Consider the following 256230-nt stretch of genomic DNA (forward strand, 5'->3'; position numbering starts at 1 on the left):
GAAAATGCAGGGCTATAACGTGTAGATGAAGCACTAACAGGAGGCTTTACAATTTTCATTCTAGTGTCTTTCGTTTGGAGAAAAATGCAAAGGTACAATACAGTTTTTCCTTGCCGATATCTCTCTTTTGCAAAGAGATAGGCATTGGAAAATTCAGGGCTATAACGTGTAGATGAAGCACTAATAGGAGGCTTTAAAATTTTCAATCTAGTGTCCTTCGTTTGGGAGAAAAATGCAAAGGTACAATACAGCTTTTCCTTGCCAATATCTCTCTTTTGCAAAGAGCTAGGCATTGGAAAATTCAGGGCTATAACGTGTAGATGAAGCACTAACAGGAGGCTTTAAAATTTTCATTCTAGTGTCTTTCGTTTGGGAGAAAAATGCAAAGGTACAATACAGTTTTTCCTTGACGATATCTCTCTTTTGCAAAGAGATAGGCATTGGAAAATTCAGGGCTATAACGTGTAGATGAAGCACTAACAGGAGGCTTTACAATTTTCATTCTAGTGTCTTTCGTTTGGGAGAAAAATGCAAAGGTACAATACAGCTTTTCCTTGCCGATATCTCTCTTTTGCAAAGAGATAGGCATTGGAAAATGCAGGGCTATAACGTGTAGATGAAGCACTAACAGGAGGCTTTAAAATTTTCATTCTAGTGTCTTTCGTTTGGGAGAAAAATGCAAAGGTACAATACAGCATTTCCTTGCCGATATCTCTCTTTTGCAAAGAGATAGGCATTGGAAAATTCAGGACTATTACGTGTAGATGAAGCACTAAAAGGAGGCTTTAAAATTTTCATTCTAGTGTCTTTCGTTTGGGAGAAAAATGCAAAAGTACAATGCAGCTTTTCCTTGCCGATATCTCTCTTTTGCAAAGAGATAGGCATTGGAAAATTCGGGGCTATAACGTGTAGATGAAGCACTAATAGGAGGCTTTAAAATTTTCAATCTAGTGTCCTTCGTTTGGGAGAAAAATGCAAAGGTACAATACAGCTTTTCCTTGCCAATATCTCTCTTTTGCAAAGAGCTAGGCATTGGAAAATTCAGGGCTATAACGTGTAGATGAAGCACTAATAGGAGGCTTTAAAATTTTCAATCTAGTGTCCTTCGTTTGGGAGAAAAATGCAAAGGTACAATACAGCTTTTCCTTGCCAATATCTCTCTTTTGCAAAGAGCTAGGCATTGGAAAATGCAGGGCTATAACGTGTAGATGAAGCACTAACAGGAGGCTTTACAATTTTCATTCTAGTGTCTTTCGTTTGGAGAAAAATGCAAAGGTACAATACAGTTTTTCCTTGCCGATATCTCTCTTTTGCAAAGAGATAGGCATTGGAAAATTCAGGGCTATAACGTGTAGATGAAGCACTAATAGGAGGCTTTAAAATTTTCAATCTAGTGTCCTTCGTTTGGGAGAAAAATGCAAAGGTACAATACAGCTTTTCCTTGCCAATATCTCTCTTTTGCAAAGAGCTAGGCATTGGAAAATTCAGGGCTATAACGTGTAGATGAAGCACTAACAGGAGGCTTTCAAATTTTCATTCTAGTGTCTTTCGTTTGGGAGAAAAATGCAAAGGTACAATACAGTTTTTCCTTGCCGATATCTCTCTTTTGCAAAGAGATAGGCATTGGAAAATTCAGGGCTATAACGTGTAGATGAAGCACTAACAGGAGGCTTTACAATTTTCATTCTAGTGTCTTTCGTTTGGGAGAAAAATGCAAAGGTACAATACAGCTTTTCCTTGCCGATATCTCTCTTTTGCAAAGAGATAGGCATTGGAAAATGCAGGGCTATAACGTGTAGATGAAGCACTAACAGGAGGCTTTAAAATTTTCATTCTAGTGTCTTTCGTTTGGGAGAAAAATGCAAAGGTACAATACAGCATTTCCTTGCCGATATCTCTCTTTTGCAAAGAGATAGGTATTGGAAAATTCAGGACTATTACGTGTAGATGAAGCACTAAAAGGAGGCTTTAAAATTTTCATTCTAGTGTCTTTCGTTTGGGAGAAAAATGCAAAAGTACAATGCAGCTTTTCCTTGCCGATATCTCTCTTTTGCAAAGAGATAGGCATTGGAAAATTCAGGGCTATAACGTGTAGATGAAGCACTAATAGGAGGCTTTAAAATTTTCAATCTAGTGTCCTTCGTTTGGGAGAAAAATGCAAAGGTACAATACAGCTTTTCCTTGCCAATATCTCTCTTTTGCAAAGAGCTAGGCATTGGAAAATTCAGGGCTATAACGTGTAGATGAAGCACTAATAGGAGGCTTTAAAATTTTCAATCTAGTGTCCTTCGTTTGGGAGAAAAATGCAAAGGTACAATACAGCTTTTCCTTGCCAATATCTCTCTTTTGCAAAGAGCTAGGCATTGGAAAATGCAGGGCTATAACGTGTAGATGAAGCACTAACAGGAGGCTTTACAATTTTCATTCTAGTGTCTTTCGTTTGGGAGAAAAATGCAAAGGTACAATGCAGCTTTTCCTTGCCGATATCTCTCTTTTGTAAAGAGATAGGCATTGGAAAATGCAGGGCTATAACGTGTAGATGAAGCACTAACAGGAGGCTTTAAAATTTTCATTCTAGTGTCTTTCGTTTGGGAGAAAAATGCAAAGGTACAATACAGCATTTCCTTGCCGATATCTCTCTTTTGCAAAGAGATAGGCATTGGAAAATTCAGGACTATTACGTGTAGATGAAGCACTAAAAGGAGGCTTTAAAATTTTCATTCTAGTGTCTTTCGTTTGGGAGAAAAATGCAAAAGTACATTGCAGCTTTTCCTTGCCGATATCTCTCTTTTGCAAAGAGATAGGCATTGGAAAATTCAGGGCTATAACGTGTAGATGAAGCACTAATAGGAGGCTTTAAAATTTTCAATCTAGTGTCCTTCGTTTGGGAGAAAAATGCAAAGGTACAATACAGCTTTTCCTTGCCAATATCTCTCTTTTGCAAAGAGCTAATCATTGGAAAATTCAGGGCTATAACGTGTAGATGAAGCACTAATAGGAGGCTTTAAAATTTTCAATCTAGTGTCCTTCGTTTGGGAGAAAAATGCAAAGGTACAATACAGCTTTTCCTTGCCAATATCTCTCTTTTGCAAAGAGCTAGGCATTGGAAAATGCAGGGCTATAACGTGTAGATGAAGCACTAACAGGAGGCTTTACAATTTTCATTCTAGTGTCTTTCGTTTGGGAGAAAAATGCAAAGGTACAATGCAGCTTTTCCTTGCCGATATCTCTCTTTTGTAAAGAGATAGGCATTGGAAAATGCAGGGCTATAACGTGTAGATGAAGCACTAACAGGAGGCTTTAAAATTTTCATTCTAGTGTCTTTCGTTTGGGAGAAAAATGCAAAGGTACAATACAGCTTTTCCTTGCCGATATCTCTCTTTTGCAAAGAGATAGGCATTGGAAAATTCAGGGCTATAACGTGTAGATGAAGCACTAACAGGAGGCTTTAAAATTTTCATTCTAGTGTCCTTCGTTTGGGAGAAAAATGCAAAGGTACAATACAGCTTTTCCTTGCCGATATCTCTCTTTTGCAAAGAGATAGGCATTGGAAAATTCAGGGCTATAACGTGTAGATGAAGCACTAATAGGAAGCTTTAAAATTTTCAATCTAGTGTCCTTCGTTTGGGAGAAAAATGCAAAGGTACAATACAGCTTTTCCTTGCCAATATCTCTCTTTTGCAAAGAGCTAGGCATTGGAAAATTCAGTGCTATAACGTGTAGATGAAGCACTAACAGGAGGCTTTAAAATTTTCATTCTAGTGTCTTTCGTTTGGGAGAAAAATGCAAAGGTACAATACAGTTTTTCCTTGCCGATATCTCTCTTTTGCAAAGAGATAGGCATTGGAAAATTCAGGGCTATAACGTGTAGATGAAGCACTAACAGGAGGCTTTACAATTTTCATTCTAGTGTCTTTCGTTTGGGAGAAAAATGCAAAGGTACAATACAGCTTTTCCTTGCCGATATCTCTCTTTTGCAAAGAGATAGGCATTGGAAAATGCAGGGCTATAACGTGTAGATGAAGCACTAACAGGAGGCTTTAAAATTTTCATTCTAGTGTCTTTCGTTTGGGAGAAAAATGCAAAGGTACAATACAGCATTTCCTTGACGATATCTCTCTTTTGCAAAGAGATAGGCATTGGAAAATTCAGGACTATTACGTGTAGATGAAGCACTAAAAGGAGGCTTTAAAATTTTCATTCTAGTGTCTTTCGTTTGGGAGAAAAATGCAAAAGTACATTGCAGCTTTTCCTTGCCGATATCTCTCTTTTGCAAAGAGATAGGCATTGGAAAATGCAGGGCTATAACGTGTAGATGAAGCACTAATAGGAGGCTTTAAAATTTTCAATCTAGTGTCCTTCGTTTGGGAGAAAAATGCAAAGGTACAATACAGCTTTTCCTTGCCAATATCTCTCTTTTGCAAAGAGCTAGGCATTGGAAAATGCAGGGCTATAACGTGTAGATGAAGCACTAACAGGAGGCTTTACAATTTTCATTCTAGTATCTTTCGTTTGGGAGAAAAATGCAAAGGTACAATACAGTTTTTCCTTGCCGATATCTCTCTTTTGCAAAGAGATAGGCATTGGAAAATTCAGGGCTATAACGTGTAGATGAAGCACTAAAAGGAGGCTTTACAATTTTCATTCTAGTGTCTTTCGTTTGGGAGAAAAATGCAAAGGTACAATACAGCTTTTCCTTGCCGATATCTCTCTTTTGCAAAGAGATAGGCATTGGAAAATGCAGGGCTATAACGTGTAGATGAAGCACTAACAGGAGGCTTTAAAATTTTCATTCTAGTGTCTTTCGTTTGGGAGAAAAATGCAAAGGTACAATACAGCATTTCCTTGCCGATATCTCTCTTTTGCAAAGAGATAGGCATTGGAAAATTCAGGACTATTACGTGTAGATGAAGCACTAAAAGGAGGCTTTAAAATTTTCATTCTAGTGTCTTTCGTTTGGGAGAAAAATGCAAAAGTACAATGCAGCTTTTCCTTGCCGATATCTCTCTTTTGCAAAGAGCTAGGCATTGGAAAATTCAGGGCTATAACGTGTAGATGAAGCACTAACAGGAGGCTTTAAAATTTTCATTCTAGTGTCTTTCGTTTGGGAGAAAAATGCAAAGGTACAATACAGTTTTTCCTTGCCGATATCTCTCTTTTGCAAAGAGATAGGCATTGAAAAATTCAGGGCTATAACGTGTAGATGAAGCACTAACAGGAGGCTTTACAATTTTCATTCTAGTGTCTTTCGTTTGGGAGAAAAATGCAAAGGTACAATACAGCTTTTCCTTGCCGATATCTCTCTTTTGCAAAGAGATAGGCATTGGAAAATTCAGGGCTATAACGTGTAGATGAAGCACTAATAGGAGGCTTTAAAATTTTCAATCTAGTGTCCTTCGTTTGGGAGAAAAATGCAAAGGTACAATACAGCTTTTCCTTGCCAATATCTCTCTTTTGCAAAGAGCTAGGCATTGGAAAATGCAGGGCTATAACGTGTAGATGAAGCACTAACAGGAGGCTTTACAATTTTCATTCTAGTGTCTTTCGTTTGGGAGAAAAATGCAAAGGTACAATACAGTTTTTCCTTGCCGATATCTCTCTTTTGCAAAGAGATAGGCATTGGAAAATTCAGGGCTATAACGTGTAGATGAAGCACTAACAGGAGGCTTTACAATTTTCATTCTAGTGTCTTTCGTTTGGGAGAAAAATGCAAAGGTACAATACAGCTTTTCCTTGCCGATATCTCTCTTTTGCAAAGAGATAGGCATTGGAAAATGCAGGGCTATAACGTGTAGATGAAGCACTAACAGGAGGCTTTAAAATTTTCATTCTAGTGTCTTTCGTTTGGGAGAAAAATGCAAAGGTACAATACAGCATTTCCTTGCCGATATCTCTCTTTTGCAAAGAGATAGGCATTGGAAAATTCAGGACTATTACGTGTAGATGAAGCACTAAAAGGAGGCTTTAAAATTTTCATTCTAGTGTCTTTCGTTTGGGAGAAAAATGCAAAAGTACAATGCAGCTTTTCCTTGCCGATATCTCTCTTTTGCAAAGAGATAGGCATTGGAAAATTCAGGGCTATAACGTGTAGATGAAGCACTAATAGGAGGCTTTAAAATTTTCAATCTAGTGTCCTTCGTTTGGGAGAAAAATGCAAAGGTACAATACAGCTTTTCCTTGCCAATATCTCTCTTTTGCAAAGAGCTAGGCATTGGAAAATGCAGGGCTATAACGTGTAGATGAAGCACTAACAGGAGGCTTTACAATTTTCATTCTAGTGTCTTTCGTTTGGGAGAAAAATGCAAAGGTACAATGCAGCATTTCCTTGCCGATATCTCTCTTTTGCAAAGAGATAGGCATTGGAAAATGCAGGGCTATAACGTGTAGATGAAGCACTAACAGGAGGCTTTAAAATTTTCATTCTAGTGTCTTTCGTTTGGGAGAAAAATGCAAAGGTACAATACAGCATTTCCTTGCCGATATCTCTCTTTTGCACAGAGATAGGCATTGGAAAATTCAGGGCTATAACGTGTAGATGAAGCACTAACAGGAGGCTTTAAAATTTTCATTCTAGTGTCTTTCGTTTGGGAGAAAAATGCAAAGGTACAATACAGCTTTTCCTTGCCGATATCTCTCTTTTGCAAAGAGATAGGCATTGGAAAATTCAGGGCTATAACGTGTAGATGAAGCACTAACAGGAGGCTTTAAAATTTTCATTCTAGTGTCCTTCGTTTGGGAGAAAAATGCAAAGGTACAATACAGCTTTTCCTTGCCGATATCTCTCTTTTGCAAAGAGCTAGGCATTGGAAAATTCAGGGCTATAACGTGTAGATGAAGCACTAACAGGAGGCTTTAAAATTTTCATTCTAGTGTCTTTCGTTTGGGAGAAAAATGCAAAGGTACAATACAGTTTTTCCTTGCCGATATCTCTCTTTTGCAAAGAGATAGGCATTGGAAAATTCAGGGCTATAACGTGTAGATGAAGCACTAACAGGAGGCTTTACAATTTTCATTCTAGTGTCTTTCGTTTGGGAGAAAAATGCAAAGGTACAATACAGTTTTTCCTTGCCGATATCTCTCTTTTGCAAAGAGATAGGCATTGGAAAATTCAGGGCTATAACGTGTAGATGAAGCACTAACAGGAGGCTTTACAATTTTCATTCTAGTGTCTTTCGTTTGGGAGAAAAATGCAAAGGTACAATACAGCTTTTCCTTGCCGATATCTCTCTTTTGCAAAGAGATAGGCATTGGAAAATGCAGGGCTATAACGTGTAGATGAAGCACTAACAGGAGGCTTTAAAATTTTCATTCTAGTGTCTTTCGTTCGGGAGAAAAATGCAAAGGTACAATACAGCATTTCCTTGCCGATATCTCTCTTTTGCAAAGAGATAGGCATTGGAAAATTCAGGACTATTACGTGTAGATGAAGCACTAAAAGGAGGCTTTAAAATTTTCATTCTAGTGTCTTTCGTTTGGGAGAAAAATGCAAAAGTACAATGCAGCTTTTCCTTGCCGATATCTCTCTTTTGCAAAGAGCTAGGCATTGGAAAATTCAGGGCTATAACGTGTAGATGAAGCACTAACAGGAGGCTTTAAAATTTTCATTCTAGTGTCTTTCGTTTGGGAGAAAAATGCAAAGGTACAATACAGTTTTTCCTTGCCGATATCTCTCTTTTGCAAAGAGATAGGCATTGGAAAATTCAGGGCTATAACGTGTAGATGAAGCACTAACAGGAGGCTTTACAATTTTCATTCTAGTGTCTTTCGTTTGGGAGAAAAATGCAAAGGTACAATACAGCTTTTCCTTGCCGATATCTCTCTTTTGCAAAGAGATAGGCATTGGAAAATGCAGGGCTATAACGTGTAGATGAAGCACTAAAAGGAGGCTTTAAAATTTTCATTCTAGTGTCTTTCGTTTGGGAGAAAAATGCAAAAGTACAATGCAGCTTTTCCTTGCCGATATCTCTCTTTTGCAAAGAGATATGCATTGGAAAATTCAGGGCTATAACGTGTAGATGAAGCACTAATAGGAGGCTTTAAAATTTTCAATCTAGTGTCCTTCGTTTGGGAGAAAAATGCAAAGGTACAATACAGCTTTTCCTTGCCAATATCTCTCTTTTGCAAAGAGCTAGGCATTGGAAAATGCAGGGCTATAACGTGTAGATGAAGCACTAACAGGAGGCTTTACAATTTTCATTCTAGTGTCTTTCGTTTGGGAGAAAAATGCAAAGGTACAATACAGTTTTTCCTTGCCGATATCTCTCTTTTGCAAAGAGATAGGCATTGGAAAATTCAGGGCTATAACGTGTAGATGAAGCACTAACAGGAGGCTTTACAATTTTCATTCTAGTGTCTTTCGTTTGGGAGAAAAATGCAAAGGTACAATACAGCTTTTCCTTGCCGATATCTCTCTTTTGCAAAGAGATAGGCATTGGAAAATGCAGGGCTATAACGTGTAGATGAAGCACTAACAGGAGGCTTTAAAATTTTCATTCTAGTGTCTTTCGTTTGGGAGAAAAATGCAAAGGTACAATACAGCATTTCCTTGCCGATATCTCTCTTTTGCAAAGAGATAGGCATTGGAAAATTCAGGACTATTACGTGTAGATGAAGCACTAAAAGGAGGCTTTAAAATTTTCATTCTAGTGTCTTTCGTTTGGGAGAAAAATGCAAAAGTACAATGCAGCTTTTCCTTGCCGATATCTCTCTTTTGCAAAGAGATAGGCATTGGAAAATTCAGGGCTATAACGTGTAGATGAAGCACTAATAGGAGGCTTTAAAATTTTCAATCTAGTGTCCTTCGTTTGGGAGAAAAATGCAAAGGTACAATACAGCTTTTCCTTGCCAATATCTCTCTTTTGCAAAGAGCTAGGCATTGGAAAATGCAGGGCTATAACGTGTAGATGAAGCACTAACAGGAGGCTTTACAATTTTCATTCTAGTGTCTTTCGTTTGGGAGAAAAATGCAAAGGTACAATGCAGCATTTCCTTGCCGATATCTCTCTTTTGCAAAGAGATAGGCATTGGAAAATGCAGGGCTATAACGTGTAGATGAAGCACTAACAGGAGGCTTTAAAATTTTCATTCTAGTGTCTTTCGTTTGGGAGAAAAATGCAAAGGTACAATACAGCATTTCCTTGCCGATATCTCTCTTTTGCACAGAGATAGGCATTGGAAAATTCAGGGCTATAACGTGTAGATGAAGCACTAACAGGAGGCTTTAAAATTTTCATTCTAGTGTCTTTCGTTTGGGAGAAAAATGCAAAGGTACAATACAGCTTTTCCTTGCCGATATCTCTCTTTTGCAAAGAGATAGGCATTGGAAAATTCAGGGCTATAACGTGTAGATGAAGCACTAACAGGAGGCTTTAAAATTTTCATTCTAGTGTCCTTCGTTTGGGAGAAAAATGCAAAGGTACAATACAGCTTTTCCTTGCCGATATCTCTCTTTTGCAAAGAGCTAGGCATTGGAAAATTCAGGGCTATAACGTGTAGATGAAGCACTAACAGGAGGCTTTAAAATTTTCATTCTAGTGTCTTTCGTTTGGGAGAAAAATGCAAAGGTACAATACAGTTTTTCCTTGCCGATATCTCTCTTTTGCAAAGAGATAGGCATTGGAAAATTCAGGGCTATAACGTGTAGATGAAGCACTAACAGGAGGCTTTACAATTTTCATTCTAGTGTCTTTCGTTTGGGAGAAAAATGCAAAGGTACAATACAGCTTTTCCTTGCCGATATCTCTCTTTTGCAAAGAGATAGGCATTGGAAAATGCAGGGCTATAACGTGTAGATGAAGCACTAAAAGGAGGCTTTAAAATTTTCATTCTAGTGTCTTTCGTTTGGGAGAAAAATGCAAAAGTACAATGCAGCTTTTCCTTGCCGATATCTCTCTTTTGCAAAGAGATAGTAGAGATGAGCGCCGGAAATTTTTCGGGTTTTGTGTTTTGGTTTTGGGTTCGGTTCCGCGGCCGTGTTTTGGGTTCGACCGCGTTTTGGCAAAACCTCACCGAATTTTTTTTGTCGGATTCGGGTGTGTTTTGGATTCGGGTGTTTTTTTCAAAAAACCCTAAAAAACAGCTTAAATCATAGAATTTGGGGGTAATTTTGATCCCAAAGTATTATTAACCTCAAAAAACATAATTTACACTCATTTTCAGCCTATTCTGAACACATCACACCTCACAATATTATTTTTAGTCCTAAAATTTGCACCGAGGTCGCTGTGTGAGTAAGATAAGCGACCCTAGTGGCCGACACAAACACCGGGCCCATCTAGGAGTGGCACTGCAGTGTCACGCAGGATGGCCCTTCCAAAAAACCCTCCCCAAACAGCACATGACGCAAAGAAAAAAAGAGGCGCAATGAGGTAGCTGACTGTGTGAGTAAGATTAGCGACCCTAGTGGCCGACACAAACACCGGGCACATCTAGGAGTGGCACTGCAGTGTCACGCAGGATGTCCCTTCCAAAAAACCCTCCCCAAACAGCACATGACGCAAAGAAAAAAAGAGGCGCAATGAGGTAGCTGACTGTGTGAGTAAGATTAGCGACCCTAGTGGCCGACACAAACACCGGGCCCATCTAGGAGTGGCACTGCAGTGTCACGCAGGATGTCCCTTCCAAAAAACCCTCCCCAATCAGCACATGATGCAAAGAAAAAGAAAAGAAAAAAGAGGTGCAAGATGGAATTATCCTTGGGCCCTCCCACCCACCCTTATGTTGTATAAACAAAACAGGACATGCACACTTTAACCAACCCATCATTTCAGTGACAGGGTCTGCCACACGACTGTGACTGATATGACGGGTTGGTTTGGACCCCCCCCAAAAAAGAAGCAATTAATCTCTCCTTGCACAAACTGGCTCTACAGAGGCAAGATGTCCACCTCATCTTCACCCTCCGATATATCACCGTGTACATCCCCCTCCTCACAGATTATCAATTCGTCCCCACTGGAATCCACCATCTCAGCTCCCTGTGTACTTTGTGGAGGCAATTGCTGCTGGTCAATGTCTCCGCGGAGGAATTGATTATAATTCATTTTAATGAACATCATCTTCTCCACATTTTCTGGATGTAACCTCGTACGCCGATTGCTGACAAGGTGAGCGGCGGCACTAAACACTCTTTCGGAGTACACACTTGTGGGAGGGCAACTTAGGTAGAATAAAGCCAGTTTGTGCAAGGGCCTCCAAATTGCCTCTTTTTCCTGCCAGTATAAGTACGGACTGTGTGACGTGCCTACTTGGATGCGGTCACTCATATAATCCTCCACCATTCTATCAATGTTGAGAGAATCATATGCAGTGACAGTAGACGACATGTCCGTAATCGTTGTCAGGTCCTTCAGTCCGGACCAGATGTCAGCATCAGCAGTCGCTCCAGACTGCCCTGCATCACCGCCAGCGGGTGGGCTCGGAATTCTGAGCCTTTTCCTCGCACCCCCAGTTGCGGGAGAATGTGAAGGAGGAGATGTTGACAGGTCGCGTTCCGCTTGACTTGACAATTTTGTCACCAGCAGGTCTTTCAACCCCAGCAGACCTGTGTCTGCCGGAAAGAGAGATCCAAGGTAGGCTTTAAATCTAGGATCGAGCACGGTGGCCAAAATGTAGTGCTCTGATTTCAACAGATTGACCACCCGTGAATCCTTGTTAAGCGAATTAAGGGCTGCATCCACAAGTCCCACATGCCTAGCGGAATCGCTCCGTGTTAGCTCCTTCTTCAATGCCTCCAGCTTCTTCTGCAAAAGCCTGATGAGGGGAATGACCTGACTCAGGCTGGCAGTGTCTGAACTGACTTCACGTGTGGCAAGTTCAAAGGGCATCAGAACCTTGCACAACGTTGAAATCATTCTCCACTGCACTTGAGACAGGTGCATTCCATCTCCTATATCGTGCTCAATTGTATAGGCTTGAATGGCCTTTTGCTGCTCCTCCAACCTCTGAAGCATATAGAGGGTTGAATTCCACCTCGTTACCACTTCTTGCTTCAGATGATGGCAGGGCAGGTTCAGTAGTTTTTGGTGGTGCTCCAGTCTTCTGTACGTGGTGCCTGTACGCCGAAAGTGTCCCGCAATTTTTCTGGCCACCGACAGCATCTCTTGCACGCCCCTGTCGTTTTTTAAAAAATTCTGCACCACCAAATTCAAGGTATGTGCAAAACATGGGACGTGCTGGAATTTGCCCATATTTAATGCACACACAATATTGCTGGCGTTGTCCGATGCCACAAATCCACAGGAGAGTCCAATTGGGGTAAGCCATTCCGCGATGATCTTCCTCAGTTGCCGTAAGAGGTTTTCAGCTGTGTGCGTATTCTGGAAAGCGGTGATACAAAGCGTAGCCTGCCTAGGAAAGAGTTGGCGTTTGCGAGATGCTGCTACTGGTGCCGCCGCTGCTGTTCTTGCGGCGGGAGTCCATACATCTACCCAGTGGGCTGTCACAGTCATATAGTCCTGACCCTGCCCTGCTCCACTTGTCCACATGTCCGTGGTTAAGTGGACATTGGGTACAACTGCATTTTTTAGGACACTGGTGAGTCTTTTTCTGACGTCCGTGTACATTCTCGGTATCGCCTGCCTAGAGAAGTGGAACCTAGATGGTATTTGGTAACGGGGGCACACTGCCTCAATAAATTGTCTAGTTCCCTGTGAACTAACGGCGGATACCGGACGCACGTCTAACACCAACATAGTTGTCAAGGACTCAGTTATCCGCTTTGCAGTAGGATGACTGCTGTGATATTTCATCTTCCTCGCAAAGGACTGTTGAACAGTCAATTGCTTACTGGAAGTAGTACAAGTGGGCTTACGACTTCCCCTCTGGGATGACCATCGACTCCCAGCGGCAACAACAGCAGCGCCAGCAGCAGTAGGCGTTACACGCAAGGATGCATCGGAGGAATCCCAGGCAGGAAAGGACTCGTCAGACTTGCCAGTGACATGGCCTGCAGGACTATTGGCATTCCTGGGGAAGGAGGAAATTGACACTGAGGGAGTTGGTGGGGTGGTTTGCGTGAGCTTGGTTACAAGAGGAAGGGATTTACTGGTCAGTGGACTGCTTCCGCTGTCACCCAAAGTTTTTGAACTTGTCACTGACTTATTATGAATGCGCTGCAGGTGACGTATAAGGGAGGATGTTCCGAGGTGGTTAACGTCCTTACCCCTACTTATTACAGCTTGACAAAGGGAACACACGGCTTGACACCTGTTGTCCGCATTTCTGGTGAAATACCTCCACACCGAAGAGCTGATTTTTTTGGTATTTTCACCTGGCATGTCAACGGCCATATTCCTCCCACGGACAACAGGTGTCTCCCCGGGTGCCTGACTTAAACAAACCACCTCACCATCAGAATCCTCCTGGTCAATTTCCTCCCCAGCGCCAGCAACACCCATATCCTCCTCATCCTGGTGTACTTCAACACTGACATCTTCAATCTGACTATCAGGAACTGGACTGCGGGTGCTCCTTCCAGCACTTGCAGGGGGCATGCAAATAGTGGAAGGCGCATGCTCTTCACGTCCAGTGTTGGGAAGGTCAGGCATCGCAAACGACACAATTGGACTCTCCTTGTGGATTTGGGATTTCAAAGAACGCACAGTTCTTTGCGGTGCTTTTGCCAGCTTGAGTCTTTTCAGTTTTCTAGCGAGAGGCTGAGTGCTTCCATCCTCATGTGAAGCTGAACCACTAGCCATGAACATAGGCCAGGGCCTCAGCCGCTCCTTGCCACTCCGTGTGGTAAATGGCATATTGGCAAGTTTACGCTTCTCCTCCGACAATTTTATTTTAGGTTTTGGAGTCCTTTTTTTTCTGATATTTGGTGTTTTGGATTTGACATGCTCTGTACTATGACATTGGGCATCGGCCTTGGCAGACGACGTTGCTGGCATTTCATCGTCTCGGCCATGACTAGTGGCAGCAGCTTCAGCACGAGGTGGAAGTGGATCTTGATCTTTCCCTAATTTTGGAACCTCAACTTTTTTGTTCTCCATATTTTATAGGCAGAACTAAAAGGCACCTCAGGTAAACAATGGAGATGGATGGATTGGATACTAGTATACAATTATGGACGGACTGCCACGGTTAGGTGGTATAAAAAAACCACGGTTAGGTGGTATATATTATAATAATAATACAATTATGGATGGACGGACTGCCTGCCGACTGCCGACACAGAGGTAGCCACAGCCGTGAACTACCGCACTGTACACTGGTTGATAAAGAGATAGTAGTATACTCGTAACAACTAGTATGACACTATGACGACGGTATAAAGAATGGAAAAAAAACCACGGTTAGGTGGTATATATTATAATAATAATACAATTATGGATGGACGGACTGCCTGCCGACTGCCGACACAGAGGTAGCCACAGCCGTGAACTACCGCACTGTACACTGGTTGATAAAGAGATAGTAGTATACTCGTAACAACTAGTATGACACTATGACGACGGTATAAAGAATGAAAAAAAAACCACGGTTAGGTGGTATATATTATAATAATAATACAATTATGGATGGACGGACTGCCTGCCGACTGCCGACACAGAGGTAGCCACAGCCGTGAACTACCGCACTGTACACTGGTTGATAAAGAGATAGTAGTATACTCGTAACAACTAGTATGACACTATGACGACGGTATAAAGAATGGAAAAAAAACCACGGTTAGGTGGTATATATTATAATAATAATACAATTATGGATGGACGGACTGCCTGCCGACTGCCGACACAGAGGTAGCCACAGCCGTGAACTACCGCACTGTACACTGGTTGATAAAGAGATAGTAGTATACTCGTAACAATTAGGATGACACTATGACGGTATAAAGAATGAAAAAAAAACCACGGTTAGGTGGTAGGTATATAATAATAAATAATACAATTCTGGTCGGACGGACTGCCTGCCGTGTGCCGACACAGAGGTAGCCACAGCCGTGAACTACCGCACTGTACACTGGTTGATAAAGAGATAGTAGTATACTCGTAACAACTAGTATGACACTATGACGACGGTATAAAGAATGGAAAAAAAACCACGGTTAGGTGGTATATATTATAATAATAATACAATTATGGATGGACGGACTGCCTGCCGACTGCCGACACAGAGGTAGCCACAGCCGTGAACTACCGCACTGTACACTGGTTGATAAAGAGATAGTAGTATACTCGTAACAATTAGGATGACACTATGACGGTATAAAGAATGAAAAAAAAAACCACGGTTAGGTGGTAGGTATATAATAATAAATAATACAATTCTGGTCGGACGGACTGCCTGCCGTGTGCCGACACAGAGGTAGCCACAGCCGTGAACTACCGCACTGTACACTGGTTGATAAAGAGATAGTAGTATACTCGTAACAATTAGGATGACACTATGACGGTATAAAGAATGAAAAAAAAACCACGGTTAGGTGGTAGGTATATAATAATAAATAATACAATTCTGGTCGGACGGACTGCCTGCCGTGTGCCGACACAGAGGTAGCCACAGCCGTGAACTACCGCACTGTACACTGGTTGATAAAGAGATAGTAGTATACTCGTAACAATTAGGATGACACTATGACGGTATAAAGAATGAAAAAAAAACCACGGTTAGGTGGTAGGTATATAATAATAAATAATACAATTCTGGTCGGACGGACTGCCTGCCGTGTGCCGACACAGAGGTAGCCACAGCCGTGAACTACCGCACTGTACACTGGTTGATAAAGAGATAGTAGTATACTCGTAACAATTAGGATGACACTATGACGGTATAAAGAATGAAAAAAAAAACCACGGTTAGGTGGTAGGTATATAATAATAAATAATACAATTCTGGTCGGACGGACTGCCTGCCGTGTGCCGACACAGAGGTAGCCACAGCCGTGAACTACCGCACTGTACACTGGTTGATAAAGAGATAGTAGTATACTCGTAACAATTAGGATGACACTATGACGGTATAAAGAATGAAAAAAAAAACCACGGTTAGGTGGTAGGTATATAATAATAAATAATACAATTCTGGTCGGACGGACTGCCTGCCGTGTGCCGACACAGAGGTAGCCACAGCCGTGAACTACCGCACTGTACACTGGTTGATAAAGAGATAGTAGTATACTCGTAACAATTAGGATGACACTATGACGGTATAAAGAATGAAAAAAAAACCACGGTTAGGTGGTAGGTATATAATAATAAATAATACAATTCTGGTCGGACGGACTGCCTGCCGTGTGCCGACACAGAGGTAGCCACAGCCGTGAACTACCGCACTGTACTGTGTCTGCTGCTAATATAGACTGGTTGATATTTAAAGAGATATTAGTAGTATACAACAATACTATACTGGTGGTCAGGCACTGGTCACCACTCCTGCAGCAAAAGTGTGCACTGTTAATTTATATAATTGTACTCCTGGCTCCTGCTAACAACCTGCAGTGCTCCCCAGTCTCCCCCACAATTAATTATAAGCTTTTAATTTATACATTGATGACTGTGCAGCACACTGGGCTGAGCTGAGTGCACACAGACTGAGTCACACTGTGTGACTGACTGTGCTGTGTATCGTTTTTTTTTTCAGGCAGAGAACGGATATAGCAGAGAGAAGTGAACGGATATATTATATTAAATAAAAGTTAACTAGCAACTGCACTGGTCACTGACTGTGGTAAACTAACTCTGTCTGCGACTCTGCACAATCTCTCTCTCTCTATCTAATCTATCTCTATTCTAATGGAGAGGACGCCAGACACGTCCTCTCCCTATCAATCTCAATGCACGAGTGAAAATGGCGGCGACGCGCGGCTCCTTATATAGAATCCGAGCCTCGCGAGAATCCGACAGCGTCATGATGACGTTCGGGCGCGCTCGGGTTAACCGAGCAAGGCGGGAAGATCCGAGTCGCTCGGACCCGTGAAAAAAAACATGAAGTTCGGGCGGGTTCGGATTCAGAGGAACCGAACCCGCTCATCTCTAAGAGATAGGCATTGGAAAATTCAGGGCTATAACGTGTAGATGAAGCACTAATAGGAGGCTTTAAAATTTTCAATCTAGTGTCCTTCGTTTGGGAGAAAAATGCAAAGGTACAATACAGCTTTTCCTTGCCAATATCTCTCTTTTGCAAAGAGCTAGGCATTGGAAAATTCAGGGCTATAACGTGTAGATGAAGCACTAACAGGAGGCTTTACAATTTTCATTCTAGTGTCTTTCGTTTGGGAGAAAAATGCAAAGGTACAATACAGCTTTTCCTTGCCGATATCTCTCTTTTGCAAAGAGATAGGCATAGGAAAATGCAGGGCTATAACGTGTAGATGAAGCACTAACAGGAGGCTTTAAAATTTTCATTCTAGTGTCTTTCGTTTGGGAGAAAAATGCAAAGGTACAATACAGCATTTCCTTGCCGATATCTCTCTTTTGCAAAGAGATAGGCATTGGAAAATTCAGGACTATTACGTGTAGATGAAGCACTAAAAGGAGGCTTTAAAATTTTCATTCTAGTGTCTTTCGTTTGGGAGAAAAATGCAAAAGTACAATGCAGCTTTTCCTTGCCGATATCTCTCTTTTGCAAAGAGATAGGCATTGGAAAATTCAGGGCTATAACGTGTAGATGAAGCACCAATAGGAGGCTTTAAAATTTTCAACCTAGTGTCCTTCGTTTGGGAGAAAAATGCAAAGGTACAATACAGCTTTTCCTTGCCAATATCTCTCTTTTGCAAAGAGCTAGGCATTGGAAAATGCAGGGCTATAACGTGTAGATGAAGCACTAACAGGAGGCTTTACAATTTTCATTCTAGTGTCTTTCGTTTGGGAGAAAAATGCAAAGGTACAATGCAGCTTTTCCTTGCCGATATCTCTCTTTTGCAAAGAGATAGGCATTGGAAAATGCAGGGCTATAACGTGTAGATGAAGCACTAACAGGAGGCTTTAAAATTTTCATTCTAGTGTCTTTCGTTTGGGAGAAAAATGCAAAGGTACAATACAGCATTTCCTTGCCGATATCTCTCTTTTGCACAGAGATAGGCATTGGAAAATTCAGGGCTATAACGTGTAGATGAAGCACTAACAGGAGGCTTTAAAATTTTCATTCTAGTGTCTTTCGTTTGGGAGAAAAATGCAAAGGTACAATACAGCTATTCCTTGCCGATATCTCTCTTTTGCAAAGAGATAGGCATTGGAAAATTCAGGGCTATAACGTGTAGATGAAGCACTAACAGGAGGCTTTAAAATTCATCTGCTGCAGGCCTTCCCCCAGGAATGCTTGCACTAGTTGTTGCATTTGGTTTGTTGTTTGGGGGTGCTTCAGTATTAGGCAGCCTTCTGCCCTCCCATGTTCATCTGAAAATATGTGTTCTCCCTGCAGTTGTTGTCCCCAGATGAGAGTTCCCTTGTGCTGCCTCAGTTGAATCTCCTTTACTTGACAGAGATGTGCCTGAGCAGCGGCCCTCCCCAGCCCTATCCCAAATCATACTTATTTTGCATAGGAGATACCATGGTCATGAAGATTGTTCTCCCAGGGTGAGGTTCATTCATTGTATTCTGGGTATGCTGACCCCTGTGATTTCCCCAAATGTGGGAAACTCGACTGCATTATTTGTGGTAGTGGGGGACTGTGTTTGTGCTTTCCTCTGGTCAGCTCTGGTAAAAGTCAGATTTATTTGTCTCAGATCTTCCTCTAGCCTTGTTCTTCTTTCGAGAGTTCCCTTGTGCTGCCTCAGTTGGATCTCTTTCACTTGACAGGGGGGTGCCCGAGCAGCGACCCTCCCCAGCTCTAGCCCAACTCCTACTTACCTGCCAGGTGAGATACTGTGATCATAAAGGTGCTTCTCCCAGGGCAAGGCTCACCCATTGCACTCTGATTTCCCCAAATGTGGGAAGCTTGACTGCATAATTTGTGTTTCCCCTGGTCGGCTCTCGTATAATTCAGATCTCTTTGTCTCAGGTCTCTCTCCAGCCTAGTTTGCTGTCTGTTTCCACTTCTTTTTTCATGAGCCCCTCCCTTTTATACCCTTGTGCACTATCCTGACTTCTCCTCCTGTCTGCTTACTTTGTGCCTTCCAATGCACAATGCAAACTACAGGTAGTGCTGCAGGGCCCACACCCTTTTACTTGCCGTACAGAGCAGCTCTGGAGCTGTTACAGTGCCCAGCTGCTGCAAGAAATCAGCTTGAATGCTTCAGGGGCTGGGGCATAGCCAACATGAGCCCCACACCGAAGGAGGGTGGAGGTGTTTAATGCGAACTAGGGGTCATCCAAGCGCCGCAAAAGGCCGCCATGCCCTGCACGCCCCTTTTCTCTTTTCATATGCAGACGAGGGTTGAAGCCAACTTTGACCCACTGCTTGGATGACATCACCGTATGCAAATCCATCTGCTGCAGGCCTTCCCCCAGGAATGCTTGCACTAGTTGTTGCATTTGGTTTGTTGTTTGGGGGTGCTTCAGTATTAGGCAGCCTTCTGCCCTCCCATGTTCATCTGAAAATATGTGTTCTCCCTGCAGTTGTTGTCCCCAGATGAGAGTTCCCTTGTGCTGCCTCAGTTGAATCTCCTTTACTTGACAGAGATGTGCCTGAGCAGCGGCCCTCCCCAGCCCTATCCTAAATCATACTTATTTTGCATAGGAGATACCATGGTCATGAAGATTGTTCTCCCAGGGTGAGGTTCATTCATTGCATTCTGGGTATGCTGACCCCTGTGATTTTCCCAAATTTGGGGAAACTCGACTGCATTATTTGTGGTAGTGGGGGACTGTGTTTGTGCTTTCCTCTGGTCAGCTCTGGTAAAAGTCAGATTTCTTTGTCTCAGATCTTCCTCTAGCCTTGTTCTTCTTTCGAGAGTTTCCTAGTGCTGCCTCAGTTGGATCTCCTTCACTTGACAGGGGGGTGCCCGAGCAGCGACCCTCCCCAGCTCTAGCCCAACTCCTACTTACCTGCCAGGTGAGATACTATAATCAGGAAGGTGCTTCTCCCAGGGCAAGGCTCACCCATTGCACTCTGGGTGTGCTGCTCCTGCGATTTCCCCAAATGTGGGAAACTTGACTGCATAATTTGTGTTTCCCCTGGTCGGCTCTCGTATAATTCAGATCTCTTTGTCTCAGGTCTCTCTCCAGCCTAGTTTGCTGTCTGTTTCAACTTCTCTTTTCTTGAGCCGCTCCCTTCTATGCCCTTGCGCACTATCCTGACTTCTCCCGTCTGCTTACTTTGTGCCTTCCAATGCACAATGCAAACTACAGGTAGTGCTGCAGGGCCCACACCCTTTTACTTGCCGTTCAGAGCAGCTCTGGAGCTGTTACAGTGCCCAGCTGCTGCAATAAATCAGCTTGAATGCTTCAGGGGATGGGGCATGGCAAACATGAGCCCCACACCAAAGGAGGGTGGGGGTGTTTAATGCGAACTAGGGGTCATCCAAGCACCGCAAAAGGCCGCCATGCCCTGCACGCCCCTTTTCTCTTTTCATATGCAGATGAGGGTTGAAGCCAACTTTGACCCACTGCTTGGATGACATCACCGTATGCAAATCCGTCTTCTGCAGAACTTCCCCCAGGAATGCTTGCACTAGTTGTTGCATTTGGTTTGTTGTTTGGGGGTGCTTCAGTATTAGGCAGCCTTCTGCCCTCCCATGTTCATCTGAAAATATGTGTTCTCCCTGCAGTTGTTGTCCCCAGATGAGAGTTCCCTTGTGCTGCCTCAGTTGAATCTCCTTTACTTGACAGAGATGTGCATGAGCAGCGGCCCTCCCCAGCCCTATCCCAAATCATACTTATTTTGCATAGGAGATACCATGGTCATGAAGATTACTCTCCCAGGGTGAGGTTCATTCATTGCATTCTGGGTATGCTGACCTCTGTGATTTCCCCAAATGTGGGAAACGCGACTGCTTTATTTGTTGGTAGTGGGGGACTGTGTTTGTGTTTTCCTCTGGTCAGCTCTGGTAAAAGTCAAATTTCTTTGTTTCAGATCTTCCTCTAGCCTTGTTCTTCTTTCGAGAGTTTCCTTGTGCTGCCTCAGTTGGATCTCCTTCACTTGACAGGGGGGTGCCCGAGCAGCGACCCTCCCCAGCTCTAGCCCAACTCCTACTTACCTGCCAGGTGAGATACTATGATCATGAAGGTGCTTCTCCCAGGGCAAGGCTCACCCATTGCACTCTGGGTGTGCTGCCCCTGCGATTTCCCCAAATGTGGGAAACTTGACTGCATAATTTGTGTTTCCCCTGGTCAGGTCTCGTATAATTCAGATCTCTTTGTCTCAGGTCTCTCTCCAGCCTAGTTTGCTGTCTGTTTCAACTTCTCTTTTCTTGAGCCGCTCCCTTTTATACCCTTGTGCACTATCCTGACTTCTCCTCCTGTCTGCTTACTTTGTGCCTTCCAATGCGCAATGCAAACTACAGGTAGTGCTGCAGGGCCCACACCCTTTTACTTGCCTTACTGAACAGCTCTGGAGCTGTTACAGTGCCAAGCTGCTGCAACAAATCAGCTTGAATGCTTCAGGGGATGGGGCATGGCCAACATGAGCCCCACACCGAAGGAGGGTGGAGGTGTTTAATGCGAACTAAGGGTCATCCAAGCGCCGCAAAAGGCCGCCATGCCCTGCATACCCCTTTTCTCTTTTCATATGCAGATGAGGGTTCCAGCCAACTTTGGCCCACTGCTTGGATGACATCACCGTATGCAATTCCGTCTTCTGCAGAACTTCCCCCAGGAATGCTTGTACTAGTTGTTGCATTTGGTTTGTTGTTTGGGGGTGCTTCAGTATTAGGCAGCCTTCTGCCCTCCCATGTTCATCTGAAAATATGTGTTCTCCCTGCAGTTGTTGTCCCCAGATGAGAGTTTCCTTGTGCTGCCTCAGTTGAATCTCCTTTACTTGACAGAGATGTGCATGAGCAGCGGCCCTCCCCAGCCCTATCCCAAATCATACTTATTTTGCATAGGAGATACCATGGTCATGAAGATTGTTCTCCCAGGGTGAGGTTCATTCATTGCATTTTGGGTATGCTGACCCCTGTGATTTCCCCAAATGTGGGAAACTCGACTGCATTATTTGTGGTAGTGGGGGACTGTGTTTGTGCTTTCCTCTGGTCAGCTCTGGAAAAAGTCAGATTTCTTTGTCTCAGATCTTCCTCTAGCCTTGTTCTTCTTTCGAGAGTTCCCTTGTGCTGCCTCAGTTGGATCTCTTTCACTTGACAGGGGGGTGCCCGAACAGCGACTTTCCCCAGCTCTAGCCCAACTCCTACTTACCTGCCAGGTGAGATACTATGATCATGAAGGTGCTTCTCCCAGGGCAAGGCTCACCCATTGCACTCTGGGTGTGCTGCCCCTGCGATTTCCCCAAATGTGGGAAACTTGACTGCATAATTTGTGTTTCCCCTGGTCGGCTCTCGTATAATTCAGATCTCTTTGTCTCAGGTCTCTCTCCAGCCTAGTTTGCTGTCTGTTTCCACTTCTCTTTTCTTCAGCCGCTCCCTTCTATACCCTTGTGCACTATCCTGACTTCTCCTCCCGTCTGCTTACTTTGTGCCTTCCAATGCACAATGCACACTACATGTAGTGCTGCAGGGCCCACACCCTTTTACTTGCCTTACAGAGCAGCTCTGGAGCTGTTACAGTGCCCAGCTGCTGCAAGAAATCAGCTTGAATGCTTCAGGGGATGGGGCATGGCCAACATGAGCCCCACACCAAAGGAGGGTGGAGGTGTTTAATGCGAACTAGGGGTCATCCAAGCACCGCAAAAGGCCGCCATGCCCTGCACGCCCCTTCTCTCTTTTCATATGCAGATGAGGGTTGAAGCCAACTTTGACCCACTGCTTGGATGACATCACCGTATGCAAATCCGTCTTCTGCAGAACTTCCCCCAGGAATGCTTGCACTAGTTGTTGCATTTGGTTTGTTGTTTGGGGGTGCTTCAGTATTAGGCAGCCTTTTGCCCTCCCATGTTCATCTGAAAATATGTGTTCTCCCTGCAGTTGTTGTCCCAAGATGAGAGTTCCCTTGTGCTGCCTCAGTTGAATCTCCTTTACTTGACAGAGATGTGCATGAGCAGCGGCCCTCCCCAGCCCTATTCCAAATCATACTTATTTTGCATAGGAGATACCATGGTCATGAAGATTTTTCTCCCAGGGTGAGGTTCATTCATTGCATTTTGGGTATGCTGACCCCTGTGATTTCCCCAAATGTGGGAAACTTGACTGCATTATTTGTGGTAGTGGGAGACTGTGTTTGTGCTTTCCTCTGGTCAGCTCTGGTAAAAGTCAGATTTCTTTGTCTCAGATTTTCCTTTAGCCTTGTTCTTCTTTCGAGAGTTCCCTTGTGCTGCCTCAGTTGGATCTCCTTCACTTTACAGGGGGGTACCCGAGCAGCGACCCTCCCCAGCTCTAGCCCAACTCCTACTTACCTGCCAGGTGAGATACTATGATCATGAAGGTGCTTCTCCCAGGGCAAGGCTCACCCATTGTACTCTGGGTGTGCTGCTCCTGCGATTTCCCCAAATGTGGGAAACTTGACTGCATAATTTGTGTTTCCCCTGGTCGGCTCTCGTATAATTCAGATCTCTTTGTCTCAGGTCTCTCTCCAGCCTAGTTTGCTGTCTGTTTCCACTTCTCTTTTCTTCAGCCGCTCCCTTCTATACCCTTGTGCACTATCCTGACTTCTCCTCCCGTCTGCTTACTTTGTGCCTTCCAATGCACAATGCAAACTACAGGTAGTGCTGCAGGGCCCACACCCTTTTACTTGCCTTACAGAGCAGCTCTGGAGCTGTTACAGTGCCCAGCTGCTGCAAGAAATCAGCTTGAATGCTTCAGGGGCTGGGGCATAGCCAACATGAGCCCCACACCGAAGGAGGGTGGAGGTGTTTAATGCAAACTAGGGGTCAGACAAGCGCCGCAAAAGGCCACCATGCCCTGCACGCCCCTTTTCTGTTTTCATATGCAGACGAGGGTTGAAGCCAACTTTGACCCACTGCTTGGATGACATCACCATATGCAAATCCATCTGCGGCAGGCCTTCCCCCAGGAATGCTTGCACTATTTGTTGCATTTGGTTTGTTGTTTGGAGGTGCTTCAGTATTAGGCAGCCTTCTGCCCTCCCATGTTCATCTGAAAATATGTGTTCTCCCTGCAGTTGTTGTCCCAAGATGAGAGTTCCCTTGTGCTGCCTCAGTTGAATCTCCTTTACTTGACAGAGATGTGCATGAGCAGCGGCCCTCCCCAGCCCTATTCCAAATCATACTTATTTTGCATAGGAGATACCATGGTCATGAAGATTTTTCTCCCAGGGTGAGGTTCATTCATTGCATTTTGGGTATGCTGACCCCTGTGATTTCCCCAAATGTGGGAAACTTGACTGCATTATTTGTGGTAGTGGGAGACTGTGTTTGTGCTTTCCTCTGGTCAGCTCTGGTAAAAGTCAGATTTCTTTGTCTCAGATTTTCCTTTAGCCTTGTTCTTCTTTCGAGAGTTCCCTTGTGCTGCCTCAGTTGGATCTCCTTCACTTTACAGGGGGGTACCCGAGCAGCGACCCTCCCCAGCTCTAGCCCAACTCCTACTTACCTGCCAGGTGAGATACTATGATCATGAAGGTGCTTCTCCCAGGGCAAGGCTCACCCATTGTACTCTGGGTGTGCTGCTCCTGCGATTTCCCCAAATGTGGGAAACTTGACTGCATAATTTGTGTTTCCCCTGGTCGGCTCTCGTATAATTCAGATCTCTTTGTCTCAGGTCTCTCTCCAGCCTAGTTTGCTGTCTGTTTCCACTTCTCTTTTCTTCAGCCGCTCCCTTCTATACCCTTGTGCACTATCCTGACTTCTCCTCCCGTCTGCTTACTTTGTGCCTTCCAATGCACAATGCAAACTACAGGTAGTGCTGCAGGGCCCACACCCTTTTACTTGCCTTACAGAGCAGCTCTGGAGCTGTTACAGTGCCCAGCTGCTGCAAGAAATCAGCTTGAATGCTTCAGGGGATGGGGCATGGCCAACATGAGCCCCACACCAAAGGAAGGTGGAGGTGTTTAATGCGAACTAGGGGTCATCCAAGCACCGCAAAAAGCCGCCATGCCCTGCACGCCCCTTTTCTCTTTTCATATGCAGATGAGGGTTGAAGCCAACTTTGACCCACTGCTTGGATGACATCACCGTATGCAAATCCGTCTTCTGCAGAACTTCCCCCAGGAATGCTTGCACTAGTTGTTGCATTTGGTTTGTTGTTTGGGGGTGCTTCAGTATTAGGCAGCCTTCTGCCCTCCCATGTTCATCTGAAAAGATGTGGTCTCCCTGCAGTTGTTGTCCCCAGATGAGAGTTCCCTTGTGCTGCCTCAGTTGAAACTCCTTAACTTGACAGAGATGTGCCTGAGCAGCGGCCCACCCCAGCTCTATCCCAAATCATACTTATTTTGCATAGGACATACCATGGTCATGAAGATTATTCTCCCAGGGTGAGGTTCATTCATTGCATTCTGGGTATGCTGACCCCTGTGATTTCCCCAAATGTGGGAAACTCGACTGCTTTATTTGTGGTAGTGGGGGACAGTGTTTGTGTTTTCCTCTGGTCAGCTCTGGTAAAAGTCAGATTTCTTTGTTTCAGATCTTCCTCTAGCCCTGTTCTTCTTTTGAGAGTTCCCTTGTGCTGCCTCAGTTGGATCTCCTTCACTTGACAGGGGGGTGCCCGAGCAGAGACCCTCCCCAGCTCTAGCCCAACTCCTACTTACCTGCCAGGTGAGATACTATGATCATGATGGTGCTTCTCCCAGGGCAAGGCTCACCCATTGCACTCTGGGTGTGCTGCCCCTGCGATTTCCCCAAATGTGGGAAACTTGACTGCATAATTTGTGTTTCCCCTGGTCGGCTCTCGTATAATTCAGATCTCTTTGTCTCAGGTCTCTCTCCAGCCTAGTTTGCTGTCTGTTTCCACTTCTCTTTTCTTCAGCCGCTCCCTTCTATAACCTTGTGCACTATCCTGACTTCTCCTCCCGTCTGCTTACTTTGTGCCTTCCAATGCACAATGCAAACTACAGGTAGTGCTGCAGGGCCCACACCCTTTTACTTGCCTTACAGAGCAGCTCTGGAGCTGTAACAGTGCCCAGCTGCTGCAAGAAATCTGCTTGAATGCTTCAGGGGATGGGGCATGGCCAACATGAGCCCCACACCAAAAGAGGGTGGAGGTGTTTAATGCGAACTAGGGGTCATCCAAGCACCGCAAAAGGCCGCCATGCCCTGCACGCCCCTTTTCTCTTTTCATATGCAGACGAGGGTTGAAGCCAACTTTGACCCACTGCTTGGATGACATCACCATATGCAAATCCATCTGCGGCAGGCCTTCCCCCAGGAATGCTTGCACTAGTTGTTGCATTTGGTTTGTTGTTTGGGGGTGCTTCAGTATTAGGCAGCCTTCTGCCCTCCCATGTTCATCTGAAAATATATGTTCTCCCTGCAGTTGTTGTCCCCAGATGAGAGTTCCCTTGTGTTGCCTCAGTTAAATCTCCTTTACTTGACAGAGATGTGCATGAGCAGCGGCCCTCCCCAGCCCTATTCCAAATCATACTTATTTTGCATAGGAGATACCATGGTCATGAAGATTTTTCTCCCAGGGTGAGGTTTATTCATTGCATTTTGGGTATGCTGACCCCTGTGATTTCCCCAAATGTGGGAAACTTGACTGCATTATTTGTGGTAGTGGGAGGCTGTGTTTGTGATTTCTTCTGGTCAGCTCTGGTAAAAGTCAGATTTCTTTGTCTCAGATTTTCCTTTAGCCTTGTTCTTCTTTCGAGAGTTCCCTTGTGCTGCCTCAGTTGGATCTCCTTCACTTTACAGGGGGGTACCCGAGCAGCGACCCTCCCCAGCTCTAGCCCAACTCCTACTTACCTGCCAGGTGAGATACTATGATCATGAAGGTGCTTCTCCCAGGGCAAGGCTCACCCATTGTACTCTGGGTGTGCTGCTCCTGCGATTTCCCCAAATGTGGGAAACTTGACTGCATAATTTGTGTTTCCCCTGGTCGGCTCTCGTATAATTCAGATCTCTTTGTCTCAGGTCTCTCTCCAGCCTAGTTTGCTGTCTGTTTCCACTTCTCTTTTCTTCAGCCGCTCCCTTCTATACCCTTGTGCACTATCCTGACTTCTCCTCCCGTCTGCTTACTTTGTGCCTTCCAATGCACAATGCAAACTACAGGTAGTGCTGCAGGGCCCACACCCTTTTACTTGCCTTACAGAGCAGCTCTGGAGCTGTTACAGTGGCCAGCTGCTGCAAGAAATCAGCTTGAATGCTTCAGGGGCTGGGGCATAGCCAACATGAGCCCCACACCGAAGGAGGGTGGAGGTGTTTAATGCAAACTAGGGGTCAGTCAAGCGCCGCAAAAGGCCACCATGCCCTGCACGCCCCTTTTCTGTTTTTATATGCAGACGAGGGTTGAAGCCACCTTTGACCCACTGCTTGGATGACATCACCATATGCAAATCCATCTGCGGCAGGCCTTCCCCCAGGAATGCTTGCACTAGTTGTTGCATTTGGTTTGTTGTTTGGGGGTGCTTCAGTATTAGGCAGCCTTCTGCTCCACCCTCCTTTGGTGTGGGGCTCATGTTGGCCATGTCCCATCCCCTGAAGCATTCAAGCAGATTTCTTGCAGCAGCTGGGCACTGTAACAGCTCCAGAGACGCTCTGTAAGGCAAGTAAAAGGGTGTGGGCCCTGCAGCACTACCTGTAGTTTGCATTGTGCATTGGAAGGCACAAAGTAAGCAGACGGGAGGAGAAGTCAGGATAGTGCACAAGGGTATAGAAGGGAGCGGCTGAAGAAAAGAGAAGTGGAAACAGACAGCAAACTAGGCTGGAGAGAGATCTGAGACAAAGAGATCTGAATTATACGAGAGCCGACCAGGGGAAACACAAATTATGCAGTCAAGTTTCCCACATTTGGGGAAATCGCAGGGGCAGCACACCCAGAGTGCAATGGGTGAGCCTTGCCCTGGGAGAAGCACCTTCATGATCATAGTATCTCACCTGGCAGGTAAGTAGGAGTTGGGCTAGAGCTAGGGAGGGTCGCTGCTCGGGCACCCCCCTGTTAAGTGAAGGAGATCCAACTGAGGCAGCACAAGGGAACTCTCGAAAGAAGAACAAGGCTAAAGGAAAATCTGAAACAAAGAAATCTGACTTTTACCAGAGCTGACCAGAAGAAATCACAAACACAGCCTCCCACTACCACAAATAATGCAGTCGAGTTTCCCACATTTGGGGAAATCACAGGGGTCAGCATACCCAAAATGCAATGAATGAACCTCACCCTGGGAGAAAAATCTTCATGACCATGGTATCTCCTATGCAAAATAAGTATGATTTGGAAGAGGGCTGGGGAGGGCCGCTGCTCATGCACATCTCTGTCAAGTAAAGGAGATTCAACTGAGGCAGCACAAGGGAACTCTCATCTTGGGACAACAACTGCAGGGAGAACATATATTTTCAGATGAACATGGGAGGGCAGAAGGCTGCCTAATACTGAAGCACCCCCAAACAACAAACCAAATGCAACAACTAGTGCAAGCATTCCTGGGGGAAGGCCTGCCGCAGATGGATTTGCATATGGTGATGTCATCCAAGCAGTTGGTCAAAGTTGGCTTCAACCCTCGTCTGCATATGAAAAGAGAAAAGGGGCGTGCAGGGCATGGTGGCCTTTTGCGGCGCTTGGCTGACCCCTAGTTTGCATTAAACACCTCCACCCTCCTTTGGTGTGGGGCTCATGTTGGCTATGCCCCAGCCCCTGAAGCATTCAAGCTGAATTCTTGCAGCAGCTGGGCACTGTAACAGCTCCAGAGCTGCTCTGTAAGGCAAGTAAAAGGGTGTGGGCCCTGCAGCACTACCTGTAGTTCGCATTGTGCGTTGGAAGGCACAAAGTAAGCAGACAGGAGGAGAAGTCAGGATAGTGCGCAAGGGCATAGAAGGGAGCGGCTCAAGAAAAGAGAAGTGGAAACAGACAGCAAACTAGGCTGGAGAGAGACCTGAGACAAAGAGATCTGAATTATACGAGAGCCGACCAGGGGAAACACAAATTATGCAGTCAAGTTTCCCACATTTGGGGAAATCGCAGGAGCAGCACACCCAGAGTGCAATGGGTGAGCCTTGCCCTGGGAGAAGCACCTTCATGATCATAGTATCTCACCTGGCAGGTAAGTAGGAGTTGGGCTAGAGCTGGGGAGGGTCGCTGCTCGGGTACCCCCCTGTAAAGTGAAGGAGATCCAACTGAGGCAGCACAAGGGAACTCTCGAAAGAAGAACAAGGCTAGAGGAAAATCTGAGACAAAGAAATCTGACTTTTACCAGAGCTGACCAGAGGAAAGCACAAACACAGTCCCCCACTACCACAAATAATGCAGTCAAGTTTCCCACATTTGGGGAAATCACAGAGGTCAGCATACCCAAAATGCAATGAATGAACCTCACCCTGGGAGAACAATCTTCATGACCATGGTATCTCCTATGCAAAATAAGTATGATTTGGAATAGGGCTGGGAAGGGCCGCTGCTCATGCACATCTCTGTCAAGTAAAGGAGATTCAACTGAGGCAGCACAAGGGAACTCTCATCTGGGGACAACAACTGCAGGGAGAACACATATTTTCAGATGAACATGGGAGGGCAGAAGGCTGCCTAATACTGAAGCACCCCCAAACAACAAACCAAATGCAACAACTAGTGCAAGCATTCCTGGGGGAAGTTCTGCAGAAGATGGATTTGCATACGGTGATGTCATCCAAGCAGTGGGTCAAAGTTGGCTTCAACCCTCATCTGCATATGAAAAGAGAAAAGGGGCGTGCAGGGCATGGCGGCCTTTTGCGGTGCTTGGATGACCCCTAGTTCGCATTAAACACCTCCACCCTCCTTCGGTGTGGGGCTCATGTTGGCTATGCCCCAGCCCCTGAAGCATTCAAGCTGATTTCTTGCAGCAGCTGGGCACTGTAACAGCTCCAGAGCTGCTCTGTAAGGCAAGTAAAAGGGTGTGGGCCCTGCAGCACTACCTGTAGTTTGCATTGTGCATTGGAAGGCACAAAGTAAGCAGATGGGAGGAGAAGTCAGGATAGTGCACAAGGGTATAGAAGGGAGCGGCTGAAGAAAAGAGAAGTGGAAACAGACAGCAAACTAGGCTGGAGAGAGACCTGAGACAAAGAGATCTGAATTATACGTGAGCCGACCAGGGGAAACACAAATTATGCAGTCAAGATTCCCACATTTGGGGAAATCGCAGGAGCATCACACCCAGAGTACAATGGGTGAGCCTTGCCCTGGGAGAAGCACCTTCATGATCATAGTATCTCACCTGGCAGGTAAGTAGGAGTTGGGCTAGAGCTGGGGAGGGTCGCTGCTCGGGTACCCCCCTGTAAAGTGAAGGAGATCCAACTGAGGCAGCACAAGGGAACTCTCGAAAGAAGAACAAGGCTAAAGGAAAATCTGAGACAAAGAAATCTGACTTTTACCAGAGCTGACCAGAGGAAAGCACAAACACAGTCTCCCACTACCACAAATAATGCAGTCAAGTTTCCGACATTTGGGGAAATCACAGGGGTCAGCATACCCAAAATGCAATGAATGAACCTCACCCTGGGAGAAAAATCTTCATGACCATGGTATCTCCTATGCAAAATAAGTATGATTTGGAATAGGGCTGGGGAGGGCCGCTGCTCATGCACATCTCTGTCAAGTAAAGGAGATTCAACTGAGGCAGCACAAGGGAACTCTCATCTTGGGACAACAACTGCAGGGAGAACATATATTTTCAGATGAACATGGGAGGGCAGAAGGCTGCCTAATACTGAAGCACCCCCAAACAACAAACCAAATGCAACAACTAGTGCAAGCATTCCTGGGGGAAGGCCTGCCGCAGATGGATTTGCATATGGTGATGTCATCCAAGCAGTGGGTCAAAGTTGGCTTCAACCCTCGTCTGCATATGAAAAGAGAAAAGGGGCGTGCAGGGCATGGTGGCCTTTTGCGGCGCTTGGCTGACCCCTAGTTTGCATTAAACACCTCCACCCTCCTTTGGTGTGGGGCTCATGTTGGCTATGCCCCAGCCCCTGAAGCATTCAAGCTGATTTCTTGCAGCAGCTGGGCACTGTAACAGCTCCAGAGCTGCTCTGTAAGGCAAGTAAAAGGGTGTGGGCCCTGCAGCACTACCTGTAGTTCGCATTGTGCATTGGAAGGCACAAAGTAAGCAGACGGGAGGAGAAGTCAGGATAGTGCACAAGGGTATAGAAGGGAGCGGCTGAAGAAAAGAGAAGTGGAAACAGACAGCAAACTAGGCTGGAGAGAGACCTGAGACAAAGAGATCTGAATTATACGAGAGCCGACCAGGGGAAACACAAATTATGCAGTCAAGTTTCCCACATTTGGGGAAATCGCAGGGGCAGCTCACCCAGAGTGCAATGGGTGAGCCTTGCCCTGGGAGAAGCACCTTCATGATCATAGTATCTCACCTGGCAGGTAAGTAGGAGTTGGGCTAGAGCTGGGGAGGGTCGCTGCTCGGGTTCCCCCCTGTGAAGTGAAGGAGATCCAACTGAGGCAGCACCAGGGAACTCTCGAAAGAAGAACAAGGCTAGAGGAAGATCTGAGACAAAGAAATCTGACTTTTACCAGAGCTGACCAGAGGAAAGCACAAACACAGTCCCCCACTACCACAAATAATGCAGTCGAGTTTCCCACATTTGGGAAAATCACAGGGGTCAGCATACCCAGAATGCAATGAATGAACCTCACCCTGGGAGAACAATCTTCATGACCATGGTATCTCCTATGCAAAATAAGTATGATTTGGGATAGGGCTGGTGAGGGCCGCTGCTCAGGCACATCTCTGTCAAGCAAAGGAGATTCAACTGAGGCAGCACAAGGGAACTCTCATCTGGGGACAACAACTGCAGGGAGACCACATCTTTTCAGATGAACATGGGAGGGCGGAAGGCTGCCTAATACTGAAGCACCATCAAATATCAAACCATATGCAACAACTAGTACAAGCACTCCTGGGGGAAGGTCTGCAGCAGACGGATTTGCATATGGTGATGTTATCCAAGCAGTGGGCCAAAGTTGACTGGAACCCTCATCTGCATATGAAAAGAGAAAAGGGGCATGCAGGGCATGGCGGCCTTTTGCAGTGCTTGGATGACCCCTAGTTCGCATTAAACACCCCCACCCTCCTTTGGTGTGGGGCTCATGTTGGCCATGCCCCATCCCCTGAAGCATTCAAGCTGATTTCTTGCAGCAGCTGGGCACTGTAACAGCTCCAGAGCTGCTCTGTAAGGCAAGTAAAAGGGTGTGGGCCCTGAAGCACTACCTGTAGTTTGCATTGTGCATTGGAAGGCACAAAGTAAGCAGACGGGAGGAGAAGTCAGGATAGTGCACAAGGGTATAGAAGGGAGCGGCTGAAGAAAAGAGAAGTGGAAACAGACAGCAAACTAGGCTGGAGAGAGACCTGAGACAAAGAGATCTGAATTATACGAGAGCCGACCAAGGGAAACACAAATTATGCAGTCAAGTTTCCCACATTTGGGGAAATCGCAGGGGCAGCACACCCAGAGTGCAATGGGTGAGCCTTGCCCTGGGAGAAGCACCTTCATGATCATAGTATCTCACCTGGCAGGTAAGTAGGAGTTGGGCTAGAGCTGGGGAGGGTCGCTGCTCGGGTACCCCCCTGTAAAGTGAAGGAGATCCAACTGAGGCAGCACAAGGGAACTCTCGAAAGAAGAACAAGGCTAGAGGAAAATCTGAGACAAAGAAATCTGACTTTTACCAGAGCTGACCAGAGGAAAGCACAAACACAGTCCCCCACTACCACAAATAATGCAGTCAAGTTTCCCACATTTGGGGAAATCACAGGGGTCAGCATACCCAAAATGCAATGAATGAACCTCACCCTGGGAGAACAATCTTCATGACCATGGTATCTCCTATGCAAAATAAGTATGATTTGGAATAGGGCTGGGGAGGGCCGCTGCTCATGCACATCTCTGTCAAGTAAAGGAGATTCAACTGAGGCAGCACAAGGGAACTCTCATCTGGGGACAACAACTGCAGGGAGAACACATATTTTCAGATGAACATGGGAGGGCAGAAGGCTGCCTAATACTGAAGCACCCCCAAACAACAAACCAAATGCAACAACTAGTGCAAGCATTCCTGGGGGAAGTTCTGCAGAAGACGGATTTGCATACGGTGATGTCATCCAAGCAGTGGGTCAAAGTTGGCTTCAACCCTCATCTGCATATGAAAAGAGAAAATGGGCGTGCAGGGCATGGCGGCCTTTTGCGGTGCTTGGATGACCCCTAGTTCGCATTAAACACCTCCACCCTCCTTTGGTGTGGGGCTCATGTTGGCCATGCCCCATCCCCTGAAGCATTCAAGCTGATTTCTTGCAGCAGCTGGGCACTGTAACAGCTCCAGAGCTGCTCTGTAAGGCAAGTAAAAGGGTGGTGGGCCCTGAAGCACTTCCTGTAGTTTGCATTGTGCATTGGAAGGCACAAAGTAAGCAGACTGGAGGAGAAGTCAGGATAGTGCACAAGGGTATAGAAGGGAGCGGCTGAAGAAAAGAGAAGTGGAAACAGACAGCAAACTAGGCTGGAGAGAGACCTGAGACAAAGAGATCTGAATTATACGAGAGCCGACCAGGGGAAACACAAATTATGCAGTCAAGTTTCCCACATTTGGGGAAATCGCAGGGGCAGCACACCCAGAGTGCAATGGGTGAGCCTTGCCCTGGGAGAAGCACCTTCATGTTAGCATAAAAATAAAGCCAGAAAATGAAGAGCTGTTTAATCAGTCAATTGGATTTTTTTGCCAGCATATTTCTTTTTTCTCTGCAACCCACTGCTAAATTGTGCTTCCTAGCTGTTTTTATAAAATCACTGAATCAAATCTAACTCTGATTACATCAGAGAAGGCCAGGTACCCTACACCATAACAGGGGTTTTCGAAATTTTGACTTGTCTACTTAAATATCACCAAAATCTGATCACAAGGTCAATTACGTCCCTGGGTGGGATTGAACCACCAACCTTTTGATTAATAGCTGAACACACTAACCGATTGCGCCACAGAGACACTTTGCAAAAAGTACATACTGACAAAGACTAATAAGCATTCATCTAGAACGTTTCCTAGAAAAACTTTAAAAAGTCAATAATCTGGAGAGTTTTTGTAAGATGTTTCTTCCAGCAACCAATGAAGAAACACATTGGTACTTTCGCATGATGAGTGAGTGCTTCAGGATCTCTTGCACTTACATGTGCAGCAGAGTACTGCACTGGAAGCATGCTGGGCCCATAACCCAGAGGTAGGCAGATTGAAACTATCCTTTGCTATATGCATTTTTTTTTTGTTCATTAAAGTAATCCAAAACTGGGATTGATATTTTAGCTTTTATTTTTACTTAAAGTACAATAACTTTTACCATTTTAATTTTTTTAATAGTATATTGACAGTATTGTTTTCTTTCAAAAATCCAATTAATTTTCTTTACCCGATTATTAAAATGGTAATTGACAAAAACAAACTACATTGTCACCAGAAGAGCAATACAAAATGTACAAGTGATATATTAAAATCATCTTTTCAGCTTGAATTTCAATGATGCATTGGGGCAACGATTTTGTGAGAAACATCTTCACCCTTAAATAAAGATTTTCTTAATTCCTTACCTGTGTGCTAATTAGATATCACCTTGTTTTCACATTAAACAGACTTCCACATGAGAAAGCAGCAAGGATGCAGTGGCGTTAATGTTTCCTGGTGTCAACCTGTATTATTTCAGTAGATATTGAAATGAGGATGCATCTTGCTGCCTTTCCAATGAAGCAAGTTTAATTTAGTAATAGGTGAAAAACCATCACTACAAATATGTTAATCAGATACTTGGCTTTGTGGACACTTTTCAGAGAACAAATTAGTTAGCATAAAAATAAAGCCAGAAAATGAAGAGCTGTTTAATCATTCAATTGGATTTTTCTGCCAGCATATTTCTTTTTCTCTGCAACCCACTGCTAAATTGTGCTTCCTAGCTGTTTTTATAACATCACTGAATCAAATCTAACTCTGATTACATCAGAGAAGGCCAGGTACCCTACACCATAAGAGGGGGTTTGCAATTTTGACTTGTCTACTTAAATATCACCAAAATCTGATCACAAGGTCAATTACGTCCCTGGGTGGGATTGAACCACCAACCTTTTGATTAATAGCTGCACACACTAACCGATTGCGCCACAGAGACACTTTGCGAAAAGTATATACTGACAAAGACTAATAAGCATTCATCTAGAACGTTTCCTAGAAAAACTTTAAAAAGTCAATAATCTGGAGAGTGTTTGTAAGATGTTTCTTCCAGCAACCAATGAAGAAACACATTGGTACTTTCGCATGATGAGTGAGTGCTTCAGGATCTCTTGCACTTACATGTGCAGCAGAGTACTGCAATGGAAGCATGCTGGGTCCATAACCCAGAGGTAGGCAGATTGAAACTATCCTTTGCTATATGCATTTTTTTTTGTTCATTAAAGTAATCCAAAACTGGGATTGATATTTTAGCTTTTATTTTTACTTAAAGTACAATAACTTTTACCATTTTAATTTGTTTTAATAGTATATTGACAGTATTGTTTTCTTTCAAAAATCCACTTAATTTTCTTTACCCTATTATTAAAATGGTAATTGACAAAAACAAACTACATTGTCACCAGAAGAGCAATACAAAATGTACAAGTGATATATTAAAATCATCTTTCCAGCTTGAATTTCAATGATGCATTGGGGCAACGATTTTGTGAGAAACATCTTCACCCTTAAATAAAGATTTTCTTAATTCCTTACCTGTGTGCTAATTAGATATCACCTTGTTTTCACATTAAACAGACTTCCACATGAGAAAGCAGCAAGGATGCAGTGGCGTTAATGTTTCCTGGTGTCAACCTGTATTATTTCAGTAGATATTGAAATGAGGATGCATCTTGCTGCCTTTCCAATGAAGCAAGTTTAATTTAGTAATAGGTGAAAAACCATCCCTACAAATATGTTAATCAGATACTTGGCTTTGTGGACACTTTTCAGAGAACAAATTAGTTAGCATAAAAATAAAGCCAGAAAATGAAGAGCTGTTTAATCACTCAATTGGATTTTTCTGCCAGCATTTTTCTTTTTCTCTGCAACCCACTGCTAAATTGTGCTTCCTAGCTGTTTTTATAAAATCACTGAATCAAATCTAACTCTGATTACATCAGAGAAGGCCAGGTACCCTACACCATAACAGGGGGTTTGAAATTTTGACTTGTCTACTTAAAGATCACCAAAATCTGATAACAAGGTCAATTAAGTCCCTGGGTGGGATTGAACCACCAACCTTTTGGTTAATAGCCTTACACACTAACTGATTGCGCCACCGCGACACTTTGCAAAAGTACATACTGACAAAGGCTAATAAGCATTCATCTAGAACGATTCCTAGAAACATTTTAAAAAGTCAATAATGTGGAGAGTTTTTGTATGATGTTTCTTCCATCAACCAATGAAGAAACACATTGGTACTTTCCCATGATGAGTGAGTGCTTCAGGATCTCTTGCACTTACATGTGCAGCAGAGTACTGTAATGGAAGCATGCTGGGTCCATAACCCAGAGGTAGGCAGATTGAAACTATCCTCTGCTATATGCATTTTTTTTTTGTTAATTAAAGTAATCCAAAACTGGGATTGATATTTTTGCTCTTTTATTTTTACTTAAAGTACAATAACTTTTACCATTTTAATTTGTTTTAATAGTATATTGACAGTATTGTTTTCTTTCAAAAATCCAATTAATTTTCTTTACCCGATTATTAAAATGGTTATTGACAAAAGCAAACTACATTGTCACCAGAAGAGCAATACAAAATGTACAAGTGATATATTAAAATCATCTTTCCAGCTTGAATTTCAATGATGCATTGGGGCAACGATTTTGTGAGAAACATCTTCACCCTTAAATAAAGATTTTCTTAATTCCTTACCTGTGTGCTAATTAGATATCACCTTGTTTTCACATTAAACAGACTTCCACATGAGAAAGCAGCAAGGATGCAGTGGCGTTAATGTTTCCTGGTGTCAACCTGTATTATTTCAGTAGATATTGAAATGAGGATGCATCTTGCTGCCTTTCCAATGAAGCAAGTTTAATTTAGTAATAGGTGAAAAACCATCCCTACAAAGATGTTAATCAGATACTTGGCTTTGTGGACACTTTTCAGAGAACAAATTTGTTAGCATAAAAATAAAGCCAGAAAATGAAGAGCTGTTTAATCAGTCAATTGGATTTTTTTGCCAGCATATTTCTTTTTCTCTGCAACCCACTGCTAAATTGTGCTTCCTAGCTGTTTTTATAAAATCACTGAATCAAATCTAACTCTGATTACATCAGAGAAGGCCAGGTACCCTACACCATAACAGGGGTTTTCGAAATTTTGACTTGTCTACTTAAATATCACCAAAATCTGATCACAAGGTCAATTACGTCCCTGGGTGGGATTGAACCACCAACCTTTTGATTAATAGCTGAACACACTAACCGATTGCGCCACAGAGACACTTTGCAAAAAGTACATACTGACAAAGACTAATAAGCATTCATCTAGAACGTTTCCTAGAAAAACTTTAAAAAGTCAATAATCTGGAGAGTTTTTGTAAGATGTTTCTTCCAGCAACCAATGAAGAAACACATTGGTACTTTCGCATGATGAGTGAGTGCTTCAGGATCTCTTGCACTTACATGTGCAGCAGAGTACTGCACTGGAAGCATGCTGGGCCCATAACCCAGAGGTAGGCAGATTGAAACTATCCTTTGCTATATGCATTTTTTTTTGTTCATTAAAGTAATCCAAAACTGGGATTGATATTTTAGCTTTTATTTTTACTTAAAGTACAATAACTTTTACCATTTTAATTTGTTTTAATAGTATATTGACAGTATTGTTTTCTTTCAAAAATCCAATTAATTTTCTTTACCCGATTATTAAAATGGTAATTGACAAAAACAAACTACATTGTCACCAGAAGAGCAATACAAAATGTACAAGTGATATATTAAAATCATCTTTCCAGCTTGAATTTCAATGATGCATTGGGGCAACGATTTTGTGAGAAACATCTTCACCCTTAAATAAAGATTTTCTTAATTCCTTACCTGTGTGCTAATTAGATATCACCTTGTTTTCACATTAAACAGACTTCCACATGAGAAAGCAGCAAGGATGCAGTGGCGTTAATGTTTCCTGGTGTCAACCTGTATTATTTCAGTAGATATTGAAATGAGGATGCATCTTGCTGCCTTTCCAATGAAGCAAGTTTAATTTAGTAATAGGTGAAAAACCATCACTACAAATATGTTAATCAGATACTTGGCTTTGTGGACACTTTTCAGAGAACAAATTAGTTAGCATAAAAATAAAGCCAGAAAATGAAGAGCTGTTTAATCACTCAATTGGATTTTTCTGCCAGCATATTTCTTTTTCTCTGCAACCCACTGCTAAATTGTGCTTCCTAGCTGTTTTTATAAAATCACTGAATCAAATCTAACTCTGATTACATCAGAGAAGGCCAGGTACCCTACACCATAACAGGGGGTTTGAAATTTTGACTTGTCTACTTAAAGATCACCAAAATCTGATAACAAGGTCAATTAAGTCCCTGGGTGGGATTGAACCACCAACCTTTTGGTTAATAGCCTTACACACTAACTGATTGCGCCACAGCGACACTTTGCAAAACTATATACTGACAAAGGCTAATAAGCATTCATCTAGAACGATTCCTAGAAACATTTTAAAAAGTCAATAATGTGGAGAGTTTTTGTAAGATGTTTCTTCCATCAACCAATGAAGAAACACATTGGTACTTTCCCATGATGAGTGAGTGCTTCAGGATCTCTTGCACTTACATGTGCAGCAGAGTACTGTAATGGAAGCATGCTGGGTCCATAACCCAGAGGTAGGCAGATTGAAACTATCCTCTGCTATATGCATTTTTTTTGTTAATTAAAGTAATCCAAAACTGGGATTGATATTTTTGCTCTTTTATTTTTACTTAAAGTACAATAACTTTTACCATTTTAATTTGTTTTAATAGTATATTGACAGTATTGTTTTCTTTCAAAAATCCAATTAATTTTCTTTACCCGATTATTAAAATGGTAATTGACAAAAACAAACTACATTGTCACCAGAAGAGCAATACAAAATGTACAAGTGATATATTAAAATCATCTTTCCAGCTTGAATTTCAATGATGCATTGGGGCAACGATTTTGTGAGAAACATCTTCACCCTTAAATAAAGATTTTCTTAATTCCTTACCTGTGTGCTAATTAGATATCACCTTGTTTTCACATTAAACAGACTTCCACATGAGAAAACAGCAAAGATGCAGTGGCGTTAATGTTTCCTGGTGTCAACCTGTATTATTTCCGTAGATATTGAAATGAGGATGCATCTTGCTGCCTTTCCAATGAAGCAAGTTTAATTTAGTAATAGGTGAAAAACCATCCCTACAAAGATGTTAATCAGATACTTGGCTTTGTGGACACTTTTCAGAGAACAAATTTGTTATCATAAAAATAAAGCCAGAAAATGAAGAGCTGTTTAATCACTCAATTGGATTTTTCTGCCAGCATTTTTCTTTTTCTCTGCAACCCACTGCTAAATTGTGCTTCCTAGCTGATTTTTTATAAAATCACTTAATCAAATCTAACTCTGATTACATCAGAGAAGGCCAGGTACCCTACACCATAAGAGGGGGTTTGCAATTTTGACTTGTCTACTTAAATATCACCAAAATCTGATCACAAGGTCAATTACGTCCCTGGGTGGGATTGAACCACCAACCTTTTGACTAATAGCTGAACACACTAACCGATTGCGCCACAGAGACACTTTGCAAAAAGTCCATACTGACAAAGACTAATAAGCATTCATCTAGAACGTTTCCTAGAAAAACTTTAAAAAGTCATTAATCTGGAGAGTTTTTGTAAGATGTTTCTTCCAGCAACCAATGAAGAAACACATTGGTACTTTCCCATGATGAGTGAGTGCTTCAGGATCTCTTGCACTTACATGTGCAGCAGAGTACTGTAATGGAAGCATGCTGGGTCCATAACCCAGAGGTAGGCAGATTGAAACTATCCTCTGCTATATGCATTTTTTTTTTGTTAATTAAAGTAATCCAAAACTGGGATTGATATTTTTGCTCTTTTATTTTTACTTAAAGTACAATAACTTTTACCATTTTAATTTGTTTTAATAGTATATTGACAGTATTGTTTTCTTTCAAAAATCCAATTAATTTTCTTTACCCGATTATTAAAATGGTAATTGACAAAAGCAAACTACATTGTCACCAGAAGAGCAATACAAAATGTACAAGTGATATATTAAAATCATCTTTCCAGCTTGAATTTCAATGATGCATTGGGGCAACGATTTTGTGAGAAACATCTTCACCCTTAAATAAAGATTTTCTTAATTCCTTACCTGTGTGCTAATTAGATATCACCTTGTTTTCACATTAAACAGACTTCCACATGAGAAAGCAGCAAGGATGCAGTGGCGTTAATGTTTCCTGGTGTCAACCTGTATTATTTCAGTAGATATTGAAATGAGGATGCATCTTGCTGCCTTTCCAATGAAGCAAGTTTAATTTAGTAATAGGTGAAAAACCATCCCTACAAAGATGTTAATCAGATACTTGGCTTTGTGGACACTTTTCAGAGAACAAATTTGTTAGCATAAAAATAAAGCCAGAAAATGAAGAGCTGTTTAATCAGTCAATTGGATTTTTTTGCCAGCATATTTCTTTTTCTCTGCAACCCACTGCTAAATTGTGCTTCCTAGCTGTTTCTATAAAATCACTGAATCAAATCTAACTCTGATTACATCAGAGAAGGCCAGGTACCCTACACCATAACAGGGGTTTTCGAAATTTTGACTTGTCTACTTAAATATCACCAAAATCTGATCACAAGGTCAATTACGTCCCTGGGTGGGATTGAACCACCAACCTTTTGATTAATAGCTGAACACACTAACCGATTGCGCCACAGAGACACTTTGCAAAAAGTACATACTGACAAAGACTAATAAGCATTCATCTAGAACGTTTCCTAGAAAAACTTTAAAAAGTCAATAATCTGGAGAGTTTTTGTAAGATGTTTCTTCCAGCAACCAATGAAGAAACACATTGGTACTTTCGCATGATGAGTGAGTGCTTCAGGATCTCTTGCACTTACATGTGCAGCAGAGTACTGCACTGGAAGCATGCTGGGCCCATAACCCAGAGGTAGGCAGATTGAAACTATCCTTTGCTATATGCATTTTTTTTTGTTCATTAAAGTAATCCAAAACTGGGATTGATATTTTAGCTTTTATTTTTACTTAAAGTACAATAACTTTTACCATTTTAATTTTTTTTAATAGTATATTGACAGTATTGTTTTCTTTCAAAAATCCAATTAATTTTCTTTACCCGATTATTAAAATGGTAATTGACAAAAACAAACTACATTGTCACCAGAAGAGCAATACAAAATGTACAAGTGATATATTAAAATCATCTTTCCAGCTTGAATTTCAATGATGCATTGGGGCAACGATTTTGTGAGAAACATCTTCACCCTTAAATAAAGATTTTCTTAATTCCTTACCTGTGTGCTAATTAGATATCACCTTGTTTTCACATTAAACAGACTTCCACATGAGAAAGCAACAAGGATGCAGTGGCGTTAATGTTTCCTGGTGTCAACCTGTATTATTTCAGTAGATATTGAAATGAGGATGCATCTTGCTGCCTTTCCAATGAAGCAAGTTTAATTTAGTAATAGGTGAAAAACCATCACTACAAATATGTTAATCAGATACTTGGCTTTGTGGACACTTTTCAGAGAACAAATTAGTTAGCATAAAAATAAAGCCAGAAAATGAAGAGCTGTTTAATCACTCAATTGGATTTTTCTGCCAGCATATTTCTTTTTCTCTGCAACCCACTGCTAAATTGTGCTTCCTAGCTGTTTTTATAAAATCACTGAATCAAATCTAACTCTGATTACATCAGAGAAGGCCAGGTACCCTACACCATAAGAGGGGGTTTGCAATTTTGACTTGTCTACTTAAATATCACCAAAATCTGATCACAAGGTCAATTACGTCCCTGGGTGGGATTGAACCACCAACCTTTTGATTAATAGCTGAACACACTAACCGATTGCGCCACAGAGACACTTTGCAAAAAGTATATACTGACAAAGACTAATAAGCATTCATCTAGAACGTTTCCTAGAAAAACTTTAAAAAGTCAATAATCTGGAGAGTGTTTGTAAGATGTTTCTTCCAGCAACCAATGAAGAAACACATTGGTACTTTCGCATGATGAGTGAGTGCTTCAGGATCTCTTGCACTTACATGTGCAGCAGAGTACTGCAATGGAAGCATGCTGGGTCCATAACCCAGAGGTAGGCAGATTGAAACTATCCTTTGCTATATGCATTTTTTTTTTGTTCATTAAAGTAATCCAAAACTGGGATTGATATTTTAGCTTTTATTTTTACTTAAAGTACAATAACTTTTACCATTTTAATTTGTTTTAATAGTATATTGACAGTATTGTTTTCTTTCAAAAATCCACTTAATTTTCTTTACCCTATTATTAAAATGGTAATTGACAAAAACAAACTACATTGTCACCAGAAGAGCAATACAAAATGTACAAGTGATATATTAAAATCATCTTTCCAGCTTGAATTTCAATGATGCATTGGGGCAACGATTTTGTGAGAAACATCTTCACCCTTAAATAAAGATTTTCTTAATTCCTTACCTGTGTGCTAATTAGATATCACCTTGTTTTCACATTAAACAGACTTCCACATGAGAAAGCAGCAAGGATGCAGTGGCATTAATGTTTCCTGGTGTCAACCTGTATTATTTCAGTAGATATTGAAATGAGGATGCATCTTGCTGCCTTTCCAATGAAGCAAGTTTAATTTAGTAATAGGTGAAAAACCATCCCTACAAATATGTTAATCAGATACTTGGCTTTGTGGACACTTTTCAGAGAACAAATTAGTTAGCATAAAAATAAAGCCAGAAAATGAAGAGCTGTTTAATCACTCAATTGGATTTTTCTGCCAGCATTTTTCTTTTTCTCTGCAACCCACTGCTAAATTGTGCTTCCTAGCTGTTTTTATAAAATCACTGAATCAAATCTAACTCTGATTACATCAGAGAAGGCCAGGTACCCTACACCATAACAGGGGGTTTGAAATTTTGACTTGTCTACTTAAAGATCACCAAAATCTGATAACAAGGTCAATTAAGTCCCTGGGTGGGATTGAACCACCAACCTTTTGGTTAATAGCCTTACACACTAACTGATTGCGCCACCGCGACACTTTGCAAAAGTACATACTGACAAAGGCTAATAAGCATTCATCTAGAACGATTCCTAGAAACATTTTAAAAAGTCAATAATGTGGAGAGTTTTTGTATGATGTTTCTTCCATCAACCAATGAAGAAACACATTGGTACTTTCCCATGATGAGTGAGTGCTTCAGGATCTCTTGCACTTACATGTGCAGCAGAGTACTGTAATGGAAGCATGCTGGGTCCATAACCCAGAGGTAGGCAGATTGAAACTATCCTCTGCTATATGCATTTTTTTTTTGTTAATTAAAGTAATCCAAAACTGGGATTGATATTTTTGCTCTTTTATTTTTACTTAAAGTACAATAACTTTTACCATTTTAATTTGTTTTAATAGTATATTGACAGTATTGTTTTCTTTCAAAAATCCAATTAATTTTCTTTACCCGATTATTAAAATGGTAATTGACAAAAACAAACTACATTGTCACCAGAAGAGCAATACAAAATGTACAAGTGATATATTAAAATCATCTTTCCAGCTTGAATTTCAATGATGCATTGGGGCAACGATTTTGTGAGAAACATCTTCACCCTTAAATAAAGATTTTCTTAATTCCTTACCTGTGTGCTAATTAGATATCACCTTGTTTTCACATTAAACAGACTTCCACATGAGAAAGCAGCAAGGATGCAGTGGCGTTAATGTTTCCTGGTGTCAACCTGTATTATTTCAGTAGATATTGAAATGAGGATGCATCTTGCTGCCTTTCCAATGAAGCAAGTTTAATTTAGTAATAGGTGAAAAACCATCCCTACAAAGATGTTAATCAGATACTTGGCTTTGTGGACACTTTTCAGAGAACAAATTTGTTAGCATAAAAATAAAGCCAGAAAATGAAGAGCTGTTTAATCAGTCAATTGGATTTTTTTGCCAGCATATTTCTTTTTCTCTGCAACCCACTGCTAAATTGTGCTTCCTAGCTGTTTTTATAAAATCACTGAATCAAATCTAACTCTGATTACATCAGAGAAGGCCAGGTACCCTACACCATAACAGGGGTTTTCGAAATTTTGACTTGTCTACTTAAATATCACCAAAATCTGATCACAAGGTCAATTACGTCCCTGGGTGGGATTGAACCACCAACCTTTTGATTAATAGCTGAACACACTAACCGATTGCGCCACAGAGACACTTTGCAAAAAGTACATACTGACAAAGACTAATAAGCATTCATCTAGAACGTTTCCTAGAAAAACTTTAAAAAGTCAATAATCTGGAGAGTTTTTGTAAGATGTTTCTTCCAGCAACCAATGAAGAAACACATTGGTACTTTCGCATGATGAGTGAGTGCTTCAGGATCTCTTGCACTTACATGTGCAGCAGAGTACTGCACTGGAAGCATGCTGGGCCCATAACCCAGAGGTAGGCAGATTGAAACTATCCTTTGCTATATGCATTTTTTTTTTGTTCATTAAAGTAATCCAAAACTGGGATTGATATTTTAGCTCTTATTTTTACTTAAAGTACAATAACTTTTACCATTTTAATTTGTTTTAATAGTATATTGACAGTATTGTTTTCTTTCAAAAATCCAATTAATTTTCTTTACCCGATTATTAAAATGGTAATTGACAAAAACAAACTACATTGTCACCAGAAGAGCAATACAAAATGTACAAGTGATATATTAAAATCATCTTTCCAGCTTGAATTTCAATGATGCATTGGGGCAACGATTTTGTGAGAAACATCTTCACCCTTAAATAAAGATTTTCTTAATTCCTTACCTGTGTGCTAATTAGATATCACCTTGTTTTCACATTAAACAGACTTCCACATGAGAAAGCAGCAAGGATGCAGTGGCGTTAATGTTTCCTGGTGTCAACCTGTATTATTTCAGTAGATATTGAAATGAGGATGCATCTTGCTGCCTTTCCAATGAAGCAAGTTTAATTTAGTAATAGGTGAAAAACCATCACTACAAATATGTTAATCAGATACTTGGCTTTGTGGACACTTTTCAGAGAACAAATTAGTTAGCATAAAAATAAAGCCAGAAAATGAAGAGCTGTTTAATCACTCAATTGGATTTTTCTGCCAGCATATTTCTTTTTCTCTGCAACCCACTGCTAAATTGTGCTTCCTAGCTGTTTTTATAAAATCACTGAATCAAATCTAACTCTGATTACATCAGAGAAGGCCAGGTACCCTACACCATAACAGGGGGTTTGAAATTTTGACTTGTCTACTTAAAGATCACCAAAATCTGATAACAAGGTCAATTAAGTCCCTGGGTGGGATTGAACCACCAACCTTTTGGTTAATAGCCTTACACACTAACTGATTGCGCCACAGCGACACTTTGCAAAACTATATACTGACAAAGGCTAATAAGCATTCATCTAGAACGATTCCTAGAAACATTTTAAAAAGTCAATAATGTGGAGAGTTTTTGTAAGATGTTTCTTCCATCAACCAATGAAGAAACACATTGGTACTTTCCCATGATGAGTGAGTGCTTCAGGATCTCTTGCACTTACATGTGCAGCAGAGTACTGTAATGGAAGCATGCTGGGTCCATAACCCAGAGGTAGGCAGATTGAAACTATCCTCTGCTATATGCATTTTTTTTGTTAATTAAAGTAATCCAAAACTGGGATTGATATTTTTGCTCTTTTATTTTTACTTAAAGTACAATAACTTTTACCATTTTAATTTGTTTTAATAGTATATTGACAGTATTGTTTTCTTTCAAAAATCCAATTAATTTTCTTTACCCGATTATTAAAATGGTAATTGACAAAAACAAACTACATTGTCACCAGAAGAGCAATACAAAATGTACAAGTGATATATTAAAATCATCTTTCCAGCTTGAATTTCAATGATGCATTGGGGCAACGATTTTGTGAGAAACATCTTCACCCTTAAATAAAGATTTTCTTAATTCCTTACCTGTGTGCTAATTAGATATCACCTTGTTTTCACATTAAACAGACTTCCACATGAGAAAACAGCAAAGATGCAGTGGCGTTAATGTTTCCTGGTGTCAACCTGTATTATTTCCGTAGATATTGAAATGAGGATGCATCTTGCTGCCTTTCCAATGAAGCAAGTTTAATTTAGTAATAGGTGAAAAACCATCCCTACAAAGATGTTAATCAGATACTTGGCTTTGTGGACACTTTTCAGAGAACAAATTTGTTATCATAAAAATAAAGCCAGAAAATGAAGAGCTGTTTAATCACTCAATTGGATTTTTCTGCCAGCATTTTTCTTTTTCTCTGCAACCCACTGCTAAATTGTGCTTCCTAGCTGATTTTTTATAAAATCACTTAATCAAATCTAACTCTGATTACATCAGAGAAGGCCAGGTACCCTACACCATAAGAGGGGGTTTGCAATTTTGACTTGTCTACTTAAATATCACCAAAATCTGATCACAAGGTCAATTACGTCCCTGGGTGGGATTGAACCACCAACCTTTTGACTAATAGCTGAACACACTAACCGATTGCGCCACAGAGACACTTTGCAAAAAGTCCATACTGACAAAGACTAATAAGCATTCATCTAGAACGTTTCCTAGAAAAACTTTAAAAAGTCATTAATCTGGAGAGTTTTTGTAAGATGTTTCTTCCAGCAACCAATGAAGAAACACATTGGTACTTTCCCATGATGAGTGAGTGCTTCAGGATCTCTTGCACTTACATGTGCAGCAGAGTACTGTAATGGAAGCATGCTGGGTCCATAACCCAGAGGTAGGCAGATTGAAACTATCCTCTGCTATATGCATTTTTTTTTTGTTAATTAAAGTAATCCAAAACTGGGATTGATATTTTTGCTCTTTTATTTTTACTTAAAGTACAATAACTTTTACCATTTTAATTTGTTTTAATAGTATATTGACAGTATTGTTTTCTTTCAAAAATCCAATTAATTTTCTTTACCCGATTATTAAAATGGTAATTGACAAAAGCAAACTACATTGTCACCAGAAGAGCAATACAAAATGTACAAGTGATATATTAAAATCATCTTTCCAGCTTGAATTTCAATGATGCATTGGGGCAACGATTTTGTGAGAAACATCTTCACCCTTAAATAAAGATTTTCTTAATTCCTTACCTGTGTGCTAATTAGATATCACCTTGTTTTCACATTAAACAGACTTCCACATGAGAAAGCAACAAGGATGCAGTGGCGTTAATGTTTCCTGGTGTCAACCTGTATTATTTCAGTAGATATTGAAATGAGGATGCATCTTGCTGCCTTTCCAATGAAGCAAGTTTAATTTAGTAATAGGTGAAAAACCATCACTACAAATATGTTAATCAGATACTTGGCTTTGTGGACACTTTTCAGAGAACAAATTAGTTAGCATAAAAATAAAGCCAGAAAATGAAGAGCTGTTTAATCACTCAATTGGATTTTTCTGCCAGCATATTTCTTTTTCTCTGCAACCCACTGCTAAATTGTGCTTCCTAGCTGTTTTTATAAAATCACTGAATCAAATCTAACTCTGATTACATCAGAGAAGGCCAGGTACCCTACACCATAAGAGGGGGTTTGCAATTTTGACTTGTCTACTTAAATATCACCAAAATCTGATCACAAGGTCAATTACGTCCCTGGGTGGGATTGAACCACCAACCTTTTGATTAATAGCTGAACACACTAACCGATTGCGCCACAGAGACACTTTGCAAAAAGTATATACTGACAAAGACTAATAAGCATTCATCTAGAACGTTTCCTAGAAAAACTTTAAAAAGTCAATAATCTGGAGAGTGTTTGTAAGATGTTTCTTCCAGCAACCAATGAAGAAACACATTGGTACTTTCGCATGATGAGTGAGTGCTTCAGGATCTCTTGCACTTACATGTGCAGCAGAGTACTGCAATGGAAGCATGCTGGGTCCATAACCCAGAGGTAGGCAGATTGAAACTATCCTTTGCTATATGCATTTTTTTTTTGTTCATTAAAGTAATCCAAAACTGGGATTGATATTTTAGCTTTTATTTTTACTTAAAGTACAATAACTTTTACCATTTTAATTTGTTTTAATAGTATATTGACAGTATTGTTTTCTTTCAAAAATCCACTTAATTTTCTTTACCCTATTATTAAAATGGTAATTGACAAAAACAAACTACATTGTCACCAGAAGAGCAATACAAAATGTACAAGTGATATATTAAAATCATCTTTCCAGCTTGAATTTCAATGATGCATTGGGGCAACGATTTTGTGAGAAACATCTTCACCCTTAAATAAAGATTTTCTTAATTCCTTACCTGTGTGCTAATTAGATATCACCTTGTTTTCACATTAAACAGACTTCCACATGAGAAAGCAGCAAGGATGCAGTGGCATTAATGTTTCCTGGTGTCAACCTGTATTATTTCAGTAGATATTGAAATGAGGATGCATCTTGCTGCCTTTCCAATGAAGCAAGTTTAATTTAGTAATAGGTGAAAAACCATCCCTACAAATATGTTAATCAGATACTTGGCTTTGTGGACACTTTTCAGAGAACAAATTAGTTAGCATAAAAATAAAGCCAGAAAATGAAGAGCTGTTTAATCACTCAATTGGATTTTTCTGCCAGCATTTTTCTTTTTCTCTGCAACCCACTGCTAAATTGTGCTTCCTAGCTGTTTTTATAAAATCACTGAATCAAATCTAACTCTGATTACATCAGAGAAGGCCAGGTACCCTACACCATAACAGGGGGTTTGAAATTTTGACTTGTCTACTTAAAGATCACCAAAATCTGATAACAAGGTCAATTAAGTCCCTGGGTGGGATTGAACCACCAACCTTTTGGTTAATAGCCTTACACACTAACTGATTGCGCCACCGCGACACTTTGCAAAAGTACATACTGACAAAGGCTAATAAGCATTCATCTAGAACGATTCCTAGAAACATTTTAAAAAGTCAATAATGTGGAGAGTTTTTGTATGATGTTTCTTCCATCAACCAATGAAGAAACACATTGGTACTTTCCCATGATGAGTGAGTGCTTCAGGATCTCTTGCACTTACATGTGCAGCAGAGTACTGTAATGGAAGCATGCTGGGTCCATAACCCAGAGGTAGGCAGATTGAAACTATCCTCTGCTATATGCATTTTTTTTTTGTTAATTAAAGTAATCCAAAACTGGGATTGATATTTTTGCTCTTTTATTTTTACTTAAAGTACAATAACTTTTACCATTTTAATTTGTTTTAATAGTATATTGACAGTATTGTTTTCTTTCAAAAATCCAATTAATTTTCTTTACCCGATTATTAAAATGGTAATTGACAAAAACAAACTACATTGTCACCAGAAGAGCAATACAAAATGTACAAGTGATATATTAAAATCATCTTTCCAGCTTGAATTTCAATGATGCATTGGGGCAACGATTTTGTGAGAAACATCTTCACCCTTAAATAAAGATTTTCTTAATTCCTTACCTGTGTGCTAATTAGATATCACCTTGTTTTCACATTAAACAGACTTCCACATGAGAAAGCAGCAAGGATGCAGTGGCGTTAATGTTTCCTGGTGTCAACCTGTATTATTTCAGTAGATATTGAAATGAGGATGCATCTTGCTGCCTTTCCAATGAAGCAAGTTTAATTTAGTAATAGGTGAAAAACCATCCCTACAAAGATGTTAATCAGATACTTGGCTTTGTGGACACTTTTCAGAGAACAAATTTGTTAGCATAAAAATAAAGCCAGAAAATGAAGAGCTGTTTAATCAGTCAATTGGATTTTTTTGCCAGCATATTTCTTTTTCTCTGCAACCCACTGCTAAATTGTGCTTCCTAGCTGTTTTTATAAAATCACTGAATCAAATCTAACTCTGATTACATCAGAGAAGGCCAGGTACCCTACACCATAACAGGGGTTTTCGAAATTTTGACTTGTCTACTTAAATATCACCAAAATCTGATCACAAGGTCAATTACGTCCCTGGGTGGGATTGAACCACCAACCTTTTGATTAATAGCTGAACACACTAACCGATTGCGCCACAGAGACACTTTGCAAAAAGTACATACTGACAAAGACTAATAAGCATTCATCTAGAACGTTTCCTAGAAAAACTTTAAAAAGTCAATAATCTGGAGAGTTTTTGTAAGATGTTTCTTCCAGCAACCAATGAAGAAACACATTGGTACTTTCGCATGATGAGTGAGTGCTTCAGGATCTCTTGCACTTACATGTGCAGCAGAGTACTGCACTGGAAGCATGCTGGGCCCATAACCCAGAGGTAGGCAGATTGAAACTATCCTTTGCTATATGCATTTTTTTTTTGTTCATTAAAGTAATCCAAAACTGGGATTGATATTTTAGCTCTTATTTTTACTTAAAGTACAATAACTTTTACCATTTTAATTTGTTTTAATAGTATATTGACAGTATTGTTTTCTTTCAAAAATCCAATTAATTTTCTTTACCCGATTATTAAAATGGTAATTGACAAAAACAAACTACATTGTCACCAGAAGAGCAATACAAAATGTACAAGTGATATATTAAAATCATCTTTCCAGCTTGAATTTCAATGATGCATTGGGGCAACGATTTTGTGAGAAACATCTTCACCCTTAAATAAAGATTTTCTTAATTCCTTACCTGTGTGCTAATTAGATATCACCTTGTTTTCACATTAAACAGACTTCCACATGAGAAAGCAGCAAGGATGCAGTGGCGTTAATGTTTCCTGGTGTCAACCTGTATTATTTCAGTAGATATTGAAATGAGGATGCATCTTGCTGCCTTTCCAATGAAGCAAGTTTAATTTAGTAATAGGTGAAAAACCATCACTACAAATATGTTAATCAGATACTTGGCTTTGTGGACACTTTTCAGAGAACAAATTAGTTAGCATAAAAATAAAGCCAGAAAATGAAGAGCTGTTTAATCACTCAATTGGATTTTTCTGCCAGCATATTTCTTTTTCTCTGCAACCCACTGCTAAATTGTGCTTCCTAGCTGTTTTTATAAAATCACTGAATCAAATCTAACTCTGATTACATCAGAGAAGGCCAGGTACCCTACACCATAACAGGGGGTTTGAAATTTTGACTTGTCTACTTAAAGATCACCAAAATCTGATAACAAGGTCAATTAAGTCCCTGGGTGGGATTGAACCACCAACCTTTTGGTTAATAGCCTTACACACTAACTGATTGCGCCACAGCGACACTTTGCAAAACTATATACTGACAAAGGCTAATAAGCATTCATCTAGAACGATTCCTAGAAACATTTTAAAAAGTCAATAATGTGGAGAGTTTTTGTAAGATGTTTCTTCCATCAACCAATGAAGAAACACATTGGTACTTTCCCATGATGAGTGAGTGCTTCAGGATCTCTTGCACTTACATGTGCAGCAGAGTACTGTAATGGAAGCATGCTGGGTCCATAACCCAGAGGTAGGCAGATTGAAACTATCCTCTGCTATATGCATTTTTTTTGTTAATTAAAGTAATCCAAAACTGGGATTGATATTTTTGCTCTTTTATTTTTACTTAAAGTACAATAACTTTTACCATTTTAATTTGTTTTAATAGTATATTGACAGTATTGTTTTCTTTCAAAAATCCAATTAATTTTCTTTACCCGATTATTAAAATGGTAATTGACAAAAACAAACTACATTGTCACCAGAAGAGCAATACAAAATGTACAAGTGATATATTAAAATCATCTTTCCAGCTTGAATTTCAATGATGCATTGGGGCAACGATTTTGTGAGAAACATCTTCACCCTTAAATAAAGATTTTCTTAATTCCTTACCTGTGTGCTAATTAGATATCACCTTGTTTTCACATTAAACAGACTTCCACATGAGAAAACAGCAAAGATGCAGTGGCGTTAATGTTTCCTGGTGTCAACCTGTATTATTTCCGTAGATATTGAAATGAGGATGCATCTTGCTGCCTTTCCAATGAAGCAAGTTTAATTTAGTAATAGGTGAAAAACCATCCCTACAAAGATGTTAATCAGATACTTGGCTTTGTGGACACTTTTCAGAGAACAAATTTGTTATCATAAAAATAAAGCCAGAAAATGAAGAGCTGTTTAATCACTCAATTGGATTTTTCTGCCAGCATTTTTCTTTTTCTCTGCAACCCACTGCTAAATTGTGCTTCCTAGCTGATTTTTTATAAAATCACTTAATCAAATCTAACTCTGATTACATCAGAGAAGGCCAGGTACCCTACACCATAAGAGGGGGTTTGCAATTTTGACTTGTCTACTTAAATATCACCAAAATCTGATCACAAGGTCAATTACGTCCCTGGGTGGGATTGAACCACCAACCTTTTGACTAATAGCTGAACACACTAACCGATTGCGCCACAGAGACACTTTGCAAAAAGTCCATACTGACAAAGACTAATAAGCATTCATCTAGAACGTTTCCTAGAAAAACTTTAAAAAGTCAATAATCTGGAGAGTTTTTGTAAGATGTTTCTTCCAGCAACCAATGAAGAAACACATTGGTACTTTCCCATGATGAGTGAGTGCTTCAGGATCTCTTGCACTTACATGTGCAGCAGAGTACTGTAATGGAAGCATGCTGGGTCCATAACCCAGAGGTAGGCAGATTGAAACTATCCTCTGCTATATGCATTTTTTTTTTGTTAATTAAAGTAATCCAAAACTGGGATTGATATTTTTGCTCTTTTATTTTTACTTAAAGTACAATAACTTTTACCATTTTAATTTGTTTTAATAGTATATTGACAGTATTGTTTTCTTTCAAAAATCCAATTAATTTTCTTTACCCGATTATTAAAATGGTAATTGACAAAAGCAAACTACATTGTCACCAGAAGAGCAATACAAAATGTACAAGTGATATATTAAAATCATCTTTCCAGCTTGAATTTCAATGATGCATTGGGGCAACGATTTTGTGAGAAACATCTTCACCCTTAAATAAAGATTTTCTTAATTCCTTACCTGTGTGCTAATTAGATATCACCTTGTTTTCACATTAAACAGACTTCCACATGAGAAAGCAGCAAGGATGCAGTGGCGTTAATGTTTCCTGGTGTCAACCTGTATTATTTCAGTAGATATTGAAATGAGGATGCATCTTGCTGCCTTTCCAATGAAGCAAGTTTAATTTAGTAATAGGTGAAAAACCATCCCTACAAAGATGTTAATCAGATACTTGGCTTTGTGGACACTTTTCAGAGAACAAATTTGTTAGCATAAAAATAAAGCCAGAAAATGAAGAGCTGTTTAATCAGTCAATTGGATTTTTTTGCCAGCATATTTCTTTTTCTCTGCAACCCACTGCTAAATTGTGCTTCCTAGCTGTTTTTATAAAATCACTGAATCAAATCTAACTCTGATTACATCAGAGAAGGCCAGGTACCCTACACCATAACAGGGGTTTTCGAAATTTTGACTTGTCTACTTAAATATCACCAAAATCTGATCACAAGGTCAATTACGTCCCTGGGTGGGATTGAACCACCAACCTTGTGATTAATAGCTGAACACACTAACCGATTGCGCCACAGAGACACTTTGCAAAAAGTACATACTGACAAAGACTAATAAGCATTCATCTAGAACGTTTCCTAGAAAAACTTTAAAAAGTCAATAATCTGGAGAGTTTTTGTAAGATGTTTCTTCCAGCAACCAATGAAGAAACACATTGGTACTTTCGCATGATGAGTGAGTGCTTCAGGATCTCTTGCACTTACATGTGCAGCAGAGTACTGCACTGGAAGCATGCTGGGCCCATAACCCAGAGGTAGGCAGATTGAAACTATCCTTTGCTATATGCATTTTTTTTTTGTTCATTAAAGTAATCCAAAACTGGGATTGATATTTTAGCTTTTATTTTTACTTAAAGTACAATAACTTTTACCATTTTAATTTGTTTTAATAGTATATTGACAGTATTGTTTTCTTTCAAAAATCCAATTAATTTTCTTTACCCGATTATTAAAATGGTAATTGACAAAAACAAACTACATTGTCACCAGAAGAGCAATACAAAATGTACAAGTGATATATTAAAATCATCTTTCCAGCTTGAATTTCAATGATGCATTGGGGCAACGATTTTGTGAGAAACATCTTCACCCTTAAATAAAGATTTTCTTAATTCCTTACCTGTGTGCTAATTAGATATCACCTTGTTTTCACATTAAACAGACTTCCACATGAGAAAGCAGCAAGGATGCAGTGGCGTTAATGTTTCCTGGTGTCAACCTGTATTATTTCAGTAGATATTGAAATGAGGATGCATCTTGCTGCCTTTCCAATGAAGCAAGTTTAATTTAGTAATAGGTGAAAAACCATCACTACAAATATGTTAATCAGATACTTGGCTTTGTGGACACTTTTCAGAGAACAAATTAGTTAGCATAAAAATAAAGCCAGAAAATGAAGAGCTGTTTAATCACTCAATTGGATTTTTCTGCCAGCATATTTCTTTTTCTCTGCAACCCACTGCTAAATTGTGCTTCCTAGCTGTTTTTATAAAATCACTGAATCAAATCTAACTCTGATTACATCAGAGAAGGCCAGGTACCCTACACCATAACAGGGGGTTTGAAATTTTGACTTGTCTACTTAAAGATCACCAAAATCTGATAACAAGGTCAATTAAGTCCCTGGGTGGGATTGAACCACCAACCTTTTGGTTAATAGCCTTACACACTAACTGATTGCGCCACAGCGACACTTTGCAAAACTATATACTGACAAAGGCTAATAAGCATTCATCTAGAACGATTCCTAGAAACATTTTAAAAAGTCAATAATGTGGAGAGTTTTTGTAAGATGTTTCTTCCATCAACCAATGAAGAAACACATTGGTACTTTCCCATGATGAGTGAGTGCTTCAGGATCTCTTGCACTTACATGTGCAGCAGAGTACTGTAATGGAAGCATGCTGGGTCCATAACCCAGAGGTAGGCAGATTGAAACTATCCTCTGCTATATGCATTTTTTTTGTTAATTAAAGTAATCCAAAACTGGGATTGATATTTTTGCTCTTTTATTTTTACTTAAAGTACAATAACTTTTACCATTTTAATTTGTTTTAATAGTATATTGACAGTATTGTTTTCTTTCAAAAATCCAATTAATTTTCTTTACCCGATTATTAAAATGGTAATTGACAAAAACAAACTACATTGTCACCAGAAGAGCAATACAAAATGTACAAGTGATATATTAAAATCATCTTTCCAGCTTGAATTTCAATGATGCATTGGGGCAACGATTTTGTGAGAAACATCTTCACCCTTAAATAAAGATTTTCTTAATTCCTTACCTGTGTGCTAATTAGATATCACCTTGTTTTCACATTAAACAGACTTCCACATGAGAAAACAGCAAAGATGCAGTGGCGTTAATGTTTCCTGGTGTCAACCTGTATTATTTCCGTAGATATTGAAATGAGGATGCATCTTGCTGCCTTTCCAATGAAGCAAGTTTAATTTAGTAATAGGTGAAAAACCATCCCTACAAAGATGTTAATCAGATACTTGGCTTTGTGGACACTTTTCAGAGAACAAATTTGTTATCATAAAAATAAAGCCAGAAAATGAAGAGCTGTTTAATCACTCAATTGGATTTTTCTGCCAGCATATTTCTTTTTCTCTGCAACCCACTGCTAAATTGTGCTTCCTAGCTGATTTTTTATAAAATCACTTAATCAAATCTAACTCTGATTACATCAGAGAAGGCCAGGTACCCTACACCATAAGAGGGGGTTTGCAATTTTGACTTGTCTACTTAAATATCACCAAAATCTGATCACAAGGTCAATTACGTCCCTGGGTGGGATTGAACCACCAACCTTTTGACTAATAGCTGAACACACTAACCGATTGCGCCACAGAGACACTTTGCAAAAAGTCCATACTGACAAAGACTAATAAGCATTCATCTAGAACGTTTCCTAGAAAAACTTTAAAAAGTCAATAATCTGGAGAGTTTTTGTAAGATGTTTCTTCCAGCAACCAATGAAGAAACACATTGGTACTTTCCCATGATGAGTGAGTGCTTCAGGATCTCTTGCACTTACATGTGCAGCAGAGTACTGTAATGGAAGCATGCTGGGTCCATAACCCAGAGGTAGGCAGATTGAAACTATCCTCTGCTATATGCATTTTTTTTTTGTTAATTAAAGTAATCCAAAACTGGGATTGATATTTTTGCTCTTTTATTTTTACTTAAAGTACAATAACTTTTACCATTTTAATTTGTTTTAATAGTATATTGACAGTATTGTTTTCTTTCAAAAATCCAATTAATTTTCTTTACCCGATTATTAAAATGGTAATTGACAAAAGCAAACTACATTGTCACCAGAAGAGCAATACAAAATGTACAAGTGATATATTAAAATCATCTTTCCAGCTTGAATTTCAATGATGCATTGGGGCAACGATTTTGTGAGAAACATCTTCACCCTTAAATAAAGATTTTCTTAATTCCTTACCTGTGTGCTAATTAGATATCACCTTGTTTTCACATTAAACAGACTTCCACATGAGAAAGCAGCAAGGATGCAGTGGCGTTAATGTTTCCTGGTGTCAACCTGTATTATTTCAGTAGATATTGAAATGAGGATGCATCTTGCTGCCTTTCCAATGAAGCAAGTTTAATTTAGTAATAGGTGAAAAACCATCCCTACAAAGATGTTAATCAGATACTTGGCTTTGTGGACACTTTTCAGAGAACAAATTTGTTAGCATAAAAATAAAGCCAGAAAATGAAGAGCTGTTTAATCAGTCAATTGGATTTTTTTGCCAGCATATTTCTTTTTCTCTGCAACCCACTGCTAAATTGTGCTTCCTAGCTGTTTTTATAAAATCACTGAATCAAATCTAACTCTGATTACATCAGAGAAGGCCAGGTACCCTACACCATAACAGGGGTTTTCGAAATTTTGACTTGTCTACTTAAATATCACCAAAATCTGATCACAAGGTCAATTACGTCCCTGGGTGGGATTGAACCACCAACCTTTTGATTAATAGCTGAACACACTAACCGATTGCGCCACAGAGACACTTTGCAAAAAGTACATACTGACAAAGACTAATAAGCATTCATCTAGAACGTTTCCTAGAAAAACTTTAAAAAGTCAATAATCTGGAGAGTTTTTGTAAGATGTTTCTTCCAGCAACCAATGAAGAAACACATTGGTACTTTCGCATGATGAGTGAGTGCTTCAGGATCTCTTGCACTTACATGTGCAGCAGAGTACTGCACTGGAAGCATGCTGGGCCCATAACCCAGAGGTAGGCAGATTGAAACTATCCTTTGCTATATGCATTTTTTTTTGTTCATTAAAGTAATCCAAAACTGGGATTGATATTTTAGCTTTTATTTTTACTTAAAGTACAATAACTTTTACCATTTTAATTTTTTTTAATAGTATATTGACAGTATTGTTTTCTTTCAAAAATCCAATTAATTTTCTTTACCCGATTATTAAAATGGTAATTGACAAAAACAAACTACATTGTCACCAGAAGAGCAATACAAAATGTACAAGTGATATATTAAAATCATCTTTCCAGCTTGAATTTCAATGATGCATTGGGGCAACGATTTTGTGAGAAACATCTTCACCCTTAAATAAAGATTTTCTTAATTCCTTACCTGTGTGCTAATTAGATATCACCTTGTTTTCACATTAAACAGACTTCCACATGAGAAAGCAGCAAGGATGCAGTGGCGTTAATGTTTCCTGGTGTCAACCTGTATTATTTCAGTAGATATTGAAATGAGGATGCATCTTGCTGCCTTTCCAATGAAGCAAGTTTAATTTAGTAATAGGTGAAAAACCATCACTACAAATATGTTAATCAGATACTTGGCTTTGTGGACACTTTTCAGAGAACAAATTAGTTAGCATAAAAATAAAGCCAGAAAATGAAGAGCTGTTTAATCACTCAATTGGATTTTTCTGCCAGCATATTTCTTTTTCTCTGCAACCCACTGCTAAATTGTGCTTCCTAGCTGTTTTTATAAAATCACTGAATCAAATCTAACTCTGATTACATCAGAGAAGGCCAGGTACCCTACACCATAAGAGGGGGTTTGCAATTTTGACTTGTCTACTTAAATATCACCAAAATCTGATCACAAGGTCAATTACGTCCCTGGGTGGGATTGAACCACCAACCTTTTGATTAATAGCTGAACACACTAACCGATTGCGCCACAGAGACACTTTGCAAAAAATATATACTGACAAAGACTAATAAGCATTCATCTAGAACGTTTCCTAGAAAAACTTTAAAAAGTCAATAATCTGGAGAGTGTTTGTAAGATGTTTCTTCCAGCAACCAATGAAGAAACACATTGGTACTTTCGCATGATGAGTGAGTGCTTCAGGATCTCTTGCACTTACATGTGCAGCAGAGTACTGCAATGGAAGCATGCTGGGTCCATAACCCAGAGGCAGGCAGATTGAAACTATCCTTTGCTATATGCATTTTTTTTTGTTCATTAAAGTAATCCAAAACTGGGATTGATATTTTAGCTTTTATTTTTACTTAAAGTACAATAACTTTTACCATTTTAATTTGTTTTAATAGTATATTGACAGTATTGTTTTCTTTCAAAAATCCACTTAATTTTCTTTACCCTATTATTAAAATGGTAATTGACAAAAACAAACTACATTGTCACCAGAAGAGCAATACAAAATGTACAAGTGATATATTAAAATCATCTTTCCAGCTTGAATTTCAATGATGCATTGGGGCAACGATTTTGTGAGAAACATCTTCACCCTTAAATAAAGATTTTCTTAATTCCTTACCTGTGTGCTAATTAGATATCACCTTGTTTTCACATTAAACAGACTTCCACATGAGAAAGCAGCAAGGATGCAGTGGCGTTAATGTTTCCTGGTGTCAACCTGTATTATTTCAGTAGATATTGAAATGAGGATGCATCTTGCTGCCTTTCCAATGAAGCAAGTTTAATTTAGTAATAGGTGAAAAACCATCCCTTCAAATATGTTAATCAGATACTTGGCTTTGTGGACACTTTTCAGAGAACAAATTAGTTAGCATAAAAATAAAGCCAGAAAATGAAGAGCTGTTTAATCACTCAATTGGATTTTTCTGCCAGCATTTTTCTTTTTCTCTGCAACCCACTGCTAAATTGTGCTTCCTAGCTGTTTTTATAAAATCACTGAATCAAATCTAACTCTGATTACATCAGAGAAGGCCAGGTACCCTACACCATAACAGGGGGTTTGAAATTTTGACTTGTCTACTTAAAGATCACCAAAATCTGATAACAAGGTCAATTAAGTCCCTGGGTGGGATTGAACCACCAACCTTTTGGTTAATAGCCTTACACACTAACTGATTGCGCCACCGCGACACTTTGCAAAAGTACATACTGACAAAGGCTAATAAGCATTCATCTAGAACGATTCCTAGAAACATTTTAAAAAGTCAATAATGTGGAGAGTTTTTGTATGATGTTTCTTCCATCAACCAATGAAGAAACACATTGGTACTTTCCCATGATGAGTGAGTGCTTCAGGATCTCTTGCACTTACATGTGCAGCAGAGTACTGTAATGGAAGCATGCTGGGTCCATAACCCAGAGGTAGGCAGATTGAAACTATCCTCTGCTATATGCATTTTTTTTTTGTTAATTAAAGTAATCCAAAACTGGGATTGATATTTTTGCTCTTTTATTTTTACTTAAAGTACAATAACTTTTACCATTTTAATTTGTTTTAATAGTATATTGACAGTATTGTTTTCTTTCAAAAATCCAATTAATTTTCTTTACCCGATTATTAAAATGGTAATTGACAAAAGCAAACTACATTGTCACCAGAAGAGCAATACAAAATGTACAAGTGATATATTAAAATCATCTTTCCAGCTTGAATTTCAATGATGCATTGGGGCAACGATTTTGTGAGAAACATCTTCACCCTTAAATAAAGATTTTCTTAATTCCTTACCTGTGTGCTAATTAGATATCACCTTGTTTTCACATTAAACAGACTTCCACATGAGAAAGCAGCAAGGATGCAGTGGCGTTAATGTTTCCTGGTGTCAACCTGTATTATTTCAGTAGATATTGAAATGAGGATGCATCTTGCTGCCTTTCCAATGAAGCAAGTTTAATTTAGTAATAGGTGAAAAACCATCCCTACAAAGATGTTAATCAGATACTTGGCTTTGTGGACACTTTTCAGAGAACAAATTTGTTAGCATAAAAATAAAGCCAGAAAATGAAGAGCTGTTTAATCAGTCAATTGGATTTTTTTGCCAGCATATTTCTTTTTCTCTGCAACCCACTGCTAAATTGTGCTTCCTAGCTGTTTTTATAAAATCACTGAATCAAATCTAACTCTGATTACATCAGAGAAGGCCAGGTACCCTACACCATAACAGGGGTTTTCGAAATTTTGACTTGTCTACTTAAATATCACCAAAATCTGATCACAAGGTCAATTACGTCCCTGGGTGGGATTGAACCACCAACCTTTTGATTAATAGCTGAACACACTAACCGATTGCGCCACAGAGACACTTTGCGAAAAGTACATACTGACAAAGACTAATAAGCATTCATCTAGAACGTTTCCTAGAAAAACTTTAAAAAGTCAATAATCTGGAGAGTTTTTGTAAGATGTTTCTTCCAGCAACCAATGAAGAAACACATTGGTACTTTCGCATGATGAGTGAGTGCTTCAGGATCTCTTGCACTTACATGTGCAGCAGAGTACTGCACTGGAAGCATGCTGGGCCCATAACCCAGAGGTAGGCAGATTGAAACTATCCTTTGCTATATGCATTTTTTTTTGTTCATTAAAGTAATCCAAAACTGGGATTGATATTTTAGCTTTTATTTTTACTTAAAGTACAATAACTTTTACCATTTTAATTTGTTTTAATAGTATATTGACAGTATTGTTTTCTTTCAAAAATCCAATTAATTTTCTTTACCCGATTATTAAAATGGTAATTGACAAAAACAAACTACATTGTCACCAGAAGAGCAATACAAAATGTACAAGTGATATATTAAAATCATCTTTCCAGCTTGAATTTCAATGATGCATTGGGGCAACGATTTTGTGAGAAACATCTTCACCCTTAAATAAAGATTTTCTTAATTCCTTACCTGTGTGCTAATTAGATATCACCTTGTTTTCACATTAAACAGACTTCCACATGAGAAAGCAGCAAGGATGCAGTGGCGTTAATGTTTCCTGGTGTCAACCTGTATTATTTCAGTAGATATTGAAATGAGGATGCATCTTGCTGCCTTTCCAATGAAGCAAGTTTAATTTAGTAATAGGTGAAAAACCATCCCTACAAATATGTTAATCAGATACTTGGCTTTGTGGACACTTTTCAGAGAACAAATTAGTTAGCATAAAAATAAAGCCAGAAAATGAAGAGCTGTTTAATCACTCAATTGGATTTTTCTGCCAGCATATTTCTTTTTCTCTGCAACCCACTGCTAAATTGTGCTTCCTAGCTGTTTTTATAAAATCACTGAATCAAATCTAACTCTGATTACATCAGAGAAGGCCAGGTACCCTACACCATAACAGGGGGTTTGAAATTTTGACTTGTCTACTTAAAGATCACCAAAATCTGATAACAAGGTCAATTAAGTCCCTGGGTGGGATTGAACCACCAACCTTTTGGTTAATAGCCTTACACACTAACTGATTGCGCCACAGCGACACTTTGCAAAAGTACATACTGACAAAGGCTAATAAGCATTCATCTAGAACGATTCCTAGAAACATTTTAAAAAGTCAATAATGTGGAGAGTTTTTGTAAGATGTTTCTTCCATCAACCAATGAAGAAACACATTGGTACTTTCCCATGACGAGTGAGTGCTTCAGGATCTCTTGCACTTACATGTGCAGCAGAGTACTGTAATGGAAGCATGCTGGGTCCATAACCCAGAGGTAGGCAGATTGAAACTATCCTCTGCTATATGCATTTTTTTTTTGTTAATTAAATTAATCCAAAACTGGGATTGATATTTTTGCTCTTTTATTTTTACTTAAAGTACAATAACTTTTACCATTTTAATTTGTTTTAATAGTATATTGACAGTATTGTTTTCTTTCAAAAATCCAATTAATTTTCTTTACCCGATTATTAAAATGGTAATTGACAAAAACAAACTACATTGTCACCAGAAGAGCAATACAAAATGTACAAGTGATATATTAAAATCATCTTTCCAGCTTGAATTTCAATGATGCATTGGGGCAACGATTTTGTGAGAAACATCTTCACCCTTAAATAAAGATTTTCTTAATTCCTTACCTGTGTGCTAATTAGATATCACCTTGTTTTCACATTAAACAGACTTCCACATGAGAAAACAGCAAAGATGCAGTGGCGTTAATGTTTCCTGGTGTCAACCTGTATTATTTCCGTAGATATTGAAATGAGGATGCATCTTGCTGCCTTTCCAATGAAGCAAGTTTAATTTAGTAATAGGTGAAAAAACATCCCTACAAAGATGTTAATCAGATACTTGGCTTTGTGGACACTTTTCAGAGAACAAATTTGTTATCATAAAAATAAACCCAGAAAATGAAGAGCTGTTTAATCACTCAATTGGATTTTTCTGCCAGCATTTTTCTTTTTCTCTGCAACCCACTGCTAAATTGTGCTTCCTAGCTGTTTTTTTATAAAATCACTTAATCAAATCTAACTCTGATTACATCAGAGAAGGCCAGGTACCCTACACCATAAGAGGGGGTTTGCAATTTTGACTTGTCTACTTAAATATCACCAAAATCTGATTACAAGGTCAATTACGTCCCTGGGTGGGATTGAACCACCAACCTTTTGATTAATAGCTGAACACACTAACCGATTGCGCCACAGAGACACTTTGCAAAAAGTACATACTGACAAAGATTAATAAGCATTCATCTAGAACGTTTCCTAGAAAAACTTTAAAAAGTCAATAATCTGGAGAGTTTTTGTAAGATGTTTCTTCCAGCAACCAATGAAGAAACACATTGGTACTTTCGCATGATGAGTGAGTGCTTCAGGATCTCTTGCACTTACATGTGCAGCAGAGTACTGCAATGGAAGCATGCTGGGCCCATAACCCAGAGGTAGGCAGATTGAAACTATCCTTTGCTATATGCATTTTTTTTTTGTTCATTAAAGTAATCCAAAACTGGGATTGATATTTTAGCTTTTATTTTTACTTAAAGTACAATAACTTTTACCATTTTAATTTGTTTTAGTGCAAAAGGCATATCAGCAGTCAGCACTAACTGGTGACATGCCATTTGTACAAGTAAGCCATGTGTGACTAATATATAAACATACTTTATTAAATAACACCTCAAACTATCATACCCTGGATTCAAACCTATAACCTGTTGAATTCTAATCAAACACCCTACCCATGGAGCTACTTGATCCTGCATCTTTTCTAACCTCCAAAAACAGATTCAGTTGCATTTTCCAGCGTGTTTTGTTTGCGCCTTTGCAAATGTCTTACATCGACAAACTTATTTAGTACTATTTTGCAAATAGGGTTACATTGTCGCAACATTGTGTTCCCTAATTGCTTGATTTTTTAAATGCAACAATTGATAAAGACACCTGATAATTGCTCTGTGGAGTCTTATTTTGTGTTTTGTGTTTAGTCTTTAGATCTGAATTTGAATGTACTTGTGAACTAACTTAATTTCCTACTTCTAAATTCATTCCTAAATTCACTACTTACATGAATCCTGTAGTTGGGCATTTTGGGACTTCGATTGTGGGCATTGTTTTGTGTCCAGACCAGCAGCAGGTGGTGTGCATTTGCTGGAAAGGCATCGAAGACCTCCGATATGCTGCATCTCCTGATGTGTGTCTCCCTCAAGTGGCTGTCAGCAAATGCCTGCTAGACACCCCATTCCAAGCTGATTGTGACATCATGGAACATGCATCATAGAACAGGCATGCTAAAACATGGGTCTTCAACCTGCGACCCTCCAGCTGCTGTGGAACTACACATCCCAGCATGCCCTGCCTCAGTTTTAGCATACCTTAATAGCAAAACTGTGGCAGGGCATGCTGGGATGTGTAGTTTCACAGCAGCTGGAGGGCCACAGGATGAAGACCCATGTGCTAGAGCCAAGCCGCAGGTACATTGAATGCTAGCAAGCTGAATATTTAAATCCTTTTTGTTCCGCAGCATTCCAATGCGGAAGATTCCATGGAACCAGAGATCCTTCCATTGAGAAGGACATGCTGCCTGGATGACTACACTGTGCAAATTAAATCACGGAGCCAGTTGGCTTGTGGGTGGCTCTGGTGACTGGGTGGTTGGGTGGGTGGTGTGTCGGAAGTGGAGCGCATGCAAATGATTGTGTATCATCCAGCTAGTGAGAGAGAAAACTCATGCAGGAGTGTGCCTGCTTGTCAGTGGGTTATGCACCTTGCCAGACGTTAAATCTACATAGAGCAGCTGGAGGGGACAAGAGCAGGTTTGCAAAATATAGATAGAAGAGCATATATGCTGGCGCATTCTCCATGATTGTGTCAGCTTATGTTTTGGTGCACTGCACTTTCCTCCACTAAGTTTTAGCCATTTTTGTTAAGCTCAAGTGTAGTTGCTTCTCGGCCTTTTGGCTGTGATCTTGTATCGTGGTTGAAGGGTCTGCTGGAGGGAGGGATTGTTTTCTTCATTGGCGAAAGACCAAAGATATTCCAGGATGGAAGGCTTGGGAACACTATCTGTTTTTCAGTTGTGGAAGAGCACAGAGGTCGGATTGGACTACATTCTATAGTAAAGGATATCTTTCTATTTATTGACCCTCCCCTTATATGTGTCTGTGTTACAATAAAGCTTCGGTTTTGTGAATCCCTCACCCTCTTACACTCCACACCCATAGCCTTATTAACTGTTGTATTATTGTATAGTTTAAATGTATAGTGCAGTTCATGATTTATAGTGTAGGCTGGCCTGTGCTGTAGTTCTGGAACTGTACTATACCGTCAGCATTTGTATTGTGTTTTGGCTGTGCTGCAACACTGTACTTATGTGTGTAATGTTTATGTATGTTTTTTTAATGTCAATAAAAACTGCTTTTTCAAGCCAATATCTGAAAACAATCAATGTTTATCTTTGATGGCAATAAAAGTGGTATGATATTTGATGCTTTTGAAAGGCAATATCTGATATGTCCCCTATCTGGGAACCATATATTAAATGGCTTTTAAGAAAAGGGAGATGGGAGAAGAGCTTTCAGTACTTGTAGGACCGATGCACATAAAGAAGCAAAAAAACATAAATAAACATTACACACATAAGTACCGCGTTGCGGCAATGCCAAAACACAATAGAAATGCTGACGGTATAGTACAGTTCAAGAACTACAGCACAGGCCAGCCTACACTATAAATCATGAACTGCACTATACATTTAAACTGTACAATAATACAACAGTTAATAAGGCTATGGGTGTGGAGTGTAAGAGGGTGAGGGAATCACAAGCCCGAAGCTTTATTGAAAGACTGACACATATAAGGGGAGGATTAATAAATAGAAAGACATCCTTTACTATAGAATGTAGTCCAATCCGGTCTTTCAACTCTTCCACAATTGAAAAACGGATAGTGTTCCCAAGCCTTCCATCCTGGAATATCTTTGGTCTTTCGCCAATGAAGAAAGCAATCCCTCCCTCCAGCAGACCCTTCAACCACAATACAAGATCACAGCCAAAAGGCCGAGAAGCAACTACACTTGAGCTTAACAAAAATGGCTAAAACTTAGTGGAGGAAAGTGCAGTGCACCAAAACATAAGCTGACACAATCATGGAGAATGCGCCAGCATATATGCTCTTCTATCTATATTTTGCAAACCTGCTCTTGTCCCCTCCAGCTGCTCTATGTAGATTTAACGTCTGGCAAGGTGCATAACCCACTGACAAGCAGGCACACTCCTGCATGAGTTTTCACTCTCACTAGCTGGATGATACACAATCATTTGCATGTGCTCCACCTCCGACACACCACCCACCCAACCACCCAGTCACCAGAGCCACCCACAAACCAACTGGCTCCGTGATTTAATTTGCACAGTGTAGTCATCCAGGCAGCATGTCCTTCTCAATGGAAGGATCTCTGGTTCCATGGAATCTTCCGCATTGGAATGCTGCGGAACAAAAAGGATTTAAATATTCAGCTTGCTAGCATTCAATGTACCTGCGGCTTGGCTCTAGCACATGGGTCTTCATCCTGTGGCCCTCCAGCTGCTGTGAAACTACACATCCCAGCATGCCCTGCCACAGTTTTGCTATAAGGTATGCTAAAACTGAGGCAGGGCATGCTGGGATGTGTAGTTCCACAGCAGCTGGAGGGTCGCAGGTTGAAGACCCATGTTTTAGCATGCCTGTTCTATGATGCATGTTCCGTGATGTCACAATCAGCTTGGAATGGGGTGTCTAGCAGGCATTTGCTGACAGCCACTTGAGGGAGACACACATCAGGAGATGCAGCATATCGGAGGTCTTCGATGCCTTTCCAGCAAATGCACACCACCTGCTGCTGGTCTGGACACAAAACAATGCCCACAATCGAAGTCCCAAAATGCCCAACTACAGGATTCATGTAAGTAGTGAATTTAGGAATGAATTTAGAAGTAGGAAATTAAGTTAGTTCACAAGTACATTCAAATTCAGATCTAAAGTCTAGGTAGGCCTCACGTCCTGGCAGCCGCCAGCATTTAAAAATGCCTTGATTAGAGGTACGGAATTAAATGTAGATAAGAAGTAGACACAAAATAAGACTCCGCAGAGCAGTTATCAGGTGTTTTTATCAATTGTTGCATTTAAAAAATCAAGCAATTAGGGAACACAATGTTGCAACAATGTAACCCTATTTGCAAAATAGTACTAAATAAGTTTGTCGATGTAAGACATTTGCAAAGGCGCATCCAAAACACGCTGGAAAATGCAACTGAATCTGTTTTTGGAGGCTAGAATAGGAAATGTGCATCGGTCCTACAAGTACTGAAAGCTCTTCTCCCATCTCCCTTTTCTGAAAAGCCATTTAATATATGGTTCCCAGATAGGGGACATATCAGATATTGCCTTTCAAAAGCAGCAAATATCATACCACTTCTATTGCCATCAAAGATAAACATTGATTGTTTTCAGATATTGGATTGAAAAAGCAGTCTTTATTGACATAAAGAAGCAAAAAAACATACATAAACATTACACACATAAGTACTGTGTTGCAGCACAGCCAAAACACAATACAAATGCTGTCGGTATAGTACAGTTCAAGAACTACAGCACAGGTCAGCCTACACTATAAATCATGAACTGCACTATACATTTAAACAATACAATAGTTAATAAGGCTATGGGTGTGGAGTGTAAGAGGGTGACGGAATCACAAGCCCAAAGCTTTATTGAAAGACAGACACATATAAAGGGAGGATTAATAAATACAAAGATACCCTTTACTATAGAATGTAGTCCAATCCGGTCTTTCAACTCTTCCACAACTGAAAAACGGATAGTGTTCCCAAGCCTTCCATCCTGGAATATCTTCAGTCTCTCGCCAATGAAGAAAACAATCCCTCCAGCAGACTCTTCAACCACAATACAATATCACAGCCAAAAGAGCGAGAAGCAACTACACTTGCGTTTAAACAAAATGGCTAAAACTTAGTGGAGGAAAGTGCAGTGCACCAAAACATAAGCTGACACAATCATGGAGAATGCGCCAGCATATATGCTCTTCTGTCTATATTTTCCAAACCTGCTCTTGTCCCCTCCAGTTGCTCCATGTAGATTTGACGTCTGGCAAGGTGCATAACTCACTGACAAGCAGGCACACTCCTACATGAGTTTTCTCTCTCACTAGCTGGATGATACACATTCATTTGCATGTGCTCCACCTCCGACACACCGCCCACCCAACCACCCAGTCACCAGAGCCACCCACAAGCCAACTGGCTCCGTGATTTAATTTGCACAGTGCAGTCATCCAGGCAGCATGTCCTTCTCAATGGAATAATCTCTGGTTCCATGGAATCTTCCGCATTGGAATGCTGCGGAACAAAAAGGATTTAAACATTCAGCTTGCTAGCATTCAATGTACCTGCGATTTGGTTCTAGCACATGGGTCTTCATCCTGTGGCCCTCCAGCTGCTGTGAAACTACACATCCCAGCATGCCCTGCCACAGTTTTGCTTTTAAGGTATGCTAAAACTGAGGCAGGGCATGCTGGGATATGTAGTTCCACAGCAGCTGGAGGGTCGCAGGTTGAAGACCCATGTTCTAGCATGCCTGTTCTATGATGCATGTTCCGTGATGTCACAATCAGCTTGGAATGGGGTGTCTAGCATGCATTTGCTGACAGCCACTTGAGGCAGACACACATCAGGAGATGCAGCATATCGGAGGTCTTCGATGCCTTTCCAGCAAATGCACACCACCAGCTGCTGGTCTGGACACAAAACAATGCCCACAATTGAAGGCTCAAAATGCCCAACTACAGGATTAATGTAAGTAGTGAATTTAGGAATGAATTTAGAAGTAGGAAATTAAGTTAGTTCACAAGTACATTCAAATTCAGATCTAAAGACTAGGTAGGCCTCACGTCCTGGCAGCACCCAGCATTTAAAAATGCCTTGATTATAGGTAGGGAATTAAATGTAGATAAGAAGTAGACACAAAAGAAGACTCCACAGAGCAATTATCAGGTGTCTTTATCAATTTTTGCATTTAAAAAATCAAGCAATTAGGGAACACAATGTTGCGACAATGTAACCCTATTTGCAAAATAGTACTAAATAAGTTTGTCGATGTAAGACATTTGCAAAGGCGCAAACAAAACACGCTGGAAAATGCAACTGAATCTGTTTTTGGAGGTTAGAATAGATGCAGGATCAAGTAGCTCAATGGGTAGGGTGTTTGATTAGAATTTAACAGGTTTTAGGTTTGAATCCTGGGTATGATAGTTTGAGGTGTTATTTAATAAAGTATGTTTATATATTAGTCACACATGGCTTACTTGTACAAATGGCATGTCACCAGTTAGTGCTGACTGCTGATATGCCATTTACACAAACATGCCATGTGTGACTGTATATGCATTTAAGGAGGGCACCCCTGCAATACCACAAACCATTGAGTGTCAAGTATACTAGATATATCTTCATATCTCATGTGCTTTCTCTGAGACCAATCTTGTTATGCCCCTTCCCCACAAGGCATGCGCCTTTTGTCCATATTGCAAAAATGGGGGGGAGGGCATATAATTCTCTGTCACAGGGCACCAAAAAGTCTAGTTATGGCTCTGGTATGCATTATGTAATCTGGCAGACCATCTCTCCAACACTGGCTGGTTGGAATAGAAATCCGGTTATCTATGTGAGCAAATGACCATCAACGATTTACTCTCAAACACTAAAAAATGGACAAAAATGGTCCCCTAAACAAATTGGTTAAATTTTGGGTTTAACCAATTTGTGTAATGACCATTTTTGACCACTTTTCTAGTGTTTGGGAGCAAATGGTTAATTGACATTTGCTCCTATACATTACCAGATTTTCATTCCAACCATCCAGACTGGATAGATAGCCTGACAGATAATTGTGTAGTGTACGCCCAGGATAACTGTTAGTCATGCTTTATTTTATGGCGGCACATAAATGGGTGGACAGATCCAGGGCAAGCACTGCCCACTCATGCATAGTTGTCAACTGATGTGAAGTTCCAGGGGGCAATCTCAGTTATAAAGGGAAGTATCTGGAAATTGTCCCTAGTTAAAAAAAAAAAAAAAATTTGATCAACTCCATTTATTTAGTATGATATCCCAGGTGATAGGATGCCGGCAGTCAGAACAACATACTTTATTAAATAACACATCTCAAACTACCATACCCAGGATTCAAACCTATAACCTGTTGAACTCTAATCAAACACCCTACCTATTGAGCTATTTGATCCTGCATAAAAATTGTGAACATTATATGAAGCTATTGGTACTTTGCAAAAAAAAAGAATCAGCATTACAACGCAGCAGATCCATGCAGTTTGCAGCCACACACTACATGTATCTGCTCAGCCACAATGCTGATTATTTCTTCACAAAGTACAAGGTGAGCTCCAAACAGAATTCTCTAGCTTAGAATTATACCTTTCTTTGCCAAACCTAGAAGTCGGGTCCCCCACCCTGGGATCCCCCAGAGGGAGGCCTGCACCGTCATGCGGCAGGCTTGTCCGTTTTGGAAGCAGGCTGATGGGCAGCCCAGGATTGCTTCAGTCTGGGCTTGGCAGGTCTGGAAACATGAGCTTGCTTTGGGTATGCCTGACCTTGGGTACGCTTTACCTGGAGGATGAAAGGGCCAAGAAAAGTACTTTTAGCCTTCTGCGTGGTAGGAGTCATACTAGGTAGGCAAGCTGTTTTAGCAGTAGCCAGATCAGCTACAATCTTATTGAGGTCTTCTCCAAAAGGAGATTCAACTGAGGCAGCACAAGGGAACTCTCATCTGGGGACAACAACTGCAGGGAGAACACATATTTTCAGATGAACATGGTAGGGCAGAAGGCTGCCTAATACTGAAGCACCCCCAAACAACAAATCAAATGCAACTTACTTGACAGAGATGTGCCTGAGCAACGGCCCTCCCCAGCCCTATCCCAAATCATACTTATTTTGCATAGGAGATACCATGGTCATGAAGATTGTTCTCCCAGGGTTAGGTTCATTCATTGCATTCTGGGTATGCTGACCCCTGTGATTTCCCCAAATGTGGGAAACTCGACTGCATTATTTGTGGTAGTGGGGGACTGTATTTGTGCTTTCCTCTGGTCAGCTCTGGTAAAATTCAGATTTCTTTGTCTCAGATCTTCCTCTAGCCTTGTTCTTCTTTCGAGAGTTCCCTTGTGCTGCCTCAGTTGGATCTCCTTCACTTGACAGGGGGGTGCCCGAGCAGCGACCCTCCCCAGCTCTAGCCCAACTCCTACTTACCTGCCAGGTGAGATACTATGATCATGAAGTTGCTTCTCCCAGGGCAAGGCTCACCCATTGCACTCTGGGTGTGCTGCCCCTGCGATTTCCCCAAATGTGGGAAACTTGACTGCATAATTTGAGTTTTCCCTGGTCGGCTCTCATGTAATTCAGATCTCTTTGTCTCAGGTCTCTCTCCAGCCTAGTTTGCTGTCTGGTTCCACTTCTTTTTTTCTTGAGCCCCTCCCTTCTATACCCTTGTGCACTATCCTGACTTCTCCTCCCGTCTGCTTACTTTGTGCCTCCCAATGCACAATGCAAACTACGGGTAGTGCTGCAGGGCCCACACCCTTTTACTTGCTTTACAGAGCAGCTCTGGAGCTGTTACAGTGCCCAGCTGCTGCAAGAAATCAGCTTGAATGCTTCAGGGGCTGGGGAATGGCCAACATGAGCCCCACACCGAAGGAGGGTGGGGGTGCTTAATGCGAACTAGGGGTCATCCAAGCACCAACAAAAGGCCTCCATGCCCTGCACGCTCCTTTTCTCTTTTCATATGCAGACAAGGGTTGAAGCCAACTTTGACCCACTGCTTGGATGACATCACCATATTCAAATCCATCTGCTGCAGGCCATCCCCCAGGAATGCTTGCACTAGTTGTTGCATTTGGTTTGTTGTTTGGGGGTGCTTCAGTATTAGGCAGCCTTCTGCCACCCCATGTTCATCTGAAAATATGTGTTCTCCCTGCAGTTGTTGTCCCCAGATGAGAGTTCCCTTGTGCTGCCTCAGTTGAATCTCCTTTACTTGACAGAGATGTGCCTGAGCAGCGGCCCTCCCCAGCCCTATCCCAAATCATACTTATTTTGCATAGGAGATACTATTGTCATGAAGATTGTTTTCCCAGGGTGAGGTTCATTCATTGCATTCTGGGTATGCTGACCCCTGTGATTTCCCCAAATGTGGGAAACTCGACTGCATTATTTGTGGTAGTGGTGGACTGTGTTTGTGCTTTCCTCTGGTCAGCTCTGGTAAAGTCAAATTTCTTTGTCTCAGATCTTCCTCTAGCCTTGTTCTTCTTTTGAGAGTTCCCTTGTGCTGCCTCAGTTGGATCTCCTTCACTTGAAAGGTAGTGCCCGAGCAGCGACCCTCCCCAGCTCTAGCCCAACTCCTACTAACCTGCCAGGTGAGATACTATGATCATGAAGGTGCTTCTCCCAGGGCAAGGCTCACCCATTGCACTCTGGGTGTGCTGCCCCTTGCGATTTCCCCAAATGTGGGAAACTTGACTGCATAATTTGTGTTTCCCCTGGACGGCTCTCGTATAATTCAGATCTCTTTGTCTCAGGTCTCTCTCCAGCCTAGTATGCTGTCTGTTTCCACTTCTCTTTTCTTGAGCCCCTCCCTTCTATAACCTTGTGCACTATCCTGACTTCTCCTCCCGTCTGCTTACTTTGTGCCTTCCAATGCACAATGCAAACTACAGGTAGTGCTGCAGGGCCCACACCCTTTTACTTGCCTTACAGAGCAGCTCTGGAGCTGTTACAGTACCCAGCTGCTGCAAGAAATCAGCTTGAATGCTTCAGGGGCTGGGGCATGGCCAACATGAGCCCCACACCGAAGGAGGGTGGGGGTGTTTAATGCAAACTAGGGGTCATCCAAGCGTCGCAAAAGGCCGCCATGCCCTGCATATCCCTTTTCTCTTTTCATAAGCAGACGAGGGTTGAAGCCAACTTTGACCCACTGCTTGGATGACATCACTTGCTGCCTTTCCAATGAAGCAAGTTTAATTTAGTAATAGGTGAAAAACCATCCCTACAAAGGTGTTAATCAGATACTTGGCTTTGTGGACACTTTTCAGAGAACAAATTAGTTAGCATAAAAATAAAGCCAGAAAATGAAGAGCTGTTTAATCACTCAATTGGATTTTTCTGCAAGCGTATTTCTTTTTCTCTGCAACCCACTGCTAAGTTGTGCTTCCTAGCTGTTCTTTTATAAAATCACTTAATTAAATCTAACTCTGATTACATCAGAGAAGGCCAGGTACCCTACACCATAAGAGGGGGTTTGAAATTTTGACTTGTCTACTTAAAGATCACCAAAATCTGATGACAAGGTCAATAACATCCCTGGGTGGGATTGAACCACCAACCCTTTGGTTAATAACCAAACACACTAACCGATTGCACCACCGAGACACTTTGCAAAAGTACATACTGACAAAGGTTAATAAGCATTCATCTAGAACGTTTCCTAGAAAACTTTAAAAAGTCAATAATCTGGAGAGTTTTTGTAAGATGTTTCTTCCATCAACCAATGAAGAAACGCATTGGTACTTTCCCATGATGAGTGAGTGCTTCAGGATCTCTTGCACTTACATGTGCAGCAGAGTACTGCAATGGAAGCATGCTGGGCCCCTTAACCCAGAGGTAGGCAGATTGAAACTATCCTCTGCTATATGCATTTTTTTTTTGTTAATTAAAGTAATCCAAAACTGGGATTGATATTTTTGCTCTTTTATTTTTACTTAAAGTACAATAACTTTTACCATTTTAATTTGTTTTAATAGTATATTGACAGTATTGTTTTCTTTCAAAAATCCACTTAATTTTCTTTACCCTATTATTAAAATGGTAATTGACAAAAACAAACTACATTGTCACCAGAAGAGCAATACAAAATGTACAAGTGATATATTAAAATCATCTTTCCAGCTTGAATTTCAATGATGCATTGGGGCAACGATTTTGTGAGAAACATCTTCACCCTTAAATAAAGATTTTCTTAATTCCTTACCTGTGTGCTAATTAGATATCACCTTGTTTTCACATTAAACAGACTTCCACATGAGAAAGCAGCAAGGATGCAGTGGCGTTAATGTTTCCTGGTGTCAACCTGTATTATTTCAGTAGATATTGAAATGAGGATGCATCTTGCTGCCTTTCCAATGAAGCAAGTTTAATTTAGTAATAGGTGAAAAACCATCCCTACAAAGATGTTAATCAGATACTTGGCTTTGTGGACACTTTTCAGAGAACAAATTTGTTAGCATAAAAATAAAGCCAGAAAATGAAGAGCTGTTTAATCACTCAATTTGATTTTTTTGCCAGCATATTTCTTTTTCTCTGCAAACCACTGCTAAATTGTGCTTCCTAGCTGTTTTTATAAAATCACTGAATCAAATCTAACTCTGATTACATCAGAGAAGGCCAGGTACCCTACACCATAACAGGGGTTTTTGAAATTTTGACTTGTCTACTTAAAGATCACCAAAATCTGATAACAAGGTCAATTACATCCCTGGGTGGGATTGAACCACCAACCTTTTGGTTAATAGCTGTACACACTAACTGATTGCGCCACAGCGACACTTTGCAAAAGTACATACTGACAAAGGCTAATAAGCATTCATCTAGAACGTTTCCTAGAAAAACTTTAAATAGTCAATAATCTGGAGAGTTTTTGTAAGATGTTTCTTCCATCAACCAATGAAGAAACACATTGGTACTTTCCCATGATGAGTGAGTGCTTCAGGATCTCTTGCAATTACATGTGCAGCAGAGTACTGTAATGGAAGCATGCTGGGTCCATAGCCCAGAGGTAGGCAGATTGAAACTATCCTCTGCTATATGCGTTTTTTTTTTGTTAATTAAAGTAATCCAAAACTGGGATTGATATTTTTGCTCTTTTATTTTTACTTAAAGTACAATAACTTTTACCATTTTCATTTGTTTTAATAGTATATTGACAGTATTGTTTTCTTTCAAAAATCCACTTAATTTTCTTTACCCGATTATTAAAATGGTAATTGACAAAAACAAACTACATTGTCACCAGAAGAGCAATACAAAATGTACAAGTGATATATTAAAATCATCTTTCCAGCTTGAATTTCAATGATGCATTGGGGCAACGATTTTGTGAGAAACATCTTCACCCTTAAATAAATATTTTCTTAATTCCTTACCTGTGTGCTAATTAGATATCACCTTGTTTTCACATTAAACAGACTTCCACATGAGAAAGCACAAAGGATGCAGTGGCGTTAATGTTTCCTGGTGTCAACCTGTATTATTTCAGTAGATATTGAAATGAGGATGCATCTTGCTGCCTTTCCAATGAAGCAAGTTTAATTTAGTAATAGGTTAAAAACCATCCCTACAAATGTGTTAATCAGAAACTTGGCTTTGTGGACACTTTTCAGAGAACAAATTTGTTAGCATAAAAATAAAGCCAGAAAATGAAAAGCTGTTTAATCACTCAATTGGATTTTTTTGCCAGCATATTTCTTTTTCTCTGCAACCCACTGCTAAATTGTGCTTCCTAGCTGTTTTTATAAAATCACTGAATCAAATCTAACTCTGATTACATCAGAGAAGGCCAGGTACCCTACACCATAAGAGGGGGTTTGAAATTTTCACTTGTCTACATAAAGATCACCAAAATCTGATAACAAGGTCAATTACGTCCCTGGGTGGGATTGAACCACCAACCTTTTGGTTAATAGCCTTACACAGTAACTGATTGCGCCACAGCAACACTTTGTAAAAGTCCATACTGACAAAGGCTAATAAGCATTCATCTAGAACGATTCCTAGAAACATTTTAAAAAGTCAATAATGTGGAGAGTTTTTGTAAGATGTTTCTTCCATCAACCAATGAAGAAACACATTGGTACTTTCCCATGATGAGTGAGTGCTTCAGGATCTCTTGCACTTACATGTGCAGCAGAGTACTGTAATGGAAGCATGCTGGGTCCATAACCCAGAGGTAGGCAGATTGAAACTATCCTTTGCTATATGCATTTTTTTTTTGTTCATTAAAGTAATCCAAAACTGGGATTGATATTTTAGCTTTTATTTTTACTTAAAGTACAATAACTTTTACCATTTTAATTTGTTTTAGTGCAAATGGCATATCAGCAGTCAGCACTAACTGGTGACATGCCATTTGTACAAGTAAGCCATGTGTGACTAATATATAAACATGCTTTATTAAATAACACCTCAAACTATCATACCCAGGATTCAAACCTATAACCTGTTGAATTCTAATCAAACACCCTACCCATGGAGCTACTTGATCCTGCATCTTTTCTAACCTCCAAAAACAGATTCAGTTGCATTTTCCAGCGTGTTTTCTTTGCGCCTTTGCAAATGTCTTACATCGACAAACTTATTTAGTACTATTTTGCAAATAGGGTTACATTGTCGCAACATTGTGCTCCCTAATTGCTTGATTTTTTAAATGCAACAATTGATAAAGACACCTGATAATTGCTCTGTGGAGTCTTATTTTGTGTTTTGTGTTTAGTCTTTAGATCTGAATTTGAATGTACTTGTGAACTAACTTAATTTCCTACTTCTAAATTCATTCCTAAATTCACTACTTACATGAATCCTGTAGTTGGGCATTTTGGGACTTCGATTGTGGGCATTGTTTTGTGTCCAGACCAGCAGCAGGTGGTGTGCATTTGCTGGAAAGGCATCGAAGACCTCCGATATGCTGCATCTCCTGATGTGTGTCTCCCTCAAGTGGCTGTCAGCAAATGCCTGCTAGACACCCCATTCCAAGCTGATTGTGACATCATGGAACATGCATCATAGAACAGGCATGCTAAAACATGGGTCTTCAACCTGCGACCCTCCAGCTGCTGTGGAACTACACATCCCAGCATGCCCTGCCTCAGTTTTAGCATACCTTAATAGCAAAACTGTGGCAGGGCATGCTGGGATGTGTAGTTTCACAGCAGCTGGAGGGCCACAGGATGAAGACCCATGTGCTAGAGCCAAGCCGCAGGTACATTGAATGCTAGCAAGCTGAATATTTAAATCCTTTTTGTTCCGCAGCATTCCAATGCGGAAGATTCCATGGAACCAGAGATCCTTCCATTGAGAAGGACATGCTGCCTGGATGACTACACTGTGCAAATTAAATCACGGAGCCAGTTGGCTTGTGGGTGGCTCTGGTGACTGGGTGGATGGGTGGGTGGTGTGTCGGAAGTGGAGCGCATGCAAATGATTGTGTATCATCCAGCTAGTGAGAGAGAAAACTCATGCAGGAGTGTGCCTGCTTGTCAGTGGGTTATGCACCTTGCCAGACGTTAAATCTACATAGAGCAGCTGGAGGGGACAAGAGCAGGTTTGCAAAATATAGATAGAAGAGCATATATGCTGGCGCATTCTCCATGATTGTGTCAGCTTATGTTTTGGTGCACTGCACTTTCCTCCACTAAGTTTTAGCCATTTTTGTTAAGCTCAAGTGTAGTTGCTTCTCAGCCTTTTGGCTGTGATCTTGTATCGTGGTTGAAGGGTCTGCTGGAGGGAGGGATTGTTTTCTTCATTGGCGAAAGACCAAAGATATTCCAGGATGGAAGGCTTGGGAACACTATCTGTTTTTCAGTTGTGGAAGAGCACAGAGGTCGGATTGGACTACATTCTATAGTAAAGGATATCTTTCTATTTATTGACCCTCCCCTTATATGTGTCTGTGTTACAATAAAGCTTCGGTTTTGTGAATCCCTCACCCTCTTACACTCCACACCCATAGCCTTATTAACTGTTGTATTATTGTATACTTTAAATGTATAGTGCAGTTCATGATTTATAGTGTAGACTGGCCTGTGCTGTAGTTCTTGAACTGTACTATACCGTCAGCATTTGTATTGTGTTTTGGCTGTGCTGCAACACTGTATTTATGTGTGCAATGTTTATGTATGTTTTTTTTTTATGTCAATAAAGACTGCTTTTTCAAGCCAATATCTGAAAACAATCAATGTTTATCTTTGATGGCAATAAAAGTGGTATGATATTTGATGCTTTTGAAATCCAATATCTGATATGTCCCCTATCTGGGAACCATATATTAAATGGCTTTTCAGAAAAGGGAGATGGGAGAAGAGCTTTCATTACTTGTAGGACCGATGCACATAAAGAAGCAAAAAAACATACATAAACATTACACACATAAGTACCGCGTTGCGGCACAGCCAAAACACAATAGAAATGCTGATGGTATAGTACAGTTCAAGAACTACAGCACAGGCCAGCCTACACTATAAATCATGAACTGCACTATACATTTAAACTGTACAATAATACAACAGTTAATAAGGCTATGGGTGTGGAGTGTAAGAGGGTGAGGGAATCACAAGCCCGAAGCTTTATTGAAAGACTGACACATATAAGGGGAGGTTTAATAAATAGAAAGACATCCTTTACTATAGAATGTAGTCCAATCCGACCTCTGTGCTCTTCCACAACTGAAAAACAGATAGTGTTCCCAAGCCTTCCATCCTGGAATATCTTTGGTCTTTCGCCAATGAAGAAAGCAATCCCTCCCTCCAGCAGACCCTTCAACCACAATACAAGATCACAGCCAAAAGGCCGAGAAGCAACTACACTTGAGCTTAACAAAAATGGCTAAAACTTAGTGGAGGAAAGTGCAGTGCACCAAAACATAAGCTGACACAATCATGGAGAATGCGCCAGCATATATGCTCTTCTATCTATATTTTGCAAACATGCTCTTGTCCCCTCCAGCTGCTCTATGTAGATTTAACGTCTGGCAAGGTGCATAACCCACTGACAAGCAGGCACACTCCTGCATGAGTTTTCACTCTCACTAGCTGGATGATACACAATCATTTGCATGTGCTCCACCTCCGACACACCACCCACCCAACCACCCAGTCACCAGAGCCACCCACAAACCAACTGGCTCCGTGATTTAATTTGCACAGTGTAGTCATCCAGGCAGCATGTCCTTCTCAATGGAAGGATCTCTGGTTCCATGGAATCTTCCGCATTGGAATGCTGCGGAACAAAAAGGATTTAAATATTCAGCTTGCTAGCATTCAATGTACCTGCGGCTTGGCTCTAGCACATGGGTCTTCATCCTGTGGCCCTCCAGCTGCTGTGAAACTACACATCCCAGCACGCCCTGCCACAGTTTTGCTATAAGGTATGCTAAAACTGAGGCAGGGCATGCTGGGATGTGTAGTTCCACAGCAGCTGGAGGGTCGCAGGTTGAAGACCCATGTTTTAGCATGCCTGTTCTATGATGCATGTTCCGTGATGTCACAATCAGCTTGGAATGGGGTGTCTAGCAGGCATTTGCTGACAGCCACTTGAGGGAGACACACATCAGGAGATGCAGCATATCGGAGGTCTTTGATGCCTTTCCAGCAAATGCACACCACCTGCTGCTGGTCTGGACACAAAACAATGCCCACAATCGAAGTCCCAAAATGCCCAACTACAGGATTCATGTAAGTAGTGAATTTAGGAATGAATTTAGAAGTAGGAAATTAAGTTAGTTCACAAGTACATTCAAATTCAGATCTAAAGTCTAGGTAGGCCTCACGTCCTGGCAGCCGCCAGCATTTAAAAATGCCTTGATTAGAGGTACGGAATTAAATGTAGATAAGAAGTAGACACAAAATAAGACTCCGCAGAGCAGTTATCAGGTGTTTTTATCAATTGTTGCATTTAAAAAATCAAGCAATTAGGGAACACAATGTTGCAACAATGTAACCCTATTTGCAAAATAGTACTAAATAAGTTTGTCGATGTAAGACATTTGCAAAGGCGCATCCAAAACACGCTGGAAAATGCAACTGAATCTGTTTTTGGAGGCTAGAATAGGAAATGTGCATCGGTCCTACAAGTACTGAAAGCTCTTCTCCCATCTCCCTTTTCTGAAAAGCCATTTAATATATGGTTCCCAGATAGGGGACATATCAGATATTGCCTTTCAAAAGCAGCAAATATCATACCACTTCTATTGCCATCAAAGATAAACATTGATTGTTTTCAGATATTGGATTGAAAAAGCAGTCTTTATTGACATAAAGAAGCAAAAAAACATACATAAACATTACACACATAAGTACTGTGTTGCAGCACAGCCAAAACACAATACAAATGCTGTCGGTATAGTACAGTTCAAGAACTACAGTACAGGTCAGCCTACACTATAAATCATGAACTGCACTATACATTTAAACAATACAATAGTTAATAAGGCTATGGGTGTGGAGTGTAAGAGGGTGACGGAATCACAAGCCCAAAGCTTTATTGAAAGACAGACACATATAAAGGGAGGATTAATAAATACAAAGATACCCTTTACTATAGAATGTAGTCCAATCCGGTCTTTCAACTCTTCCACAACTGAAAAACGGATAGTGTTCCCAAGCCTTCCATCCTGGAATATCTTCAGTCTCTCGCCAATGAAGAAAACAATCCCTCCAGCAGACTCTTCAACCACAATACAATATCACAGCCAAAAGAGCGAGAAGCAACTACACTTGCGTTTAAACAAAATGGCTAAAACTTAGTGGAGGAAAGTGCAGTGCACCAAAACATAAGCTGACACAATCATGGAGAATGCGCCAGCATATATGCTCTTCTGTGTATATTTTCCAAACCTGCTCTTGTCCCCTCCAGTTGCTCCATGTAGATTTGACGTCTGGCAAGGTGCATAACTCACTGACAAGCAGGCACACTCCTGCATGAGTTTTCTCTCTCACTAGCTGGATGATACACATTCATTTGCATGTGCTCCACCTCCGACACACCGCCCACCCAACCACCCAGTCACCAGAGCCACCCACAAGCCAACTGGCTCCGTGATTTAATTTGCACAGTACAGTCATCCAGGCAGCATGTCCTTCTCAATGGAATAATCTCTGGTTCCATGGAATCTTCCACATTGGAATGCTGCGGAACAAAAAGGATTTAAACATTCAGCTTGCTAGCATTCAATGTACCTGCGGTTTGGTTCTAGCACATGGGTCTTCATCCTGTGGCCCTCCAGCTGCTGTGAAACTACACATCCCAGCATGCCCTGCCACAGTTTTGCTATTAAGGTATGCTAAAACTGAGGCAGGGCATGCTGGGATATGTAGTTCCACAGCAGCTGGAGGGTCGCAGGTTGAAGACCCATGTTCTAGCATGCCTGTTCTATGATGCATGTTCCGTGATGTCACAATCAGCTTGGAATGGGGTGTCTAGCATGCATTTGCTGACAGCCACTTGAGGCAGACACACATCAGGAGATGCAGCATATCGGAGGTCTTCGATGCCTTTCCAGCAAATGCACACCACCAGCTGCTGGTCTGGACACAAAACAATGCCCACAATTGAAGGCTCAAAATGCCCAACTACAGGATTAATGTAAGTAGTGAATTTAGGAATGAGTTTAGAAGTAGGAAATTAAGTTAGTTCACAAGTACATTCAAATTCAGATCTAAAGACTAGGTAGGCCTCACGTCCTGGCAGCACCCAGCATTTAAAAATGCCTTGATTATAGGTAGGGAATTAAATGTAGATAAGAAGTAGACACAAAAGAAGACTCCACAGAGCAATTATCAGGTGTCTTTATCAATTTTTGCATTTAAAAAATCAAGCAATTAGGGAACACAATGTTGCGACAATGTAACCCTATTTGCAAAATAGTACTAAATAAGTTTGTCGATGTAAGACATTTGCAAAGGCGCAAACAAAACACGCTGGAAAATGCAACTGAATCTGTTTTTGGAGGTTAGAATAGATGCAGGATCAAGTAGCTCAATGGGTAGGGTGTTTGATTAGAATTTAACAGGTTATAGGTTTGAATCCTGGGTATGATAGTTTGAGGTGTTATTTAATAAAGTATGTTTATATATTAGTCACACATGGCTTACTTGTACAAATGGCATGTCACCAGTTAGTGCTGACTGCTGATATGCCATTTACACAAACATGCCATGTGTGACTGTATATGCATTTAAGGAGGGCACCCCTGCAATACCACAAACCATTGAGTGTCAAGTATACTAGATATATCTTCATATCTCATGTGCTTTCTCTGAGACCAATCTTGTTATGCCCCTTCCCCACAAGGCATGCGCCTTTTGTCCATATTGCAAAAATGGGGGGGAGGGCATATAATTCTCTGTCACAGGGCACCAAAAAGTCTAGTTATGGCTCTGGTATGCATTATGTAATCTGGCAGACCATCTCTCCAACACTGGCTGGTTGGAATAGAAATCCGGTTATCTATGTGAGCAAATGACCATCAACGATTTACTCTCAAACACTAAAAAATGGACAAAAATGGTCCCCTAAACAAATTGGTTAAATTTTGGGTTTAACCAATTTGTGTAATGACCATTTTTGACCACTTTTCTAGTGTTTGGGAGCAAATGGTTAATTGACATTTGCTCCTATACATTACCAGATTTTCATTCCATCCATCCAGACTGGATAGATAGCCTGACAGATAATTGTGTAGTGTACGCCCAGGATAACTGTTAGTCATGCTTTATTTTATGGCGGCACATAAATGGGTGGACAGATCCAGGGCAAGCACTGCCCACTCATGCATAGTTGTCAACTGATGTGAAGTTCCAGGGGGCAATCTCAGTTATAAAGAGAAGTATCTGGAAATTGTCCCTAGTTAAAAAAAAATAAATTTGATCAACTCCATTTATTTAGTATGATATCCCAGGTGATAGGATGCCGGCAGTCAGAACAACATACTTTATTAAATAACACATCTCAAACTACCATACCCAGGATTCAAACCTATAACCTGTTGAATTCTAATCAAACACCCTACCTATTGAGCTATTTGATCCTGCATAAAAATTGTGAACATTATATGAAGCTATTGGTACTTTGCAAAAAAAAAGAATCAGCATTACAACGCAGCAGATCCATGCAGTTTGCAGCCACACACTACATGTATCTGCTCAGCCACAATGCTGATTATTTCTTCACAAAGTACAAGGTGAGCTCCAAACAGAATTCTCTAGCTTAGAATTATACCTTTCTTTGCCAAACCTAGAAGTCGGGCCCCCCACCCTGGGATCCCCCAGAGGGAGGCCTGCACCGTCATGCGGCAGGCTTGTCCGTTTTGGAAGCAGGCTGATGGGCAGCCCAGGATTGCTTCAGTCTGGGCTTGGCAGGTCTGGAAACATGAGCTTGCTTTGGGTATGCCTGACCTTGGGTACGCTTTACCTGGAGGATGAAAGGGCCAAGAAAAGTACTTTTAGCCTTCTGCGTGGTAGGAGTCATACTAGGTAGGCAAGCTGTTTTAGCAGTAGCCAGATCAGCTACAATCTTATTGAGGTCTTCTCCAAAAGGAGATTCAACTGAGGCAGCACAAGGGAACTCTCATCTGGGGACAACAACTGCAGGGAGAACACATATTTTCAGATGAACATGGTAGGGCAGAAGGCTGCCTAATACTGAAGCACCCCCAAACAACAAATCAAATGCAACTTACTTGACAGAGATGTGCCTGAGCAACGGCCCTCCCCAGCCCTATCCCAAATCATACTTATTTTGCATAGGAGATACCATGGTCATGAAGATTGTTCTCCCAGGGTTAGGTTCATTCATTGCATTCTGGGTATGCTGACCCCTGTGATTTCCCCAAATGTGGGAAACTCGACTGCATTATTTGTGGTAGTGGGGGACTGTGTTTGTGCTTTCCTCTGGTCAGCTCTGGTAAAAGTCAGATTTCTTTGTCTCAGATCTTCCTCTAGCCTTTGTCTTCTTTCGAGAGTTCCCTTGTGCTGCCTCAGTTGGATCTCCTTCACTTGACAGGGGGGTGCCCGAGCAGCGACCCTCCCCAGCTCTAGCCCAACTCCTACTTACCTGCCAGGTGAGATACTATGATCATGAAGTTGCTTCTCCCAGGGCAAGGCTCACCCATTGCACTCTGGGTGTGCTGCCCCTGCGATTTCCCCAAATGTGGGAAACTTGACTGCATAATTTGAGTTTTCCCTGGTCGGCTCTCATGTAATTCAGATCTCTTTGTCTCAGGTCTCTCTCCAGCCTAGTTTGCTGTCTGGTTCCACTTCTTTTTTCTTGAGCCCCTCCCTTCTATACCCTTGTGCACTATCCTGACTTCTCCTCCCGTCTGCTTACTTTGTGCCTCCCAATGCACAATGCAAACTACGGGTAGTGCTGCAGGGCCCACACCCTTTTACTTGCTTTACAGAGCAGCTCTGGAGCTGTTACAGTGCCCAGCTGCTGCAAGAAATCAGCTTGAATGCTTCAGGGGCTGGGGAATGGCCAACATGAGCCCCACACCGAAGGAGGGTGGGGGTGCTTAATGTGAACTAGGGGTCATCCAAGCACCACAAAAGGCCTCCATGCCCTGCACGCTCCTTTTCTCTTTTCATATGCAGACGAGGGTTGAAGCCAACTTTGACCCACTGCTTGGATGACATCACCATATTCAAATCCATCTGCTGCAGGCCATCCCCCAGGAATGCTTGCACTAGTTGTTGCATTTGGTTTGTTGTTTGGGGGTGCTTCAGTATTAGGCAGCCTTCTGCCACCCCATGTTCATCTGAAAATATGTGTTCTCCTTGCAGTTGTTGTCCCCAGATGAGAGTTCCCTTGTGCTGCCTCAGTTGAATCTCCTTTACTTGACAGAGATGTGCCTGAGCAACGGCCCTCCCCAGCCCTATCCCAAATCATACTTATTTTGCATAGGAGATACTATTGTCATGAAGATTGTTCTCCCAGGGTGAGGTTCATTCATTGCATTCTGGGTATGCTGACCCCTGTGATTTCCCCAAATGTGGGAAACTCGACTGCATTATTTGTGGTAGTGGTGGACTGTGTTTGTGCTTTCCTCTAGTCAGCTCTGGTAAAAGTCAGATTTCTTTGTCTCAGATCTTCCTCTAGCCATGTTCTTCTTTTGAGAGTTCCCTTGTGCTGCCTCAGTTGGATCTCCTTCACTTGAAAGGTAGTGCCCGAGCAGCGCCCCATCTCCAGCTCTAGCCCAACTCCTACTAACCTGCCAGGTGAGATACTATGATCATGAAGGTGCTTCTCCCAGGGCAAGGCTCACCCATTGCACTCTGGGTGTGCTGCCCCTTGCGATTTCCCCAAATGTGGGAAACTTGACTGCATAATTTGTGTTTCCCCTGGACGGCTCTCGTATAATTCAGATCTCTTTGTCTCAGGTCTCTCTCCAGCCTAGTATGCTGTCTGTTTCCACTTCTCTTTTCTTGAGCCCATCCCTTCTATAACCTTGTGCACTATCCTGACTTCTCCTCCCGTCTGCTTACTTTGTGCCTTCCAATGCACAATGCAAACTACAGGTAGTGCTGCAGGGCCCACACCCTTTTACTTGCCTTACAGAGCAGCTCTGGAGCTGTTACAGTACCCAGCTGCTGCAAGAAATCAGCTTGAATGCTTTAGGGGCTGGGGCATGGCCAACATGAGCCCCACACCGAAGGAGGGTGGGGGTGTTTAATGCGAACTAGGGGTCATCCAAGCGTCGCAAAAGGCCGCCATGCCCTGCATATCCCTTTTCTCTTTTCATAAGCAGACGAGGGATGAAGCCAACTTTGACCCACTGCTTGGATGACATCACTTGCTGCCTTTCCAATGAAGCAAGTTTAATTTAGTAATAGGTGAAAAACCATCCCTACAAAGGTGTTAATCAGATACTTGGCTTTGTGGACACTTTTCAGAGAACAAATTTGTTAGCATAAAAATAAAGCCAGAAAATGAAGAGCTGTTTAATCACTCAATTGGATTTTTCTGCAAGCGTATTTCTTTTTCTCTGCAACCCACTGCTAAGTTGTGCTTCCTAGCTGTTCTTTTATAAAATCACTTAATCAAATCTAACTCTGATTACATCAGAGAAGGCCAGGTACCCTACACCATAAGAGGGGGTTTGAAATTTTGACTTGTCTACTTAAAGATCACCAAAATCTGATAACAAGGTAAATTACGTCTCTGGGTAGGATTGAACCACCAACCTTTTGGTTAATAACCGAACACGCTAACTGATTGCGCCACAGAGACACATTGCAAAAGTATATACTGACAAAGGCTAATAAGCATTCATCTAGAACGTTTCCTAGAAAAACTTTAAAAAGTCAATAATCTGGAGAGTTTTTGTAAGATGTTTCTTCCATCAACCAATGAAGAAACACATTGGTACTTTCCCATGATGAGTGAGTGCTTCAGGATCTCTTGCACTTACATGTGCAGCAGAGTACTGCAATGGAAGCATGCTGGGCCCATAACCCAGAGGTAGGCAGATTGAAACTATCCTCTGCTATATGCATTTTTTTTTGTTAATTAAAGTAATCCAAAACTGGGATTGATATTTTTGCTCTTTTATTTTTACTTAAAGTACAATAACTTTTATTATTTTAATTTGTTTTAATAGTATATTGACAGTATTGTTTTCTTTCAAAAATCCACTTAATTTTCTTTACCCTATTATTCAAATGGTAATTGACAAAAACAAACTACATTGTCACCAGAAGAGCAATACAAAATGTACAAGTGATATATTAAAATCATCTTTCCAGCTTGAATTTCAATGATGCATTGGGGCAACGATTTTGTGAGAAACCTCTTCACCCTTAAATAAAGATTTTCTTAATTCCTTACCTGTGTGCTAATTAGATATCACCTTGTTTTCACATTAAACAGACTTCCACATGAGAAAGCAGCAAGGATGCAGTGGCGTTAATGTTTCCTGGTGTCAACCTGTATTATTTCAGTAGATATTGAAATGAGGATGCATATTGCTGCCTTTCCAATGAAGCATGTTTAATTTAGTAATAGGTGAAAAACCATCCCTACAAAGGTGTTAATCAGATACTTGGCTTTGTGGACTCTTTTCAGAGAACAAATTTGTTAGCATAAAAATAAAGCCAGAAAATGAAGAGCTGTTTAATCACTCAATTGGATTTTTCTGCCAGCATATTTCTTTTTCTCTGCAACCCACTGCTAAATTGTGCTTCCTAGCTGTTTTTTTTCATAAAATCACTTAATCAAATCTAACTGATTACATCAGAGTAGGCCAGGTACCCTACACCATAAGAGAGGGTTTGAAATTTTGACTTGTCTACTTAAATATCACCAAAATCTGATCACAAGGTCAATTACGTCCCTGGGTGGGATTGAACCACCAACTTTTTGGTTAATAGCCGTACACACTAACTGATTGCGCTACAGCGACACTTTGTGAAAGTACATACTGACAAAGGCTAATAAGCATTCATCTAGAACGTTTCCTAGAAAAACTTTAAATAGTCAATAATCTGGAGAGTTTTTGTAAGATGTTTCTTCCATCAACCAATGAAGAAACACATTGGTACTTTCCCATGATGAGTGAGTGCTTCAGGATCTCTTGCACTTACATGTGCAGCAGAGTACTGTAATGGAAGCATGCTGGGTCCATAACCCAGAGGTAGGCAGATTGAAATTATCCTCTGCTATATGCATTTTTTTTGTTAATTAAAGTAATCCAAAACTGGGATTGATATTTTTGCTCTTTTTATTTTACTTAAAGTACAATAACTTTTACCTTTTTAATTTGTTTTAATAGTATTTAGACAGTATTGTTTTCTTTCAAAAATCCACTTAATTTTCTTTACCCGATTATTAAAATGGTAATTGACAAAAACAAACTACATTGTCACCAGAAGAGCAATACAAAATGTACAAGTGATATATTAAAATCATCTTTCCAGCTTGAATTTCAATGATGCATTGGGGCAACGATTTTGTGAGAAACATCTTACCCTTAAATAAAGATTTTCTTAATTCCTTACCTGTGTGCTAATTAGATATCACCTTGTTTTCACATTAAACAGACTTCCACATGAGAAAGCAGCAAGGATGCAGTGGCGTTAATGTTTCCTGGTGTCAACCTGTATTATTTCAGTAGATATTGAAATGAGGATGCATCTTGCTGCCTTTCCAATGAAGCAAGTTTAATTTAGTAATAGGTGAAAAACCATCCCTACAAAGATGTTAATCCGATACTTGGCTTTGTGGACACTTTTCAGAGAACAAATTAGTTAGCATAAAAATAAAGCCAGAAAATGAAGAGCTGTTTAATCACTCAATTGGATTTTTCTGCCAGCATATTTCATTTTCTCTGCAAACCACTGCTAAATTGTGCTTCCTAGCTGTTTTTTGATAAAATCACTTAATCAAATCTAACTCTGATTACATCAGAGTAGGCCAGGTACCCTACACCATAAGAGGGGGTTTGAAATTTTGACTTGTCTACTTAAAGATCACCAAAATCTGATGACAAGGTCAATAACATCCCTGGGTGGGATTGAACCACCAACCCTTTGGTTAATAACCAAACACACTAACCGATTACACCACAGAGACACTTTGCAAAAGTACATACTGACAAAGGCTAATAAGCATTCATCTAGAACGTTTCCTAGAAAACTTTAAAAAGTCAATAATCTGGAGAGTTTTTGTAAGATGTTTCTTCCATCAACCAATGAAGAAACGCATTGGTACTTTCCCATGATGAGTGAGTGCTTCAGGATCTCTTGCACTTACATGTGCAGCAGAGTACTGCAATGGAAGCATGCTGGGCCCCTTAACCCAGAGGTAGGCAGATTGAAACTATCCTCTGCTATATGCATTTTTTTTTTGTTAATTAAAGTAATCCAAAACTGGGATTGATATTTTTGCTCTTTTATTTTTACTTAAAGTACAATAACTTTTACCATTTTAATTTGTTTTAATAGTATATTGACAGTATTGTTTTCTTTCAAAAATCCACTTAATTTTCTTTACCCTATTATTAAAATGGTAATTGACAAAAACAAACTACATTGTCACCAGAAGAGCAATACAAAATGTACAAGTGATATATTAAAATCATCTTTCCAGCTTGAATTTCAATGATGCATTGGGGCAACGATTTTGTGAGAAACATCTTCACCCTTAAATAAAGATTTTCTTAATTCCTTACCTGTGTGCTAATTAGATATCACCTTGTTTTCACATTAAACAGACTTCCACATGAGAAAGCAGCAAGGATGCAGTGGCGTTAATGTTTCCTGGTGTCAACCTGTATTATTTCAGTAGATATTGAAATGAGGATGCATCTTGCTGCCTTTCCAATGAAGCAAGTTTAATTTAGTAATAGGTGAAAAACCATCCCTACAAAGATGTTAATCAGATACTTGGCTTTGTGGACACTTTTCAGAGAACAAATTTGTTAGCATATAAATAAAGCCAGAAAATGAAGAGCTGTTTAATCACTCAATTGGATTTTTTTGCCAGCATATTTCTTTTTCTCTGCAAACCACTGCTAAATTGTGCTTCCTAGCTGTTTTTATAAAATCACTGAATCAAATCTAACTCTGATTACATCAGAGAAGGCCAGGTACCCTACACCATAACAGGGGTTTTTGAAATTTTGACTTGTCTACTTAAAGATCACCAAAATCTGATAACAAGGTCAATTACATCCCTGGGTGGGATTGAACCACCAACCTTTTGGTTAATAGCCGTACACACTAACTGATTGCGCCACAGCGACACTTTGCAAAAGTACATACTGACAAAGGCTAATAAGCATTCATCTAGAACGTTTCCTAGAAAAACTTTAAATAGTCAATAATCTGGAGAGTTTTTGTAAGATGTTTCTTCCATCAACCAATGAAGAAACACATTGGTACTTTCCCATGATGAGTGAGTACTTCAGGATCTCTTGCAATTACATGTGCAGCAGAGTACTGTAATGGAAGCATGCTGGGTCCATAGCCCAGAGGTAGGCAGATTGAAACTATCCTCTGCTATATGCGTTTTTTTTTGTTAATTAAAGTAATCCAAAACTGGGATTGATATTTTTGCTCTTTTATTTTTACTTAAAGTACAATAACTTTTACCATTTTCATTTGTTTTAATAGTATATTGACAGTATTGTTTTCTTTCAAAAATCCACTTAATTTTCTTTACCCGATTATTAAAATGGTAATTGACAAAAACAAACTACATTGTCACCAGAAGAGCAATACAAAATGTACAAGTGATATATTAAAATCATCTTTCCAGCTTGAATTTCAATGATGCATTGGGGCAACGATTTTGTGAGAAACATCTTCACCCTTAAATAAAGATTTTCTTAATTCCTTACCTGTGTGCTAATTAGATATCACCTTGTTTTCACATTAAACAGACTTCCACATGAGAAAGCAGCAAGGATGCAGTGGCGTTAATGTTTCCTGGTGTCAACCTGTATTATTTCAGTAGATATTCAAATGAGGATGCATCTTGCTGCCTTTCCAATGAAGCAAGTTTAATTTAGTAATAGGTGAAAAACCATCCCTACAAAGGTGTTAATCAGAAACTTGGCTTTGTGGACACTTTTCAGAGAACAAATTTGTTAGCATAAAAATAAAGCCAGAAAATGAAGAGCTGTTTAATCACTCAATTGGATTTTTTTGCCAGCATATTTCTTTTTCTCTGCAACCCACTGCTAAATTGTGCTTCCTAGCTGTTTTTATAAAATCACTGAATCAAATCTAACTCTGATTACATCAGAGAAGGCCAGGTACCCTACACCATAAGAGGGGGTTTGAAATTTTGACTTGTCTACATAAAGATCACCAAAATCTGATAACAAGGTCAATTACGTCCCTGGGTGGGATTGAACCACCAACCTTTTGGTTAATAGCCTTACACAGTAACTGATTGCGCCACAGCGACACTTTGCAAAAGTACATACTGACAAAGGCTAATAAGCATTCATCTAGAACGTTTCCTAGAAAAACTTTAAATAGTCAATAATCTGGAGAGTTTTTGTAAGATGTTTCTTCCATCAACCAATGAAGAAACACATTGGTACTTTCCCATGATGAGTGAGTGCTTCAGGATCTCTTGCACTTACATGTGCAGCAGAGTACTGTAATGGAAGCATGCTGGGTCCATAACCCAGAGGTAGGCAGATTGAAACTATCCTCTGCTATATGCATTTTTTTTGTTAATTAAAGTAATCCAAAACTGGGATTGATATTTTTGCTCTTTTATTTTTACTTAAAGTACAATAACTTTTACCATTTTAATTTGTTTTAATAGTATATTGACAGTATTGTTTTCTTTCAAAAATCCAATTAATTTTCTTTACCCGATTATTAAAATGGTAATTGACAAAAACAAACTACATTGTCACCAGAAGAGCAATACAAAATGTACAAATGATATATTAAAATCATCTTTCCAGCTTGAATTTCAATGATGCATTGGGGCAACGATTTTGTGAGAAACATCTTCACCCTTAAATAAAGATTTTCTTAATTCCTTACCTGTGTGCTAATTAGATATCACCTTGTTTTCACATTAAACAGACTTCCACATGAGAAAGCAGCAAGGATGCAGTGGCGTTAATGTTTCCTGGTGTCAACCTGTATTATTTCAGTAGATATTGAAATGAGGATGCATCTTGCTGCCTTTCCAATGAAGCAAGTTTAATTTAGTAATAGGTGAAAAACCATCCCTACAAAGATGTTAATCAGATACTTGGCTTTGTGGACACTTTTCAGAGAACAAATTTGTTAGCATAAAAATAAAGCCAGAAAATGAAGAGCTATTTAATCACTCAATTGGATTTTTTTGCCAGCATATTTCTTTTTCTCTGCAACCCACTGCTAAATTGTGCTTCCTAGCTGTTTTTATAAAATCACTGAATCAAATCTAACTCTGATTACATCAGAGAAGGCCAGGTACCCTACACCATAACAGGGGTTTTCGAAATTTTGACTTGTCTACATAAAGATCACCAAAATCGGATAACAAGGTCAATTACATCCCTGGGTGGGATTGAACCACCAACCTTTTGGTTAATAGCCTTACACAGTAACTGATTGCGCCACAGCAACACTTTGCAAAAGTCCATACTGACAAAGGCTAATAAGCATTCATCTAGAACGATTCCTAGAAACATTTTAAAAAGTCAATAATGTGGAGAGTTTTTGTAAGATGTTTCTTCCATCAACCAATGAAGAAACACATTGGTACTTTCCCATGATGAGTGAGTGCTTCAGGATCTCTTGCACTTACATGTGCAGCAGAGGACTGTAATGGAAGCATGCTGGGTCCATAACCCAGAGGTAGGCAGATTGAAACTATCCTCTGCTATATGCATTTTTTTTTTTGTTAATTAAAGTAATCCAAAACTGGTATTGATATTTTTGCTCTTTTATTTTTACTTAAAGTACAATAACTTTTACCATTTTAATTTGTTTTAATAGTATATTGACAGTATTGTTTTCTTTCAAAAATCCACTTAATTTTCTTTACCCGATTATTAAAATGGTAATTGACAAAAACAAACTACATTGTCACCAGAAGAGCAATACAAAATGTACAAGTGATATATTAAAATCATCTTTCCAGCTTGAATTTCAATGATGCATTGGGGCAACGATTTTGTGAGAAACATCTTACCCTTAAATAAAGATTTTCTTAATTCCTTACCTGTGTGCTAATTAGATATCACCTTGTTTTCACATTAAACAGACTTCCACATGAGAAAGCAGCAAGGATGCAGTGGCGTTAATGTTTCCTGGTGTCAACCTGTATTATTTCAGTAGATATTGAAATGAGGATGCATCTTGCTGCCTTTCCAATGAAGCAAGTTTAATTTAGTAATAGGTGAAAAACCATCCCTACAAAGATGTTAATCAGATACTTGGCTTTGTGGACACTTTTCAGAGAACAAATTTGTTAGCATAAAAATAAAGCCAGAAAATGAAGAGCTGTTTAATCACTCAATTGGATTTTTTTGCCAGCATATTTCTTTTTCTCTGCAAACCACTGCTAAATTGTGCTTCCTAGCTGTTTTTATAAAATCACTGAATCAAATCTAACTCTGATTACATCAGAGAAGGCCAGGTACCCTACACCATAACAGGGGTTTTTGAAATTTTGACTTGTCTACTTAAAGATCACCAAAATCTGATAACAAGGTCAATTACATCCCTGGGTGGGATTGAACCACCAACCTTTTGGTTAATAGCCGTACACACTAACTGATTGCGCCACAGCGACACTTTGCAAAAGTACATACTGACAAAGGCTAATAAGCATTCATCTAGAACGTTTCCTAGAAAAACTTTAAATAGTCAATAATCTGGAGAGTTTTTGTAAGATGTTTCTTCCATCAACCAATGAAGAAACACATTGGTACTTTCCCATGATGAGTGAGTGCTTCAGGATCTCTTGCACTTACATGTGCAGCAGAGTACTGTAATGGAAGCATGCTGGGTCCATAACCCAGAGGTAGGCAGATTGAAACTATCCTCTGCTATATGCATTTTTTTTTGTTAATTAAAGTAATCCAAAACTGGGATTGATATTTTTGCTCTTTTATTTTTACTTAAAGTACAATAACTTTTACCATTTTAATTTGTTTTAATAGTATATTGACAGTATTGTTTTCTTTCAAAAATCCAATTAATTTTCTTTACCCGATTATTAAAATGGTAATTGACAAAAACAAACTACATTGTCACCAGAAGAGCAATACAAAATGTACAAATGATATATTAAAATCATCTTTCCAGCTTGAATTTCAATGATGCATTGGGGCAACGATTTTGTGAGAAACATCTTCACCCTTAAATAAAGATTTTCTTAATTCCTTACCTGTGTGCTAATTAGATATCACCTTGTTTTCACATTAAACAGACTTCCACATGAGAAAGCAGCAAGGATGCAGTGGCGTTAATGTTTCCTGGTGTCAACCTGTATTATTTCAGTAGATATTGAAATGAGGATGCATCTTGCTGCCTTTCCAATGAAGCAAGTTTAATTTAGTAATAGGTGAAAAACCATCCCTACAAAGATGTTAATCAGATACTTGGCTTTGTGGACACTTTTCAGAGAACAAATTTGTTAGCATAAAAATAAAGCCAGAAAATGAAGAGCTGTTTAATCACTCAATTGGATTTTTTTGCCAGCATATTTCTTTTTCTCTGCAACCCACTGCTAAATTGTGCTTCCTAGCTGTTTTTATAAAATCACTGAATCAAATCTAACTCTGATTACATCAGAGAAGGCCAGGTACCCTACACCATAACAGGGGTTTTCGAAATTTTGACTTGTCTACATAAAGATCACCAAAATCTGATAACAAGGTCAATTACATCCCTGGGTGGGATTGAACCACCAACCTTTTGGTTAATAGCCTTACACAGTAACTGATTGCGCCACAGCAACACTTTGCAAAAGTTCATACTGACAAAGGCTAATAAGCATTCATCTAGAACGATTCCTAGAAACATTTTAAAAAGTCAATAATGTGGAGAGTTTTTGTAAGATGTTTCTTCCATCAACCAATGAAGAAACACATTGGTACTTTCCCATGATGAGTGAGTGCTTCAGGATCTCTTGCACTTACATGTGCAGCAGAGGACTGTAATGGAAGCATGCTGGGTCCATAACCCAGAGGTAGGCAGATTGAAACTATCCTCTGCTATATGCATTTTTTTTTGTTAATTAAAGTAATCCAAAACTGGTATTGATATTTTTGCTCTTTTATTTTTACTTAAAGTACAATAACTTTTACCATTTTAATTTGTTTTAATAGTATATTGACAGTATTGTTTTCTTTCAAAAATCCACTTAATTTTCTTTACCCGATTATTAAAATGGTAATTGACAAAAACAAACTACATTGTCATCAGAAGAGCAATACAAAATGTACAAGTGATATATTAAAATCATCTTTCCAGCTTGAATTTCAATGATGCATTGGGGCAACGATTTTGTGAGAAACATCTTACCCTTAAATAAAGATTTTCTTAATTCCTTACCTGTGTGCTAATTAGATATCACCTTGTTTTCACATTAAACAGACTTCCACATGAGAAAGCAGCAAGGATGCAGTGGCGTTAATGTTTCCTGGTGTCAACCTGTATTATTTCAGTAGATATTGAAATGAGGATGCATCTTGCTGCCTTTCCAATGAAGCAAGTTTAATTTAGTAATAGGTGAAAAACCATCCCTACAAAGATGTTAATCCGATACTTGGCTTTGTGGACACTTTTTAGAGAACAAATTAGTTAGCATAAAAATAAAGCCAGAAAATGAAGAGCTGTTTAATCACTCAATTGGATTTTTCTGCCAGCATATTTCATTTTCTCTGCAAACCACTGCTAAATCGTGCTTCCTAGCTGTTTTTTGATAAAATCACTTAATCAAATCTAACTCTGATTACATCAGAGTAGGCCAGGTACCCTACACCATAAGAGGGGGTTTGAAATTTTGACTTGTCTACTTAAAGATCACCAAAATCTGATGACAAGGTCAATAACATCCCTGGGTGGGATTGAACCACCAACCCTTTGGTTAATAACCAAACACACTAACCGATTGCACCACAGAGACACTTTGCAAAAGTACATACTGACAAAGGCTAATAAGCATTCATCTAGAACGTTTCCTAGAAAACTTTAAAAAGTCAATAATCTGGAGAGTTTTTGTAAGATGTTTCTTCCATCAACCAATGAAGAAACGCATTGGTACTTTCCCATGATGAGTGAGTGCTTCAGGATCTCTTGCACTTACATGTGCAGCAGAGTACTGTAATGGAAGCATGCTGGGTCCATAACCCAGAGGTAGGCAGATTGAAACTATCCTCTGCTATATGCATTTTTTTTGTTAATTAAAGTAATCCAAAACTGGGATTGATATTTTTGCTCTTTTATTTTTACTTAAAGTACAATAACTTTTACCATTTTAATTTGTTTTAATAGTATATTGACAGTATTGTTTTCTTTCAAAAATCCAATTAATTTTCTTTACCCGATTATTAAAATGGTAATTGACAAAAACAAACTACATTGTCACCAGAAGAGCAATACAAAATGTACAAATGATATATTAAAATCATCTTTCCAGCTTGAATTTCAATGATGCATTGGGGCAACGATTTTGTGAGAAACATCTTCACCCTTAAATAAAGATTTTCTTAATTCCTTACCTGTGTGCTAATTAGATATCACCTTGTTTTCACATTAAACAGACTTCCACATGAGAAAGCAGCAAGGATGCAGTGGCGTTAATGTTTCCTGGTGTCAACCTGTATTATTTCAGTAGATATTGAAATGAGGATGCATCTTGCTGCCTTTCCAATGAAGCAAGTTTAATTTAGTAATAGGTGAAAAACCATCCCTACAAAGATGTTAATCAGATACTTGGCTTTGTGGACACTTTTCAGAGAACAAATTTGTTAGCATAAAAATAAAGCCAGAAAATGAAGAGCTGTTTAATCACTCAATTGGATTTTTTTGCCAGCATATTTCTTTTTCTCTGCAAACCACTGCTAAATTGTGCTTCCTAGCTGTTTTTATAAAATCACTGAATCAAATCTAACTCTGATTACATCAGAGAAGGCCAGGTACCCTACACCATAACAGGGGTTTTTGAAATTTTGACTTGTCTACTTAAAGATCACCAAAATCTGATAACAAGGTCAATTACATCCCTGGGTGGGATTGAACCACCAACCTTTTGGTTAATAGCCGTACACACTAACTGATTGCGCCACAGCGACACTTTGCAAAAGTACATACTGACAAAGGCTAATAAGCATTCATCTAGAACGTTTCCTAGAAAAACTTTAAATAGTCAATAATCTGGAGAGTTTTTGTAAGATGTTTCTTCCATCAACCAATGAAGAAACACATTGGTACTTTCCCATGATGAGTGAGTGCTTCAGGATCTCTTGCACTTACATGTGCAGCAGAGTACTGTAATGGAAGCATGCTGGGTCCATAACCCAGAGGTAGGCAGATTGAAACTATCCTCTGCTATATGCATTTTTTTTGTTAATTAAAGTAATCCAAAACTGGGATTGATATTGTTGCTCTTTTATTTTTACTTAAAGTACAATAACTTTTACCATTTTAATTTGTTTTAATAGTATATTGACAGTATTGTTTTCTTTCAAAAATCCAATTAATTTTCTTTACCCGATTATTAAAATGGTAATTGACAAAAACAAACTACATTGTCACCAGAAGAGCAATACAAAATGTACAAATGATATATTAAAATCATCTTTCCAGCTTGAATTTCAATGATGCATTGGGGCAACGATTTTGTGAGAAACATCTTACCCTTAAATAAAGATTTTCTTAATTCCTTACCTGTGTGCTAATTAGATATCACCTTGTTTTCACATTAAACAGACTTCCACATGAGAAAGCAGCAAGGATGCAGTGGCGTTAATGTTTCCTGGTGTCAACCTGTATTATTTCAGTAGATATTGAAACGAGGATGCATCTTGCTGCCTTTCCAATGAAGCAAGTTTAATTTAGTAATAGGTGAAAAACCATCCCTACAAAGATGTTAATCCGATACTTGGCTTTGTGGACACTTTTTAGAGAACAAATTAGTTAGCATAAAAATAAAGCCAGAAAATGAAGAGCTGTTTAATCACTCAATTGGATTTTTCTGCCAGCATATTTCATTTTCTCTGCAAACCACTGCTAAATTGTGCTTCCTAGCTGTTTTTTGATAAAATCACTTAATCAAATCTAACTCTGATTACATCAGAGTAGGCCAGGTACCCTACACCATAAGAGGGGGTTTGAAATTTTGACTTGTCTACTTAAAGATCACCAAAATCTGATGACAAGGTCAATAACATCCCTGGGTGGGATTGAACCACCAACCCTTTGGTTAATAACCAAACACACTAACCGATTGCACCACAGAGACACTTTGCAAAAGTACATACTGACAAAGGCTAATAAGCATTCATCTAGAACGTTTCCTAGAAAACTTTAAAAAGTCAATAATCTGGAGAGTTTTTGTAAGATGTTTCTTCCATCAACCAATGAAGAAACGCATTGGTACTTTCCCATGATGAGTGAGTGCTTCAGGATCTCTTGCACTTACATGTGCAGCAGAGTACTGCAATGGAAGCATGCTGGGCCCCTTAACCCAGAGGTAGGCAGATTGAAACTATCCTCTGCTATATGCATTTTTTTTTTGTTAATTAAAGTAATCCAAAACTGGGATTGATATTTTTGCTCTTTTATTTTTACTTAAAGTACAATAACTTTTCCCATTTTAATTTGTTTTAATAGTATATTGACAGTATTGTTTTCTTTCAAAAATCCACTTAATTTTCTTTACCCTATTATTAAAATGGTAATTGACAAAAACAAACTACATTGTCACCAGAAGAGCAATACAAAATGTACAAGTGATATATTAAAATCATCTTTCCAGCTTGAATTTCAATGATGCATTGGGGCAACGATTTTGTGAGAAACATCTTCACCCTTAAATAAAGATTTTCTTAATTCCTTACCTGTGTGCTAATTAGATATCACCTTGTTTTCACATTAAACAGACTTCCACATGAGAAAGCAGCAAGGATGCAGTGGCGTTAATGTTTCCTGGTGTCAACCTGTATTATTTCAGTAGATATTGAAATGAGGATGCATCTTGCTGCCTTTCCAATGAAGCAAGTTTAATTTAGTAATAGGTGAAAAACCATCCCTACAAAGATGTTAATCAGATACTTGGCTTTGTGGACACTTTTCAGAGAACAAATTTGTTAGCATAAAAATAAAGCCAGAAAATGAAGAGCTGTTTAATCACTCAATTGGATTTTTTTGCCAGCATATTTCTTTTTCTCTGCAAACCACTGCTAAATTGTGCTTCCTAGCTGTTTTTATAAAATCACTGAATCAAATCTAACTCTGATTACATCAGAGAAGGCCAGGTACCCTACACCATAACAGGGGTTTTTGAAATTTTGACTTGTCTACTTAAAGATCACCAAAATCTGATAACAAGGTCAATTACATCCCTGGGTGGGATTGAACCACCAACCTTTTGGTTAATAGCCGTACACACTAACTGATTGCGCCACAGCGACACTTTGCAAAAGTACATACTGACAAAGGCTAATAAGCATTCATCTAGAACGTTTCCTAGAAAAACTTTAAGTAGTCAATAATCTGGAGAGTTTTTGTAAGATGTTTCTTCCATCAACCAATGAAGAAACACATTGGTACTTTCCCATGATGAGTGAGTACTTCAGGATCTCTTGCAATTACATGTGCAGCAGAGTACTGTAATGGAAGCATGCTGGGTCCATAGCCCAGAGGTAGGCAGATTGAAACTATCCTCTGCTATATGCGTTTTTTTTTGTTAATTAAAGTAATCCAAAACTGGGATTGATATTTTTGCTCTTTTATTTTTACTTAAAGTACAATAACTTTTACCATTTTCATTTGTTTTAATAGTATATTGACAGTATTGTTTTCTTTCAAAAATCCACTTAATTTTCTTTACCCGATTATTAAAATGGTAATTGACAAAAACAAACTACATTGTCACCAGAAGAGCAATACAAAATGTACAAGTGATATATTAAAATCATCTTTCCAGCTTGAATTTCAATGATGCATTGGGGCAACGATTTTGTGAGAAACATCTTCACCCTTAAATAAAGATTTTCTTAATTCCTTACCTGTGTGCTAATTAGATATCACCTTGTTTTCACATTAAACAGACTTCCACATGAGAAAGCAGCAAGGATGCAGTGGCGTTAATGTTTCCTGGTGTCAACCTGTATTATTTCAGTAGATATTCAAATGAGGATGCATCTTGCTGCCTTTCCAATGAAGCAAGTTTAATTTAGTAATAGGTGAAAAACCATCCCTACAAAGGTGTTAATCAGAAACTTGGCTTTGTGGACACTTTTCAGAGAACAAATTTGTTAGCATAAAAATAAAGCCAGAAAATGAAGAGCTGTTTAATCACTCAATTGGATTTTTTTGCCAGCATATTTCTTTTTCTCTGCAACCCACTGCTAAATTGTGCTTCCTAGCTGTTTTTATAAAATCACTGAATCAAATCTAACTCTGATGACATCAGAGAAGGCCAGGTACCCTACACCATAAGAGGGGGTTTGAAATTTTGACTTGTCTACATAAAGATCACCAAAATCTGATAACAAGGTCAATTACGTCCCTGGGTGGGATTGAACCACCAACCTTTTGGTTAATAGCCTTACACAGTAACTGATTGCGCCACAGCAACACTTTGCAAAAGTCCATACTGACAAAGGCTAATAAGCATTCATCTAGAACGATTCCTAGAAACATTTTAAAAAGTCAATAATGTGGAGAGTTTTTGTAAGATGTTTCTTCCATCAACCAATGAAGAAACACATTGGTACTTTCCCATGATGAGTGAGTGCTTCAGGATCTCTTGCACTTACATGTGCAGCAGAGTACTGTAATGGAAGCATGCTGGGTCCATAACCCAGAGGTAGGCAGATTGAAACTATCCTCTGCTATATGCATTTTTTTTTGTTAATTAAAGTAATCCAAAACTGGGATTGATATTTTTGCTCTTTTATTTTTACTTAAAGTACAATAACTTTTACCATTTTAATTTGTTTTAATAGTATATTGACAGTATTGTTTTCTTTCAAAAATCCACTTAATTTTCTTTACCCGATTATTAAAATGGTAATTGACAAAAACAAACTACATTGTCATCAGAAGAGCAATACAAAATGTACAAGTGATATATTAAAATCATCTTTCCAGCTTGAATTTCAATGATGCATTGGGGCAACGATTTTGTGAGAAACATCTTACCCTTAAATAAAGATTTTCTTAATTCCTTACCTGTGTGCTAATTAGATATCACCTTGTTTTCACATTAAACAGACTTCCACATGAGAAAGCAGCAAGGATGCAGTGGCGTTAATGTTTCCTGGTGTCAACCTGTATTATTTCAGTAGATATTGAAATGAGGATGCATCTTGCTGCCTTTCCAATGAAGCAAGTTTAATTTAGTAATAGGTGAAAAACCATCCCTACAAAGATGTTAATCCGATACTTGGCTTCGTGGACACTTTTTAGAGAACAAATTAGTTAGCATAAAAATAAAGCCAGAAAATGAAGAGCTGTTTAATCACTCAATTGGATTTTTCTGCCAGCATATTTCATTTTCTCTGCAAACCACTGCTAAATTGTGCTTCCTAGCTGTTTTTTGATAAAATCACTTAATCAAATCTAACTCTGATTACATCAGAGTAGGCCAGGTACCCTACACCATAAGAGGGGGTTTGAAATTTTGACTTGTCTACTTAAAGATCACCAAAATCTGATGACAAGGTCAATAACATCCCTGGGTGGGATTGAACCACCAACCCTTTGGTTAATAACCAAACACACTAACCGATTGCACCACAGAGACACTTTGCAAAAGTACATACTGACAAAGGCTAATAAGCATTCATCTAGAACGTTTCCTAGAAAACTTTAAAAAGTCAATAATCTGGAGAGTTTTTGTAAGATGTTTCTTCCATCAACCAATGAAGAAACGCATTGGTACTTTCCCATGATGAGTGAGTGCTTCAGGATCTCTTGCACTTACATGTGCAGCAGAGTACTGTAATGGAAGCATGCTGGGTCCATAACCCAGAGGTAGGCAGATTGAAACTATCCTCTGCTATATGCATTTTTTTTGTTAATTAAAGTAATCCAAAACTGGGATTGATATTTTTGCTCTTTTATTTTTACTTAAAGTACAATAACTTTTACCATTTTAATTTGTTTTAATAGTATATTGACAGTATTGTTTTCTTTCAAAAATCCAATTAATTTTCTTTACCCGATTATTAAAATGGTAATTGACAAAAACAAACTACATTGTCACCAGAAGAGCAATACAAAATGTACAAATGATATATTAAAATCATCTTTCCAGCTTGAATTTCAATGATGCATTGGGGCAACGATTTTGTGAGAAACATCTTCACCCTTAAATAAAGATTTTCTTAATTCCTTACCTGTGTGCTAATTAGATATCACCTTGTTTTCACATTAAACAGACTTCCACATGAGAAAGCAGCAAGGATGCAGTGGCGTTAATGTTTCCTGGTGTCAACCTGTATTATTTCAGTAGATATTGAAATGAGGATGCATCTTGCTGCCTTTCCAATGAAGCAAGTTTAATTTAGTAATAGGTGAAAAACCATCCCTACAAAGATGTTAATCAGATACTTGGCTTTGTGGACACTTTTCAGAGAACAAATTTGTTAGCATAAAAATAAAGCCAGAAAATGAAGAGCTGTTTAATCACTCAATTGGATTTTTTTGCCAGCATATTTCTTTTTCTCTGCAAACCACTGCTAAATTGTGCTTCCTAGCTGTTTTTATAAAATCACTGAATCAAATCTAACTCTGATTACATCAGAGAAGGCCAGGTACCCTACACCATAACAGGGGTTTTTGAAATTTTGACTTGTCTACTTAAAGATCACCAAAATCTGATAACAAGGTCAATTACATCCCTGGGTGGGATTGAACCACCAACCTTTTGGTTAATAGCCGTACACACTAACTGATTGCGCCACAGCGACACTTTGCAAAAGTACATACTGACAAAGGCTAATAAGCATTCATCTAGAACGTTTCCTAGAAAAACTTTAAATAGTCAATAATCTGGAGAGTTTTTGTAAGATGTTTCTTCCATCAACCAATGAAGAAACACATTGGTACTTTCCCATGATGAGTGAGTGCTTCAGGATCTCTTGCACTTACATGTGCAGCAGAGTACTGTAATGGAAGCATGCTGGGTCCATAACCCAGAGGTAGGCAGATTGAAACTATCCTCTGCTATATGCATTTTTTTTGTTAATTAAAGTAATCCAAAACTGGGATTGATATTTTTGCTCTTTTATTTTTACTTAAAGTACAATAACTTTTACCATTTTAATTTGTTTTAATAGTATATTGACAGTATTGTTTTCTTTCAAAAATCCAATTAATTTTCTTTACCCGATTATTAAAATGGTAATTGACAAAAACAAACTACATTGTCACCAGAAGAGCAATACAAAATGTACAAATGATATATTAAAATCATCTTTCCAGCTTGAATTTCAATGATGCATTGGGGCAACGATTTTGTGAGAAACATCTTACCCTTAAATAAAGATTTTCTTAATTCCTTACCTGTGTGCTAATTAGATATCACCTTGTTTTCACATTAAACAGACTTCCACATGAGAAAGCAGCAAGGATGCAGTGGCGTTAATGTTTCCTGGTGTCAACCTGTATTATTTCAGTAGATATTGAAATGAGGATGCATCTTGCTGCCTTTCCAATGAAGCAAGTTTAATTTAGTAATAGGTGAAAAACCATCCCTACAAAGATGTTAATCCGATACTTGGCTTTGTGGACACTTTTTAGAGAACAAATTAGTTAGCATAAAAATAAAGCCAGAAAATGAAGAGCTGTTTAATCACTCAATTGGATTTTTCTGCCAGCATATTTCATTTTCTCTGCAAACCACTGCTAAATTGTGCTTCCTAGCTGTTTTTTGATAAAATCACTTAATCAAATCTAACTCTGATTACATCAGAGTAGGCCAGGTACCCTACACCATAAGAGGGGGTTTGAAATTTTGACTTGTCTACTTAAAGATCACCAAAATCTGATGACAAGGTCAATAACATCCCTGGGTGGGATTGAACCACCAACCCTTTGGTTAATAACCAAACACACTAACCGATTGCACCACAGAGACACTTTGCAAAAGTACATACTGACAAAGGCTAATAAGCATTCATCTAGAACGTTTCCTAGAAAACTTTAAAAAGTCAATAATCTGGAGAGTTTTTGTAAGATGTTTCTTCCATCAACCAATGAAGAAACGCATTGGTACTTTCCCATGATGAGTGAGTGCTTCAGGATCTCTTGCACTTACATGTGCAGCAGAGTACTGCAATGGAAGCATGCTGGGCCCCTTAACCCAGAGGTAGGCAGATTGAAACTATCCTCTGCTATATGCATTTTTTTTTTGTTAATTAAAGTAATCCAAAACTGGGATTGATATTTTTGCTCTTTTATTTTTACTTAAAGTACAATAACTTTTCCCATTTTAATTTGTTTTAATAGTATATTGACAGTATTGTTTTCTTTCAAAAATCCACTTAATTTTCTTTACCCTATTATTAAAATGGTAATTGACAAAAACAAACTACATTGTCACCAGAAGAGCAATACAAAATGTACAAGTGATATATTAAAATCATCTTTCCAGCTTGAATTTCAATGATGCATTGGGGCAACGATTTTGTGAGAAACATCTTCACCCTTAAATAAAGATTTTCTTAATTCCTTACCTGTGTGCTAATTAGATATCACCTTGTTTTCACATTAAACAGACTTCCACATGAGAAAGCAGCAAGGATGCAGTGGCGTTAATGTTTCCTGGTGTCAACCTGTATTATTTCAGTAGATATTGAAATGAGGATGCATCTTGCTGCCTTTCCAATGAAGCAAGTTTAATTTAGTAATAGGTGAAAAACCATCCCTACAAAGATGTTAATCAGATACTTGGCTTTGTGGACACTTTTCAGAGAACAAATTTGTTAGCATAAAAATAAAGCCAGAAAATGAAGAGCTGTTTAATCACTCAATTGGATTTTTTTGCCAGCATATTTCTTTTTCTCTGCAAACCACTGCTAAATTGTGCTTCCTAGCTGTTTTTATAAAATCACTGAATCAAATCTAACTCTGATTACATCAGAGAAGGCCAGGTACCCTACACCATAACAGGGGTTTTTGAAATTTTGACTTGTCTACTTAAAGATCACCAAAATCTGATAACAAGGTCAATTACATCCCTGGGTGGGATTGAACCACCAACCTTTTGGTTAATAGCCGTACACACTAACTGATTGCGCCACAGCGACACTTTGCAAAAGTACATACTGACAAAGGCTAATAAGCATTCATCTAGAACGTTTCCTAGAAAAACTTTAAGTAGTCAATAATCTGGAGAGTTTTTGTAAGATGTTTCTTCCATCAACCAATGAAGAAACACATTGGTACTTTCCCATGATGAGTGAGTACTTCAGGATCTCTTGCAATTACATGTGCAGCAGAGTACTGTAATGGAAGCATGCTGGGTCCATAGCCCAGAGGTAGGCAGATTGAAACTATCCTCTGCTATATGCGTTTTTTTTTGTTAATTAAAGTAATCCAAAACTGGGATTGATATTTTTGCTCTTTTATTTTTACTTAAAGTACAATAACTTTTACCATTTTCATTTGTTTTAATAGTATATTGACAGTATTGTTTTCTTTCAAAAATCCACTTAATTTTCTTTACCCGATTATTAAAATGGTAATTGACAAAAACAAACTACATTGTCACCAGAAGAGCAATACAAAATGTACAAGTGATATATTAAAATCATCTTTCCAGCTTGAATTTCAATGATGCATTGGGGCAACGATTTTGTGAGAAACATCTTCACCCTTAAATAAAGATTTTCTTAATTCCTTACCTGTGTGCTAATTAGATATCACCTTGTTTTCACATTAAACAGACTTCCACATGAGAAAGCAGCAAGGATGCAGTGGCGTTAATGTTTCCTGGTGTCAACCTGTATTATTTCAGTAGATATTCAAATGAGGATGCATCTTGCTGCCTTTCCAATGAAGCAAGTTTAATTTAGTAATAGGTGAAAAACCATCCCTACAAAGGTGTTAATCAGAAACTTGGCTTTGTGGACACTTTTCAGAGAACAAATTTGTTAGCATAAAAATAAAGCCAGAAAATGAAGAGCTGTTTAATCACTCAATTGGATTTTTTTGCCAGCATATTTCTTTTTCTCTGCAACCCACTGCTAAATTGTGCTTCCTAGCTGTTTTTATAAAATCACTGAATCAAATCTAACTCTGATTACATCAGAGAAGGCCAGGTACCCTACACCATAAGAGGGGGTTTGAAATTTTGACTTGTCTACATAAAGATCACCAAAATCTGATAACAAGGTCAATTACGTCCCTGGGTGGGATTGAACAACCAACCTTTTGGTTAATAGCCTTACACAGTAACTGATTGCGCCACAGCAACACTTTGCAAAAGTCCATACTGACAAAGGCTAATAAGCATTCATCTAGAACGATTCCTAGAAACATTTTAAAAAGTCAATAATGTGGAGAGTTTTTGTAAGATGTTTCTTCCATCAACCAATGAAGAAACACATTGGTACTTTCCCATGATGAGTGAGTGCTTCAGGATCTCTTGCACTTACATGTGCAGCAGAGTACTGTAATGGAAGCATGCTGGGTCCATAACCCAGAGGTAGGCAGATTGAAACTATCCTCTGCTATATGCATTTTTTTTTGTTAATTAAAGTAATCCAAAACTGGGATTGATATTTTTGCTCTTTTATTTTTACTTAAAGTACAATAACTTTTACCATTTTAATTTGTTTTAATAGTATATTGACAGTATTGTTTTCTTTCAAAAATCCAATTAATTTTCTTTACCCGATTATTAAAATGGTAATTGACAAAAACAAACTACATTGTCACCAGAAGAGCAATACAAAATGTACAAATGATATATTAAAATCATCTTTCCAGCTTGAATCTCAATGATGCATTGGGGCAACGATTTTGTGAGAAACATCTTACCCTTAAATAAAGATTTTCTTAATTCCTTACCTGTGTGCTAATTAGATATCACCTTGTTTTCACATTAAACAGACTTCCACATGAGAAAGCAGCAAGGATGCAGTGGCGTTAATGTTTCCTGGTGTCAACCTGTATTATTTCAGTAGATATTGAAATGAGGATGCATCTTGCTGCCTTTCCAATGAAGCAAGTTTAATTTAGTAATAGGTGAAAAACCATCCCTACAAAGATGTTAATCCGATACTTGGCTTTGTGGACACTTTTCAGAGAACAAATTAGTTAGCATAAAAATAAAGCCAGAAAATGAAGAGCTGTTTAATCACTCAATTGGATTTTTCTGCCAGCATATTTCATTTTCTCTGCAAACCACTGCTAAATTGTGCTTCCTAGCTGTTTTTTGATAAAATCACTTAATCAAATCTAACTCTGATTACATCAGAGTAGGCCAGGTACCCTACACCATAAGAGGGGGTTTGAAATTTTGACTTGTCTACTTAAAGATCACCAAAATCTGATGACAAGGTCAATAACATCCCTGGGTGGGATTGAACCACCAACCCTTTGGTTAATAACCAAACACACTAACCGATTGCACCACAGAGACACTTTGCAAAAGTACATACTGACAAAGGCTAATAAGCATTCATCTAGAACGTTTCCTAGAAAACTTTAAAAAGTCAATAATCTGGAGAGTTTTTGTAAGATGTTTCTTCCATCAACCAATGAAGAAACGCATTGGTACTTTCCCATGATGAGTGAGTGCTTCAGGTTCTCTTGCACTTACATGTGCAGCAGAGTACTGCAATGGAAGCATGCTGGGCCCCTTAACCCAGAGGTAGGCAGATTGAAACTATCCTCTGCTATATGCATTTTTTTTTGTTAATTAAAGTAATCCAAAACTGGGATTGATATTTTTGCTCTTTTATTTTTACTTAAAGTACAATAACTTTTACCATTTTAATTTGTTTTAATAGTATATTGACAGTATTGTTTTCTTTCAAAAATCCACTTAATTTTCTTTACCCTATTATTAAAATGGTAATTGACAAAAACAAACTACATTGTCACCAGAAGAGCAATACAAAATGTACAAGTGATATATTAAAATCATCTTTCCAGCTTGAATTTCAATGATGCATTGGGGCAACGATTTTGTGAGAAACATCTTCACCCTTAAATAAAGATTTTCTTAATTCCTTACCTGTGTGCTAATTAGATATCACCTTGTTTTCACATTAAACAGACTTCCACATGAGAAAGCAGCAAGGATGCAGTGGCGTTAATGTTTCCTGGTGTCAACCTGTATTATTTCAGTAGATATTGAAATGAGGATGCATCTTGCTGCCTTTCCAATGAAGCAAGTTTAATTTAGTAATAGGTGAAAAACCATCCCTACAAAGATGTTAATCAGATACTTGGCTTTGTGGACACTTTTCAGAGAACAAATTTGTTAGCATAAAAATAAAGCCAGAAAATGAAGAGCTGTTTAATCACTCAATTGGATTTTTTTGCCAGCATATTTCTTTTTCTCTGCAAACCACTGCTAAATTGTGCTTCCTAGCTGTTTTTATAAAATCACTGAATCAAATCTAACTCTGATTACATCAGAGAAGGCCAGGTACCCAACACCATAACAGGGGTTTTTGAAATTTTGACTTGTCTACTTAAAGATCACCAAAATCTGATAACAAGGTCAATTACATCCCTGGGTGGGATTGAACCACCAACCTTTTGGTTAATAGCCGTACACACTAACTGATTGCGCCACAGCGACACTTTGCAAAAGTACATACTGACAAAGGCTAATAAGCATTCATCTAGAACGTTTCCTAGAAAAACTTTAAGTAGTCAATAATCTGGAGAGTTTTTGTAAGATGTTTCTTCCATCAACCAATGAAGAAACACATTGGTACTTTCCCATGATGAGTGAGTACTTCAGGATCTCTTGCAATTACATGTGCAGCAGAGTACTGTAATGGAAGCATGCTGGGTCCATAGCCCAGAGGTAGGCAGATTGAAACTATCCTCTGCTATATGCGTTTTTTTTTGTTAATTAAAGTAATCCAAAACTGGGATTGATATTTTTGCTCTTTTATTTTTACTTAAAGTACAATAACTTTTACCATTTTAATTTGTTTTAATAGTATATTGACAGTATTGTTTTCTTTCAAAAATCCACTTAATTTTCTTTACCCGATTATTAAAATGGTAATTGACAAAAACAAACTACATTGTCACCAGAAGAGCAATACAAAATGTACAAGTGATATATTAAAATAATCTTTCCAGCTTGAATTTCAATGATGCATTGGGGCAACGATTTTGTGAGAAACATCTTCACCCTTAAATAAAGATTTTCTTAATTCCTTACCTGTGTGCTAATTAGATATCACCTTGTTTTCACATTAAACAGACTTCCACATGAGAAAGCAGCAAGGATGCAGTGGCGTTAATGTTTCCTGGTGTCAACCTGTATTATTTCAGTAGATATTCAAATGAGGATGCATCTTGCAGCCTTTCCAATGAAGCAAGTTTAATTTAGTAATAGGTGAAAAACCATCCCTACAAAGGTGTTAATCAGAAACTTGGCTTTGTGGACACTTTTCAGAGAACAAATTTGTTAGCATAAAAATAAAGCCAGAAAATGAAGAGCTGTTTAATCACTCAATTGGATTTTTTTGCCAGCATATTTCTTTTTCTCTGCAACCCACTGCTAAATTGTGCTTCCTAGCTGTTTTTATAAAATCACTGAATCAAATCTAACTCTGATTACATCAGAGAAGGCCAGGTACCCTACACCATAAGAGGGGGTTTGAAATTTTGACTTGTCTACATAAAGATCACCAAAATCTGATAACAAGGTCAATTACGTCCCTGGGTGGGGTTGAACCACCAACCTTTTGGTTATTAGCCCTACACAGTAACTGATTGCGCCACAGCAACACTTTGCAAAAGTCCATACTGACAAAGGCTAATAAGCATTCATCTAGAACGATTCCTAGAAACATTTTAAAAAGTCAATAATGTGGAGAGTTTTTGTAAGATGTTTCTTCCATCAACCAATGAAGAAACACATTGGTACTTTCCCATGATGAGTGAGTGCTTCAGGATCTCTTGCACTTACATGTGCAGCAGAGTACTGTAATGGAAGCATGCTGGGTCCATAACCCAGAGGTAGGCAGATTGAAACTATCCTCTGCTATATGCATTTTTTTTGTTAATTAAAGTAATCCAAAACTGGGATTGATATTTTTGCTCTTTTATTTTTACTTAAAGTACAATAACTTTTACCATTTTAATTTGTTTTAATAGTATATTGACAGTATTGTTTTCTTTCAAAAATCCAATTAATTTTCTTTACCCGATTATTAAAATGGTAATTGACAAAAACAAACTACATTGTCACCAGAAGAGCAATACAAAATGTACAAATGATATATTAAAATCATCTTTCCAGCTTGAATTTCAATGATGCATTGGGGCAACGATTTTGTGAGAAACATCTTCACCCTTAAATAAAGATTTTCTTAATTCCTTACCTGTGTGCTAATTAGATATCACCTTGTTTTCACATTAAACAGACTTCCACATGAGAAAGCAGCAAGGATGCAGTGGCGTTAATGTTTCCTGGTGTCAACCTGTATTATTTCAGTAGATATTGAAATGAGGATGCACCTTGCTGCCTTTCCAATGAAGCAAGTTTAATTTAGTAATAGGTGAAAAACCATCCCTACAAAGATGTTAATCAGATACTTGGCTTTGTGGACACTTTTCAGAGAACAAATTTGTTAGCATAAAAATAAAGCCAGAAAATGAAGAGCTATTTAATCACTCAATTGGATTTTTTTGCCAGCATATTTCTTTTTCTCTGCAACCCACTGCTAAATTGTGCTTCCTAGCTGTTTTTATAAAATCACTGAATCAAATCTAACTCTGATTACATCAGAGAAGGCCAGGTACCCTACACCATAACAGGGGTTTTCGAAATTTTGACTTGTCTACATAAAGATCACCAAAATCTGATAACAAGGTCAATTACGTCCCTGGGTGGGATTGAACCACCAACCTTTTGGTTAATAGCCTTACGCAGTAACTGATTGCACCACAGCAACACTTTGCAAAAGTCCATACTGACAAAGGCTAATAAGCATTCATCTAGAACGATTCCTAGAAACATTTTAAAAAGTCAATAATGTGGAGAGTTTTTGTAAGATGTTTCTTCCATCAACCAATGAAGAAACACATTGGTACTTTCCCATGATGAGTGAGTGCTTCAGGATCTCTTGCACTTACATGTGCAGCAGAGTACTGTAATGGAAGCATGCTGGGTCCATAACCCAGAGGTAGGCAGATTGAAACTATCCTCTGCTATATGCATTTTTTTTTTGTTAATTAAAGTAATCCAAAACTGGGATTGATATTTTTGCTCTTTTATTTTTACTTAAAGTACAATAACTTTTACCATTTTAATTTGTTTTAATAGTATATTGACAGTATTGTTTTCTTTCAAAAATCCACTTAATTTTCTTTACCCGATTATTAAAATGGTAATTGACAAAAACAAACTACATTATCACCAGAAGAGCAATATAAAATGTTCAAGTAATATATTAAAATCATCTTTCCAGCTTGGATTTCAATGATGCATTGGGGCAACGATTTTGTGAGAAACATCTTCACCCTTAAATAAAGATTTTCTTAATTCCTTACCTGTGTGCTAATTAGAGATCACCTTGTTTTCACATTAAACAGACTTCCACATGAGAAAACAGCAAAGATGCAGTGGCGTTAATGTTTCATGGTGTCAACCTGTATTATTTCCGTAGATATTGAAATGAGGATACATCTTGCTGCCTTTCCAATGAAGCAAGTTTAATTTAGTAATAGGTGAAAAACCATCCCTACAAAGATGTTAATCAGATACTTGGCTTTGTGGACACTTTTCAGAGAACAAATTTGTTATCATAAAAATAAAGCCAGAAAATGAAGAGCTGTTTAATCACTCAATTGGATTTTTCTGCCAGCATTTTTCTTTTTCTCTGCAACCCACTGCTAAATTGTGCTTCCTAGCTGTTTTTTTTATAAAATCACTTAATTAAATCTAACTCTGATTACATCAGAGAAGGCCAGGTACCCTACACCATAAGAGGGGGTTTGCAATTTTGACTTGTCTACTTAAATATCACCAAAATCTGATCACAAGGTCAATCACGTCCCTGGGTGGGATTGAACCACCAACCATTTGATTAATAGCTGAACACACTAACCGATTGCGCCACAGAGACACTTTGCAAAAAGTAAATACTGACAAAGACTAATAAGCATTCATCTAGAACGTTTCCTAGAAAAACTTTAAAAAGTCAATAATCTGGAGAGTTTTTGTAAGATGTTTCTTCCAGCAACCAATGAAGAAACACATTGGTACTTTCGCATGATGAGTGAGTGCTTCAGGATCTCTTGCACTTACATGTGCAGCAGAGTACTGTAATGGAAGCATGCTGGGTCCATAACCCAGAGGTAGGCAGATTGAAACTATCCTTTGCTATATGCATTTTTTTTTGTTCATTAAAGTAATCCAAAACTGGGATTGATATTTTAGCTTTTATTTTTACTTAAAGTACAATAACTTTTACCATTTTAATTTGTTTTAATAGTATATTGACAGTATTGTTTTCTTTCAAAAATCCACTTAATTTTCTTTACCCGATTATTAAAATGGTAATTGACAAAAACAAACTACATTGTCACCAGAAGAGCAATACAAAATGTACAAGTGATGTATTAAAATCATCTTTCCAGTTTGAATTTCAATGATGCATTGGGGCAACGATTTTGTGAGAAACATCTTCACCCTTAAATAAAGATTTTCTTAATTCCTTACCTGTGTGCTAATTAGATATCACCTTGTTTTCACATTAAACAGACTTCCACATGAGAAAGCAGCAAGGATGCAGTGGCGTTAATGTTTCCTGGTGTCAACCTGTATTATTTCAGTAGATATTGAAATGAGGATGCATCTTGCTGCCTTTCCAATGAAGCAAGTTTAATTTAGTAATAGGTGAAAAACCATTCCTACAAAGATGTTAATCAGATATTTGGCTTTGTGGACACTTTTCAGAGTACAAATTTGTTAGCATAAAAGTAAAGCCAGAAAATGAAGAGCTGTTTAATCACTCAATTGGATTTTTTTGCCAGCATATTTCTTTTTCTCTGCAAACCACTGCTAAATTGTGCTTCCTAGCTGTTTTTATAAAATCACTGAATCAAATCTAACTCTGATTACATCAGAGAAGGCCAGGTACCCAACACCATAACAGGGGTTTTTGAAATTTTGACTTGTCTACTTAAAGATCACCAAAATCTGATAACAAGGTCAATTACGTCCCTGGGTGGGATTGAACCACCAACCTTTTGGTTAATAGCCGTACACACTAACTGATTGCGCCACAGCGACACTTTGCAAAAGTACATACTGACAAAGGCTGATAAGCATTCATCTAGAACGTTTCCAAGAAAAACTTTAAATAGTCAATAATCTGGAGAGTTTTTGTAAGATGTTTCTTCCATCAACCAATGAAGAAACACATTGGTACTTTCCCATGATGAGTGAGTGCTTCAGGATCTCTTGCAATTACATGTGCAGCAGAGTACTGTAATGGAAGCATGCTGGGTCCATAGCCCAGAGGTAGGCAGATTGAAACTATCCTCTGCTATATGCATTTTTTTTTGTTAATTAAAGTAATCCAAAACTGGGATTGATATTTTTGCTCTTTTATTTTTACTTAAAGTACAATAACTTTTACCATTTTAATTTGTTTTAATAGTATATTGACAGTATTGTTTTCTTTCAAAAATCCACTTAATTTTCTTTACCCGATTATTAAAATGGTAATTGACAAAAATAAACTGATGAGGATACTACTGCAGTCTTTGTTTCGTCTGTACCCGCTGAAAGAGCAGCAAAAGGTGGAGATCTTGATGGAACAGTTGAAAGGGCTTGCACTTAGAGAGGTTACTTCCTGGCCTACTGAAGAGAAGAAGACTGTGGACCAGATCCTCAACAGGCTTGCTACCACATTTGACACAAGGACAGTGTCAGAACTTAAAATGCACTTCTTTGCTCGAAAGCAACAACCAGGAGAGTCACTACGGGGCTATGCCCTCAGCTTGCAGGAAGCACTCAGAGATGTTCAGCAAGCAGACCCTGAGCAAGTGCATGACAAAGAGAAAATGTTATTGGACCAGTTCACTGAAGGTGCAAGGGGCGAATTTGTAAAACTCAGCTGCGACTATTGAGATTGCAGAAGCCTGGAAGCACATTCCTGGATTTTAAAGAGGCTGCGATTAAAGTTCTAGGCTCCAGTCTTACTTCAGGGGCTGTTCCACAAGAGTCTATTCCAGAGATGCCACGGTATCAAGAGAATTCTGATGCCCAGGAGTCAAGTTTTAAAGGAGCTACTTACCCACCTACAGTAAAAGGAGTGACAGTGCCATGTTCAAAGACATGCATATTTGACTCTTCTAGTGAGTTACGAAGTCTGCTGGCTGAACTGACACGTGGTGTGACAGAGATGCGCAGAGACCTGCAGATTCTGAAGAGACAGCAGGCACTGCTCCATGAAGAAATGGAATGGTGCCAGGAGAGGAGACCACTGAACAGTTCCCAATGGGACCTACATAGAAACAGGGAGACACTTTTTTCCAACCACTTTGCCTCCCAAAGGCGACCCATTTTTCAAAGCTGTGAAGGAAGCGGACAAATTAAGAGAGAATTTGAGCAGCCAGATCATTTAAACTCCAAATTCATGTGGTTAACCCGTTATGTTAGCCAAAGCCCGGTGGTTCAAGTTTGCATCAATGGAGTCTCAATGCCCGCTCTCTTAGACACTGGATCACAAGTGACCACAATACAAGCAACACAGTTTGAGCAGCATTGGACTGAGGAACAGATGTTTCCGTCAACTTCCACATTGATAAACCCGATTGCAAGCAATGGGCACTGCATCCCTTGCAAAGGATACTCGGAAGCTGAAATTCAAATCGGACGAACAGTGCTACCACAGCAAGGCTTCATCATCACCACTGCCCAAGATGATGGATTGCCTCCAGTGATAGTGGGCATGAATGTGTTGCGGAACTGCTGTGAGGAGCTCGTAGCAGCACTCCAAGGAGAGTTTCAAACTGACAAGCTCCAGGAGAAACAAGGCCTTCAACCTGGGATAGCCAAACAAAAGGGAAGAATGATAACAGAATTATCTGTAAGAGAGGAACATGAAAAAAATAAGGCTAGCCAAATAATGATAGAAATGCCCATCTCCAGTGTCCAGATTATCCGAAAGAATGCTTCAATGTTAGGCATGAATAATATAGCATCCAGTTCTAGAAACTGTGAGCAACCTATTCAAGGAACCAGTTTTGACCACCTGCAAGATAAAAGTCAGATGATAAGACACCTCAAAGCCTTACTGAAGATTGGGAAATACCTGACCAAGCGACAAAGGCAAGAATCCTCGCCAGAACTCCTGAAGTTGTTGAGACAGCGAGAAAGGCTGTTTGAAGAGAAAGGACAGTTGGTTCGATGTAGTGTGGATCCTAATACTCATTATAGGATCAGTCAACTTGTAATTCCAAGACAAAGTGCTTGTTATGTGCTTGAAGAATATCACGACAAGTCAGGTCACCCTGGGTGCAAAAGGATGGAAACAAGCATCTGGAAAAAGTTCTTTTGGGTTGAAATGAGGGAAGACATCAAGAGATGGTGCCGAAACTGTCCAACCTGTTCTGTAAGAAGAACCTTGCTGCCTCTTTCTCTCCAGAATCCATTGTCCCAAACCAGCTGTGATACTGAATCCCAAGATGGAATGGAAGAGGCTCATAAAATGTATTTACAGCAGACTAAGGTGGTTTGTCACCGACAAGGAGGCAAGAAGACTAGGGCTTGCAAAACAGAAAACCACCATAGTCAGCTGCAGTTTTGTACAGCATGTCCCAAAGACAGTTTAGAAAGAGTTCAATACTCATCCATGGCAGGGGGGTTGAGGTTTCCTAGACAAACTTTTCAAGACCATATACTGTCCAGATTTCAACCGATTGCTCCAGGAGCATGTGTTAATGTACTATAGCACAAAAGGAATTATACCTATCAGATACTGATGTTAAAAATGTTGATAAATGTTAATGTTTCAGACATAATCTGTGTTCACTAATGAATGTGACTGGATATAGTGAGAAGTTTATATAGGGATAAAACCAAAATGCGTGAGGACACGCATGTTTTGGGGGGGGGGCACGTGTGATATCCCATAACAACAAGGACATTTTTGACAACAGTGTAGTTGCCTGTGCCATTTTAAATAAAGTTTATTTAAAAGAAAATTGAACAGCAGTTTGAGAAGTCAGTTGGAGCCATGGTGAGGAAAGAGCTGGCGACGCCATTACGCAGAGATGAGCAGCTGAGAGAGGGGAGACAAATAAGCTGAAAATTGCATGAGAGAGTAAGCAGTAGTGCAAAATACAGCAGTGGAAGTGCAGCAATTAACAAGTAAGAACGCCATGACACTCTCAGCCAAGAGAGTGCACAGCAAGTGTCAGAGACAGGAGAGTATAAAGCCTTTATACCAATGCTGACTGGCCTACATCTGAGGGGAAACTGCCTCAGAAACATCTATTGACTGGGTGAGATAAATCCATATTTATACTGAAACCTACTCCACTGCAAAGGACATTATCCTATATTTACTATACCTATGCAGCGATTTACATGGGAAGCAGCTCCAGTTTGTTTTAAACAATCATCTTTACTACACAGAGCTACAATATTTTGTTCACAGCTAAAGGAGACAATAGCTGCATATAACTATGTAACAACATAACCGGGCCCCAACGTGCACATAGAGACTCCCTGCAGTGACACCAATGTTATCTGGGACTTAAATATTGTCTGCATAAGTTGATTTCTATTACTAAGCAACATAGTATTAATCTCAGATTTAGTTATATTACCATTTGTGTAATGACTTAAAGTGTATATGGTGTCTGTGTTTAAGTTGCTTGAATCAAATCTTTCCCTTCCCTACTGTAATCAGTTCCTTTTCTGAGTTATGTGGTAAACCATTTATTCTTTCATACAAAGCCCTGCCTGCCTTTCTTTGTGTCTGGGGAAACCTTGCCTCTCTGCCAGGAATAGAGAAGAGCTGCTGCTGAAGGAGGAATAGTCCATCAAGGTATCCCTGACCTGTTCCACATAGTTTACACACTTGTTATACCGGGGTGTTACATTGTGTGTGACTGACCTTAGGAAGAAACCGGAGCCTCCGCTGCAGTGACCCAGCAACCAGGGCACGGGAGTATACAGTGCCGCTGGGAGTGATGAAGCTGCAGTAAAGATGTCTATTAGACCTAGCCTGCTGCAGCCCTTGTAGATTCTCATAAAAAAAGTTCTTCTTTTCTTGTCAAAATTAATAGCTAAGAATAGGCTGCTTGAGGCAGGCCCCTGTTAAGTGGCCTGCTACTGAAGGCAACAACTACAAACTGAGCTCCCTGTTCATGGAAGCGGGGTTATAGAGGAGAATGCGCTGAGCATCTTGGGAACAGTCAAAAGCTTTGAGCCGGTTGGTGCCTCAGATCAAGATCCTACTCTACACCCCAATGTGAATCCTTGTGGAGTCCAGTGTACCCCACAGAAGAAATTAATGTGTCACACCCATTGGCAGCAACCTTAGAATAGCTGCTGACTGGCACAATTGAGAAAGGAAGGGGGGGGGGGACATTTGAATTCAGCACATAGATGCAATTCAAATATGTAATTTGAACCTTCCTATTTTAAAATATAATGGATGAACCTCACCCTGTGAGAACAATCTTCATGATATAGAGATCTCATATGCAAAATAAGTATGAGTTGGGATAGGGCTGGGGAGGGTGGCTGCTCGGGCAGCCCCTCCCCCGTCAAGTTAAGGAGATTCAACTGAGGAAGCACAAGGGAACTCTCGTCTGGGGACAACAACTGCAGGGAGACCACATCTTTTCAGATGAACATGGGAGGGCGGAAGGCTGCCTAATACTGAAGCACCATCAAATATCAAACCATATGCAATAACTAGTACAAGCATTCCTGGGGGAAGGTCTGCAGGAGACGAATTTGCATACGGTGATGTCATCCAAGCAGTGGGCCAAAGTTGGCTGGAACCCTCATCTGCATATGAAAAGAGAAAAGGGTTATGCAGGGCATGGCGGCCTTTTGCGGCGCTTGGATGACCCCTAGTTCGCATTAAACACCTCCACCCTCCTTCGGTGTGGGGCTCATGTTGACTATGCCCCAGCCCCTGAAGCATTCAAGCTGATTTCTTGCAGCAGCTGGGCACTGTAACAGCTCCAGAGCTGCTCTGTAAGGCAAATAAAAGGGTGTGGGCCCTGCAGCACTACCTGTAGTTCGCATTGTGCGTTGGAAGGCACAAAGTAATCAGACGGGAGAAGTCAGGATAGTGCGCAAGGGCATAGAAGGGAGCGGCTCAAGAAAAGAGAAGTGGAAACAGACAGCAAACTAGGCTGGAGAGAGACCTGAGACAAAGAGATCTGAATTATACGAGAGCCGACCAGGGGAAACACAAATTATGCAGTCAAGTTTCCCACATTTGGGGAAATCGCAGGGGCAGCACAGCCAGAGTGCAATGGGTGAGCCTTGCCCTGGGAGAAGCACCTTCAAGATCATAGTATCTCACCTGGCAGGTAAGTAGGAGTTGGGCTAGAGCTGGGGAGGGTCGCTGCTCGGGCACCCCCCTGTCAAGTGAAGGAGATCCAACTGAGGCAGCACAATGGAACTCTCGAAAGAAGAACAAGGCTAGAGGAAGATCTGAGACAAAGAAATCTGACTTTTACCAGAGCTGACCAGCGGAAAACACAAACACAGTCCCCCACTACCACAAATAATGCAGGCGAGTTTCCCACATTTGGGGAAATCACAGGGGTCAGCATACCCAGAATGCAATGAATGAACCTCACCCTGGGTGAACAATCTTCATGACCATGGTGTCTCCTATGCAAAATAAGTATGATTTGGGATAGGGCTGGGGAGGGCCGCTGCTCAGGCACATCTCTGTCAAGTAAAGTTAATTCAACTGAGGCAGCACAAGGGAACTCTCATCTGGGGACAACAACTGCAGGGAGAACACATATTTTCAGATGAACATGGGAGGGCAGAAGGCTGCCTAATACTTAAGCACCCCCAAACAACAAACCAAATGCAACAACTAGTGCAAGCATTCCTGGGGGAAGGCCTGCAGCAGATGGATTTGCATATGGTGATGTTATCCAAGCAGTGGGTCAAAGTTGGCTTCAACCCTCATCTGCATATGAAAAGAGAAAAGGGGCGTGCAGGGCATGGCGGCCTTTTGCGGCGCTTGGATGACCCCTAGATCGCATTAAACACCCCCACCCTCCTTTGGTGTGGGGCTCATGTTGGCCATGCCCCATCCCATGAAGCATTCAAGCTGATTTCTTGCAGCAGCTGGGCACTGTAACAGCTCCAGAGCTGCTCTGTAAGGCAAGTAAAAGGGTGTGGGCCCTGCAGCACTACCTGTAGTTTGCATTGTGCATTGGAAGGCACAAAGTAAGCAGACGGGAGGAGAAGTCAGGATAGTGCACAAGGGTATAGAAGGGAGGGGCTCAAGAAAAGAGAAGTGGAAACAGACAGCAAACTAGGCTGGAGAGAGACCTGAGACAAAGAGATCTGAATTATACGAGAGCCGACCAGGGGAAACACAAATTATGCAGTCAAGTTTCCCACATTTGGGGAAATTGCAGGGGCAGCACACCCAGAGTGCAATGGGTGAGCCTTGCCCTGGGAGAAGCACCTTCATGATCATAGTATCTCACCTGGCAGGTAAGTAGGAGTTGGGCTAGAGCTGGGGAGGGTCGCTGCTCGGACACCCCCCTGTCAAGTGAAGGAGATCCAACTGAGGCAGCACAAAGGAACTCTCGAAAGAAGAACAAGGCTAGAGGAAGATCTGAGACAAAGAAATCTGACTTTTACCAGAGCTGACCAGAGGAAAGTACAAACACAGTCCACCACTACCACAAATAATGCAGTCGAGTTTCCCACATTTGGGGAAATCACAGGGGTCAGCATACCCAGAGTGCAATGAATGAACCGCACCCTGGGAGAACAATCTTCATAACAATGGTATCTCCTATGCAAAATAAGTATGATTTGGGATATGGCTGGGGAGGGCCGCTGCTCAGGCACATCTCTGCCAAGTAAAGGAGATTCAACTGAGGCAGCACAAGGGAACTCTCATCTGGGGACAACAACTGCAGGGAGAACACATATTTTCAGATGAACATGGGAGGGCAGAAGGCTGCCTAATACTGAAGCACCCCCAAACAACAAACCAAATGCAACAACTAGTGCAAGCATTCCTGGGGGAAGGCCTGCAGCAGATAGATTTGCATATGGTGATGTCATCCAAGCAGTGGGTCAAAGTTGGCTTCAACCCTCGTCTGCATATGAAAAGAGAAAAGGGGCGTGCAGGGCATGGTGGCCTTTTGCGGCACTTGGCTGACCCCTAGTTTGCATTAAACACCTCCACCCTCCTTCGGTGTGGGGCTCATGTTGGCTATGCCCCAGCCCCTGAAGCATTCAAGCTGATTTCTTGCAGCAGCTGGGCACTGTAACAGCTCCAGAGCTGCTCTGTAAGGCAAGTAAAAGGTTGTGGGCCCTGCAGCACTACCTGTAGTTCGCATTGTGCGTTGGAAGGCACAAAGTAAGCAGAAAGGAGGAGAAGTCAGGATAGTGCGCAAGGGCATAGAAGGGAGCTGCTGAAGAAAAGAGAAGTGGAAACAGACAGCAAACTAGGCTGGAGAGAGACCTGAGACAAAGAGATCTGAATTATACGAGACCTGACCAGGGGAAACACAAATTATGCAGTCAAGTTTCCCACATTTGGGGAAATCGCAGGAGCAGCACACCCAGAGTGCAATGGGTGAGCCTTGCCCTGGGAGAAGCACCTTCATGATCATAGTATCTCACCTGGCAGGTAAGTAGGAGTTGGGCTAGAGCTGGGGAGGGTCGCTGCTCGGGCACCCCCCTGTCAAGTGAAGGAGATCCAACTGAGGCAGCACAAAGGAACTCTCGAAAGAAGAACAAGGCTAGAGGAAGATCTGAGACAAAGAAATCTGACTTTTACCAGAGCTGACCAGAGGAAAGCACAAACACAGTCCACCACTACCACAAATAATGCAGTCGAGTTTCCCACATTTGGGGAAATCACAGGGGTCAGCATACCCAGAGTGCAATGAATGAACCGCACCCTGGGAGAACAATCTTCATAACAATGGTATCTCCTATGCAAAATAAGTATGATTTGGGATATGGCTGGGGAGGGCCGCTGCTCAGGCACATCTCTGTCAAGTAAAGGAGATTCAACTGAGGCAGCACAAGGGAACTCTCATCTGGGGACAACAACTGCAGGGAGAACACATATTTTCAGATGAACATGGGAGGGCAGAAGGCTGCCTAATACTGAAGCACCCCCAAACAACAAACCAAATGCAACAACTAGTGCAAGCATTCCTGGGGGAAGGCCTGCAGCAGATAGATTTGCATATGGTGATGTCATCCAAGCAGTGGGTCAAAGTTGGCTTCAACCCTCGTCTGCATATGAAAAGAGAAAAGGGGCGTGCAGGGCATGGTGGCCTTTTGCGGCACTTGGCTGACCCCTAGTTTGCATTAAACACCTCCACCCTCCTTCGGTGTAGGGCTCATGTTGGCTATGCCCCAGCCCCTGAAGCATTCAAGCTGATTTCTTGCAGCAGCTGGGCACTGTAACAGCTCCAGAGCTGCTCTGTAAGGCAAGTAAAAGGGTGTGGGCCCTGCAGCACTACCTGTAGTTCGCATTGTGCGTTGGAAGGCACAAAGTAAGCAGAAAGGAGGAGAAGTCAGGATAGTGCGCAAGGGCATAGAAGGGAGCGGCTCAAGAAAAGAGAAGTGGAAACAGACAGCAAACTAGGCTGGAGAGAGACCTGAGACAAAGAGATCTGAATTATACGAGACCTGACCAGGGGAAACACAAATTATGCAGTCAAGTTTCCCACATTTGGGGAAATCGCAGGGGCAGCACACCCAGAGTGCAATGGGTGAGCCTTGCCCTGGGAGAAGCACCTTCATGATCATAGTATCTCACCTGGCAGGTAAGTAGGAGTTGGGCTAGAGCTGGGGAGGGTCGCTGCTCGGGCACCCCCCTGTCAAGTGAAGGAGATCCAACTGAGGCAGCACAAGGAAACTCTCGAAAGAAGAACAAGGCTAGAGGAAGATCTGAAACAAAGAAATCTGACTTTTACCAGAGAGCAGAGGAAAACACAAACACAGTCCCCCACTACCAACAAATAAAGCAGTCGCGTTTCCCACATTTGGGGAAATCACAGGGGTCAGCATACCCAGAATGCAATGAATGAACCTCACCCTGGGAGAGTAATCTTCATGACCATGGTATCTCCTATGCAAAATAAGTATGATTTGGGATAGGGCTGGGGAGGGCCGCTGCTCATGCACATCTCTGTCAAGTAAAGGAGATTCAACTGAGGCAGCACAAGGGAACTCTCATCTGGGGACAACAACTGCAGGGAGAACACATATTTTCAGATGAACATGGGAGGGCAGAAGGCTGCCTAATACTGAAGCACCCCCAAACAACAAACCAAATGCAACAACTAGTGCAAGCATTCCTGGGGGAAGTTCTGCAGAAGACGGATTTGCATACGGTGATGTCATCCAAGCAGTGGGTCAAAGTTGGCTTCAACCCTCATCTGCATATGAAAAGAGAAAAGGGGCGTGCAGGGCATGGCGGCCTTTTGCGGTGCTTGGATGACCCCTAGTTCGCATTAAACACCCCACCCTCCTTTGGTGTGGGGCTCATGTTGGCCATGCCCCATCCCCTGAAGCATTCAAGCTGATTTATTGCAGCAGCTGGGCACTGTAACAGCTCCAGAGCTGCTCTGAACGGCAAGTAAAAGGGTGTGGGCCCTGCAGCACTACCTGTAGTTTGCATTGTGCATTGGAAGGCACAAAGTAAGCAGACGGGAGAAGTCAGGATAGTGCGCAAGGGCATAGAAGGGAGCGGCTCAAGAAAAGAGAAGTTGAAACAGACAGCAAACTAGGCTGGAGAGAGACCTGAGACAAAGAGATCTGAATTATACGAGAGCCGACCAGGGGAAACACAAATTATGCAGTCAAGTTTCCCACATTTGGGGAAATCGCAGGAGCAGCACACCCAGAGTGCAATGGGTGAGCCTTGCCCTGGGAGAAGCACCTACATGATCATAGTATCTCACCTGCCAGGTAAGTAGAAGTTGGGCTAGAGCTGGGGAGGGTCGCTGCTCGGGTACCCCCCTGTCAAGTGAAGGAGATCCAACTGAGGCAGCACAAGGGAACTCTCGAAAGAAGAACAAGGCTAAAGGAAGATCTGAGACAAAGAAATCTGACTTTTACCAGAGCTGACCAGAGGAAAGCACAAACACAGTCCCCCACTACCACAAATAAAGCAGTCGAGTTTCCCACATTTGGGGAAATCACAGGGGTCAGCATACCCAGAATGCAATGAATGAACCTCACCGTGGGAGAACAATCTTCATGACCATGGTATCTCCTATGCAAAATAAGTATGATTTGGGATAGGGCTGGGGAGGGCCGCTGCTCAGGCACATCTCTGTCAAGTAAAGGAGATTCAACTGAGGCAGCACAAGGGAACGCTCATCTGGGGACAACAACTGCAGGGAGAACACATATTTTCAGATGAACATGGGAGGGCAGAAGGCTGCCTAATACTGAAGCACCCCCAAACAACAAACCAAATGCAACAACTAGTGCAAGCATTCCTGGGGGAAGGCCTGCAGCAGATGGATTTGCATACGGTGATGTCATCCAAGCAGTGGGTCAAAGTTGGCTTCAACCCTCGTCTGCATATGAAAAGAGAAAAGGGGCGTGCAGGGCATGGCGGCCTTTTGCGGCGCTTGGATGACCCCTAGTTCGCATTAAACACCTCCACCCTCCTTCGGTGTGGGGCTCATGTTGGCTATGCCCCAGCCCCTGAAGCATTCAAGCTGATTTCTTGCAGCAGCTGGGCACTGTAACAGCTCCAGAGCTGCTCTGTACGGCAAGTAAAAGGGTGTGGGCCCTGCAGCACTACCTGTAGTTTGCATTGTGCATTGGAAGGCACAAAGTAAGCAGACAGTAGGAGAAGTCAGGATAGTGCACAAGGGTATAAAAGGGAGGGGCTCATGAAAAAAGAAGTGGAAACAGACAGCAAACTAGGCTGGAGAGAGACCTGAGACAAAGAGATCTGAATTATACGAGAGCCGACCAGGGGAAACACAAATTATGCAGTCAAGCTTCCCACATTTGGGGAAATCAGAGTGCAATGGGTGAGCCTTGCCCTGGGAGAAGCACCTTCATGATCATAGTATCTCACCTGGCAGGTAAGTAGGAGTTGGGCTAGAGCTGGGGAGGGTCGCTGCTCGGGCACCCCTCTGTCAAGTGAAAGAGATCCAACTGAGGCAGCACAAGGAAACTCTCGAAAGAAGAACAAGGCTAGAGGAAGATCTGAGACAAATAAATCTGACTTTTACCAGAGCTGACCAGAGGAAAGCACAAACACAGTCCCCCACTACCACAAATAATGCAGTCGAGTTTCCCACATTTTGGAAATCACAGGGGTCAGCATACCCAGAATGCAATGAATGAACCTCACCCTGGGAGAACAATCTTCATGACCATGGTATCTCCTATGCAAAATAAGTATGATTTGGGATAGGGCTGGGGAGGGCCGCTGCTCAGGCACATCTCTGTCAAGTAAAGGAGATTCAACTGAGGCAGCACAAGGGAACTCTCATCTGGGGACAACAACTGCAGGGAGAACACATATTTTCAGATGAACATGGGAGGGCAGAAGGCTGCCTAATACTGAAGCACCCCCAAACAACAAACCAAATGCAACAACTAGTGCAAGCATTCCTGGGGGAAGGCCTGCAGCAGATGGATTTGCATACGGTGATGTCATCCAAGCAGTGGGTCAAAGTTGGCTTCAACCCTCGTCTGCATATGAAAAGAGAAAAGGGGCGTGCAGGGCATGGCGGCCTTTTGCGGCGCTTGGATGACCCCTAGTTCACATTAAACACCTCCACCCTCCTTCGGTGTGGGGCTCATGTTGGCTGTGCCCCAGCCCCTGAAGCATTCAAGCTGATTTCTTGCAGTAGCTGGGCACTGTAACAGCTCCAGAGCTGCTCTGTACGGCAAGTAAAAGGGTGTGGGCCCAACAGCACTACCTGTAGTTTGCATTGTGCATTGGAAGGCACAAAGTAAGCAGACAGGAGGAGAAGTCAGGATAGTGCACAAGGGTATAAAAGGGAGGGGCTCATGAAAAAAGAAGTGGAAACAGACAGCAAACTAGGCTGGAGAGAGACCTGAGACAAAGAGATCTGAATTATACGAGAGCCGACCAGGGGAAACACAAATTATGCAGTCAAGCTTCCCACATTTGGGGAAATCGCAGGGGCACCACACCCAGAGTGCAATGGGTGAGCCTTGCCCTGGGAGAAGCACCTTCATGATCATAGTATCTCACCTGGCAAGTAAGTAGGAGTTGGGCTAGAGCTGGGGAGGGTCGCTGCTCGGGCACCCCCCTGTCAAGTGAAAGAGATCCAACTGAGGCAGCACAAGGGAACTCTCGAAAGAAGAACAAGGCTAGAGGAAGATCTGAGACAAATAAATCTGACTTTTACCAGAGCTGTCCAGAGGAAAGCACAAACACAGTCCCCCACTACCACAAATAATGCAGTTGAGTTTCCCACATTTGGGGAAATCACAGGGGTCAGCATACCCAGAATGCAATGAATGAACCTCACCCTGGGAGAACAATCTTCATGACCATGGTATCGCCTATGCAAAATAAGTATGATTTGGGATAGGGCTGGGGAGGGCCGCTGCTCAGGCACATCTCTGTCAAGTAAAGGAGATTCAACTGAGGCAGCACAAGGGAACTCTCATCTGGGGACAACAACTGCAGGGAGAACACATATTTTCAGATAAACATGGGAGGGCAGAAGGCAGCCTAATACTGAAGCACCCCCAAACAACAAACCAAATGCAACAACTAGTACAAGCATTCCTGGGGGAAGGCCTGCAGCAGATGGATTTGCATATGGTGATGTCATCCAAGCAGTGGGTCAAAGTTGGCTTCAACCCTCGTCTGCATATGAAAAGAGAAAAGGGGCGTGCAGGGCATGGCGGCCTTTTGCGGCGCTTGGATGACCCCTAGTTCGCATTAAACACCTCCACCCTCCTTCGGTGTGGGGCTCATGTTGGCTATGCCCCAGCCCCTGAAGCATTCAAGCTGATTTCTTGCAGCAGCTGGGCACTGTAACAGCTCCAGAGCTGCTCTGAACGGCAAGTAAAAGGGTGTGGGCCCTGCAGCACTACCTGTAGTTTGCATTGTGCATTGGAAGGCACAAAGTAAGCAGACGGGAGAAGTCAGGATAGTGCGCAAGGGCATAGAAGGGAGCGGCTCAAGAAAAGAGAAGTTGAAACAGACAGCAAACTAGGCTGGAGAGAGACCTGAGACAAAGAGATCTGAATTATACGAGAGCCGACCAGGGGAAACACAAATTATGCAGTCAAGTTTCCCACATTTGGGGAAATCGCAGGAGCAGCACACCCAGAGTGCAATGGGTGAGCCTTGCCCTGGGAGAAGCACCTACATGATCATAGTATCTCACCTGCCAGGTAAGTAGAAGTTGGGCTAGAGCTGGGGAGGGTCGCTGCTCGGGTACCCCCCTGTCAAGTGAAGGAGATCCAACTGAGGCAGCACAAGGGAACTCTCGAAAGAAGAACAAGGCTAAAGGAAGATCTGAGACAAAGAAATCTGACTTTTACCAGAGCTGACCAGAGGAAAGCACAAACACAGTCCCCCACTACCACAAATAAAGCAGTCGAGTTTCCCACATTTGGGGAAATCACAGGGGTCAGCATACCCAGAATGCAATGAATGAACCTCACCGTGGGAGAACAATCTTCATGACCATGGTATCTCCTATGCAAAATAAGTATGATTTGGGATAGGGCTGGGGAGGGCCGCTGCTCAGGCACATCTCTGTCAAGTAAAGGAGATTCAACTGAGGCAGCACAAGGGAACTCTCATCTGGGGACAACAACTGCAGGGAGAACACATATTTTCAGATGAACATGGGAGGGCAGAAGGCTGCCTAATACTGAAGCACCCCCAAACAACAAACCAAATGCAACAACTAGTGCAAGCATTCCTGGGGGAAGGCCTGCAGCAGATGGATTTGCATACGGTGATGTCATCCAAGCAGTGGGTCAAAGTTGGCTTCAACCCTCGTCTGCATATGAAAAGAGAAAAGGGGCGTGCAGGGCATGGCGGCCTTTTGCGGCGCTTGGATGACCCCTAGTTCGCATTAAACACCTCCACCCTCCTTCGGTGTGGGGCTCATGTTGGCTATGCCCCAGCCCCTGAAGCATTCAAGCTGATTTCTTGCAGCAGCTGGGCACTGTAACAGCTACAGAGCTGCTCTGTACGGCAAGTAAAAGGGTGTGGGCCCTGCAGCACTACCTGTAGTTTGCATTGTGCATTGGAAGGCACAAAGTAAGCAGACAGGAGGAGAAGTCAGGATAGTGCACAAGGGTATAAAAGGGAGGGGCTCATGAAAAAAGAAGTGGAAACAGACAGCAAACTAGGCTGGAGAGAGACCTGAGACAAAGAGATCTGAATTATACGAGAGCCGACCAGGGGAAACACAAATTATGCAGTCAAGCTTCCCACATTTGGGGAAATCAGAGTGCAATGGGTGAGCCTTGCCCTGGGAGAAGCACCTTCATGATCATAGTATCTCACCTGGCAGGTAAGTAGGAGTTGGGCTAGAGCTGGGGAGGGTCGCTGCTCGGGCACCCCTCTGTCAAGTGAAAGAGATCCAACTGAGGCAGCACAAGGAAACTCTCGAAAGAAGAACAAGGCTAGAGGAAGATCTGAGACAAATAAATCTGACTTTTACCAGAGCTGACCAGAGGAAAGCACAAACACAGTCCCCCACTACCACAAATAATGCAGTCGAGTTTCCCACATTTTGGAAATCACAGGGGTCAGCATACCCAGAATGCAATGAATGAACCTCACCCTGGGAGAACAATCTTCATGACCATGGTATCTCCTATGCAAAATAAGTATGATTTGGGATAGGGCTGGGGAGGGCCGCTGCTCAGGCACATCTCTGTCAAGTAAAGGAGATTCAACTGAGGCAGCACAAGGGAACTCTCATCTGGGGACAACAACTGCAGGGAGAACACATATTTTCAGATGAACATGGGAGGGCAGAAGGCTGCCTAATACTGAAGCACCCCCAAACAACAAACCAAATGCAACAACTAGTGCAAGCATTCCTGGGGGAAGGCCTGCAGCAGATGGATTTGCATACGGTGATGTCATCCAAGCAGTGGGTCAAAGTTGGCTTCAACCCTCGTCTGCATATGAAAAGAGAAAAGGGGCGTGCAGGGCATGGCGGCCTTTTGCGGCGCTTGGATGACCCCTAGTTCACATTAAACACCTCCACCCTCCTTCGGTGTGGGGCTCATGTTGGCTGTGCCCCAGCCCCTGAAGCATTCAAGCTGATTTCTTGCAGTAGCTGGGCACTGTAACAGCTCCAGAGCTGCTCTGTACGGCAAGTAAAAGGGTGTGGGCCCTACAGCACTACCTGTAGTTTGCATTGTGCATTGGAAGGCACAAAGTAAGCAGACAGGAGGAGAAGTCAGGATAGTGCACAAGGGTATAAAAGGGAGGGGCTCATGAAAAAAGAAGTGGAAACAGACAGCAAACTAGGCTGGAGAGAGACCTGAGACAAAGAGATCTGAATTATACGAGAGCCGACCAGGGGAAACACAAATTATGCAGTCAAGCTTCCCACATTTGGGGAAATCGCAGGGGCACCACACCCAGAGTGCAATGGGTGAGCCTTGCCCTGGGAGAAGCACCTTCATGATCATAGTATCTCACCTGGCAAGTAAGTAGGAGTTGGGCTAGAGCTGGGGAGGGTCGCTGCTCGGGCACCCCCCTGTCAAGTGAAAGAGATCCAACTGAGGCAGCACAAGGGAACTCTCGAAAGAAGAACAAGGCTAGAGGAAGATCTGAGACAAATAAATCTGACTTTTACCAGAGCTGTCCAGAGGAAAGCACAAACACAGTCCCCCACTACCACAAATAATGCAGTTGAGTTTCCCACATTTGGGGAAATCACAGGGGTCAGCATACCCAGAATGCAATGAATGAACCTCACCCTGGGAGAACAATCTTCATGACCATGGTATCGCCTATGCAAAATAAGTATGATTTGGGATAGGGCTGGGGAGGGCCGCTGCTCAGGCACATCTCTGTCAAGTAAAGGAGATTCAACTGAGGCAGCACAAGGGAACTCTCATCTGGGGACAACAACTGCAGGGAGAACACATATTTTCAGATAAACATGGGAGGGCAGAAGGCAGCCTAATACTGAAGCACCCCCAAACAACAAACCAAATGCAACAACTAGTACAAGCATTCCTGGGGGAAGGCCTGCAGCAGATGGATTTGCATATGGTGATGTCATCCAAGCAGTGGGTCAAAGTTGGCTTCAACCCTCGTCTGCATATGAAAAGAGAAAAGGGGCGTGCAGGGCATGGCGGCCTTTTGCGGCGCTTGGATGACCCCTAGTTCGCATTAAACACCTCCACCCTCCTTCGGTGTGGGGCTCATGTTGGCTATGCCCCAGCCCCTGAAGCATTCAAGCTGATTTCTTGCAGCAGCTGGGCACTGTAACAGCTCCAGAGCTGCTCTGAACGGCAAGTAAAAGGGTGTGGGCCCTGCAGCACTACCTGTAGTTTGCATTGTGCATTGGAAGGCACAAAGTAAGCAGACAGGAGAAGTCAGGATAGTGCGCAAGGGCATAGAAGGGAGCGGCTCAAGAAAAGAGAAGTTGAAACAGACAGCAAACTAGGCTGGAGAGAGACCTGAGACAAAGAGATCTGAATTATACGAGAGCCGACCAGGGGAAACACAAATTATGCAGTCAAGTTTCCCACATTTGGGGAAATCGCAGGAGCAGCACACCCAGAGTGCAATGGGTGAGCCTTGCCCTGGGAGAAGCACCTACATGATCATAGTATCTCACCTGCCAGGTAAGTAGAAGTTGGGCTAGAGCTGGGGAGGGTCGCTGCTCGGGTACCCCCCTGTCAAGTGAAGGAGATTCAACTGAGGCAGCACAAGGGAACTCTCGAAAGAAGAACAAGGCTAGAGGAAGATCTGAGACAAATAAATCTGACTTTTACCAGAGCTGACCAGAGGAAAGCACAAACACAGTCCCCCACTACCACAAATAATGCAGTCGAGTTTCCCACATTTGGGGAAATCACAGGGGTCAGCATACCCAGAATGCAATGAATGAACCTCACCCTGGGAGAACAATCTTCATGACCATGGTATCTCCTATGCAAAATAAGTATGATTTGGGATAGGGCTGGGGAGGGCCGCTGCTCAGGCACATCTCTGTCAAGTAAAGGAGATTCAACTGAGGCAGCACAAGGGAACTCTCATCTGGGGACAACAACTGCAGGGAGAACACATATTTTCAGATGAACATGGGAGGGCAGAAGGCTGCCTAATAATGAAGCACCCCCAAACAACAAACCAAATGCAACAACTAGTGCAAGCATTCCTGGGGGAAGGCCTGCAGCAGATGGATTTGCATACGGTGATGTCATCCAAGCAGTGGGTCAAAGTTGGCTTCAACCCTCGTCTGCATATGAAAAGAGAAAAGGGGCGTGCAGGGCATAGCGGCCTTTTGCGGCGCTTGGATGACCCCTAGTTCGCATTAAACACCTCCACCCTCCTTCGGTGTGGGGCTCATGTTGGCTATGCCCCAGCCCCTGAAGCATTCAAGCTGATTTCTTGCAGCAGCTGGGCACTGTAACAGCTCCAGAGCTGCTCTGTACGGCAAGTAAAAGGGTGTGGGCCCTGCAGCACTACCAGTAGTTTGCATTGTGCATTGGAAGGCACAAAGTAAGCAGACAAGAGGAGAAGTCAGGATAGTGCACAAGGGTATAAAAGGGAGGGGCTCATGAAAAAAGAAGTGGAAACAGACAGCAAACTAGGCTGGAGAGAGACCTGAGACAAAGAGATCTGAATTATACGAGAGCCGACCAGGGGAAACACAAATTATGCAGTCAAGCTTCCCACATTTGGGGAAATCGCAGGGGCACCACACCCAGAGTGCAATGGGTGAGCCTTGCCCTGGGAGAAGCACCTTCATGATCATAGTATCTCACCTGGCAGGTAAGTAGGAGTTGGGCTAGAGCTGGGGAGGGTCGCTACTCGGGCACCCCCCTGTCAAGTGAAAGAGATCCAACTGAGGCAGCACAAGGGAACTCTCGAAAGAAGAACAAGGCTAGAGGAAGATCTGAGACAAAGAAATCTGACTTTTACCAGAGCTGACCAGAGGAAAGCACAAACACAGTCCCCCACTACCACAAATAATGCAGTCGAGTTTCCCACATTTGGGGAAATCACAGGGGTCAGCATACCCAGAATGCAATGAATGAACCTCACCCTGGGAGAACAATCTTCATGACCATGGTATCGCCTATGCAAAATAAGTATGATTTGGGATAGGGCTGGGGAGGGCCGCTGCTCAGGCACATCTCTGTCAAGTAAAGGAGATTCAGCTGAGGCAGCACAAGGGAACTCTCATCTGGGGACAACAACTGCAGGGAGAACACATATTTTCATATAAAAATCTTGGTCATGCTCTGGTTTCTCTTCAGAACGAACAAATCTTTCGCCTCTTACTAAAGATTTCCGTGGAGAGGCGCAAAACCGAGTTTTATCTCAATTTTTGCATGCCCCATCTTTTTGGGGTTTCTTTTACCGGTTTAAAGATAGAATGAGTGTGCTTTAATGTAAGCTCATTTGCATAGAAATGACAGTAAATGTTTATTTATGTTCAAACAGAACTTTCTTGACCATGCTACTTGCTTTAAAGATCTGGGAGCACATGGAATACAGTACAAACCATGCTTATAGCAAGGAGAAGCCAGGTGAGAAATCTGCTTTCTTTCAAATTGGGCACTCACTTTGATCTGAATGAGGACTGCTGGCACAGCACTCAGGCGACAGGTGGAATCTTGGTCATGCTCTGGTTTCTCTTCAGAACGAACAAATCTTTCGCCTTTTATTAAAGATTATCCGTGGAGAGGAGCAAAACTGAATTTTATCTCAATTTTTGCATGCCCCATATTATTGGGGTTTCTTTTATCAGTTTAAAGACAGAACGAGTGTGCTTTCTTGTTAGCTTTAATGTAAGTTTATTTGCATAACAATGACAATAAATGTCTGTTTCTTTTCAAGCAGAACTTTCTTGACCATACTAATTGCTTGAAAGATCTGGGAGCACATGGAAAAGAGTACAAACCATGTTTATAGCAAGGGGAAGCCTGGTGAGAAATCTGCTTTCTTTCTTTCAAATTGGGTGCTCACTTTGAGCTGAATGAGGACTGCTGGCATGGCACTCAGGCGACAGGTGGAATCTTGGTCATGCTCTGGTTTCTCTTCAGAACAAACAAATCTTTCGCCTTTTACTAAAGATTTCCGTGGAGAGGAGCAAAACTGAGTTTTATCTCAATTTTTGCATGCCCCATATCATACCTCCCAACTGTCCCGATTTTCGCGGGACAGTCCCGTTTTTTGGGGACTGTCCCGCTGTCCCACCTGCGGGCCGCAGTGTCCCGCGGTGGGGAGGACAATTGGGAGGCTCTGTCTGTCGCTGCCCTGCTTAGCAGAGCAGCGGTGAATAGACGCTGTGCGCATGCGCACAGCGTCTATTCACTGAAGTCAGAGGGAGAGGTGGCATGCCAGCGGCTCACAGAGCGCTGGGCATGCCCGCTCAGTGCCGAAAACGGGGGCGTGACTCGCGATCGCGGGTCCTCCCACGAAGCCACGCCCCCTTTTACTTAGGCCACACCCTTTTTGGGAGCGCGCGCGACTTCGCCGCGCGTGTGTCCCTCTTTGCGAGCCGACAAAGTTGGGAGGTATGCCCATATTATTGGGGTTTCTTTTATCAGTTTAAAGACAGAACGAGTTTGCTTTCTTGTTAGCTTTAATGTAAGTTTATTTGCATAACAATGACAGTAAATGTTTGTTTCTTTTCAAACAGAACTTTCTTGACCATGCTACTTGCTTGAAAGATCTGGGAGCACATGGAAAACAGTACAAACCATGCAGTATCACAAGAGCCTTTATTTGATCTTTCATGAAGATAGAGCAGAATTGAGGACACGTCAACAATTTCTGCCGAAGGTGGTTCATCTTTCCACATGGTGCCTTTGGCCACTGACACCTTCGTTGAGTCAAAGTCTCTGGCTGTGGTCAGAACTTTGAAAATTTATGTCACCAGAACGGTTCAGATTAGGAAAACAGAGGCTCTGTTTGTCCTGTATGCTCCCAACAGGATTGGGTGTCCTGCTTCCATGTAGACCATTATGCGCTGGATCTGTGGTAAGATTCAGCATGCTCATTCCATGGCAGGATTGCCGTTACTGAATTAGGTGAAGACCCATTCTACTAGAAAGGTGGGTTCATCCTGGGCAGCTGGTCGGGGAGTCTCGGCATTGCAACTTTGCCGAGCAGCTATTTAGTAAACACTTTTGCTAAGTTTTACAAGTTTGATACCTTGGCCGATGATAACTTCAAGTTGGGTCATTCGGTGCTGCAGAGTCGTACGCACTCTTCCACCCGTTCAAGAGCTTTGGTATAACCCCATGGTTCTTAATGTGACCCCAGCATCCTCTAGGTCGTATGAGAAAATAGGATTTTAATACCTACCGGTAAATCCTTTTCTCTTAGTCTGTAGAGGATGCTGGGCACCCGTCCCAGTCCATACTGTGTCTGCAGTTATTACTTGTGGTTATACACATGTTGTGTTATGGTTCTGGTCAGCTTTTTGCTGCAATTGTTCATGCCGTTGGCTTGTGTTCTGTTGAATGCCACGTTCTGCGGCATGCTTAAGGTGTGAGCTGGTAAGATGCTCACCTTAGTTTAACAATAAATCCTTTCCTCGAAATGTCCGTCTCCATGGGCACAGTTCCTATAACTGGAGTCTGGAGGAGGGGCATAGAGGGAGGAGCCAGTTCACACCCTTTGATAGTCTTAAAGTGCCCATGCTCTTGCGGATCCCGTCTATACCCCATGGTTCTTAATGTGACCCCAGCATCCTCTACGGACTAAGAGAAAAGGATGCCCTTGCGCACTATCCTGACTTCTCCTCCCGTCTGCTTACTTTGTGCCTTCCAACGCACAATGCAAACTAGAGGTGGTGCTGCAGGGCCCACACCCTTTTACTTGCCTTACAGAACAGCTCTGGAGCTGTTACAGTGCCCAGCTGCTGCAAGAAATCAGCTTGAATGCTTCAGGGGATGGGGCATGGCCAACATGAGCCCCACACCAAAGGAGGGTGGGGGTGTTTAATGAGAACTAGGGGTCATCCAAGCACTGCAAAAGGCCGCCATGCCCTGCACGCCCCTTTTCTCTTTTCATATGCAGATGAGGGTTCCAGCCAACTTTGGCCCACTGCTTGAATAACATCACTGTATGCAAATCCGTCTGCTGCAGACCTTCCCCCAGGAAGGCTTGTACTAGATGTTGCATATGGTTTGATATTTGATGGTGCTTCAGTATTAGGCAGCCTTCCGCCCTCCCATGTTCATCTGAAAAGATGTGGTCTCCCTGCAGTTGTTGTCCCCAGACGAGAGTTCCCTTGTGCTTCCTCAGTTGAATCTCCTTAACTTGACGGGGGAGGGGCTGCCCGAGCAGCCACCCTCCCCAGCCCTATCCCAACTCATACTTATTTTGCATATGAGATCTCTTGATCATGAAGATTGTTATCACAGGGTGAGGTTCATCCATTATATTTTAAAATAGGAAGGTACAAATTACATATTTGAATTGCATTTATGTGCTGGATTCAAATGTCCCCCCCCCCCCCTTCCTTTCTCAATTGTGCCCGTCAGCAGCTATTCTAAGGTTGCTGCCAATGGGTGTGACACATTAATTTCTTCTGTGGGGTACACTGGACTCCACAAGGATTCACATTGGGGTGTAGAGTAGGATCTTGATCTGAGGCACCAACCGGCTCAAAGCTTTTGACTGTTCCCAAGATGCTCAGTGCATTCTCCTCTATAACCCCGCTTCCATGAACAGGGAGCTCAGTTTGTAGTTGGTGCCTTCAGTAGCAGGCCACTTAACAGGGGCCTGCCTCAGGCAGCCTATTCTTAGCTATAAATTTTGACAAGAAAAGAAGAACTTGTTTTATGAGAATCTACAAGGGCTGCAGCAGGCTAGGTCTAATAGACATCTTTACTGCAGCTTCATCACTCCCAGCGGCGCTGTATACTCCCGTGCCCTGGTTGCTGGGTCACTGCAGCGGAGGGTCCGGTTTCATCCTAAGGTCAGTCACACACACACCACCCTTCCGGATCACGAGGCCGCTGATGAAGGGGAGCGTGGCCGTAGGGGGTGGACCGTGTGCGCACTGGCGTGGACACTGATTACTGGGCAGCCGCTCCACTAGCCACCAGGTACAGTTAAGGAGCACAGGTCTGGGGGTTTTTCTCCTATATTAACCCAATTTTGTACTGCCCGCAGCGCATTGTGATAGGTAATAGGGCCTGATTCAGGTTGGATTGCAATCACAATAAGCGATCCAACTGCAAAAATTGCTAAGAGCATACGCATGTGCCTGCATTTTCTGCGGCACCCCGCAGAGAATGCGATCGCCTCTGCCTGTCAATCGGGGCGGGGGGGGATAGGTGGGTCAGCAACACTCCATTTCCAAGTCAGGGATGGAGCGGTGCGGGGGCAAGGCTTCAAAATGGGGTCTGCAACGGAGGAGACACAGGGGGCGTGGTCACAGCGGCTGTATGACATCACATTCAGCCGCTGTGATCACAAAAATGGTGGCGGCTTCCTGCGCGCACATACAGTCTGCACCAGCAGGAGGCTACACCATTTTTTATGATCACGCTGAACTGCAGTGCGACTGCAATTACAGCATGGTCAAGAAGGGAGGCGTCATGCTGGGTGGCCATGCCCTTTCACTGTGCAGGAGCCAGCACTGCTCACACACTAGTCCCCGGGTGCAGCCCCCAACCCCCGGGACACCCGGAGCAACAAAATGTAGATTCAGGCCACCAGGCCACGCCCCTACCTATGAAACCATGCCTCCTTTTTACCATTGCGCTGCTTATCTGCGCGCACTGCATTACAATCTCCCTCGCCACCTCTCTGGGTGTCACCAGTGATAGTGACACCTCTGCCATGCTTGTAGCAGCTGGTCCTAAGATCTACGCCTCAAGCCCTGAGTGTTTGCCCTTGTGACTTGTTGATCATCATAGCGAAGCAGATGCTTACAGAAAACTGCAGGGGCTTAGATTGAAAATAAAAAAATTGATGGGTATAAGGTAGAGAGGAGCGGGTTCGGTTCTCCGAGAACCGAATTCCCCACGAACTCCACGTTGTTTACACTGGTCCGAGGCAGGCTCGGTTGTTCCCGCCTGACTCGGAAAACCTGAACAAGGGAAAATGTCATCATCCCGCTGTCGGATTCTCGCGAGATTCGGATTCCATATAAAGAGCTGCTTGTTGCCGCCATTTTTACTCGTGCTTTGAAGAGAGAGCGGAATGGACGTGGCTATGTTCTCTCAGTGGAAATCTCAATATCAGTGCTCAGTATCAGTGGTTACTTATTGCTGCTCAGTAATACTAGTAGTGTGTCTCTCCTGCTCAGTGTCAGTTCTCAGTAGTATCCTCATCAGTGCTCAGTATCACTGCTCATTGTCTTGTGCTGCATTGTGGTGCTCAGCATACTACAGTACATTACTAATAGTCCAGTGCTGCATCTTGCTGCTCAGTGTCAGTTCTAGTATCCTCATCAGTGCTCACTATCACTGTTCATTGCATTTTGGTTTTCTGTATACTACAGTAACATAGTAATATAGTAACATATAGTAACATAGTTTTTGAGGTTGAATAGAGGCAAATTGCCCATCGTGTTCAACCTGTTTTAAGTTGTGATGATTCTACATACTTGCTGAATAATGTTTTATGACTAGTTAGCTACTATAACTCATGTTACCCCCGGATTAACCATGTTGATATTTTAAGTATTATAACCTTAGATAGCTTTTTCATTCAGAAATGTATCCATTCCTTTTTTAAATCCAATTACAGAGTCCGCCATTACCACCTTCCCTGGCAGGGAATTCCACATCCTGATTGCCCTAACAGTGAAGATCATAGTATCTCACCTGGCAGGTAAGTAGGAGTTGGGCTAGAGCTGTGGAGGATTGCTGCTCGGGCACCCCCTGTCAAGTGAAGGAGATCCAACTGAGGCAGCACAAGGGAACTCTCGAAAGAAGAACAAGGCTAGAGGAAGATCTGAGACAAAGAAATCTGACTTTTACCAGAGCTGACCAGAGGAAAGCACAAACACAGTCCCCCACTACCACAAATAATGCAGTCGAGTTTCCCACATTTGGGGAAATCACAGGGGTCAGCATACCCAGAATGCAATGAATGAACCTCACCCTGGGAGAACAATCTTCATGACCATGGTATCTCCTATGCAAAATAAGTATGATTTGGGATAGGGCTGGGGAGGGCCGCTGCTCAGGCACATCTCTGTCAAGTAAAGGAGATTCAACTGAGGCAGCACAAGGGAACTCTCATCTGGGGACAACAACTGCAGGGAGAACACATATTTTCAGATGAAAATCTTGGTCATGCTCTGGTTTCTCTTCAGAACGAACAAATCTTTCGCCTTTTACTAAAGATTTCCGTGGAGAGGAGCAAAACTGAGTTTTACCTCAATTTTTGCATGCCCCATCTTTTTGGATTTTCTTTTATCGGTTTAAAGATAGAATGAGTGTGCTTTAATGAAAGCTCATTTGCATAGAAATTACAGTAAATGTTTGTTTCTTTTCAAACAGAACTTTCTTGACCATGCTACTTGCTTGAAAGATCTGGGAGCACATGGAATACAGTACAAACCATGCTTATAGCAAGGAGAAGCCAGGTGAGAAATCTGCTTTCTTTCAAATTGGGCGCTCACTTTGATCTGAATGAGGACTGCTGGCATGGCACTCAGGCGACAGGTGGAATCTTGGTCATGCTCTGGTTTCTCTTCAGAATGAACAAATCTTTCGCCTTTTATTAAAGATTTCCGTGGAGAGGAGCAAAACTGAGTTTTATCTCAATTTTTGCATGCCCCATATTATTGGGGTTTCTTTTATCAGTTTAAAGACAGAACGAGTGTGCTTTCTTGTTGGCTTTAATGTAAGTTTATTTGTATAACAATGATAGTAAATGTCTGTTTCTTTTCAAACAGAACTTTCTTGACCATGCTACTTGCTTGAAAGATCTGGGAGCACATGGAAAAGAGTACAAACCATGCTTATAGCAAGGGGAAGCCTGGTGAGAAATCTGCTTTCTTTCTTTCAAATTGGGTGCTCACTTTGAGCTGAATGAGGACTGCTGGCATGGCACTCAGGCGACAGGTGGAATCTTGGTCATGCTCTGGTTTCTCTTCAGAACGAACAAATCTTTCGCCTTTTACTAAAGATTTCCGTGGAGAGGAGCAAAACTGAGTTTTATCTCAAATTTTGCATGCCCCATCTTATTGGGGTTTTATTTTATCTGTTTAAAGATAGAACGAGTGTGCTTTAATGTAAGCTCATTTGCATAGAAATGACAGTAAATGTTTGTTTCTTTTCAAACAGAACTTTCTTGACTATACTAATTGCTTGAAAGATCTGGGAACACATGGAAAAGAGTACAAACCATGTTTATAGCTAGGGGAAGCCTGGTGAGAAATCTGCTTTCTTTCTTTCAAATTGGGTGCTCACTTTGAGCTCAATGAGAACTGCTGGCATGGCACTCAGGCGACAGGTGGAATCTTGGTCATGCTCTGGTTTCTCTTCAGAACTAACAAATATTTCGCCTTTTATTAAAGATTTCCGTGGAGAGGAGCAAAACTGAGTTTTATCTCAATTTTTGCATGCCCCATATTATTGGGGTTTCTTTTATCAGTTTAAAGACAGAACGAGTGTGCTTTCTTGTTAGCTTTAATGTAAGTTGCCATAGATGCAGTGAAACACATGTGTAGGGCACGGCGTGTCCGCGTGTATTTGACTCATGTGAAATGTTATAAAACAAAAATATATGATTATGATGTTAGCTGTTAGTCTCCACTAATAGGGAATAGAAGCTGAGCTATAAGAAAGGAATACACTAGATATGATGTCACTTAGCAATTACAATGTCTAAAGTGCATACAGATAGCTACTAATAACTCTTGATAAGAAAGTATATCAGTGTGGGTATATTTATATGATGGGATATTGGGACTAGTGAATATATATCACTCCTGCTGTCCAGATTGGCAATAACCAGACAATTATGATAAGAGTAGAGATGTCACATGGGCTGCTATAGATATTAATTTAATGCTGTATGTGTCATTTGTTACAAATGGATACATTTTCTATGAGTCAGCCTAGCAGCTGCATGTTCTAACAGAACACTATCCTCACACAGAATCTGCTAACCTTGAGATAACTAAATGACAGTGTGTAACAGTCTCTTTACTATAAGACTGTTACAAAGTAATATATATATTTGAAGTCAGTCTAGCAGCTGTGTGTTCCAGCAGTTTATAAGACAAAGAAAATCTCCTATTGTGGAATCTAGACACATGGGACTGCTGGCCTGTGTCATACTATTTCTATGTAATACCAGTAACATGTATATAACTGTTACATAATTGTTACAAATGGATAAATCTTTGAGTCAGCCTAGCAGCTGCATGTCCTAACAGGACACCATAAATCCTTTACAGTGTAACAAATTGATTGGTAACACTTAAAGGCTGGAGAGCAGTTATATGCCTTACTAGCATACTCAATATACCACATTATTACACCAGTTACCACGATTATTGACAGCGCATTTGATATATTATATTACCCTCACACTGAGTCTGTTTACCTTTAGATAACTAAGTGACCGAATATGTAACAGTTTCTCTATCATAAGACTGTTACAAAGTGAGATAGATATATTTGGAAGTCAGTCAAACAGCTGTGTGTTTCAGCGGTTTATAAGAAAATTCCTCATTGTGGAATCTGGACCACTAAGGGTTATTATATATATAGCACATGGAATTGCCACATCTCCCTATATGATAATTTCATTACACTGTAACATAATAAGAATTAACTCTTTAACAGTGTAAATAGAGAGTAATGAATCTCTGACACATGGAATATATTATTTCTTAGATGAATTGGATAAACCATTATGACAGACACTTTGCTTCTTAATAAGAATTGAGGTGGCTATACCTCTAAGGAAAGCATTATTGCCTACGCCTAGATCAGATTAAATAAGATCTGGCTGAATATATGAAGGAAGGTTGCTATTTATATGAGAATTGGAATTGCTATATTCCTTAAGGCAACCCCACCGATTGATATATGTTGTCAATTAAGTATATCTGAACGGCTATATCTGGACCAGATTTAATAAGATCTGGCTGATTATATGAAGGAGGGCTGCTATTTATATTGGAATTGCCATATTCCTTAAGGCAACCGCACCTGTTGGTATATCTCGCCAATTAACTATATCTAAACAGCTAAATTAAAGCTATTCATCATTTTTTTAGTTTGGATATTAATAAATATGATCTTTCCATGATCCATAGAGATTTCCCTATCAAGTGATTCCTTATCCGATATAGAAAGCTATCCCCCTGTGGTATTGAATTTAGGAATATAGTCTTAGGGGACACAGAGAAATAAGTGATCCCCATCTACCTAAGCACCCCACAAATTGGAGGTTAGCTTACCGGTTATACTCAATCACCCCCACAAATTCGCCAATGGGGATGGCTTCCCGGGAGGTAACCCCTATTGAGTGAAGGGAGTATATAGGATACGACCCAGTGGTACCTGACGACATAGATACTAACAGCTATTTAATAACATTACGCTAGAAAGTGATTATTAGCAACATATATATCTATATAAACAACCCCGCCAGGGTTGTGCCTTCAAAAATAATCACACACGGACACGCTTTTTAAACCTTTTTTTCACATCTCTTTATTCTTCTTATGCACATGTATGTTAGTTCTGTGATTTTAACATTTATGTTTCACTGCAGTTTGGGATAATAATATTAATATTTATCCAATTTTAATACATACTTAATAAAGGTTATATTTTATGATTCATTCATTCTGTCCAGTGCGTCAACAGTGCAGATTTCTTCTTGTTTTTTCTCCCAAATTCTATAACAATGACAGTAAATGTTGTTTCTTTTCAAACAGAACTTTCTTGACCATGCTACTTGCTTGAAAGATCTGGGAGCACATGGAAAACAGTACAAACCATGCAGTATCACAAGAGCCTTTATTTGATCTTTCATGAAGATAGAGCAGAATTGAGGACACGTCAACAATTTCTGCCGAAGGTGGTTCATCTTTCCACATGGTGCCTTTGGCCACTGACACCTTCGTTGAGTCAAAGTCTCTGGCTGTGGTCAGAACTTTGAAAATTTATGTCACCAGAACGGTTCAGATTAGGAAAACAGAGGCTCTGTTTGTCCTGTATGCTCCCAACAGGATTGGGTGTCCTGCTTCCATGTAGACCATTATGCGCTGGATCTGTGGTAAGATTCAGCATGCTCATTCCATGGCAGGATTGCCATTACTGAATTAGGTGAAGACCCATTCTACTAGAAAGGTGGGTTCATCCTGGGCAGCTGGTCGGGGAGTCTCGGCATTGCAACTTTGCCGAGCAGCTATTTAGTAAACACTTTTGCTAAGTTTTACAAGTTTGATACCTTGGCTGATGATAACCTCAAGTTGGGTCATTCGGTGCTGCAGAGTCGTACGCACTCTCCCACCCGTTCAAGAGCTTTGGTATAACCCCATGGTTCTTAATGTGACCCCAGCATCCTCTAGGTCGTATGAGAAAATAGGATTTTAATACCTACTGGTAAATCCTTTTCTCTTAGTCCGTAGAGGATGCTGGGCACCCGTCCCAGTCCATACTGTGTCTGCAGTTATTACTTGTGGTTATACACATGTTATGTTATGGTTCTGGTCAGCTTTTTGCTGCAATTGTTCATGCCGTTGGCTTGTGTTCTGTTGAATGCCACGTTCTGCGGCATGCTTAAGGTGTGAGCTGGTAAGATGCTCACCTTAGTTTAACAATAAATCCTTTCCTCGAAATGTCCGTCTCCCTGGGCACAGTTCCTATAACTGGAGTCTGGAGGAGGGGCATAGAGGGAGGAGCCAGTTCACACCCTTTGAAAGTCTTAAAGTGCCCATGTCTCTTGCGGATCCCGTCTATACCCCATGGTTCTTAATGTGACCCCAGCATCCTCTACGGACTAAGAGAAAAGGATGCCCTTGCGCACTATCCTGACTTCTCCTCCCGTCTGCTTACTTTGTGCCTTCCAACGCACAATGCGAACTACAGGTGGTGCTGCAGGGCCCACACCCTTTTACTTGCCTTACAGAACAGCTCTGGAGCTGTTACAGTGCCCAGCTGCTGCAAGAAATCAGCTTGAATGCTTCAGGGGATGGGGCATGGCCAACATGAGCCCCACACCAAAGGAGGGTGGGGGTGTTTAATGCGAACTAGGGGTCATCCAAGCACCGCAAAAGGCCGCCATGCCCTGCATGCCCCTTTTCTCTTTTCATATGCAGATGAGGGTTCCAGCCAACTTTGGCCCACATCTTGGATGACATCACCGTATGCAAATCCGTCTTCTGCAGACCTTCCCCCAGGAATGCTTGTACTAGTTGTTGCATATGGTTTGATATTTGATGGTGCTTCAATATTAGGCAGCCTTCCACCCTCCCATGTTCATCTGAACAGATGTGGTCTCCCTGCAGTTGGTGTCCCCAGACGAGAGTTCCCTTGTGCGTCCTCAGTTGAATCTCCTTAACTTGACGGGGGAGGGGCTGCCCGAGCAGCCACCCTCCCCAGCCCTATCCCAACTCATACTTATTTTGCATATGAGATCTCTTGATCATGAAGATTGTTCTCACAGGGTGAGGTTCATCCATTATATTTTAAAATAGGAAGGTACAAATTACATATTTGAATTGCATCTATGTGCTGGATTCAAATGTCCCCCCCCCCCCTTCCTTTCTCAATTGTGCCCGTCAGCAGCTATTCTAAGGTTGCTGCCAATGGGTGTGACACATTAATTTCTTCTGTGGGGTACACTGGACTCCACAAGGATTCACATTGGGGTGTAGAGTAGGATCTTGATCTGAGGCACCAACCGGCTCAAAGCTTTTGACTGTTCCCAAGATGCTCAGCGCATCCTCCTCTTTAACCCCGCTTCCATGAACAGGGAGCTCAGTTTGTAGTTGGTGCCTTCAGTAGCAGGCCACTTAACAGGGGCCTGCCTCAGGCAGCCTATTCTTAGCTATTAATTTTGACAAGAAAAGAAGAACTTGTTTTATGAGAATCTACAAGGGCTGCAGCAGGCTAGGTCTAATAGACATCTTTACTGCAGCTTCATCACTCCCAGCGGCGCTGTATACTCCCGTGCCCTGGTTGCTGGGTCACTGCAGCGGAGGCTCCAGTTTCTTCCTAAGGTCAGTCACACACACACCGCCCTTCCGGATCACGAGGCCGCTGATGAAGGGGAGCGTGGCCGTAGGGGGTGGACCGTGTGCGCACTGGCGTGGACACTGATTACTGGGCAGCCGCTCCACTAGCCACCAGGTACAGTTAAGGAGCACAGGTCTGGGAGTTTTACTCCTATATTAACCCAATTTTGTACTGCCCGCAGCGCATTGTGATAGGTAATAGGGCCTGATTCAGGTTGGAATGCAATCACAATAAGCGATCCAACTGCAAAATTTGCTAACAGCATACGCATGTGCCTGCATTTTCTGCGGCACCCCGCAGAGAATGCGATCGCCTCTGCCTGTCAATCGGGGCGGGGGGGGGGGGAGGGGGGTCAGCAACACTCCATTTCCAAGTCAGGGATGGAGCGGTGCGGGGGCAAGGCTTCAAAATGGGGTCTGCAACGGAGGAGACACAGGGGGCGTGGTCACAGCGGCTGTATGACATCACATTCAGCCGCTGTGATCACAAAAATGGTGGCGGCTTCCTGCGCGCACATACAGTCTGCACCAGCAGGAGGCTACACCATTTTTTATGATCACGCTGAACTGCAGTGCGACTGCAATTACAGCATGGTCAAGAATGGAGGCGTCATGCTGGGTGGCCATGCCCTGTCACTGTGCAGGAGCCAGCACCGCACACACACTAGTCCCCGGGTGCAGCCCCCAACCCCCGGGACACCCGGAGCAACAAAATGTAGATTCAGGCCACCAGGCCACGCCCCTACCTATGAAACCATGCCTCCTTTTTACCATTGCACTGCTTATCTGCGCGCCCTGCATTACAATCTCCCTCGCCACCTCTCTGGGTGTCACCAGTGATAGTGACACCTCTGCCATGCTTGTAGCAGCTGGTCCTAAGATCTACGCCTCAAGCCCTGAGTGTTTGCCCTTGTGACTTGTTGATCATCATAGCGAAGCAGATGCTTACAGAAAACTGCAGGGGCTTAGATTGAAAATAAAAAAATTGATGGGTATAAGGTAGAGAGGAGCGGGTTCGGTTCTCCGAGAACCGAATTCCCGACGAACTCCACGTGGTTTACACTGGTCCGAGGCAGGCTCGGTTGTTCCCGCCTGACTCGGAAAACCTGAACAAGGGAAAATGTCATCATCCCGCTGTCGGATTCTCGCGAGATTCGGATTCCATATAAAGAGCTGCGCGTTGCCGCCATTTTTACTCGTGCATTGAAGAGAGAGCGGAGAGGACGTGGCTATGTTCTCTCAGTGGAAATCTCAATATCAGTGCTCAGTATCAGTGGTTACTTATTGCTGCTCAGTAATACTAGTAGTGTGTCTCTCCTGCTCAGTGTCAGTTCTCAGTAGTATCCTCATCAGTGCTCAGTATCACTGCTCATTGTCTTGTGCTGCATTGTGGTGCTCAGCATACTACAGTACATTACTAATAGTCCAGTGCTGCATCTTGCTGCTCAGTGTCAGTTCTAGTATCCTCATCAGTGCTCACTATCACTGCTCATTACATTGTGGTGTTCTGTATACTACAGTAACATAGTAATATAGTAACATATAGTAACATAGTTTTTGAGGTTGAATAGAGGCAAATTGCCCATCGTGTTCAACCTGTTTTAAGTTGTGATGATTCTACATACTTGCTGAATAATGTTTTATGACTAGTTAGCTACTATAACTCATGTTACCCCCGGATTAACCATGTTGATATTTTAAGTATTATAACCTTGGATAGCTTTTTCATTCAGAAATGTATCCATTCCTTTTTTAAATCCAATTACAGAGTCCGCCATTACCACCTTCCCTGGCAGGGAATTCCACATCCTGATTGCCCTAACAGTGAAGATCATAGTATCTCACCTGGCAGGTAAGTAGGAGTTGGGCTAGAGCTGTGGAGGATTGCTGCTCGGGCACCCCCTGTCAAGTGAAGGAGATCCAACTGAGGCAGCACAAGGGAACTCTCGAAAGAAGAACAAGGCTAGAGGAAGATCTGAGACAAAGAAATCTGACTTTTACCAGAGCTGACCAGAGGAAAGCACAAACGCAGTCCCCCACTACCACAAATAATGCAGTCGAGTTTCCCACATTTGGGGAAATCACAGGGGTCAGCATACCCAGAGTGCAATGAATGAACCTCACCCTGGGAGAACAATCTTCATGACCATGGTATCTCCTATGCAAAATAAGTATGATTTGGGATAGGGCTGGGGAGGGCCGCTGCTCAGGCACATCTCTGTCAAGTAAAGGAGATTCAACTGAGGCAACACAAGGGAACTCTCATCTGGGGACAACAACTGCAGGGAGAACACATATTTTCAGATGAACATGGGAGGGCAGAAGGCTGCCTAATACTGAAGCACCCCCAAACAACAAATCAAATGCAACTACTAGTGCAAGCATTCCTGGGGGAAGGCCTGCAGCAGATGGATTTGCATATGGTGATGTCATCCAAGCAGTGGGTCAAAGTTGGCTTCAACCCTCGTCTGCATATGAAAATAAAAAAGGGGTGTGCAGGGCATGGCGGCCTTTTGCGGCGCTTGGATGACCCCTAGTTCGCATTAAACACCTCCACCTTCCTTCGGTGTGGGGCTCATGTTGGCTATGCCCCAGCCCCTGAAGCATTCAAGCTGATTTCTTGCAGCAGCTGGGCACTGTAACAGCTCCAGAGCTGCTCTGTAAAGCAAGTAAAAGGGTGTGGGCCCTGCAGCACTACCTGTAGTTTGCATTGTGCGTTGGAAGGCACAAAGTAAGCAGACGGGAGAAGTCAGGATAGTGCACAAGGGCATAGAAGGGAGCGGCTCAAGAAAAGAGAAGTGGAAACAGACAGCAAACTAGGCTGGAGAGAGACCTGAGACAAAGAGATCTGAATTATACGAGAGCCGACCAGAGGAAACACAAATTATGTAATCAAGTGTCCCACATTTGGGGAAATCGTAGGAGCAGCACACCCAGAGTGCATTGGGTGAGCCTTGCCCTGGGAGAAGCACCTTCCTGATCATAGTATCTCACCTGGCAGGTAAGTAGGAGTTGGGCTAGAGCTGGGGAGGGTCGCTGTTCGGGCACCCCCCTGTCAAGTGAACGAGATCCAACTGAGGCAGCACAAGGAAACTCTCAAAAAAAGAACAAGGCTAGAGGAAGATCTGAGACAAAGAAATCTGACTTTTACCAGAGCTGACCAGAGGAAAGCACAAACACAGTCCCCCACTACCACAAATAATGCAGTCGAGTTTCCCACATTTGGGGAAATCACAGGGGTCAGCATACCCAGAATGCAATGAATGAACTTCACCCTGGGAGAACAATCTTCATGACAATTGTATCTCCTATGCAAAATAAGTATGATTTGGGATAGGGCTGGGGAGGGCCGCTGCTCAGGCACATCTCTGTCAAGTAAAGGAGATTCAACTGAGGCAGCACAAGGGAACTCTCATCTGGGGACAACAACTGCAGGGAGAACACATATTTTCAGATGAACATGGGAGAGCAGAAGGCTGCCTAATACTGAAGCACCCCCAAACAACAAACCAAATGCAACAACTAGTACAAGCATTCCTGGGAAAAGGTCTGCAGAAGACGGATTTGCATACGGTGATGTCATCCAAGCAGTGGGCCAAAGTTGGCTGGAACCCTCATCTGCATATGAAAAGAGAAAAGGGGTATGCAGGGCATGGCGGCCTTTTGCGGCGCTTGGATGACCCTTAGTTAGCATTAAACACCTCCACCCTCCGTCGGTGTGGGGCTCATGTTGGCTATGCCCCAGCCCCTGAAGCATTCAAGCTGATTTCTTGCAGCAGCTGGGCACTGTAACAGCTCCAGAGCTGCTCTGTAAGGCAAGTAAAAGGGTGTTGGCCCTACAGCACTACCTGTAGTTTGCATTGTGCGTTGGAAGGCACAAAGTAAGCAGACAGGTGAAGTCAGGAGAGTGCACAAGGGCATAGAAGGCAGCGGCTCAAGAAAAGAGAAGTGGAAACAGACAGCAAACTAGGCTGGAGAGAGACCTGAGACAAAGAGATCTGAATTATACGAGAGCCGACCAGGGGAAACACAAATTATGCAGTCAAGTTTCCCACATTTGGGGAAATCACAGGAGCAGCACACCCAGAGTGCAATGGGTGAGCCTTGCCCTGGGAGAAGCACCTTCATGATCATAGTATCTCACCTGGCAGGTATGTAGGAGTTGGGCTAGAGCTGGGGAGGGTCGCTGCTCGGGTACCCCCCTGTCAAGTGAAGGAGATCAAACTGAGGCAGCACAATGGAACTCTCGAAAGAAGAACAAGGCTAGAGGAAGATCTGAGACAAAGAAATCTGACTTTTACCAGAGCTGACCAGAGGAAAACACAAACACAGTCCCCCACTACCACAAATAATGCAGTTGAGTTTCCCACATTTGGGGAAATCACAGGGGTCAGCATACCCAGAATGCAATGAATGAACCTCACCCTGGGAGAACAATCTTTATGACCATGGTATCTCCTATGCAAAATAAGTATGATTTGGGATAGGGCTGGGGAGGGCCGCTGCTCAGGCACATCTCTGTCAAGTAAAGGAGATTCAACTGAGGCAGCACAAGGGAACTCTCATCTGGGGACAACAACTGCAGGGAGAACACATATTTTCAGATGAACATGGGAGAGCAGAAGGCTGCCTAATACTGAAGCACCCCCAAACAACAAACCAAATGCAACAACTAGTGCAAGCATTCCTGGGGGAAGGCCTGCAGCAGATAGATTTGCATATGGTGATGTCATCCAAGCAGTGGGTCAAAGTTGGCTTCAACCCTCGTCTGCATATGAAAAGAGAAAAGGGGCGTGCAGGGCATGGTGGCCTTTTGCGGCACTTGGCTGACCCCTAGTTTGCATTAAACACCTCCACCCTCCTTCGGTGTGGGGCTCATGTTGGCTATGCCCCAGCCCCTGAAGCATTCAAGCTGATTTCTTGCAGCAGCTGGGCACTGTAACAGCTCCAGAGCTGCTCTGTAAGGCAAGTAAAAGGGTGTGGGCCCTGCAGCACTACCTGTAGTTCGCATTGTGCGTTGGAAGGCACAAAGTAAGCAGAAAGGAGAAGTCAGGATAGTGCGCAAGGGCATAGAAGGGAGCGGCTCAAGAAAAGAGAAGTGGAAACAGACAGCAAACTAGGCTGGAGAGAGACCTGAGACAAAGATATCTGAATTATACGAGACCTGACCAGGGGAAACACAAATTATGCAGTCAAGTTTCCCACATTTGGGGAAATCGCAGGAGCAGCACACCCAGAGTGCAATGGGTGAGCCTTGCCCTTGGAGAAGCACCTTCATGATCATAGTATCTCACCTGGCAGGTAAGTAGGAGTTGGGCTAGAGCTGGGGAGGGTCGCTGCTCGGGCACCCCCCTGTCAAGTGAAGGAGATCCAACTGAGGCAGCACAAAGGAACTCTCGAAAGAAGAACAAGGCTAGAGGAAGATCTGAGACAAAGAAATCTGACTTTTACCAGAGCTGACCAGAGGAAAGCACAAACACAGTCCACCACTACCACAAATAATGCAGTCGAGTTTCCCACATTTGGGGAAATCACAGGGTTCAGCATACCCAGAGTGCAATGAATGAACCGCACCCTGGGAGAACAATCTTCATAACAATGGTATCTCCTATGCAAAATAAGTATGATTTGGGATATGGCTGCGGAGGGCCGCTGCTCAGGCACATCTCTGTCAAGTAAAGGAGATTCAACTGAGGCAGCACAAGGGAACTCTCATCTGGGGACAACAACTGCAGGGAGAACACATATTTTCAGATGAACATGGGAGGGCAGAAGGCTGCCTAATACTGAAGCACCCCCAAACAACAAACCAAATGCAACAACTAGTGCAAGCATTCCTGGGGGAAGGCCTGCAGCAGATAGATTTGCATATGGTGATGTCATCCAAGCAGTGGGTCAAAGTTGGCTTCAACCCTCGTCTGCATATGAAAAGAGAAAAGGGGCGTGCAGGGCATGGTGGCCTTTTGCAGCACTTGGCTGACCCCTAGTTTGCATTAAACACCTCCACCCTCCTTCGGTGTGGGGCTCATGTTGGCTATGCCCCAGCCCCTGAAGCATTCAAGCTGATTTCTTGCAGCAGCTGGGCACTGTAACAGCTCCAGAGCTGCTCTGTAAGGCAAGTAAAAGGGTGTGGGCCCTGCAGCACTACCTGTAGTTCGCATTGTGCGTTGGAAGGCACAAAGTAAGCAGAAAGGAGGAGAAGTCAGGATAGTGCGCAAGGGCATAGAAGGGAGCGGCTCAAGAAAAGAGAAGTGGAAACAGACAGCAAACTATGCAGGAGAGAGACCTGAGACAAAGAGATCTGAATTATACGAGACCTGACCAGGGGAAACACAAATTATGCAGTCAAGTTTCCCACATTTGGGGAAATCGCAGGGGCAGCACACCCAGAGTGCAATGGGTGAGCCTTGCCCTGGGAGAAGCACCTTCATGATCATAGTATCTCACCTGGCAGGTAAGTAGGAGTTGGGCTAGAGCTGGGGAGGGTCGCTGCTCGGGCACCCCCCTGTCAAGTGAAGGAGATCCAACTGAGGCAGCACAAGGAAACTCTCGAAAGAAGAACAAGGCTAGAGGAAGATCTGAAACAAAGAAATCTGACTTTTACCAGAGATCAGAGGAAAACACAAACACAGTCCCCCACTGCCAACAAATAAAGCAGTCACGTTTCCCACATTTGGGGAAATCACAGGGGTCAGCATACCCAGAATGCAATGAATGAACCTCACCCTGGGAGAGTAATCTTCATGACCATGGTATCTCCTATGCAAAATAAGTATGATTTGGGATAGGGCTGGGGAGGGCCGCTGCTCATGCACATCTCTGTCAAGTAAAGGAGATTCAACTGAGGCAGCACAAGGGAACTCTCATCTGGGGACAACAACTGCAGGGAGAACACATATTTTCAGATGAACATGGGAGGGCAGAAGGCTGCCTAATACTGAAGCACCCCCAAACAACAAACCAAATGCAACAACTAGTGCAAGCATTCCTGGGGGAAGTTCTGCAGAAGACGGATTTGCATACGGTGATGTCATCCAAGCAGTGGGTCAAAGTTGGCTTCAACCCTCATCTGCATATGAAAAGAGAAAAGGGGCGTGCAGGGCATGGCGGCCTTTTGCGGTGCTTGGATGACCCCTAGTTCGCATTAAACACCCCACCCTCCTTTGGTGTGGGGCTCATGTTGGCCATGCCCCATCCCCTGAAGCATTCAAGCTGATTTATTGCAGCAGCTGGGCACTGTAACAGCTCCAGAGCAGCTCTGAACGGCAAGTAAAAGGGTGTGGGCCCTGCAGCACTACCTGTAGTTTGCATTGTGCATTGGAAGGCACAAAGTAAGCAGACGGGAGAAGTCAGGATAGTGCGCAAGGGCATAGAAGGGAGCGGCTCAAGAAAAGAGAAGTTGAAACAGACAGCAAACTAGGCTGGAGAGAGACCTGAGACAAAGAGATCTGAATTATACGAGAGCCGACCAGGGGAAACACAAATTATGCAGTCAAGTTTCCCACATTTGGGGAAATCGCAGGAGCAGCACACCCAGAGTGCAATGGGTGAGCCTTGCCCTGGGAGAAGCACCTACATGATCATAGTATCTCACCTGCCAGGTAAGTAGAAGTTGGGCTAGAGCTGGGGAGGGTCGCTGCTCGGGTACCCCCCTGTCAAGTGAAGGAGATCCAACTGAGGCAGCACAAGGGAACTCTCGAAAGAAGAACAAGGCTAAAGGAAGATCTGAGACAAAGAAATCTGACTTTTACCAGAGCTGACCAGAGGAAAGCACAAACACAGTCCCCCACTACCACAAATAAAGCAGTCGAGTTTCCCACATTTGGGGAAATCACAGGGGTCAGCATACCCAGAATGCAATGAATGAACCTCACCGTGGGAGAACAATCTTCATGACCATGGTATCTCCTATGCAAAATAAGTATGATTTGGGATAGGGCTGGGGAGGGCCGCTGCTCAGGCACATCTCTGTCAAGTAAAGGAGATTCAACTGAGGCAGCACAAGGGAACTCTCATCTGGGGACAACAACTGCAGGGAGAACACATATTTTCAGATGAACATGGGAGGGCAGAAGGCTGCCTAATACTGAAGCACCCCCAAACAACAAACCAAATGCATCAACTAGTGCAAGCATTCCTGGGGGAAGGCCTGCAGCAGATGGATTTGCATACGGTGATGTCATCCAAGCAGTGGGTCAAAGTTGGCTTCAACCCTCGTCTGCATATGAAAAGAGAAAAGGGGCGTGCAGGGCATGGCGGCCTTTTGCGGCGCTTGGATGACCCCTAGTTCGCATTAAACACCTCCACCCTCCTTCGGTGTGGGGCTCATGTTGGCTATGCCCCAGCCCCTGAAGCATTCAAGCTGATTTCTTGCAGCAGCTGGGCACTGTAACAGCTCCAGAGCTGCTCTGTACGGCAAGTAAAAGGGTGTGGGCCCTGCAGCACTACCTGTAGTTTGCATTGTGCATTGGAAGGCACAAAGTAAGCAGACAGGAGGAGAAGTCGGGATAGTGCACAAGGGTATAAAAGGGAGGGGCTCATGAAAAAAGAAGTGGAAACAGACAGCAAACTAGGCTGGAGAGAGACCTGAGACAAAGAGATCTGAATTATACGAGAGCCGACCAGGGGAAACACAAATTATGCAGTCAAGCTTCCCACATTTGGGGAAATCAGAGTGCAATGGGTGAGCCTTGCCCTGGGAGAAGCACCTTCATGATCATAGTATCTCACCTGGCAGGTAAGTAGGAGTTGGGCTAGAGCTGGGGAGGGTCGCTGCTCGGGCACCCCCCTGTCAAGTGAAAGAGATCCAACTGAGGCAGCACAAGGAAACTCTCGAAAGAAGAACAAGGCTAGAGGAAGATCTGAGACAAATAAATCTGACTTTTACCAGAGCTGACCAGAGGAAAGCACAAACACAGTCCCCCACTACCACAAATAATGCAGTCGAGTTTCCCACATTTGGGGAAATCACAGGGGTCAGCATACCCAGAATGCAATGAATGAACCTCACCGTGGGAGAACAATCTTCATGACCATGGTATCTCCTATGCAAAATAAGTATGATTTGGGATAGGGCTGGGGAGGGCCGCTGCTCAGGCACATCTCTGTCAAGTAAAGGAGATTCAACTGAGGCAGCACAAGGGAACTCTCATCTGGGGACAACAACTGCAGGGAGAACACATATTTTCAGATGAACATGGGAGGGCAGAAGGCTGCCTAATACTGAAGCACCCCCAAACAACAAACCAAATGCATCAACTAGTGCAAGCATTCCTGGGGGAAGGCCTGCAGCAGATGGATTTGCATACGGTGATGTCATCCAAGCAGTGGGTCAAAGTTGGCTTCAACCCTCGTCTGCATATGAAAAGAGAAAAGGGGCGTGCAGGGCATGGCGGCCTTTTGCGGCGCTTGGATGACCCCTAGTTCGCATTAAACACCTCCACCCTCCTTCGGTGTGGGGCTCATGTTGGCTATGCCCCAGCCCCTGAAGCATTCAAGCTGATTTCTTGCAGCAGCTGGGCACTGTAACAGCTCCAGAGCTGCTCTGTACGGCAAGTAAAAGGGTGTGGGCCCTGCAGCACTACCTGTAGTTTGCATTGTGCATTGGAAGGCACAAAGTAAGCAGACAGGAGGAGAAGTCGGGATAGTGCACAAGGGTATAAAAGGGAGGGGCTCATGAAAAAAGAAGTGGAAACAGACAGCAAACTAGGCTGGAGAGAGACCTGAGACAAAGAGATCTGAATTATACGAGAGCCGACCAGGGGAAACACAAATTATGCAGTCAAGCTTCCCACATTTGGGGAAATCAGAGTGCAATGGGTGAGCCTTGCCCTGGGAGAAGCACCTTCATGATCATAGTATCTCACCTGGCAGGTAAGTAGGAGTTGGGCTAGAGCTGGGGAGGGTCGCTGCTCGGGCACCCCCCTGTCAAGTGAAAGAGATCCAACTGAGGCAGCACAAGGAAACTCTCGAAAGAAGAACAAGGCTAGAGGAAGATCTGAGACAAATAAATCTGACTTTTACCAGAGCTGACCAGAGGAAAGCACAAACACAGTCCCCCACTACCACAAATAATGCAGTCGAGTTTCCCACATTTGGGGAAATCACAGGGGTCAGCATACCCAGAATGCAATGAATGAACCTCACCCTGGGAGAACAATCTTCATGACCATGGTATCTCCTATGCAAAATAAGTATGATTTGGGATAGGGCTGGGGAGGGCCGCTGCTCAGGCACATCTCTGTCAAGTAAAGGAGATTCAACTGAGGCAGCACAAGGGAACTCTCATCTGGGGACAACAACTGCAGGGAGAACACATATTTTCAGATGAACATGGGAGGGCAGAAGGCTGCCTAATACTGAAGCACCCCCAAACAACAAACCAAATGCAACAACTAGTGCAAGCATTCCTGGGGGAAGGCCTGCAGCAGATGGATTTGCATACGGTGATGTCATCCAAGCAGTGGGTCAAAGTTGGCTTCAACCCTCGTCTGCATATGAAAAGAGAAAAGGGGCGTGCAGGGCATGGCGGCCTTTTGCGGTGCTTGGATGACCCCTAGTTCACATTAAACACCTCCACCCTCCTTCGGTGTGGGGCTCATGTTGGCTGTGCCCCAGCCCCTGAAGCATTCAAGCTGATTTCTTGCAGTAGCTGGGCACTGTAACAGCTCCAGAGCTGCTCTGTACGGCAAGTAAAAGGGTGTGGGCCCTACAGCACTACCTGTAGTTTGCATTGTGCATTGGAAGGCACAAAGTAAGCAGACAGGAGGAGAAGTCAGGATAGTGCACAAGGGTATAAAAGGGAGGGGCTCATGAAAAAAGAAGTGGAAACAGACAGCAAACTAGGCTGGAGAGAGACCTGAGACAAAGAGATCTGAATTATACGAGAGCCGACCAGGGGAAACACAAATTATGCAGTCAAGCTTCCCACATTTGGGGAAATCGCAGGGGCACCACACCCAGAGTGCAATGGGTGAGCCTTGCCCTGGGAGAAGATCCTTCATGATCATAGTATCTCACCTGGCAAGTAAGTAGGAGTTGGGCTAGAGCTGGGGAGGGTCGCTGCTCGGGCACCCCCCTGTCAAGTTAAAGAGATCCAACTGAGGCAGCACAAGGGAACTCTCGAAAGAAGAACAAGGCTAGAGGAAGATCTGAGACAAAGAAATCTGACTTTTACCAGAGCTGTCCAGAGGAAAGCACAAACACAGTCCCCCACTACCACAAATAATGCAGTCGAGTTTCCCACATTTGGGGAAATCACAGGGGTCAGCATACCCAGAATGCAATGAATGAACCTCACCCTGGGAGAACAATCTTCATGACCATGTCCCCAGATGAGAGTTCCCTTGTGCTGCCTCAGTTGAATCTCCTTTACTTGACAGAGATGTGCCTGAGCAGCGGCCCTCCCCAACCCTATCCCAAATCATACTTATTTTGCATAGGCGATACGCCTATGCAAAATAAGTATGATTTGGGATAGGGTTGGGGAGGGCCGCTGCTCAGGCACATCTCTGTCAAGTAAAGGAGATTCAACTGAGGCAGCACAAGGGAACTCTCATCTGGGGACAACAACTGCAGGGAGAACACATATTTTCAGATAAACATGGGAGGGCAGAAGGCTGCCTAATACTGAAGCACCCCCAAACAACAAACCAAATGCAACAACTAGTACAAGCATTCCTGGGGGAAGGCCTGCAGCAGATGGATTTGCATATAGTGATGTCATCCAAGCAGTGGGTCAAAGTTGGCTTCAACCCTCGTCTGCATATGAAAAGAGAAAAGGGGCGTGCAGGGCATGGCGGCCTTTTGCGGCGCTTGGATGACCCCTAGTTCGCATTAAACACCTCCACCCTCCTTCGGTGTGGGGCTCATGTTGGCTATGCCCCAGCCCCTGAAGCATTCAAGGTGATTTCTTGCAGCAGCTGGGCACTGTAACAGCTCCAGAGCTGCTCTGAACGGCAAGTAAAAGGGTGTGGGCCCTGCAGCACTACCTGTAGTTTGCATTGTGCATTGGAAGGCACAAAGTAAGCAGACGGGAGAAGTCAGGATAGTGCGCAAGGGCATAGAAGGGAGCGGCTCAAGAAAAGAGAAGTTGAAACAGACAGCAAACTAGGCTGGAGAGAGACCTGAGACAAAGAGATCTGAATTATACGAGAGCCGACCAGGGGAAACACAAATTATGCAGTCAAGTTTCCCACATTTGGGGAAATCGCAGGAGCAGCACACCCAGAGTGCAATGGGTGAGCCTTGCCCTGGGAGAAGCACCTACATGATCATAGTATCTCACCTGGCAGGTAAGTAGGAGTTGGGCTAGAGCTGGGGAGGGTCGCTACTCGGGCACCCCCCTGTCAAGTGAAAGAGATCCAACTTAGGCAGCACAAGGGAACTCTCGAAAGAAGAACAAGGCTAGAGGAAGATCTGAGACAAATAAATCTGACTTTTACCAGAGCTGTCCAGAGGAAAGCACAAACACAGTCCCCCACTACCACAAATAATGCAGTCGAGTTTCCCACATTTGGGGAAATCACAGGGGTCAGCATACCCAGAATGCAATGAATGAACCTCACCCTGGGAGAACAATCTTCATGACCATGGTATCGCCTATGCAAAATAAGTATGATTTGGGATAGGGTTGGGGAGGGCCGCTGCTCAGGCACATCTCTGTCAAGTAAAGGAGATTCAACTGAGGCAGCACAAGGGAACTCTCATCTGGGGACAACAACTGCAGGGAGAACACATATTTTCAGATAAACATGGGAGGGCAGAAGGTTGCCTAATACTGAAGCACCCCCAAACAACAAACCAAATGCAACAACTAGTACAATCATTCCTGGGGGAAGGCCTGCAGCAGATGGATTTGCATATAGTGATGTCATCCAAGCAGTGGGTCAAAGTTGGCTTCAACCCTCGTCTGCATATGAAAAGAGAAAAGGGGCGTGCAGGGCATGGCAGCCTTTTGCGGCGCTTGGATGACCCCTAGTTCGCATTAAACACCTCCACCCTCCTTCGGTGTGGGGCTCATGTTGGCTATGCCCCAGCCCCTGAAGCATTCAAGGTGATTTCTTGCAGCAGCTGGGCACTGTAACAGCTCCAGAGCTGCTCTGAACGGCAAGTAAAAGGGTGTGGGCCCTGCAGCACTACCTGTAGTTTGCATTGTGCATTGGAAGGCACAAAGTAAGCAGACGGGAGAAGTCAGGATAGTGCGCAAGGGCATAGAAGGGAGCGGCTCAAGAAAAGAGAAGTTGAAACAGACAGCAAACTAGGCTGGAGAGAGACCTGAGACAAAGAGATCTGAATTATACGAGAACCGACCAGGGGAAACACAAATTATGCAGTCAAGTTTCCCACATTTGGGGAAATCGCAGGAGCAGCACACCCAGAGTGCAATGGGTGAGCCTTGCCCTGGGAGAAGCACCTACATGATCATAGTATCTCACCTGCCAGGTAAGTAGAAGTTGGGCTAGAGCTGGGGAGGGTCGCTGCTCGGGTACCCCCCTGTCAAGTGAAGGAGATTCAACTGAGGCAGCACAAGGGAACTCTCGAAAGAAGAACAAGGCTAGAGGAAGATCTGAGACAAATAAATCTGACTTTTACCAGAGCTGACCAGAGGAAAGCACAAACACAGTCCCCCACTACCACAAATAATGCAGGCGAGTTTCCCACATTTGGGGAAATCACAGGGGTCAGCATACCCAGAATGCAATGAATGAACCTCACCCTGGGAGAACAATCTTCATGACCATGGTATCTCCTATGCAAAATAAGTATGATTTGGGATAGGGCTGGGGAGGGCCGCTGCTCAGGCACATCTCTGTCAAGTAAAGGAGATTCAACTGAGGCAGCACAAGGGAACTCTCATCTGGGGACAACAACTGCAGGGAGAACACATATTTTCAGATGAACATGGGAGGGCAGAAGGCTGCCTAATAATGAAGCACCCCCAAACAACAAACCAAATGCAACAACTAGTGCAAGCATTCCTGGGGGAAGGCCTGCAGCAGATGGATTTGCATACGGTGATGTCATCCAAGCAGTGGGTCAAAGTTGGCTTCAACCCTCGTCTGCATATGAAAAGAGAAAAGGGGCGTGCAGGGCATAGCGGCCTTTTGCGGCGCTTGGATGACCCCTAGTTCGCATTAAACACCTCCACCCTCCTTCGGTGTGGGGCTCATGTTGGCTATGCCCCAGCCCCTGAAGCATTCAAGCTGATTTCTTGCAGCAGCTGGGCACTGTAACAGCTCCAGAGCTGTTCTGTACGGCAAGTAAAAGGGTGTGGGCCCTGCAGCACTACCTGTAGTTTGCATTGTGCATTGGAAGGCACAAAATAAGCAGACAAGAGGAGAAGTCAGGATAGTGCACAAGGGTATAAAAGGGAGGGGCTCATGAAAAAAGAAGTGGAAACAGACAGCAAACTAGGCTGGAGAGAGACCTGAGACAAAGAGATCTGAATTATACGAGAGCCGACCAGGGGAAACACAAATTATGCAGTCAAGCTTCCCACATTTGGGGAAATCGCAGGGGCACCACACCCAGAGTGCAATGGGTGAGCCTTGCCCTGGGAGAAGCACCTTCATGATCATAGTATCTCACCTGGCAGGTAAGTAGGAGTTGGGCTAGAGCTGGGGAGGGTCGCTACTCGGGCACCCCCCTGTCAAGTGAAAGAGATCCAACTTAGGCAGCACAAGGGAACTCTCGAAAGAAGAACAAGGCTAGAGGAAGATCTGAGACAAATAAATCTGACTTTTACCAGAGCTGACTAGAGGAAAGCACAAACACAGTCCCCCACTACCACAAATAATGCAGTCGAGTTTCCCACATTTGGGGAAATCACAGGGGTCAGCATACCCAGAATGCAATGAATGAACCTCACCCTGGGAGAACAATCTTCATGACCATGGTATCGCCTATGCAAAATAAGTATGATTTGGGATAGGGCTGGGGAGGGCCGCTGCTCAGGCACATCTCTGTCAAGTAAAGGAGATTCAGCTGAGGCAGCACAAGGGAACTCTCATCTGGGGACAACAACTGCAGGGAGAACACATATTTTCAGATAAAAATCTTGGTCATGCTCTGGTTTCTCTTCAGAACGAACAAATCTTTCGCCTCTTACTAAAGATTTCCGTGGAGAGGAGCAAAACCGAGTTTTATCTCAATTTTTGCATGCCCCATCTTTTTGGGGTTTCTTTTACCGGTTTAAAGATAGAATGAGTGTGCTTTAATGTAAGCTCATTTGCATAGAAATGACAGTAAATGTTTATTTATGTTCAAACAGAACTTTCTTGACCATGCTACTTGCTTTAAAGATCTGGGAGCACATGGAATACAGTACAAACCATGCTTATAGCAAGGAGAAGCCAGGTGAGAAATCTGCTTTCTTTCAAATTGGGCGCTCACTTTGATCTGAATGAGGACTGCTGGCACAGCACTCAGGCGACAGGTGGAATCTTGGTCATGCTCTGGTTTCTCTTCAGAATGAACAAATCTTTCGCCTTTTATTAAAGATTATCCGTGGAGAGGAGCAAAACTGAGTTTTATCTCAATTTTTGCATGCCCCATATTATTGGGGTTTCTTTTATCAGTTTAAAGACAGAACGAGTGTGCTTTCTTGTTAGCTTTAATGTAAGTTTATTTGCATAACAATGACAATAAATGTCTGTTTCTTTTCAAGCAGAACTTTCTTGACCATACTAATTGCTTGAAAGATCTGGGAGCACATGGAAAAGAGTACAAACCATGTTTATAGCAAGGGGAAGCCTGGTGAGAAATCTGCTTTCTTTCTTTCAAATTGGGTGCTCACTTTGAGCTGAATGAGGACTGCTGGCATGGCACTCAGGCGACAGGTGGAATCTTGGTCATGCTCTGGTTTCTCTTCAGAACGAACAAATCTTTCGCCTTTTACTAAAGATTTCCGTGGAGAGGAGCAAAACTGAGTTTTATCTCAATTTTTGCATGCCCCATATCATACCTCCCAACTGTCCCGATTTTCGCGGGACAGTCCCGTTTTTTGGGGACTGTCCCGCTGTCCCACCTGCGGGCCGCAGTGTCCCGCGGTGGGGAGGACAGTTGGGAGGCTCTGTCTGTCGCTGCCCTGCTTAGCAGAGCAGCGGTGAATAGTCGCTGTGCGCACAGCGTCTATTCACTGAAGTCAGAGGGAGAGGTGGCATGCCAGCGGCTCACAGAGCGCTGGGCATGCCCCCTCAGTGCCGAAAACGGGGGCGTGACTCGCGATCGCGGGTCCTCCCGCGAAGCCATGCCCCTTTTTTACTTAGGCCACGCCCTTTTTGGGAGCGCGTGCGACTTCGCCGCGCGTGTGTCCCTCTTTGCGAGCCGACAAAGTTGGGAGGTATGCCCATATTATTGGGGTTTCTTTTATCAGTTTAAAGACAGAACGAGTGTGCTTTCTGGTTAGCTTTAATGTAAGTTTATTTGCATAACAATGACAGTAAATGTTTGTTTCTTTTCAAACAGAACTTTCTTGACCATGCTACTTGCTTGAAAGATCTGGGAGCACATGGAAAACAGTACAAACCATGCAGTATCACAAGAGCCTTTATTTGATCTTTCATGAAGATAGAGCAGAATTGAGGACACGTCAACAATTTCTGCCGAAGGTGGTTCATCTTTCCACATGGTGCCTTTGGCCACTGACACCTTCGTTGAGTCAAAGTCTCTGGCTGTGGTCAGAACTTTGAAAATTTATGTCACCAGAACGGTTCAGATTAGGAAAACAGAGGCTCTGTTTGTCCTGTATGCTCCCAACAGGATTGGGTGTCCTGCTTCCATGTAGACCATTATGCGCTGGATCTGTGGTAAGATTCAGCATGCTCATTCCATGGCAGGATTGCCGTTACTGAATTAGGTGAAGACCCATTCTACTAGAAAGGTGGGTTCATCCTGGGCAGCTGGTCGGGGAGTCTCGGCATTGCAACTTTGCCGAGCAGCTATTTAGTAAACACTTTTGCTAAGTTTTACAAGTTTGATACCTTGGCCGATGATAACTTCAAGTTGGGTCATTCGGTGCTGCAGAGTCGTACGCACTCTTCCACCCGTTCAAGAGCTTTGGTATAACCCCATGGTTCTTAATGTGACCCCAGCATCCTCTAGGTCGTATGAGAAAATAGGATTTTAATACCTACCGGTAAATCCTTTTCTCTTAGTCTGTAGAGGATGCTGGGCACCCGTCCCAGTCCATACTGTGTCTGCAGTTATTACTTGTGGTTATACACATGTTGTGTTATGGTTCTGGTCAGCTTTTTGCTGCAATTATTCATGCCGTTGGCTTGTGTTCTGTTGAATGCCACGTTCTGCGGCATGCTTAAGGTGTGAGCTGGTAAGATGCTCACCTTAGTTTAACAATAAATCCTTTCCTCGAAATGTCCGTCTCCATGGGCACAGTTCCTATAACTGGAGTCTGGAGGAGGGGCATAGAGGGAGGAGCCAGTTCACACCCTTTGATAGTCTTAAAGTGCCCATGTCTCTTGCGGATCCCGTCTATACCCCATGGTTCTTAATGTGACCCCAGCATCCTCTACGGACTAAGAGAAAAGGATGCCCTTGCGCACTATCCTGACTTCTCCTCCCGTCTGCTTACTTTGTGCCTTCCAACGCACAATGCAAACTACAGGTGGTGCTGCAGGGCCCACACCCTTTTACTTGCCTTACAGAACAGCTCTGGAGCTGTTACAGTGCCCAGCTGCTGCAAGAAATCAGCTTGAATGCTTCAGGGGATGGGGCATGGCCAACATGAGCCCCACACCAAAGGAGGGTGGGGGTGTTTAATGAGAACTAGGGGTCATCCAAGCACTGCAAAAGGCCGCCATGCCCTGCACGCCCCTTTTCTCTTTTCATATGCAGATGAGGGTTCCAGCCAACTTTGGCCCACTGCTTGAATAACATCACTGTATGCAAATCCGTCTGCTGCAGACCTTCCCCCAGGAAGGCTTGTACTAGATGTTGCATATGGTTTGATATTTGATGGTGCTTCAGTATTAGGCAGCCTTCCGCCCTCCCATGTTCATCTGAAAAGATGTGGTCTCCCTGCAGTTGTTGTCCCCAGACGAGAGTTCCCTTGTGCTTCCTCAGTTGAATCTCCTTAACTTGACGGGGGAGGGGCTGCCCGAGCAGCCACCCTCCCCAGCCCTATCCCAACTCATACTTATTTTGCATATGAGATCTCTTGATCATGAAGATTGTTCTCACAGGGTGAGGTTCATCCATTATATTTTAAAATAGGAAGGTACAAATTACATATTTGAATTGCATTTATGTGCTGGATTCAAATGTCCCCCCCCCCCCCCCTTCCTTTCTCAATTGTGCCCGTCAGCAGCTATTCTAAGGTTGCTGCCAATGGGTGTGACACATTAATTTCTTCTGTGGGGTACACTGGACTCCACAAGGATTCACATTGGGGTGTAGAGTAGGATCTTGATCTGAGGCACCAACCGGCTCAAAGCTTTTGACTGTTCCCAAGATGCTCAGTGCATTCTCCTCTATAACCCCGCTTCCATGAACAGGGAGCTCAGTTTGTAGTTGGTGCCTTCAGTAGCAGGCCACTTAACAGGGGCCTGCCTCAGGCAGCCTATTCTTAGCTATAAATTTTGACAAGAAAAGAAGAACTTGTTTTATGAGAATCTACAAGGGCTGCAGCAGGCTAGGTCTAATAGACATCTTTACTGCAGCTTCATCACTCCCAGCGGCGCTGTATACTCCCGTGCCCTGGTTGCTGGGTCACTGCAGCGGAGGGTCCGGTTTCATCCTAAGGTCAGTCACACACACACCACCCTTCCGGATCACGAGGCCGCTGATGAAGGGGAGCGTGGCCGTAGGGGGTGGACCGTGTGCGCACTGGCGTGGACACTGATTACTGGGCAGCCGCTCCACTAGCCACCAGGTACAGTTAAGGAGCACAGGTCTGGGGGTTTTTCTCCTATATTAACCCAATTTTGTACTGCCCGCAGCGCATTGTGATAGGTAATAGGGCCTGATTCAGGTTGGATTGCAATCACAATAAGCGATCCAACTGCAAAAATTGCTAAGAGCATACGCATGTGCCTGCATTTTCTGCGGCACCCCGCAGAGAATGCGATCGCCTCTGCCTGTCAATCGGGGCGGGGGGGGATAGGTGGGTCAGCAACACTCCATTTCCAAGTCAGGGATGGAGCGGTGCGGGGGCAAGGCTTCAAAATGGGGTCTGCAACGGAGTAGACACAGGGGGCGTGGTCACAGCGGCTGTATGACATCACATTCAGCCGCTGTGATCACAAAAATGGTGGCGGCTTCCTGCGCGCACATACAGTCTGCACCAGCAGGAGGCTACACCATTTTTTATGATCACGCTGAACTGCAGTGCGACTGCAATTACAGCATGGTCAAGAAGGGAGGCGTCATGCTGGGTGGCCATGCCCTTTCACTGTGCAGGAGCCAGCACCGCTCACACACTAGTCCCCGGGTGCAGCCCCCAACCCCCGGGACACCCGGAGCAACAAAATGTAGATTCAGGCCACCAGGCCACGCCCCTACCTATGAAACCATGCCTCCTTTTTACCATTGCACTGCTTATCTGCGCGCACTGCATTACAATCTCCCTCGCCACCTCTCTGGGTGTCACCAGTGATAGTGACACCTCTGCCATGCTTGTAGCAGCTGGTCCTAAGATCTACGCCTCAAGCCCTGAGTGTTTGCCCTTGTGACTTGTTGATCATCATAGCGAAGCAGATGCTTACAGAAAACTGCAGGGGCTTAGATTGAAAATAAAAAAATTGATTGGTATAAGGTAGAGAGGAGCGGGTTCGGTTCTCCGAGAACCGAATTCCCCACGAACTCCACGTTGTTTACACTGGTCCGAGGCAGGCTCGGTTGTTCCCGCCTGACTCGCAAAACCTGAACAAGGGAAAATGTCATCATCCCGCTGTCGGATTCTCGCGAGATTCGGATTCCATATAAAGAGCTGCGCGTTGCCGCCATTTTTACTCGTGCATTGAAGAGAGAGCGGAATGGACGTGGCTATGTTCTCTCAGTGGAAATCTCAATATCAGTGCTCAGTATCAGTGGTTACTTATTGCTGCTCAGTAATACTAGTAGTGTGTCTCTCCTGCTCAGTGTCAGTTCTCAGTAGTATCCTCATCAGTGCTCAGTATCACTGCTCATTGTCTTGTGCTGCATTGTGGTGCTCAGCATACTACAGTACATTACTAATAGTCCAGTGCTGCATCTTGCTGCTCAGTGTCAGTTCTAGTATCCTCATCAGTGCTCACTATCACTGTTCATTGCATTTTGGTTTTCTGTATACTACAGTAACATAGTAATATAGTAACATATAGTAACATAGTTTTTGAGGTTGAATAGAGGCAAATTGCCCATCGTGTTCAACCTGTTTTAAGTTGTGATGATTCTACATACTTGCTGAATAATGTTTTATGACTAGTTAGCTACTATAACTCATGTTACCCCCGGATTAACCATGTTGATATTTTAAGTATTATAACCTTAGATAGCTTTTTCATTCAGAAATGTATCCATTCCTTTTTTAAATCCAATTACAGAGTCCGCCATTACCACCTTCCCTGGCAGGGAATTCCACATCCTGATTGCCCTAACAGTAAAGATCATAGTATCTCACCTGGCAGGTAAGTAGGAGTTGGGCTAGAGCTGTGGAGGATTGCTGCTCGGGCACCCCCTGTCAAGTGAAGGAGATCCAACTGAGGCAGCACAAGGGAACTCTCGAAAGAAGAACAAGGCTAGAGGAAGATCTGAGACAAAGAAATCTGACTTTTACCAGAGCTGACCAGAGGAAAGCACAAACACAGTCCCCCACTACCACAAATAATGCAGTCGAGTTTCCCACATTGGGGAAATCACAGGGGTCAGCATACCCAGAATGCAATGAATGAACCTCACCCTGGGAGAACAATCTTCATGACCATGGTATCTCCTATGCAAAATAAGTATGATTTGGGATAGGGCTGGGGAGGGCCGCTGCTCAGGCACATCTCTGTCAAGTAAAGGAGATTCAACTGAGGCAGCACAAGGGAACTCTCATCTGGGGACAACAACTGCAGGGAGAACACATATTTTCAGATGAAAATCTTGGTCATGCTCTGGCTTCTCTTCAGAACGAACAAATCTTTCGCCTTTTACTAAAGATTTCCGTGGAGAGGAGCAAAACTGAGTTTTACCTCAATTTTTGCATGCCCCATCTTTTTGGATTTTCTTTTATCGGTTTAAAGATAGAATGAGTGTGCTTTAATGAAAGCTCATTTGCATAGAAATTACAGTAAATGTTTGTTTCTTTTCAAACAGAACTTTCTTGACCATGCTACTTGCTTGAAAGATCTGGGAGCACATGGAATACAGTACAAACCATGCTTATAGCAAGGAGAAGCCAGGTGAGAAATCTGCTTTCTTTCAAATTGGGCGCTCACTTTGATCTGAATGAGGACTGCTGGCATGGCACTCAGGCGACAGGTGGAATCTTGGTCATGCTCTGGTTTCTCTTCAGAATGAACAAATCTTTCGCCATTTATTAAAGATTTCCGTGGAGAGGAGCAAAACTGAGTTTTATCTCAATTTTTGCATGCCCCATATTATTGGGGTTTCTTTTATCAGTTTAAGGACAGAATGAGTGTGCTTTCTTGTTGGCTTTAATGTAAGTTTATTTGTATAACAATGACAGTAAATGTCTGTTTCTTTTCAAACAGAACTTTCTTGACTATGCTACTTGCTTGAAAGATCTGGGAGCACATGGAAAAGAGTACAAACCATGCTTATAGCAAGGGGAAGCCTGGTGAGAAATCTGCTTTCTTTCTTTCTTTCAAATTGGGTGCTCACTTTGAGCTGAATGAGGACTGCTGGCATGGCACTCAGGCGACAGGTGGAATCTTGGTCATGCTCTGGTTTCTCTTCAGAACGAACAAATCTTTCGCCTTTTACTAAAGATTTCCGTGGAGAGGAGCAAAACTGAGTTTTATCTCAAATTTTGCATTCCCCATCTTATTGGGGTTTTATTTTATCTGTTTAAAGATAGAACGAGTGTGCTTTAATGTAAGCTCATTTGCATAGAAATGACAGTAAATGTTTGTTTCTTTTCAAACAGAACTTTCTTGACTATACTAATTGCTTGAAAGATCTGGGAACACATGGAAAAGAGTACAAACCATGTTTATAGCTAGGGGAAGCCTGGTGAGAAATCTGCTATCTTTCTTTCAAATTGGGTGCTCACTTTGAGCTCAATGAGAACTGCTGGCATGGCACTCAGGCGACAGGTGGAATCTTGGTCATGCTCTGGTTTCTCTTCAGAACTAACAAATATTTCGCCTTTTATTAAAGATTTCCGTGGAGAGGAGCAAAACTGAGTTTTATCTCAATTTTTGCATGCCCCATATTATTGGGGTTTCTTTTATCAGTTTAAAGACAGAACGAGTGTGCTTTCTTGTTAGCTTTAATGTAAGTTGCCATAGATGCAGTGAAACACACGTGTAGGGCACGGCGTGTCCGCGTGTATTTGACTCATGTGAAATGTTATAAAACAAAAATATATGATTATGATGTTAGCTGTTAGTCTCCACTAATAGGGAATAGAAGCTGAGCTATAAGAAAGGAATACACTAGATATGATGTCACTTAGCAGATACAATGTCTAAAGTGCATACAGATAGCTACTAATAACTCTTGATAAGAAAGTATATCAGTGTGGGTATATTTATATGATGGGATATTGGGACTAGTGAATATATATCACTCCTGCTGTCCAGATTGGCAATAACCAGACAATTATGATAAGAGTAGAGATGTCACATGGGCTGCTATAGATATTAATTTAATGCTGTATGTGTCATTTGTTACAAATGGATACATTTTCTATGAGTCAGCCTAGCAGCTGCATGTTCTAACAGAACACTATCCTCACACAGAATCTGCTAACCTTGAGATAACTAAATGACAGTGTGTAACAGTCTCTTTACTATAAGACTGTTACAAAGTAATATATATATATTTGAAGTCAGTCTAGCAGCTGTGTGTTCCAGCAGTTTATAAGACAAAGAAAATCTCCTATTGTGGAATCTAGACACATGGGACTGCTGGCCTGTGTCATACTATTTCTATGTAATACCAGTAACATGTATATAACTGTTACATAATTGTTACAAATGGATAAATCTTTGAGTCAGCCTAGCAGCTGCATGTCCTAACAGGACACCATAAATCCTTTACAGTGTAACAAATTGATTGGTAACACTTAAAGGCTGGAGAGCAGTTATATGCCTTACTAGCATACTCAATATACCACATTATTACACCAGTTACCACGATTATTGACAGCGCATTTGATATATTATATTACCCTCACACTGAGTCTGTTTACCTTTAGATAACTAAGTGACCGAATATGTAACAGTTTCTCTATCATAAGACTGTTACAAAGTGAGATAGATATATTTGGAAGTCAGTCAAACAGCTGTGTGTTTCAGCGGTTTATAAGAAAATTCCTCATTGTGGAATCTGGACCACTAAGGGTTATTATATATATAGCACATGGAATTGCCACATCTCCCTATATGATAATTTCATTACACTGTAACATAATAAGAATTAACTCTTTAACAGTGTAAATAGAGAGTAATGAATCTCTGACACATGGAATATATTATTTCTTAGATGAATTGGATAAACCATTATGACAGACACTTTGCTTCCTAATAAGAATTGAGGTGGCTATACCTCTAAGGAAAGCATTATTGCCTACGCCTAGATCAGATTAAATAAGATCTGGCTGAATATATGAAGGAAGGTTGCTATTTATATGAGAATTGGAATTGCTATATTCCTTAAGGCAACCCCACCGATTGATATATGTTGTCAATTAAGTATATCTGAACGGCTATATCTGGACCAGATTTAATAAGATCTGGCTGATTATATGAAGGAGGGCTGCTATTTATATTGGAATTGCCATATTCCTTAAGGCAACCGCACCTGTTGGTATATCTCGCCAATTAACTATATCTAAACAGCTAAATTAAAGCTATTCATCATTTTTTTAGTTTGGATATTAATAAATATGATCTTTCCATGATGCATAGAGATTTCCCTATCAAGTGATTCCTTATCCGATATAGAAAGCTATCCCCCTGTGGTATTGAATTTAGGAATATAGTCTTAGGGGACACAGAGAAATAAGTGATCCCCATCTACCTAAGCACCCCACAAATTGGAGGTTAGCTTACCGGTTATACTCAATCACCCCCACAAATTCGCCAATGGGGATGGCTTCCCGGGAGGTAACCCCTATTGAGTGAAGGGAGTATATAGGATACGACCCAGTGGTACCTGACGACATAGATACTAACAGCTATTTAATAACATTACGCTAGAAAGTGATTATTAGCAACATATATATCTATATAAACAACCCCGCCAGGGTTGTGCCTTCAAAAATAATCACACACGGACACGCTTTTTAAACCTTTTTTTCACATCTCTTTATTCTTCTTATGCACATGTATGTTAGTTCTGTGATTTTAACCTTTATGTTTCACTGCAGTTTGGGATAATAATATTAATATTTATCCAATTTTAATACATACTTAATAAAGGTTATATTTTATGATTCATTCATTCTGTCCAGTGCGTCAACAGTGCAGATTTCTTCTTGTTTTTTCTCCCAAATTCTATAACAATGACAGTAAATGTTGTTTCTTTTCAAACAGAACTTTCTTGACCATGCTACTTGCTTGAAAGATCTGGGAGCACATGGAAAACAGTACAAACCATGCAGTATCACAAGAGCCTTTATTTGATCTTTCATGAAGATAGAGCAGAATTGAGGACACGTCAACAATTTCTGCCGAAGGTGGTTCATCTTTCCACATGGTGCCTTTGGCCACTGACACCTTCGTTGAGTCAAAGTCTCTGGCTGTGGTCAGAACTTTGAAAATTTATGTCACCAGAACGGTTCAGATTAGGAAAACAGAGGCTCTGTTTGTCCTGTATGCTCCCAACAGGATTGGGTGTCCTGCTTCCATGTAGACCATTATGCGCTGGATCTGTGGTAAGATTCAGCATGCTCATTCCATGGCAGGATTGCCGTTACTGAATTAGGTGAAGACCCATTCTACTAGAAAGGTGGGTTCATCCTGGGCAGCTGGTCGGGGAGTCTCGGCATTGCAACTTTGCCGAGCAGCTATTTAGTAAACACTTTTGCTAAGTTTTACAAGTTTGATACCTTGGCTGATGATAACCTCAAGTTGGGTCATTCGGTGCTGCAGAGTCGTACGCACTCTCCCACCCGTTCAAGAGCTTTGGTATAACCCCATGGTTCTTAATGTGACCCCAGCATCCTCTAGGTCGTATGAGAAAATAGGATTTTAATACCTACCGGTAAATCCTTTTCTCTTAGTCCGTAGAGGATGCTGGGCACCCGTCCCAGTCCATACTGTGTCTGCAGTTATTACTTGTGGTTATACACATGTTATGTTATGGTTCTGGTCAGCTTTTTGCTGCAATTGTTCATGCCGTTGGCTTGTGTTCTGTTGAATGCCACGTTCTGCGGCATGCTTAAGGTGTGAGCTGGTAAGATGCTCACCTTAGTTTAACAATAAATCCTTTCCTCGAAATGTCCGTCTCCCTGGGCACAGTTCCTATAACTGGAGTCTGGAGGAGGGGCATAGAGGGAGGAGCCAGTTCACACCCTTTGAAAGTCTTAAAGTGCCCATGTCTCTTGCGGATCCCGTCTATACCCCATGGTTCTTAATGTGACCCCAGCATCCTCTACGGACTAAGAGAAAAGGATGCCCTTGCGCACTATCCTGACTTCTCCTCCCGTCTGCTTACTTTGTGCCTTCCAACGCACAATGCGAACTACAGGTGGTGCTGCAGGGCCCACACCCTTTTACTTGCCTTACAGAACAGCTCTGGAGCTGTTACAGTGCCCAGCTGCTGCAAGAAATCAGCTTGAATGCTTCAGGGGATGGGGCATGGCCAACATGAGCCCCACACCAAAGGAGGGTGGGGGTGTTTAATGCGAACTAGGGGTCATCCAAGCACCGCAAAAGGCCGCCATGCCCTGCATGCCCCTTTTCTCTTTTCATATGCAGATGAGGGTTCCAGCCAACTTTGGCCCACATCTTGGATGACATCACCGTATGCAAATCCGTCTTCTGCAGACCTTCCCCCAGGAATGCTTGTACTAGTTGTTGCATATGGTTTGATATTTGATGGTGCTTCAATATTAGGCAGCCTTCCACCCTCCCATGTTCATCTGAACAGATGTGGTCTCCCTGCAGTTGTTGTCCCCAGACGAGAGTTCCCTTGTGCGTCCTCAGTTGAATCTCCTTAACTTGACGGGGGAGGGGCTGCCCGAGCAGCCACCCTCCCCAGCCCTATCCCAACTCATACTTATTTTGCATATGAGATCTCTTGATCATGAAGATTGTTCTCACAGGGTGAGGTTCATCCATTATATTTTAAAATAGGAAGGTACAAATTACATATTTGAATTGCATCTATGTGCTGGATTCAAATGTCCCCCCCCCCCCCCCTTCCTTTCTCAATTGTGCCCGTCAGCAGCTATTCTAAGGTTGCTGCCAATGGGTGTGACACATTAATTTCTTCTGTGGGGTACACTGGACTCCACAAGGATTCACATTGGGGTGTAGAGTAGGATCTTGATCTGAGGCACCAACCGGCTCAAAGCTTTTGACTGTTCCCAAGATGCTCAGCGCATCCTCCTCTATAACCCCGCTTCCATGAACAGGGAGCTCAGTTTGTAGTTGGTGCCTTCAGTAGCAGGCCACTTAACAGGGGCCTGCCTCAGGCAGCCTATTCTTAGCTATTAATTTTGACAAGAAAAGAAGAACTTGTTTTATGAGAATCTACAAGGGCTGCAGCAGGCTAGGTCTAATAGACATCTTTACTGCAGCTTCATCACTCCCAGCGGCGCTGTATACTCCCGTGCCCTGGTTGCTGGGTCACTGCAGCGGAGGCTCCAGTTTCTTCCTAAGGTCAGTCACACACACACACCGCCCTTCCGGATCACGAGGCCGCTGATGAAGGGGAGCGTGGCCGTAGGGGGTGGACCGTGTGCGCACTGGCGTGGACACTGATTACTGGGCAGCCGCTCCACTAGCCACCAGGTACAGTTAAGGAGCACAGGTCTGGGAGTTTTACTCCTATATTAACCCAATTTTGTACTGCCCGCAGCGCATTGTGATAGGTAATAGGGCCTGATTCAGGTTGGAATGCAATCACAATAAGCGATCCAACTGCAAAAATTGCTAACAGCATACGCATGTGCCTGCATTTTCTGCGGCACCCCGCAGAGAATGCGATCGCCTCTGCCTGTCAATCGGGGCGGGGGGGGAGAGAGGGGGGTCAGCAACACTCCATTTCCAAGTCAGGGATGGAGCGGTGCGGGGGCAAGGCTTCAAAATGGGGTCTGCAACGGAGGAGACACAGGGGGCGTGGTCACAGCGGCTGTATGACATCACATTCAGCCGCTGTGATCACAAAAATGGTGGCGGCTTCCTGCGCGCACATACAGTCTGCACCAGCAGGAGGCTACACCATTTTTTATGATCACGCTGAACTGCAGTGCGACTGCAATTACAGCATGGTCAAGAATGGAGGTGTCATGATGGGTGGCCATGCCCTGTCACTGTGCAGGAGCCAGCACCGCACACACACTAGTCCCCGGGTGCAGCCCCCAACCCCCGGGACACCCGGAGCAACAAAATGTAGATTCAGGCCACCAGGCCACGCCCCTACCTATGAAACCATGCCTCCTTTTTACCATTGCGCTGCTTATCTGCGCGCACTGCATTACAATCTCCTTCGCCACCTCTCTGGGTGTCACCAGTGATAGTGACACCTCTGCCATGCTTGTAGCAGCTGGTCCTAAGATCTACGCCTCAAGCCCTGAGTGTTTGCCCTTGTGACTTGTTGATCATCATAGCGAAGCAGATGCTTACAGAAAACTGCAGGGGCTTAGATTGAAAATAAAAAAAATTGATGGGTATAAGGTAGAGAGGAGCGGGTTCGGTTCTCCGAGAACCGAATTCCCGACGAACTCCACGTGGTTTACACTGGTCCGAGGCAGGCTCGGTTGTTCCCGCCTGACTCGGAAAACCTGAACAAGGGAAAATGTCATCATCCCGCTGTCGGATTCTCTCGAGATTCTGATTCCATATAAAGAGCTGCGCGTTGCCGCCATTTTTACTCGTGCATTGAAGAGAGAGCGGAGAGGACGTGGCTATGTTCTCTCAGTGGAAATCTCAATATCAGTGCTCAGTATCAGTGGTTACTTATTGCTGCTCAGTAATACTAGTAGTGTGTCTCTCCTGCTCAGTGTCAGTTCTCAGTAGTATCCTCATCAGTGCTCAGTATCACTGCTCATTGTCTTGTGCTGCATTGTGGTGCTCAGCATACTACAGTACATTACTAATAGTCCAGTGCTGCATCTTGCTGCTCAGTGTCAGTTCTAGTATCCTCATCAGTGCTCACTATCACTGCTCATTACATTGTGGTGTTCTGTATACTACAGTAACATAGTAATATAGTAACATATAGTAACATATTTTTTGAGGTTGAATAGAGGCAAATTGCCCATCGTGTTCAACCTGTTTTAAGTTGTGATGATTCTACATACTTGCTGAATAATGTTTTATGACTAGTTAGCTACTATAACTCATGTTACCCCCGGATTAACCATGTTGATATTTTAAGTATTATAACCTTGGATAGCTTTTTCATTCAGAAATGTATCCATTCCTTTTTTAAATCCAATTACAGAGTCCGCCATTACCACCTTCCCTGGCAGGGAATTCCACATCCTGATTGCCCTAACAGTGAACATCATAGTATCTCACCTGGCAGGTAAGTAGGAGTTGGGCTAGAGCTGTGGAGGATTGCTGCTCGGGCACCCCCTGTCAAGTGAAGGAGATCCAACTGAGGCAGCACAAGGGAACTCTCGAAAGAAGAACAAGGCTAGAGGAAGATCTGAGACAAAGAAATCTGACTTTTACCAGAGCTGACCAGAGGAAAGCACAAACGCAGTCCCCCACTACCACAAATAATGCAGTCGAGTTTCCCACATTTGGGGAAATCACAGGGGTCAGCATACCCAGAGTGCAATGAATGAACCTCACCCTGGGAGAACAATCTTCATGACCATGGTATCTCCTATGCAAAATAAGTATGATTTGGGATAGGGCTGGGGAGGGCCGCTGCTCAGGCACATCTCTGTCAAGTAAAGGAGATTCAACTGAGGCAACACAAGGGAACTCTCATCTGGGGACAACAACTGCAGGGAGAACACATATTTTCAGATGAACATGGGAGGGCAGAAGGCTGCCTAACACTGAAGCACCCCCAAACAACAAACCAAATGCAACTACTAGTGCAAGCATTCCTGGGGGAAGGCCTGCAGCAGATGGATTTGCATATGGTGATGTCATCCAAGCAGTGGGTCAAAGTTGGCTTCAACCCTCGTCTGCATATGAAAATAAAAAAGGGGTGTGCAGGGCATGGCGGCCTTTTGCGGCGCTTGGATGACCCCTAGTTTGCATTAAACACCTCCACCTTCCTTCGGTGTGGGGCTCATGTTGGCTATGCCCCAGCCCCTGAAGCATTCAAGCTGATTTCTTGCAGCAGCTGGGCACTGTAACAGCTCCAGAGCTGCTCTGTAAAGCAAGTAAAAGGGTGTGGGCCCTGCAGCACTACCTGTAGTTTGCATTGTGCGTTGGAAGGCACAAAGTAAGCAGACGGGAGAAGTCAGGATAGTGCACAAGGGCATAGAAGGGAGCGGCTCAAGAAAAGAGAAGTGGAAACAGACAGCAAACTAGGCTGGAGAGAGACCTGAGACAAAGAGATCTGAATTATACGAGAGCCGACCAGAGGAAACACAAATTATGTAATCAAGTGTCCCACATTTGGGGAAATCGTAGGAGCAGCACACCCAGAGTGCATTGGGTGAGCCTTGCCCTGGGAGAAGCACCTTCCTGATCATAGTATCTCACCTGGCAGGTAAGTAGGAGTTGGGCTAGAGCTGGGGAGGGTCGCTGTTCGGGCACCCCCCTGTCAAGTGAAGGAGATCCAACTGAGGCAGCACAAGGAAACTCTCGAAAAAAGAACAAGGCTAGAGGAAGATCTGAGACAAAGAAATCTGACTTTTACCAGAGCTGACCAGAGGAAAGCACAAACACAGTCCCCCACTACCACAAATAATGCAGTCGAGTTTCCCACATTTGGGGAAATGACAGGGGTCAGCATACCCAGAATGCAATGAATGAACCTCACCCTGGGAGAACAATCTTCATGACAATGGTATCTCCTATGCAAAATAAGTATGATTTGGGATAGGGGTGGGGAGGGCCGCTGCTCAGGCACATCTCTGTCAAGTAAAGGAGATTCAACTGAGGCAGCACAAGGGAACTCTCATCTGGGGACAACAACTGCAGGGAGAACACATATTTTCAGATGAACATGGGAGAGCAGAAGGCTGCCTAATACTGAAGCACCCCCAAACAACAAACCAAATGCAACAACTAGTACAAGCATTCCTGGGAAAAGGTCTGCAGAAGACGGATTTGCATACGGTGATGTCATCCAAGCAGTGGGCCAAAGTTGGCTGGAACCCTCATCTGCATATGAAAAGAGAAAAGGGGTATGCAGGGCATGGCGGCCTTTTGCGGCGCTTGGATGACCCTTAGTTCGCATTAAACACCTCCACCCTCCGTCGGTGTGGGGCTCATGTTGGCTATGCCCCAGCCCCTGAAGCATTCAAGCTGATTTCTTGCAGCAGCTGGGCACTGTAACAGCTCCAGAGCTGCTCTGTAAGGCAAGTAAAAGGGTGTTGGCCCTGCAGCACTACCTGTAGTTTGCATTGTGCGTTGGAAGGCACAAAGTAAGCAGACAGGAGAAGTCAGGAGAGTGCACAAGGGCAAGGGCAGGGGCTCAAGAAAAGAGAAGTGGAAACAGACAGCAAACTAGGCTGGAGAGAGACCTGAGACAAAGAGATCTGAATTATACGAGTAGCCGACCAGAGGAAACACAAATTATGTAGTCAAGTGTCCCACATTTGGGGAAATCGTAGGAGCAGCACACCCAGAGTGCAATGGGTGAGCCTTGCCCTGGGAGAAGCACCTTCCTGATCATAGTATCTCACCTGGCAGGTAAGTAGGAGTTGGGCTAGAGCTGGGGAGGGTCGCTGCTCGGGCACCCCCCTGTCAAGTGAAGGAAATCCAACTGAGGCAGCACAAGGAAACTCTCAAAAAAAGAACAAGGCTAGAGGAAGATCTGAGACAAAGAAATCTGACTTTTACCAGAGCTGACCAGAGGAAAGCACAAACACAGTCCCCCACTACCACAAATAATGCAGTCGAGTTTCCCACATTTGGGGAAATCACAGGGGTCAGCATACCCAGAATGCAATGAATGAACCTCACCCTGGAAGAACAATCTTCATGACCATGGTATCTCCTATGCAAAATAAGTATGATTTGGGATAGGGCTGGGGAGGGCCGCTGCTCAGGCACATCTCTGTCAAGTAAAGGAGATTCAACTGAGGCAGCACAAGAGAACTCTCATCTGGGGACAACAACTGCAGGGAGAACACATATTTTCAGATGAACATGGGAGAGCAGAAGGCTGCCTAATACTGAAGCACCCCAAACAACAAACCAAATGCAACAACTAGTACAAGCATTCCTGGGGGAAGGTCTGCAGAAGACGTATTTGCATACGGTGATGTCATCCAAGCAGTGGGCCAAAGTTGGCTGGAACCCTCATCTGCATATGAAAAGAGAAAAGGGGTATGCAGGGCATGGCGGCCTTTTGCGGCGCTTGGATGACCCTTAGTTCGCATTAAACACCTCCACCCTCCGTCGGTGTGGGGCTCATGTTGGCTATGCCCCAGCCCCTGAAGCATTCAAGCTGATTTCTTGCAGCAGCTGGGTACTGTAACAGCTCCAGAGCTGCTCTGAAAGGCAAGTAAAAGGGTGTGGGCCCTGCAGCACTACCTGTAGTTTGCATTGTGCGTTGGAAGGCACAAAGTAAGCAGACAGGAGAAGTCAGGAGAGTGCACAAGGGCATAGAAGGCAGCGGCTCAAGAAAAGAGAAGTGGAAACAGACAGCAAACTAGGCTGGAGAGAGACCTGAGACAAAGAGATCTGAATTATACAAGAGCCGACCAGGGGAAACACAAATTATGCAGTCAAGTTTCCCACATTTGGGGAAATCGCAGGAGCAGCACACCCAGAGTGCAATGGGTGAGCCTTGCCCTGGGAGAAGCACCTTCATGATCATAGTATCTCACCTGGCAGTTATGTAGGAGTTGGGCTAGAGCTGGGGAGGGTCGCTGCTCGGGTACCCCCCTGTCAAGTGAAGGAGATCAAACTGAGGCAGCACAATGGAACTCTCGAAAGAAGAACAAGGCTAGAGGAAGATCTGAGACAAAGAAATCTGACTTTTACCAGAGCTGACCAGAGGAAAACACAAACACAGTCCCCCACTACCACAAATAATGCAGTTGAGTTTCCCACATTTGGGGAAATCACAGGGGTCAGCATACCCAGAATGCAATGAATGAACCTAACCCTGGGAGAACAATCTTTATGACCATGGTATCTTCTATGCAAAATAAGTATGATTTGGGATAGGGCTGGGGAGGGCCGCTGCTCAGGCACATCTCTGTCAAGTAAAGGAGATTCAACTGAGGCAGCACAAGGGAACTCTCATCTGGGGACAACAACTGCCGGGAGAACACATATTTTCAGATGAACATGGGAGGGCAGAAGGCTGCCTAATACTGAAGCACCCCCAAACAACAAACCAAATGCAACAACTAGTACAAGCATTCCTGGGGGAAGGTCTGCAGAAGACGGATTTGCATACAGTGATGTCATCCAAGCAGTGGGCCAAAGTTGGCTGGAACCCTCATCTGCATATGAAAAGAGAAAAGGGGTATGCAGGGCATGGCGGCCTTTTGCGGCGCTTGGATGACCCTTAGTTCGCATTAAACACCCCCACCCTACTTCGGTGTGGGGCTCATGTTGGCCATGCCCCAGCCCCTGAAGCATTCAAGCTGATTTCTTGCAGCAGCTTGGCACTGTAACAGCTCCAGAGCTGCTCTGTAAGGCAAGTAAAAGGGTGTGGGCCCTGCAGCACTACCTGTAGTTTGCATTGTGCATCGGAAGGCACAAAGTAAGCAGACAGGAGGAGAAGTCAGGATAGTGCACAAGGGTATAGAAGGGAGGGGCTCAAGAAAAAAGAAGTGGAAACAGACAGCAAACTAGGCTGGAGAGAGACCTGAGACAAAGAGATCTGAATTATATGAGAGCCGACTAGGGGAAACACAAATTATGCAATCAAGTTTCCCATATTTGGGGAAATCGCAGGGGCAGCACACCCAGAGTGCAATGGGTGAGCCTTGCCCTGGGAGAAGCAACTTCATGATCATAGTATCTCACCTGGCAGGTAAGTAGGAGTTGGGCTAGAGCTGGGGAGGGTCGCTGCTCGGGCACCCCCCTGTCAAGTGAAGGAGATCCAACTGAGGCAGCACAAGGGAACTCTTGAAAGAAGAACAAGGCTAGAGGAAGATCTGAGACAAAGAAATCTGACTTTTACCAGAGCTGACCAGAGGAAAGCACAAACACAGTCCCCCACTACCACAAATAATGCAGTTGAGTTTCCCACATTTGGGGAAATCACAGAGGTCAGCATACCCAGAACGCAATGAATGAACCTAACCCTGGGAGAACAATCTTCATGACCATGGTATCTCCTATGCAAAATAAGTATGATTTGGGATAGGGCTGGGGAGGGCCGCTGCTCAGGCACATCTCTGTCAAGTAAAGGAGATTCAACTGAGGCAGCACAAGGGAACTCTCATCTGGGGACAACAACTGCAGGGAGAACACATATTTTCAGATGAACATGGGAGGGCAGAAGGCTGCCTAATACTGAAGCACCCCCAAACAACAAACCAAATGCAACAACTAGTGCAAGCATTCCTGGGGGAAGGCCTGCCGCAGATGGATTTGCATATGGTGATGTCATCCAAGCAGTGGGTCAAAGTTGGCTTCAACCCTCGTCTGCATATGAAAAGAGAAAAGGGGCATGCAGGGCATGGCGGCCTTTTGCGGCGCTTGGCTGACCCCTAGTTTGCATTAAACACCTCCACCCTCCGTCGGTGTGGGGCTCATGTTGGCTATGCCCCAGCCCCTGAAGCATTCAAGCTGATTTCTTGCTGCAGCTGGGCACTGTAACAGCTCCAGAGCTGCTCTGTAAGGCAAGTAAAAGGGTGTGGGCCCTGCAGCACTACCTGTAGTTTGCATTGTGCGTTGGAAGGCACAAAGTAAGCAGACAGGAGAAGTCTGGAGAGTGCACAAGGGCATAGAAGGCAGCGGCTCAAGAAAAGAGAAGTGGAAACAGACAGCAAACTAGGCTGGAGAGAGACCTGAGACAAAGAGATCTGAATTATACGAGAGCCGACCAGGGGAAACACAAATTATGCAGTCAAGTTTCCCACAGGAGTATATAGGATACGACCCAGTGGTACCTGACGACATAGATACTAACAGCTATTTAATGACATTACGCTAGAAAGTGATTATTAGCAACATATATATCTATATAAACAACCCCGCCAGGGTTGTGCCTTCAAAAATAATCACACACGGACACGCTTTTTAAACCTTTTTTTCACATCTCTTTATTCTTCTTATGCACATGTATGTTAGTTCTGTGATTTTAACCTTTATGTTTCACTGCAGTTTGGGATAATAATATTAATATTTATCCAATTTTAATACATACTTAATAAAGGTTATATTTTATGATTCATTCATTCTGTCCAGTGCGTCAACAGTGCAGATTTCTTCTTGTTTTTTCTCCCAAATTCTATAACAATGACAGTAAATGTTGTTTCTTTTCAAACAGAACTTTCTTGACCATGCTTCTTGCTTGAAAGATCTGGGAGCACATGGAAAACAGTACAAACCATGCAGTATCACAAGAGCCTTTATTTGATATTTCATGAAGATAGAGCAGAATTGAGGACACGTCAACTATTTCTGCCGAAGGTGGTTCATCTTTCCACATGGTGCCTTTGGCCACTGACACCTTCGTTGAGTCAAAGTCTCTGGCTGTGGTCAGAACTTTGAAAATTTATGTCACCAGAACGGTTCAGATTAGGAAAACAGAGGCTCTGTTTGTCCTGTATGCTCCCAACAGGATTGGGTGTCCTGCTTCCATGTAGACAATTATGCGCTGGATCTGTGGTAAGATTCAGCATGCTCATTCCACGGCAGGATTGCCGTTACTGAATTAGGTGAAGACCCATTCTACTAGAAAGGTGGGTTCATCCTGGGCAGCTGGTCGGGGAGTCTCGGCATTGCAACTTTGCCGAGCAGCTATTTAGTAAACACTTTTGCTAAGTTTTACAAGTTTTAGAGTAAAGGAGATTCAACTGAGGCAGCACAAGGGAACTCTCATCTGGGGACAACAACTGCAGTGAGAACACATATTTTCAGATGAACATGGGAGGGCAGAAGGCTGCCTAATACTGAAGCACCCCCAAACAACAAACCAAATGCAACAACTAGTACAAGCATTCCTGGGGGAAGGTCTGCAGAAGACGGATATGCATATAGTGATGTCATCCAAGCAGTGGGCCAAAGTTGGCTGGAACCCTCATCTGCATATGAAAAGAGAAAAGGGGTATGCAGGGCATGGCGGCCTTTTGCGGCGCTTGGATGACCCTTAGTTCGCATTAAACACCCCCACCCTCCTTCGGTGTGGGGCTCATGTTGGCCATGCCCCAGCCCCTGAAGCATTCAAGCTGATTTCTTGCAGCAGCTTGGCACTGTAACAGCTCCAGAGCTGCTCTGTAAGGCAAGTAAAAGGGTGTGGGCCCTGCAGCACTACCTGTAGTTTGCATTGTGCATTGGAAGGCACAAAGTAAGCAGACAGGAGGAGAAGTCAGGATAGTCCACAAGGGTATAGAAGGGAGGGGCTCAAGAAAAAAGAAGTGGAAACAGACAGCAAACTAGGCTGGAGAGAGACCTGAGACAAAGAGATCTGAATTATATGAGAGCCGACCAGGGGAAACACAAATTATGCAGTCAAGTTTCCCACATTTGGGGAAATCGCAGGGGCAGCACACCCAGGTGAGATACTATAATCATGAAGGTGCTTCTCCCAGGGCAAGGCTCACCCATTGCACACTGGGTGTGCTGCTCCTACGATTTCCCCAAATGTGGGACACTTGACTGCATAATTTGTGTTTCCTCTGGTCGGCTCTCGTATAATTCAGATCTCTTTGTCTCAGGTCTCTCTCCAGCCTAGTTTGCTCTCTGTTTCCACTTCTTTTTTCTTGAGCCCCTCCCTTCTATACCCTTGTGGACTATCCTGACTTCTCCTCCCGTCTGCTTACTTTGTGCCTTCCAATGCACAATGCAAACTACAGGTAGTGCTGCAGGGCCCACACCCTTTTACTTGCCTTACAGAGCAGCTCTGGAGCTGTTACAGTGCCCAGCTGCTGCAAGAAATCAGCTTGAATGCTTCATGGGATGGGGCATGGCCAACATGAGCCCCACACCAAAGGAGGGTGGGGGTGTTTAATGCGATCTAGGGGTCATCCAAGCACCGCAAAAGGCCGCCATGCCCTGCACGCCCCTTTTCTCTTTTCATATGCAGATGAGGGTTGAAGCCAACTTTGACCCACTGCTTGGATAACATCACCATATGCAAATCCATCTGCTGCAGGCCTTCCCCCAGGAATGCTTGCACTAGTTGTTGCATTTGGTTTGTTGTTTGGGGGTGCTTCAGTATTAGGCAGCCTTCTGCCCTCCCATGTTCATCTGAAAATATGTGTTCTCCCTGCAGTTGTTGTCCCCATATGAGAGTTCCCTTGTGCTGCCTCAGTTGAATCTCCTTTACTTGACAGAGATGTGCCTGAGCAGCGGCCCTCCCCAGCCCTATCCCAAATCATACTTATTTTGCATAGGAGACACCATGGTCATGAAAATTGTTCACCCAGGGTGAGGTTCATTCATTGCATTCTGGGTATGCTGACCCCTGTGATTTACCCAAATGTGGGAAACTCGCCTGCATTATTTGTGGTAGTTGGGGACTGTGTTTGTGTTTTCCGCTGGTCAGCTCTGGTAAAAGTCAGATTTATTTGTCTCAGATCTTCCTCTAGCCTTGTTCTTCTTTCGAGAGTTCCATTGTGCTGCCTCAGTTGGATCTCCTTCACTTGACAGGGGGGTGCCCGAGCAGCGACCCTCCCCAGCTCTAGCCCAACTCCTACTTACCTGCCAGGTGAGATACTATGATCTTGAAGGTGCTTCTCCCAGGGCAAGGCTCAACCATTGCACTCTGGGTGTGCTGCCCCTGCGATTTCCCCAAATATGGGAAACTTGACTGCATAATTTGTGTTTCCCCTGGTCGGCTCTCGTATAATTCAGATCTCTTTGTCTCAGGTCTCTCTCCAGCCTAGTTTGCTGTCTGTTTCCACTTCTCTTTTCTTGAGCCGCTCCCTTCTATGCCCTTGCGCACTATCCTGACTTCTCCCGTCTGCTTACTTTGTGCCTTCCAACGCACAATGCGAACTACAGGTAGTGCTGCAGGGCCCACACCCTTTTATTTGCCTTACAGAGCAGCTCTGGAGCTGTTACAGTGCCCAGCTGCTGCAAGAAATCAGCTTGAATGCTTCAGGGGCTGGGGCATAGCCAACATGAGCCCCACACCGAAGGAGGGTGGAGGTGTTTAATGCGAACTAGGGGTCATCCAAGCGCCGCAAAAGGCCGCCATGCCCTGCATAACCCTTTTCTCTTTTCATATGCAGATGAGGGTTCCAGCCAACTTTGGCCCACTGCTTGGATGACATCACCGTATGCAAATTCGTCTCCTGCAGACCTTCCCCCAGGAATACTTGTACTAGTTATTGCATATGGTTTGATATTTGATGGTGCTTCAGTATTAGGCAGCCTTCCGCCCTCCCATGTTCATCTGAAAAAATGTGGTCTCCCTGCAGTTGTTGTCCCCAGACGAGAGTTCCCTTGTGCTTCCTCAGTTGAATCTCCTTAACTTGACGGGGGAGGGGCTTGCCCGAGCAGCCACCCTCCCCAGCCCTATCCCAACTCATACTTATTTTGCATATGAGATCTCTATATCATGAAGATTGTTATCACAGGGTGAAGTTCATCCATTATATTTTAAAATAGGAAGGTTCAAATTACATATTTGAATTGCATCTATGTGCTGGATTCAAATGTCCCCCCCCCCTTCCTTTCTCAATTGTGCCCGTCAGCAGCTATTCTAAGGTTGCTGCCAATGGGTGTGACACATTAATTTCTTCTGTGGGGTACACTGGACTCCACAAGGATTCACATTGGGGTGTAGAGTAGGATCTTGATCTGAGGCACCAACCGGCTCAAAGCTTTTGACTGTTCCCAAGATGCTCAGCGCATTCTCCTCTATAACCCCGCTTCCATGAACAGGGAGCTCAGTTTGTAGTTGGTGCCTTCAGTAGCAGGCCACTTAACAGGGGCCTGCCTCAGGCAGCCTATTCTTAGCTATTAATTTTGACAAGAAAATAAGAACTTTTTTTATGAGAATCTACAAGGGCTGCAGCAGGCTAGGTCTAATAGACATCTTTACTGCAGCTTCATCACTCCCAGCGGCGCTGTATACTCCCGTGCCCTGGTTGCTGGGTCACTGCAGCAGAGGCTCCGGTTTCTTCCTAAGGTCAGTCACACACGCACCGCCCTTCCGGATCACGAGGCCGCTGATGAAGGGGAGCGTGGCCGTAGGGGGTGGACCGTGTGCGCACTGGCGTGGACACTGATTACTGGGCAGCCGCTCCACGAGCCACCAGGTACAGTTAAGGAGCACAGGTCTGGGGTTTTTTCTCCCATATTAAACCAATTTGTACTGCCCGCAGCGCATTGTGATAGGTAATAGGGCCTGATTCAGGTTGGATTGCAATCACAGTAAGCGATCCAACTGCAAAAATTGCTAAGAGCATACGCATGTGCCTGCATTTTCTGCGGCACCCCGCAGAGAATGCGATCGCCTCTGCCTGTCAATCGGGGCAGGGGGGGAGAGGGGGGTCAGCAACACTCCATTTCCAAGTCAGGGATGGAGCGGTGCGGGGGCAAGGCTTCAAAATGGGGTCTGCAACGGAGGAGACACAGGGGGCGTGGTCACAGCGGCTGTATGACATCACATTCAGCCGCTGTGATCACAAAAATGGTGGCGGCTTCCTGCGCGCACATACAGTCTGCACCAGCAGGAGGCTACACCATTTTTTATGATCACGCTGAACTGCAGTGCGACTGCAATTACAGATTGGTCAAGAAGGGAGGCGTCATGCTGGGTGGCCATGTCCTGTCACTGTGCAGGAGCCAGCACCGCTCACACACTAGTCCCCGGGTGCAGCCCCCAACCCCCGGGACACCCGGAGCAACAAAATGTAGATTCACACCACCAGGCCACGCCCCTACCTATGAAACCATGCCTCCTTTTTACCATTGCGCTGCTTATCTGCGCGCACTGCATTACAATCTCCTTCGCCACCTCTCTGGGTGTCACCAGTGATAGTGACACCTCTGCCATGCTTGTAGCAGCTGGTCCTAAGATCTACGCCTCAAGCCCTGAGTGTTTGCCCTTGTGACTTGTTGATCATCATAGCGAAGCAGATGCTTACAGAAAACTGCAGGGGCTTAGATTGAAAATAAAAAAATATATGGGTATAAGGTAGAGAGGAGCGGGTTCGGTTCTCCGAGAACCGAATTCCCGACGAACTCCACGTGGTTTACACTGGTCCGAGGCAGGCTCGGTTGTTCCCGCCTGACTCGGAAAACCTGAACAAGGGAAAATGTCATCATCCCGCTGTCGGATTCTCGCGAGATTCGGATTTCATATAAAGAGCTGCGCGTTGCCGCCATTTTTACTCGTGCATTGAAGAGGGAGCGGAGAGGACGTGGCTATGTTCTCTCAGTGGAAATCTCAATATCAGTGCTCAGTATCAGTGGTTACTTATTGCTGCTCAGTAATACTAGTAGTGTGTCTCTCCTGCTCAGTGTCAGTTCTCAGTAGTATCCTCATCAGTGCTCAGTATCACTGCTCATTGTCTTGTGCTGCATTGTGGTGCTCAGCATACTACAGTACATTACTAATAGTCCAGTGCTGCATCTTGCTGCTCAGTGTCAGTTCTAGTATCCTCATCAGTGCTCACTATCACTGCTCATTACATTGTGGTGTTCTGTATACTACAGTAACATAGTAATATAGTAACATATAGTAATATAGTTTTTGAGGTTGAAAAGAGGCAAATTGCCCATCGTGTTCAACCTGTTTTAAGTTGTGATGATTCTACATACTTGCTGAATAATGTTTTATGACTAGTTAACTACTACAACTCATGTTACCCCCGGATTAACCATGTTGATATTTTAAGTATTATAACCTTGGATAGCTTTTTCATTCAGAAATGTATCCATTCCTTTTTTAAATCCAATTACAGAGTCCGCCATTACCACCTTCCCTCGCAGGGAATTCCACATCCTGATTGCCCTAACAGTGAAGATCATAGTATCTCACCTGGCAGGTAAGTAGGAGTTGGGCTAGAGCTGTGGAGGATTGCTGCTTGGGCACCCCCTGTCAAGTGAAGGAGATCCAACTGAGGCAGCACAAGGGAACTCTCGAAAGAAGAACAAGGCTAGAGGAAGATCTGAGACAAAGAAATCTGACTTTTACCAGAGCTGACCAGAGGAAAGCACAAACACAGTCCCCCACTACCACAAATAATGCAGTCGAGTTTCCCACATTTGGGGAAATCACCGGGGTCAGCATACCCAGAATGCAATGAATGAACCTCACCCTGGGAGAACAATCTTCATGACCAAGGTATCTCCTATGCAAAATAAGTATGATTTGGGATAGGGCTGGGGAGGGCCGCTGCTCAGGCACATCTCTGTCAAGTAAAGGAGATTCAACTGAGGCAGCACAAGGGAACTCTCATCTGGGGACAACAACTGCAGGGAGAACACATATTTTCAGATGAACATGGGAGGGCAGAAGGCTGCCTAAAACTGAAGCACCCCCAAACAACGAACCAAATGCAACTACTAGTGCAAGCATTCCTGGGGGAAGGCCTGCAGCAGATGGATTTGCATATGGTGATGTCATCCAAGCAGTGGGTCAAAGTTGGCTTCAACCCTCGTCTGCATATGAAAAGAAAAAAGGGGTGTGCAGGGCATGGCGGCCTTTTGCGGCGCTTGGATGACCCCTAGTTCGCATTAAACACCTCCACCCTCCTTCGGTGTGGGGCTCATGTTGGCTATGCCCCAGCCCCTGAAGCATTCAAGCTGATTTCTTGCAGCAGCTGGGCACTGTAACAGCTCCAGAGCTGCTCTGTAAAGCAAGTAAAAGGGTGTGGGCCCTGCAGCACTACCTGTAGTTTGCATTGTGCGTTGGAAGGCACAAAGTAAGCAGATGGGAGAAGTCAGGATAGTGCACAAGGGTATAGAAGGGAGGGGCTCAAGAAAAAAGAAGTGGAAACAGACAGCAAACTAGGCTGGAGAGAGACCTGAGACAAAGAGATCTGAATTATATGAGAGCCGACCAGGGGAAACACAAATTATGCAGTCAAGTTTCCCACATTTGGGGAAATCGCAGGGGCAGCACACCCAGAGTGCAATGGGTGAGCCTTGCCCTGGGAGAAGCATCTTCATGATCATAGTATCTCACCTGGCAGGTAAGTAGGAGTTGGGCTAGAGCTGGGGAGGGTCGCTGCTCGGGCACCCCCCTGTCAAGTGAAGGAGATCCAACTGAGGCAGCACAAGGGAACTCTCGAAAGAAGAACAAGGCTAGAGGAAGATCTGAGACAAAGAAATCTGACTTTTACCAGAGCTGACCAGAGGAAAGCACAAACACAGTCCCCCACTACCACAAATAATGCAGTTGAGTTTCCCACATTTGGGGAAATCACAGGGGTCAGCATACCCAGAATGCAATGAATGAACCTAACCCTGGGAGAACAATCTTCATGACCATGGTATCTCCTATGCAAAATAAGTATGATTTGGGATAGGGCTGGGGAGGGCCGCTGCTCAGGCACATCTCTGTCAAGTAAAGGAGATTCAACTGAGGCAGCACAAGGGAACTCTCATCTGGGGACAACAACTGCAGGGAGAACACATATTTTCAGATGAACATGGGAGGGCAGAAGGCTGCCTAATACTGAAGCACCCCCAAACAACAAACCAAATGCAACAACTAGTGCAAGCATTCCTGGGGGAAGGCCTGCAGCAGATGGATTTGAATATGGTGATGTCATCCAAGCAGTGGGTCAAAGTTGGCTTCAACCCTCGTCTGCATATGAAAAGAATAAAGGGGTGTGCAGGGCATGGCGGCCTTTTGCGGCGCTTGGATGACCCCTAGTTCGCATTAAACACCTCCACCCTCCTTCGGTGTGGGGCTCATGTTGGCTATGCCCCAGCCCCTGAAGCATTCAAGCTGATTTCTTGCAGCAGCTGGGCACTGTAACAGCTCCAGAGCTGCTCTGTAAAGCAAGTAAAAGGGTGTGGGCCCTGCAGCACTACCTGTAGTTTGTATTGTGCGTTGGAAGGCACAAAGTAAGCAGACGGGAGAAGTCAGGATAGTGCACAAGGGTATAGAAGGGAGGGGCTCAAGAAAAAAGAAGTGGAAACAGACAGCAAACTAAGCTGGAGAGAGACCTGAGACAAAGAGATCTGAATTATATGAGAGCCGACCAGGGGAAACACAAATTATGCAGTCAAGTTTCCCACATTTGGGGAAATCGCAGGGGCAGCACACCCAGAGTGCAATGGGTGAGCCTTGCCCTGGGAGAAGCATCTTCATGATCATAGTATCTCACCTGGCAGGTAAGTAGGAGTTGGGCTAGAGCTGGGGAGGGTCGCTGCTCGGGCACCCCCCTGTCAAGTGAAGGAGATCCAACTGAGGCAGCACAAGGGAACTCTCGAAAGAAGAACAAGGCTAGAGGAAGATCTGAGACAAAGAAATCTGACTTTTACCAGAGCTGACCAGAGGAAAGCACAAACACAGTCCCCCACTACCACAAATAATGCAGTTGAGTTTCCCACATTTGGGGAAATCACAGGGGTCAGCATACCCAGAATGCAATGAATTAACCTAACCCTGGGAGAACAATCTTCATGACCATGGTATCTCCTATGTAAAATAAGTATGATTTGGGATAGGGCTGGGGAGGGCCGCTGCTCAGGCACATCTCTGTCAAGTAAAGGAGATTCAACTGAGGCAGCACAAGGGAACTCTCATCTGGGGACAACAACTGCAGGGAGAACACATATTTTCAGATGAACATGGGAGGGCAGAAGGCTGCCTAATACTGAAGCACCCCCAAACAACAAACCAAATGCAACAACTAGTGCAAGCATTCCTGGGGGAAGGCCTGCCGCAGATGGATTTGCATATGGTGATGTCATCCAAGCAGTGGGTCAAAGTTGGTTCAAACACCTTTGCAAAGTTCTATAAGTTTGATACCCTGGCTGAGGAGGACCTCCTGTTTGCTCAATCGGTGCTGCAAAGTCATCCGCACTCTCCTGCCCGTTTGGGAGCTTTGGTATAATCCCCATGGTCCTTACGGAGTCCCCAGCATCCTCTAGGACGTAAGAGAAAATAAGATTTTAAACCTACCGGTAAATCTTTTTCTCGTAGTCCGTAGAGGATGCTGGGTGCCCGTCCCAAGTGCGGTCTACTTCTGCAAGACTTGTATATAGTTATTGCTTACATAAGGGTTATATGTTAGTTTTCATCGGTCTTGGACTGATGCTATGTTGTTTTCATACTGTTAACTGGGTAGTATATCACAAGTTATATGGTGTGATTGGTGTGGCTGGTATGAATCTTGACCTTGGATTAACAAAAATCCTTTCCTCGTACTGTCCGTCTCCTCTGGGCACAGTTTCTCTAACTGAGGTATGGAGGAGGGGCATAGAGGGAGGAGCCAGTGCACACCCAGATCTAAAGTCTTTCTTAAAGTGCCCATGTCTGCTGCGGAGCCCGTCTATCCCCCATGGTCCTTACGGAGTCCCCATCATCCTCTACGGACTACGAGAAAAAAAAATTACCGGTAGGTTTAAAATGTTATTTTTTTCTCTGCAACCCACTGCTAAATTGTGCTTCCTAGCTGTTTTTTATAAAATCACTTAATTAAATCTAACTCTGATTACGTCAGAGAAGGCCAGGTACCCTACACCATAAGAGGGGGTTTGAAATTTTGACTTGTCTACTTAAAGATCACCAAAATCTGATGACAAGGTCAATTACATCCCTGGGTGGGATTGAACCACCAACCTTTTGGTTAATAGCCCATGTAAGTGCAAGAAATCCTGAAGCACTCACTCATCATGGGAAAGTACCAATGTGTTTCTTACAAAAATTCTCCAGATTATTGACTTTTTAAAGTTTTTCTAGGAAACGTTCTAGATGAATGCTTATTAGCCTTTGTCAGTATTGACTTTCGCAAGGTGTCTCTGTGGCGCAATCGGTTAGCATGTTTGGCTATTAACCAAAAGGTTGGTGGTTCAATCCCACCCAGGGATGTAATTGACCTTGTAATCAGATTTTGGTGATCTTTAAGTAGACAAGTCAAAATTTCAAAAACCCCCCTTATGGTGTAGGGTACCTGGCCTTCTCTGATGTAATCAGAGTTAGATTTGATTAAGTGATTTTATAAAAAAACAGCTAGGAAGCACAATTTAGCAGTGAGTTGCAGAGAAAAAAAATTATGCTGGCAGAAAAGTCCAATTGAGTGATTAAACAGCTCTTCATTTTCTGATTTTATGTTTATGCTAACAAATTTGCTCTCTGAAAAGTGTCCACAAAGCCAAGTCTCTGATTAACACCTTTGTAGGAATGGTTTTTCACCTATTACTGAATTAAACTTGCTTCATTGGAAAGGCATCAAAGATGCATCCTCATTTCAATGTCTACTGAAATAATACAGGTTGACACCAGGAAACGTCACTGCATCCTTGCTGCTTCCTCATGGGGAAGTCTGTTTAATGTGAAAACAAGGTGATATCTAATCAGCACACAGGTAAGGAATTAAGAAAATCTTTCTTTATGGGTGAAGATGTTTCTCACAAATTGTTGTCCCAATGCATCATTGAAATTCAAGATGGAAGATGATTTTCATATATCACTTGTACATTTTGCATTGCTCTTCTGGTGACAATGTAGTTTGTTTTTGTCAATTACCATTTCAGTAATAGGGTAAAGAAAATTAAGTGGATTTTTTAAAGAAAACAATGCTGTCAATATACTATTAAAACAAATTAAAATGATAAAAGTTATTGTACTTTAAGTAAAAATAAAAGTGCCAAAATATCAATCCCAGTTTTTGATTACTTTAATTATAAAAAAAAAAATGCACATAGCAGAGGATAGTTTCGATCAATCGACCTCTGGGTTATGGGCCCAGCATGCTTCCATTGCACTACTCTGCTGCTCATGGAAGTGTCAGAGATCCTGAAGACTAAATTGATTAAAGGCCTTAAAGTACTGGACTATAAGGAAAGACTTACTAGGCTGAATATTTATACACTAGAAAAGAGGTGCCTAAGAGGAGATATTATTAATATCTTCAAATATGTAAAGATACATAACAAAGAGTTATCAGAGGAATTATTTATTAAAAGAACACGTGGTCACTCGCTGCGACTGGAGGAAAGTTCAGAACGCAATGGAGGAAAGGTTTCTTCACTGTTAGGGCAATCAGGATGTGGAATTCCCTGCCAGGGAAGGTGGTAATGGCGGACTCTGTAATTGGATTTAAAAAAGGAATGGATACATTTCTGAATGAAAAAGCTATCCAAGGTTATAATACTTAAAATATCAACATGGTTAATCCGGGGGTAACATGAGTTATAGTAGCTAACTAGTCATAAAACATTATTCAGCAAGTATGTAGAATCATCACAACTTAAAACAGGTTGAACACGATGGGCAATTTGCCTCTATTCAACCTCAAAAACTATGTTACTATATTACTATGTTATTGTAGTATACAGAACACCACAATGCAATGAGCAGTGATAGTGAGCACTGATGAGGATACTAGAACTGACACTGAGCAGCAAGATGCAGCACTGGACTATTAGTAATGTACTGTATTATGCTGAGCAACACAATGCAGCACAAGACAATGAACAGTGATACTGAGCACTGATGAGGATACTACTGAGAACTGACACTGAGCAGGAGAGACACACTACTAGTATTACTGAGCAGCAATAAGTAACCACTGATACTGAGCACTGATATTGAGATTTCCACTGAGAGAACATAGCCACGTCCTCTCCGCTCTCTCTTCAATGCACGAGTAAAAATGGCAGCAACGCGCAGCTCTTTATATGGAATCCGAATCTCGCGAGAATCCGACAGCGGGATGATGACATTTTCCCTTGTTCAGGTTTTCCGAGTCAGGCGGGAACAACCGAGCCTGCCTCGGACCAGTGTAAACCACGTGGAGTTCGTGGGGAATTCGGTTCTCGGAGAACCGAACCCGCTCCTCTCTACCTTATACCCTATCAATTTTTTTATTTTCAATCTAAGCCCCTGCAGTTTTCTGTAAGCATCTGCTTCGCTATGATGATCAACAAGTCACAAGGGCAAACACTCAGGGTTTGAGGCGTAGATCTTAGGACCAGCTGCTACAAGCATGGCAGAGGTGTCACTATCACTGGTGACACCCAGAGAGGTGGCGAGGGAGATTGTAATGCAGTGCGCGCAGATAAGCAGTGCAATGGTAAAAAGGAGGCATGGTTTCATAGGTAGGGGCGTGGCCTGGTGGCCTGAATCTACATTTTGTTGCTCCGGGTGTCCCGGGGGTTGGGGGCTGCACCCGGGGACTAGTGTGTGAGCGGTGCTGGCTCCTGCAAAGTGACAGGGCATGGCCACCCAGCATGACGCCTCCCTTCTTGACCATGCTGTAATTGCAGTCGCACTGCAGTTCAGCGTGATCATAAAAAATGGTGTAGGCTCCTGCTGGTGCAGACTGTATGTGCGCGCAGGAAGCCGCCACCATTTTTGTGATCACAGCGGCTGAATGTGATGTCATACAGTCGCTGTGACCACGCCCCCTGTGTCTCCTCCGTTGCAGACCCCATTTTGAAGCCTTGCCCCCGCACCGCTCCATCCCTGACTTGGAAATGGAGTGTTGCTGACCCACCTCTCCCCCCCTTCCCCGCCCCGATTGACAGGCAGAGGCGATCACATTCTCTGCGGGGTGCCGCAGAAAATGCAGGCACATGCGTATGCTCTTAGCAATTTTTGCAGTTGGATCGCTTATTGTGATTGCAATCCAACCTGAATCAGGCCCTATTACCTATCACAATGCGCTGCGGGCAGTACAAAATTGGGTTAATATAGGAGAAAAACCCCCAGACCTGTGCTCCTTAACTGTACCTGGTGGCTAGTGGAGCGGCTGCCCAGTAATCAGTGTCCACCGCAGTGCGCACACGGCCCACCCCCTACGGCCTCGCTCCCCTTCAGCAGCGGCCTCGTGATCCGGAAGGGTGGTGTGTGTGTGACTGACCTTAGGATGAAACCGGAGCCTCCGCTGCAGTGACCCAGCAACCAGGGCACGGGAGTATACAGCGCCGCTGGGAGTGATGAAGCTGCAGTAAAGATGTCTATTAGACCTAGCCTGCTGCAGCCCTTGTAGATTCTCATAAAACAAGTTCTTCTTTTCTTGTCAAAATTAATAGCTAAGAATAGGCTGCCTGAGGCAGGCCCCTGTTAATTGGCCTGCTACTGAAGGCACCAACTACAAACTGAGCTCCCTGTTCATGGAAGCGGGGTTATAGAGGAGAATGCACTGAGCTTCTTGGGAACAGTCAAAAGCTTTGAGCCGGTTGGTGCCTCAGATCAAGATCCTACTCTACACCCCAATGTGAATCCTTGTGGAGTCCAGTGTACCCCACAGAAGAAATTAATGTGTCACACCCATTGGCAGCAACCTTAGAATAGCTGCTGACGGGCACAATTGAGAAAGGAAGGGGGGGGGGGGACATTTGAATCAAGCACATAGATGCAATTCAAATATGTAATTCGTACCTTCCTATTTTAAAATATAATGGATGAACCTCACCCTGTGAGAACAATCTTCATGATCAAGAGATCTCATATGCAAAATAAATATGAGTTGGGATAGGGCTGGGGAGGGCTGCTCGGGCAGCACCTCCCCCGTCAAGTTAAGGAGATTCAACTGAGGAAGCACAAGGGAACTCTCATCTGGGGACAACAACTGCAGGGAGACCACATCTTTTCAGATGAACATGGGAGGGCGGAAGGCTGCCTAATACTGAAGCACCATATGCAACAACTAGTACAAGCATTCCTGGGGGAAGGTCTGCAGCAGACGGATTTGCATACGGTGATGTTATCCAAGCAGTGGGCCAAAGTTGACTGGAACCCTCATCTGCATATGAAAAGAGAAAAGGGGCATGCAGGGCATGGCGGCCTTTTGCAGTGCTTGGATGACCCCTAGTTCACATTAAACACCCCCACCCTCCTTTGGTGTGGGGCTCATGTTGGCCATGCCCCATCCCCTGAAGCATTCAAGCTGATTTCTTGCAGCAGCTGGGCACTGTAACAGCTCCAGAGCTGTTCTGTAAGGCAAGTAAAAGGGTGTGGGCCCTGCAGCACCACCTGTAGTTCGCATTGTGCGTTGGAAGGCACAAAGTAAGCAGACGGGAGGAGAAGTCAGGATAGTGCGCAAGGGCATTCTTTTCTCTTAGTCCGTAGAGGATGCTGGGGTCACATTAAGAACCATGGGGTATAGACGGGATCCGCAAGATACATGGGCACTTTAAGACTTTCAAAGGGTGTGAACTGGCTCCTCCCTCTATGCCCCTCCTCCAGACTCCAGTTATAGGAACTGTGCCCAGGGAGACGGACATTTCGAGGAAAGGATTTATTGTTAAACTAAGGTGAGCATCTTACCAGCTCACACCTTAAACATGCCGCAGAACGTGGCATTCAACAGAACACAAGCCAACGGCATGAACAATTGCAGCAAAAAGCTGACCAGAACCATAACACAACATGTGTATAACCACAAGTAATAACTACAGACACAGTATGGACTGGGACGGGTGCCCAGCATCCTCTACAGACTAAGAGAAAAGGATTTACCGGTAGGTATTAAAATCCTATTTTCTCATACGACCTAGAGGATGCTGGGGTCACATTAAGAACCATGGGGTTATACCAAAGCTCTTGAACAGGTGGGAGAGTGCGTACGACTCTGCAGCACCGAATGACCCAACTTAAGGTTATCATCAGCCAAGGTATCAAACTTGTAAAACTTAGCAAAAGTGTTTACTAAATAGCTGCTCGGCAAAGTTGCAATGCCGAGACTCCCCGACCAGCTGCCAAGGATGAACCCACCTTTCTAGTAGAATGGGTCTTCACCTACTTCAGTAACGGCAATCCTGCCGTGGAACGAGCATGCTGAATCTTACCACAGATCCAGCGCATAATGGTCTGCATGGAAGCAGGACACCAAATCCTGTTGGGAGCATACAGGACAAACAGAGCCTCTGTTTTCCTAATCTGAACCGTTCTGGTGACATACATTTTCAAAGTTCTGACCACAGCCAGAGACTTTGACTCAACGAAGGTGTCAGTGGCCAAAGGCACCATGTGGAAAGATGAACCACCTTCGGCAGAAATTGTTGACGTGTCCTCAATTCTGCTCTATCTTCATGAAAGATCAAATAAAGGCTCTTGTGATACTGCATGGTTTGTACTGTTTTCCATGTGCTCCCAGACCTTTAAGCAAGTAGCATGGTCAAGAAAGTTCTGTTTGAAAAGAAACAACATTTACTGTCATTGTTATGCAAATAAACTTACATTAAAGCTAACAAGAAAGCACACTCGTTCTGTCTTTAAACTGATAAAAGAAACCCCAATAATATGGGGCATGCAAAAATTGAGATAAAACTCAGTTTTGCTCCTCTCCACGGAAATCTTTAATAAAAGGCGAAATATTTGTTAGTTCTGAAGAGAAACCAGAGCATGACCAAGATTCCACCTGTCGCCTGAGTGCCATGCCAGCAGTTCTCATTCAGCTGAAAGTGAGCACCCAATTTGAATGAAAGAAAGCAGATTTCTCACCAGGCTTCCCCTTGCTATAAACATGGTTTGTACTCTTTTCCATGTGCTCCCAGATCTTTCAAGCAATTAGTGTGGTCAAGAAAGTTCTGTTTGAAAAGAAACAAACATTTACTGTCATTTCTATGCAAATGAGCTTACATTAAAGCACACTCGTTCTATCTTTAAACCGATAAAATAAAACCCCAATAAGATGGGGCATGCAAAAATTGAGATAAAACTCAGTTTTGCTCCTCTCCACGGAAATCTTTAGTAAAAGGCGAAAGATTTGTTCGTTCTGAAGAGAAACCAGAACATGACCAAGATTCCACCTGTCGCCTGAGTGCCATGCCAGCAGTCCTCATTCAGCTCAAAGTGAGCACCCAATTTGAAAGAAAGAAAGCAGATTTCTCACCAGGCTTCCCCTTGCTATAAACATGGTTTGTACTCTTTTCCATGTGCTCCCAGATCTTTCAAGCAATTAGTATAGTCAAGAAAGTTCTGTTTGAAAAGAAACAAACATTTACTGTCATTTCTATGCAAATGAGCTTACATTAAAGCACACTCGTTCTATCTTTAAACCGATAAAAGAAACCCCAATAAGACGGAGCATGCAAAAATTGAGATAAAACTCAGTTTTGCTCCTCTCCACGGAAATCTTTAGTAAAAGGCGAAAGATCTGTTCGTTTTGAAGAGAAACCAGAGCATGACCAAGATTCCACCTGTCGCCTGAGTGCCATGCCAGCAATCCTCATTCAGCTCAAAGTGAGCACCCAATTTGAAAGAAAGAAAGCAGATTTCTCACCAGGCTTCCCCTTGCTATAAACATGGTTTGTACTCTTTTCCATGTGCTCCCAGATCTTTCAAGCAATTAGTGTGGTCAAGAAAGTTCTGTTTGAAAAGAAACAAACATTTACTGTCATTTCTATGCAAATGAGCTTACATTAAAGCACACTCGTTCTATCTTTAAACCGATAAAATAAAATCCCAATAAGATGGGGCATGCAAAAATTGAGATAAAACTCAGTTTTGCTCCTCTCCACGGAAATCTTTAGTAAAAGGCGAAAGATTTGTTCGTTCTGAAGAGAAACCAGAACATGACCAAGATTCCACCTGTCGCCTGAGTGCCATGCCAGCAGTCCTCATTCAGCTCAAAGTGAGCACCCAATTTGAAAGAAAGAAAGCAGATTTCTCACCAGGCTTCCCCTTGCTATAAACATGGTTTGTACTCTTTTCCATGTGCTCCCAGATCTTTCAAGCATTTAGTATAGTCAAGAAAGTTCTGTTTGAAAAGAAACAAACATTTACTGTCATTTCTATGCAAATGAGCTTACATTAAAGCACACTCGTTCTATCTTTAAACCGATAAAAGAAACCCCAATAAGACGGAGCATGCAAAAATTGAGATAAAACTCAGTTTTGCTCCTCTCCACGGAAATCTTTAGTAAAAGGCGAAAGATCTGTTCGTTTTGAAGAGAAACCAGAGTATGACTAAGATTCCACCTGTCGCCTGAGTGCCATGCCAGCAGTCCTCATTCAGCGCAAAGTGAGCACCCAATTTGAAAGAAAGAAAGCAGATTTCTCACCAGGCTTCCCCTTGCTATAAGCATGGTTTGTACTCTTTTCCATGTGCTCCCAGATCTTTCAAGCAATTAGAATGGTCAAGAAAGTTCTGCTTGAAAAGAAACAGACATTTATAGTCATTGTTATGCAAATAAACTTACATTAAAGCTAACAAGAAACTGATAAAAGAAACCCCAATAATATGGGGCATGCAAAAATTGAGATAAAACTCAGTTTTGCTCCTCTCCACAGAAATCTTTAATAAAAGGCGAAAGATTTGTTCGTTCTGAAGAGAAACCAGAGCATGACCAAGATTCCACCTGTCGCCTAAATGCTGTGCCAGCAGTCCTCATTCAGATCAAAGTGAGCGCCCAACTTGAAAGTAAGCAGATTTCTCACCTGGCTTCTCCTTGCTATAAGCATGGTTTGTACTGTATTCCATGTGCTCCCAGATCTTTCAAGCAAGTAGCATGGTCAAGAAAGTTCTGTTTGAAAAGAAACAAACATTTACTGTCATTTCTATGCAAATGAGCTTACATTAAAGCACACTCATTCTATCTTTAAACCGATAAAAGAAACCCCAAAAAGATGGGGCATGCAAAAATTGAGATAAAACTCGGTTTTGCTCCTCTCCACGGAAATCTTTAATAAAAGGCGAAAGATTTGTTCGTTCTGAAGAGAAACCAGAGCATGACCAAGATTTTTATCTGAAAATATGTGTTCTCCCTGCAGTTGTTGTCCCCAGATGAGAGTTCCCTTGTGCTGCCTCAGTTGAATTTCCTTTACTTGACAGAGATGTGCCTGAGCAGCGGCCCTCCCCAGCCCTATCCCAAATCATACTTATTTTGCATAGGAGATACCATGGTCATGAAGATTGTTCTCCCAGGGTGAGGTTCATTCATTGCATTCTGGGTATGCTGACCCCTGTGATTTTCCCAAATGTGGGAAACTCGCTTTTATACCCTTGTGCACTATCCTGACTTCTCCTCCTGTCTGCTTACTTTGTGCCTTCCAATGCACAATGCAAACTACAGGTAGTGCTGCAGGGCCCACACCCTTTTACTTGCCTTACAGAGCAGCTCTGGAGCTGATACAGTGCCAAGCTGCTGCAAGAAATCAGCTTGAATGCTTCAGGGGATGGGGCATGGCCAACATGAGCCCCACACCGAAGGAGGGTGGGGGTGTTTAATGCGAACTAAGGGTCATCCAAGCGCCGCAAAAGGCCGCCATGCCCTGCATACCCCTTTTCTCTTTTCATATGCAGATGAGGGTTCCAGCCAACTTTGGCCCACTGCTTGGATGACATCACCGTATGCAAATCCGTCTTCTGCAGAACTTCCCCCAGGAATGCTTGCACTAGTTGTTGCATTTGGTTTGTTGTTTGGGGGTGCTTCAGTATTAGGCAGCCTTCTGCCCTCCCATGTTCATCTGAAAATATGTGTTCTCCCTGCAGTTGTTGTCCCCAGATGAGAGTTCCCTTGTGCTGCCTCAGTTGAATCTCCTTTACTTGACAGAGATGTGCATGAGCAGCGGCCCTCCCCAGCCCTATCCCAAATCATACTTATTTTGCATAGGAGATACCATGGTCATGAAGATTGTTCTCCCAGGGTGAGGTTCATTCATTGCATTTTGGGTATGCTGACCCCTGTGATTTACCCAAATGTGGGAAACTCGACTGCATTATTTGTGGTAGTGGGGGACTGTGTTTGTGCTTTCCTCTGGTCAGCTCTGTTAAAACTCAGATTTCTTTGTCTCAGATTTTCCTCTAGCCTTGTTCTTCTTTCGAGAGTTCCCTTGTGCTGCCTCAGGTGGATCTCCTTCACTTGACAGGGGGGTGCCCGAGCAGCGACCCTCCCCAGCTCTAGCCCAACTCCTACTTACCTGCCAGGTGAGATACTATGATCAGGAAGGTGCTTCTCCCAGGGCAAGGCTCACCCATTGCACTCTGGGTGTGCTGCTCCTGTGATTTCCCCAAATGTGGGAAACTTGATTGCATAATTTGTGTTTCCCCTGGTCGGCTCTCGTATAATTCAGATCTCTTTGTCTCAGGTCTCTCTCCAGCCTAGTTTGCTGTCTGTTTCCACTTCTCTTTTCTGGAGCCACTCCCTTCTATGCCCTTGCGCACTATCCTGACTTCTCCCGTCTGCTTACTTTGTGCCTTCCAATGCACAATGCAAACTACAGGTAGTGCTGCAGGGCCCACACAATCTTTTACTTGCCTTAAAGAGCAGCTCTGGAGCTGTTACAGTGCCCAGCTGCTGCAAGAAATCAGCTTGAATGCTTCAGGGGATGGGGCATGGCCAACATGAGCCCCACACCAAAGGTGGGTGGGGGTGTTTAATGCGAACTAGGGGTAATCCAAGCACCGCAAAAGGCCGCCATGCCCTGCACGCCCCTTTTCTCTTTTCATATGCAGATGAGGGTTGAAGCCAACTTTGACCCACTGCTTGGATGACATCACCATATGCAAATCCATCTGCTGCAGGCCATCCCCCAGGAATGCTTGCACTAGTTGTTGCATTTGGTTTGTTGTTTGGGGGTGCTTCAGTATTAGGCAGCCTTCTGCCCTCCCATGTTCATCTGAAAATATGTGTTCTCCCTGCAGTTGTTGTCCCCAGATGAGAGTTCCCTTGTGCTGCCTCAGTTGAATCTCCTTTACTTGACAGAGATGTGCCTGAGCAGCGGCCCTCCCAGCCCTATCCCAAATCATACTTATTTTGCATAGGAGACACCATGGTCATGAAGATTGTTCACCCAGGGTGAGGTTCATTCATTGCATTCTGGGTATGCTGACCCCTGTGATTTCCCCAAATGTGGGAAACTCGCCTGCATTTTTTGTGGTAGTGGGGGACTGTGTTTGTGTTTTCCTCTGGTCAGCTCTGGTAAAAGTCAGATTTCTTTGTCTCATATATTCCTCTAGCCTTGTTCTTCTTTCGAGAGTTCCCTTGTGCTGCCTCAGTTGGATCTCCTTCACTTGACAGGGGGGTGCCCGAGCAGTGACCCTCCCCAGCTCTAGCCCAACTCCTACTTACCTGCCAGGTGAGATACTATGATCATGAAGGTGCTTCTCCCAGGGCAAGGCTCACCCATTGCACTCTGGGTGTGCTGCTCCTGTGATTTCCCCAAATGTGGGAAACTTGATTGCATAATTTGTGTTTCCCCTGGTCGGCTCTCGTATAATTCAGATCTCTTTGTCTCAGGTCTCTCTCCAGCCTAGTTTGCTGTCTGTTTCCACTTCTCTTTTCTGGAGCCACTCCCTTCTATGCCCTTGCGCACTATCCTGACTTCTCCCGTCTGCTTACTTTGTGCCTTCCAACGCACAATGCGAACTACAGGTAGTGCTGCAGGGCCCACACCCTTTTAGTTGCCTTACAGAGCAGCTCTGGAGCTGTTACAGTGCCCAGCTGCTGCAAGAAATCAGCTTGAATGCTTCAGGGGCTGGGGCATAGCCAACATGAGCCCCACACCAAAGGAGGGTGGGGGTGTTTAATGCGAACTAGGGGTCATCCAAGCACCGCAAAAGGCCGCCATGCCCTGCATGCCCCTTTTCTCTTTTCATATGCAGATGAGGGTTCCAGCCAACTTTGGCCCACTGCTTGGATGACATCACCGTATGCAAATCCGTCTGCTGCAGACCTTCCCCCAGGACTGCTTGTACTAGTTGTTGCATATGGTTTGATATTTGATGGTGCTTCAGTATTAGGCAGCCTTCCGCCCTCCCATGTTCATCTGAAAAGATGTGGTCTCCCTGCAGTTGTTGTCCCCAGACGAGAGTTCCCTTGTGCTTCCTCAGTTGAATCTCCTTAACTTGATGGGGGAGGGGCTGCCCGAGCAGCCACCCTCCCCAGCCCTATCCCAACTCATACTTATTTTGCATATGAGATCTCTTGATCATGAAGATTGTTCTCACAGGGTGAAGTTCATCCATTATATTTTAAAATAGGAAGGTACAAATTACATATTTGAATTGCATCTATGTGCTGGATTCAAATGTCCCCCCCCCCTTCCTTTCTCAATTGTGCCCATCAGCAGCTATTCTAAGGTTGCTGCCAATGGGTGTGACACATTAATTTCTTCTGTGGGGTACACAGGACTCCACAAGGATTCACATTGGGGTGTAGAGTAGGATCTTGATCTGAGGCACCAACCGACTCAAAGCTTTTGACTGTTCCCAAGATGCTCAGCGCATCCTCCTCTATAACCCCGCTTCCATGAACAGGGAGCTCAGTTTGTAGTTGGTGCCTTCAGTAGCAGGCCACTTAACAGGGGCCTGCCTCAGGAAGCCAATTCTTAGCTATTCATTTTGACAAGAAAAGAAGAACTTGTTTTATGAGAATCTACAAGGGCTGCAGCAGGCTAGGTCTAATAGACATCTTTACTGCAGCTTCATCACTCCCAGCGGCGCTGTATACTCCCGTGCCCTGGTTGCTGGGTCACTGCAGCGGAGGCTCCGGTTTCTTCCTAAGGTCAGTCACACACACACCGCCCTTCCGGATCACGAGGCCGCTGATGAAGAGGAGCGTGGCCGTAGGGGGTGGACCGTGTGCGCACTGGCGTGGACACTGATTACTGGGCAGCCGCTCCACTAGCCACCAGGTACAGTTAAGGAGCACAGGTCTGGGGGTTTTTCTCCTATATTAAACCAATTTTGTACTGCCCGCAGCGCATTGTGATAGGTAATAGGGCCTGATTCAGGTTGGATTGCAATCACAATAAGTGATCCAACTGCAAAAATTGCTAAGAGCATACGCATGTGCCTGCATTTTCTGCGGCACCCCGCAGAGAATGCGATCGCCTCTGCCTGTCAATCGGGGCAGGGGGGGAGAGGGGGGTCAGCAACACTCCATTTCCAAGTCAGGGATGGAGCGGTGCGGGGGCAAGGCTTCAAAATGGGGTCTGCAATGGAGGAGACACAGGGGGCGTGGTCACAGCAGCTGTATGACATCACATTCAGCCGCTGTGATCACAAAAATGGTGGCGGCTTCCTGCGCGCACATACAGTCTGCACCAGCAGGAGGCTACACCATTTTTTATGATCACGCTGAACTGCAGTGCGACTGCAATTACAGCATGGTCAAGAAGGGAGGCGTCATGCTGGGTGGCCATAAGAGATGAGCGGGTTCGGTTCCTCGGAATCCGAACCCGCCCGAACTTCACCCTTTTTTGCTCGGGTCCGAGCAGACTCGGATCTTCTCGCCTTGCTCGGTTAACCCGAGCGCGCCCGAACGTCATCATCCCGCTGTAGGATTCTCACGAGACTTGGATTCTATATAAGGAGCCGCGCGTCGCCGCCATTTTCACACGTGCATTGAGATTGATAGGGAGAGGACGTGGCTGGCGTCCTCTCCGTTTAGATTAGAAGATAGAGACGAGTGACATTTGATTTACTACTAATTTGGGGAGCAGTTGAACTTGTCAGGAGTACTCAGTAGTGCAGAGTTTTGCTGATAGTGACCACCAGTTTTATTATTTATAATCCGTTCTCTGCCTGAAAAAAAACGATACACATACCATATCTGTGCTCAGCCTCAGTGTGCTGCATGATATATCATCTATGTATATCTGACTGTGCTGAGTGCTCACTGCTCACACAGCTTAATTGTGGGGGAGACTGGGGAGCAGTTATAGCAGGAGTACAGTGCACACTTTTGCTGCCAGTGTGACCACCAGTATATTGTCTGCCTGAAAAAGTTAAACACTCCTGTGGTGTTTTTTTTTAATTCTATAAATGCATTCTGCTGACAGTGTCCAGCAGGTCCGTCATACATATATTATATAAATATTTACCTGCAGTAGTGTTATATTTTTTTTTTCATCTTTATCATCTCTATATTAGCAGACGCAGTACGGTAGTCCACGGCTGTGGCTATCTCTGTGTCGTCAGTGCTCGTCCATAATTGTATACCTACCTACCTGTGGTGGTTTTTTTTTTTCTATCTTCTTCATACTAGTAGTTTAGGAGTCTACTGACAGTGTCCACCAGGTCCATCATTATATTATATACCTACAGTAGTAATATATTTATTATATTATCTATACTAGCAGACGCAGTACGGTAGTCCACGGCTGTGGCTATCTCTGTGTCGTCAGTGCTCGTCCATAATTGTATACCTACCTACCTGTGGTGGGTTTTTTTTTTTATCTTCTTCATACTAGTAGTTTAGCAGTCTGCTGACAGTGTCCACCAGGTCCGTCATTATATTATATACCTACAGTAGTAATATATTTATTATATTATCTATACTAGCAGATGCAGTACGGTAGTCCACGGCTGTACCTACCTCTGTGTCGTCAGTGCTCGTCCATAATTGTATACCTACCTGTGGTGGGGTTTTTTTTTCTATCTTCTTCATACTAGTAGTTTAGGAGTCTGCTGACAGTGTCCACCAGGTCCGTCATTATATTATATACCTACAGTAGTAATATATTTAGTATATTATCTATACTAGCAGACGCAGTACGGTAGTCCACGGCTGTACCTACCTCTGTGTCGTCACTCGTCCATAATTGTATACCTAACTGTGGTGGTTTTTTTTTTCTATCTTCTTCATACTAGTAGTTTAGCAGTCTGCTGACAGTGTCCACCAGGTCCGTCATTATATTATATATACCTACAGTAGTTATATATATTTTTTTTTATATCATTAATTATCATCTCTATACTAGCAGACGCAGTACGGTAGGCCACGGCTGTGGCTATCTCTGTGTCGTCAGTGCTCGTCCATAATTGTATACCTACCTACCTGTGGTGGAAGTTTTTTTCTATCTTCTTCATACTAGTAGTTTAGCAGTCTGCTGACAGTGTCCACCAGGTCCGTCATTATATTATATATACCTACAGTAGTTATATATATATTTTTTTTTATATCATTAATTATCATCTCTATACTAGCAGACGCAGTACGGTAGTCCAAGGCTGTAGCTACCTCTGTGTCGTCAGTCACTCGTCATCCATAAGTATACTAGTATCCATCCATCTCCATTGTTTACCTGAGGTGCCTTTTAGTTGTGCCTATTAAAATATGGAGAACAAAAATGTTGAGGTTCCAAAAATAGGGAAAGATCAAGATCCACTTCCACCTCGTGCTGAAGCTGCTGCCACTAGTCATGGCCGAGACGATGAAATTCCATCAACGTCGTCTGCCAAGGCCGATGCCCAATGTCATAGTACAGAGCATGTAAAATCCAAAACACAAAAGATCAGTAAAAAAATGACTCAAAAATCTAAATAAAAATCGTCGGAGGAGAAGCGTAAACTTGCCAATATGCCATTTACCACACGGAGTGGCAAGGAACGGCTGAGGCCCTGGCCTATCTTCATGGCTAGTGGTTCAGCTTCACATGAGGATGGAAGCACTCAGCCTCTCGCTAGAAAAATGAAAAGACTTAAGCTGGCAAAAGCACAGCAAAGAACTGTGCGTTCTTCAAAATCACAAATCCACAAGGAGAGTCCAATTGTGTCGGTTGCGATGCCTGACCTTCCCAACACTGGACGTGAAGAGCATGCACCTTCCACCATTTGCACACCCCCTGCAAGTGCTGGAAGGAGCACCCGCAGTCCAGTTCCTGATAGTCAGATTGAAGATGTCAGTGTTGAAGTACACCAGGATGAGGAGAATATGGGTGTTGCTGGCGCTGGGGAGGAAATTGACAAGGAGGATTCTGATGGTGAGGTGGTTTGTTTAAGTCAGGCACCCGGCGAGACACCTGTTGTCCGTGGGAGGAATATGGCCATTGACATGCCTGGTGAAAATACCAAAAAAATCAGCTCTTCGGTGTGGAAGTATTTCAACAGAAATGCGGACAACAGGTGTCAAGCCGTGTGTTGCCTTTGTCAAGCTGTAATAAGTAGGGGTAAGGACGTTAACCACCTCGGAACATCCTCCCTTATACGTCACCTGCAGCGCATTCATCATAAGTCAGTGACAAGTTCAAAAACTTTGGGCGACAGCGGAAGCAGTCCACTGACCAGTAAATCCCTTCCTCTTGTAACCAAGCTCACGCAAACCACCCCACCAACTCCCTCAGTGTCAATTTCCTCCTTCCCCAGGAATGCCAATAGTCCTGCAGGCCATGTCACTGGCAATTCTGACGAGTTCTCTCCTGCCTGGGATTCCTCCGATGCATCCTTGAGTGTAACGCCTACTGCTGCTGGCGCTGCTGTTGTTGCTGCTGGGAGTCGATGGTCATCCCAGAGGGGAAGTCGTAAGACCACTTTTACTACTTCCACCAAGCAATTGACTGTCCAACAGTCCTTTGCGAGGAAGATGAAATATCACAGCAGTCATCCTGCTGCAAAGCGGATAACTGAGGCCTTGGCATCCTGGGCAGTGAGAAACGTGGTTCCGGTATCCATCATTACTTCAGAGCCAACTATAGACTTGATTGAGGTACTGTGTCCCCGGTACCAAATACTATCTAGGTTCCATTTCTCTAGGCAGGCGATACCGAAAATGTACACAGACCTCAGAAAAAGACTCACCAGTGTCCTAAAAAATGCAGTTGTACCCAATGTCCACTTAACCACGGACATGTGGACAAGTGGAGCAGGGCAGACTCAGGACTATATGACTGTGACAGCCCACTGGGTAGATGTATTGACTCCCGCCGCAAGAACAGCAGCGGCGGCACCAGTAGCAGCATCTCGCAAACGCCAACTCTTTCCTAGGCAGGCTACGCTTTGTATCACCGCTTTCCAGAATACGCACACAGATGAAAACCTCTTACGGCAACTGAGGAAGATCATCACAGAATGGCTTACCCCAATTGGACTCTCCTGTGGATTTGTGGCATCGGACAACGCCAGCAATATTGTGCGTGCATTATATCTGGGCAAATTCCAGCACGTCCCATGTTTTGCACATACCTTGAATTTGGTGGTGCAGAATTATTTAAAAAACGACAGGGGCGTGCAAGAGATGCTGTCGGTGGCCACAAGAATTGCGGGACACTTTCGGCGTACAGGCACCACGTACAGAAGACTGGAGCAACACCAAAAACGCCTGAACCTGCCCTGCCATCATCTGAAGCAAGAAGTGGAAACGAGGTGGAATTCAACCCTCTATATGCTTCAGAGGATGGAGGAGCAGCAAAAGGCCATTCAAGCCTATACATCTGACCACGATATAGGAGGTGGAATGCACCTGTCTCAAGCGCAGTGGAGAATGATTTCAACGTTGTGCAAGGTTCTGCAACCTTTGAACTTGCCACACGTGAAGTCAGTTCAGACACTGCCAGCCTGAGTCAGGTCATTCCCGTCATCAGGCTTTTGCAGAAGAAGCTGGAGACATTGAAGGAGGAGCTAAGACAGAGCGATTCCGCTAGGCATGTGGGACTTGTGGATGGAGCCCTTCATTCGCTTAACCAGGATTCACGGGTGGTCAATCTGTTGAAATCAGAGCACTACATTTTGGCCACCGTGCTCGATCCTAGATTTAAAACCTACGTTGTATCTCTCTTTCCGGCAGACACAAGTCTGCAGGGGTTCAAAGACCTGCTGGTGAGAAAATTATCAAGTCAAGCGGAACTTGATCGGTCAACAGCTCCTCCTTCACAGTCTCCCGCAATTGGGGGTGCGAGGAAAAGGCTCAGAATTCCGAGCCCACCCGCTGGCGGTGATGCAGGGCAGTCTGGAGCGACTGCTGATGCTGACATCTGGTCCGGACTGAAGGACCTGCCAACGATTACGGACATGTCGTCTACTGTCACTGCATATGATTCTCTCACCATTGAAAGAATGGTGGAGGATTATATGAGTGACCGCATCCAAGTAGGCACGTCAGACAGTCCGTACGTATACTGGCAGGAAAAAGAGGCAATTTGGAGGCCCTTGCACAAACTGGCTTTATTCTACCTAAGTTGCCCTCCCACAAGTGTGTACTCCGAAAGAGTGTTTAGTGCCGCCGCTCACCTTGTCAGCAATCGGCGTACGAGGTTACTTCCAGAAAATGTGGAGAAGATGATGTTCATTAAAATGAATTATAATCAATTGCTCCGTGGAGACATTGACCAGCAGCAATTGCCTCCACAAAGTATACAGGGAGCTGAGATGGTGGATTCCAGTGGGGACGAATTGATAATCTGTGAGGAGGGGGATGTACACGGTGATGAATCGGAGGATGATGATGAGGTGGACATCTTGCCTCTATAGAGCCAGTTTGTGCAAGGAGAGATTTATTGCTTCTTTTTTGGTGGGGGTCCAAACCAACCCGTCATTTCAGTCACAGTCGTGTGGCAGACCCTGTCACTGAAATGATGGGTTGGTTAAAGTGTGCATGTCCTGTTTATACAACATAAGGGTGGGTGGGAGGGCCCAAGGCAATTCCACCTTGCACCTCTTTTTTCTTTTATTTTTCTTTGCGTCATGTGCTGTTTGGGGAGTGTTTTTTGGAAGGGCCATCCTGCGTGACACTGCAGTGCCACTCCTAGATGGGCCAGGTGTTTGTGTCGGCCACTTGGGTCGCTGAGCTTAGTCACACAGCTACCTCATTGCGCCTCTTTTTTTCTTTGCGTCATGTGCTGTTTGGGGAGTGTTTTTTGGAAGGGCCATCCTGCGTGACACTGCAGTGACACTCCTAGATGGGCCAGGTGTTTGTGTCGTCCACTTGGGTCGCTGAGCTTAGTCACACAGCTACCTCATTGCGCCACTTTTTTTCTTTGCGTCATGTGCTGTTTGGGGAGTGTTTTTTGGAAGGGCCATCCTGCGTGACACTGCAGTGCCACTCCTAGATGGGCCAGGTGTTTGTGTCGGCCACTTGGGTCGCTGAGCTTAGTCACACAGCTACCTCATTGCGCCTCTTTTTTTCTTTGCGTCATGTGCTGTTTGGGGAGTGTTTCTGGAAGGGCCATCCTGCGTGACACTGCAGTGCCACTCCTAGATGGGCCAGGTGTTTGTGTCGGCCACTTGGGTCGCTGAGCTTAGTCACACAGCTACCTCATTGCGCCTCTTTTTTTCTTTGCGTCATGTGCTGTTTGGGGAGTGTTTTTTGGAAGGGCCATCATGCGTGACACTGCAGTGCCACTCCTAGATGGGCCAGGTGTTTGTGTCGGCCACTTGGGTCACTGAGCTTAGTCATCCAGCGACCTCGGTGCAAATTTTAGGACTAAAAATAATATTGTGAGGTGTGAGGTGTTAAGAATAGACTGAAAATTAGTGGAAATTATGGTTATTGAGGTTAATAATACTTTGGGATCAAAATGACTCCCAAATTCTATGATTTAAGCTGTTTTTTAGGGTTTTTTGAAAAAAACACCCGAATCCAAAACACACCCGAATCCGACAAAAAAAATTCGGTGAGGTTTAGCCAAAACGCGTTCGAACCCAAAACACGGCCGCGGAACCGAACCCAAAACCAAAACACAAAACCCGAAAAATTTCCGGTGCACATCTCTAGTGGCCATGCCATGTCACTGTGCAGGAGCCAGCACCGCTCACACACTAGTCCCCGGTGCAGCCCCCAACCCCCGGGACACCCGGAGCAACAAAATGTAGATTCAGGCCACCAGGCCACGCCCCTACCTATGAAACCATGCCTCCTTTTTACCATTGCGCTGCTTATCTGCGCGCACTGCATTACAATCTCCCTCGCCACCTCTCTGGGTGTCACCAGTGATAGTGACACCTCTGCCATGCTTGTAGCAGCTGGTCCTAAGATCTACACCTCAAGCCCTGAGTGTTTGCCCTTGTGACTTGTTGATCATCATAGCAAAGCAGATGCTTACAGAAAACTGCAGGGGCTTAGATTGAAAATAAAAAAAATTGATGGGTATAAGGTAGAGAGGAGCGGGTTCGGTTCTCCGAGAACCGAATTCCCCACGAACCCCACGAACTCCTCCTCCGAGGCAGGCTCGGTTGTTCCCGCCTGACTCGGAAAACCTGAACAAGGGAAAATGTCATCATCCCGCTGTCGGATTCTCGCGAGATTCGGATTCCATATAAAGAGCTGCGCGTTGCCGCCATTTTTACTCGTGCATTGAAGAGAGAGCGGAGAGGACGTGGCTATGTTCTCTCAGTGGAAATCTCAATATCAGTGCTCAGTATTAGTGGATACTTATTGCTGCTCAGTAATACTAGTAGTGTGTCTCTCCTGCTCAGTGTCAGTTCTCAGTAGTATCCTCATCAGTGCTCAGTATCACTGCTCATTGTCTTGTGCTGCATTGTTGTGCTCAGCATACTACAGTACATTACTAATAGTCCAGTGCTGCATCTTGCTGCTCAGTGTCAGTTCTAGTATCCTCATCAGTGCTCACTATCACTGCTCATTGCATTGTGGTGTTCTGTATACTACAGTAACATAGTAATATAGTAACATATAGTAACATAGTTTTTGAGGTTGAATAGAGGCAAATTGCCCATCGTGTTCAACCTGTTTTAAGTTGTGATGATTCTACATACTTGCTGAATAATGTTTTATGACTAGTTAGCTACTACAACTCATGTTACCCCCGGATTAACCATGTTGATATTTTAAGTATTATAACCTTGGATAGCTTTTTCATTCAGAAATGTATCCATTCCTTTTTTAAATCCAATTACAGAGTCCGCCATTACCACCTTCCCTGGCAGGGAATTCCACATCCTGATTGCCCTAACAGTGAAGATCATAGTATCTCACCTGGCAGGTAAGTAGGAGTTGGGCCAGAGCTGTGGAGGATTGCTGCTCGGGCACCCCCTGTCAAATGAAGGAGATCCAACTGAGGCAGCACAAGGGAACTCTCGAAAGAAGAACAAGGCTAGAGGAAGATCTGAGACAAAGAAATCTGACTTTTACCAGAGCTGACCAGAGGAAAGCACAAACACAGTCCCCCACTACCACAAATAATGCAGTCGAGTTTCCCACATTTGGGGAAATCACAGGGGTCAGCATACCCAGAATGCAATGAATGAACCTCACCCTGGGAGAACAATCTTCATGACCATGGTATCGCCTATGCAAAATAAGTATGATTTGGGATAGGGCTGGGGAGGGCCGCTGCTCAGGCACATCTCTGTCAAGTAAAGGAGATTCAACTGAGGCAGCACAAGGGAACTCTCATCTGGGGACAACAACTGCAGGGAGAACACATATTTTCAGATGAACATGGGAGGGCAGAAGGCTGCCTAATACTGAAGCACCCCCAAACAACAAACCAAATGCAACAACTAGTACAAGCATTCCTGGGGGAAGTTCTGCAGAAGACGGATTTGCATACGGTGATGTCATCCAAGCAGTGGGCCAAAGTTGGCTGGATCCCTCATCTGCATATGAAAAGAGAAAAGGGGTATGCAGGGCATGGCGGCCTTTTGCGGCGCTTGGATGACCCTTAGTTCGCATTAAACACCCCCACCCTCCTTCGGTGTGGGGCTCATGTTGACAATGCCCCAGCCCCTGAAGCATTCAAGCTGATTTCTTACAGCAGCTTGGCACTGTAACAGCTCCAGAGCTGCTCTGTAAGGCAAGTAAAAGGGTGTGTAGTTTGCATTGTGCATTGGAAGGCACAAAGTAAGCAGACAGGAGGAGAAGTCAGGATAGTGCACAAGGGTATAAAAGGGAGGGGCTCAAGAAAAAAGAAGTGGAAACAGACAGCAAACTAGGCTGGAGAGAGACCTGAGACAAAGAGATCTGAATTATACGAGAGCCGACCAGGGGAAACACAAATTATGCAGTCAAGTTTCCCACATTTGGGGAAATCGCAGGGGCAGCACACCCAGAGTGCAATGGGTGAGCCTTGCCCTGGAAGAAGCACCTTCATGATCATAGTATCTCACCTGGCAGGTAAGTAGGAGTTGGGCTTGAGCTGGGGAGGGTCGCTGCTCGGGCACCCCCCTGTCAAGTGAAGGAGATCCAACTGAGGCAGCACAAGGGAACTCTCGAAAGAAGAACAAGGCTAGAGGAAGATCTGAAACAAAGAAATCTGACTTTTACCAGAGCTGACCAGAGGAAAACACAAACACAGTCCCCCACTACCACAAATAATGCAGTCGAGTTACCCACATTTGGGGAAATCACAGGGGTCAGCATACCCAGAATGCAATGAATGAACCTCACCCTGGGAGAATAATCTTCATGACCATGGTATCTCATATGCAAAATAAGTATGATTTGGGATAGGGCTGGGGAGGGCCGCTGCTCAGGCACATCTCTGTCAAGTAAAGGAGATTCAACTGAGGCAGCACAAGGGAACTCTCATCTGGGGACAACAACTGCAGGGAGAACACATATTTTCAGATGAACATGGGAGGGCAGAAGGCTGCCTAATACTGAAGCACCCCCAAACAACAAACCAAATGCAACAACTAGTGCAAGCATTCCTGTTTGTTTCTGAAGCCAACTTTGACCCACTGCTTGGATGACATCACCATATGCAAATCCATCTGCTGCAGGCCTTCCCCCAGGAATGCTTGCACTCTTTATATGAAATCCGAATCTCGCGAGAATCCGACAGCGGGATGATGACATTTTCCCTTGTTCAGGTTTTCCGAGGCAGGCGGGAACAACCGAGCCTGCCTCGGAGGAGGAGTTCGTGGGGTTCGTGGGGAATTCGGTTCTCGGAGAACCGAACCCGCTCCTCTCTACCTTATACCCATCAATTTTTTTTATTTTCAATCTAAGCCCCTGCAGTTTTCTGTAAGCATCTGCTTTGCTATGATGATCAACAAGTCACAAGGGCAAACACTCAGGGCTTGAGGTGTAGATCTTAGGACCAGCTGCTACAAGCATGGCAGAGGTGTCACTATCACTGGTGACACCCAGAGAGGTGGCGAGGGAGATTGTAATGCAGTGCGCGCAGATAAGCAGCGCAATGGTAAAAAGGAGGCATGGTTTCATAGGTAGGGGCGTGGCCTGGTGGCCTGAATCTACATTTTGTTGCTCCGGGTGTCCCGGGGGTTGGGGGCTGCACCGGGGACTAGTGTGTGAGCGGTGCTGGCTCCTGCACAGTGACATGGCATGGCCACTAGAGATGTGCACCGGAAATTTTTCGGGTTTTGTGTTTTGGTTTTGGGTTCGGTTCCGCGGCCGTGTTTTGTGTTCGAACGCATTTTGGCTAAACCTCACCGAATTTTTTTTGTCGGATTCGGGTGTGTTTTGGATTCGGGTGTTTTTTTTCAAAAAACCCTAAAAAACAGCTTAAATCATAGAATTTGGGAGTCATTTTGATCCCAAAGTATTATTAACCTCAATAACCATAATTTCCACTAATTTTCAGTCTATTCTTAACACCTCACACCTCACAATATTATTTTTAGTCCTAAAATTTGCACCGAGGTCGCTGGATGACTAAGCTCAGTGACCCAAGTGGCCGACACAAACACCTGGCCCATCTAGGAGTGGCACTGCAGTGTCACGCATGATGGCCCTTCCAAAAAACACTCCCCAAACAGCACATGACGCAAAGAAAAAAAGAGGCGCAATGAGGTAGCTGTGTGACTAAGCTCAGCGACCCAAGTGGCCGACACAAACACCTGGCCCATCTAGGAGTGGCACTGCAGTGTCACGCAGGATGGCCCTTCCAAAAAACACTCCCCAAACAGCACATGACGCAAAGAAAAAAAGAGGCGCAATGAGGTAGCTGTGTGACTAAGCTCAGCGACCCAAGTGGCCGACACAAACACCTGGCCCATCTAGGAGTGGCACTGCAGTGTCACGCAGGATGGCCCTTCCAAAAACACTCCCCAAACAGCACATGACGCAAAGAAAAAAAGAGGCGCAATGAGGTAGCTGTGTGACTAAGCTCAGCGACCCAAGTGGCCGACACAAACACCTGGCCCATCTAGGAGTGGCACTGCAGTGTCACGCAGGATGGCCCTTCCAAAAAACACTCCCCAAACAGCACATGACGCAAAGAAAAAAAGTGGCGCAATGAGGTAGCTGTGTGACTAAGCTCAGCGACCCAAGTGGACGACACAAACACCTGGCCCATCTAGGAGTGTCACTGCAGTGTCACGCAGGATGGCCCTTCCAAAAAACACTCCCCAAACAGCACATGACGCAAAGAAAAAAAGAGGCGCAATGAGGTAGCTGTGTGACTAAGCTCAGCGACCCAAGTGGCCGACACAAACACCTGGCCCATCTAGGAGTGGCACTGCAGTGTCACGCAGGATGGCCCTTCCAAAAAACACTCCCCAAACAGCACATGACGCAAAGAAAAATAAAAGAAAAAAGAGGTGCAAGGTGGAATTGCCTTGGGCCCTCCCACCCACCCTTATGTTGTATAAACAGGACATGCACACTTTAACCAACCCATCATTTCAGTGACAGGGTCTGCCACACGACTGTGACTGAAATGACGGGTTGGTTTGGACCCCCACCAAAAAAGAAGCAATAAATCTCTCCTTGCACAAACTGGCTCTATAGAGGCAAGATGTCCACCTCATCATCATCCTCCGATTCATCACCGTGTACATCCCCCTCCTCACAGATTATCAATTCGTCCCCACTGGAATCCACCATCTCAGCTCCCTGTATACTTTGTGGAGGCAATTGCTGCTGGTCAATGTCTCCACGGAGCAATTGATTATAATTCATTTTAATGAACATCATCTTCTCCACATTTTCTGGAAGTAACCTCGTACGCCGATTGCTGACAAGGTGAGCGGCGGCACTAAACACTCTTTCGGAGTACACACTTGTGGGAGGGCAACTTAGGTAGAATAAAGCCAGTTTGTGCAAGGGCCTCCAAATTGCCTCTTTTTCCTGCCAGTATACGTACGGACTGTCTGACGTGCCTACTTGGATGCGGTCACTCATATAATCCTCCACCATTCTTTCAATGGTGAGAGAATCATATGCAGTGACAGTAGACGACATGTCCGTAATCGTTGGCAGGTCCTTCAGTCCGGACCAGATGTCAGCATCAGCAGTCGCTCCAGACTGCCCTGCATCACCGCCAGCGGGTGGGCTCGGAATTCTGAGCCTTTTCCTCGCACCCCCAATTGCGGGAGACTGTGAAGGAGGAGCTGTTGACCGATCAAGTTCCGCTTGACTTGATAATTTTCTCACCAGCAGGTCTTTGAACCCCTGCAGACTTGTGTCTGCCGGAAAGAGAGATACAACGTAGGTTTTAAATCTAGGATCGAGCACGGTGGCCAAAATGTAGTGCTCTGATTTCAACAGATTGACCACCCGTGAATCCTGGTTAAGCGAATGAAGGGCTCCATCCACAAGTCCCACATGCCTAGCGGAATCGCTCTGTCTTAGCTCCTCCTTCAATGTCTCCAGCTTCTTCTGCAAAAGCCTGATGACGGGAATGACCTGACTCAGGCTGGCAGTGTCTGAACTGACTTCACGTGTGGCAAGTTCAAAAGGTTGCAGAACCTTGCACAACGTTGAAATCATTCTCCACTGCGCTTGAGACAGGTGCATTCCACCTCCTATATCGTGGTCAGATGTATAGGCTTGAATGGCCTTTTGCTGCTCCTCCATCCTCTGAAGCATATAGAGGGTTGAATTCCACCTCGTTTCCACTTCTTGCTTCAGATGATGGCAGGGCAGGTTCAGGCGTTTTTGGTGTTGCTCCAGTCTTCTGTACGTGGTGCCTGTACGCCGAAAGTGTCCCGCAATTCTTGTGGCCACCGACAGCATCTCTTGCACGCCCCTGTCGTTTTTTAAATAATTCTGCACCACCAAATTCAAGGTATGTGCAAAACATGGGACGTGCTGGAATTTGCCCAGATATAATGCACGCACAATATTGCTGGCGTTGTCCGATGCCACAAATCCACAGGAGAGTCCAATTGGGGTAAGCCATTCTGTGATGATCTTCCTCAGTTGCCGTAAGAGGTTTTCATCTGTGTGCGTATTCTGGAAAGCGGTGATACAAAGCGTAGCCTGCCTAGGAAAGAGTTGGCGTTTGCGAGATGCTGCTACTGGTGCCGCCGCTGCTGTTCTTGCGGCGGGAGTCAATACATCTACCCAGTGGGCTGTCACAGTCATATAGTCCTGAGTCTGCCCTGCTCCACTTGTCCACATGTCCGTGGTTAAGTGGACATTGGGTACAACTGCATTTTTTAGGACACTGGTGAGTCTTTTTCTGAGGTCTGTGTACATTTTCGGTATCGCCTGCCTAGAGAAATGGAACCTAGATAGTATTTGGTACCGGGGACACAGTACCTCAATCAAGTCTATAGTTGGCTCTGAAGTAATGATGGATACCGGAACCACGTTTCTCACTGCCCAGGATGCCAAGGCCTCAGTTATCCGCTTTGCAGCAGGATGACTGCTGTGATATTTCATCTTCCTCGCAAAGGACTGTTGGACAGTCAATTGCTTGGTGGAAGTAGTAAAAGTGGTCTTACGACTTCCCCTCTGGGATGACCATCGACTCCCAGCAGCAACAACAGCAGCGCCAGCAGCAGTAGGCGTTACACTCAAGGATGCATCGGAGGAATCCCAGGCAGGAGAGAACTCGTCAGAATTGCCAGTGACATGGCCTGCAGGACTATTGGCATTCCTGGGGAAGGAGGAAATTGACACTGAGGGAGTTGGTGGGGTGGTTTGCGTGAGCTTGGTTACAAGAGGAAGGGATTTACTGGTCAGTGGACTGCTTCCGCTGTCGCCCAAAGTTTTTGAACTTGTCACTGACTTATGATGAATGCGCTGCAGGTGACGTATAAGGGAGGATGTTCCGAGGTGGTTAACGTCCTTACCCCTACTTATTACAGCTTGACAAAGGCAACACACGGCTTGACACCTGTTGTCCGCATTTCTGTTGAAATACTTCCACACCGAAGAGCTGATTTTTTTGGTATTTTCACCAGGCATGTCAATGGCCATATTCCTCCCACGGACAACAGGTGTCTCGCCGGGTGCCTGACTTAAACAAACCACCTCACCATCAGAATCCTCCTTGTCAATTTCCTCCCCAGCGCCAGCAACACCCATATTCTCCTCATCCTGGTGTACTTCAACACTGACATCTTCAATCTGACTATCAGGAACTGGACTGCGGGTGCTCCTTCCAGCACTTGCAGGGGGCGTGCAAATGGTGGAAGGTGCATGCTCTTCACGTCCAGTGTTGGGAAGGTCAGGCATCGCAACCGACACAATTGGACTCTCCTTGTGGATTTGTGATTTTGAAGAACGCACAGTTCTTTGCTGTGCTTTTGCCAGCTTAAGTCTTTTCATTTTTCTAGCGAGAGGCTGAGTGCTTCCATCCTCATGTGAAGCTGAACCACTAGCCATGAAGATAGGCCAGGGCCTCAGCCGTTCCTTGCCACTCCGTGTGGTAAATGGCATATTGGCAAGTTTACGCTTCTCCTCCGACGATTTTTATTTAGATTTTTGAGTCATTTTTTTACTGATCTTTTGTGTTTTGGATTTTACATGCTCTGTACTATGACATTGGGCATCGGCCTTGGCAGACGACGTTGATGGAATTTCATCGTCTCGGCCATGACTAGTGGCAGCAGCTTCAGCACGAGGTGGAAGTGGATCTTGATCTTTCCCTATTTTTGGAACCTCAACATTTTTGTTCTCCATATTTTAATAGGCACAACTAAAAGGCACCTCAGGTAAACAATGGAGATGGATGGATACTAGTATACTTATGGATGACGAGTGACTGACGACACAGAGGTAGCTACAGCCGTGGACTACCGTACTGCGTCTGCTAGTATAGAGATGATAATTAATGATATAAAAAAAAATATATATATAACTACTGTAGGTATATATAATATAATGACGGACCTGGTGGACACTGTCAGCAGACTGCTAAACTACTAGTATGAAGAAGATAGAAAAAAACTTCCACCACAGGTAGGTAGGTATACAATTATGGACGAGCACTGACGACACAGAGATAGCCACAGCCGTGGCCTACCGTACTGCGTCTGCTAGTATAGAGATGATAATTAATGATATAAAAAAAAAAATATATAACTACTGTAGGTATATATAATATAATGACGGACCTGGTGGACACTGTCAGCAGACTGCTAAACTACTAGTATGAAGAAGATAGAAAAAAAAAACCACCACAGTTAGGTATACAATTATGGACGAGTGACGACACAGAGGTAGGTACAGCCGTGGACTACCGTACTGCGTCTGCTAATATAGATAATATACTAAATATATTACTACTGTAGGTATATAATATAATGACGGACCTGGTGGACACTGTCAGCAGACTCCTAAACTACTAGTATGAAGAAGATAGAAAAAAAAAACCCACCACAGGTAGGTATACAATTATGGACGAGCACTGACGACACAGAGGTAGGTACAGCCGTGGACTACCGTACTGCATCTGCTAGTATAGATAATATAATAAATATATTACTACTGTAGGTATATAATATAATGACGGACCTGGTGGACACTGTCAGCAGACTGCTAAACTGCTTGCATGAAGAAGATAAAAAAAAAACCCCACCACAGGTAGGTAGGTATACAATTATGGACGAGCACTGACGACACAGAGATAGCCACAGCCGTGGACTACCGTACTGCGTCTGCTAGTATAGATAATATAATAAATATATTACTACTGTAGGTATATAATATAATGATGGACCTGGTGGACACTGTCAGTAGACTCCTAAACTACTAGTATGAAGAAGATAGAAAAAAAAAAACCACCACAGGTAGGTAGGTATACAATTATGGACGAGCACTGACGACACAGAGATAGCCACAGCCGTGGACTACCGTACTGCGTCTGCTAATATAGAGATGATAAAGATGAAAAAAAAAATATAACACTACTGCAGGTAAATATTTATATAATATATGTATGACGGACCTGCTGGACACTGTCAGCAGAATGCATTTATAGAATAAAAAAAAAACACCACAGGAGTGTTTAACTTTTTCAGGCAGACAATATACTGGTGGTCACACTGGCAGCAAAAGTGTGCACTGTACTCCTGCTATAACTGCTCCCCAGTCTCCCCCACAATTAAGCTGTGTGAGCAGTGAGCACTCAGCACAGTCAGATATACATAGATGATATATCATGCAGCACACAGAGGCTGAGCACAGATATGGTATGTGTATCGTTTTTTTTCAGGCAGAGAACGGATTATAAATAATAAAACTGGTGGTCACTATCAGCAAAACTCTGCACTACTGAGTACTCCTGACAAGTTCAACTGCTCCCCAAATTAGTAGTAAATCAAATGTCACTCGTCTCTATCTTCTAATCTAAACGGAGAGGACGCCAGCCACGTCCTCTCCCTATCAATCTCAATGCACGTGTGAAAATGGCGGCGACGCGCGGCTCCTTATATAGAATCCAAGTCTCGTGAGAATCCTACAGCGGGATGATGACGTTCGGGCGCGCTCGGGTTAACCGAGCAAGGCGAGAGGATCCGAGTCTGCTCGGACCCGAGCAAAAAAGGGTGAAGTTCGGGCGGGTTCGGATTCCGAGGAACCGAACCCGCTCATCTCTTATGGCCACCCAGCATGACGCCTCCCTTCTTGACCATGCTGTAATTGCAGTCGCACTGCAGTTCAGCGTGATCATAAAAAATGGTGTAGCCTCCTGCTGGTGCAGACTGTATGTGCGCGCAGGAAGCCGCCACCATTTTTGTGATCACAGCGGCTGAATGTGATGTCATACAGCTGCTGTGACCACGCCCCCTGTGTCTCCTCCATTGCAGACCCCATTTTGAAGCCTTGCCCCCGCACCGCTCCATCCCTGACTTGGAAATGGAGTGTTGCTGACCCCCCTCTCCCCCCCTGCCCCGATTGACAGGCAGAGGCGATCGCATTCTCTGCGGGGTGCCGCAGAAAATGCAGGCACATGCGTATGCTCTTAGCAATTTTTGCAGTTGGATCACTTATTGTGATTGCAATCCAACCTGAATCAGGCCCTATTACCTATCACAATGCGCTGCGGGCAGTACAAAATTGGTTTAATATAGGAGAAAAACCCCCAGACCTGTGCTCCTTAACTGTACCTGGTGGCTAGTGGAGCGGCTGCCCAGTAATCAGTGTCCACGCCAGTGCGCACACGGTCCACCCCCTACGGCCACGCTCCCCTTCATCAGCGGCCTCGTGATCCGGAAGGGCGGTGTGTGTGTGACTGACCTTAGGAAGAAACCGGAGCCTCCGCTGCAGTGACCCAGCAACCAGGGCACGGGAGTATACAGCGCCGCTGGGAGTGATGAAGCTGCAGTAAAGATGTCTATTAGACCTAGCCTGCTGCAGCCCTTGTAGATTCTCATAAAACAAGTTCTTCTTTTCTTGTCAAAATGAATAGCTAAGAATTGGCTTCCTGAGGCAGGCCCCTGTTAAGTGGCCTGCTACTGAAGGCACCAACTACAAACTGAGCTCCCTGTTCATGGAAGCGGGGTTATAGAGGAGGATGCGCTGAGCATCTTGGGAACAGTCAAAAGCTTTGAGCCGGTTGGTGCCTCAGATCAAGATCCTACTCTACACCCCAATGTGAATCCTTGTGGAGTCCTGTGTACCCCACAGAAGAAATTAATGTGTCACACCCATTGGCAGCAACCTTAGAATAGTTGCTGATGGGCACAATTGAGAAAGGAAGGGGGGGGGGACATTTGAATCCAGCACATAGATGCAATTCAAATATGTAATTTGTACCTTCCTATTTTAAAATATAATGGATGAACTTCACCCTGTGAGAACAATCTTCATGATCAAGAGATCTCATATGCAAAATAAGTATGAGTTGGGATAGGGCTGGGGAGGGTGGCTGCTCGGGCAGCCCCTCCCCCATCAAGTTAAGGAGATTCAACTGAGGAAGCACAAGGGAACTCTCGTCTGGGGACAACAACTGCAGGGAGACCACATCTTTTCAGATGAACATGGGAGGGCGGAAGGCTGCCTAATACTGAAGCACCATCAAATATCAAACCATATGCAACAACTAGTACAAGCATTCCTGGGGGAAGGTCTGCAGCAGACGGATTTGCATACGGTGATGTCATCCAAGCAGTGGGCCAAAGTTGGCTGGAACCCTCATCTGCATATGAAAAGAGAAAAGGGGCATGCAGGGCATGGCGGCCTTTTGCGGTGCTTGGATGACCCCTAGTTCGCATTAAACACCCCCACCCTCCTTTGGTGTGGGGCTCATGTTGGCTATGCCCCAGCCCCTGAAGCATTCAAGCTAATTTCTTGCAGCAGCTGGGCACTGTAACAGCTCCAGAGCTGCTCTGTAAGGCAACTAAAAGGGTGTGGGCCCTGCAGCACTACCTGTAGTTCGCATTGTGCGTTGGAAGGCACAAAGTAAGCAGACGGGAGAAGTCAGGATAGTGCGCAAGGGCATAGAAGGGAGTGGCTCCAGAAAAGAGAAGTGGAAACAGACAGCAAACTAGGCTGGAGAGAGACCTGAGACAAAGAGATCTGAATTATACGAGAGCCGACCAGGGGAAACACAAATTATGCAATCAAGTTTCCCACATTTGGGGAAATCACAGGAGCAGCACACCCAGAGTGCAATGGGTGAGCCTTGCCCTGGGAGAAGCACCTTCATGATCATAGTATCTCACCTGGCAGGTAAGTAGGAGTTGGGCTAGAGCTGGGGAGGGTCACTGCTCGGGCACCCCCCTGTCAAGTGAAGGAGATCCAACTGAGGCAGCACAAGGGAACTCTCGAAAGAAGAACAAGGCTAGAGGAATATATGAGACAAAGAAATCTGACTTTTACCAGAGCTGACCAGAGGAAAACACAAACACAGTCCCCCACTACCACAAAAAATGCAGGCGAGTTTCCCACATTTGGGGAAATCACAGGGGTCAGCATACCCAGAATGCAATGAATGAACCTCACCCTGGGTGAACAATCTTCATGACCATGGTGTCTCCTATGCAAAATAAGTATGATTTGGGATAGGGCTGGGGAGGGCCGCTGCTCAGGCACATCTCTGTCAAGTAAAGGAGATTCAACTGAGGCAGCACAAGGGAACTCTCATCTGGGGACAACAACTGCAGGGAGAACACATATTTTCAGATGAACATGGGGTGGCAGAAGGCTGCCTAATACTGAAGCACCCCCAAACAACAAACCAAATGCAACAACTAGTGCAAGCATTCCTGGGGGATGGCCTGCAGCAGATGGATTTGAATATGGTGATGTCATCCAAGCAGTGGGTCAAAGTTGGCTTCAACCCTCGTCTGCATATGAAAAGAGAAAAGGAGCGTGCAGGGCATGGAGGCCTTTTGTGGTGCTTGGATGACCCCTAGTTCGCATAAAGCACCCCCACCCTCCTTCGGTGTGGGGCTCATGTTGGCCATTCCCCAGCCCCTGAAGCATTCAAGCTGATTTCTTGCTGCAGCTGGGCACTGTAACAGCTCCAGAGCTGCTCTGTAAAGCAAGTAAAAGGGTGTGGGCCCTGCAGCACTACCCGTAGTTTGCATTGTGCATTGGGAGGCACAAAGTAAGCAGACGGGAGGAGAAGTCAGGATAGTGCACAAGGGTATAGAAGGGAGGGGCTCAAGAAAAAAGAAGTGGAACCAGACAGCAAACTAGGCTGGAGAGAGACCTGAGACAAAGAGATCTGAATTACATGAGAGCTGACCAGGGAAAACTCAAATTATGCAGTCAAGTTTCCCACATTTGGGGAAATCGCAGGGGCAGCACACCCAGAGTGCAATGGGTGAGCCTTGCCCTGGGAGAAGCACCTTCATGATCATAGTATCTCACCTGGCAGGTAAGTAGGAGTTGGGCTAGAGCTGGGGAGGGTCGCTGCTCGGGCACCCCCCTGTCAAGTGAAGGAGATCCAACTGAGGCAGCACAAGGGAACTCTCGAAAGAAGAACAAGGCTAGAGGAAGATCTGAGACAAAGAAATCTGACTTTTACCAGAGCTGACCAGAGGAAAGCACAAACACAGTCCCCCACTACCACAAATAATGCAGTCGAGTTTCCCACATTTGGGGAAATCACAGGGGTCAGCATACCCAGAATGCAATGAATGAACCTCACCCTGGGAGAACAATCTTCATGACCATGGTATCTCCTATGCAAAATAAGTATGATTTGGGATAGGGCTGGGGAGGGCCGTTGCTCAGGCACATCTCTGTCAAGTAAGTTGCATTTGATTTGTTGTTTGGGGGTGCTTCAGTATTAGGCAGCCTTCTGCCCTACCATGTTCATCTGAAAATATGTGTTCTCCCTGCAGTTGTTGTCCCCAGATGAGAGTTCCCTTGTGCTGCCTCAGTTGAATCTCCTTTTGGAGAAGACCTCAATAAGATTGTAGCTGATCTGGCTACTGCTAAAACAGCTTGCCTACCTAGTATGACTCCTACCACGCAGAAGGCTAAAAGTACTTTTCTTGGCCCTTTCATCCTCCAGGTAAAGCGTACCCAAGGTCAGGCATACCCAAAGCAAGCTCATGTTTCCAGACCTGCCAAGCCCAGACTGAAGCAATCCTGGGCTGCCCATCAGCCTGCTTCCAAAACGGACAAGCCTGCCGCATGACGGTGCAGGCCTCCCTCTGGGGGATCCCAGGGTGGGGGGCCCGACTTCTAGGTTTGGCAAAGAAAGGTATAATTCTAAGCTAGAGAATTCTGTTTGGAGCTCACCTTGTACTTTGTGAAGAAATAATCAGCATTGTGGCTGAGCAGATACATGTAGTGTGTGGCTGCAAACTGCATGGATCTGCTGCGTTGTAATGCTGATTCTTTTTTTTTGCAAAGTACCAATAGCTTCATATAATGTTCACAATTTTTATGCAGGATCAAATAGCTCAATAGGTAGGGTGTTTGATTAGAATTCAACAGGTTATAGGTTTGAATCCTGGGTATGGTAGTTTGAGATGTGTTATTTAATAAAGTATGTTGTTCTGACTGCCGGCATCCTATCACCTGGGATATCATACTAAATAAATGGAGTTGATAAAAAAAATTTTTTTTTTTTTAACTAGGGACAATTTCCAGATACTTCTCTTTATAACTGAGATTGCCCCCTGGAACTTCACATCAGTTGACAACTATGCATGAGTGGGCAGTGCTTGCCCTGGATCTGTCCACCCATTTATGTGCCGCCATAAAATAAAGCATGACTAACAGTTATCCTGGGCGTACACTACACAATTATCTGTCAGGCTATCTATCCAGTCTGGATGGATGGAATGAAAATCTGGTAATGTACAGGAGCAAATGTCAATTAACCATTTGCTCCCAAACACTAGAAAAGTGGTCAAAAATGGTCATTACACAAATTGGTTAAACCCAAAATTTAACCAATTTGTTTAGGGGACCATTTTTGTCCATTTTTTAGTGTTTGAGAGTAAATCGTTGATGGTCATTTGCTCACATAGATAACCGGATTTCTATTCCAACCAGCCAGTGTTGGAGAGATAGTCTGCCAGATTACATAATGCATACCAGAGCCATAACTAGACTTTTTGGTGCCCTGTGACAGAGAATTATATGCCCTCCCCCCCCATTTTTGCAATATGGACAAAAGGCGCATGCCTTGTGGGGAAGGGGCATAACAAGATTGGTCTCAGAGAAAGCACATGAGATATGAAGATATATCTAGTATACTTGACACTCAATGGTTTGTGGTATTGCAGGGGTGCCCTCCTTAAATGCATATACAGTCACACATGGCATGTTTGTGTAAATGGCATATCAGCAGTCAGCACTAACTGGTGACATGCCATTTGTACAAGTAAGCCATGTGTGACTAATATATAAACATACTTTATTAAATAACACCTCAAACTATCATACCCAGGATTCAAACCTATAACCTGTTAAATTCTAATCAAACACCCTACCCATTGAGCTACTTGATCCTGCATCTATTCTAACCTCCAATAACAGATTCAGTTGCATTTTCCAGCGTGTTTTGTTTGCGCCTTTGCAAATGTCTTACATCGACAAACTAATTTAGTACTATTTTGCAAATAGGGTTACATTGTCGCAACATTGTGTTCCCTAATTGCTTGATTTTTTAAATGCAAAAATTGATAAAGACACCTGATAATTGCTCTGTGGAGTCTTTTTTTGTGTCTACTTCTTATCTACATTTAATTCCCTACCTATAATCAAGGCATTTTTAAATGCTGGGTGCTGCCAGGACGTGAGGCCTACCTAGTCTTTAGATCTGAATTTGAATGTACTTGTGAACTAACTTAATTTCCTACTTCTAAATTCATTCCTAAATTCACTACTTACATTAATCCTGTAGTTGGGCATTTTGAGCCTTCAATTGTGGGCATTGTTTTGTGTCCAGACCAGCAGCTGGTGGTGTGCATTTGCTGGAAAGGCATCGAAGACCTCCGATATGCTGCATCTCCTGATGTGTGTCTGCCTCAAGTGGCTGTCAGCATATGCATGCTAGACACCCCATTCCAAGCTGATTGTGACATCACGGAACATGCATCATAGAACAGGCATGCTAGAACATGGGTCTTCAACCTGCGACCCTCCAGCTGCTGTGGAACTACATATCCCAGCATGCCCTGCCTCAGTTTTAGCATACCTTAATAGCAAAACTGTGGCAGGGCATGCTGGGATGTGTAGTTTCACAGCAGCTGGAGGGCCACAGGATGAAGACCCATGTGCTAGAACCAAACCGCAGGTACATTGAATGCTAGCAAGCTGAATGTTTAAATCCTTTTTGTTCCGCAGCATTCCAATGCGGAAGATTCCATGGAACCAGAGATTATTCCATTGAGAAGGACATGCTGCCTGGATGACTGCACTGTGCAAATTAAATCACGGAGCCAGTTGGCTTGTGGGTGGCTCTGGTGACTGGGTGGTTGGGTGGGCGGTGTGTCGGAGGTGGAGCACATGCAAATGAATGTGTATCATCCAGCTAGTGAGAGAGAAAACTCATGCAGGAGTGTGCCTGTTTGTCAGTGAGTTATGCACCTTGCCAGACGTCAAATCTACATGGAGCAACTGGAGGGGACAAGAGCAGGTTTGGAAAATATAGACAGAAGAGCATATATGCTGGCGCATTCTCCATGATTGTGTCAGCTTATGTTTTGGTGCACTGCACTTTCCTCCACTAAGTTTTAGCCATTTTGTTTAAACGCAAGTGTAGTTGCTTCTCGCTCTTTTGGCTGTGATATTGTATTGTGGTTGAAGAGTCTGCTGGAGGGATTGTTTTCTTCATTGGCGAGAGACTGAAGATATTCCAGGATGGAAGGCTTGGGAACACTATCCGTTTTTCAGTTGTGGAAGAGTTGAAAGACCGGATTGGACTACATTCTATAGTAAAGGGTATCTTTGTATTTATTAATCCTCCCTTTATATGTGTCTGTCTTTCAATAAAGCTTTGGGCTTGTGATTCCGTCACCCTCTTACACTCCACACCCATAGCCTTATTAACTATTGTATTGTTTAAATGTATAGTGCAGTTCATGATTTATAGTGTAGGCTGACCTGTACTGTAGTTCTTGAACTGTACTATACCGACAGCATTTGTATTGTGATTTGGCTGTGCTGCAACACAGTACTTATGTGTGTAATGTTTATATATGTTTTTTTGCTTCTTTATGTCAATAAAGACTGCTTTTTCAATCCAATATCTGAAAACAATCAATGTTTATCTTTGATGGCAATAGAAGTGGTATGATATTTGCTGCTTTTGAAAGGCAATATCTGATATGTCCCCTATCTGGGAACCATATATTAAATGGCTTTTCAGAAAAGGGAGATGGGAGAAGAGCTTTCAGTACTTGTAGGACCGATGCACATTTCCTATTCTAGCCTCCAAAAACAGATTCAGTTGCATTTTCCAGCGTGTTTTGGATGCGCCTTTGCAAATGTCTTACATCGACAAACTTATTTAGTACTATTTTGCAAATAGGGTTACATTGTTGCAACATTGTGTTCCCTAATTGCTTGATTTTTTAAATGCAACAATTGATAAAAACACCTGATAACTGCTCTGCGGAGTCTTATTTTGTGTCTACTTCTTATCTACATTTAATTCCGTACCTCTAATCAAGGCATTTTTAAATGCTGGCGGCTGCCAGGACGTGAGGCCTACCTAGACTTTAGATCTGAATTTGAATGTACTTGTGAACTAACTTAATTTCCTACTTCTAAATTCATTCCTAAATTCACTACTTACATGAATCCTGTAGTTGGGCATTTTGGGACTTCGATTGTGGGCATTGTTTTGTGTCCAGACCAGCAGCAGGTGGTGTGCATTTGCTGGAAAGGCATCGAAGACCTCCGATATGCTGCATCTCCTGATGTGTGTCTCCCTCAAGTGGCTGTCAGCAAATGCCAGCTAGACACCCCATTCCAAGCTGATTGTGACATCACGGAACATGCATCATAGAACAGGCATGCTAAAACATGGGTCTTCAACCTGCGACCCTCCAGCTGCTGTAGAATTACACATCCCAGCATGCCCTGCCTCAGTTTTAGCATACCTTATAGCAAAACTGTGGCAGGGCGTGCTGGGATGTGTAGTTTCACAGCAGCTGGAGGGCCACAGGATGAAGACCCATGTGCTAGAGCCAAGCCGCAGGTACATTGAATGCTAGCAAGCTGAATATTTAAATCCTTTTTGTTCCGCAGCATTCCAATGCGGAAGATTCCATGGAACCAGAGATCCTTCCATTGAGAAGGACATGCTGCCTGGATGACTACACTGTGCAAATTAAATCACGGAGCCAGTTGGTTTGTGGGTGGCTCTGGTGACTGGGTGGTTGGGTGGGTGGTGTGTCGGAGGTGGAGCACATGCAAATGATTGTGTATCATCCAGCTAGTGAGAGTGAAAACTCATGCAGGAGTGTGCCTGCTTGTCAGTGGGTTATGCACCTTGCCAGACGTTAAATCTACATAGAGCAGCTGGAGGGGACAAGAGCATGTTTGCAAAATATAGATAGAAGAGCATATATGCTGGCGCATTCTCCATGATTGTGTCAGCTTATGTTTTGGTGCACTGCACTTTCCTCCACTAAGTTTTAGCCATTTTTGTTAAGCTCAAGTGTAGTTGCTTCTCGGCCTTTTGGCTGTGATCTTGTATTGTGGTTGAAGGGTCTGCTGGAGGGAGGGATTGCTTTCTTCATTGGCGAAAGACCAAAGATATTCCAGGATGGAAGGCTTGGGAACACTATCCGTTTCTCAATTGTGGAAGAGTTGAAAGACCGGATTGGACTACATTCTATAGTAAAGGATGTCTTTCTATTTATTAATCCTCCCTTTATATGTGTCAGTCTTTCAATAAAGCTTCGGGCTTGTGATTCCCTCACCCTCTTACACTCCACACCCATAGCCTTATTAACTGTTGTATTATTGTACAGTTTAAATGTATAGTGCAGTTCATGATTTATAGTGTAGGCTGGCCTGTGCTGTAGTTCTTGAACTGTACTATACCATCAGCATTTCTATTGTGTTTTGGCTGTGCCGCAACGCGGTACTTATGTGTGTAATGTTTATGTATGTTTTTTTGCTTCTTTATGTGCATCGGTCCTACAAGTACTGAAAGCTCTTCTCCCATCTCCCTTTTCTGAAAAGCCATTTAATATATGGTTCCCAGATAGGGGACATATCAGATATTGGATTTCAAAAGCATCAAATATCATACCACTTTTATTGCCATCAAAGATAAACATTGATTGTTTTCAGATATTGGCTTGAAAAAGCAGTCTTTATTGACATAAAAAAAAACATACATAAACATTGCACACATAAATACAGTGTTGCAGCACAGCCAAAACACAATACAAATGCTGACGGTATAGTACAGTTCAAGAACTACAGCACAGGCCAGTCTACACTATAAATCATGAACTGCACTATACATTTAAACTATACAATAATACAACAGTTAATAAGGCTATGGGTGTGGAGTGTAAGAGGGTGAGGGATTCACAAAACCGAAGCTTTATTGTAACACAGACACATATAAGGGGAGGGTCAATAAATAGAAAGATATCCTTTACTATAGAATGTAGTCCAATCCGACCTCTGTGCTCTTCCACAACTGAAAAACAGATAGTGTTCCCAAGCCTTCCATCCTGGAATATCTTTGGTTTTTCGCCAATGAAGAAAACAATCCCTCCCTCCAGCAGACCCTTCAACCACGATACAAGATCACAGCCAAAAGGCCGAGAAGCAACTACACTTGAGCTTAACAAAAATGGCTAAAACTTAGTGGAGGAAAGTGCAGTGCACCAAAACATAAGCTGACACAATCATGGAGAATGCGCCAGCATATATGCTCTTCTATCTATATTTTGCAAACCTGCTCTTGTCCCCTCCAGCTGCTCTATGTAGATTTAACGTCTGGCAAGGTGCATAACCCACTGACAAGCAGGCACACTCCTGCATGAGTTTTCTCTCTCACTAGCTGGATGATACACAATCATTTGCATGCGCTCCACTTCCGACACACCACCCACCCAACCACCCAGTCACCAGAGCCACCCACAAGCCAACTGGCTCCGTGATTTAATTTGCACAGTGTAGTCATCCAGGCAGCATGTCCTTCTCAATGGAAGGATCTCTGGTTCCATGGAATCTTCCGCATTGGAATGCTGCGGAACAAAAAGGATTTAAATATTCAGCTTGCTAGCATTCAATGTACCTGCGGCTTGGCTCTAGCACATGGGTCTTCATCCTGTGGCCCTCCAGCTGCTGTGAAACTACACATCCCAGCATGCCCTGCCACAGTTTTGCTATTAAGGTATGCTAAAACTGAGGCAGGGCATGCTGGGATGTGTAGTTCCACAGCAGCTGGAGGGTCGCAGGTTGAAGACCAATGTTTTAGCATGCCTGTTCTATGATGCATGTTCCATGATGTCACAATCAGCTTGGAATGGGGTGTCTAGCAGGCATTTGCTGACAGCCACTTGAGGGAGACACACATCAGGAGATGCAGCATATCGGAGGTCTTCGATGCCTTTCCAGCAAATGCACACCACCTGCTGCTGGTCTGGACACAAAACAATGCCCACAATCGAAGTCCCAAAATGCCCAACTACAGGATTCATGTAAGTAGTGAATTTAGGAATGAATTTAGAAGTAGGAAATTAAGTTAGTTCACAAGTACATTCAAATTCAGATCTAAAGACTAAACACAAAACACAAAATAAGACTCCACAGAGCAATTATCAGGTGTCTTTATCAATTGTTGCATTTAAAAAATCAAGCAATTAGGGAACACAATGTTGCGACAATGTAACCCTATTTGCAAAATAGTACTAAATAAGTTTGTCGATGTAAGACATTTGCAAAGGCGCAAACAAAACACGCTGGAAAATGCAACTGAATCTGTTTTTGGAGGTTAGAAAAGATGCAGGATCAAGTAGCTCCATGGGTAGGGTGTTTGATTAGAATTCAACAGGTTATAGGTTTGAATCCTGGGTATGATAGTTTGAGATGTTATTTAATAAAGCATGTTTATATATTAGTCACACATTGCTTACTTGTACAAATGGCATGTCACCAGTTAGTGCTGACTGCTGATATGCCATTTGCACTAAAACAAATTAAAATGGTAAAAGTTATTGTACTTTAAGTAAAAATAAAAGCTAAAATATCAATCCCAGTTTTGGATTACTTTAATGAACAAAAAAAAAATGCATATAGCAAAGGATAGTTTCAATCTGCCTACCTCTGGGTTATGGACCCAGCATGCTTCCATTACAGTACTCTGCTGCACATGTAAGTGCAAGAGATCCTGAAGCACTCACTCATCATGGGAAAGTACCAATGTGTTTCTTCATTGGTTGATGGAAGAAACATCTTACAAAAACTCTCCACATTATTGACTTTTTAAAATGTTTCTAGGAATCGTTCTAGATGAATGCTTATTAGCCTTTGTCAGTATGGACTTTTACAAAGTGTTGCTGTGGCGCAATCAGTTACTGTGTAAGGCTATTAACCAAAAGGTTGGTGGTTCAATCCCACCCAGGGACGTAATTGACCTTGTTATCAGATTTTGGTGATCTTTATGTAGACAAGTCAAAATTTCAAACCCCCTCTTATGGTGTAGGGTACCTGGCCTTCTCTGATGTAATCAGAGTTAGATTTGATTCAGTGATTTTATAACAACAGCTAGGAAGCACAATTTAGCAGTGGGTTGCAGAGAAAAAGAAATATGCTGGCAAAAAAATCCAATTGAGTGATTAAACTGCTCTTCATTTTCTGGCTTTATTTTTATGCTAACAAATTTGTTCTCTGAAAAGTGTCCACAAAGCCAAGTTTCTGATTAACACCTTTGTAGGGATGGTTTTTAACCTATTACTAAATTAAACTTGCTTCATTGGAAAGGCAGCAAGATGCATCCTCATTTCAATATCTACTGAAATAATACAGGTTGACACCAGGAAACATTAACGCCACTGCATCCTTTGTGCTTTCTCATGTGGAAGTCTGTTTAATGTGAAAACAAGGTGATATCTAATTAGCACACAGGTAAGGAATTAAGAAAATCTTTATTTAATGGTAAGATGTTTCTCACAAAATCGTTGCCCCAATGCATCATTGAAATTCAAGCTGGAAAGATGATTTTAATATATCACTTGTACATTTTGTATTGCTCTTCTGGTGACAATGTAGTTTGTTTTTGTCAATTACCATTTTAATAATCGGGTAAAGAAAATTAAGTGGATTTTTGAAAGAAAACAATACTGTCAATATACTATTAAAACAAATTAAAATGGTAAAAGTTATTGTACTTTAAGTAAAAATAAAAGAGCAAAAATATCAATCCCAGTTTTGGATTACTTTAATTAACAAAAAAAAAATGCATATAGCAGAGGATAGTTTCAATCTGCCTACCTCTGGGTTAAGGGGCCCAGCATGCTTCCATTGCAGTACTCTGCTGCACATGTAAGTGCAAGAGATCCTGAAGCACTCACTCATCATGGGAAAGTACCAATGCGTTTCTTCATTGGTTGATGGAAGAAACATCTTACAAAAACTCTCCAGATTATTGACTTTTTAAAGTTTTCTAGGAAACGTTCTAGATGAATGCTTATTAGCCTTTGTCAGTATGTACTTTTGCAAAGTGTCTCGGTGGTGCAATCGGTTAGTGTGTTTGGTTATTAACCAAAGGGTTGGTGGTTCAATCCCACCCAGGGATGTTATTGACCATGTCATCAGATTTTGGTGATCTTTAAGTAGACAAGTCAAAATTTCAAACCCCCTCTTATGGTGTAGGGTACCTGGCCTACTCTGATGTAATCAGAGTTAGATTTGATTAAGTGATTTTATAAAAGAACAGCTAGGAAGCACAACTTAGCAGTGGGTTGCAGAGAAAAAGAAATACGCTTGCAGAAAAATCCAATTGAGTGATTAAACAGCTCTTCATTTTCTGGCTTTATTTTTATGCTAACTAATTTGTTCTCTGAAAAGTGTCCACAAAGCCAAGTATCTGATTAACACCTTTGTAGGGATGGTTTTTCACCTATTACTAAATTTAAACTTGCTTCATTGGAAAGGCAGCAAGTGATGTCATCCAAGCAGTGGGTCAAAGTTGGCTTCAACCCTCGTCTGCTTATGAAAAGAGAAAAGGGATATGCAGGGCATGGCGGCCTTTTGCGACGCTTGGATGACCCCTAGTTCGCATTAAACACCCCCACCCTCCTTCGGTGTGGGGCTCATGTTGGCCATGCCCCAGCCCCTGAAGCATTCAAGCTGATTTCTTGCAGCAGCTAGGTACTGTAACAGCTCCAGAGCTGCTCTGTAAGGCAAGTAAAAGGGTGTGGGCCCTGCAGCACTACCTGTAGTTTGCATTGTGCATTGGAAGGCACAAAGTAAGCAGACGGGAGGAGAAGTCAGGATAGTGCACAAGGTTATAGAAGGGAGGGGCTCAAGAAAAGAGAAGTGGAAACAGACAGCATACTAGGCTGGAGAGAGACCTGAGACAAAGAGATCTGAATTATACGAGAGCCGTCCAGGGGAAACACAAATTATGCAGTCAAGTTTCCCACATTTGGGGAAATCGCAAGGGGCAGCACACCCAGAGTGCAATGGGTGAGCCTTGCCCTGGGAGAAGCACCTTCATGATCATAGTATCTCACCTGGCAGGTTAGTAGGAGTTGGGCTAGAGCTGGGGAGGGTCGCTGCTCGGGCACTACCTTTCAAGTGAAGGAGATCCAACTGAGGCAGCACAAGGGAACTCTCAAAAGAAGAACAAGGCTAGAGGAAGATCTGAGACAAAGAAATCTGACTTTACCAGAGCTGACCAGAGGAAAGCACGAACACAGTCCACCACTACCACAAATAATGCAGTCGAGTTTCCCACATTTGGGGAAATCACAGGGGTCAGCATACCCAGAATGCAATGAATGAACCTCACCCTGGGAAAACAATCTTCATGACAATAGTATCTCCTATGCAAAATAAGTATGATTTGGGATAGGGCTGGGGAGGGCCGCTGCTCAGGCACATCTCTGTCAAGTAAAGGAGATTCAACTGAGGCAGCACAAGGGAACTCTCATCTGGGGACAACAACTGCAGGGAGAACACATATTTTCAGATGAACATGGGGTGGCAGAAGGCTGCCTAATACTGAAGCACCGCCAAACAACAAACCAAATGCAACAACTAGTGCAAGCATTCCTGGGGGATGGCCTGCAGCAGATGGATTTGAATATGGTGATGTCATCCAAGCAGTGGGTCAAAGTTGGCTTCAACCCTCGTCTGCATATGAAAAGAGAAAAGGAGCGTGCAGGGCATGGAGGCCTTTTGTGGTGCTTGGATGACCCCTAGTTCGCATTAAGCACCCCCACCCTCCTTCGGTGTGGGGCTCATGTTGGCCATTCCCCAGCCCCTGAAGCATTCAAGCTGATTTCTTGCAGCAGCTGGGCACTGTAACAGCTCCAGAGCTGCTCTGTAAAGCAAGTAAAAGGGTGTGGGCCCTGCAGCACTACCCGTAGTTTGCATTGTGCATTGGGAGGCACAAAGTAAGCAGACGGGAGGAGAAGTCAGGATAGTGCACAAGGGTATAGAAGGGAGGGGCTCAAGAAAAAAGAAGTGGAACCAGACAGCAAACTAGGCTGGAGAGAGACCTGAGACAAAGAGATCTGAATTACATGAGAGCCGACCAGGGAAAACTCAAATTATGCAGTCAAGTTTCCCACATTTGGGGAAATCGCAGGGGCAGCACACCCAGAGTGCAATGGGTGAGCCTTGCCCTGGGAGAAGCAACTTCATGATCATAGTATCTCACCTGGCAGGTAAGTAGGAGTTGGGCTAGAGCTGGGGAGGGTCGCTGCTCGGGCACCCCCCTGTCAAGTGAAGGAGATCCAACTGAGGCAGCACAAGGGAACTCTCGAAAGAAGAACAAGGCTAGAGGAAGATCTGAGACAAAGAAATCTGAATTTTACCAGAGCTGACCAGAGGAAAGCACAAACACAGTCCCCCACTACCACAAATAATGCAGTCGAGTTTCCCACATTTGGGGAAATCACAGGGGTCAGCATACCCAGAATGCAATGAATGAACCTAACCCTGGGAGAACAATCTTCATGACCATGGTATCTCCTATGCAAAATAAGTATGATTTGGGATAGGGCTGGGGAGGGCCGTTGCTCAGGCACATCTCTGTCAAGTAAGTTGCATTTGATTTGTTGTTTGGGGGTGCTTCAGTATTAGGCAGCCTTCTGCCCTACCATGTTCATCTGAAAATATGTGTTCTCCCTGCAGTTGTTGTCCCCAGATGAGAGTTCCCTTGTGCTGCCTCAGTTGAATCTCCTTTTGGAGAAGACCTCAATAAGATTGTAGCTGATCTGGCTACTGCTAAAACAGCTTGCCTACCTAGTATGACTCCTACCACGCAGAAGGCTAAAAGTACTTTTCTTGGCCCTTTCATCCTCCAGGTAAAGCGTACCCAAGGTCAGGCATACCCAAAGCAAGCTCATGTTTCCAGACCTGCCAAGCCCAGACTGAAGCAATCCTGGGCTGCCCATCAGCCTGCTTCCAAAACGGACAAGCCTGCCGCATGACGGTGCAGGCCTCCCTCTGGGGGATCCCAGGGTGGGGGGCCCGACTTCTAGGTTTGGCAAAGAAAGGTATAATTCTAAGCTAGAGAATTCTGTTTGGAGCTCACCTTGTACTTTGTGAAGAAATAATCAGCATTGTGGCTGAGCAGATACATGTAGTGTGTGGCTGCAAACTGCATGGATCTGCTGCGTTGTAATGCTGATTCTTTTTTTTTGCAAAGTACCAATAGCTTCATATAATGTTCACAATTTTTATGCAGGATCAAATAGCTCAATAGGTAGGGTGTTTGATTAGAATTCAACAGGTTATAGGTTTGAATCCTGGGTATGGTAGTTTGAGATGTGTTATTTAATAAAGTATGTTGTTCTGACTGCCGGCATCCTATCACCTGGGATATCATACTAAATAAATGGAGTTGATCAAATTTTTTTTTTTTAACTAGGGACAATTTCCAGATACTTCTCTTTATAACTGAGATTGCCCCCTGGAACTTCACATCAGTTGACAACTATGCATGAGTGGGCAGTGCTTGCCCTGGATCTGTCCACCCATTTATGTGCCGCCATAAAATAAAGCATGACTAACAGTTATCCTGGGCGTACACTACACAATTATCTGTCAGGCTATCTATCCAGTCTGGATGGATGGAATGAAAATCTGGTAATGTATAGGAGCAAATGTCAATTAACCATTTGCTCCCAAACACTAGAAAAGTGGTCAAAAATGGTCATTACACAAATTGGTTAAACCCAAAATTTAACCAATTTGTTTAGGGGACCATTTTTGTCCATTTTTTAGTGTTTGAGAGTAAATCGTTGATGGTCATTTGCTCACATAGATAACCGGATTTCTATTCCAACCAGCCAGTGTTGGAGAGATGGTCTGCCAGATTACATAATGCATACCAGAGCCATAACTAGACTTTTTGGTGCCCTGTGACAGAGAATTATATGCCCTCCCCCCCATTTTTGCAATATGGACAAAAGGCGCATGCCTTGTGGGGAAGGGGCATAACAAGATTGGTCTCAGAGAAAGCACATGAGATATGAAGATATATCTAGTATACTTGACACTCAATGGTTTGTGGTTTTGCAGGGGTGCCCTCCTTAAATGCATATACAGTCACACATGGCATGTTTGTGTAAATGGCATATCAGCAGTCAGCACTAACTGGTGACATGCCATTTGTACAAGTAAGCCATGTGTGACTAATATATAAACATACTTTATTAAATAACACCTCAAACTATCATACCCAGGATTCAAACCTATAACCTGTTAAATTCTAATCAAACACCCTACCCATTGAGCTACTTGATCCTGCATCTATTCTAACCTCCAAAAACAGATTCAGTTGCATTTTCCAGCGTGTTTTGTTTGCGCCTTTGCAAATGTCTTACATCGACAAACTTATTTAGTACTATTTTGCAAATAGGGTTACATTGTCGCAACATTGTGTTCCCTAATTGCTTGATTTTTTAAATGCAAAAATTGATAAAGACACCTGATAATTGCTCTGTGGAGTCTTCTTTTGTGTCTACTTCTTATCTACATTTAATTCCCTACCTATAATCAAGGCATTTTTAAATGCTGGGTGCTGCCAGGACGTGAGGCCTACCTAGTCTTTAGATCTGAATTTGAATGTACTTGTGAACTAACTTAATTTCCTACTTCTAAATTCATTCCTAAATTCACTACTTACATTAATCCTGTAGTTGGGCATTATGAGCCTTCAATTGTGGGCATTGTTTTGTGTCCAGACCAGCAGCTGGTGGTGTGCATTTGCTGGAAAGGCATCGAAGACCTCCGATATGCTGCATCTCCTGATGTGTGTCTGCCTCAAGTGGCTGTCAGCAAATGCATGCTAGACACCCCATTCCAAGCTGATTGTGACATCACGGAACATGCATCATAGAACAGGCATGCTAGAACATGGGTCTTCAAACCTGCGACCCTCCAGCTGCTGTGGAACTACATATCCCAGCATGCCCTGCCTCAGTTTTAGCATACCTTAAAAGCAAAACTGTAGCAGGGCATGCTGGGATGTGTAGTTTCACAGCAGCTGGAGGGCAACAGGATGAAGACCCATGTGCTAGAACCAAACCGCAGGTACATTGAATGCTAGCAAGCTGAATGTTTAAATCCTTTTTGTTCCGCAGCATTCCAATGCGGAAGATTCCATGGAACCAGAGATTATTCCATTGAGAAGGACATGCTGCCTGGATGACTGCACTGTGCAAATTAAATCACGGAGCCAGTTGGCTTGTGGGTGGCTCTGGTGACTGGGTGGTTGGGTGGGCGGTGTGTCGGAGGTGGAGCACATGCAAATGAATGTGTATCATCCAGCTAGTGAGAGAGAAAACTCATGCAGGAGTGTGCCTGCTTGTCAGTGAGTTATGCACCTTGCCAGACGTCAAATCTACATGGAGCAACTGGAGGGGACAAGAGCAGGTTTGGAAAATATAGACAGAAGAGCATATATGCTGGCGCATTCTCCATGATTGTGTCAGCTTATGTTTTGGTGCACTGCACTTTCACTAAGTTTTAGCCATTTTGTTTAAACGCAAGTGTAGTTGCTTCTCGCTCTTTTGGCTGTGATATTGTATTGTGGTTGAAGAGTCTGCTGGAGGGATTGTTTTCTTCATTGGCGAGAGACTGGAGATATTCCAGGATGGAAGGCTTGGGAACACTATCCGTTTTTCAGTTGTGGAAGAGTTGAAAGACCGGATTGGACTACATTCTATAGTAAAGGGTATCTTTGTATTTATTAATCCTCCCTTTATATGTGTCTGTCTTTCAATAAAGCTTTGGGCTTGTGATTCCGTCACCCTCTTACACTCCACACCCATAGCCTTATTAACTATTGTATTGTTTAAATGTATAGTGCAGTTCATGATTTATAGTGTAGGCTGACCTGTGCTGTAGTTCTTGAACTGTACTATACCGACAGCATTTGTATTGTGTTTTGGCTGTGCTGCAACACAGTACTTATGTGTGTAATGTTTATGTATGTTTTTTTGCTTCTTTATGTCAATAAAGACTGCTTTTTCAATCCAATATCTGAAAACAATCAATGTTTATCTTTGATGGCAATAGAAGTGGTATGATATTTGCTGCTTTTGAAAGGCAATATCTGATATGTCCCCTATCTGGGAACCATATATTAAATGGCTTTTCAGAAAAGGGAGATGGGAGAAGAGCTTTCAGTACTTGTAGGACCGATGCACATTTCCTATTCTAGCCTCCAAAAACAGATTCAGTTGCATTTTCCAGCGTGTTTTGGATGCGCCTTTGCAAATGTCTTACATCGACAAACTTATTTAGTACTATTTTGCAAATAGGGTTACATTGTTGCAACATTGTGTTCCCTAATTGCTTGATTTTTTAAATGCAACAATTGATAAAAACACCTGATAACTGCTCTGCGGAGTCTTATTTTGTGTCTACTTCTTATCTACATTTAATTCCGTACCTCTAATCAAGGCATTTTTAAATGCTGGCGGCTGCCAGGACGTGAGGCCTACCTAGACTTTAGATCTGAATTTGAATGTACTTGTGAACTAACTTAATTTCCTACTTCTAAATTCATTCCTAAATTCACTACTTACATGAATCCTGTAGTTGGGCATTTTGGGACTTCGATTGTGGGCATTGTTTTGTGTCCAGACCAGCAGCAGGTGGTGTGCATTTGCTGGAAAGGCATCGAAGACCTCCGATATGCTGCATCTCCTGATGTGTGTCTCCCTCAAGTGGCTGTCAGCAAATGCCTGCTAGACACCCCATTCCAAGCTGATTGTGACATCACGGAACATGCATCATAGAACAGGCATGCTAAAACATGGGTCTTCAACCTGCGACCCTCCAGCTGCTGTGGAACTACACATCCCAGCATGCCCTGCCTCAGTTTTAGCATACCTTATAGCAAAACTGTGGCAGGGCATGCTGGGATGTGTAGTTTCACAGCAGCTGGAGGGCCACAGGATGAAGACCCATGTGCTAGAGCCAAGCCGCAGGTACATTGAATGCTAGCAAGCTGAATATTTAAATCCTTTTTGTTCCGCAGCATTCCAATGCGGAAGATTCCATGGAACCAGAGATCCTTCCATTGAGAAGGACATGCTGCCTGGATGACTACACTGTGCAAATTAAATCACGGAGCCAGTTGGTTTGTGGGTGGCTCTGGTGACTGGGTGGTTGGGTGGGTGGTGTGTCGGAGGTGGAGCACATGCAAATGATTGTGTATCATCCAGCTAGTGAGAGTGAAAACTCATGCAGGAGTGTGCCTGCTTGTCAGTGGGTTATGCACCTTGCCAGACGTTAAATCTACATAGAGCAGCTGGAGGGGACAAGAGCATGTTTGCAAAATATAGATAGAAGAGCATATATGCTGGCGCATTCTCCATGATTGTGTCAGCTTATGTTTTGGTGCACTGCACTTTCCTCCACTAAGTTTTAGCCATTTTTGTTAAGCTCAAGTGTAGTTGCTTCTCGGCCTTTTGGCTGTGATCTTGTATTGTGGTTGAAGGGTCTGCTGGAGGGAGGGATTGCTTTCTTCATTGGCGAAAGACCAAAGATATTCCAGGATGGAAGGCTTGGGAACACTATCCGTTTTTCAATTGTGGAAGAGTTGAAAGACCGGATTGGACTACATTCTATAGTAAAGGATGTCTTTCTATTTATTAATCCTCCCCTTATATGTGTCAGTCTTTCAATAAAGCTTCGGGCTTGTGATTCCCTCACCCTCTTACACTCCACACCCATAGCCTTATTAACTGTTGTATTATTGTACAGTTTAAATGTATAGTGCAGTTCATGATTTATAGTGTAGGCTGGCCTGTGCTGTAGTTCTTGAACTGTACTATACCATCAGCATTTCTATTGTGTTTTGGCTGTGCCGCAACGCGGTACTTATGTGTGTAATGTTTATGTATGTTTTTTTGCTTCTTTATGTGCATCGGTCCTACAAGTACTGAAAGCTCTTCTCCCATCTCCCTTTTCTGAAAAGCCATTTAATATATGGTTCCCAGATAGGGGACATATCAGATATTGGATTTCAAAAGCATCAAATATCATACCACTTTTATTGCCATCAAAGATAAACATTGATTGTTTTCAGATATTGGCTTGAAAAAGCAGTCTTTATTGACATAAAAAAAAACATACATAAACATTGCACACATAAATACAGTGTTGCAGCACAGCCAAAACACAATACAAATGCTGACGGTATAGTACAGTTCAAGAACTACAGCACAGGCCAGTCTACACTATAAATCATGAACTGCACTATACATTTAAACTATACAATAATACAACAGTTAATAAGGCTATGGGTGTGGAGTGTAAGAGGGTGAGGGATTCACAAAACCGAAGCTTTATTGTAACACAGACACATATAAGGGGAGGGTCAATAAATAGAAAGATATCCTTTACTATAGAATGTAGTCCAATCCGACCTCTGTGCTCTTCCACAACTGAAAAACAGATAGTGTTCCCAAGCCTTCCATCCTGGAATATCTTTGGTCTTTCGCCAATGAAGAAAACAATCCCTCCCTCCAGCAGACCCTTCAACCACGATACAAGATCACAGCCAAAAGGCCGAGAAGCAACTACACTTGAGCTTAACAAAAATGGCTAAAACTTAGTGGAGGAAAGTGCAGTGCACCAAAACATAAGCTGACACAATCATGGAGAATGCGCCAGCATATATGCTCTTCTATCTATATTTTGCAAACCTGCTCTTGTCCCCTCCAGCTGCTCTATGTAGATTTAACGTCTGGCAAGGTGCATAACCCACTGACAAGCAGGCACACTCCTGCATGAGTTTTCTCTCTCACTAGCTGGATGATACACAATCATTTGCATGCGCTCCACTTCCGACACACCACCCACCCAACCACCCAGTCACCAGAGCCACCCACAAGCCAACTGGCTCCGTGATTTAATTTGCACAGTGTAGTCATCCAGGCAGCATGTCCTTCTCAATGGAAGGATCTCTGGTTCCATGGAATCTTCCGCATTGGAATGCTGCGGAACAAAAAGGATTTAAATATTCAGCTTGCTAGCATTCAATGTACCTGCGGCTTGGCTCTAGCACATGGGTCTTCATCCTGTGGCCCTCCAGCTGCTGTGAAACTACACATCCCAGCATGCCCTGCCACAGTTTTGCTATTAAGGTATGCTAAAACTGAGGCAGGGCATGCTGGGATGTGTAGTTCCACAGCAGCTGGAGGGTCGCAGGTTGAAGACCCATGTTTTAGCATGCCTGTTCTATGATGCATGTTCCATGATGTCACAATCAGCTTGGAATGGGGTGTCTAGCAGGCATTTGCTGACAGCCACTTGAGGGAGACACACATCAGGAGATGCAGCATATCGGAGGTCTTCGATGCCTTTCCAGCAAATGCACACCACCTGCTGCTGGTCTGGACACAAAACAATGCCCACAATCGAAGTCCCAAAATGCCCAACTACAGGATTCATGTAAGTAGTGAATTTAGGAATGAATTTAGAAGTAGGAAATTAAGTTAGTTCACAAGTACATTCAAATTCAGATCTAAAGACTAAACACAAAACACAAAATAAGACTCCACAGAGCAATTATCAGGTGTCTGCATTGTTGCATTTAAAAAATCAAGCAATTAGGGAACACAATGTTGCGACAATGTAACCCTATTTGCAAAATAGTACTAAATAAGTTTGTCGATGTAAGACATTTGCAAAGGCGCAAACAAAACACGCTGGAAAATGCAACTGAATCTGTTTTTGGAGGTTAGAAAAGATGCAGGATCAAGTAGCTCCATGGGTAGGGTGTTTGATTAGAATTCAACAGGTTATAGGTTTGAATCCTGGGTATGATAGTTTGAGGTGTTATTTAATAAAGTATGTTTATATATTAGTCACACATGGCTTACTTGTACAAATGGCATGTCACCAGTTAGTGCTGACTGCTGATATGCCATTTGCACTAAAACAAATTAAAATGGTAAAAGTTATTGTACTTTAAGTAAAAATAAAAGCTAAAATATCAACCCCAGTTTTGGATTACTTTAATGAACAAAAAAAAAATGCATATAGCAAAGGATAGTTTCAATCTGCCTACCTCTGGGTTATGGGCCCAGCATGCTTCCATTGCAGTACTCTGCTGCACATGTAAGTGCAAGAGATCCTGAAGCACTCACTCATCATGCGAAAGTACCAATGTGTTTCTTCATTGGTTGCTGGAAGAAACATCTTACAAAAACTCTCCAGATTATTGACTTTTTAAAGTTTTTCTAGGAAACGTTCTAGATGAATGCTTATTAATCTTTGTCAGTATGTACTTTTCGCAAAGTGTCTCTGTGGCGCAATCGGATAGTGTGTTCAGCTATGAATCAAAAGGTTGGTGGTTCAATCCCACCCAGGGACGTAATTGACCTTGTAATCAGATTTTGGTGATATTTAAGTAGACAAGTCAAAATTGCAAACCCCCTCTTATGGTGTAGGGTACCTGGCCTTCTCTGATGTAATCAGATTTGATTAAGTGATTTTATAAAAAAACAGCTAGGAAGCACAATTTAGCAGTGGGTTGCAGAGAAAAAGAAAAATGCTGGCAGAAAAATCCAATTGAGTGATTAAACAGCTCTTCATTTTCTGGCTTTATTTTTATGATAACAAATTTGTTCTCTGAAAAGTGTCCACAAAGCCAAGTATCTGATTAACATCTTTGTAGGGATGTTTTTTCACCTATTACTAAATTAAACTTGCTTCATTGGAAAGGCAGCAAGATGCATCCTCATTTCAATATCTACGGAAATAATACAGGTTGACACCAGGAAACATTAACGCCACTGCATCTTTGCTGTTTTCTCATGTGGAAGTCTGTTTAATGTGAAAACAAGGTGATATCTAATTAGCACACAGGTAAGGAATTAAGAAAATCTTTATTTAAGGGTGAAGATGTTTCTCACAAAATCGTTGCCCCAATGCATCATTGAAATTCAAGCTGGAAAGATGATTTTAATATATCACTTGTACATTTTGTATTGCTCTTCTGGTGACAATGTAGTTTGTTTTTGTCAATTACCATTTTAATAATAGGGTAAAGAAAATTAAGTGGATTTTTGAAAGAAAACAATACTGTCAATATACTATTAAAACAAATTAAAATGGTAAAAGTTATTGTACTTTAAGTAAAAATAAAAGCTAAAATATCAATCCCAGTTTTGGATTACTTTAATGAACAAAAAAAAAATGCATATAGCAAAGGATAGTTTCAATCTGCCTACCTCTGGGTTATGGGCCCAGCATGCTTCCATTGCAGTACTCTGCTGCACATGTAAGTGCAAGAGATCCTGAAGCACTCACTCATCATGCGAAAGTACCAATGTGTTTCTTCATTGGTTGCTGGAAGAAACATCTTACAAAAACTCTCCAGATTATTGACTTTTTAAAGTTTTTCTAGGAAACGTTCTAGATGAATGCTTATTAGTCTTTGTCAGTATGTACTTTTTGCAAAGTGTCTCTGTGGCGCAATCGGTTAGTGTGTTCAGCTATTAATCAAAAGGTTGGTGGTTCAATCCCACCCAGGGACGTAATTGACCTTGTGATCAGATTTTGGTGATATTTAAGTAGACAAGTCAAAATTGCAAACCCCCTCTTATGGTGTAGGGTACCTGGCCTTCTCTGATGTAATCAGAGTTAGATTTGTTTAAGTGATTTTATAAAAAATCAGCTAGGAAGCACAATTTAGCAGTGGGTTGCAGAGAAAAAGAAAAATGCTGGCAGAAAAATCCAATTGAGTGATTAAACAGCTCTTCATTTTCTGGCTTTATTTTTATGATAACAAATTTGTTCTCTGAAAAGTGTCCACAAAGCCAAGTATCTGATTAACATCTTTGTAGGGATGGTTTTTCACCTATTACTAAATTAAACTTGCTTCATTGGAAAGGCAGCAAGATGCATCCTCATTTCAATATCTACGGAAATAATACAGGTTGACACCAGGAAACATTAACGCCACTGCATCTTTGCTGTTTTCTCATGTGGAAGTCTGTTTAATGTGAAAACAAGGTGATATCTAATTAGCACACAGGTAAGGAATTAAGAAAATCTTTATTTAAGGGTGAAGATGTTTCTCACAAAATCGTTGCCCCAATGCATCATTGAAATTCAAGCTGGAAAGATGATTTTAATATATCACTTGTACATTTTGTATTGCTCTTCTGGTGACAATGTAGTTTGTTTTTGTCAATTACCATTTTAATAATCGGGTAAAGAAAATTAATTGGATTTTTGAAAGAAAACAATACTGTCAATATACTATTAAAACAAATTAAAATGGTAAAAGTTATTGTACTTTAAGTAAAAATAAAAGAGCAAAAATATCAATCCCAGTTTTGGATTACTTTAATTAACAAAAAAAATTGCATATAGCAGAGGATAGTTTCAATCTGCCTACCTCTGGGTTATGGACCCAGCATGCTTCCATTACAGTACTCTGCTGCACATGTAAGTGCAAGAGATCCTGAAGCACTCACTCATCATGGGAAAGTACCAATGTGTTTCTTCATTGGTTGATGGAAGAAACATCTTACAAAAACTCTCCACATTATTGACTTTTTAAAATGTTTCTAGGAATCGTTCTAGATGAATGCTTATTAGCCTTTGTCAGTATGTACTTTTGCAAAGTGTCGCTGTGGCGCAATCAGTTAGTGTGTAAGGCTATTAACCAAAAGGTTGGTGGTTCAATCCCACCCAGGGACTTAATTGACCTTGTTATCAGATTTTGGTGATCTTTAAGTAGACAAGTCAAAATTTCAAACCCCCTGTTATGGTGTAGGGTACCTGGCCTTCTCTGATGTAATCAGAGTTAGATTTGATTCAGTAATTTTATAAAAACAGCTAGGAAGCACAATTTAGCAGTGGGTTGCAGAGAAAAAGAAATATGCTGGCAGAAAAATCCAATTGAGTGATTAAACAGCTCTTCATTTTCTGGCTTTATTTTTATGCTAACTAATTTGTTCTCTGAAAAGTGTCCACAAAGCCAAGTATCTGATTAACATCTTTGTAGGGATGGTTTTTCACCTATTACTAAATTAAACTTGCTTCATTGGAAAGGCAGCAAGATGCATCCTCATTTCAATATCTACTGAAATAATACAGGTTGACACCAGGAAACATTAACGCCACTGCATCCTTGCTGCTTTCTCATGTGGAAGTCTGTTTAATGTGAAAACAAGGTGATATCTAATTAGCACACAGGTAAGGAATTAAGAAAATCTTTATTTAAGGGTGAAGATGTTTCTCACAAAATCGTTGCCCCAATGCATCATTGAAATTCAAGCTGGAAAGATGATTTTAATATATCACTTGTACATTTTGTATTGCTCTTCTGGTGACAATGTAGTTTGCTTTTGTCAATTACCATTTTAATAATCGGGTAAAGAAAATTAATTGGATTTTTGAAAGAAAACAATACTGTCAATATACTATTAAAACAAATTAAAATGGTAAAAGTTATTGTACTTTAAGTAAAAATAAAAGAGCAAAAATATCAATCCCAGTTTTGGATTACTTTAATTAACAAAAAAAAATGCATATAGCAGAGGATAGTTTCAATCTGCCTACCTCTGGGTTATGGACCCAGCATGCTTCCATTACAGTACTCTGCTGCACATGTAAGTGCAAGAGATCCTGAAGCACTCACTCATCATGGGAAAGTACCAATGTGTTTCTTCATTGGTTGATGGAAGAAACATCATACAAAAACTCTCCACATTATTGACTTTTTAAAATGTTTCTAGGAATCGTTCTAGATGAATGCTTATTAGCCTTTGTCAGTATGTACTTTTGCAAAGTGTCGCTGTGGCGCAATCAGTTAGTGTGTAAGGCTATTAACCAAAAGGTTGGTGGTTCAATCCCACCCAGGGACTTAATTGACCTTGTTATCAGATTTTGGTGATCTTTAAGTAGACAAGTCAAAATTTCAAACCCCCTGTTATGGTGTAGGGTACCTGGCCTTCTCTGATGTAATCAGAGTTAGATTTGATTCAGTGATTTTATAAAAACAGCTAGGAAGCACAATTTAGCAGTGGGTTGCAGAGAAAAAGAAATATGCTGGCAGAAAAATCCAATTGAGTGATTAAACAGCTCTTCATTTTCTGGCTTTATTTTTATGCTAACTAATTTGTTCTCTGAAAAGTGTCCACAAAGCCAAGTATCTGATTAACATATTTGTAGGGATGGTTTTTCACCTATTACTAAATTAAACTTGCTTCATTGGAAAGGCAGCAAGATGCATCCTCATTTCAATATCTACTGAAATAATACAGGTTGACACCAGGAAACATTAACGCCACTGCATCCTTGCTGCTTTCTCATGTGGAAGTCTGTTTAATGTGAAAACAAGGTGATATCTAATTAGCACACAGGTAAGGAATTAAGAAAATCTTTATTTAAGGGTGAAGATGTTTCTCACAAAATCGTTGCCCCAATGCATCATTGAAATTCAAGCTGGAAAGATGATTTTAATATATCACTTGTACATTTTGTATTGCTCTTCTGGTGACAATGTAGTTTGTTTTTGTCAATTACCATTTTAATAATCGGGTAAAGAAAATTAATTGGATTTTTGAAAGAAAACAATACTGTCAATATACTATTAAAACAAATTAAAATGGTAAAAGTTATTGTACTTTAAGTAAAAATAAAAGAGCAAAAATATCAATCCCAGTTTTGGATTACTTTAATTAACAAAAAAAAATGCATATAGCAGAGGATAGTTTCAATCTGCCTACCTCTGGGTTATGGACCCAGCATGCTTCCATTACAGTACTCTGCTGCACATGTAAGTGCAAGAGATCCTGAAGCACTCACTCATCATGGGAAAGTACCAATGTGTTTCTTCATTGGTTGATGGAAGAAACATCTTACAAAAACTCTCCAGATTATTGACTATTTAAAGTTTTTCTAGGAAACGTTCTAGATGAATGCTTATTAGTCTTTGTCAGTATGTACTTTTTGCAAAGTGTCTCTGTGGCGCAATCGGTTAGTGTGTTCAGCTATTAATCAAAAGGTTGGTGGTTCAATCCCACCCAGGGACGTAATTGACCTTGTGATCAGATTTTGGTGATATTTAAGTAGACAAGTCAAAATTTCGAAAACCCCTGTTATGGTGTAGGGTACCTGGCCTTCTCTGCTGTAATCAGAGTTAGATTTGATTCAGTGATTTTATAAAAACAGCTAGGAAGCACAATTTAGCAGTGGGTTGCAGAGAAAAAGAAATATGCTGGCAAAAAAATCCAATTGACTGATTAAACAGCTCTTCATTTTCTGGCTTTATTTTTATGCTAACAAATTTGTTCTCTGAAAAGTGTCCACAAAGCCAAGTATCTGATTAACATCTTTGTAGGGATGGTTTTTCACCTATTACTAAATTAAACTTGCTTCATTGGAAAGGCAGCAAGATGCATCCTCATTTCAATATCTACTGAAATAATACAGGTTGACACCAGGAAACATTAACGCCACTGCATCCTTGCTGCTTTCTCATGTGGAAGTCTGTTTAATGTGAAAACAAGGTGATATCTAATTAGCACACAGGTAAGGAATTAAGAAAATCTTTATTTAAGGGTGAAGATGTTTCTCACAAAATCGTTGCCCCAATGCATCATTGAAATTCAAGCTGGAAAGATGATTTTAATATATCACTTGTACATTTTGTATTGCTCTTCTGGTGACAATGTAGTTTGCTTTTGTCAATTACCATTTTAATAATCGGGTAAAGAAAATTAATTGGATTTTTGAAAGAAAACAATACTGTCAATATACTATTAAAACAAATTAAAATGGTAAAAGTTATTGTACTTTAAGTAAAAATAAAAGAGCAAAAATATCAATCCCAGTTTTGGATTACTTTAATTAACAAAAAAAAATGCATATAGCAGAGGATAGTTTCAATCTGCCTACCTCTGGGTTATGGACCCAGCATGCTTCCATTACAGTACTCTGCTGCACATGTAAGTGCAAGAGATCCTGAAGCACTCACTCATCATGGGAAAGTACCAATGTGTTTCTTCATTGGTTGATGGAAGAAACATCATACAAAAACTCTCCACATTATTGACTTTTTAAAATGTTTCTAGGAATCGTTCTAGATGAATGCTTATTAGCCTTTGTCAGTATGTACTTTTGCAAAGTGTCACTGTGGCGCAATCAGTTAGTGTGTAAGGCTATTAACCAAAAGGTTGGTGGTTCAATCCCACCCAGGGACTTAATTGACATTGTTATCAGATTTTGGTGATCTTTAAGTAGACAAGTCAAAATTTCAAACCCCCTGTTATGGTGTAGGGTACCTGGCCTTCTCTGATGTAATCAGAGTTAGATTTGATTCAGTGATTTTATAAAAACAGCTAGGAAGCACAATTTAGCAGTGGGTTGCAGAGAAAAAGAAATATGCTGGCAGAAAAATCCAATTGAGTGATTAAACAGCTCTTCATTTTCTGGCTTTATTTTTATGCTAACTAATTTGTTCTCTGAAAAGTGTCCACAAAGCCAAGTATCTGATTAACATATTTGTAGGGATGGTTTTTCACCTATTACTAAATTAAACTTGCTTCATTGGAAAGGCAGCAAGATGCATCCTCATTTCAATATCTACTGAAATAATACAGGTTGACACCAGGAAACATTAACGCCACTGCATCCTTGCTGCTTTCTCATGTGGAAGTCTGTTTAATGTGAAAACAAGGTGATATCTAATTAGCACACAGGTAAGGAATTAAGAAAATCTTTATTTAAGGGTGAAGATGTTTCTCACAAAATCGTTGCCCCAATGCATCATTGAAATTCAAGCTGGAAAGATGATTTTAATATATCACTTGTACATTTTGTATTGCTCTTCTGGTGACAATGTAGTTTGTTTTTGTCAATTACCATTTTAATAATAGGGTAAAGAAAATTAAGTGGATTTTTGAAAGAAAACAATACTGTCAATATACTATTAAAACAAATTAAAATGGTAAAAGTTATTGTACTTTAAGTAAAAATAAAAGCTAAAATATCAATCCCAGTTTTGGATTACTTTAATGAACAAAAAAAAAATGCATATAGCAAAGGATAGTTTCAATCTGCCTACCTCTGGGTTATGGACCCAGCATGCTTCCATTGCAGTACTCTGCTGCACATGTAAGTGCAAGAGATCCTGAAGCACTCACTCATCATGCGAAAGTACCAATGTGTTTCTTCATTGGTTGCTGGAAGAAACATCTTACAAACACTCTCCAGATTATTGACTTTTTAAAGTTTTTCTAGGAAACGTTCTAGATGAATGCTTATTAGTCTTTGTCAGTATATACTTTTTGCAAAGTGTCTCTGTGGCGCAATCGGTTAGTGTGTTCAGCTATTAATCAAAAGGTTGGTGGTTCAATCCCACCCAGGGACGTAATTGACCTTGTGATCAGATTTTGGTGATATTTAAGTAGACAAGTCAAAATTGCAAACCCCCTCTTATGGTGTAGGGTACCTGGCCTACTCTGATGTAATCAGAGTTAGATTTGATTAAGTGATTTTATAAAAAAAACAGCTAGGAAGCACAATTTAGCAGTGGGTTGCAGAGAAAAAGAAAAATGCTGGCAGAAAAATCCAATTGAGTGATTAAACAGCTCTTCATTTTCTGGCTTTATTTTTATGATAACAAATTTGTTCTCTGAAAAGTGTCCACAAAGCCAAGTATCTGATTAACATCTTTGTAGGGATGGTTTTTCACCTATTACTAAATTAAACTTGCTTCATTGGAAAGGCAGCAAGATGCATCCTCATTTCAATATCTACGGAAATAATACAGGTTGACACCAGGAAACATTAACGCCACTGCATCTTTGCTGTTTTCTCATGTGGAAGTCTGTTTAATGTGAAAACAAGGTGATATCTAATTAGCACACAGGTAAGGAATTAAGAAAATCTTTATTTAAGGGTGAAGATGTTTCTCACAAAATCGTTGCCCCAATGCATCATTGAAATTTAAGCTGGAAAGATGATTTTAATATATCACTTGTACATTTTGTATTGCTCTTCTGGTGACAATGTAGTTTGTTTTTGTCAATTACCATTTTAATAATCGGGTAAAGAAAATTAATTGGATTTTTGAAAGAAAACAATACTGTCAATATACTATTAAAACAAATTAAAATGGTAAAAGTTATTGTACTTTAAGTAAAAATAAAAGAGCAAAAATATCAATCCCAGTTTTGGATTACTTGAATTAACAAAAAAAAATGCATATAGCAGAGGATAGTTTCAATCTGCCTACCTCTGGGTTATGGACCCAGCATGCTTCCATTACAGTACTCTGCTGCACATGTAAGTGCAAGAGATCCTGAAGCACTCACTCATCATGGGAAAGTACCAATGTGTTTCTTCATTGGTTGATGGAAGAAACATCTTACAAAAACTCTCCAGATTATTGACTATTTAAAGTTTTTATAGGAAACGTTCTAGATGAATGCTTATTAGCCTTTGTCAGTATGTACTTTTGCAAAGTGTCGCTGTGGCGCAATCACTTAGTGTGTACGGCTATTAACCAAAAGGTTGGTGGTTCAATCCCACCCAGGGATGTAATTGACCTTGTTATCAGATTTTTTTGATCTTTAAGTAGACAAGTCAAAATTTCGAAAACCCCTGTTATGGTGTAGGGTACCTGGCCTTCTCTGATGTAATCAGAGTTAGATTTGATTCAGTGATTTTATAAAAACAGCTAGGAAGCACAATTTAGCAGTGGGTTGCAGAGAAAAAGAAATATGCTGGCAGAAAAATCCAATTGAGTGATTAAACAGCTCTTCATTTTCTGGCTTTATTTTTATGATAACAAATTTGTTCTCTGAAAAGTGTCCACAAAGCCAAGTATCTGATTAACATCTTTGTAGGGATGGTTTTTCACCTATTACTAAATTAAACTTGCTTCATTGGAAAGGCAGCAAGATGCATCCTCATTTCAATGTCTACGGAAATAATACAGGTTGACACCAGGAAACATTAACGCCACTTCATCTTTGCTGTTTTCTCATGTGGAAGTCTGTTTAATGTGAAAACAAGGTGATATCTAATTAGCACACAGGTAAGGAATTAAGAAAATCTTTATTTAAGGGTGAAGATGTTTCTCACAAAATCGTTGCCCCAATGCATCATTGAAATTCAAGCTGGAAAGATGATTTTAATATATCACTTGTACATTTTGTATTGCTCTTCTGGTGACAATGTAGTTTGTTTTTTGTCAATTACCATTTTAATAATCGGGTAAAGAAAATTAAGTGGATTTTTGAAAGAAAACAATACTGTCAATTATAAGGGCACGGTCGTGCCCTTATATTAAGGCTGAATCGAACAAACGGAATTCTCCCATAGGGAACTTCTGAGATGGGGGCATGGTGTTTGAGGGGCTACACCTCAAAACTGATAGGACGTACTGAGCTGAAATTTGGCATGGACGCGTAGAATCGTCACCCGCTGCTGCAGGCCAAATTTCAGGGCAAAATAATAAAAAATGAGGAATTGGGAGTAAGCTAAAGTTCCAACTGTCAGTTTTTTTCTGCCACTCCCTCTGTGGCTTTTTGACAACGTTTTCCTATAGAGTGAATGAAGATTTTTTTGGGAAGGCATAACTCAATATAGAGGACGAATTAAGACTTGGGGTTTGTTTTACTAGATAGAGTATGCCCCAGTGTAGTGCCTTTTGGGGTTGTGGTTTTTCAGAAAGTTATAGGGTTTTTTTAATTAAGAGAAATATGCCCCATTATAGAGATAGGGCATTTCAATTTATTGCGCCTGCGCAGTGACCGCCAGCAGGGGGTGTACAGAGAGTAGCTCTGGCAGTTGGGCACGAGGAGACAGAGCGGGAAGGAGTCACGTGGAGCTGCAGGAGGACAGCCAGCGGTTCCCGGCGTGTGAGTTCATTGAGGTCCATGAAGCGGGAGGAGATCGCCGGAGCTGCGTAGCACTGGGTGAGTTCTGTCAGGCAGCCCACCGCTGTGTACCCAGCTTCCACTTCTCCCCCGCGTGTCCGGCCACCCTCCCCTCTCGCCCGCCCGGCCACCCTCCCCTCCCGCCCGCCCGCCCGCCCGCTCGCCCGCTCGCCCGCCCGCTTGCCCGCTGTGTGCCCGGCCGCCCGCCGGACCTTCCCTGGTGGCTGCCTGCATCTCCTCCCCGCGTCTGTGGTGCGGCTGGCAGTAGGAGGCGTCTCGGGCAGCTGTGTCCGGCCACTCCTCCCTCCTCCTCCTCCCGCTGTGTCCGGCCCTCCCTCCCTGCAGTATGCGGTATTTATCAAGGTCTCTATGGTCACCAGTCACCCCCCCTTCCCCCTCTCGCCCTCCCTGCTGTGTGTCCGTCTCCCCCCCCTGCTGTGTGTCAGTCGCCCCCCCCCTTGCCCTCCCTGCTGTGTGTCCCCCCCTCCTCCCTGCAGTGTGTTCCCCCCCGCGCCCTCCCTGCTGTGTGTCCGGCCACCCTCCCCTCCTCCCGCTGTGTCCGGCCACCCTCCCCTCCTCCCGCTGTGTCCGGCCACCCCCCCTCCCGCTGTGTCCGGCCACCCCCCCCTCTCGCTGTGTCCGTCCACCCCCTACCTCCCGCTGTGTCCGGCCACCCCCCCTCCCGCTGTGACCGGCCACCCCCCCCACTCCCGCTGTGTCTGGCCACCCCCCCCCCTCCCGCTGTGTCCGGCCACCCTCCCCTCCTCCCGCTGTGTCCGGCCACCCTCCCCTCCTTCCGCTGTGTCCGGCCACCCCCCCCTCCCGCTGTGTCCGGCCACCCCCCCTCCCGCTGTGTCCGTCCACCCCCCCCCTCCCGCTGTGTCCGTCCACCCCCCCCTCCCGCTGTGTCCGGCCACCCCCCCCTCCTCCCGCTGTGTCCGGCCACCCCCCCTCCTCCCGCTGTGTCCGGCCACCCCCCCTCCTCCCGCTGTGTCCGTCCACCCCCCCTCCTCCTCTCTGCTGTGTGTCCGTTCTCCCCCCGCCCTCCCTGCTGTGTGTCCGTCCCCCCCCGCCCTCCCTGCAGCGCCTGACACACGCACACACAGCGCCTGACACACACGCACACACGCAGCACCTGACACACACACACAGACGCAGCACCGGACACTCACACGGACCTGACACACACGCACACACTCACACGCAGCGCCTGACACACACAGACACGCAGCGCCTGACACACACAGACACGCAGCGCCTGACACACACACACACTCACGCACCTGACACACACACTCACGCACCTGACACACACACACACACTCACGCACCTGACACACACACACTCACGCACCTGACACACGCACACTCACGCACCTGACACACGCACACGGCACGCAGCACCTGACACACACACAGCACCTGACACACACACACACACGCAGCACCTGACACACAGACATGCAGCGCCTGACACACACACGCAGACACGCAGCACCTGACACACACACGCAGACACGCAGCACCTGACACACACACACACACGCAGCACCTGACACACACACGCAGACATGCAGCACCTGACACACACACGCAGACACGCAGCACCTGACACACACACGCAGACACGCAGCACCTGACACAGACACGCAGCACCTGACACACACACACATACGCAGCACCTGACACACACACACAGCACCTGACACACACACACGCAGCACCTGACACAGACATGCAGCGCCTGACACACACACGCAGACATGCAGCACCTGACACACACATGCAGCACCTGACAGACACACACACACACACACACACACACATGCAGCACCTGACACACCCACACACACAGACATGCAGCACCTGACACACCCACACACACACGCAGCACCTGACACACATACATACATGTGGCATTTAACGCACACACGCACAGCACCTGACACACAATCATATACACTCAGAGCACCTAACACACACATACACTCGCAGCACCTCACACACACTCGTATACACACGCAGCACCTGCCACTCACACATATATACACATGTAGCACCTGCCACTCCCACATACATGAACAGCACCTAACACACACATATATACATGCAGCACCTGACACACACATACACGTGCAGCACCTGACAGTCACACACATACAGATGCGACACAAACACATACACGCTCAACACCTGACACCCACGTGGCAGCTGACACATACAAATGCAGCACCTGAGATACACACATATACACGTGCAGCACCTGAGACACACACATACACGTACAGCACCTGACACACACACACATGTATGTACACGCGCGGCTCCAGGCACACACATACGTACGTACACACGCGGAATTTAAAACACACACACACTTACACGTGCGGCACCTGACACACATGTACGAACACGCGTGGCTCCTGACACACACACACGCGTGGCTCCTGACACACACACACACACACACACACACACACATGTACGAACACGCTCGGCTCCTGACACACACACGTATATACGTATACGCACGGCACCTGACACCTACACGTATGTACGTATACGCACGGCTCCTGACACCCACACGCATGTACACGCGCGGCTCCTGGCACACACACACACACACACACGTACGTACACGCGCGGCACCTGACACACGCCTGTACGTACACACATGCACAGCACCTGACATACACACATGTAGGTACGCGCCACCTGACACACACACACACACGTACACGCACGACACTTGACACACACGTACGTACACGCACGGCACTGACACGTATGTACGCGCACTGCACCTGACAATCACGTACATACTAGTGATGAGTGGGTTCGGTTCGTCGGAATCCGAACCCCCCGAACTTCACCCATTTTACACGGGTCCGAGGCAGGTTCGAACCTTCCCGCCTTGCTCGGCTAGCCCGAGCGCGCACGAACGTCATCATCCCGCTGTCGGATTCTCGCGAGATTCGGATGTCTGCATTCGTGGAAAGGGATCCCATGTGTAAACATGGGACCCCTTTCAGTCCGTCTGGTCCGGGTGTTCGGTTTGTTGTTTTGCCAAGTACGTGGATTTAATCTGGAACCTGGATCAGGTGAGTATAATTATCTTTTATTTTCAGGTACCCGTGGATTCTACTTGGAGAAGAGGACCGACTGCTTCATGTCAACATAGGTAAGTATGTGTGTGTCGGCAGGTGGGAAATAAAGTTATACTTTCACGGTGTCTGTGTCCTGTTTTTATTTGGGTATTTTTCCCCCAGTAGAACTACAGGTACCAGCGGGCCCGTTTTTCTCCTGCATGCTGGTACTTGTGGTTCTCCAAGTACCAGCTTGCGGGGGAGGCTTGCTGGGACTTGTAGTACTACTAGAAAAAACAATATTCTTTAAATTTTCTCAAGGCTATCAGCCTCCCATCCGCAGCCCTTGGATGGGGGGGACAGCCTCGGGCTTCACCCCTGGCCCTTAGGTGGCTGGGGGGGGGACCCCTTGATTGAAGGGGTCCCCACTCCCCCAGGGTACCCCGGCCAGGAGTGACTAGTTGGATATTTAATGCCACGGCCGCAGGGCACTGTATAAAAGTGACCCCCGGCTGTGGCATTATCTGTCCAGCTAGTGGAGCCCGATGCTGGTGTAAAAAATACGGGGGACCCCTACTCTTTTTGTCCCCCGTATTTTTTGCACCAGCACCAGGCGCAGAGCCCGGTGCTGGTTTTAAAAATACGGGGGATCCCCTGTCCGTTTTTCCCCCGGATTTTTAGAACCAGGACCGGCTCGAAGAGCCCGAGGCTGGTTATGCTTTGGAGGGGGGACCCACGCAATTTTTTTTTCGGGTTTTTCACATTCCATTTAAAAAATAAATAATATTTTAAAAAATATATAAATAATACTTGTGCCTCCAAAAAAGACAAACCAAGTACCTAATCCCTTCTAATATAAATAGATATGCTATTACCAAAAAAAAAAAACTGCATAAAAAAAAACATGTTTTTAAAAAATTTTTATTAGATTCCGCCAGCAAAGTGTGGCGGATTGAAAATGACGAATTTACTGTTTAAAAGCACTGTTGTCGAATTTACAAACTTCAATTGAATATACTTTTGTCGAATTGCCGCATTTGTACCATTGCAGAAAAGTCGAATTTGTCAAATGTCGAATTTTAAAGTCGAATTTTGAAAGCCTGTAAGAATAGGCTCCGTCCCCTTCTACCCCTGTACCTTGCTCTCTCCTGTCTGTGCTCTCTCCCGTCTGTAGGACTAGGCCCCGCCCCCTTCTTACCCTCCTGTGACTGCTCTCTCCTGACAAGTGGACCAGGCCTGCCCCCTACACGCTGCTGGTGTCTTCATTGTTACTTGGTCTGGAGCTCCGTTGGGGAGAGAACTCACGTGAGCTCATTAAGAATGAGGAACTGGGATGTTTTAATTTTATTGTGAGTAGTGTAGTGTGGTGATGTAGTATGTTGTATGGGGGGTATAGTGTAATTATGAAGTGCAGCATATGGGAGGGCTGTAGCATAGTGATGTAGTGTGGCATATGGGGGGTGGTAGCGCATAGGCGCGCGTACAGGGGGTGCCTGGTGCGCACAGGCACTCCCTAATGTCCAGCACCGCTGCACGCCACGCTTGAGTAGCACAGTGATCGCTGAGTGTGTGATCGGTGGAGCCTAGCCTGCAGCTCATTTCCGTACCTCCCACCACCGCTGCACCCGACCCCCCTCTGCCTGCTGCTAATACTATGCTGAGTGCATTCGTCGGCGGCCTCACTGGGGGGACTGGCGTCACCTTGCAATGTGACGTGGTGATGTCCGCCCATGCTCTCCTCCCGCCCACCTGTGCTTTCCTCCTGCTGCGGTCTCTCAGTCCTAGTGTGCCGCGGCCGCCACACCACTGGCAGTGTTCCTCTAGGAGGGACTGGGAGCTGCTGGCAGACACATTCTGCTGAGACTTACTTGTCAGTGCGGGTTCCGGACGGCAGGCGGCGGGTGGGAGGGCAGACGGGGAGCAGGTGTCACAAGGAGTGTGTGGGTAACTAATTAACAATACTTCCGCTCAACGTGGCACTGCTGGTCCTTCATCTCCCATGTCTCTTCCCCAGGTGGCGGGCGGCCCGGAAATTAAGTGATGTGTTGTGCAGCAGTCAGTGTGAAGTGACTGTGAGTAACACTGGTGGTGCTGATGATGCTGCTGCAGAATCTGGAAGCAATTAATTCATAAATATAATGTACTCTATCAGTGTTTCTCTGACGTCCTAGTGGATGCTGGGAACTCCGTAAGGACCATGGGGATTAGCGGCTCCGCAGGATACTGGGCACAAAAGTAAAGCTTTAGGACTACCTGGTGTGCACTGGCTCCTCCCCCTATGACAATCCTCCAAGCCTCAGTTAGATTTTTGTGCCCGGCCGAGAAGGGTGCACACTAGGGGCTCTCCTGAGCTTCTTAGTGAAAGTTTTGTTTTAGGTTTTTTATTTTCAGTGAGACCTGCTGGCAACAGGCTCACTGCATCGAGGGACTAAGGGGAGAAGAAGCGAACTCACCTGCGTGCAGAGTGGATTGGGCTTCTTAGGCTACTGGACACCATTAGCTCCAGAGGGACCGAACACAGGCCCAGCCTCGGAGCTCGGTCCCAGAGCCGCGCCGCCGGCCCCCTTACAGAGCCAGAAGCAAGAAGAGGTCCGGAAAATCGGCGGCAGAAGACATCCTGTCTTCACCAAGGTAGCGCACAGCACTGCAGCTGTGCGCCATTGCTCCTCAGCACACTTCACACTTCGGTCACTGAGGGTGCAGGGCGCTAGGGGGGGGCGCCCTGAGCAGCAATAGAAACACCTTGGCTGGCGAAAATACATCACATATAGCCCCCAGGGCTATATGGATGAATTTTAACCCCTGGCAGATTCCACAGAAAAACGTGAGAAAAGGCCGCCGAGAAGGGGGCGGAGCCTATCTCCTCAGCACACTGGCGCCATTTTCTCTCACAGCGCCGTTGGAGGGAAACTCCCTGGCTCTCCCCTGCAGTTACTACACTACAGAAAGGGGTTAAAAAAGAGAGGGGGGCACTAATTAGGCGTAGTATAACAATACAGCAGCTATAAGGGGAAAAACACTTATATAAGGTTATCCCTGTATATATATATGAATGCTCTTTTATTTTTACTTAAAGTACAATAACTTTTACCATTTTAATTTGTTTTAATAGTATATTGACAGTATTGTTTTCTTTCAAAAATCCAATTAATTTTCTTTACCCGATTATTAAAATGGTAATTGACAAAAGCAAACTACATTGTCACCAGATGTGCAGCAGAGTACTGTAATGGAAGCATGCTGGGTCCATAACCCAGAGGTAGGCAGATTGAAACTATCCTCTGCTATATGCATTTTTTTTTGTTAATTAAAGTAATCCAAAACTGGGATTGATATTTTTGCTCTTTTATTTTTACTTAAAGTACAATAACTTTTACCATTTTAATTTGTTTTAATAGTATATTGACAGTATTGTTTTCTTTCAAAAATCCAATTAATTTTCTTTACCCGATTATTAAAATGGTAATTGACAAAAACAAACTACATTGTCACCAGAAGAGCAATACAAAATGTACAAGTGATATATTAAAATCATCTTTCCAGCTTGAATTTCAATGATGCATTGGGGCAACGATTTTGTGAGAAACATCTTCACCCTTTAATAAAGATTTTCTTAATTCCTTACCTGTGTGCTAATTAGATATCACCTTGTTTTCACATTAAACAGACTTCCACATGAGAAAGCAGCAAGGATGCAGTGGCGTTAATGTTTCCTGGTGTCAACCTGTATTATTTCAGTAGATATTGAAATGAGGATGCATCTTGCTGCCTTTCCAATGAAGCAAGTTTAATTTAGTAATAGGTGAAAAACCATCCAAGAGCTGTTTAATCACTCAATTGGATTTTTTTGCCAGCATATTTCTTTTTCTCTGCAACCCACTGCTAAATTGTGCTTCCTAGCTGTTTTTATAAAATCACTGAATCAAATCTAACTCTGATTACATCAGAGAAGTCTAAATACCTAACACCATAACAGGGGGTTTGAAATTTTGACTTGTCTACTTAAAGATCACCAAAATCTGATAACAAAGTCAATTACATCCCTGGGTGGGATTGAACCACCAACCTTTTGGTTAATAGCCATACACACTAACTGATTGCGCCACAGCGACACTTTGCAAAATTACATACTGACAAAGGCTAATAAACAATCATCTAGAACGTTTCCTAGAAAAACTTTAAAAAGTCAATAATCTGGAGTGTTTTTGTAAGATGTTTCTGCCATCAACCAATGAAGAAACACATTG

The 256230-nt window shown here is 43.2% G+C and overlaps 126 non-coding genes and 6 pseudogenes across 126 annotated transcripts; 45 read left to right on the forward strand and 87 right to left on the reverse strand.

Moving 5' to 3' along the window:
• The first annotated feature begins 18467 nt into the window (after nucleotides 1-18467).
• Nucleotides 18468-18631, forward strand: LOC135019119 (U1 spliceosomal RNA). The gene has a single exon (XR_010216718.1). It is a non-coding gene; the product is annotated as a U1 spliceosomal RNA (small nuclear RNA).
• A 972-nt stretch (nucleotides 18632-19603) lies between these two features.
• LOC135019062 (U1 spliceosomal RNA) lies at nucleotides 19604-19768 on the forward strand. Its single transcript, XR_010216663.1, has one exon. It is a non-coding gene; the product is annotated as a U1 spliceosomal RNA (small nuclear RNA).
• A 152-nt stretch (nucleotides 19769-19920) lies between these two features.
• On the forward strand, nucleotides 19921-20083 carry LOC135018993 (U1 spliceosomal RNA). Its single transcript, XR_010216612.1, has one exon. It is a non-coding gene; the product is annotated as a U1 spliceosomal RNA (small nuclear RNA).
• Nucleotides 20084-20754: 671 nt separating this feature from the next.
• LOC135018990 (U1 spliceosomal RNA) lies at nucleotides 20755-20919 on the forward strand. Its single transcript, XR_010216609.1, has one exon. It is a non-coding gene; the product is annotated as a U1 spliceosomal RNA (small nuclear RNA).
• Nucleotides 20920-21071: 152 nt separating this feature from the next.
• Nucleotides 21072-21234, forward strand: LOC135018910 (U1 spliceosomal RNA). The gene has a single exon (XR_010216538.1). It is a non-coding gene; the product is annotated as a U1 spliceosomal RNA (small nuclear RNA).
• A 674-nt stretch (nucleotides 21235-21908) lies between these two features.
• Nucleotides 21909-22072, forward strand: LOC135019124 (U1 spliceosomal RNA). The gene has a single exon (XR_010216723.1). It is a non-coding gene; the product is annotated as a U1 spliceosomal RNA (small nuclear RNA).
• A 152-nt stretch (nucleotides 22073-22224) lies between these two features.
• LOC135018898 (U1 spliceosomal RNA) lies at nucleotides 22225-22387 on the forward strand. The gene has a single exon (XR_010216527.1). It is a non-coding gene; the product is annotated as a U1 spliceosomal RNA (small nuclear RNA).
• A 674-nt stretch (nucleotides 22388-23061) lies between these two features.
• On the forward strand, nucleotides 23062-23225 carry LOC135018834 (U1 spliceosomal RNA). Its single transcript, XR_010216467.1, has one exon. It is a non-coding gene; the product is annotated as a U1 spliceosomal RNA (small nuclear RNA).
• A 152-nt stretch (nucleotides 23226-23377) lies between these two features.
• Nucleotides 23378-23540, forward strand: LOC135018958 (U1 spliceosomal RNA). The gene has a single exon (XR_010216578.1). It is a non-coding gene; the product is annotated as a U1 spliceosomal RNA (small nuclear RNA).
• Nucleotides 23541-24214: 674 nt separating this feature from the next.
• Nucleotides 24215-24378, forward strand: LOC135018835 (U1 spliceosomal RNA). The gene has a single exon (XR_010216468.1). It is a non-coding gene; the product is annotated as a U1 spliceosomal RNA (small nuclear RNA).
• Nucleotides 24379-24530: 152 nt separating this feature from the next.
• On the forward strand, nucleotides 24531-24693 carry LOC135018960 (U1 spliceosomal RNA). The gene has a single exon (XR_010216580.1). It is a non-coding gene; the product is annotated as a U1 spliceosomal RNA (small nuclear RNA).
• Nucleotides 24694-25367: 674 nt separating this feature from the next.
• On the forward strand, nucleotides 25368-25531 carry LOC135018857 (U1 spliceosomal RNA). The gene has a single exon (XR_010216489.1). It is a non-coding gene; the product is annotated as a U1 spliceosomal RNA (small nuclear RNA).
• Nucleotides 25532-25683: 152 nt separating this feature from the next.
• On the forward strand, nucleotides 25684-25846 carry LOC135018947 (U1 spliceosomal RNA). The gene has a single exon (XR_010216573.1). It is a non-coding gene; the product is annotated as a U1 spliceosomal RNA (small nuclear RNA).
• A 674-nt stretch (nucleotides 25847-26520) lies between these two features.
• On the forward strand, nucleotides 26521-26684 carry LOC135018846 (U1 spliceosomal RNA). The gene has a single exon (XR_010216478.1). It is a non-coding gene; the product is annotated as a U1 spliceosomal RNA (small nuclear RNA).
• Nucleotides 26685-26836: 152 nt separating this feature from the next.
• LOC135018961 (U1 spliceosomal RNA) lies at nucleotides 26837-26999 on the forward strand. Its single transcript, XR_010216581.1, has one exon. It is a non-coding gene; the product is annotated as a U1 spliceosomal RNA (small nuclear RNA).
• Nucleotides 27000-27827: 828 nt separating this feature from the next.
• Nucleotides 27828-27990, reverse strand: LOC135018899 (U1 spliceosomal RNA). Its single transcript, XR_010216528.1, has one exon. It is a non-coding gene; the product is annotated as a U1 spliceosomal RNA (small nuclear RNA).
• A 152-nt stretch (nucleotides 27991-28142) lies between these two features.
• On the reverse strand, nucleotides 28143-28306 carry LOC135018848 (U1 spliceosomal RNA). The gene has a single exon (XR_010216480.1). It is a non-coding gene; the product is annotated as a U1 spliceosomal RNA (small nuclear RNA).
• A 674-nt stretch (nucleotides 28307-28980) lies between these two features.
• On the reverse strand, nucleotides 28981-29143 carry LOC135018915 (U1 spliceosomal RNA). The gene has a single exon (XR_010216543.1). It is a non-coding gene; the product is annotated as a U1 spliceosomal RNA (small nuclear RNA).
• Nucleotides 29144-29295: 152 nt separating this feature from the next.
• On the reverse strand, nucleotides 29296-29459 carry LOC135018784 (U1 spliceosomal RNA). Its single transcript, XR_010216418.1, has one exon. It is a non-coding gene; the product is annotated as a U1 spliceosomal RNA (small nuclear RNA).
• Nucleotides 29460-30144: 685 nt separating this feature from the next.
• LOC135019038 (U1 spliceosomal RNA) lies at nucleotides 30145-30296 on the reverse strand (annotated as a pseudogene).
• A 152-nt stretch (nucleotides 30297-30448) lies between these two features.
• Nucleotides 30449-30612, reverse strand: LOC135018871 (U1 spliceosomal RNA). Its single transcript, XR_010216502.1, has one exon. It is a non-coding gene; the product is annotated as a U1 spliceosomal RNA (small nuclear RNA).
• Nucleotides 30613-31286: 674 nt separating this feature from the next.
• Nucleotides 31287-31449, reverse strand: LOC135018929 (U1 spliceosomal RNA). The gene has a single exon (XR_010216556.1). It is a non-coding gene; the product is annotated as a U1 spliceosomal RNA (small nuclear RNA).
• Nucleotides 31450-31601: 152 nt separating this feature from the next.
• LOC135018926 (U1 spliceosomal RNA) lies at nucleotides 31602-31765 on the reverse strand. Its single transcript, XR_010216553.1, has one exon. It is a non-coding gene; the product is annotated as a U1 spliceosomal RNA (small nuclear RNA).
• Nucleotides 31766-32439: 674 nt separating this feature from the next.
• LOC135018933 (U1 spliceosomal RNA) lies at nucleotides 32440-32602 on the reverse strand. The gene has a single exon (XR_010216560.1). It is a non-coding gene; the product is annotated as a U1 spliceosomal RNA (small nuclear RNA).
• Nucleotides 32603-32754: 152 nt separating this feature from the next.
• Nucleotides 32755-32918, reverse strand: LOC135019122 (U1 spliceosomal RNA). Its single transcript, XR_010216721.1, has one exon. It is a non-coding gene; the product is annotated as a U1 spliceosomal RNA (small nuclear RNA).
• A 38163-nt stretch (nucleotides 32919-71081) lies between these two features.
• Nucleotides 71082-71245, forward strand: LOC135019074 (U1 spliceosomal RNA). The gene has a single exon (XR_010216674.1). It is a non-coding gene; the product is annotated as a U1 spliceosomal RNA (small nuclear RNA).
• A 152-nt stretch (nucleotides 71246-71397) lies between these two features.
• LOC135018999 (U1 spliceosomal RNA) lies at nucleotides 71398-71560 on the forward strand. The gene has a single exon (XR_010216618.1). It is a non-coding gene; the product is annotated as a U1 spliceosomal RNA (small nuclear RNA).
• Nucleotides 71561-72236: 676 nt separating this feature from the next.
• On the forward strand, nucleotides 72237-72400 carry LOC135018802 (U1 spliceosomal RNA). Its single transcript, XR_010216436.1, has one exon. It is a non-coding gene; the product is annotated as a U1 spliceosomal RNA (small nuclear RNA).
• A 150-nt stretch (nucleotides 72401-72550) lies between these two features.
• LOC135018893 (U1 spliceosomal RNA) lies at nucleotides 72551-72714 on the forward strand. The gene has a single exon (XR_010216522.1). It is a non-coding gene; the product is annotated as a U1 spliceosomal RNA (small nuclear RNA).
• Nucleotides 72715-83702: 10988 nt separating this feature from the next.
• LOC135018768 (U1 spliceosomal RNA) lies at nucleotides 83703-83866 on the forward strand. Its single transcript, XR_010216402.1, has one exon. It is a non-coding gene; the product is annotated as a U1 spliceosomal RNA (small nuclear RNA).
• Nucleotides 83867-84018: 152 nt separating this feature from the next.
• LOC135019000 (U1 spliceosomal RNA) lies at nucleotides 84019-84181 on the forward strand. The gene has a single exon (XR_010216619.1). It is a non-coding gene; the product is annotated as a U1 spliceosomal RNA (small nuclear RNA).
• Nucleotides 84182-84855: 674 nt separating this feature from the next.
• Nucleotides 84856-85019, forward strand: LOC135018793 (U1 spliceosomal RNA). The gene has a single exon (XR_010216427.1). It is a non-coding gene; the product is annotated as a U1 spliceosomal RNA (small nuclear RNA).
• Nucleotides 85020-85171: 152 nt separating this feature from the next.
• LOC135018894 (U1 spliceosomal RNA) lies at nucleotides 85172-85335 on the forward strand. The gene has a single exon (XR_010216523.1). It is a non-coding gene; the product is annotated as a U1 spliceosomal RNA (small nuclear RNA).
• Nucleotides 85336-118220: 32885 nt separating this feature from the next.
• Nucleotides 118221-118383, reverse strand: LOC135019026 (U1 spliceosomal RNA). Its single transcript, XR_010216640.1, has one exon. It is a non-coding gene; the product is annotated as a U1 spliceosomal RNA (small nuclear RNA).
• Nucleotides 118384-118535: 152 nt separating this feature from the next.
• LOC135018861 (U1 spliceosomal RNA) lies at nucleotides 118536-118699 on the reverse strand. The gene has a single exon (XR_010216493.1). It is a non-coding gene; the product is annotated as a U1 spliceosomal RNA (small nuclear RNA).
• Nucleotides 118700-119373: 674 nt separating this feature from the next.
• On the reverse strand, nucleotides 119374-119536 carry LOC135018897 (U1 spliceosomal RNA). Its single transcript, XR_010216526.1, has one exon. It is a non-coding gene; the product is annotated as a U1 spliceosomal RNA (small nuclear RNA).
• Nucleotides 119537-119688: 152 nt separating this feature from the next.
• Nucleotides 119689-119852, reverse strand: LOC135018807 (U1 spliceosomal RNA). The gene has a single exon (XR_010216441.1). It is a non-coding gene; the product is annotated as a U1 spliceosomal RNA (small nuclear RNA).
• Nucleotides 119853-120526: 674 nt separating this feature from the next.
• LOC135018924 (U1 spliceosomal RNA) lies at nucleotides 120527-120689 on the reverse strand. The gene has a single exon (XR_010216551.1). It is a non-coding gene; the product is annotated as a U1 spliceosomal RNA (small nuclear RNA).
• A 152-nt stretch (nucleotides 120690-120841) lies between these two features.
• LOC135018816 (U1 spliceosomal RNA) lies at nucleotides 120842-121005 on the reverse strand. The gene has a single exon (XR_010216450.1). It is a non-coding gene; the product is annotated as a U1 spliceosomal RNA (small nuclear RNA).
• Nucleotides 121006-121679: 674 nt separating this feature from the next.
• LOC135018911 (U1 spliceosomal RNA) lies at nucleotides 121680-121842 on the reverse strand. Its single transcript, XR_010216539.1, has one exon. It is a non-coding gene; the product is annotated as a U1 spliceosomal RNA (small nuclear RNA).
• A 149-nt stretch (nucleotides 121843-121991) lies between these two features.
• LOC135018932 (U1 spliceosomal RNA) lies at nucleotides 121992-122156 on the reverse strand. Its single transcript, XR_010216559.1, has one exon. It is a non-coding gene; the product is annotated as a U1 spliceosomal RNA (small nuclear RNA).
• Nucleotides 122157-122826: 670 nt separating this feature from the next.
• On the reverse strand, nucleotides 122827-122989 carry LOC135018878 (U1 spliceosomal RNA). Its single transcript, XR_010216509.1, has one exon. It is a non-coding gene; the product is annotated as a U1 spliceosomal RNA (small nuclear RNA).
• Nucleotides 122990-123141: 152 nt separating this feature from the next.
• On the reverse strand, nucleotides 123142-123305 carry LOC135018813 (U1 spliceosomal RNA). Its single transcript, XR_010216447.1, has one exon. It is a non-coding gene; the product is annotated as a U1 spliceosomal RNA (small nuclear RNA).
• Nucleotides 123306-124277: 972 nt separating this feature from the next.
• LOC135018795 (U1 spliceosomal RNA) lies at nucleotides 124278-124440 on the reverse strand. Its single transcript, XR_010216429.1, has one exon. It is a non-coding gene; the product is annotated as a U1 spliceosomal RNA (small nuclear RNA).
• Nucleotides 124441-125114: 674 nt separating this feature from the next.
• LOC135019035 (U1 spliceosomal RNA) lies at nucleotides 125115-125277 on the reverse strand. The gene has a single exon (XR_010216647.1). It is a non-coding gene; the product is annotated as a U1 spliceosomal RNA (small nuclear RNA).
• A 152-nt stretch (nucleotides 125278-125429) lies between these two features.
• LOC135018762 (U1 spliceosomal RNA) lies at nucleotides 125430-125593 on the reverse strand. Its single transcript, XR_010216396.1, has one exon. It is a non-coding gene; the product is annotated as a U1 spliceosomal RNA (small nuclear RNA).
• Nucleotides 125594-126264: 671 nt separating this feature from the next.
• On the reverse strand, nucleotides 126265-126427 carry LOC135018879 (U1 spliceosomal RNA). Its single transcript, XR_010216510.1, has one exon. It is a non-coding gene; the product is annotated as a U1 spliceosomal RNA (small nuclear RNA).
• Nucleotides 126428-126579: 152 nt separating this feature from the next.
• LOC135018814 (U1 spliceosomal RNA) lies at nucleotides 126580-126743 on the reverse strand. The gene has a single exon (XR_010216448.1). It is a non-coding gene; the product is annotated as a U1 spliceosomal RNA (small nuclear RNA).
• Nucleotides 126744-127715: 972 nt separating this feature from the next.
• On the reverse strand, nucleotides 127716-127878 carry LOC135018796 (U1 spliceosomal RNA). The gene has a single exon (XR_010216430.1). It is a non-coding gene; the product is annotated as a U1 spliceosomal RNA (small nuclear RNA).
• A 674-nt stretch (nucleotides 127879-128552) lies between these two features.
• On the reverse strand, nucleotides 128553-128715 carry LOC135019036 (U1 spliceosomal RNA). Its single transcript, XR_010216648.1, has one exon. It is a non-coding gene; the product is annotated as a U1 spliceosomal RNA (small nuclear RNA).
• A 152-nt stretch (nucleotides 128716-128867) lies between these two features.
• Nucleotides 128868-129031, reverse strand: LOC135018763 (U1 spliceosomal RNA). Its single transcript, XR_010216397.1, has one exon. It is a non-coding gene; the product is annotated as a U1 spliceosomal RNA (small nuclear RNA).
• A 671-nt stretch (nucleotides 129032-129702) lies between these two features.
• Nucleotides 129703-129865, reverse strand: LOC135018881 (U1 spliceosomal RNA). Its single transcript, XR_010216512.1, has one exon. It is a non-coding gene; the product is annotated as a U1 spliceosomal RNA (small nuclear RNA).
• Nucleotides 129866-130017: 152 nt separating this feature from the next.
• LOC135018821 (U1 spliceosomal RNA) lies at nucleotides 130018-130181 on the reverse strand. The gene has a single exon (XR_010216455.1). It is a non-coding gene; the product is annotated as a U1 spliceosomal RNA (small nuclear RNA).
• Nucleotides 130182-130855: 674 nt separating this feature from the next.
• Nucleotides 130856-131018, reverse strand: LOC135019027 (U1 spliceosomal RNA). The gene has a single exon (XR_010216641.1). It is a non-coding gene; the product is annotated as a U1 spliceosomal RNA (small nuclear RNA).
• A 152-nt stretch (nucleotides 131019-131170) lies between these two features.
• LOC135018775 (U1 spliceosomal RNA) lies at nucleotides 131171-131334 on the reverse strand. The gene has a single exon (XR_010216409.1). It is a non-coding gene; the product is annotated as a U1 spliceosomal RNA (small nuclear RNA).
• A 144-nt stretch (nucleotides 131335-131478) lies between these two features.
• On the forward strand, nucleotides 131479-131594 carry LOC135019091 (U5 spliceosomal RNA). Its single transcript, XR_010216691.1, has one exon. It is a non-coding gene; the product is annotated as a U5 spliceosomal RNA (small nuclear RNA).
• Nucleotides 131595-131864: 270 nt separating this feature from the next.
• Nucleotides 131865-131981, forward strand: LOC135019113 (U5 spliceosomal RNA). Its single transcript, XR_010216712.1, has one exon. It is a non-coding gene; the product is annotated as a U5 spliceosomal RNA (small nuclear RNA).
• A 286-nt stretch (nucleotides 131982-132267) lies between these two features.
• Nucleotides 132268-132380, forward strand: LOC135019114 (U5 spliceosomal RNA). Its single transcript, XR_010216713.1, has one exon. It is a non-coding gene; the product is annotated as a U5 spliceosomal RNA (small nuclear RNA).
• Nucleotides 132381-137199: 4819 nt separating this feature from the next.
• On the reverse strand, nucleotides 137200-137363 carry LOC135018833 (U1 spliceosomal RNA). Its single transcript, XR_010216466.1, has one exon. It is a non-coding gene; the product is annotated as a U1 spliceosomal RNA (small nuclear RNA).
• Nucleotides 137364-137507: 144 nt separating this feature from the next.
• On the forward strand, nucleotides 137508-137623 carry LOC135019089 (U5 spliceosomal RNA). The gene has a single exon (XR_010216689.1). It is a non-coding gene; the product is annotated as a U5 spliceosomal RNA (small nuclear RNA).
• A 270-nt stretch (nucleotides 137624-137893) lies between these two features.
• On the forward strand, nucleotides 137894-138009 carry LOC135019090 (U5 spliceosomal RNA). Its single transcript, XR_010216690.1, has one exon. It is a non-coding gene; the product is annotated as a U5 spliceosomal RNA (small nuclear RNA).
• A 286-nt stretch (nucleotides 138010-138295) lies between these two features.
• LOC135019071 (U5 spliceosomal RNA) lies at nucleotides 138296-138411 on the forward strand. Its single transcript, XR_010216671.1, has one exon. It is a non-coding gene; the product is annotated as a U5 spliceosomal RNA (small nuclear RNA).
• A 275-nt stretch (nucleotides 138412-138686) lies between these two features.
• LOC135019101 (U5 spliceosomal RNA) lies at nucleotides 138687-138802 on the forward strand. Its single transcript, XR_010216700.1, has one exon. It is a non-coding gene; the product is annotated as a U5 spliceosomal RNA (small nuclear RNA).
• Nucleotides 138803-145430: 6628 nt separating this feature from the next.
• Nucleotides 145431-145594, reverse strand: LOC135018760 (U1 spliceosomal RNA). The gene has a single exon (XR_010216394.1). It is a non-coding gene; the product is annotated as a U1 spliceosomal RNA (small nuclear RNA).
• A 671-nt stretch (nucleotides 145595-146265) lies between these two features.
• LOC135019044 (U1 spliceosomal RNA) lies at nucleotides 146266-146428 on the reverse strand. The gene has a single exon (XR_010216650.1). It is a non-coding gene; the product is annotated as a U1 spliceosomal RNA (small nuclear RNA).
• Nucleotides 146429-146580: 152 nt separating this feature from the next.
• Nucleotides 146581-146744, reverse strand: LOC135018777 (U1 spliceosomal RNA). The gene has a single exon (XR_010216411.1). It is a non-coding gene; the product is annotated as a U1 spliceosomal RNA (small nuclear RNA).
• Nucleotides 146745-147415: 671 nt separating this feature from the next.
• LOC135019022 (U1 spliceosomal RNA) lies at nucleotides 147416-147578 on the reverse strand. The gene has a single exon (XR_010216636.1). It is a non-coding gene; the product is annotated as a U1 spliceosomal RNA (small nuclear RNA).
• Nucleotides 147579-147730: 152 nt separating this feature from the next.
• Nucleotides 147731-147894, reverse strand: LOC135018764 (U1 spliceosomal RNA). The gene has a single exon (XR_010216398.1). It is a non-coding gene; the product is annotated as a U1 spliceosomal RNA (small nuclear RNA).
• A 671-nt stretch (nucleotides 147895-148565) lies between these two features.
• Nucleotides 148566-148728, reverse strand: LOC135019007 (U1 spliceosomal RNA). Its single transcript, XR_010216624.1, has one exon. It is a non-coding gene; the product is annotated as a U1 spliceosomal RNA (small nuclear RNA).
• A 152-nt stretch (nucleotides 148729-148880) lies between these two features.
• On the reverse strand, nucleotides 148881-149044 carry LOC135018844 (U1 spliceosomal RNA). Its single transcript, XR_010216476.1, has one exon. It is a non-coding gene; the product is annotated as a U1 spliceosomal RNA (small nuclear RNA).
• Nucleotides 149045-149718: 674 nt separating this feature from the next.
• On the reverse strand, nucleotides 149719-149881 carry LOC135018912 (U1 spliceosomal RNA). The gene has a single exon (XR_010216540.1). It is a non-coding gene; the product is annotated as a U1 spliceosomal RNA (small nuclear RNA).
• Nucleotides 149882-150030: 149 nt separating this feature from the next.
• Nucleotides 150031-150195, reverse strand: LOC135019010 (U1 spliceosomal RNA). The gene has a single exon (XR_010216626.1). It is a non-coding gene; the product is annotated as a U1 spliceosomal RNA (small nuclear RNA).
• Nucleotides 150196-150865: 670 nt separating this feature from the next.
• Nucleotides 150866-151028, reverse strand: LOC135018882 (U1 spliceosomal RNA). Its single transcript, XR_010216513.1, has one exon. It is a non-coding gene; the product is annotated as a U1 spliceosomal RNA (small nuclear RNA).
• Nucleotides 151029-151180: 152 nt separating this feature from the next.
• Nucleotides 151181-151344, reverse strand: LOC135018815 (U1 spliceosomal RNA). The gene has a single exon (XR_010216449.1). It is a non-coding gene; the product is annotated as a U1 spliceosomal RNA (small nuclear RNA).
• A 972-nt stretch (nucleotides 151345-152316) lies between these two features.
• On the reverse strand, nucleotides 152317-152480 carry LOC135018798 (U1 spliceosomal RNA). The gene has a single exon (XR_010216432.1). It is a non-coding gene; the product is annotated as a U1 spliceosomal RNA (small nuclear RNA).
• Nucleotides 152481-153452: 972 nt separating this feature from the next.
• On the reverse strand, nucleotides 153453-153616 carry LOC135018845 (U1 spliceosomal RNA). Its single transcript, XR_010216477.1, has one exon. It is a non-coding gene; the product is annotated as a U1 spliceosomal RNA (small nuclear RNA).
• A 674-nt stretch (nucleotides 153617-154290) lies between these two features.
• Nucleotides 154291-154453, reverse strand: LOC135019049 (U1 spliceosomal RNA). Its single transcript, XR_010216653.1, has one exon. It is a non-coding gene; the product is annotated as a U1 spliceosomal RNA (small nuclear RNA).
• A 152-nt stretch (nucleotides 154454-154605) lies between these two features.
• Nucleotides 154606-154760, reverse strand: LOC135019032 (U1 spliceosomal RNA; annotated as a pseudogene).
• Nucleotides 154761-155557: 797 nt separating this feature from the next.
• LOC135018980 (U1 spliceosomal RNA) lies at nucleotides 155558-155720 on the reverse strand. The gene has a single exon (XR_010216600.1). It is a non-coding gene; the product is annotated as a U1 spliceosomal RNA (small nuclear RNA).
• A 152-nt stretch (nucleotides 155721-155872) lies between these two features.
• Nucleotides 155873-156036, reverse strand: LOC135018776 (U1 spliceosomal RNA). Its single transcript, XR_010216410.1, has one exon. It is a non-coding gene; the product is annotated as a U1 spliceosomal RNA (small nuclear RNA).
• Nucleotides 156037-156707: 671 nt separating this feature from the next.
• On the reverse strand, nucleotides 156708-156870 carry LOC135018866 (U1 spliceosomal RNA). Its single transcript, XR_010216497.1, has one exon. It is a non-coding gene; the product is annotated as a U1 spliceosomal RNA (small nuclear RNA).
• Nucleotides 156871-157022: 152 nt separating this feature from the next.
• Nucleotides 157023-157186, reverse strand: LOC135018767 (U1 spliceosomal RNA). Its single transcript, XR_010216401.1, has one exon. It is a non-coding gene; the product is annotated as a U1 spliceosomal RNA (small nuclear RNA).
• A 674-nt stretch (nucleotides 157187-157860) lies between these two features.
• On the reverse strand, nucleotides 157861-158023 carry LOC135019029 (U1 spliceosomal RNA). The gene has a single exon (XR_010216643.1). It is a non-coding gene; the product is annotated as a U1 spliceosomal RNA (small nuclear RNA).
• A 152-nt stretch (nucleotides 158024-158175) lies between these two features.
• LOC135018774 (U1 spliceosomal RNA) lies at nucleotides 158176-158339 on the reverse strand. Its single transcript, XR_010216408.1, has one exon. It is a non-coding gene; the product is annotated as a U1 spliceosomal RNA (small nuclear RNA).
• Nucleotides 158340-158483: 144 nt separating this feature from the next.
• On the forward strand, nucleotides 158484-158599 carry LOC135019081 (U5 spliceosomal RNA). Its single transcript, XR_010216681.1, has one exon. It is a non-coding gene; the product is annotated as a U5 spliceosomal RNA (small nuclear RNA).
• A 270-nt stretch (nucleotides 158600-158869) lies between these two features.
• Nucleotides 158870-158986, forward strand: LOC135019112 (U5 spliceosomal RNA). The gene has a single exon (XR_010216711.1). It is a non-coding gene; the product is annotated as a U5 spliceosomal RNA (small nuclear RNA).
• A 286-nt stretch (nucleotides 158987-159272) lies between these two features.
• On the forward strand, nucleotides 159273-159385 carry LOC135019111 (U5 spliceosomal RNA). Its single transcript, XR_010216710.1, has one exon. It is a non-coding gene; the product is annotated as a U5 spliceosomal RNA (small nuclear RNA).
• A 4817-nt stretch (nucleotides 159386-164202) lies between these two features.
• LOC135019051 (U1 spliceosomal RNA) lies at nucleotides 164203-164365 on the reverse strand. Its single transcript, XR_010216655.1, has one exon. It is a non-coding gene; the product is annotated as a U1 spliceosomal RNA (small nuclear RNA).
• A 144-nt stretch (nucleotides 164366-164509) lies between these two features.
• On the forward strand, nucleotides 164510-164625 carry LOC135019079 (U5 spliceosomal RNA). The gene has a single exon (XR_010216679.1). It is a non-coding gene; the product is annotated as a U5 spliceosomal RNA (small nuclear RNA).
• A 270-nt stretch (nucleotides 164626-164895) lies between these two features.
• Nucleotides 164896-165011, forward strand: LOC135019100 (U5 spliceosomal RNA). The gene has a single exon (XR_010216699.1). It is a non-coding gene; the product is annotated as a U5 spliceosomal RNA (small nuclear RNA).
• Nucleotides 165012-165301: 290 nt separating this feature from the next.
• On the forward strand, nucleotides 165302-165417 carry LOC135019072 (U5 spliceosomal RNA). The gene has a single exon (XR_010216672.1). It is a non-coding gene; the product is annotated as a U5 spliceosomal RNA (small nuclear RNA).
• A 275-nt stretch (nucleotides 165418-165692) lies between these two features.
• Nucleotides 165693-165808, forward strand: LOC135019102 (U5 spliceosomal RNA). Its single transcript, XR_010216701.1, has one exon. It is a non-coding gene; the product is annotated as a U5 spliceosomal RNA (small nuclear RNA).
• A 6636-nt stretch (nucleotides 165809-172444) lies between these two features.
• Nucleotides 172445-172608, reverse strand: LOC135018874 (U1 spliceosomal RNA). Its single transcript, XR_010216505.1, has one exon. It is a non-coding gene; the product is annotated as a U1 spliceosomal RNA (small nuclear RNA).
• A 671-nt stretch (nucleotides 172609-173279) lies between these two features.
• On the reverse strand, nucleotides 173280-173442 carry LOC135019045 (U1 spliceosomal RNA). Its single transcript, XR_010216651.1, has one exon. It is a non-coding gene; the product is annotated as a U1 spliceosomal RNA (small nuclear RNA).
• A 152-nt stretch (nucleotides 173443-173594) lies between these two features.
• Nucleotides 173595-173758, reverse strand: LOC135018829 (U1 spliceosomal RNA). The gene has a single exon (XR_010216462.1). It is a non-coding gene; the product is annotated as a U1 spliceosomal RNA (small nuclear RNA).
• Nucleotides 173759-174426: 668 nt separating this feature from the next.
• Nucleotides 174427-174590, reverse strand: LOC135019013 (U1 spliceosomal RNA). The gene has a single exon (XR_010216629.1). It is a non-coding gene; the product is annotated as a U1 spliceosomal RNA (small nuclear RNA).
• Nucleotides 174591-174742: 152 nt separating this feature from the next.
• On the reverse strand, nucleotides 174743-174906 carry LOC135018765 (U1 spliceosomal RNA). Its single transcript, XR_010216399.1, has one exon. It is a non-coding gene; the product is annotated as a U1 spliceosomal RNA (small nuclear RNA).
• Nucleotides 174907-175576: 670 nt separating this feature from the next.
• On the reverse strand, nucleotides 175577-175739 carry LOC135019033 (U1 spliceosomal RNA). The gene has a single exon (XR_010216645.1). It is a non-coding gene; the product is annotated as a U1 spliceosomal RNA (small nuclear RNA).
• Nucleotides 175740-175891: 152 nt separating this feature from the next.
• Nucleotides 175892-176055, reverse strand: LOC135018830 (U1 spliceosomal RNA). The gene has a single exon (XR_010216463.1). It is a non-coding gene; the product is annotated as a U1 spliceosomal RNA (small nuclear RNA).
• A 702-nt stretch (nucleotides 176056-176757) lies between these two features.
• On the reverse strand, nucleotides 176758-176892 carry LOC135019037 (U1 spliceosomal RNA; annotated as a pseudogene).
• Nucleotides 176893-177044: 152 nt separating this feature from the next.
• LOC135018805 (U1 spliceosomal RNA) lies at nucleotides 177045-177208 on the reverse strand. Its single transcript, XR_010216439.1, has one exon. It is a non-coding gene; the product is annotated as a U1 spliceosomal RNA (small nuclear RNA).
• A 2361-nt stretch (nucleotides 177209-179569) lies between these two features.
• On the forward strand, nucleotides 179570-179725 carry LOC135019056 (U1 spliceosomal RNA). The gene has a single exon (XR_010216657.1). It is a non-coding gene; the product is annotated as a U1 spliceosomal RNA (small nuclear RNA).
• A 674-nt stretch (nucleotides 179726-180399) lies between these two features.
• On the forward strand, nucleotides 180400-180563 carry LOC135018877 (U1 spliceosomal RNA). Its single transcript, XR_010216508.1, has one exon. It is a non-coding gene; the product is annotated as a U1 spliceosomal RNA (small nuclear RNA).
• Nucleotides 180564-180715: 152 nt separating this feature from the next.
• LOC135019034 (U1 spliceosomal RNA) lies at nucleotides 180716-180878 on the forward strand. The gene has a single exon (XR_010216646.1). It is a non-coding gene; the product is annotated as a U1 spliceosomal RNA (small nuclear RNA).
• A 3303-nt stretch (nucleotides 180879-184181) lies between these two features.
• LOC135018800 (U1 spliceosomal RNA) lies at nucleotides 184182-184345 on the reverse strand. The gene has a single exon (XR_010216434.1). It is a non-coding gene; the product is annotated as a U1 spliceosomal RNA (small nuclear RNA).
• A 692-nt stretch (nucleotides 184346-185037) lies between these two features.
• LOC135018951 (U1 spliceosomal RNA) lies at nucleotides 185038-185179 on the reverse strand (annotated as a pseudogene).
• Nucleotides 185180-185331: 152 nt separating this feature from the next.
• Nucleotides 185332-185495, reverse strand: LOC135019005 (U1 spliceosomal RNA). Its single transcript, XR_010216622.1, has one exon. It is a non-coding gene; the product is annotated as a U1 spliceosomal RNA (small nuclear RNA).
• A 692-nt stretch (nucleotides 185496-186187) lies between these two features.
• Nucleotides 186188-186329, reverse strand: LOC135018952 (U1 spliceosomal RNA; annotated as a pseudogene).
• Nucleotides 186330-186481: 152 nt separating this feature from the next.
• LOC135018801 (U1 spliceosomal RNA) lies at nucleotides 186482-186645 on the reverse strand. The gene has a single exon (XR_010216435.1). It is a non-coding gene; the product is annotated as a U1 spliceosomal RNA (small nuclear RNA).
• Nucleotides 186646-193390: 6745 nt separating this feature from the next.
• LOC135019104 (U5 spliceosomal RNA) lies at nucleotides 193391-193506 on the reverse strand. Its single transcript, XR_010216703.1, has one exon. It is a non-coding gene; the product is annotated as a U5 spliceosomal RNA (small nuclear RNA).
• Nucleotides 193507-193781: 275 nt separating this feature from the next.
• Nucleotides 193782-193897, reverse strand: LOC135019068 (U5 spliceosomal RNA). Its single transcript, XR_010216668.1, has one exon. It is a non-coding gene; the product is annotated as a U5 spliceosomal RNA (small nuclear RNA).
• A 274-nt stretch (nucleotides 193898-194171) lies between these two features.
• Nucleotides 194172-194287, reverse strand: LOC135019083 (U5 spliceosomal RNA). The gene has a single exon (XR_010216683.1). It is a non-coding gene; the product is annotated as a U5 spliceosomal RNA (small nuclear RNA).
• Nucleotides 194288-194562: 275 nt separating this feature from the next.
• LOC135019077 (U5 spliceosomal RNA) lies at nucleotides 194563-194678 on the reverse strand. The gene has a single exon (XR_010216677.1). It is a non-coding gene; the product is annotated as a U5 spliceosomal RNA (small nuclear RNA).
• A 274-nt stretch (nucleotides 194679-194952) lies between these two features.
• On the reverse strand, nucleotides 194953-195068 carry LOC135019073 (U5 spliceosomal RNA). Its single transcript, XR_010216673.1, has one exon. It is a non-coding gene; the product is annotated as a U5 spliceosomal RNA (small nuclear RNA).
• A 264-nt stretch (nucleotides 195069-195332) lies between these two features.
• Nucleotides 195333-195448, reverse strand: LOC135019093 (U5 spliceosomal RNA). The gene has a single exon (XR_010216692.1). It is a non-coding gene; the product is annotated as a U5 spliceosomal RNA (small nuclear RNA).
• A 270-nt stretch (nucleotides 195449-195718) lies between these two features.
• LOC135019082 (U5 spliceosomal RNA) lies at nucleotides 195719-195834 on the reverse strand. Its single transcript, XR_010216682.1, has one exon. It is a non-coding gene; the product is annotated as a U5 spliceosomal RNA (small nuclear RNA).
• Nucleotides 195835-195978: 144 nt separating this feature from the next.
• On the forward strand, nucleotides 195979-196106 carry LOC135019053 (U1 spliceosomal RNA; annotated as a pseudogene).
• Nucleotides 196107-196699: 593 nt separating this feature from the next.
• On the forward strand, nucleotides 196700-196863 carry LOC135018799 (U1 spliceosomal RNA). The gene has a single exon (XR_010216433.1). It is a non-coding gene; the product is annotated as a U1 spliceosomal RNA (small nuclear RNA).
• Nucleotides 196864-197015: 152 nt separating this feature from the next.
• LOC135019023 (U1 spliceosomal RNA) lies at nucleotides 197016-197178 on the forward strand. Its single transcript, XR_010216637.1, has one exon. It is a non-coding gene; the product is annotated as a U1 spliceosomal RNA (small nuclear RNA).
• Nucleotides 197179-197850: 672 nt separating this feature from the next.
• Nucleotides 197851-198014, forward strand: LOC135018852 (U1 spliceosomal RNA). Its single transcript, XR_010216484.1, has one exon. It is a non-coding gene; the product is annotated as a U1 spliceosomal RNA (small nuclear RNA).
• A 152-nt stretch (nucleotides 198015-198166) lies between these two features.
• Nucleotides 198167-198329, forward strand: LOC135019015 (U1 spliceosomal RNA). Its single transcript, XR_010216630.1, has one exon. It is a non-coding gene; the product is annotated as a U1 spliceosomal RNA (small nuclear RNA).
• Nucleotides 198330-207922: 9593 nt separating this feature from the next.
• On the reverse strand, nucleotides 207923-208086 carry LOC135018778 (U1 spliceosomal RNA). Its single transcript, XR_010216412.1, has one exon. It is a non-coding gene; the product is annotated as a U1 spliceosomal RNA (small nuclear RNA).
• A 655-nt stretch (nucleotides 208087-208741) lies between these two features.
• On the reverse strand, nucleotides 208742-208904 carry LOC135018969 (U1 spliceosomal RNA). Its single transcript, XR_010216589.1, has one exon. It is a non-coding gene; the product is annotated as a U1 spliceosomal RNA (small nuclear RNA).
• Nucleotides 208905-209056: 152 nt separating this feature from the next.
• Nucleotides 209057-209220, reverse strand: LOC135018862 (U1 spliceosomal RNA). Its single transcript, XR_010216494.1, has one exon. It is a non-coding gene; the product is annotated as a U1 spliceosomal RNA (small nuclear RNA).
• Nucleotides 209221-218434: 9214 nt separating this feature from the next.
• Nucleotides 218435-218597, reverse strand: LOC135019016 (U1 spliceosomal RNA). Its single transcript, XR_010216631.1, has one exon. It is a non-coding gene; the product is annotated as a U1 spliceosomal RNA (small nuclear RNA).
• A 152-nt stretch (nucleotides 218598-218749) lies between these two features.
• On the reverse strand, nucleotides 218750-218913 carry LOC135018853 (U1 spliceosomal RNA). The gene has a single exon (XR_010216485.1). It is a non-coding gene; the product is annotated as a U1 spliceosomal RNA (small nuclear RNA).
• A 674-nt stretch (nucleotides 218914-219587) lies between these two features.
• Nucleotides 219588-219750, reverse strand: LOC135018930 (U1 spliceosomal RNA). Its single transcript, XR_010216557.1, has one exon. It is a non-coding gene; the product is annotated as a U1 spliceosomal RNA (small nuclear RNA).
• A 152-nt stretch (nucleotides 219751-219902) lies between these two features.
• Nucleotides 219903-220066, reverse strand: LOC135018856 (U1 spliceosomal RNA). The gene has a single exon (XR_010216488.1). It is a non-coding gene; the product is annotated as a U1 spliceosomal RNA (small nuclear RNA).
• A 9821-nt stretch (nucleotides 220067-229887) lies between these two features.
• LOC135018895 (U1 spliceosomal RNA) lies at nucleotides 229888-230051 on the reverse strand. The gene has a single exon (XR_010216524.1). It is a non-coding gene; the product is annotated as a U1 spliceosomal RNA (small nuclear RNA).
• Nucleotides 230052-230201: 150 nt separating this feature from the next.
• On the reverse strand, nucleotides 230202-230365 carry LOC135018797 (U1 spliceosomal RNA). Its single transcript, XR_010216431.1, has one exon. It is a non-coding gene; the product is annotated as a U1 spliceosomal RNA (small nuclear RNA).
• Nucleotides 230366-231039: 674 nt separating this feature from the next.
• LOC135019001 (U1 spliceosomal RNA) lies at nucleotides 231040-231202 on the reverse strand. Its single transcript, XR_010216620.1, has one exon. It is a non-coding gene; the product is annotated as a U1 spliceosomal RNA (small nuclear RNA).
• Nucleotides 231203-231354: 152 nt separating this feature from the next.
• On the reverse strand, nucleotides 231355-231518 carry LOC135018769 (U1 spliceosomal RNA). The gene has a single exon (XR_010216403.1). It is a non-coding gene; the product is annotated as a U1 spliceosomal RNA (small nuclear RNA).
• Nucleotides 231519-256230: the final 24712 nt, after the last annotated feature.

This window comes from Pseudophryne corroboree, unplaced genomic scaffold (assembly GCF_028390025.1).
Source record: "Pseudophryne corroboree isolate aPseCor3 unplaced genomic scaffold, aPseCor3.hap2 scaffold_330, whole genome shotgun sequence".
Classification (NCBI taxonomy): Eukaryota; Metazoa; Chordata; class Amphibia; order Anura; family Myobatrachidae; genus Pseudophryne; species Pseudophryne corroboree.